The sequence below is a fragment of the Coenobita brevimanus genome, chromosome 65 (genome assembly GCF_032717465.1).
Source record: "Coenobita brevimanus isolate Jiangsu-jjx chromosome 65, ASM3271746v2, whole genome shotgun sequence".
Lineage (NCBI taxonomy): Eukaryota > Metazoa > Arthropoda > Malacostraca > Decapoda > Coenobitidae > Coenobita > Coenobita brevimanus.
This window is the reverse complement of record NC_137018.1, coordinates 24,663,722-24,952,079: the sequence shown is the minus strand read 5'-3', so window position 1 is coordinate 24,952,079 and position 288,358 is coordinate 24,663,722. Positions and strand designations below refer to the sequence as shown.

Genomic DNA, 288,358 nt, shown 5'->3' with positions numbered 1-288,358 from the left:
TTATTAAGGACAACTCTAATCCTTCCCCAGGTGAGACTGAACCAAGTTCAGGAGAACTGTGATAGCCAGAAGTATTCCTTCCCATTGTCTGTGATATAGAAGTCGGGAAGGGATTTCTCTAGAAGCATGTTTGTGTTATCAACCTGTATGTATCATCTGTATGGCATGACAGGTGCAGTCATACGAAACGAAATACTCTTAGCCCAGACTCAGGATAGAATAAGGCAGAAAGTTGAACAAGCGATTGCTGAATCACCATAGGTCCTTGAAAGTGTTACTAGTATCCAAACGAAACTGCTTCCCGCATTAATCAGTTCACCATATTTGTTATAACACATCACTGTAACTCATTTTAGAAAATATTGAGTTATTACCTGATTTCCTTGCTTAAAATCTTACTGCTGTAGACACACTTAGGCCATTTTGTCCAGGATAGTTCAAGATTATTATTTCTTATTTCGGCTGAAAGTGAGTGAGTTGGATAAAAGAGAGAAAAAGATAGAGTATCAGGAGAAATTGAAAGATGAGTGGAACGCAGTGAAAGATCAGGAAAATGGCAGTGTGGAGGAGAAATGGCAGTTGTTTAAGAGTGCTGTGGTGGGGTATGCAGAAGAGGTGTGTGGTGTGAGACGTGTGGGTGGTGGTGTAAGAAGAGGAAGTGAATGGTGGTGCGAGGAAGTAAGTATGGCTGTGGCTGAGAAGAGACGTGCATATGAAGTGTGGCTGCAGAGGAAGGATGAGATGTCATATGAACGGTATAAGGAAAAGAGGAATAGGGCGAGAAGGGCTGTGCGTGATGCTAAAGTGGCAGCAGAGGAGAGGTGGGGTAGGAGGCTGACAGAGAATTTTCAACAGAATAAGAAAATGTTTTGGAAGGAGGTGAAAAGGGTGCGAAAGGGAGAGTCTGGGAAGGAAGAACGAGTAAAAGCAGATGATGGAAGGATGTTAATTGAGATGGATGCAGTAAGAAAGAGATGGGCAGAGTATTTTGAAAGATTGTTAAATGTAGAGGAGGAAAGGGTGGCTGAGATTGTGGCGGATGGAAGGGTGCAAGGAATAAATGTGTTGGGAGAGTTGAATGATTCTTTGATCACGAAGGAGGAAGTGGAGAAGGCAGTAAAGGAGATGAAAATAGAGAAAGCTGCAGGTATGGATGGGTGTGCTGTGGAATGCCTGAAGGGTGGTGGGGTGACTATTGTTGACTGGTTAGTAAGATTGTTGAATGTGTGCTTTGTGAAAGGTATGGTGCCAATTGACTGGGCAAGTGCTTGTGTGGTCCCGTTGTATAAAGGCAAGGGTGATAAGTATGAATGTACTAGCTTTAGGGGTATAAGTCTGTTGAGTGTTGTAGGTAAGGTTTATGGTAGAGTGTTAATTATGAGAGTTAGAGAGGGTACAGAGGGAGTGATTGGTGATGAGCAGTGTGGCTTTAGGAAAGGGAGGGGATGCGTGGATCAGGTGTTTGCTGTGAGACAAGTGTATAAAAAGTATTTAGCGAAAGGCAAGGATGTGTTTTGGGCATTCATGGATTTAGAGAAAGCGTATGATAGAATTGATAGGGAGGCTTTGTGGACTGTTTTAAGATTGTATGGTCTTGATGGTAGGTTACTAAAAGGGGTGAAAAGTTTTTATGTAAATAGTAGAGCGTGTGTAAGAGTGGGAAATGCTGTGAGTGATTGGTTTCCCGTGAGAGTGGGGCTGTGACAGGGATGTGTGATGTCGCCTTGGTTGTTTAATATTTACATGGATGGTGTTATAAGGGAGGTGAATGCAAGAGTTTTAGGTGGAGGTCTGAGTCTGGTGAATGTTGATGGTGGAGAGTGGAATCTGAAGCAGCTGCTGTTTGCAGATGATACTGCACTGGTGGCTGATTCAGAGGAGAGATTGAGACAGTTGGTAGAGGAGTTTGGAAGGGTGTGTGAAAGGAGGAAATTGAAAGTAAATGAGAATAAGGTAAAGTGATGAAGTGTACGAGGTTGGTAGATGGTAGGGGGATGATTATAGTTTTGAATGGCGAGTTGCTTGAGCAGGTAGAGTGTTTTCAATATCTAGGGTCACATGTTGCTGTGGATGGAAGAACAGATGTAGAAGTGAAGTGTAGAATAAATGAAGTAGGAAAGGTGCTGGGAGGAATGAAAAAAGTGTTTAGATGTCGTTAGCTTAGAATGGATGTAAAGAGAAGGCTGTATGAGGGTGTTGTGGTACCGACTGCGCTATATGGGGCTGAAACATGGAATATGGGTGTAGCAGAGAGGAAAAGTTTGAATGTAATGGAGATGAGTGTCTGAGGAGTATGTGTGGAGTGACGCGTATGGATCGAGTGTGAAATGATGAAGTGCGAAGGAGAACTGGAGTTGTTCGGGAGATGGCTGGTAGAGTTGAGCAGAGGGTGTTGCGATGGTTTGGGCATATGGAGAGAATGGATAATGAGCGATTGATGAAAAAGGTAACTAGATCTGATGTGAGAGGTGTAAGGCTCAGAGGAAGACCACGAATAGGATGGATGGACAGTGTGAAGAAAGTGCTGGATGCGAGAGGGATGTCTGTTGAGCAAGGAAGAGTGGCTGTGCGTGACAGAAATAAATGGAGAGAAATTGTGAATGAATAAGTGATGACGCAGCCCTGAGGGGATATTCTCCCGCATTTGGTCTGATCAGCTAGTCAGGTCAGGTGTGGGTAAGGGGATGGGTCTGTTATGATGTGGCAGGGGTAAACCACCTCTGCTGTCGGGCCCTGCTGTGGATGTCATTGATTGCATTGCGCAGTTGACCCTTGTGCGGTGTGGTGCGGTAAAGATCTGTCCGTTCTCCCCTTTGGGGCTAAGATGCAAATGAATGTGTTTGAATGGATGAGTAAATGGGGAGTGTGTCGTCCTGTCTCGGCTACCTCCCTTTCCTTGAGGGAAGCAGCCTAGGTATATAGATAGATAGATTTCGGCTGAGATAAAACCTAGCGGCCAGTAAGTTATAAATGACTGTAGTTAACTGATGTTTCTCTCTGATGGACATACCTAACCTCTTCATTCAGAGGAATGGCTCCTAAGGAGAAAGAATTGGGTGTAAATTACACTAAATTTTAGAAAGACGTCCTCGAACTGTTAGGGTTAAATAATTAATTCAGGCTGACACAACGATTTTGCAGGAAATTCTAGCAACTCTTAAATCAATCTTATCTTGCTCGGAACAACTCTCATATTCTATTCCAGTTACCCCAGACGATTTTATTGGGTTGTGAGTGAAAAATAACAGCCGGAGTTATAACAGAAAAAAACAGAAAGCAATTATGAAACCAAACAGCTTCCACAAGGTTGACAATGCCTTGGACTCCCCTCCCCTTCCTCTCCCCTCACTTCACCCCTCTCCACCTCTCCTCCTCCTGTCACCCTCCTCCTCCTCCCTTCCCCTCTCCCCCTCGCCTCACTCCTCTCGCTTCCTCTCATCCCCTAACATCATCTCACCTTACGTTTCCCCTCACCCTCCATCTTCCTTCAGCCTCACCCCACCCCCTCCACTTCTCCGCTTCCTTCCCCCTCCCTTCCCCCTCATCTCACTTCACCTCACATCACCCCTCACTTCACCCTCCCTTCTCCTCTCCCTCTCTCCTAGAGCCCGGCCTGGTCTTAGTGATAACAGAGGGGGGAAGAGGATGGAGAGGGGGAGGGTCGGAGGTCCTAAAAGAGAGAGGGTCTGCTGGAAGTTAATTTATACACATAAGAAATAGGAGAGAGAGAGAGAGAGAGAGAGAGAGAGAGAGAGAGAGAGTCTCGTTTAAGATAATTCAACGTATACACTTATGCAGAAGTTAAGGGAAGCTCGAAAGGTCTGTCCTAAGTTCAGTATAATCAGCGCAGTAATATTATACAAACAATTATGATGTTATTATGTGTGTATCAGCACAGAAAACATAGATATTATACACAGAAGTATTTGAAGCCCTGATGGGTTTGGCTCATTTTTGCGCCACTGTTCTCTTAATGTGCGTGTCTTCTTTTCAGCTGCTGGATCATCTTTAGGAGCGACCCTGTCCATCTGTCTCTCGTTAATGATGTTCGATAACGAGATGCTTCGCTCCCGTCTACTTTAGCGACTTTAACGAAGTTCCACAACGCTACACAAAACCACACCACACCACACCACACAATACCACCCTCACATACCAAAGCTCACAAAACACCATACCACCGTCTATATCACATCACACCACACAATACACCATATCGCTCTGTAACACCACATCCCACAACACACAGCACCTCCCTCTAGCGCCACACCACGCAACACATAATACCTCCATGTAAAACCACAACACACCATACCACTCTCTAACACCACACCACACAACACACCATACCACTCAAACACCACAACACACCATACCACCCTCTAACATCACATCACACAGCACTCCACAACTCCTTCTAACACCACACCACACAACACACAGTACCTCCTAGTAATACAACACACAACAGTACACAACAGACCATACCACTCCAACACCACAACACATCATACCATCCTCTGACACCAAAGTAGACTGTAGCACCAGTCGAGCAGGGCAGTACTCCCGAGGTGGATGGAAAGCTGATGACAGGGAGACCTGAAGCTTAGTTTCATCAGTCCTCGGGACAAGTTCCTGACCATCCTCCTTTGCTGAACTTATTCAATGTTTCAGTAACAACGAGAGTAGCCCAGCATGCCCTCCAGTATAAGTTTCTCTATCATCACCAAACTACATGTGCATTACACAGTACACTTCCTTTTCATAATTAAAAAAAATGGCGTCTAATAACCAAGTCTCGGAGTCCCCAGGGGGATGGGACCATAAATGCCCCCACCATCCGCCCCTCTCCCGGTGACGACTCAATGAGCTGCCAAGAGCCACTGTCTGACTCAATTATTCTTCATTTCTGCAGCATTTGCTGCCTTTCCTCTAACTTACCCTCTGTTGAGCACCACCTCTCCTCCTCTAAACCTCACCTTCTCCTCTTAACTGAGACACAGCTGTCTGAGGTGACTTACAGCAAACCCTTTGCTGTATCCTCCTACTTTCTCCATATTTATTTCAAAGTCAAAGTGGCTGTTGTGCATATGTATGCAACATCTTATCTTGCTCTCGTGTTCCTGAACTTGATTCTTCTGAATTCTCTACTCTCTGGCTTCGGCTTTCCTCTCATTCTCTGACTAAATATGTCTGTGCTGTTCACTTGTCCCCTAATACTACTTCAACTATCTTACTTGTGTGATAGAACACATCCTATCCATTTCTCCTTTCTCTGAAATCTCCATTCTAGGAGATTTCAATGTTCACCACCACCTTGGCTCTCCTCTCCTTTCACTGATCCACCTGGTGAAAGAGCCTACATCTTTTCTATCCTTAATGACCTAGTGCAGCTTGTACAGCACCCTACCCGTATCCCTGACCTCCTTGAAGAGAGCTCCAACATACTTGACCTCTTCCTTACAACTAATCCTTCTGCTTACACTGTTAATCTTGCCTCTCCTTTGGGCTTCTCCGATCACAACCTTATCACCTTAGCCTGTCCTATTGCTCCGGTATGACCTGTGGACCCTCCAAAGAAACATTGGTTGTGTCACTTTGGAGCTGCTGATTGGGAGGCCCTCAGGCAGTACTTCTTTGATTTTTGCTGGAAAGATTATTGCTTTCATGGCCGGGAGCCATCTGGGTGTGTCTTGCACATTGCGGAAGTTATTCTCTCGGGCATGAAAGCGTACATTCCCTTCTCGTATCCTTTGACTAATGCAAGAATGCCTTGGTTTAATCGAGCTTGTTTTAATCTGTCCACAACAAGGATAGGGCCTGTAAAAGGTACCAGAGCCAACCCACCCCTGAATCACATTTTTTTGTTTGTTTGTTTCTGCCCGGAATCGTGCTAAGTCTGTTCTTCGCTCTATTAAATTAATATCATTCATAATAAATGCTCTCAACTCTCCAATTTGAATTCTTCCCTCTCCTTCTGGCACCTTGCCAAAAACCTTTCTAACAACTTTACATGATCATCCTTATCTCTCTTTTCTACTCCGATGGCTCTGTAGCTATTTCCTCTACTGATAAAGCAGATCTCTTCACTCAGACTTTCTCCTCCAATTCCATCTTAGACGATTCTAGTGCTGTTCCTGCATCACTTCCACACTCTGACTTCCTCATGGCTGACATTAAAATGTCTTCAGCTGATGTATTTTCTGCCATCACTGGCCTCAATACTAGCAAGGCATATGGGCCTGATGGGGAGCCTCCTGTTGTCCTCGAGAAGTGTGCTCCTGTGCATACACCCTGCCTAGGGAAATTCTTTTGCCTTTGTCTATCAACTTGTACCTTTCCTTCTTGCTGGAAGTTTGCTCTCATTCAGCCAGTCCCAAAGAAGGGTGACCATTCCCAACCCTTTAACTATCGCCCAATTGCTTTAACATCCTGTGTCTCAAAAACTTTTGAGTCTATTCCAAACAGAAAAATTTTAAAGTATCTTTCCTATCACAACCTTCTTTCTGATCGTCAGTATGGGCTCCGTCAGGGACGCTCCATTGGCGATCTTCTCACCTACCTTTTAAACTTCTGGTCATCCTCCTTTCGGGACTTTGGCGAAAGCTTTGCCATTGCATTTGACATCTCAAAGGCTTTCGATCGAGTCTGGCATAAATCTTTAATTTCCAAACTGCCCTCTTACGGTTGTTATCCTTCTATTTGTGCCTTCATCTATAGCTTCCTTTCTGGTCGTTCTTTAGCCGCTGTTGTAGACGGCCATCATTCTTCCCCTATATCTGTCAATAATGGTGTTCCTCAGGGCTCTGTCCTATCACCAACCCTCTTCCTTTTATTCATCAGTGACCTTCTAAGCTGTACATCTAGCCCTATCCACTCATAAGTTGATGATTCCACCCTTCACCTTTCCATTCGGTTCTCGCAACGTTCATCTCAGCAGTTACTTCAACAAACAAGGGATGAGGCTATGGCACATCTAATGTCTGACTTGGCTTGTATCTTTGACTGGGGTAAAAATAATCTTGTTGTTTTTAACGCATCAAAGACTTAGTTTTAACACCTATCAACCCGACACAATCTTCCACAGGAGTACCCACTAATGTTTAATAATATCCAGCTTAATCCAGCATCATCCTTAAACTTACTTGGGATTTCATTCTCTCGGGACTTATCTTGGAAAGATCATATTACATCTCTTGTAAAATCTGCTTCCAAGAGCTTAGGTGTGCTAACTCCCTAACTGCTTTACCCTTGCACAGCTGTTGACTTTATACACAGGTTTTATTCGCCCCTGTGTAGAGTACAACTCTCACGTGTGGGGAGGCTCCCCACACACAGCTCTTCTCAATAGCGTGGAGTCAAAGGCTTTTCTTCTCATCAACTCTCATTCCCTTATTGGCTTCCTCCAACCTCTGTCTCTTCACCGCACTGTTGCATCTTTATCTCTTTTCCATTGCTACTTCAGTGGTCACTGCTCCTCTGAACTGTCTGCTTGCATCCCTGCACCTCTACGACGGGCGCGTAGCACCCGTCTAACAACAAACTCTCATCCCTTTTCTGTCCAACTCTCTAATGCTAGAGTTAACCGTTACTCACAGTCCTTCATTTATGCAACACGTCAATCTCGAAATGTCTCCCTTTGTCTGTATTTCCTACTTTCTATGATCTTCAGTCTTTCAAACGCAGCACGTCCAGGCATCTCAAAATGAACTGATCTTGAATTTGGCTCTCTTTTGCATTGTTCTTTTTTTTTTTTTTTATTCTTCGAAGGAACGGTTTGCGGGCTCCTGGCCTTTGGTTCCTTCTTCTTTGCATTAAAACACACACACACACACACACACACACACACACACACACACACACACACACACACACACACACACACACACACACACCACCCTCTAACACCACACCACACAACACACCAAATCTCTCTCGAACACCATATCACTCTAACACCACACCACACAATGCACCATATCACTCTAACACCACGACACATCATACCACCCTCCAACGCCACATCACACAACACACCGTACTGCTCTCTAACACCACACCGCACAACACACGAAACCACTCCCTGAGCGGTGGCTCAGTTGGTAGAGAGGTGGCCTGCGGTCCTATCGGACCCAGGTTCAAATGCCCGCTGGGTCAGGGAACAGTTTAAGGATTTGAATTTCATAAAATCAGGCTTTACTGATCTACCAGAAGACCCGCCGATATGTCGTAAAAATACCCTTGTTAATACCAATACACCAGTCCTGTATGAGACAGCCCTGGCACGTATTCAATATGGACGGTGGATATTAGCGCCGAAATGGTGACATGTAGAGGTGTATGGTATGTAGGAGGACTACTGGACCTTGATAGCAGGCTGTGAAGCCTATGCCCAGAGTCGGGTACATAAAAAAAAAAAACTCTAACACCACACCACACACCAACCATGCCACCCTGTAATACCATAGCACACAATACACCACCCTCTAACACAACACACCACCACACACCACACCACACCACCCTCAAACACCACACCACACAACACAACACACCACATCACCCTTTAACACCACAACACACCAGAAAACCCTCTAACATCACAACACACCACACCACCCTCTAACACCACACCACACAACACAGCACCCTCTAACACCACACCACACAACACATCACACCACCCTCTAACACCACACCACACAACACAGCACCCTCTAACACCACACCACACAACACACCACACCACCCTCTAACACCACACCACACAACACAGCACCCTCTAACACCACACCACACAACACATCACACCACCCTCTAACACCACACCACACAACACATCACACCATCCTCTAACACCACACCACACAACACATCACACCCTCTAACACCACACCACACAACACACCTCCCTCTAATCTCGATGAGCGTAGCCGTAGAGACATGTAGGGAGATAGGGAAGTTGATTGTAGATGGTCGAAGCACTGCCAGAATAAAGTCATGAGACATAGTATGGCTCGAACTTAACGCTGCATAGTAAAATGGTGTGTCGTCGGCTAGAGTAAACAGGCAGGTCTCTCTCTCCCTCTTTCCCACCTTCCCCCTTTGTGTATCATAGCAAGGTGAGTTACAGAGCAACTCTGGGGTTACGGAGTTTATTGTACACAGTTATATCGAATTGTGATTTACAGAGTAACGTAGCGTGACGGCAAAACCTCCTAGGCGATCCCATCTCCTGACTCCACCCTGATTGTGTTCTCGGGCCTTCTCTAACCTCTTCTGACCTGAAGAGAATCTCTCCAACATTATATACAGCTTGGAGAGGATGTGTATGTGTGATGTAATGTCATGTAGATTTCCATTCATGTGGACTAACCGACTAGAGCTGGTTACCCCACGTGTTTGAATACGTCATGAAATTCTTGGTGGTCTGGACTACAAAGAGATTGTTCGAGGTACATCATATGTTAAGTATTCTTGATGGTCTGGGACAACAAGGTTGTGGATATACATTATGTGGATTGACATTCGTCGTGAGGTGTGTATGTCTCCAGCAGACACTACATCCTGCACTTTGTGTTATGAGATATATACTAGTGCCTATATAATGCCTACACTAACACCACAACACACCACCCTTTAACACCACACCAAACAACACACAACAAGCCATACCTCCCTCTAACACCACACCGCACAAAATTACTCTGTCACACCACACAACACCAAGGGCATTAACTGATGGGCCCTGAAGTTCCTGCATTTAGTATTTTCTTACTTGTTCCTATTTCCGGATTCTATTCACCTTTATCATAACAGGGAGAATAAGAGGCAAGGTGATGATGGTGGTGGTGGTGGTGATAACTGTGATAATGATGATGATGGTGACGGTGATAATGATAAGGAGGAGGATGGTGATGGGTGATGACTGTGACGGTACTGTGTTAGGGCCGGATGTCAGAAAGCTTCCTTCATCATCCTGGATACAAACTCAAGATCTGGGAACGGAAGAACCAGCACAACACTCAAACTACTTTTTCCATATTCAGGTTCTTAATGTACAATTTAGTACAAACCTCAACACTCTGGTGAACGTTGTTACTGAATGAGTACAATAAATAAGGAAGTATGGCAGATACGGGGTAAAATAATGATCGTTTACCCAACAGGAGCAGTGCTACTTGCTCTCAACTCTCTCGAATCTACAAGTGTTCTCTTCTAAGCTCTAAGCCAAACCCGTTTTCTCCAAGCCAGGAATGGCCTCATCCTAGTGGTTTCACATCGCCTGCAGGTCAAAGGAGCTCTTGGTTTAATTTTTCCTCTGGGGAGACTAGCAGTTTATCAGAGGCATCCCTTACCTCTTCAGCCAGTCCACGAGTGACAGTGTGATAGGACTGAATGACTTGTCGATTACCTGATCTTGGCAGAGCAACGTACATCAGCAGTTAACAAGAATGAATGAAAACAAAGACAAAAATACAAACCCCACACATTAACCATGACATACTGTACAAATATCAAATGTCCAGGATAAACCTGACACAATAAAAGCCGGGCACTGTTTCACGGGTGGCTGATACAATCAGTGTTAGGCCTACCTTTCGCTCTGCATCACCGTCGAGGACAACAAGGACTGGATGACATTGTATGAGGACCATCTCTTCCTCCATTAGCGTGAGGATGACACGAAGGACGCGCCATCGAGAACGACCCTCCTCCTCCACATCCTCTCCTACCAGCACTCTCCATTTCATTCTTCTTTGACTTTCCCTCTCTCCACCGAAAGAGAAAATGAATGAATATGAAAAATCCTAAATGTGGGAATGAATCAAGTTCTGAGAGTGCTCCAAGTGTTTAACTGACCTCGAAATTATGGAAAAATTGAGACTGAGAGAGAGAGAGAGAGAGAGAGAGAGAGAGAGAGAGAGAGACTGGCTGAAAGTTGGAGAGGAGGGAGAGTGAAGGAGATGGGAGACAGTGAAAAAGGAAGTGGTGCCTTCTAAAAGAATCTCATTAACTTGGAGATTTTCGTTCTTTTGTAACTTATATCACGTAGCTCAATGATAGATTAAGATGACACTAAGGCTCAACATCATTTCCATACCGCTTTTTCGTGACTAGCATCCTATTCTAATGTTAATCTTTCGTCACAGCGGATCATTCGGGACGGAAATATGCCCAGTGGCAATTCAGGGGCAAGTGAAAGTAGAGAGAAAATAGGGTTCTCAAAATGTGAACACTCGAGCATTCTGTTCTGTGTGATGCCATCCGATTTTATTCGGCTGAGAATGAACCAAAAGGTTCTGAGAGTTAGTACTGTCGCCATTAACCCTCTCATGGTCAAGGTTACTCTTACTGTGTGCCAGCCAACATCAAAAACTATATTCAGTTGATGGTGAATCATGAAAGTCAGAGTATTTTTTTTAATGATATCTTCAAGCCCGTTTACTAGACAAAAGACTGATAAAGAAAGACGAAGGCTGGACAGTTCAAGACAGCCAGACCTGGATAACAAGGAGGACCACTCAGGGAGTATAACACCGGCGAACACCAACTGGTCTAAGGGCAGAAGTGACCTCAACCTTGGACAGATTACTCTCAAAATTCAATTACTTCATGTCCTTGCCTAACCTTTAATCCTTCCACCAACCCTGGCTCAAATCAAATCAGATCTGAGTTGACCTTACCCACTGACCTTGACATCTGACCTCTCCCTGAGACTTTGACCTTTGACAAATGGTCCTAAATATCGATTATCATTATTTTTCACTTAACCTGAACCCTTCCACAAAGGTTGGTTTACATCGGGTAAAATTGGTTTAAGTTGACCTTGCCACGTGACCTTCACTTTTAACCAATTATTTTCATTAACAAAGGTCACCGTATTGAGTGCTCCTCAGCTCATCCATCAAGTCTGGTGAAAATCAGCTCAAAATTGTTTGAATTATTTTCTTCAAACAGACACACGGGGCGAACTTTGAGCTTGACTTTTTACTGCTTGTTCTCAAAACTGAATCTCTTCGCTCTTGCCTGACCCGTAACTCACCCACCAAGTTTCATTCAAGTAAGACCAAAACTGTTTGAGTTGACTTTGCCCTGTAACATTGACATTTGACCTTTCCCTGTGATCTGAATCTTTGATTGAAGATCGAATATTTGTATTCTTGTCTTATTCTCAACCCTTCCACAAGATCTCCTCTAAATCGGACAAAAACTGTTAAGTTGACCTTATTCAGTGACCTTGACCTTTGACCTATTGTTCTCAAAAACAATAGTCTTACTTCTTGGCAAACACTCAATCTTTCCACCAAGTTTAGGTAAATCAGATTAAACTTGTTTATTTTCTTAACAAATATTTACATGTATCGAACTTTGACCTTGCCCTGTGGCCTTGACCTTTGGCTAATTGTTTTCAAAATTTAATCACTTCATTCCTGCCTCGCCACAAACCTTGACCACAAATTCTCTCTAAATTAGTTTAAAAAAATGTTTAAGTTAAAATTGCTATGTTCTTGTCTGACCCAGCCCTGTGACCTTGAACTCTGACTCAGTGTTCTGAAAAGAATAGATATACTCTTTGGTTATCTCTTTAGGGTTCACTAAGATTGGTTAAAACTGGACAATTTCTCTTTGAGTTACTGTATTCACACACACACACACACACACACACACACACACACACACACACACACACACACACACGGAGGTAGACGTCTGTTACCGGCGCTCCATACCAGCTCAACACGGCCAGAGGCATTACCTAAATAAGTATCTTTGAATGAGTCAAGCTCTGTACCAGGTTAGACTAAATGATTTTTCATTATTAAAAGGAAAAGAAATAATAAGTTTAAATAAGACTGGTTCAAACAACAAAGAACCACGATGCGTTGAGTCAGCTGGGTTTATTTATACTACAGCAAGACGGGGAAAGCGTGCATACTTTGTAAGTACACACTCTGTTCATTTAGTATTACAAAATGGATACATACTTCAGTAAAACAAATTTGGAAAAGAAAAGGGATAAAAGTAAAAAGCAAAATGATGATTTCTACCAAGAACTGGTTGAAGTGGAGACTCACAATAGACTGGTTGAACGTGTACACAAACTAGAAATGGCTTTCAAAAATGAAATTGATGAAATAAAGAAGCAAATGCACTTGCAAAAGGAAGAGATAGAAAAACTGGGAAGGGAGGCCAATAAGAAAGACACAACCATCAGTGAACTAACAGTGGAACTGAATACCCTTAGGAAGAAAGTGAGTGAAATGGGAAGTACAGTAGTTAATCACGAGAGTGTTATGGAAGAGTTAAAAAATGACACAGAGACAATTAGACAAGCAAGCAGTCTTATGGACCAGAGCAGTGATATTGAGGAGAAGATAACACAGGTGAATGAAGCTGCGCAAAGCTACAAAAATGATGTAGAAATCACGTATGCTGAAATGGTGAAAGTAAAGAAAGACTTAGAAACAAGGGTGGAGGAAAAAAACATTAAAAAGGAAGTGAAAAGAATAATCCAAAACAATCCAAAGTTAGTCAGAGATTCAGTAGAAATAAATAAATCAATAGTAATCACTGGTATAGAAGAGGAAGAAATTAAAAACAAAATCACTAGAGACAAAAAGGAGATGGCAAATGTAATGAGCTTACTGAAAGAAGTATCAGGGGAAATCTGTAGTAAAGACATAGAGGAACACAAAAGGTTAGGGAAATACGAGAAAAGCAAGACAAGACCTCTAAAGGTGACTTTCCAGAGTGTAAACACTGTGGAAGAGATACTAAAAAATGCAAAGAATCTTATGGAAAAAGAGGAGTTCAAAAATGTATGGATAAAAAGATGTCTAACACAAGAGGAACTGGAATTACTGAAAGAGAAAAGGGAGGAAGCAAAAACAAAAAATGAGGGAAGATCAGAAGAGGACAAGAAGAAATTTTTTTACAAAGTAATAGGATTGCAGGTACGAAAGTGGTACACAAACAGGATGGAAGAAAAAGGAGGAAGTTAGTAGAACCATGTCATGACAAGTATATAAACAAGATGATAAAGTTGATGTACTCAAATGTGGATGGAATGGTATCTAAATTACAAGAGATGAATGATTATGTCAGAGAAAATGAACCACAAATAATATGCCTAACTGAGACAAAATTAACACCAAGGATATCCAATGACATACTAAACTTAGAGGAATACAATATATGGAGAAGAGACAGAAATTTAAGAAAAGGAGGAGGAATTATAATATTAACTAAGAAAAATCTAAAAGTCAAGGAAATAAACCTAGATATACCATCACAAGTAGAACTGATTGCAGTAGAGATCGACACATCTGAAGGTAAAGTAATTGTAGCCAATTTGTATATGCCACCCAGATCAAACACATGGGAAAGAGACGAATATGAGGACCTGGCAGAGAGTACAATTCAGAGTATAAGATCCTTGCTACATAAAATGGAAGAGAAATCGGAAAGAATTATACTAACTGGGGATTTCAATACAAATATAAATTGGAATACTCTAGATATAAATAGCCAAGAAAGCTGTTGGGACCAAAAGCTCCTGGATCTCGTACAAGAGTTTTTCTTAACGCAACATGTGAGGGAAACCACTAGAAAAAGAGGACTTGATGTACCTTCAGTGCTAGATCTAATATTTACTAGGCAAGAAAATGACATTGATAGTTTAATATATCACCCTCCACTCGGCAAAAGCGATCATGCAGTACTAAATTATAACTTCAGGATAGCATATGACATACTAAACAGCAATGACAGTTACAAAAAGAGACTAAACTATAAAAAGGGAAATTATCAAGACCTAAAGAAGTATTTCTTAGAAGTTGATTGGGAAAATGAGCTTAGAGGACAAGATTTAAATGCCGTATATAAAATTTTTTGTGAATTTTATGAAATAGGAGTCCAGAAGTACATCCCACAGCACAAAGAAGCAGATAAGAAAATACAGAAATGGTTCAATACAGAATGTAAAAAATCAAAAGAAAGAAGAGATTTGTTGTGGAATAGATACAGAAGACACAATAGTGAAAGGGCGTATAATAATTACAAACAGGCAAGAAACGACTATACAAGAATAAGGAGGGAAGCCCAAAAACAGTTTGAGGAGGATATAATAAATAAAAGTAGTGATCAACCAAAGCTTTTTTACAGCTATATCAGAAGCAAAACCAAAGTAAAAGATATAATACAATCCATCACGGACGAGGGAATCACTTATACACAAGAGAAAGATATTTGTGAAGCACTAAATAAGAATTTCCAATTAGTTTTTACAGAAGAAAAAAATTTTGAGAGGGAATATGTGGAACACGCATGTCCACACATACTACCAGATATACAAATAGCAGAAAAAGTAATACAGGAGGAGTTAAGTAGATTAGACAGAGGAAAAGCAAGTGGTCCTGATGAAATTTCATGTTGGGTGTTACGAGAATGTGCAAAGGAGTTAAGTAAACCATTATTTTTAATTTTCAAGAAATCCTTGAGTCAAGGGAAAATACCTGATACTTGGAAAAAAGCAAATATAGTCCCCTTATTCAAGAAAGGAAATAGACAAAATCCTCTCAACTACCGACCAGTATCACTGACCAGTGTTGTAAGCAAGGTATTAGAAAAACTTATAAGAAAATCTTGGGTAAATCATCTAGAAGAACACAGTATGATAACAGAAAGACAGTTTGGTTTCAGAAGAGGAAGGTCATGTGTTACTAATCTGTTGAGCTACTATGACAGAGTAACAAACACAATACAGGAAAGGGAAGGATGGGTGGACAGTATCTATTTACATTTCAAGAAAGCTTTTGACACAGTACCACACCAAAGACTTTTATGGAAGCTGTACCATCAAGGAGGAATTCGAGGCAAACTGTTTTGTTGGATGCAAGACTTTCTCATAAAAAGAGAAATGAGGACAGTACTAAGAGGAAACTACTCATCATGGAAAGAAGTGACTAGTGGAGTACCACAGGGTTCGGTGCTGGCACCAATCATGTTTCTAGTGTACATATATGATATACACAGTAACACTGGAAATGAGAGCAATCTGAATATGTTTGCAGATGATGCAAAAATACAAAGGAGAATTACTAGCACAGACTCTTGTAGGGAGCTACAAGAAGAATTAAATAAACTTCATGAATGGAGTAGTACATGGCAAATGGAATTCAATGTGGACAAGTGTCATGTAATCCAGTTTGGTAAAAGTGGAAAAAGACCTGATTGGGATTATAAGTTAGGAAATAAAACCCTATACACATCAGAAAGAGAGAAAGACCTAGGTGTGATTATCAATAACAGACTATCTCCGGCTGACCACATCAGCGAGAAGGTACGGAACATGTATACACTGCTTGCAAATATGAGAATAGCATTCACATACATAAATGAAGACATGCTAAGAAGGATAATAACATCATTCATTAGACCAACCCTGGAATATGCATCAATAGTCTGGAGTCCTCATCTCAAAAAGCATATAGACAAGATTGAAAAAATTCAAAGGGCCGCTACAAGATGGATACCAAGCTTAAGGGACCTAAGCTACGGAGAAAGACTAAATAAACTGAATCTACCAACACTACAGGAGAGAAGGAAAAGAGGTGACATGATAATGCTATATAAGTGCATATCAGGAAAGGCGAAAATAGACATAAATGATTACTTAACATATGGAGAAGCATCAGCAAGAGGACACTGCAAAAAACTGCATAAGAAGAGAGGTGATAAAGACGTAAGGAAATTCAGTTTCCCAAACAGAGCAATTGATCAATGGAATGCACTACCGAATGAAATAGTGTGTGCCAAAACAATTCACAAATTTAAGGATATGTACGATAAATAAGGTCTTAAACACGGGACAATACGAGCTTGACTCATTCCTGTAAAGATACAATTAGGTAAGAACACACACACTTGCTTCGTGGGTCGCAGGTGTAATAAGAAGGTATAATTTCCCAAGGGCAAAGCCAGTATTCTCTAGATCTTGGGAATCTTTCTCGTATCTGTTTGTAAGCAATTTGTATTAAATATTACACCACAATATTCTCTTGTGCGCTCCTTATATCTATTCGGGAATTATATATAAATTACATAAATAACATATAAGAGAATATTGGCCACTTGAATCCGATGACAAAGAGTTCATTTTCATCTGGCCATTATCAAACTATTACATTCAGCTTCAGGGAGATATGTTGTTGTTAAGAGGTTTGTTAAGGTTATTATGTAATCTTCCCATTTTAAAAGTCTCCTGGGAACCGAATAAAATCGCCTGGAGGTAGGAAGAAGGCAGTACAATATAAAGCAATCATGTTTAAATGGGTTAACGTGCCACACAAAAATAACTATTACGGAAGATGTGGTAGGGAGCCTCCTTGACCAACGAGACTGAACAGGCAAGAGAAAGACGCCGACTTGGGAAATAAAAGAATGATTCTGTGGTGGGTGAAGCACTACAATTAGCAAGTTAACACACAGAGGCCTGGCCAGGGAGATAATTGCAAGGTGAAGCCCTCCATTATTCACACTGCTTCATCTACTACTACCACATAAATTTATTCAGTTTGGGCGGACAATTTTAGATAAGAGGGGCGATGGCGTGCACATGCAGTCTGAGGGACAGAGGCTGGGGCTTAAAAAAATAAAAAATTGTAGGTTACTGTTGGAGAGAGAGAGAGAGAGAGAGAGAGAGAGAGAGAGAGAGAGAGAGAGAGAGAGAGAGAAGGTTTGCGAAAGAGATAGGGAGGAGGGAAGGAAGCGAGGGGAAAGGGATGTGCTGTTAGTGAGGGAGGGGCATAAGGGGTGAGGGAGGGGCAAGATGATGGGGGTTGGGAGTGAGTGTGAGGGAAGGATAGGACGAGGAATGAATGAAGGGTAGGGGATGGGGGTGAGTGAGGGAGGGGATGGGGTAAGTGAGGGAGGGGATGGGGGTGAGTGAGGGACGGGATGGGGTAAGTGAGGGAGGGGATGGGGGTGAGTGAGGGAGGGGATGGGGGTGACTGAAGGAAGGGTAGGGGATGGGGGTGAGTGAGGGAGGGGATGAGGGTGACTGAAGGAGGGGATGGGGTGAGTGAGGGAGGAGATGGGGTGAGTGAAGGAGGGGATGGGGGTGAGTGAGGGAGGGGATGGGGTGAGTGAGGGAGGGGATGGGGGTGAGTGAAGGAGGGGATGGGAGTGAGTGAAGGAGGGGCTGGGGTGAGTGAGGGAGAGGATGGGGTGACTGAAGGAGATGTAGGGGATGGGGGTGAGTGAGAGAGGGGATGGGGTTAGTGAGGGAGGGGGATGGGGTTAGTGAGGGACGGGGTGGGGGTTAGTGAGGGAGGGGGTGGGGGTGAGTGAGGGAGGGGGTGGGGGTGAATGAGGGAGGGGATGGGGGTGAGTACAAAGGAGTACAAATGAAAGCAAACAGCAACAGACCTTATGATCCTTTCGCGGCTGTTTGTTACAGAGTAGACTATGACTACGAGATCTAATTCTACATGATGAAGGATAAGGATAGTAAAGCAAGAATGTTCCTCTCGCCTCCAAACCCTCCAGTTAAAACTGGCAAGAAAGAGTGAGAAATACCACCCTGCAGCATGGAAAAACTAACATGGAAATTTTATAGGAAAAACTGAATGGAAAAGTTACATTCAATAATAATTTATCTATAAGCTTCCAGTCTGAATAACCTGAAAGAGAAAGTAGTAAAGTACAATGACTAATCAAATAATAAATAACAAAGGCACGACATGTATGGGTACGTTGAGTTAACGGGGGGTCTGGTCTGTAGACGCAGCGTGAATTTTGCTCAGTGCACAGCGTGGATGTTCAGGGGTAGTGCGGCAGCCCTGCCTGGCGCTTTTAAGGCAAACAGCAGTCAATCAGGCCCCAGCTCCTTTCACTCCACTGAGACATGGAACTTTCACATGCGAGAGAAGTACACAAGTTTCATCCTGAAGCAGTGACTCCTGGTACACTGAAAAAAATCCCTACGGTGGTCACTTCACAAACAGGGACCCTCAGTGATCCATAGCCCACCACAAGTCGAAAGTAAGAGTTGTGATCGTTAACTCAGGGCTATCTGTGCATATCCTAGTCTGTGCTTATACTATATTTGCATTTAATAAATTGATCAGGGCTCAGAGAGAGAGAGAGAGAGAGAGAGAGAGAGAGAGAGAGAGAGAAATATATATATATATATATATATATATATATATATATATATATATATATATATATATATATATATATATATATACACACACACACATACGAGTGTTTTACTGTGGCGTAAACATATTAAGCTGGGGGTCAGGCGACAGATACTTAGCCAAGCGACATTTAAAGGTTAGTACTGCATCACAATTTACCTCATTGGAGGGCAGTTTGTTCCATATATTTACAACTCTGTTAAAGAAGAAATGCTTAGCTTCATGCGACTGGAATCGTTTCCCAATTATTTTGTTCCCACTGCCTCTAGTATCATTCGAGTGATTAACTCTGGAGTCTTTATCAACAGCAATGTTATCATGCCCTTTGAATATTTTAAATACGTGAATTAAATCTCCTCGTAATCTGCTTTTAGTTAGAATGAAGAGATTCAAGATTTCTAAACGCTCCTCGTATGGTTTGTTTCTCAAGCTATGTATCATTTTGGTTACCCGACGTTGTACTCTTTCAAATTTCTCTATATCTTTTTCGTAATAAGGTGACCAGAACTGGACACAATACTCTAAATGTGGACGAAAAAGAGAATTACATAAGCTAAGGATTTTTTTTATTTATGCGAGGAAGAAGGAACCAAAGCCTAGGAGCCCGCAAAACAGTTCCTTCCAAGAAAAAAAAAAAAAAACAATAAAAAAGAGAGCCAAATTCAAGATTCGTTCAATGGGAGATGCCTGGACCCACTGAGTTTGAAAGACTGGAGATCATAGGAAGTAGGAAATACAGACTGAGGGAAACAGTTCCAGAGTTGACCCGTTGCATGAATGAAGGACTGGGAGTAACGGTTAACTCTTGCATTAGAGACTTAGACAGAAAAGAGATGAGAGTTTGTTGCTAGAGGGGTGCGTCATAGAGGTGGAGGGGATGTAAACAGACTGTTCTGAGGAGCAGTGACCATTGAAGTTGCGATAGAAAAGAGATAAACAGGCAACAGTGAACAGTGCGGCGAAGAGACAGAGGCTGAAGGGAGCCAGTAAGAGAAGGAAAGTTGATGGGACGAAAAGCCTTTGACTCCATCCTATTGAGAAGAGCTATGGGGAGCCTCCTCACACATGAGAGTTGTACTCTACACATGGGCGAATAAACCCCATGTATAAAGTCAACAACTGTGCAGGGGTAAAGAAGGTATGGAGTCAGCTTAGCACACCTAATCTCTTGGAAGCGGATTTTACAAGAGATGCAATATGATGTTTCTAAGATAAAATCCCCAGTGAATGAAATCACAAGCATGTTCAAGGATGATACAGGATTGAGCTGGATATTACTAAAAATTAGTGGGTACTCCTGTGGAAGATTTTGTTGGGTTGATAGGTGTAAAAACTAAGTCTTTGATGCATTAAACAAGATTATTTTTACCCCAGTCAGAGATACGAACCAAGTCAGACACTAGGTGTGCCATAGCCTCAGCCCTTGTTTGTTGAAGTAACTACTGAGATGGACGTTGCGGGAACCGAATGGAAAGGTGAAGGGTGGAATCATCAGCGTATGAGAGGATAGGGTTAGATGCACAGCTTAGAAGATCACTGATGAATAAAAGGAAGAGAGTTGGTGATAGGACAGAGCCCTGAGGAACACCACTGTTGACAGATCTTGGAGAAGAAGATGGCCAGTTACAACAGCGGCTATAGAACGACCTGAAAGGAAGCTATAGATGAAGGCACAGATAGAAGGATAGATACCGTAAGAGAGCAGTTTGGAAATTAAAGATTTATGCCAGACTCGATCGACAGCCTTTGAGACGTCAAGTGCAATGGGAAAGATTTTGCCAAAGTTCCGAAAGGAGGATGACCAGGAGTCTGAAAGGCAGGTGAGAAGGTCACCAGTGATGCGTCCCTGACGGAACCCATACTGACGATCAGAAAGAAGGTTGTGATAGGAAAGATGCTTTAAAATTTTTCTGTTAAGAATAGATTCGAAAACTTTTAAGACACAGGATGTTAAAGTAACTGACAATAGTTAGAGGGTTGGGAATGGTCACCCTTCTTTGGGACTGGCTGAATGAGAGAAAACTTCCAGCAAGAAGGAAAGGTACAAGTTGATAGACAAAGGCAAAAGAGTTTACCTAGGCAGGGTATAAACACAAAAGCACAGTTCTTGAGGACAACAGGAGGGACTCCATCAGGCCCATATGCCTTGCTAGTATTGAGGCCAGTGATGGCAGAATAAACATCAGCTGAAGAAATTTTAATGTCAGCCATGAGGAAGTCAGAGGGGGGAAGTGATGGAGAAACAGCACCAGAATTGTCTAAGGTGGAACTGGAGGAGAAAGTCTGATAGAAGAGATCTGCTTTATCAGTAGAAGAAATAGCTACACAGCCATCAGAGTAGAAAAAAGGAGGGAAGGATGATGAGGTAAAGTTGTTAGAAAGGTTTTTGGCAAGGTGCCAGAAGGAGCAGGAAGAATTCGAGTTGGAGAGTTGAGAGCATTTAGTACAAATGAAATTATTTTTAGCAGAGCGAAGAACAGACTTAGTGCGATTCGGCGCAGAAATATAAGAAATATGTGATTCAGGGGTGGGTTGGCTCTGTTACCTTTTGTGGACCCTCTCCTCGTTATGGACAGTATTAGAAAAAGCGTGATTAAACCAAGGCTTTCTTGCATTAGTCAAAGGATATGAGAAAGGAATGTATGCTTCCATGCCCGAGAGAATAACCTCCATAATGTGCATGGCATACTCAGATGCCTCTCCACCATGGAGGCAATAATCATTCCGGGGAAAATCAACGAAGTACTGCCTAAGGGCTTCCCAGTCCACAGCTCCAAAGTGCCACAGTCGACGTTTCTCTGGAGGGTCCCCAGGCCCTATCAGAGCGATAGGACAGGTTAAGGTAATAAGGTTGAGATCGGAGGAGCCCAACAGAGAGAAAGGAATAACGGTGTATGCAGAAGGATTAGTTGTGAGGAAGAGATCAAGTTTGTTGGAGTTCTCTCCAAGGCGGTCAGGGATACAGGTAGGATGCTGTACAAGCTGCTTTAGGTCATTAAGGATACAAAAGATGTAGGCTTGTTCACAAGGTGGATCAGTGAAAGGAGAGGAGAGCCAAAGGTGGTGGTGAACATTGAAATCTCCTAGAACGGAGATTTCAGAGAAAGGAGAAATGGATGGAATGTGTTCCATCGTAGAAGTAAGAGTCAAAGCATTTTTGATAGTCAGAAGAATTAGGGGATAAGTAAACAGCGCAGATCTATTTAGTTCGAGAATGACAGGAAAGCCGAAGCCAGAGAGTTGAAAATTCAGAAGAATCAAGTTCAGGAACACAAGAGCAAGATGAATTGTTGCGTACATATACACAACAGCCACCTTTGGCTTTGAAATGAGTATAGAGAAAGTAGGAGGATACAGAAAAGGGTTTGCTGTCAGTTGCCTCAGACAGCTTTGTCTCGGTTAAGAAGAGAAGGTGACGTTTAGAGGGGGAGAGGTGGTGTTGAACAGAGAGAAAGTTAAAGGAAAGGCCGCAAATGTTGCAGGAATGAAGAAATGAGTCAGACAGGATTTATATTCGAGCGCTCTACCAATGAATCCGATTACTTTTTGGCTTTCTTAACGGCCTCCGTACACTGTTTAAGGTCATTTGTTATAATTTCTAAGTCTTTTCCATGACTGACATTATCTAGTTGATTGTTATTCATGGTGTAAATGGCTTTTTCATTTCTATTTCCAATGTTAGCACTTTGCATTTACTAATATTAACGTCCATCTGCCAGGTTTGGGAACAGTTAAACAGTTGATCGAGGTCTGTATTGCCTGCCTCTGTAAAGATGTGTCTGCTCTGTTACCAATTTTAGTATCATCAGCAAATCTGGTTATTTTACATATTAAATCCTCATCTATATCATTGATGTATATTAAGAACAGAATAGGACCCAGCACTGGGCCCTGAGGCACACCACTAGTAAGATCTTCCCAGTCCGATTCTTTACCATTTATTATAACCTTTTGTTTACGTTCTGTAAGCCAGTTTTCGATCCACCCGAGCACATTCCCTCTGTGCTTACAGTATGTGCATTCAATTTCTGAAGAAATCTTTTATGGGAACTTTATCAAATGCTTTTTGAAAATCGAGATATACAATGTCGACAGAACTGGTCTCATATATCTGAACATATCATAGAAGAAGTCCAAGAGATTCGTAAGGCAAGAGCGATTGTTTCGAAAACCGTGTTGTGAATAATTGATTAGCTCATTTATTTCTATATGCTTAACAAATTTATCTCTGAGAATAGTTTCCAACAACTTGTACACCACTGAAGTTAAACTTATTGGTCGTTAATGTCCTGGCTGCGATTTGTTGCCTTTTTTGAACACCGGGGTTACATTTGCTAGTTTCCATTAACGAGACACTTTACTGTTTCTTAGTGATTTTTTAGTGCTTTTTAGAGGGAGGGGATGGGGTGAGTGAGGGGGGGGGATGGGATGAGTGAGGAAGGGGATGGGGTGAGTGAGGGAGGGGATGGGGGTGAGTGAGGGAGGGGATGGGGGTGAATGAGGGAGGGGATGGGGGTGAGTGAGGGAGGGGATGGGGTAAGTGAGGGAGGGGATAGGGTGAGTAAGGGAGAGGATGAGGTGAGTGAGGGAGGGGATGGGGGTGAGTGAAGAAGGGGATGGGGTGAGTGAGGGAAGGGATGGGGTGAATGAAGGAGGCGATGGGGTGAGTGAGGGAGAGGATGGGGTGAGTGAGGGAGAGGATGGGGTGAATGAGGGAGGGGATGGGGTGAGGGACGGATGGGATGGGGTGAGTCAAGGAGGGGATGGGGTGAGTGAGGGAGGGGATGGGTGTCACGAATCAAATTCGCGACATTTTCCTTTTGTGAGAAACCACGAACTATTAGTGGAAAACTCACTGTGTATCGTTCAGTTAACCGTTTCTCTCTCCATTTCGATGGTAAACTTTTTTCAAAACATTCGTCACTGTTTCAAAAGTGACCGATCTATTGCACGTCATCAAGTGCTCTACTGAGCGATACTATTGTTTCTTTATTGTTCGCCCCTAATTGCCTCAACCGTTGGCCACGCCTTTTTCCGCTGGCCTGTGCATTACCCCATACATCGTATTTGAATGAGTCTTTTGTCTGTCGCGACGGAGTGTGGTTCTGTGCTCCAGTAGTGAGAGTGAGAGAGGTCATCTAGCACCCAGACTCCACTAGACTACAGTTCTCCAGGCTCCCACCCTTCCTTGGTGATACGCTACATTGACCAGTATTTCCTGTTCGTATTTTTCTAGGTTTAAGAGGTTAGCTTCTGAGTGAGCGAGTGAGTGCGATCTCTTTATTTTGAATTCACTTTGACGTAACGTTGAATTTGTTCCTTTGTAATTAATATATTTAACAGTTCTTTTTCTTTGAGCTTAATGTAATGTAAACTCGTGTTTCATTTCTCCATAATTAAGCTTATTTCCCTTATAGCTCCTAGCTTGCATAAACGCTTTGCTATTCATAATTGGTACTTAGGCCAGTCTTGTTGTATTAAGCTTAAAATCCGTTGTGCCTTCTAGGAGTTAACGCACCAGCAAGAACCTGATGTCATTGATAGTATTAGTTATTTATTGTCAGGGGTGAAGTCACTTTCTCCAGAGGCTAACAGTACTAATAAACAGCAATTGTGAGTAATTGGCCTCTGCTGTGTACTGTTGAGAAAGTTTATAAATTCTCGTTCTGAGAGAATCAGCGAAGCGAGCCGGTATAAAGTAATCATTGCTTGATTTAGCAAGACAATTCTTTTCCTGCTCTTCAGTATTATTGAACATTATCATTTAATAATTGCATTTATATTAAAAACCCCGTGACAATTGGCGACCTCATTCCAGGATATTAACTCCTAGCTCTAAAGCTATTCACGAGATAATACTCACTCGTTCATATTTAGGTATTTTTCATTAAAGTCTATAGGCTCTACTTTACTGGTGATTATTGATTCATTTTTATTAATTTACATAATAGTTAGACAGTTAGTTGTTTGTTTAATTTTCTTTCTTTACCAGTTTAATTAGATAAAACTTGTCACCACTAACCTGTGCCTATATTCTTTATTTTTGATTATTCGCATCTCAGAAAAAAAAAAATCGCAGTCAGTACTGAGTCGCTAGTTATTTAGATTGAGCTAGCATCATGGCAGCCAGTGTCTATGTACAGGAAGCTAAAGATATGGCCCTCACTGACCCAGAAAAAATTCAGAGATATGTTCTCTCACGGTTTAATTACGAGCAAGAACGTGAGAAAGATGCTCGTGAAGAGTGTAGAATCCAACGCGAACACGAGCGAGAACAGCGCGAATACGAGCAAGAACAGCGCGAATACGAGCGAGAACAGCGCGAACACGAACAAAAACAATGTGAACTTGAGTTAGAACAAGAACAACAACAACGCGAACACGAGCAAAAACAACGCGAACTCGAGCTAGTACAAGAGCAAGAACAACGCGAATACGAGCGTGAACAATGAGACAGAGAACGAGAGCACGAACGTGCCGAGCGAGAAGCACGCGAAAAACACGAATATGAAATGCTGAAGCTCAAGCGAGATTCCTTGGCTTCAGACACATCTGGTGCAGTTGGTCCAAGCTCCACAAGCGTTCTCCCTGCACATGTCCTGGCGACCCCACGCATCAAGCTTCCTTCATACAAGGAAGGCGAGCGAATCGAGCCGTACATAGCTCGTTTTGAGGACATGGCAGACATGTATCAACTGGATGAGGCAGCTAAGCGGCTCCAATTTCTCAGTTTATTTGAGGGACCTGCCCTCGATATTCTCCACAGAATTCGTGGAGACAATCTCACGTATGAGATGATGAAAGCTGCACTCATTAAGGCGTATAGTCTCACAGTAGACGACGCCAAAGTTCAGTTCATGCGAGCTCGTTTCCAAGACAAGGAGACAGCTGTTCAGTTCCTCGACCGTCTCACTGCTTACTTAAATGAGTGGATGGAGAAAGATGAAACTCCTTCCACGCATGAGGGGATAATTGACCTTATGCTGTGTACACAGCTAGAGAGGTCGTGGCCTGCTGAGCTCATAGCACAGCTTAAGATCTGCCAGGTGAAAGATGCCAGCCAAATGGTGGAAAAGGCTGACGCATATTTCACTGCTTACGGGTACCAAACTCATAAGCAAAACACAAGGAACAGCAGAAAAGATACTGCCAAGTCTGGGAAGCCGTCTCAGACTGAATCCCAGCACCAAGGCCGTTCTCAGAGTAATGGCCAAGGTCCAAGCAAACCGCAGAAGGACCAGGGGCAAAATACACAGCAGCCTGCTTGGAAGCGGTACAACAGGTACCCTAACCAGCAGCAGTATCAGCCACGCAACCGACCGTTGGGAATGTCCTTTTCACCACCAGCTCAAAGGAGGCAGGAAGCAAACGCAGCCTTCATTCCTCAATGGCAGCAGCACGGTGGTGACGTCCCTACTAGTACGGGTACTCCCCCACAGTTCACTAGTCCCACAGCGACAGTGAACACTCCTCCACAGATGGCCAATGTTCCATCTCCACAGGCAGTGAGTACGACCCCTCAAGTATCTAATTTTCAAGGCACCATGTTTGCCGCATCAGTTATTCAGCAGCCTCTTGAGTGGCTAGCTGCTTCCTCCACAGGCCCTCCCACAGGTGACAGTACCTTCCTTGTTCACATTCCTGTGAAGGTCCTGCGAGACAATGGTTCCTCAAGTTGCTCTGTCAAGCAGAGTCTAGTTCGGCCTGAGCAGTACACAGGTCGACAGATCCATGCAAACCTTATTGATGGATCAGTGAGATTGTTCCCTGAGGCACGTATCCAGGTGGCATCTCCATTTTATACTGGTACAACACTCGCAGTTGTCATGCCGGAACCTTTATTTGACCTTATTATAGGCAATATTCCTGGTGTCAAGGATAGTTACACCGATGATGACGCTACTCAGACTTTGGCTACAGTAACACGAGCCATGGCTGAGGCTCCAGACTGTGTCACCACAGTGACCATTGAATCGCCATAAGATCTGATGTGTAGCCAAATTGTTGTTCAAGAACAACATTCTGACCCGACACTTGCTGCCGTGCGAAAGAAACAAAAGGGTAGAGTGATAAAGTATTCACGGGGAGGTTGAGCCAAGTTCCTTCGCAAACAAGGACGGCTCTACCGTGAGTCACGAACACCCGAGGGCGAGGTTCGACTGCAGTTTGTCGTTCCCGCCAAGTACTGCCTAGCAGTGTTACAATGGGGTCATTGTTCAGCCTCAGGAGGTCACATGGGCAAAAGGAAGACCCAGGGCCGTATCCGAGCTGACTTTTTCTGGCCAGGGATGGGACGAGACATAGATAGTTTTGTGCGTTCCTGTAATATGTGTCCATGTAATACCAATCAGGGGCAAGTCCTTCCTGTGCCGTTTGTAACCACACCCGTAATCTCTGAGTCAGTTGAGAGACAGGGTAGTGGTGAAGTGGGTGCAGACCTGACGTCTCGCCCATTGGCCCCACAGGACACATCATGTCCAGGGCCTGTACATACGTATTATGTACCGTAAGTTAAGGGGGTAAAGTTCGAGAACCCGCAGAGGCGACCTGAGGCTGTGTCTGCTGACACACGAGCCCGAGTTTGCGTAAGGATTCTCAGCTGCCCCGATATTGTATATACATGTGTACTCTAGGCTAAAAGGGGGAAGTTTGAGGACCCGTGTGCAGTCCGAGGCTGTGTCTGCGGACACACGAGCCCGAGTTTGCACAAGGATTCTCAGCTCCCCGATATTAATATAAGTACTGTAGGTTAAGGGGGAAGTTCGAGAGAGAACCCCGCAGAGGCGACCCGAGGCTGTGTCTGCGGACACACGAGCCCGAGTTTGCACAAGGATTCTCAGCTCCCCGATATTAATATAGGCACTAGGTTAAGGCAGAGGTTGAGGACCCGTGTGCAGTCCGAGGCTGTGTCTGAGGACACACGAGCCCGAGTTTGCATAAGGATTCTCAACTTGCCGACACTAATCGTAAGTGTAGAGTTAAGTTTAACCAGTAAACTACACGAGTCCTCGAGACCAACGGCGTCCAGGGACTACGTTTCCTGGTTAATAATATACCTAATAAATTAATGGCGACCTCGAATGTACAAAGCTTAGGCTGTCACTCGTATTTTTCAGCTACAGCGTACCTTTCGTAGCATGTACTGATTGCTAGGCAGAGAGTAATTGTAATGTAATAAGAATTTTTGTCTCATTGACACTTTTGATGCTCCACCTTAATTGACTTTGCAGGTACAGCAATGGGTGTAGCAGTTTTGCTGTGCGGGCCAGCTGATCGTCTGCCGCATGCTGCCACCTCTTCTCCTCTGCCTTCGTCGTCGCAATATTATTAATATTTACTATCATTTTACACATAGGTACAGTTACACTACAACTGTCACACCTACACCATGTATTACATACAACACGCTACACAACAATTAGTTGTCAGTGTAAATGTAGCGAACTTTTGCTCAGTTTGACCTGAGTACAGGATTTTCACCATCATCACGGAGTTTTTTCCCTCAAGCTTGCCTCTATTAATGTAAATACGAGGTTTTTACGCTCATTGGCAATAGTGATTTTCTCCTGTAGCAGGATAGCACACACACCACAGTGTGAATCTTGTGTGACTGAGTTAGGATGTGTACATATATATATATATATATATATATATATATATATATATATATATATCCACAAATTTTTTCCCATAAGGAAGAAATTTCATTTTGAAGGGGCATAATGTCACGAATCAAATTCGCGACATTTTCCTTTTGTGAGAAACCACGAACTATTAGTGGAAAACTCACTGTGTATCATTCAGTTAACCGTTTCTCTCTCCAATTCGATGGTATACTTTTTTCAAAACATTCATCACTGTTTCAAAAGTGACCGATCTATTGCACATCATTAAGTGCTCTACTGAGCGATACTATTGTTTCTTTATTGTTTGCCCCTGCTTGCCTCAACCGTTGGCCACGCCTTTTTCCGCTGGCCTGTGCATTACCCCATACATCGTATTTGAATGAGTCTTTTGTCTGTCGCGACGGAGTGTGGTTCTGTGCTCCAGTAGTGAAAGTGAGAGAGGTCATCTAGCACCCAGACTCCACTAGACTACAGTTCTCCAGGCTCCCACCCTTCCTTGGTGATATGCTACATTGACCAGTATTTCCTGTTCGTATTTTTCTAGGTTTAAGAGGTTAGCTTCTGAGTGAGCGAGTGAGTGCGATCTCTTTATTTTGAATTCACTTTGAGATGTAACGTTGAATTTGTTTCTTTGTAATTAATAAATTTAACAGTTCTTTTTCTTTGAGCTTAATGTAATGTAAACTCGTGTTTCATTTCTCCATAATTAAGCTTATTTCCCTTATAGCTCCTAGCTTGCATAAACGCTTTGCTATTCATAACTGGTACTTAGGCCAGTCTTGTTGTATTAAGCTTAAAATCCGTTGCGCCTTCTAGGAGTTAACGCATCAGCAAGGACCTGATGTCATCGATAGTATTAGTTTTTTATTGTCAGAGGTGAAGTCACTTTCTCCAGAGGCTAACAGTACTAATAAACAGCAATTGTGGGTAATTGGTCTTTTTTTTTTTTTTATGCGAGGAAGAAGGAACCAAAGGCCATGAGCCCGCAGTAACAGTTCCCTCCAAGAGAAAAACAATATACAATATAGAGCCAAATTCAAGATCCGATCATTTTGAGATGCCTGGACACACTGCGTTTGAAAGACTGGAGATCATAGGCAGCAGGAAATACAGACAGAGGGAGACAGTTCCAGAGCTGACCTGTTGCATAAATGAAAGACTGGGAGTAACGGTTAACTCTTGCATTAGAGAGTTGGACAGAAAAAGGATGAGAGTTTGCTGCCAGACGGGTGCTACGTGCCCGTCGTAGAGGTGGAGGAATGCAAGCAGACAGTTCAGAGGAGCAGTGACCATTAAAGTAGCGATAGAAAAGAGATAAAGATGCAACAGTGCGGCGAAGAGACAGAGGTTGAAGGGAGTCAGTAAGAGGAGAGTTAATGAGACGAAAAGCCTTTGACTCCACCCTATTGAGAAGAGCTGTATGTGGGGAGCCACCCCACACATGAGAGTTGTACTCCACACAGGGGCGGATGAAACCCCTGTATAGAGTCAACAATTGCGCAGGGGTAAAGAAAGAGCGGAGTCGGCTTAGCACACCTAATCTCTTGGAAGCAGATTTTACAAGAGATGTAATATGATCTTTCCAAGATAAGTCCCGAGTAAATGAAACCCCAAGCAAGTTCAAGGATGATGCAGGATTAAGCTGAATATTATTAAACATTAGTGGGTATACCTGTGGAAGATTTTGTCGGGTTGATAGGTGTAAGAACTGAGTCTTAGATGCATTAAAGACAACCATATTATTTTTACCCCAGTCAGAGATACGAGCCAAGTCAGACATTAGGTGTGCCATAGCCTCATCCCTTGTTTGTTGAAGTAACTGTTGAGATGGGCGTTGCGGGAACCGAATGGAAAGGTGAAGGGTGGAGTCATCAGCGTATGAGTAGATATGGTTAGATGTACAGCTTAGAAGATCATTGATGAATAAAAGGAAGAGAGTTGGTGATAGGACAGAGCCCTGAGGAACACCACTGTTGATAGATCTAGGAGAAGAACGATGGCCGTCTACAACAGCGGCTATAGAACGACCAGAAAGGAAGCTAGCGATGAAGGCACAGATAGAAGGATAGAAACCGTAGGAGGGCAGTTTGGAAATTAAAGATTTATGCCAGACTCGATCGAAAGCCTTTGAGATGTCAAGTGCAATGGCAAAGCTTTCGCCAAAGTCCCGAAAGGAGGATGACCAGAAGTCTGAAAGGTAGGTGAGAAGATCGCCAGTGGAGCGTCCCTGACGGAACCCATACTGACGATCGGAAAGAAGGTTGTGATAGGAAAGATGCCTTAAAATTTTTCTATTAAGAATTGACTCGAAAACTTTTGAAATACAGGACGTTAAAGCAATTGGACGATAGTTGGAGGGTTGGGAGTGGTCACCCTTCTTTGGGACTGGCTGAATGAGAGCAAACTTCCAGCAAGAAGAAAAGGTACAAGTTGACAGACTTGTACTGTTGAGAAAGTTTATAAATTCTCGTTCTGAGAGAATCGGCGAAGCGAGCCGCCATAAAGTAATCATTGCTTGATTTAGCAAGACAATTCTTTTTCCTGCTCTTCAGTATTATTGAACATTATCATTTAATAAGTGCATTTATTTTAAAAACCCCGTGACAATGGGGGTGAGTGAAGGAGGGGATAGGGTGAGTGAGGGAGGGGATGGGGTGAGTGACGGAGGGGATGGGGTGACTAAAGGAGGGGATGGGGTGACTAAAGGAGGGGATGGGGTGACTAAAGGAGGGGATGGGGTGACTAAAGGAGGGGATGGGGTGAGTGAGGGAGGGGATGGGGTGAATGAGGGAGGGGATGGGGGCGAGTGAAGAAGGGGATGGGGTGAGTGTGGGAGGGGATTGAGTGAGTGAGGGAGGGGATGGGGTGAGTGAGGGAAGGGATGAGGGTGATTTGAAGGAGCGGATGGGGGTGAGTGAAGGAGGGAATGGAGTGAGTGAGGGAGGGGATAGGGTTAGTGAGGGAGGGGATGGGGTGAATGAAGGAGGGGATGGGGGTGAGGGAGGGAGGGGATGGGGTTAGTGAGGGAAGGGATAGGGTTAGTGAGGGAGGGGATGGGGGTGATTCAAGGAGGGGATGGGGTGAGTGAGGGAGGGGATGGGGTGAGTGAGGGAAGGGATGGGGTGAGTGAAGGAGATGGGGTGAATGAGGGAGGGGATGGGGTGAGTGAGGGAGATGATGGGGGTGAGTGAAGGAGGGGATGGGGGTGAGTGAAGGAGGGGATGGATTAAGTTATGGAGGGGTGAGGGATGGGGGTGAGTGAAGGAGGGGTAGGGGATGGGGTGAGTGAGGGAGGTGATGGGGGTGAATGAGGGAGGGGATGGGGTGAGTGAGGGAGGGGATGGGGGTGGGTGAGGGAGGGGTAGGGGAAGGGGGTGAGTGAGGGAGGGGATGGGGGTGAGTGAGGGAGGGGATGGGGGTGAGTGAGGCAGGGGATGGGGGTGAGTGAGGGAGGAGATGGGGGTGAGTGAGGCAGGGGATGGGGTGTGGCAGGGGATGGGGGTGAGTGAGAGAGGAGATAGGGGTGAGTGAGGCAGGGGATGGGGTGAGTGAGGGAGGGGATCGGGTGAGTGAAGGAGGGGATGGGGTGAGTAAGGGAGGGGATGGAGGTGACTAAAGGAGGAGGTGGGGATGAGTGGGGGAGGGGTGGGGGTGAATGAAGTAAAGGGTAGGGGTGAGTGAGGTGATGGGGGTGAGTGTGGGAGAGAGCGAGAGATGAGTGAATGGGTGGGGGTGAGTTAAGAAGGGATAATGGTGAGTGAGGGAGGAGGTGGGAGAGGAGTGAAGGTGTAAGGGGTGAAGGATGGGTTGAGGGAGGGGAAAGGGCTGAGGGGTGAGGGAAGGGGTGAGAGAGAGGGGCTGGGAGCGATCAGGTGGAAAGGACAATGAAAGGAGAGAGATAGCAGGTGGGGGGGGGTGAGGACAGGTGAATATGGGTGGATGTGGGTGGGTGACGGTGAGTATGTGTGAGTGAAGGTGGATGTGGGTGGATGAAAATGGTTGCATGTGGGTGGGTATGGGTGGTTGTATGTATATTGGTCGGGTTGTGAGGGTGGGTGTATGTGAATGGGGGAGGGTGGGTGTATGGATGGGCAAGGGTGGGTGTGGATGGGTGAGGGTGGGTGTATATGGATGGGTGAGGGTGAGTGCATGTGGATGGGCAAGGGTTGGTGTGAATGGTTAAGGGTGGGTGTATGTTGATGGGTGAAGCTAGGTGAATGTGAATGGGTGAGGGCGGGTGTATATGGATGGGTGAGGGTGGGTGTGTGTGGATGGGTGAGAGTGGGTGTATGTTGGCAGGTGAGGGTGGGTTCATTTGGATGGGTGTGAATGGGAATGGGTGAGTGTATGTGGGTGGGTGCATGTGGATGGGTGTATGTGGGCACATGTAAAAAGGTATGAATGGGTTTATGTGGGTAGATGTATGTGGGTGGGTGTACGTTGTATGTGGTTGGGTGTTGGTTGGTGGGTAAGGGTAGGTTTGGGTTGGTGTGTGGGTGAGTGTGGGTGTATATGGGTGTACAAGCACAAAACCCCGTCTCCGGCCACACCTAGAGGTCATTTCGTGACACACTTAATTATCCCATGGGCCTGTTTTCATCCCACTGACCAGTTTTCCTCCATGGCCCTATTTCTCCCATGGGCTTTTTTTTTTTTTTTTTTTTTTTTACCTATTGACTGATTTTTCCCTTTAAATCGATTTCCCCATGGACTTGTTTTCTCCTTTGACCTACTGTCTCCCTTGGACTTGTATATATTCCACCATGGACAGGGCCGCCCTTAGGAGCTGCGGGGCCCAGTTGGGAACATTTTTGGTGGGGCCCCTAGGTTCACCATAATAATGCATAATTCGGTGCTTGACATATTCATGGAGGTAGAGCTTAATATATATACTCAAATTACAGGGTGGTCCATAAATGTTACCAATTCTCAATTGTTGTTATTTCCAAGAAATTTAATATTTTACTTTTAATTTCAGGGTGAGCTATAGTTGGAGCCTCAAATCAATGGATCCAAACACTCGATATTCAGTGCAGGAGAAGGTCAAGATTGTCGAGGCCTATTCTGAGACAAAATCAATAATCCTCACTCAACGGCAATATAGGAGGGACTTTCCAGGAAGAAATGCCTCTAGTAGACTCACAGACGCTGAAGGTAAACATTCGTCGGGAAATCAGGAGGATTTCACGTGAAAAGTTGGTCAGGGTTATCGCAAACTTCGACGTGCGTGTAGGAGCTGTGATTCAGAGACGTGGCGCGTGGTTTGAACATGTCATCAATTAGTGACCTGTGATCAGAAACTGTGATGTGATTGAAGACAGACTGCATCAAACAAAACTTTCATGCCTCTGTGACAGGTTTCATACAAAAATTTAAAACAGTAACCATTCAGAATAATTCCATCCATCCATCATCCAATCCGTTGTCGTCCCATAAGGAACGTAGGAACCCGGGGCTAGGCAAGTTGGTCCTGACATTTAAGATGAGAGTGACCAGCCTCACTCATCCCAGAGTGGCATTACGTGAGCAGTAAACCCCAACCATCTTGGATATAAACCTACACAGGCTCAATCCGACTGGGGCACCTTAATTACCTACTAAACCACCAGGGACCATAATTTGGTTATATGGTTATCACCCAGCATAGTAAATGGTCTCCTGGTGTATGGGAAACCATTTGGCTGTCACTCAGTGTAGAGCCACCCATAGGTAGAAGGAAGACGTAAGAATGAACGAAAGAAAGGCAGAAGAGGGAATGTGAAGTCACCCGTAGGCAGAAGAATGAGGAAAGAATGAAGGAAAGACAGACAGACGAGGAAGGATGGAAGAGAGGAAAGGGCAGACACCCAAAGCAGCACTACATCGAGTGGGTGGATGAAATGGTGTTTAGTCAGAATTGGTAACATTTTTTGGACCACCCTGTATAACATAGGTGCAAAAAACATAAAATCTGATCTACACCGTAAAGTGCGGCGTTTTTAGCTTGGAGGTTCCGTGTGGTCGAAGTAAACAAACTCTCGCACTTTCACGAAAGACCTCGAGGCCCTAGGTCCCATACGTTTCTCAGGAAATGCACTGCCCGAACCGTCACCGCTCTCCCCTACCCTAGCTCCCTAGTGCGGGGCCCCTTAAGTACGGGACCAACTGGGAGCAACGGGTCCAACCGGCTTAAAACCGGCCCTGACCATGGACTTATGTTCCCTCGAATGACTTATGTTCCTCATGGACCTATTTTCCTTCCACGGGTCTATTTTCTCCATGAACCATTTTTTTTTTTTTTTTGCCATGGAACCAATTTTCCTTCTATGGGAACACGCCAAAATTCTATCATAGAACCTATTTTCTAACATGAACCTATTTATTCCATGGTCCTTTTTTACCCATTGGGCCTACAGTTCCATTTAGGTCCATTTCCCCCAAGGACATATCACCCATGGACCTATTGTCTCCCAGAACCTATTCCAACCATGGACCAAATTACTTGATAGGCTTATTCTTTCTGGACTTTCTCTCTCCCATCCACCCTCTCATTCACCAAGCCACCCATGTACCCAACCTCTCACCCAGAGTAGTAAGTTCTTCTCCTAGATTGTTCCCCTAGAAGCCATACATCCACCCACCCATCCAAAAAGTCCACTTACCCACCAGTAACCCAATCACCTACTCACAAAATCCACCAGCCCCACACACCCACAAAGCCTATGAACCTGACCACCTCACCCACCCACCAATCAACCCACCCGCCGACCCACCAAACACTGTCTGCCCACCTCACTCCCTCAACCCACCCATTTCGCCCACTCTACCTCCATCCACTACTCCTACCATACCCGCCCGGCCAACACTCTCCACCCAAACCAAACTGTCTTCCTAGCCTGCCCACCCACCTCACGTGCCACTCATCCCCCCACCCCTAGTCCGCACACCAATCTACCCTTCTGGCCACAAAGCATAAATTACAAGATGACTTGCAATTTTCTGCACACACACACACACACACACACACACACACACACACACACACACACACACACACACAGAAACAGGCACAATTGTTTTACAGTATAAATGGGGGTGCAAAAGTGTGCGAGTGTGAGTGAGGATGAATGTATGAGTGAGGGTGATTTTGTGTGTGTGTGTGTGTGTGTGTGTTCTTACCTAATTGTTCTTACTCAATTGTATATTTACAGGAATGAGTCAAGCTCGTACTGTCCCGTGTATTAAACCAATTTTATCATACATATCTTTAAATTTATGAATTGTTTTAGCACACAATTTCATTCGGTGGTGCATTTCAGTGATCAACTGCCCTATTTGGGAAACTGAACTTCCTTACGTCATTATCGCCTTTCTTTTTATGTAGTTAGTTTTTTGTCGTGTCCTCTTGCCGATGCTTTCCCATAGGTTATATATTTGTTTATGTATATTTTCTCTTTCCTTGAGATACATTTATAGATCATCATCATGTCCCCTCTTCTTCTCTACTGTAGTGTTGGTAGATCCAATTCTTTTAGTCTTTCTTCGTTGCTTAGATCCTTTAAGCTTGGTATCCATCTTGTAGCTGCCGTTTGTGCTTATCTATTTTCAATCTTATCTACAGTATGTGCTTTTTGAGATGAGTATCCAGACTACTGATGGATACTCCAGGGTTGGTCTGATGAATAGTGTTATCATCATTCTCAGCATGTCTTCATTTATATATGTAAATGCAATTCTCATATTAGCATGCAGTGTATACATGTTACGGACTACACCTGCTCACTCATGTGGTCAGCCGGTGATAGTCTGTCATTAATAATCACTCCTAGGTCCTTCTCCTTTTCTGATATGTGTAGGGCTGAACTTCTTAACTTATAGTCCCAATCTGGTCTTTTTTTCACATTTACCAAACTTAATGACATGACACTTGTCCACACTAAATTCCATTTGCCATTTATTGCTCCATTCATCAAGCTTATTTAATTCTTCTTATAGCTCTCTGCAAGAATCTGTTAGTAATTTTCCTTTGTATTTTTGCATTATCAGCAAACATAATTAGATAGCTTCCATTTCCAATGTTACTGTCTATGTCATACATATAAACTAAAAACAGCCAGCACTGAGCCCTGTGGAACTCCGCTAGCGACTTCCCTCCATGATGAGTAATTTCCTCTTAGTACTGTTCATATTTCCCTTTTTCTAAGAAAATCCTGCATCCAACAGTACAGGTTGCCTTGGATTCCTCCTTGATGGTACAGTCTCCATAAAAGTCTTTGGTGCGGTACTCTGTCAAAAACTTTTTTGAAATCTAAATAGATACTGTCCACCCATTCTTCTCTTTTCTGTATGTTTCTGCAGCTATATCATTGTAGCTTAATAGATTAGTAACACATGATTTTCCCTTTCTAAAACCGAACGGCTTCTCTGTTATCATACTGTGTTCTTCTAGATGGTTTACCCAAATTTTTCTTATCAGCTTTTCTACTATCTTACTTACAACACTGGTCAGTGATAGTGGTCGGTATTTGAGTGGATTTTGTCTACTCCCTTTCTTGAATAGTGAAATAATGTTTGCTTTCTTCCAAATATCAGGTAGTTTACCTTGAGTTAAAGATTCCCTGAATATTCTGCACATTCATATAGAACCCAACCTGAAATTTCGTCAGGGCCATATACTTTCCCTTTGTCCAATGTACTCAACTCTTCCTGTACTTCTTTTTCTGATATTTGTATATCTGGTAACATGTTCCATATTATCATCTCTCAAAATTATTATCTGTAAAAGCTGATTGGAAATTTTTATTTAGTGCTTCACAAATATCTTTCTCTTGGGTATAGATGATCCCCTCGTCCATAATGGACAGTATTTTATCTTTAACTTTGGTTTTGCTTTGGATGTAGCTGGAAAACAGCTTAGGCTGATCACTACCTTTATTTATAAAGTCTTCCTCAAACTGTCTTTGGGCTTCCCTCCTTATCCTTGTATAATAATTTCTTGCCAGTTTATAGTTGTTATATGCCCTCTCACTATTGTGTCGTATGTACCATATCTATTCCACAGCAAGTCTGTTTTTTTGTTTTGATTTTTTTACAGTATTAAAATATTTTTTGTATTTTCATTTCTGTTTCTTTGTGCTGAGGGATGTACTTTTGGACCCCTATTTCATAAAAATCAAAGAATTTTCCATATAAAACATTTAAATATCGTCCTCTAAGCTCCTTTTCCCAATCTATTTCTAAGAAGTATTTCTTCAGGTCATGGTAGTTGCCCTTTTTGTAGTTTAGACTCTATGTAACTCATTACTTGTAACTATGTCATATGCAATCCTGAAGTTGCAGTTTAATACTGCACGGTCGCTTTTGCCGAATGGAGGGTGATACGTTACATTGTCAACATTATTTCCTTGCTTAGTAAATATAATATCTAGTAATGATGGATCATCAAGTCCTCTTTTTCTGGTGTATTGCTTTACATGCTGTGTTAGGAAAAACTCCTGCACAAGATCCAGGAGCTTTTGATCCCAACAGCTTTCATGGCTTCTTACATCTAGAGTATTCCAATTTATATTTGAACTGAAATCTCCAGGTAACATAATTCTTATAGATTCTGCTTCCCTTCTATGTACAATAGTAATGTTTTTAAACTTTGAATTGTACTTTCTGCCAGGTCTTCATATTTGCCTCTTTCCCAAGTGTTTGTTTTGTGAGTGAGCGAGTGAACGAGTGAGTGAGTGAGTGAGTGTTCAACTCTTATGATATCTATATATATATAAAAGAGCCGCATTGTTTGTTTGTTTGTTTGTCCTTCAGTTGCTCCCAAACCAAGGGCCAGAGAACCCCAGACCCATATTTATATTCTGCATCAGGGTGACCCAAGGACGGCTTTAGGAGGTCAAAATTCAGACCTGGGTCATTTGAAGTCATCGATACAGTGTCCGCCTTTTAGGCCTGGGCAACGCCGGGTACCCCTGCAGCCCAATTTTTGGCATGGAGACTCACATGACCTCCAGTTCGGACACAGGCTTTGTGACATTTATCTCTGAGGTCATCTGAGGTCACCAGGCAGAGGCAATTTGAGGTCACTGGTAACAAGGCTCACATAGGCCTTGCTCCATACTATACAGTAGAGCCCAGTCAGCTGTACCTATGATTCTTTTGTTTACGGCGTAATGGAAGAAATTTCACTCAACGTCTTGAATGGTAGACTTCGTTTCCCAACTTCCCAACTGGATACCAGTGTTATGTCCCCGTCCTACACTGCCACAGGCTCCAACAGCAGTAGATCAGTATAGGAAGGCCATTGCCCAGTGAGTTGTTCTTCCTATGGTCAGCCTTTCGGTATACAGTACACAAGATCAGCTCAGTCATGGTGAATAAACACTGGCTTCCTAAGTTCACTGTCTATATTTTCCAAATAATTATACTTAATGCTTGCCAACTTCACTTTACTATTTTCACAAATACCGACGATACACAAACTTACTAACTGCAATTACACTTCACTGTTTTCCAACAACACTTCACTATTTTCACAAGTACAAATTTCACTGACACTGCTCTACACCCAAACCGAACTGAAAACCGACTGAACTTACTCTAGTCCCTTCTCCATCCTTATAAGCTTGCATTGTTCCAGAATGATCTACATCTCTCACAGTTCTGGTGTATCGCAGAGAGAGAGAGCACAGTTACAACAGTTACCAACTCGGAGACATCCAAAACATGCCAGAGTTTTCTTACATTACATAACACTGTAAATTATTTAGCATACAAACTTAAATTACATATTTTAACAAGTAATCACATAACTATAACATTATATAGAAAAAAAGAGCACAAAAATTAGTGCATAACTTACGAAACAACTACGCTCACAAACAGCAGACAAACTGGCAAATCTGACTCATACCGGAACTACCATAAACATCGGTAATCAGTGAGAAACTTCTAGACTACCTAACTACCAAATCCCGCTTCTTAACACTACCTTCTCCCTAGTTCGTTGTCGTTCTGACAAAGCTACGCAATATATACAAACATAAACCTTAGTCCTAATGAAACGTCTAACTATACACAAAATAATCCTTCAACTTATCAGGTCTTCTTCTATGCCACTTCAACAACGTCCTTGCTCCTCCACACAGTCCACTCCTCAGGGAAGGTCTTGGTCCTCTTCCTGATTCAGTTATTTTCTTGGGAAACTGTCACCATCCTCTTGCACTTCTGCTCCTTGGTCCTCCTCAACATCCTTGTCTGCAGGAGAGCACGATTCCACGGAGGCGTCCCAGCTGTACTGTCCTGGCCCATGGTACTGCCACAGACGATTCAAGTGTACCACCTTTGGCCGAGACTTCCTGCCTTCCCAAATCCGATAAGTTACATCTGGTAGGCGGTCCAACACAGTGTAAGGCCCATCCCATGGGCTTTGCAGCTTCGATGACTGTCCCTTCTTTCATTGAGGATTATATAACCAAACTTGTTCGCCATCTTTGATGCTCACCTCATTTGCCTTCGCATCATACTTACACTTCATCACATCTGAAAACTTAAGGGCTCCTTGCACTTGATGATGTACCTCAGCCAGCCTTTCCTGAAGGTGCTTCACATAGCCAGTGGTGTCTGTAGGCAGCTCTTCACCGGATGGTCTTCCCATTAAGAAGTCAACGGGTAAACGTAACTCGTGGCCCAACATCAGTTTTGCAGGGGTGTAGCCAGTAGACTCATTGGATGCAGACCAATATGCCAACAGCAACACAGGTAATTTCTGGTCCCATTCTGTTTGTTCCTCCACGCAGTACTTGGCAAGTTCTTGTCCCAGGGTCCAGTTGAATTTCTCTACCATCCCATCTGACTGTGGCCTTAGTGGGGTTATTCTGGTCTTCTTGATCCCCAGTAACTTGTAGCACTCATGGAACACAGCAGACTCGAAGTTTCTACCCTGGTCTGAATGTAGCTCTTGTGGCATCCCTAAATGACAGAAAAACTGGTCAACCAACACCTAAGCAACAATTGCAACCTCTTGATTAGGGACAGTATAAGGTTCTGGCCACTTCATGACGTAATCCATGGCGAAACGTATATATATCAGTTTCCTCTTTCAGTGAGAGGTAGAGGCCCAGCAATGTCCACCGTGACTCTTTCCATCAGTGCACCCAATTGGTGCAGCTGAAGAGGTGCTCAACCATGTTTCTTGGGTCCCTTCTTGGCACAACACACAACACAGGCCTGATACCACTCTTCAACATCCTGACAGATGCCAGTCTAGTAGAACCTCTGTCGCGGCCGGCTATGAGTTTTCTTCGCTCCCAGGTGCCTACTACTGATCTTCGGAACCACCAGTTGCCAATACTTGCTGAGGCCATTGGGTGTCTCCCACTGACGCTCCAGTAGTCCACTGTTCAAACGAAGAAGGTCCCAGTGACTCCAGTAGCTCTTGGTCACAGGGCTTAACCTGGAAACTTCTTCCCAAGATGGTCACACTGTACTCTGTTGCAGCCAATCTAGCATTGGTTGTAAATCTGCATCCTCCATCTGCATCCTCTTCAGGTCTTCTTCATCTGACACTGGCCCTGTCACTGCAGTACGGCTGCATTTCTTGCTGTGATTCTCATTCCTACTACACTGCTTGCCGTCTGTTCTTCCATCTTCTCGCACACTAATCATCAGGGTTCTCATGCATTTCCTCAGTGGTGGGGCTTCTTGGGAAAAACTGGCTGGTTGTTGCCTCTCGACACCAGCCTTCACTAATTTACCCTCATCCTTCTCATTTGGACACATATAGCTGAAGTGTCCCACCTTACCACATGTCCAACACCCATTTGTCACAATCGGGGATTTCCTTGCACTGCTCCATTCTTGCTCATTCTTCCAATTGTAGCAATCCTCGTTCTTGTGTCCCGGCTTCCCGCAGAACCAGCAACCTCCTTCAGTCTTCTTCTGTCCTCTCTTCCACTTGTTGCAATCCACTTTCTGATGTCCAGGCTACTTACAATACCAGCAACTTCCTCTGATCTTCCCCTGTTCCCTCTTCCACTTATAACAGTCCTCTTTCCTATGTCCTGGCTTTTTACAATACCGGGACCTTCCTTCAAAATTTTCCTTTTCACATACCTGCACCTTTCTTGCCTTGAATCCTGCACTATGACCTGCCTAAAAAGTGGACGTACTGGACCTGACGTAGGACTAGAATTCTAGAGCCTTCGCTAGTGCGTCTTGCATACTTCTGAGTTGTGCCTGCTTCACTTGCACTTTCAACTCTGCACTATGAAGAGCATCAATGAATTGATCCCTCAGAAGAATAGCCAACAGGTTAGGTGCTGCTCCAGGGTACGCCTTGTATGCCATACTCTCCAGGTCATGAGCAAGCTGCTTTAGGGATTCGCCTCGAGCCCGTACATGGCTCTGGAATCTTGCTCTGTAAACCTCAGTCTGGTACATGGTCCCATACCTGCGCTCCAGCACTTCTACCAAGGACTGATAACCGTTCCTCTCTTCTACTGACATCTGGCCCAAAATTTCCCTTGTGGCACCCTTAAGGCTAGTAGCAAGCTACTATTTTCTATCAGAAAGTAACTCAAACTGTGCACGGTAAGCTTCCCAAGACACTCTACTATCAAATTCCTGAGGTTTCTTTTTAATTGGACCCCATTATAGCCATGCACTTCTCTGGTTTGCGGCCTGAAAACTGGGCATCATAATTAATGCCCGGACTTAAATATTCTACATTCTGATTATTCACCCATGTAATGCTATACCTTTAGAATCTTGGGATCCATCAAGAGTCACCATATGCTGTTTCTTCTTTTCATATGCTCCCTGTACACTAACCTGAGGCTCAGCAGTGCAATATTTCTCTACAACCTCAATTCTCTCAGTATTTATCTTCACATGGTCGACTACATACTTCAACTAGTTATCTACATGCTGTCTGCACTCTGTCACTATTCCCTTACTAATCTTCATGTGGTCATCTCCATGCTTCAGCTGGTCATCTAGAAGCTGTCTGAACTCCATCACATTATTGCTTACCTCACACTTCAGGTGCCATAGCTCAGCATATACTTCCTCCTTCAATTGTTCCTATTCTTCCTTTATTTCCCCCATGAAAGCATCTAGCTGTCCTTGCATCCTTAGTTGTAATTCCCTCTGTTGCTCATGTAATGCCTTTTGAAGCTGTTCCCTCTGTGCTTGCAATTGTTCTTTTATTTCTTCATTTTGTGCCTGTAACTGTTCTTTGAGTTCTTTCTGTACTTTATTCTGTGCCCGTAGTCTTTTATTCTATGCCTGTAGTTGTACACTTTGTGCTTATAATTGTTCTTTGAGTTCTTTATTTTGTGCCTGTAATTGTCCTTTAAGTTCTTCATGTCCTTCATTCTGTGCTTGTTATAGCGTCATGATTGATGCCAAATATGCCTCTTCTTATCTAGCTTGGCCTCTGGTCTGTACACCTTCTGCTTCCATGTCATAGGTTAGACTCACTGCAGCACTTAAATTTCCACACTCCTGACACCAGCTTTACGTCCCCGTCCCACACTGCCACAGGCTCCAACAGCAGTAGATCAGTATAGGAAGGCCATTGCCCAGTGAGTTGTTCTTCCTATGGTCAGCCTTTCGATGTACAGTAACAAGATTAGCTCAGGCTTGGTGAATAAACACTGGTTTCCAAAGTTCACTGTCTTTATTTTCCAAAAAATTACACTTAATGCTTGCCAACTTCACTTTACTATTTTCACAAATACCGATGATATACAAACTTACTAACTGCAATTACACTTCACTGTTTTCCAACAACACTTCACTATTTTTACAAGTACCGATGATATACGAACTTCAAGGACACTGCACTGCACTCAAACTGAACTGAAAACCGACTGAACTTGCTCTAGTCTCTTCCCCATCCTTATAAATGCTTGCATTGTTCCCGAATATCTACATCTCTCCACAGTTCTGGTGTATTGCAGAGAGAGAGCACGGCTACAACAGTTACCGACTCGGAGACATCCAAAACATGTCAGAGTTTTCTTACATTACATAACACTGTAAATTATTTAGCATATGAACTTAAATTACATAATTTAACATGTAATCGCGTGACCAAAACATTATATAGAAAAAGAGCACAAAAATTAGCGCATAATTTACAAGACAACTACGCTCACAAACAGCAGGCAAACTGGCAACTTTGACTCGTAACGGAACTACCGTAAACATCGGCAATCAGTGAGAAACTTCTAGACTACTTAACTACCAAATCTCGCTTCTAACCAGGTTAGGTTAGGTAAGGCTGGGTTAGGTTAGGTTAGGTTTGATTAATTATTGGGTACAGTTAAACAGGGTTGGGTTAGATCCAGCTAAACACCTGGATTAGGACAGTTCTTCCACCATTACAGCTGACCAGTCAAACCACTGGCTCTAAAGTATAGAGCTCAGTGAATCAAACGTGTTGACAGCAGAACATACCTAAAAACTGTTAGGGAGCATAGTCTGTCCCCAACTTCTCGGGTCCAGGTACAGTGCGGGCTTTGGGTTCTTTGTTCACGACCGGGCCAGAGTATGTAGACAAGGAGGGGAAGCCCAAACACTGACTGATCAAAGGCACACGTATAATAACAATAATGCACTTTACAAAACAATACACACTAAGGTCCGTGACCAAACCTAGTTAATACAGAATATTGACCAATACAGAGAAATATACCGTACACTTACACAGAGTAATTTCACACTGCAATACACGTGTAATACATACAATATGTCAGATGTGTTGCTAACATATACCCAGAGGTGGGAGTAACACAACATTTCCACTACAGTCTTATCTCGATATACACAACACTTGACAGGGACGGAGTTTATATTCTCATTCCATAACACATCCACGTGACATAGGCGGACCCTTATACCAACTATAACACATCCGCATGACATAGACGAGATATAGGCTATCTTATGCTACACCTACAAGACTTGGGACAGAAAGATATAACACCTATTACCTACTTGCATGACAGGGATGGAAGGCACTATTGTGACACAGTGTTATTGCATAACCTGGACACATAGAGTAAAATCCTTAGTACATTCACTCAGCGTAGCTGGGATAGGACTATGGGGAGGGATGTGGGGTGTATGCCCACTCAGGGCCCGAGGCACAATACTGCTACTTAGAGGGAGTCCACTGTGTATTGCACTGGGGGGGGGTCACAAGTGGAAGACGGCCGGGGCCTCACGCCTTTGTACCAACACTAATATTCAACGTGAGTTTTCCTGGGATTACAGTTCACCGCACAAAGGGGGGGAGGGGCATTTCTAGGGACACTAGGAAAGGTCTGCTTCACACAGGGTCATACAGTAACACTGATGGGGGATGTGACAACAGTCTTAGACTCTTTCTACTCATGGGTACAGGTGGTGAGGGGCGCCAAGGTACGCCAGGGACCCGCTACACTGGCAGTCACAGGTGGTGACCGGGCATAGGGGGCGGGCCGTCAGGAATATGTCCCCGCCGTAGGTCACTGTTGGGATCACCATGGGTCCTGCTGGAGCTGGAGGGCAGAGTGGTGGGTGGCCCTGTCTCAGTAGAGGCCCTGGGAGAGGGGTGGCCCTTGGGGCTAGGCCCGAATAGGGCCAGGAGGCGCGCAGCACAGTGCCTGCCCTTCGTCGTGGTGGGGGTCCTGGGGGCGGACCTGGCTAGACCCGGGCCAAGAGTTGTCTGCAGGTTGGGCAGCGCCCTCAAGGAGATGCGGTCCCATTGAGGGGAGGCGGCTGTCAGGGGTTGGCTGCGGCCGCCTGCTTCAGGAGGAGTCAGGCAGCTGCAGTAGGGGCGGCTTGCTGACACCAAAGACTGCAGTCTCGCCTCGGGGGTGGTCTGTGGCCACTCGCTCTGGGGGAGTCCAGCAGCGTCTGTCAGTGGCGAGGGTGGTGCCACGGCAACAGGATGCCTGGCCTCAAGGTGGTCTCGCCCTGGCTGGTCTCTGGCGGGATACCTGCGGGGGAGCAGTTCTCACCCTCCATACAGGAGGAGCGGTGAGAGGGGCACCTCACTTTGCCACAGGAGGGGCAGGCCAAACATAGGGAGTCACCCTCAGTAGGAGCCTCTTGGGTCACGGAGGGTGAGCGACCGGTGGTCTGCTCCTCGGCTTGGTGGGCCTGATGGTCCCTGCTGGAACTCCGTGCCGGGGCATGAGAGGGAGACCAGGCAGGCGGTCCTTCATCCAGACAGACCCGGTGGGCACTGCCTAAGTTCCTACTCGGGGTAGCGGCTGAGGGAGATCCAGAGGACACTCCTCCAGGTGGCCACTTATCCCGGGGATGACTGGAGGGGGAGGCCCAGTGGGTCTCCTGGCTGGTACCACGGATCCGGTGGACTCTGTCCTCCTGCCGTCGGGGGATGGTGCAGCTGGGGGATGACCGGTGGTCTGCCCCTCAAAGGTAGATCCGGTGGATACTACCCCTGGGCCCGTCTCCCTCCTGGGGAGTTCCAGCAAAGGTCGTCTGGGAGACGTGCCGACATGCTGGCTCCTGAAGGTGGGTGGCAGAGGGAGGAGAATCGTTGGTCACTCCTCCCATGGTAGATCTGGAGGACACTACTGTGCCGCTGCTCCCCTGGGGTATCGCAAGACATGAGACTCCAGTGGAGTTCCCTCCTTTTGTGAAGGCCAATCCGGTGGACACAGCATCCAAGGGCCTGCTTGGGACTTGGCTGTTGCAAGTCCCACCCCGATTCTGGTGAGTGCTTTCTCTGTCGGAGTTAGTGCACTCAAACTGCACACTGCCTGGTGGTCCGGCTGCGAGGAAGAGCGGCGTCGGGTCACGGGGGAGGTATGTCGTTTCTGCTCGGAGGGCGGAACGGCTTCCATGTCATTTTCATGTGGGGTGGGGGTCACCTCCCCGTACCCTCCTCCTGGGGTGGTGGTATCTGGCTAGCTCTGCTGAACGAGTATTTAAGAAACACTAAAATTTGACATGAAACGTTTATTTACCATCTCAGAAATAATAAGAAAAATATAACAGACTATCTGGAAGAAGAACTGATTCGGTAAGGTGCTTCTACTGCCTCAGATAGAGCGTATGTTTACCATCTTATCTAACCCAGCTGTCTTTTATCACACTATTCCTCATCTATAAAAACTATAGAATAATAGGACTTAGTCAATATTCAGAAGACAGGGCAGGAGTAAATCCTCACAGTCTCCACCTTCCACCGAGTTAAATTTCCCTTATGGCATGAGCTCCGCCAAACCCCCGTTGCGCTGTGATTGGCAGACCAAATATGAATTAGCTAGATGACGCCAGGATCATACTTCAATATACCACAGGTCCACAGCCCACCGAAATGCATCTGCAAGGACCATCACCTGCCACTGAGATATAAACTAAACAACTACATCAGTATGACTGTTCCTCAAACTTTTTCAGTAAACATACGATTTAGTTTAAGCAGCAGAAGTACACTACCGATTCAGACTCAGTTCCTATCCAACGTTGTTTATATATATATATATATATATATATATATATATATATATATATATATATATAGACAGTGGTAAAGTGTGCGTTTTCGAACACTGAAGAATGAGGGTTAGCGCCCCGCCAGGGTAATAAACTATGGGAACGTTCTTCCGGCCACGTCCTGCATTGGCGGACACAAGGGGTGCTGTGGCTGAACCAGTGTCGCATACTATAAAGTATGCTTGCACCCAGTCAGCTTGCGTGGGCCGATTACACTTGGTTCACAGAATATACACACATCCAAAGCCACTCCAACACTACAATTACAAGCACTTATCACCCTACATACAGTCTCTACTAGACAGCCTAAACCACTTGGTGGAGATACATTGGCTGTATCATCCCCACTTCGGTAGCGATAGGCCGGTCCTGCAGTGGACACTCAAACGGCTGATGAGATGATATATATACCTTTCTGCCGATTTTGTTTTCCCTGTTTTATCAACGTCCATTTCAATTTTACTCATGTTTCTTAAGCGTAATGCCCAGATTTTATAAAACCTAAATGAATCAACCGAAATTTATTGCCACGTTACATATTCATTACTTCTCCTTGACCAACCTAAATTAATCCTAATCTAACCAAGCCTAATTTAACATAAACCTAACCTAAACAACGGTAACCTGACAACTCGCCAAAATGGAAAACCAAATTTAAATAACAGCGCGACGAGGTGAACCCGACACCACCATCCCAGGAGGAGAGAGTGAGGGGGGTGACACCCACCTCACAAGGGGACAACGGAGGGGTTAATTTATCTGGGCCAACTTCCAGGCAACAACGGCGTATCTCCCTCGCGACCTGGCGCCCCTTTTCCGTGCAGCCAGACCACCCAGTACTGCACAGGGAAAGTACACTACTCTCCAGCAGAGGGAATGTTCGCCAGAATCAGGGTGGGACTTGCAGTGGCAAGTTCCCAGGCATACCCTCAGACATCGAGTCTTCTGGATCGGCTCCACAACTAACTGAGGGCTTAGGGGGAGCCTATAGGGTTGCTATTCCCCAGCCTACTCTGAAGGAGGGCATGCTCCGTCGGAGCTGTGGCGAAAGCCGAGAGAGTACATCCAACCTCTTCCTCCCAACGTTACAGGCACAGGACCTTCCCAGACGAAAGGAGGGCCCGCTCCATCAAAGCTGTGGCAAAAACCGAGAGTGTATGTCCGACCTCTTCCTCCTGACGTCTCCATGACAGGCAACCCCAACCCAACGTAGGGAGGGCATGCTCCATCGGAGCTGTGGCGAAAGCCGAGAGTGTACGTCCAACCTCTTCCTCCTGACATCTCTGGGACATGTAACCCCAACCCGACGTAGGGAGGGCACGTTCCATCGGGGCTGTGGTGTGAGCCAAGGGTGTACGTCCAACCACTTCCTCCTGACGTCCCCAGGGCGGGAGGCCCTAGCCCTCCGACAGGAGTGCCACGGAGGAGCACAGGCAGTGCCCAACGGGGCTGTCTGACGAAGGGAGTCCCCTCTGGCTCGCCTCACTGCCCTGGTGTTAGAGCGAGGGGTCACTCTTTCCAGTTCTCTCCTTGGGAGGCTGGAATTTCTCCCCCTAAAGGCTCCCCTCCTGAGTCTGGACCAGATGAGGAGCCCTCAAGGCCCGGAATCCGGTCCCTGCAGCCCGGGTCACCAGAGGCACTGACGGGCTCCGCCAGGACCAGAGGCCACAGTTCTACCCTGTCGGCCTCCCTCTGCAGCCAAGGCCACAGTCCAGTGGACCTCCCCAGGTGCTCGCCGAGGCTGAGGGGCCTCCCCCGACACAGGTGGCCGCAGTTCTCCCCTGACGGCCGCCCCAAACTAGGGTAAAGGCCGCCCTACCTCGGCGGCATCCTCCTCCCGGCCGACATTTGGGCCGGGCCTCCACCAGGCCCTCCCCCAGACCCCAAAGATGACCAAGGGCCGACAGTGTACTGCCCGACTTCTGGCCCTCTTTGGGCCCAGTCCTGAGAGCCCTGCCTCCTGCAGGGCTGATGCAGCGAGAAAGCCGCCCCAGACGCCATCCCATTACTCCCGGACTAGTGGCAACTCCACGGGCCCCACTGTTCTCCACAGCTCCCTGTACGACCCGCCTTCCACGCATGGCCGACGCCTGGAGCTCCCTGCATAGGCCCTTTCCCCTGTGGGCCATGGTCTCCTCTCCGTCAGAACAGTGAGTGACTGGTCTCGGATTATATACCTCCCCAGTGTTGTGAATTCCCCCCCTTTCTAGTGAACTACCAGTGAACTGCTCTCCGGTGTTCCTTTCCCCTATCCCCATACACATACACACACGCACACACCGTGTTCAGTGTTCTCCCCCCCCCCTTTGCTGACGAGTCGAGCTCCTGTGAATCGCGTGCGGAGTGTATAACCTCAGCCCTGGGTTGAGCCCCCCCCCCCGGACAGGACAGACGAGCCCGTATCACTCACGTAACACAGCAATATCTCTGTACTGGACCCTCCCCCACCTTCCCCCCACTGCCCCCGCCCCGGCCCCACAGAGAGAGACCCTCCCTATCCTCAGTAAGCCCCTCGTCCCCCACTTCCCCCAGTGTGACCTACGGTATATTCTCGGTCGGTGTGACGCGTATATAGAGACTAAGTTAGCTAGGGACTGCTGTATATGTCACACAGAGATTATGTATTAGTTAGGACCCGTCTATGTCACGCGAGCACCTAGGCTTAAGAGCTGTCCCTGTGGGTATACTGGGTAGTGTTGTATGTAAACCTCTCTGTGTTGATGTATTATATATATTGGCGCAATATTGCCTGTGATACTGTGAGGAAATAACCCAGATGTGAGACAAAGATGTTGAACTAGGTGGATAGTGCTTCAGACCAATGTCAGTGTAAGGCATTGTGTAATTTCGACTCTGGTCATAGAATATTGTGTGTGTAATTGTTTCTCTATTAATATATTATTGTATTTGCTCACTCGTGTTTGTGTTTCCCTTCCTTGCTAGTGCTGACCCGGTCAGGAATTAAGGACCCAGAGTTGCACAGTGACTGGACCCGAGAAGTCGGGACACAGAACACGCCGCATAACACAAATGAATTTCAGTCTTGGGTAGCTTTAAATAAGTGTCCACCATTATGCCCAAGACACAACACGCGTCGGGGGGGAAAATGAAAACAAGAGAGAAGCTAAATAGCCACGAAGCAATCGTTTACTACCACGATATTAATCACAAAAATATAAGTGTCCTGGTTAGGTCTTTCTGCTGCTTAAACGAACCGTACATTTACCACATATATATATATATATATATATATATATATATATATATATATATATATATATATATATATATATATATATATACATTATATATATATGTAACATCAGAGCTGGTAGGACGCTTTAACGTGGCACCATTGCATTATGGGCTGCTTCACTTCCCGGGCCTGAAACTCCAAGGCCGCCTGCAATTTGTTTTTTTTTTTTTCCTCGATATACTTCGTTATCCAGACATGTTGGCAATGTTGGATGGAGTGCCTCGAGAAAAGAATCGGCAACGTCGTCATCCCCCAAACAAAATAGGGCATTATGGTAGGTAATGTTAGGTAAGTTGGTTAAGTATAGGTTCGTTTAATGTCAAACCACGGCTTTTCTGTCGATTTTATTTTCTAATTAGCCGAACTGTCTCATCTATTCCCGAGCGAAGGCGCGACGGGGCCACGTTATTTCTTGCTGAACTCGCTCCGATGATGCCAATATGACTGAATGCCTTCTAACTTTCTGTCCAAGATCTAAAGACTTGTCTTTAGATCTTGCTATCTGTCTATCTACCTATTGTCAGAAGCATTAATCCCGCAAGGGGTGGTCACAAACAAATCGCCTCCATGTCGCCCTGTCCCCCGCCGTTTCACTGCCCTGCTCCCAGCTCACACCCCCCTCTCATATACCTCTCCACTCCATCCCTCCATCTCACAGTGTAGAGATAGTGTTGAGTCTCTACACTGTGCTCCATCTCATCCTTTGCCTCCCCCTCCCTCCACCTCACGTACATACTCCTCGTCAGTCCTCACTCTCCATCATCTCCACATGATCGAACCACCTCAGAGTGTTTTTCCAAACGCTTCCCATCACATCTACATTCACACCACAACGCTCCTTCACTTCCTCATTTGTCAGTCTGTCTCTCCATGTGACTCCACATGCTCCTCTCAAATAGCTCATTTCCACTGCCCTCACTCTTGACTTGTGTCCCTCCAAAAAGGTCCAAGCTTCATTTCCATACGTTAGAGTTGGTATCACAAAACTGTCTTGCAGTAACTTTTTCACTTCCATGCTCACTTCCCTGTTTCTTATCATTGCTTTCAAAGAACCAGCAACTGTTCTTCTTTGCTGTAGGCCTACCCTTTAATGCATTTCATCATCTAAACTTCCATCCTTACTTACCGTAAGGAAAAAAAAAAAAAACGCAGGCCACCTTTAGTCTGCATTTTCAGCCTACCACCGCATACCACTGGTTCCAATTTCTAGTTAAACTTTCATATTTGATCTGTTTTCCCGCCCAATATAACTTATTTCCCTGTCATCAGGTCCCCAAAATTAGATATAATTTGATATTAGGTATACCTGTAAAGCAAATCTGTAAATATACATCACACAGGAGACATCCATTAACATATTGGACAGGTTCTTCATATTCTGCAAAACCTAAGACATACGCAGCATAAAGTACTATAATGGAACCCTTTATTTACGAGTATTTGAAAAATATCTCTACCGGATACGTTTATGTGAAGCTGCAGAATGTGGCGAAAGTTTTTGGCGTATCAGATAGAGCTGGGATTCCGAGGGCTTGAATGATGAATGAATGGAAGCGTGGTCCATTGAACTGGGCAAACTTGGGCTGTCTGGACGTTGCTACTCCCCACCTCTCTATGTCCTTAGCGACCCTACAGAATGAGACTGAACAGCCAACATGATGTCGGTTCAGCGAATGGATGTTTGCTGGGCATCACTCAAGGACGTATAAGGATCAGTGATCACTGCTAGCTATCCCCAGCCATTTAACTGCTTTTCATATTGTTATGCTAGGTGTTTAAGGGTCGGCTTCCCGTCCCTTCAACGCCTATTCTGCAGCTGGGTTCCCTTTCTAGACCGAGGCTTAGTAAACTAAGAGACTATCTATCTATCTATCTATAGCCCGACGCCCTAATCCCGCAAAGGGTGACCGTAGACAAAACTCCTCCAAGTCGCTCTGTCACCCACCATTTGACTACCCTCCCCCCAACTCACCCCCCCTCCCTCATATACCTCTCAACTCCATCCCTCCACCTCATCCTCGGTCTACCCCTCCCTTCACCTCACCTACATACACCCTCTTAGTCAGTCTTTCATTCTCCATTCTCTCCACATGTCCAAACCACCTCAGCGTATTTCTCCTAATCTTCTCAGCCACATCCACATCAACCCCACAACGTTCCTTCACTTCTTCATTCGTCAACCTGTCCCTCCATGTCACTCCACATGCTCCTCTCAAGCCAGTGGGCAAATGTCACATTTTTCACGTGGAAAAGATGTGGACTGGAGATGTCTAAAAGATGTGGATATCTGATCTTTTTTGATAGTTCGTTTCACGAGAATTTAAACACGTATAATAGACGTGTTGAAATTCACGAGTAATACACAGTAATATCTGGTGGAATAAATCACATGCATGCAAATTAGAAAGGCTGTCTAGAAGCCAAATAGATAAAAAAAAATATATATATATACATTCACTCCCTAACTCCAACAAGTTCTTCCTATGCTGAATAAAAGTAATAATTTAGCCAGTATAAATTGTCAAATTCATCAGTCATCAAAGCATTGGTAGCTTATAAGTCGATTAACTCATACAGACTATAATCAGTTCAGCTTGGGAAGAACTTGTGGGATCTAGGGATTGAATGGAAATTATTTTTATCCAATTGATTTCTAGACAGCCTTCCTAATTTAAGTCGTATAAACTCGTCTAATGATAAATAAAATAAACAGTCAAGATGCATCATGATCATCAACGGGTTAATTTTCAATAATGCGCAAACTATATAAATGTCCTGCAAGATTCATATACTGCATACAGTACTGTAACTACATCAGTATAGTTAAGGTATAGTTAATGGTGAACGGAACCCATGAAACTTGTTGTGACTATAAGGTGCAATACATCAACAGTCTGCACAAGATTGGACACTAATGAATATAGGTATGATTAAAATTAATACACAGACCAGTTAATTTATATATTGTGTATTGCAGAGAAATCATTCACACTGCTATCTTAAAGAGTTGATGAGGTGAAAAGCTTTGGATTCCACCTTCTGCAGAAGAGCTCAATGTGATAAAAAGAAAGTAATTAATCAGAGAAATTAATTGAGGTAACTCATTAAGGAAAAAATAAAATGCCATAGGGGAACTTAACGGCATACTAAAGGTTAACAGAGGATCAGATAGGACGGTAAGGATAGCAGACAACCAACAACCATCAACACAATCAGTAGCGTGTTCGTTTCAGTAGCCAGATCCATTGCTCCTCTTAGAGTACAAAAGAAAATATAAAGACTACAAACAATTAATCAGAAACCCTGGGAGCACTGTGAAAAACAAAACCCTACTTAGGTGCTACCACCAAGAATAATAATGTACAGTGTAGGTTCTGTGTGACAAATGGAGAAGCTGTCCACCATCCTCTTAAGGACAGTGCTGGCTGCGTGGTATGTGTGGTTCTATATGGTTCTATACATGTAGGAGAATTACAGTGTTAGATTATCTGAAAGAATAAAACATAGATATAGTTTCAAGACAACAATAAGTACAGTAAATTAGGTTTTTTTTTTTGTTTAGTTCATAGTACCGTGGGCTCACACAGTACGCGAGTTCACAGTACGCAAATCGCATAGTATGCGAGTGACCAAAATAATAACCAAAAAACCTTCACTGTGCGAGTTTAGCCCACAATCCACGAGGTAGAGGCAAGGAGTGGCCCAAAACCACAATTTTCCCTGACTAAGTGACCCCCCTCCCCGCACAATGGGCCCATTGCGACTTCAGAGGCTCTTGGGGAAGGTGCTCAAGAGGAGTCTACACTAAGATCTCGCAATAACGACTTTGATAATAATGTTTCGGCAATAACGGTAAGTTAGAACAGAAACCCAGTTTCTTTAATCTAAGTCTACTAATACCAAGTCAGTTCACTTCCTTCTAAAAAGGCTCCAAGTTCGCGCAGGGGGCGGAGCATCAGAGTGACGTCGACTGGCTCTGGCACGAAACACCAGCTCAGCACACACACCGCAACTCAGCCAGGAGACAGGGCGTATGTGCTGGGCATTCCCCAGGCCCTGTCTTCCCCCTTACCTTACTCAAGACAACCACCACAAACCGGGCTACAGCAAGGCCCGGTCTCCTCGATAATGAGGAGAGAATCATCAACAACAACAACAACAACCAGCTCAGTTGACTCCTGACCATGATGGAGTATGGGTGTTTGCTCCACTACTCAGACCATAACATATATTTCGGTTCGGGGAAGTGAGGGAAGGGACTGAAATGTGTGATGGAAGGTGTAGGGGTGTGAAGGAAGCACATTTTCCCTTGTTTCGTTTTCCTTTGCTATAAATGTTTAATTTGAATCTCCGGTTTTATACATTTTCTGTTACTTAAGCCAATTGACGTCACACACAAGCCATGACTCCCTGCGCCCTGATGGAAAGTGAACCGACTTGGTATTAGTAGACATAATGTTTGGATTCGATGAATGACAGTTATTTTGCGAATGCCAAGTTGTAATACAGCATATACATCCATAACAAGATAAGGAGTGAAGCAGACAAACAAGAAGAGATGAAGGAAATTGCCAAATATGTGAGCAGTAGCGAGGAGATGGGGGATCCTTCCCCTCACCACCTCCCCTGACTCGCCCGCCACCGTCCCCTCCACCTCCACTGCCCCCCTCCCGTCTCACCAGCCGCCTCCACCTCCACAGTCCCACCTGCTTCTCCTGGCATACCTGCAACCCCCACCATAATGACTTGCTGCATTCTGGAAGAAATATAACATTCAAAAGGACATAAATTTCTTCATCAAAGCCTGGAATATACAACACTGGCAACTGTTAAACACGCGCGATGTGGGGGGTGGTGCAGCGGGGGCACTCTAAATGTGCTGCCGTGCCTCGGAACCCGTTATTTACGTCCATCAGGCATGTTGTCTACTGTTATTAAGGTGTCTGATCGCATTCTTTTTATTGCAGCTATATCTGCAGTATATGTCTGAAAAATTTTCCCTTTATTATGTCTCTAAGGGTCAAAAAATGTTAAGGTATGAGGGGGCACCGACCATATGTACAGTAATTTTTCTCATAAGATTATGTATTCACAGTGCACAATTTCAAAGTGCGTGAGGACACGGACTGCCCATCCACTCTTGTACTGTGCAAGCCCACTGTATTTTATTTATTTTTTTCAGTATTGGTAAGAAGTAACCCTTTTTTGCATTATTTAGGGAACAATTTCCATCGCAAACAAATCCTAAGGCCTGTAATTGGGTGAGGTTAGATTCAAAATAATATCCTTAAACAGGTACTAAAGCTATATATATATATATATATATATATATATATATGTATATATATATGGTAAAACTTTAGAAGTAACCAACGTTACCAATTTTCATTATATTACGTCCCTGAACTATTCTAAGACTTACCTTTTAAGCCTAGTTTGAGTTGGGGGAGCAAATTTTGTAGGGGTAGTTATATAGTAGCTTAGGTTAGGCTATCGCTCAGTAGCGGATGAATGTCGCGCCATATTGGCTGGTGCAAGTGTGTGCACTCGGTCTGTCAGGGCCTAGGTTAGGCCTAGGTTAGGTTAGGTTAAGTTAGTTTGGGTTAGTTTAATGCAAAATAGTGTGTTTTTAATTAATTTTTATCTTGATTTTGGGGGATAAACCCTCTTTTGGAAATCTTACTCAAAATTCCAAAAGGGGGATTTTCACCCCAAAATGAAGTTCAAAACTAATTAAAACAGTATTTGCATTGGAAAACATAAAAATAATAAGAAAAGAAAACGTTGGTTACTTCTAAAAATTTACCATATATATATATATATATATATATATATATATATATATATATATATATATATATATATATATATATATACAGGGTGTAACGCGACGTATGACAAAAACTTACACCAGTGATCTATCATGTAATTCTGAGTATATTTTGTTCTATAAACATATGCTCTCTGCGACGCCAGTTCAGTACCCAGCATTCGGCTGTTTTGTGTAAAAGCTTCGTCTCTTGCATGTGCCATTGGGTGAGAGCTTGGCAGGGCGACGGGAGACGAGTATTATTAGCGTATACTGTACTATACATAAAAATCCCATATCCTATCAGTACACACGAGTTTTAAGAAGAAACTTTACGTAGTCTATTGATTCTTTAACATCGTCATGCATTCATGCAATTCTTTTGCACATATCGACTGTAATTAAGGATTAAATTCAAATTTTATGGCTTGCAAGGGAGTAAGGAGGGAGGGAGGACAGGTGGTGTGTTGTTGCCAGTTATGTAATATTTGGTTTGTAGGATGTTGCTACAAGCATTATCATAACACACACAGCTCATTCAGTGAAAGAACATTACCATACTGAGTGACTAGCATCACTTTAAGTCATGAGTAATATTATTGTTCCTAACAATTTTTCTGCTGCAAGTAAACGTGGCACCATTTTTTTTCACATGCTGACGTGAGAACAGTGATACAGGATTGCCAATGTAACGACTATGTTGCTAGACCTATTTTCTTGCTTCTACTTGCGGCACTAACATCTGACAACATGATATCTATCTACATTCTGGATACTTTTGCCATTTTTAGGTGATATTCTGGAGATTTTATCGTATTTTCTAGCGATGTTTTGAAGTGTACTAGCGACATTCTAGCAAGTTTTCAGGACTAAACTAGCGAGACTGATGATAAGGACTTGGCAACCCTGCGTCCACTGTCATTTGAACGGGAACATTTGCAGGGGAGGCACATACTTTAAATACTGTTCTCCGCATTCTGTTGTTCACCGGGTTCAGCTTCACATGTTCATGAAACAGCATGCCACGTACGTACAGCAATGAAGAATATGCAGATATCGTGTATTTTTTACGGAGTCTGCGATGATGTTCTGCAGAGAGGAACACAGGTGGAGATACCCAATGGCGCCACGTTTACTTGCAGCAGAAAAATTGTAATTAATAAAATTCTTCCTGACTTAAAGTGAGGCTAATCTCCCTTTAGAATAACGTTCTTTCACTGAATGAGCTGTGTGTTTTATGATAATGCTTGTAGCAACATCCTACAAACCAAATATTACATAACTGGCAACAACACACCACCTGTCCTCCCTCCCTCCCTACTCCCTTGCAAGCCATAAAATTTGAATTTAATCCTTAATTACAGTCGATATGTGCAAAAGAATTGCATGAATGCATGACGATGTTAAAGAATCAATAGACTACGTAAAGTTTCTTCTTAAAACTCGTGTGTACTGATAGGATATGGGATTTTTATGTATAGTACAGTACACGCTAATAATACTCGTCTCCCGTCGCCCTGCCAAGCTCTCACCCAATGGCACATGCAAGAGACGAAGCTTTTACACAAAACAGCCGAATGCTGGGTACTGAACTGGCGTCGCAGAGAGCATATGTTTATAGAACAAAATATACTCAGAATTACATGATAGATCACTGGTGTAAGTTTTTGTCATACGTCGCGTTACACCCTGTATATATATATATATATATATATATATATATATATATATATATATATATATATATATATATATATATATATATATGCGAGGAAGAAGGAACCATGAGCCCGCAATAAGAGTTCCCTCCAAGAGAAAAACAAAATACAAGAGAAAGCCAAATTCAAGATCCATTCATTTCGAGATGCCTGGACACACTGCGTCTGAAAGACTGGAGATCATAGGCAGCAAGAAATACAGACAGAGGGAGACAGTTCCAGAGTTGGCCTGTTGCATAAATGAAAGACTGGGAGTAACGGTTAACTCTTGCATTAGAGAGTTGGACAGAACAGGGATGAGAGTTTGCTGCTAGACGGGTGCTACGCACCCGTCGTAGAGGTGGAGGAATGCATGCAGACAGTTCAGAGGAGCAATGACCATTAAAGTAGCGATAGAAAAGAGATAAAGATGCAACTGTGCAGCGAAGCGACAGAGGTTGAAGGGAGTCAGTAAGAGGAGAAGAGTTAATGAGACGAAAAGCCTTTGACTCCACCCTGTTGAGAAGAGCTGTGTGTGGGGAGCCTCCCCACACATGAGAGTTGTACTCCACACAGGGGCGCATAAAACCCCTGTATAAAGTCAACAATTGCGCAGGGGTAAAGAAAGAATGGAGTCGGCTTAGCATATAAAAATGTAATTTTTTCTCTGGAGGGAGGATTTACCCATATTTTGATTTTAATTAACAATACTTTCAACCACATATGATCATATACTTACCCAAACCTGTCCTAACTCCCGTTAAGGGGTTGAAGTCAAATATGAGCTGAAAACTGTAAAATCTAACAAATTATTTATCTTTCAGTATTAACCTAACCTAATCTAATCTAACCTAACCTAACCTAACCTGGCCTAATCCCTCTGCATGGTTGAAGTCATATATGAAATAAAAAAAAAGGGAAATAAAACTGAATGAAGTATTTTTAACCCATTAACTGTGGCATTAGGTTTCATGGTCGATCCCCCCATGCACAAAAAAATTTGATTTTTTTTCTCAAAAATCATTTTTGCTCTTATAAATGAAAGAGTGCATGGAAAAGAATAGGAAACCAAGTATGAGTTCATTATTTACCTTAGTTTGGCTGTGGTACACTATTTGCGGACATTTGGATGAAAAATGTAGCGTGCATTTTTTTTTAAATAAGAGCATGAGCATATGATGTACGTAGCAGTCGCATGCTATTCTTTATATGATGTACGTAGCAGCTATCGGGTTAATTAAACTAAACCTACCAAATCAGACCTAATCCAACAAAATTTAACCCCCAACCTAACCTACATTAACTGCAAAAGCATCTTACCTAACCTAACCTGGCCCAATCCCTGTATGTATTTGAAGACATATACAAAATAAAAAAAAAAGGAATTAAAATCGAACAAAGTGCTTTTTAATCTAACCTAACCTACCAAGTCGGACCTAATCCAACCAAATTTAATCCTCAACCTAACCTACATTAACTGTGAAAGCTCATAAATTTGAGGGCAGGAACGGGCTAACGTCGCCCTTCCCAAGCCATGACTATACAGTGACTTGTTACTGCACGAACAAAAACACCTAAAGGACATATTTGCCAGAAAAATGTCATATATGAAACCCCCCCCTAAGTTGAGGAGTAAATATCATTGGAAAGGCTGGAATTCCCCTAGGGTGTGACTAAACGAAATGTAATACTACCTAAATTAGCACTATACAGGCACCTGACAGAATTAATGCCTAGCCTATAGGCTAGCCTAGGCCCTATACATCAGGTGAATAGGCTAGGCTATTTAGACAGAGCCTGTGTGGTTGAATAGTTTATTTAAGGCAAATTTCTTCAACACACTAGTCTTTATACCTAAAGCTTATATATAATTAACTTTTCATATTGAAAATTGATAGAGTACTTCAAAAATCTTACCTTCCCTCAAAGCTTGTGCCTTTGTACGTATGGTAAACGCGGGATTTGAATGTTTGTGCAAGGTTACCATTGAAAATATTCAAACTTTGCTATAAGTAGCAAGATGGAAGGGCAAAATAGCTAGAATAATGCCACAGATATTAAAATATAACTTAAAATGGCTCAAATAACTATAACATTTATAGAATGTCATTAGATGTAAAAAGTAAATATTCATACATGATCAAAGTCAATTCCTCTATATCTAGCGAGAAAGTATAGCTAGATTGTACAAACATGGCAACACTGTGTTTGAGGCGTGTTGTTTACGTCGATATTGGTGATCTAGTACTATTTCGCATTCGTTAAAAATAATAATAATAATAATAATAAGGAAAATGTTTAATAAGCACATAAAAAGTATTACTTTGAATATCATGAATATCTACTGTACCATCATTCATTTTAGGTAATGAATTATCCACAACCACTTCAGTCTGTCTGTCCGTCTGTCTCAAATACGGAATTCATGGAGGTTTGGGGGAGGCCTTTGTTCAGGACACTTAATGGCTGATGATGATATATATATCAGCAGCAGCAGCAGCAGCATGACCTGCCCACCTCCATTTCTGTTCTTTCATAACTTCTATAATATCTTTTACTAATTTAGTCTGCTCTCTCACCAAAGATGAAGAGGGCGAGGTGGCTCAGAGGTAGAGCGTCCGACTCGCAATCGTAAGGTTGCGAGTTCGAGCCTTTCATGGGTACCCGTTGGCGGGAGTGGTAGCGCGCTCCTGTAACTTAGTGGGGCTATATGGCAATAGTTGCCTAGCTCGGGGATGACGATCAAATAACGGAACATGATGTTTTTCTGTCCCTCAAAGATATTCCCAAAGAGAAACAGAAACGACAATGTTGGGAATATCCCGGCTACATAATTACTTTCATATATACCAAAAAAGGCATAAACTCACGTCACTGCTCTATACAGAATCACAATCGGAACTAATCTGTTTCTTCTACCACCACATACGAGTATACATCTCATACTATTCTGAGAGAATTCACATGAATTCTTCATCCAGTGTTACACGAGATCTTCTCAGCTGTTTCCACGTGGAAAACATGTAGAAATCTTGTGAATACTGGTGTACACGAGATTTCACCAAATATCCATGACTAAAAGATGTGGAATTCACAAGCTGTGCCCACTGGGAAGTAACTCATTTCCACTGCTCTCACTCTTGACTTGTTCCTCTCTTGTAAGGTTCACGCCTCGCTTCCCTACGTCAGGGTAGGGATCAAAATACTATCATGCAGTGAGTTCTTAACCTCCATACTCACCTCCCTACTTCTCATCACTGCTTTCAGTGAACCAACAACCTTCCTTCCCTGCTGTACCCTTTCACGCACTTCATCCTCCAAAGTTCCATCCTTACTCATCACACTACCCAAATACTTGAATGCACTCAGATTCTCCATATCCTCACCATCCAACCTCACTGTACATTCTGTGACTTCACTCCTCTCAAACACCATAACTTTACTCTTGTTTACATTAACTTTCAGATTCCTCTTCCTACACACTGTCCCAAACTCATTCACCAAACCTTGCAACTCCCATTCATCTTCACTCAACAATACTGTATCATCAGCAAACAGCAACACCGGAATCTTCCAAATCTCACCCTCATTCATTAGAGCCACCCCCACATCCACTGCCCTACCTTGCACCTCCTTTACAACCCCATCCATGTATATATTAAACAGACATGGAGACATCACACAACCCTGTTTCAGTCCCACATTGAGATCAAAGAACTCACTCAGCTCACCATCCACTCGCACCGTAGCCCTAGCTCCTTCATACATACTTTTCACAGTACTCAACAATTTCCCCTCCACTCCATATATCCTTAATACCTTCCACATACCTTGCCTATCTATTCTGTCATAAGCTTTCTCCAAGTCCATGAAAGCAGCATACACTTTCTTTCCCTGCTCTAGATACTTCTCCACTAAACATCTTAGAACAAATATCTGATCTACACACCCTTTTCCCTTCCTAAATCCCCCTTGTTCTTCTCCAACTGGCGCCTCTGTTATTATACCATATATTTTTCCAGTCACACTAAGATGGCAAATACCCCTGTGGTTACCCCATACTTCTCTCTCCCCTTTTCCTTTGTATAAAAGAACAGTTATACCTGATTTCCAGTCCTCTGGAACCCTTCCCTCTTCCCAAGCCAATCTACACAACTTCCATACCCACTCCACAACAATCTCATCCCCATACCTCAGCATTTCACCACACACTCCATCAATTCCTGGGGCCTTTCCCATCTTGATCTTCTTCATTGCTTCCACTACCTCCGCCATACTGATTTCTTCCTCCCTCCTCTCATCTCTTCTTCTCCCAGCCATTCCCCAACCACTTATACTCGCACTGCTCTCACCCTCTACATTCAACAAATCCTCAAAGTGCTCCTTCCATCTCCTCAATTTCTCCCTCTTCTCCACCAACAATCTATTATTCCTATCTTTCACTTCCCTACTATTTCCCCTTTCACACTGCCTTACTTTCTTTACCTCCTTCCAAAACAATTTTACTCTCCCTCCATTTCACACTCAGATTCCTCCCAAACTCTTCATCCACTTTCTTCTTACTCTCCTTCACCTCTCTTCTCCTGCTCACATATACCTCTCTCTTCTCTCTCTCATCTTCTCCCCTACCTCTACTCGCTAACCATTCACTATATGCCTTCTTCTTTTGTTCCACAGCTCGTTTCACCTCATCATTCCACCATGCTGTCCCTTGCACATCCCTGCATCTCCTCCTCACTCCACAAACCACCTCACACGCTGCGCCTATCTCTTCCGTGAATATCTCATATACGTCTTCCACCCCTTCCATCTGCTCTAGCTCATACCTTCCCAATCTTTCTTCCACTATGCTCTTATACTCTGCCATTTTCTCACTATCTTTCAATTTCTCCACTCTTCTCACAGGAGCCGTTTCCTCCTGTCTTCCCCTTCGTTTCTTCAACCAATTTCTTTTCAGCTTTACCTTGGCCATCGCTAAGTGATGGTCCGAGACTCCATTCCCCCACCCTTTCCACACTCTTGCATCCAACACTTGTCTTCTCATTCGCTCATGCACACACACGTAGTCTATCATTGCCTTTCGTTCAACAAGTTCACCATCCATCCTCCTCATTACTCTCCATGTATACCGGTGGATCATCTTATACCGAAAGTAGGTGTTGGCTATTGCCAACCCCTTACCAGCACAGATGTCCACCAAAGCACTACCATTCCCATCTACTTCAGCTGGCACACCCTACTGACCAACCACTCCATCCACTCATACATTCCCAACTTTGCCATTCATGTCTCCAATCAAAAGCACTCTCTCACTCCTCTCAAATTTGTCCATACATGCTTCTACTCTGGCCCAAAACTCATCTTTCACTCTTGCCACTCGGTCCTCTGTCGGAGCATACGCACATACAGTCGCCCACGCTTGTATACCTACTTTCATCCTCACCCATACAATCCTTGCACCCACTGTTCCATACTCTCTTATATTCTCCTTCCACTTCTTGCTTATCATCAGACATACTCCCTCTTGCCCTCTCATTCTCGTTAACTCCCGCACATATACCTAAACCATATTCCCATTCTCTCACCCTTTCACCTTTCCATTTAGTTTCAGTCAATCCACATATATCCACTCTTGCATCCACAAGGACCTGCACAATCTCTCTCTCTTTCACTTCATCTTTCACTCTCACATCCCACATAACCACCCTCAGAATGTCCTTTGTCCATTCCTTAGTCTTCAACGTATGGTCCGTCCTGATCCGAGGCGCTTTATTCGCTTGTTTAGTTAGTTCTTTTTACGGGGTGGGGCACTAACCCACCACCAACCCTTTTAGTCGCCTTGTACGACAAGCAGGGATACTGGGGGAGTATTCTTGAAACCCCCCTACCCCCAGGGGTAGGGCACAAAAACTCAGGGCAACAACCTTACATGTATATTGGTAAATTCGAATGTGGAACAGGTCGATGTCACGAACGAGAATCTAGGCAATCATATTACATGTATTGAGATCGGGAGTGGCAGTATCTCGCAGGATACCGTTGAGACAATAGTTCAGGATAAAAGTGTATAGTACAATGAACAGCACTTAAGGTGCTGGGCAGGGGAATCAGTCGCTGTAGCTGAGGGAAATTTACACTGTGGTTGGAATAGGTAGTGTGGCTATAGGTCTTATGTCATGGAAGTATTATAATACTAGAGCCGAGTTACACACTCCTGTAGTCAGTGTAATCACTGTTCGGCTTCACTTGTCCTGTCACCGTTTCACTTTTGGTTTACATTCTCGGTCCTGTGACACTGATAGAATTTGGGCTTAGTTTCCCTCTGGTATTCTAACACAAGGCCCGATGTTTTAGGTCACTGTTTCACTGTTTGTCTATACATCCGGTACTGTAACACTGCTAGAATTTGGGCTTAGTTTCCCTCTGGTATTCTGACACACTGCCCGATGTCTATGTCTCTGTTTCACTGTCACTGCACTTCCACTGTTACTCACTGTCGGGGCTGGGTAGGGTGGCGGCGTTGGCGGAGGGCAGCCGGAGAGCTCACAGCCCGGCTCCTGAAGGGGGCTGGGCTCCGGTAGGGGTCTCTGTATCCTGCGGCCGTGGGATCACTCGTCTGGAGCTGCGTGCAGCAAAGGGCCCCACACTGTTGGGGCTGGGAACTGGGGTCTGACCCTTGGGACTGGCGCCAAAGACTTTCCTGAAGCACTCACTCAGGCGCCTGACAGAGGATGAGTGTCGTCTGCTTCAAGGTGGGGATAGGTCTTGCCCGGGGGTCCTGGGGGCAGCTTTGGGTGCCCATCAGCTGTGGTCTCCTGCTGTCAAGGACTCTGTCAGGAGTGGGCTGTGGCATTAGCCTCCATCAGGATCCGTCAGGTAGGGTTCCTCTGGAGCCGGTTGTGCAGAGAATAGCCCTGGAGATAGTACAGAGCCTCTCCACAGATCCTCGAGGTTGAGGCCTTCTTCCTGAAGGTTGTCTCGCTGGTGGTGGACAGTAGAGTCATCTGCACCCCCGCCGGTCGGCAAGTCTGATGGCAGAATGCCCTCTTGTTGTGGAGCCACAGGGGGTAAGGGGCTTTGGTGCTCCTCCCCAGCAAGGCTACCAGGCATCGCTGAGTTCCTGTGGGCAACAAAACGAGTGCAGCTGCAGGCCGTCCCTTCATTGTAGGCGCAACTACCGGCCATTGCCTGGACCCAACTTCTTGACGGGGATACAGGCAAAGTGTGGCTACCGGCCGTCGCCTGAGCCCTGTATGGAGGACAATGTGCCGACGAGGAGCCGTTACAGGCCGTCTCCTGCCGATGGGCACAGCTACCGGCTGTCGCCTGTGTCTTGTCCTCTGAGGCAACTACAGGAGGAGAGGGGATGTACCCTTCTCTCCCCAGTGTGGCTACCAGGCGTCGCTGGTTCCTGTTGAGGGTATAGCAGCACCTGACGGAGGAATGGCTACCAGCTGTCTCCTACCATGGGGCCCGGCTACAGGCCATGGCCTTTTAAGGGCGCGGCTACTGGCTGTTGCTTGAACCCGGCTATAGGCCGCGGCTCTTAAGGGGGAGCGGCTACAGGCTGTCTCCTGCAGGGCAGAGCGGCTACAGGCTGTCTCCTGCAGGGCAGAGCGGCTACAGGCTGTCTCCTGCAGGGCAGAGCGGCTACAGGCCATCTCTGGGAAGTCTTCCAAGTGGCTACAGGCCGTCTCTGGGAGGTCTGAGCGGCTACAGGCTGTCTCACAAAGGGCACAGCTACTGGCCATCGCTGGGGTGCTGCTTGGAGCTAAGGAAGTAGCTCCACCCTGATCCTGTCGAGGGTGAGCTTGCCCGCAAGGTAGTCTCTGTTTCCTGCTATGGTGGCAGCGGGCGAGTTCCGGGTCACAGGGGTGCATGGCCTGGGCGGACTTATGTCCCTGTCGCCCGGGGTCGGGTCACGCTCTGTCTGCCCCTCCGTTGGCTCCTCCCGAGGGTGTTGTGCTGCCCTCAGTAACTATTCTCGGCATTTTACATATTTTATGGCACGTTTTTTTTTCCCATCTCTGGGAAGTCTTCCAAGTGGCTACAGGCCGTCTCTGGGAGGTCTGAGCGGCTACAGGCTGTCTCACAAAGGGCACAGCTACTGGCCATCGCTGGGGTGCTGCTTGGAGCTAAGGAAGTAGCTCCACCCTGATCCTGTCGAGGGTGAGCTTGCCCGCAAGGTAGTCTCTGTTTCCTGCTATGGTGGCAGCGGGCGAGTTCCGGGTCACAGGGGTGCATGGCCTGGGCGGACTTATGTCCCTGTCGCCCGGGGTCGGGTCACGCTCTGTCTGCCCCTCCGTTGGCTCCTCCCGAGGGTGTTGTGCTGCCCTCAGTAACTATTCTCGGCATTTTACATATTTTATGGCACGTTTTTGAACATCTGTTATGCTATGTTTGCACAAATGGTGCTTTCTTATTATGCAAAGCTGTATAAAAATGAGATTTTCCTCTATGTAACAGCTAGGCTACATAGAGGAATATAAAGATCTGGGATGATTTGCCAGATGATCGACTAACACCAGCAGCGTTTACTAATATTTCTCTCGGATTTTAAGTCTGATAAGGTTTTGGTTGAATTTAAAGGCTGTTGTTCTTCTTGATATCTATAACTGAGGTCTCCATCGAGACATTATCTAAGCTTACCTCCCTGTGTGGATGAGGGTGAAATACCCACCTGGCGGAGCGATCCTGACAACACCACCCAAGGAGGAGGACATGGGGAGGTGGCCCCCACCCCAAGACAAGTTGACGGGGAGACGCATAGTTGTCCCGTGCTACCATGACTCATCTCCCCCATGACCCTGTGCCCCTCGTCCAGGCAGCCAGACCCCCGGAAAGTGCGCCAACCAGGTGCATAACCCTCTGACGGGGAAAGCGCTCGCCAGAATCGGGGTGGGACTTGCCCTCTGACAGTCCCAAGTAGGCCCTTGGTAGCAGCACCCACTGGACCTGCCTACACAAGAGGAAGGGTGACCACCAGAGCTGACAGACCTACTTTACCCCAAGGGAGCAGTGGCACAGTAGTATCCATCAGATCTACTGTAGGAGAGGTGTCCACCAGATCTCATCCTTATGACACCCACCTTCGGGAGCAAGCGTCTCGGACTGTCAGCCAGACGACCTTTGCCTGCAGTCCCCAGGAGGGCGGAGGGCCTGTGGTAGTCTACTGGATCTGCCACCGAGGGAGAGACCACCAGTCGTCCTCCAGCTGCACTTTTCCCCCTGACAACTGGAGGGCGGTAGAGTCCACTGGACCAGCTACAGAAGCCAAAGAGCCCGCCAGGCTTTCCCCTCCTACTGTCCCTGGGACGAGTGGTCCCCCAGCAGTGTTCCCTAGACCTGTCAGCCTGAGGGAGTGTCCCCCAGATCTCCTTCAACCACTACCCTGGGAGGGAGCCTGGGTAGCGTCCCCCGGACCTACCAGGTGGAAGGAGTGTCCTCTGAGCCTCTTCCCTCTGTCCCAGAGTGAAGTTTCGGCAGGGTCTGTCAGGCCTGCCAGGCTGAGGGACAGGCCACCAGTCGCCCCTCCTCCATTATCCCAGAGACTCCCTTCGAGGGTGCCATCTCTGGCTTAGCCCGTCCCTCCAGAGGCCAAGTGCGTTGCCCCTCCTGCTCCCTCCCCTACAAAGGGTGGAGACTGCTCCCCAACAGGGCCCCCATTGGAGAGTACCTGGAGCAAACCCTCTGCAAGCCTAGGTGTCCTGTCCCTGCAGCCCAGCCCCTGACGCCCCCAGCAGCTGATGGACTCCCCCAGGGCGAGCGGCTGCAGCCAACCCCTGACAGCCTCTTCCTCCGAGTGAGACCACAGCCTCCAGACATCGAGAAGCGCCCTGCAGCCGACCCCAAGCCCGGACCAGCCAGGACCTGTCCCAAGGACTCCCACCACGGCCAAGGGCAGGTGCCATGCCATGCGACTCTTAGTCCTGTTAGGCCCCAGTCCAGAGGGCCACCACACTCCCAGGGCCCCCACCAGGAAAGGGCCGCCCACCACACCACCTTCCAGCTCAACACGGACACCCGAGTATGCTGCCCAAGACCTATGCCCCTATCGAGAAGGCACCCCTGATGGCCCCCCTCCCACACCGGGCCATCACCTGTGTTTACCTGCGACGTAGCCCTGAGCGCACCCAGTGCCCGCCAATGACCCAACCGACACTGTGCAACACTCCCATACAATCGCCAGTGCTACAGACCCTGTGTGAACCCCATCTCACTTCGTCTAGAGTGTCGTGCCCCTGTGTACCACAATAACCCCCTCCCCTAACGTGTCCTCAAACCCAGACGTCTGTATCCCTTGTGCGACATTCATACTCAACCCCTGTGTGGTGTTTGCCATCCCCCCTTGCATCGCCCCTGTTTGTGATCCATTGTATATTGCTCTGCGCCCCTGTGTAACACTATACCCTGTGTGTAATATCCATGCCCCGTGTAATATTTGTAGCCCCTATATGTCTCGCCCATTCCCCTCCTGTTATATCACGACCCCTGTGTCATATAGGTGGTGACTTACAGTGTTGTAGTTCTGAGGAATATCCGTCCCCATTGATATATATATATATATATATATATATATATATATATATATATATATATATATATATATCTATCTATCTAACTATATAATCTATATATATATATATATATATATATATATATATATATATATATATCTATCTATCTATAATCTATATATATATATATATATATATATATATATATATATATATATATATCGACTATAGCACCAGTCAAGCAGGGCAGTACTCCCAAGATGGATGGAAAGCTGATGACAGGGAGAGCTTGAGCTCCCGTTTCATCAGCCGTCGGGACTAGGTCCCGACCATCCCCCTTTGCTGAACTTTTTCAGTGTCTCAGTAACACAGAGAGTAGGCCAGCATGCTCTCCAATACAAGTTTCTCTAACTATCAACACCAAACTACATGCACAGTACACACTACACTTCCTTTTCCAAAATTAAAAAAAAAGTCATGGCAGCACTACACGTAGCCTCAGAGTCCCCGGGGGGGGGACCATAAATGCCCCCACCTTCCTCCCCTCTCCCGGTGACGACTTGAGCTGCCTGGAACCACTGTCTGACTCTCTTCTTCTTCATTTCTGCAACATTCATGGCCTTTCCTCTAACTTTCGCTCTGTTGAGCACCACCTCTCCTTCTCTAAACCTCACCTTCTTTTTCTAAATGAGACTCAGCTGTCTGAGGCAACTGACAGCAAACTCTTTTCTGTATCCTCCTACTTTCTCTATACTCATTTCAAAGCCAAAGGTGGATGTTGCGTATATTTACGCAATGACCTATCTTGTTCTCGTGTTCCTGAACTCGATTCTTCTGAATTCTCTACACTCTGGCTTCGGCTTTCCTGTCATTCTCTGACTGAATATATCTGCGCTGTTTACTTATCTCCTAATTCTACTGACTATTAAAAATTCTTTGACTATCTTACTTCTACGATGGAACACATTCTGTCCATTTCTCCTTTCTCTGAAATCTCCATTCTAGGAGATTTCAATGTTCACCACCACCTTTGGCTCTCCTCTCCTTTCACTGATCCACCTGGTGAACTAGCTTACACCTTTTCTATCCTTAATGACCTAGAGCAGCTTGTACAGCACCCTACCCATATCCCTGACCGCCTTGGAGAGAGCTCCAACATACTTGACCTCTTCCTTACTACTAATCCTTCTGCTTACACTGTTAATCTTTTCTCTCCGTTGGGCTCCTCCCATCACAACCTTATCACTTTAACCTGTCCTATCGCTCTGGTACGGCCTGTGGACCCTCCAAGGAAACGACGTCTGTGGCATTTTGGAGCTGTGGATTGGGAGGCCCTCAGGCAGTACTTCTTTGATTTTCCATGGAATGATTATTGCTTCCATGGCCGGGAGCCATCTGGGTGTGCCTTGCGCATTATGGAGGTTATTCTCTCGGGCATGGAAGCATACATTCCTTTCTCATATCCTCTGACTAATGCAAGAAAGCCTTGGTTTAATCACGCTTGTTCTAATGCTGTTCGCAACAAGGAGAGGGCCTATGAAAGGTACCAGAGCCAACCCACCCCTGAATCACATCTTTTATACGTTTCTGCCCAGAATCGTGCTAAGTCTGTTCTTCGCTCTGCTAAAAATAATTTCATCCATACTAAATGCTCTCAACTCTCCAAATCGAATTCTTCCCGCTCCTTCTGGCACCTTGCCAAAAACTTTTCTAACAACTTTACCCCATCATCCTTCCCTTTTCTATTCTGATGGCTCTGTAACTATTTCTTCTACTGATAAAGCAGATCTCTTCACGCAGACTTTCTCCTCCAATTTCACCTTAGACGATTCCGGTGCTGTTCCTCCATCACTTCCCCCCTCTGACTTCCTCATGGCTGACATCAAAATTTCTTCAGCTGATGTATTTTCTGCCATCACTGGCCTCAGTACTAACAAGGCATATGGGGCCTGATGGAGTCCCTTCTGTTGTTCTCAAGAACTGTGCTTCTGTGCTTACACCCTGCCTAGGCAAACTCTTTCGCCTTTGTCAATCAACTCATACCTTTCCTTCTTGCTGGAAGTTTGCTTTCATTCAGCCAGTCCCAAAGAAGGGTGACCATTCCCACCCCTCTAACTATCGTCCAATTGCTTTAACATCCTGTATCTCAAAGGTTTTCGAGTCAATTCTTAATAGATGAATTTTAAGGCAGCTTTTCTATCACAATCTTCTTTCTGATCGTCAGTATGGGTTCCGTCAGAAACGCTCCACTGGCGATCTTCTCACCTACCTTTCAGACTCCTGGTCATCCTCCTTTCAGGGCTTTGGCGAAAGCTTTGCCATTGCACTTGACATCTCAAAGGCTTTCGATCGGGTCTGCCATAAATCTTTAATTTCCAAACTGCCCTCCTATGGTTTCTATCCTTCTATCTGTGCCTTCATCTCTAGCTTCCTTTCTGGTCGTTCTATAGGCGCTGTTGTAGACGGCCATCGTTCTTCTCCTAGATCTATCAACAGCGGTGTTCCTCAGGGCTCTGTCCTACCACCAACTCTCTTCCTTTTATTCATCAATGACCTTCTAAGCTGTACATCTAACCCTATCCACTCATATGCTGATGACTCCACCCTTCACCTATCCATTCGGTTCCCGCAACGTCCATCTCAGCAGTTACTTCAACAAACAAGGGACGAGGCTATGGCACACCTAATGTCTGACTTGGTTCGTATCTCTGACTGGGGTAAAAATAATCTGGTTGTTTTTAATGCTCCAAAGACTCAGTTTATACACCTATCAACCCGACAAAATATTCCGCAGGTATACCCACTAATGTTTAATTAATAATATTCAGCTTAATCCTGCATCATCCTTGAACATGCTTGGGGTTTCATTTACTCGGGACTTATCTTGGCAAGATCATATTACATCTCTTGTAAAATCTGCTTCCAAGAGATTAGGTGTGCTAAGCCGACTCCGTTCCTTCTTTACCCCTGCACAATTGTTGACTCTATACAGGGGTTTTATCCGCCCCTGTGTGGAGTACAACTCTCATGTGTGGGGAGGCTCCCCACATACAGCTCTTCTCAATAGGGTGGAGTCATAGGCTTTTCGTCTCATTAACTCTCCTCTTACTGACTCCCTTCAACCTCTGTCTCTTCATCGCACTGTTGCATCTTTATCTCTTTTCTATCGCTACTTCAGTGGTCACTGCTCCTTTGAACTGTCTGCATGCATTCCTCCTCCTCTACGACGGGCGCGTTGCACCCGTCTAGCAGCAAACTCTCATCCCTTTTCTGTCCAACTCTCTAATGCAAGAGTTAACCGTTACTCCCAGTTTTTCATTTATGCAACAGGTCAAATCTGGAACTGTCTCCCTCTGTCTGTATTTCCTGCTTCCTATGATCACCAGTCTTTCAAATGCAGTGTGTCCAGGCATCTCGAAATGATCGGATCTTGAATTTGGCTCTCTCTTGTATTTTGTTTTTCTCTTGGAAGGAACAATAATTGTGGGCTCGTGGCCTTTGGTTCTTTCTTCTTCGCATAAATAAATAAATATATATATATATATATATATATATATATATATATATATATATATATATATATATATATATATATATATATATTAGCGTGGTCCATGCACTAGCGTGTAGGGTCTACTGTGCTTTTTTTATTAGGTAATATACATGTGGAACTGGTTAGCCCGTGTTTGAGCCCTATCCCTTGCTTGCATGCTCTAGCCCGGTCCAGAGCAAAAGAACCCGAAGTCCGTACCCGTGTCTGAGTCCAAGGATTTGGGCCCAGAATATCGCTGAATAACAGACGGCTAGATACATGTAAAGTAAATCAAACTTGCCTAACAGCCGACGACACTCGCAGATCAGCGTACCCCATAATTTCCTCTTGGTGGATAACAAGAGAGTCGGAAAAGTCGCATAGAAGCTCCATGAGTGATACTGCACCCAAATGTTCCACAATCAAACGTCAAACCTGTTATGCAGTGTATTCTGAGTCCCGACTCCTCGGGCTCAGATATGGTGCGACCTTGGGTTCTTTGTTCCCGACGGGGCCAGTAACAGGCAAGGAAGAAAAGTCCAAACACAATTGGTCAAAGGCATACTTATATATTAACAATAAACAACTACACACACAATCCGTGATCAAAACTACGTGACACAGAATAACAACACAATCTGAGAAGACTAGTTCTTACACTAAATGTTTCCAACTAGTCCAACGAGTTTGACCAATACACAGTATTCTACCTTTTCTCATATATGGCAATTCCCACACAGTGATACACATATGGCCCACACAATACACCAGGTGTGCTCTGTCCTCAGGTATATAGCAAATAACGTCCCATGTACCTCAGTAAACCCAAACGCGTGACATAGACAGCAGTATATATTCAGGTCCTTATATATATACTCGCATAACATGAACAGCCTCCAATGCTAGTTATATGCATCAATGTGACACAGACGTTACCCTAACTACCCTTATGCTACGTACGCATGACACAAGACAGAAGAATATAACACTTGCTGTCTATTCGCGTGACAAGGGCTGGAAGGTGGGGGGGAGAATACTATGGTGGCATAGATTTCCTTATGGGCTGATTGCTGGGAGTACCTTATATACCACCTTCAGTTTACATTGACATGGACGGGTCCGAGAGAGAGGGGAGAGGGAGAGGGGTGCGACACTGGTGTTGTGGGGGGGGGGGAGAAAGCGGGTCTGCTGTGTATAACACTGGGGGGATGGTTCATACTTGGGGCAACCCAGGGCCTGGCACCACACACTCCGCGTGTGAGTTTCTCTATGGGGAGTTCACTGTTCCACATGGAGGTGGTAACAGAAGGGGGGGGGGGCAGAGGGGAACACTGGGAGCACTGGGGAAGGGGGGGAGGGCTGGTGCATTGGGGTCGGGTCTTACAGTCACTAGGGGATAAACAACCTCAGAGTCTTTTACTCACGGGGTAGGCAGAAGGGAGCGCTCGAGTATGCCGGGCAGGAGGCCCTTATGCCGGGAAACACAGGTGGCGTCCGGGCATCAGGGGTGGGTCGTCTGGAGTGTAGTCCAGGGGTAGGTCACCTATGAGGTTGCCATGTGTCCTGTAGGAGTTGGTGGGTGGCGTGGTGGGTGGCCTTCTTTCTATGGAGGTCCTGGGCAAGGCAGGGTCCTCTGGGCTAGGGCCAAGCAGGGCCAGGAGGTGTGCAGCATGGCACTGGCCCTTAGTCGTAGTCAGGGTTCTGGGGGTGGACCTGGGGAGGCCCGGGCCGAGGGTCAGCTGCAGAGAGGGCGGCACCCTAGCTGGGCCTCAGTTTCATCTGGCAGGGGCGGCCGTCAGGAGAGGAATGCAGCTGCCTGCACCGAGGGGGGTCCGGCAGCTGCAGCAGGCATTGAGGGTATCCTGTTGTCTCTGGGGGCTGTGGCCTCACCTGTGGGAGGAGGCCGTCGGGGGTGGACTGCGGCCTCTCGCTCCAGGGGAGTCCGGCAATGCATGGGGTCAGTGAAGGAGGGGCTGCAGCTACAGGACACCTGGCCTCGGGGATGTCTCACCTGGACTGGTCTCTGGCAAGGTTCTTGTGGGGGAGCAGATCCCACCCTCTTGAGGAGAGAGGAGGAGAGAGGGGCACCTCACTCTGCCATAGGAGGGGCAGGCTGAGCAAGAGGCACTGCCCTCAGTAGGAGCTCCGGGCCTCACGTTGGGGGAGCAACAAGAGGCCTGCTCCCCGGCTTGGCGGGCCTGACAAACCCTGCCGAAACTCCGATCTGGGGAGCGAGAGGGAGGCCAGAGGGACACTCCTTCAGCCAGGCAGCCCTGCTGGGCACTGCCTGAGCTCCTACTCGGGACAGAGGTGGAGGAGGAGTCTGAGGGTCGCAGAACCTGGCAACAGCGGGAAGAAGAGGCCCGGTGGGCTCTCTTGGTGAAAGCCGCAGCTCCGGTGGAGTCTGCTCTTCTGCCGTTGGGACTGGGGTGCCTGTCCCAGGGACAATGGGAGGGGGAGGCCCGGTGGGCTCTCCAGGGCTATGCCACAGCTTTGGTGGAGTCTGTCCTCCATTCGTTGTGGTTGGGGCAGCCTGGGGGGATGACCGGCAGCCTGTCCCAAGTGGTATCTCCGGTGTAGTCTACCCCTGAGCCTGCCTCCCTTCTGGGGAGTTCCAGCGACGGTCATTCATAGGACGTGCCGACGTGCTGGCTCCCGAAGGTGGGTGGCAGAGGATGGAGAACTTGTGGTCACTCCACCCACAGTAGACCCGGTGGGCGATACTGTGCCGCTGCTCCCCTGGGGTGAAGCAAGTCTAGAGGCTCCTCCTGAGTCCTCCCCTTTTATGGAGGCCGATCTGGTGGACACGGCATCTGAGGGCTTGCTTGGGACTTTGTGTATGCAGGTCCCACCCCGATTCTGGCTAGTGTTTCCTCCGCTGGGGTGTAGTGTACTTTCACTGTACACTGCCGAGTGGTTTGGCTGTGGGGAAGAGGGGTGTCGGGTCACGGGGTAGATATGTCGTTCCTGCCTGGATAGCTTGTTAGAAAAAATGGCCTCCCCGTCATCTCCTCATGGGGTGGGTGTCACCCTTCTGTACTCTACTCCTGGGGTGGTGGTGTCAGGCACACCCCGCCAAGCGGGAATTTCAAAACCATTAATCAGGGCAAAAAAGCATCAGTAAAAGAAGAAAAAAAAAAAAAAAGAGGTTGGGGGAGTGGACTTTCTGACCACTACTTGGTGGTGGCCAGAATTAGAGTTCAAGTAAGATGGAGGGATAGAAGAAGGGAAAGACGAGAGGAAGGGGTAGTTGCAAGGAGAGTGGAAAGGTTACAAGAGGATGAGAAAAAGGCAGAGTATAAGAGAGAAGTGGAGGAACGATTGGGCAATTATGAATTGGAGCAGATGGGAGACGTGGAAGGTGTGTGTAGAATATTTACAGAAGAAATATGTGCAGCATGTGATGTGGTGTGTGGAAGGAAGAGAAGACGGAGGGGGGTGCAAGGAACAGCGTGGTGGACTGAAGAGGTGAAACAGGCTGTGGCACAAAAGAAGAAAGCATACAATGAATGGATGAGAAATAGGGGCGTGGAAGAGGTTGAGAGGCGGAAGAGAGAGTTATATGTAGAAAGAAAGAGAGATTTCAAAAGATTAGTAAGAGAGAGTAAGAAGAGAGTGGATGAGGAATTTGGAAGGAATTTGAGTGTAAAGTGGAGGGACTGTAAGAAAATGTTCTGGAGAGAGGTGAAAAGAGTAAGACAGGGTGGAAGTGAAGTTAGCAGGGGAGTGAAAGATAAAAATGGTAGATTTCTAGTGGAGAAGGGAGAAAAAGTGAGCAGATGGAGAGAACACTTTAAGGAATTGTTGAACGTAGAGGATGGAAGTAATGCGAGTATAAGTGGCTGGGGAATGGCTGGGAGAAGGAGGGAGGTGAGAAAACAGGAAGAAATCAGTAGGATAGAAGTTGTGGAAGCAATGAAGAAAGTTAAATCAGGGAAAGCCCCAGGAATTGATGGAGTGTGTGGTGAAATGCTGAAGCATGGGGGAGAGCTAGTAGTAGAATGGATGTGGAAGATGTGCAGATTGGCCTGGGAGGAAGGTAGAGTCCCGAAGGATCGGAAGTCAGGTATAATTATTCCCTTGTACAAAGGAAAAGGGGAAAAAGAAGTGTGTGGTAATCATAGGGGCATTTGTCTTCTTAGCATAATAGGAAAAGTGTATGGTAGGATACTTATTGACAGAGTTAGAGAAAGAACAGAGAAATTAGTTGGAGAAGAACAGGGAGGCTTTAGGAAGGGAAGAGGTTGTGTAGATCAGTTATTCATTCTTAGATCTTTAGTGGAAAAGTTTCTAGAGAAGGGAAAGAAGTTGTATGCGGCTTTCATGGATTTGGAGAAAGCATATGACAGGGTGGATAGACAAGGATTGTGTAAAGTGTTAAGAATATATGGAGTAGATGGGATGTTGTTGAATGCTGTGAAGTGTATGTACGATGGTGTGAAGGCTGCAGTGTGTGTGGATGGTGAACTAAGTGAATTTTTCTCTTTGGAGGTTAGGTTGAAACAGGGATTTGTCATGTCTCCATGGCTGTTCAATCTGTACATGGATGGGGTAATAAAAGAGGTACAAGGTAGGGTAGTGGATGTTGGAGTGGCCCTGGTGAGAGAGGATAGTGTTTGGAAACTCCCTGTACTGTTGTTTGCAGATGATACTGTGTTGTTGAGTGAAGACGAAGCGGAGCTGCAAGGCTTGGTGGATGAGTTTGAGAGAGTGTGTAAGAAACGGAATCTAAAGGTGAATGTAGGGAAGAGTAAAATGATGGTCTTTGAGAGAGGTGAAGTCAGTGAATGTACAGCGAGCTTGGATGGTGAGGAATTGGAAAATGTGAGTACGTTTAAGTACTTGGGTAGTGTGATGAGTAAGGATGGAGGTTGGAGGGTGAAGTGCTTGAAAGGGTACAGCAGGGAAGAAAGGTTGCTGGTTCTTTGAAAGCAGTGATAAGAAACAGGGAAGTGAGCATGGAAGTGAAAAAGTTACTACATGACAGTATTGTGATACCAACTCTAACGTACGGAAGTGAAGCTTGGACGTTGTTGGAAGGACACAAGTCAAGAGTGAGAGCAGTGGAAATGAGTTATTTAAGAGGAGCCTGTAGAGTCACATGGAGAGACAGGCTGACGAATGCGGATATAAAGGAGCGTTGTGGTGTTGATATGGATGTGATAGGAAGCGTTATGAGGAACACACTGAGGTGGTTTGGCCATGTGGAGAGGATGGGGGGTGAAAGACTGACGAAGAGAGTGTATGTGAGTGAGGTGGAGGGGGAAAGAGGGAGGGGGAGGCCGAGGATGAGATGGAGGGATGGGGTGGAGAGGTATATGAGAGATGGGGGTGTGAGTTGGGAGCAGGGCAGTGAAATGGCGGGGGACAGGGCGACTTGGAGGCGATTTGTTTGTGGCCACCCCAAACGGGATTGAGGCGTCTGGCAATAGATAGATAGATAGATAGATAGAAAAGAATACAGCACCACCCATTTTGCAACTACCAACGGTTTGGTTTGTCAGCATTATAATTCAGTGATTATCTCGGTGTTTACATGTACCCTGAAGTAAAAGCCTTACGTAGGGATGAAGATTAAAACAAAAATCTACAGTAGCTCAAATTAACAATCTAATATACTTTAGCACTAGCTGTGTGTGTGTGTGTGTGTGTGTGTGTGTAATTCACCGGGTCGGTCAGGATCACTTGATGGTCGTGATCGTCAGCTTTTACCCTCCCGGAAGGGAGCTGAGAGCTCATATAGTCCGATCTAAGGGCAAGGCTGTGACCTTCACACACGCACATCCGTCCCCTTGCTCAAGGGGGACAGTAACCACCCACTTCGTCAGTGAAACTTTTCGCAACCTGAGCGAGGCACGAACTCCCGTCTACCAGATGGCAAGCGAGAACGCTACCATTGCGCCAGTGAGCGGTGTGTGCGTGTGTGTGTGTGTGTGTGTGTGTGTGTATGTGTGTGTGTGTGTGTGTGTGTGTGTGTGTATGTGTGTGTGTGTGTGTGTGTGTGTGTATTTTGGGCAGCCAAAACTACACATTCAAATCACACCAAAATTGGCACAAAAATAGCAAAAAAATTGCTGATGTGAAAAACTTGATCCCATGACGACTGAAAAACTTTTACTATATTTAATAAGCAATCACATTTTGACAAAAAAACGCCACTCCCGGCATCCAGCATAGGATCTCCATAGAATTTTTTGCCCATAGCTACAACTAAAATATACTATAGCAGTAGCCGTGTGTCGGTGTGTGTGTTTCAGACTTGCGTTCTGATATTTTGGGTTCCATTCCTAAAGCTGCAAATAACATGATCAAATGGTTAGCTGCAAAAAAATCTAAGTGACAACATAGACTAGAACAGCACATAAATATGACTCGGATTACCTGAAATGATCGCAACGCATGCACGAAGTGTGAGGAAACAAGTGAGAAGCACGAGGAAACGAGTGCAAAGCATGAGAAAGCAAGTGCACAGCATGAGAGCCCTCTGCAGGAGCAAGTGTGTGGGGCCCAAAGGGCCCACAAGCACTTGTATATACTGCAATTACAGCCACATCTTGTTGATCAACCGATAATGTATCACAGCAGGTGATGAGATGTATATATCTTTAGACGAATCTGCAGTCAGCCAGCACCGGGCTATGAGGCATTTGAACCAAAATGGCGAATTGTTGGCCGACCTATTAGCGTGCAGCTGAAAATATTGGCTGTCCAGCAATGACTGCTGTCCAGTAGGCTTTCTCATGGGTAGCACTGCGTAATTTGTGTGTTCGCCGCGCTGGTGTAGTGACAGCCATGTTACACCACGCCTGATGCCTGTGTTTTTTGGAAAGAGCTTCTCGGTGGGTTATTGAAAGCAGTCAGTGATTCTGGAAAATACAATGTCATGGTGCACTATGCAGCTTACAGATGCAAAAATGGGCACAGGAATTCATCAAAGAGAGATGGCATTACATTTCACAAGTAAGAAATATATCTTGTTGCTAATTCTTTAAGATTGCTGCCCCCTGGGGAGTGGCGGGATGATTCTTCCCCAGTATCCCTGCATGAATGAGGTGACTAAAAGGGGCCCATTTATCTCCAGTATTTCTCTTTGTTATGCTACATGTTCAGAGTCCAACTTCTTGTTCTCTGGACACAAGCAACTGATCTGGAGTTCCCTTCAAGACCAGGTCTAAAGCATGCAACTAGAGGAACAGGGCATAAAAACTTGGGTCAGCCAACCATACACATATATTGCTACAAAGTCAACACAGTACTTAATACAACTTAACACAATACACAGTACAGATTAAATATTCGATACAAGACAGGAGGGCTCCGGTTGGGCTGCTGGGGACTGGGCTATCACAGGTGTCATCCAGGTATGAGAGGGGTCCCGTCAGGCGTGCCCTCCCTCAGGAGGCACGGAACCACTGCTAGGGGCCGGGTCATCCGAGGTGAGCTGCTGGGCAGTGTAGAGGGAGGCCTTTCCCTGGTGGGGCCTTGGTGAGCAGGTCGGCCCTCGGGACTGAGGCTGAACAGGCTGAGCAGGCATGTTTCTCTGTGCCCGCTCCTGGAGGAGGACTGCTTGCTGGTGGGGCTGGGGAGGTCACGTCCCGGAGTCCTGAGGGTGCTCCTGGGTGACTGGGGGCTGCAATCTTGCTTGGGTCAAGCAGCCATCAGGGGCTGCCTGCAGCATCCCTTCCTTCAAGAGTCCGACAGTGAGGGGTGTCGTAGGGGCTCTGGCTGTAGGGAGCGGATCCCCAGACTCACCACGGGGCCACTCCAAATCTCCTCCAACTGCAACTCCGCCGGGGAGCTAACTCTGTGGAGAGAGTGAGAAAGGTGTCCCGGTCAGCCTCTGGATGGGTGAGGCAAGCAAAGGAGGTCCTCCGTGAGGGGCATCACAAGGGTAGCAGATGAGGGATGTACGGTGGCTGATCCCTCCCCGGTGCGGATGGTGGCCATCGCCACGGTTCCACTTACCCCTGGGACAGCAAGTGAAGGGTGTACGGTGGCTGACCCTTCCCCAGCGCGGACAGTGGCACTTGCAGCGGTCTTGCTCCCTGCAGAGGTGGCAGACAAAGGACGGATGATGGCTGATCCTTCCCTGGTGCGGACAGTGGCCATCGCCACGGTTCTGCCCTCCTCTGGGGTTGCAGCCAAGAGACTTACAGTGGCCGATCTCTCCCTGGTGCGGACAGTGACGATCATCGAGGTGCTGCTCCCAGTGGAGCATGCAGGTGAAAGGCATACGGTGGCCAACCTTTCCCCGGCACGGTCCTGCAGGGGGTAGTAGCAGAGAAACATACAGTGGCTGACTTCTCCCTGACCCGGATGGTTGCCATCATCGTGGTGCTACCTGGGACTGTAGGAGTACAAGTCCCACCCTGATCCTGGCGAGTGCTGGTCCGGCTGGAGAGTAGTCTGCCAGGGCGGCGTTCCTCTGGGTGACTCCATTGAGGGGAAGAGGGGCGCAAGGTAATGGAGGACATAGGCTCGTCTGGCATGGGCCCTTCACGAGCCCTATGCACCTCCCTATGGTCTCTCCTTGGGGTGGGCGTTGCAACACCCTGTCCGTGATTCCTCCTTGGGGTGGTGTTGCACCACCCCGTCCGTGGTTTCCCGTTGGGGTGGGTATTTCACCACCACCGTGGGGGAAAAAGTGATGTACCCGTGGCTGGAGGTGGTAGGTATCCGAGGTGGTGGTCTGGTACGTCGGCATGAGGTGGCAAAGAAGGATGATTCATTGGTGGGTGGGCAGGTTTGGTTCTTGGTGCGGTGCATAGGTTATGTGGAGGGCGGAGGTCTGCGAGGTCTTCAGGAGGAGGCAAAGAAAGTGAGGTGTCCCCCAGATGCATTGGTGTTTCCCCTGGGCAGGGGTCCTGGTTACTCGATGTATCTTCATTTCTGGAGGTGGTGAATGGCCGATGTCTCCTGGCTGAATGCTGGAGACGGGTGAGGCGACCTGGGTTTTATGGGACCGCCGGGGCAGGTGCCAATCCCCTTCCTGGAGGGCTTGGCCACTGGAAATTTCCACTGCACCTGGTGTATCCTTAGTGTTACGGGGGATGTGCTGGGTGTGGGGGAGGTGGGGGTGGGTGGATTTGGTGGTGTTGCGGGTGTGGGTGAGGGAGTGGTTGCATACCTAGCTGGTGGGTGGGAGAGCCAGCCGGATCTGCTTGTGGTGGTGGTGAGGACAGGTGTGGGTGGCGAGGAGCTGAGGCCACATAGTGGGGTGTCCGGGCGTGGGTGGGTGGTTGTTTGTTTGGGTGTTGGAGTTCAGGTGTTAGGGGATGGAGTCGTGGCGGTGGTGGGGGATAAGGAGCTGGTGTGTGATCTGGCATAGTTTGTGGTTGTGGACAGAGGGATGTTTGGGGAAGAAGACTGTGGGTGTAGGGATGGCAGTAGGTTGTGTGGAGAGTCAGTGACGTGGCAGGGTGGCCGGGGCTGGGTGAGGGGTCTCCTGATTGGGTGACGGGGTATTTGTGTCCTGCAGTGGTGGCAGGTGAGGTGTCAGGTGAGGTCCCCGGGGTGTGGTGGGGGCCTGTGGGGAAAGTATGGAATGGGTGGTGGGTAGGGTGGGGGACGTGATTGTGGAAAGGGGAGTGGGCGAGGGAGAGGGCATGATGTAGCAGGCATATGAGTCAGATGTGTGGTTGGGGGTGGAGGGTGGTAGCAGAGTGGCGTTGTGGGTGGGGGAGTGAGTGCAGCGTGCTTGGGAGGTGTTGGGTGGGGGGCGGAATAGCTGCATGTGACGGTTGCTGTAGATGTGTGGGGTGTTATTATACTGGACGGTAACTGGGCAGGGGTTGGGAATGATGTGGTGGGTGGGGGAGTGAGTGCAGCGTGGTTGGGAGGTGTTGGGTGGGGGGTGGAATAGCTGCACGTGGCGGTTGAAGTAGATGTGCGGGGTGTTATGATACTGGATGGTAACTGGGTAGGGGTTGGGGACGTTGATAATGGTGTAGGGTCCTACGAATATTGGTGAGATCTTGTCTGGGACTGGTAATTGTGTTGCTACTACCAAGTCTCCTGGCTTGTAGGGGTTGGATGGGGTGATGGCAGGTTGTAGTTTCTGGTGTTTTTGTAATTGATGCGGTCGGCCCTTGAGGTAGTGAAGGGGGTCGGATGTGGGGGACGTGGAGGGGGGCTGGAGGTGGTGTCAGAGGGGTAGAAGGAGGGGGGGTTTCTCCAAATACTCGTTCATGAGGAGTGATGCCATGTTCTTGGGGGCAGGTGTTCATCCCCCACTGTACAATTTTCATGTGCACTGGCCAGTCCCCACTTTTCGTTTCTTCTATCCTAGCCCACACCTGGTTGAGGAGGGTGCAGTGGCTTCTCTTGCATATCCTGTTCTCTTGGGGCCAGTAGGGAGAGGAGTGGGAAACTTCATAGACGAAGATGGTGGCAAGTTTTTTCCATATTTTGCTGGTAAATTCCAGAGTGTCATCTGAGTGAAGGACTTGGGGAATGCCAAAGTAGGGGAAGACATGGCAGACGAGGGAGTCGGCCATGGCCACGGCATGGTGTTCTTTGTCCAGGCAGGCGATGAGGAATTTCGAGTAAGTGTCTACGAAGGTAATGATGTACTTGCAGCCAGCTTTAGATGTAGGGGACTGATTACGTCCACGGACAACAGTTGCCATGGTTTGTGGGCGGTGATGTTCCCTGAAGGGCTGGCCAGGCATTCATGTGATGTCCTTGCCTAGCGCGGTGGCCCAGCAGGCCTGGATGACTTAAAGTATTTGGCCAGGTTGGAGGGGCCAGGTGTCCGGTAGATATCGTTAAACACCTGCAGTAGCTTCTTGGTGCCAAGATGAATTCCATTATCTGAGTGTAAGTGGGTCATTGCTTCAAGGGCGGTGTCAGGGTCGAGCACTATGAGTCCAGACTGGGTGAACAGGTGGTCGTCATGCTGATGGAGCATAGAGAATACTTGGGGTGGTATCCAGTGAGGGCAATCTTTGTTATGCCACTGGTGCAAGAGGCTGGAGGTGGCGCTGATGGAGTTGATGGGCAGTTAGGACAAGGCGTCGGCGTTGGTGTGTAACTTGCTGGGCTGATAGGAGATCACAAAGTCAAATTCCTCGAGAGTTTCTCTCCACCTGATCAGTTGGGCGTTGTGGGTCTGGGACTGGCGTAGCCATTGCAGAGACTGGTGGTCGGTTATGATGATGATGTGTGTGCCTGAGAGGTAGACTCGGAAGTGCTCCAATGCCCATATGATGCCTAGGCATTCTCATTTGGTGGCAGTGTAGTTTTTCTCGGCTTGGTTGACGGTGCAGCTGGCGCAGGCGATTATGTGCTCTCGCCCTTCTTGGACCTGGGCGAGGACGGCGCCGATCACCACTAGGAATTCATCACTGTATAGGCAACAGGGCAGGGTGTAGTCGGGGAATGCAATGATGAGAGCGGTGACGAGTTTGGTCTTGAGGGTGTGGAATGCTGTGACACAATCGTCAGTGCAGATGAAAGGCTTGCCCTTTTTCGTCATGTCATGGAGGGGCTTTGCGATGTTGGCAAACCCTTTACAAAGCACTGGTAGTAGGACGTGAGCCCAAGAAAGGTGCGGACTTCATGGACATCTCATGGTAGAGGGAGGTCTGCGATAGCACGCAGCTTGTCAGTGTCGGGTGCTATGCCTTCCTTAGAGATGATGTGTCCCAGGAAGGAGACAGACCATTCAGCCAAGACGCATTTTGATGGTCTGAGCTTAAGTCCCGCCTGGCAGATTCGCAGGAAGACTTGCTTGAGGTGCTGGAGGTGGTCAGCCTACATCCGGTTGAAAATGATTATGTCTTCCAGGTAGGCCAGGCAGATTTCCCAGGTAAGGCCGCTGAGGACTGACTCCATTAGCCGGGAAAACATAGCAGGAGTATTGCAGAGTTCAAAGGGGAGGACGCTGAATTCGTAGTGTTTCCCATTACTGGTCAAGAAAGTTGTTTTTCCTCTGTCCTCTGGGTGTATGGGGACCTACCAATATCCTGATTGGAGATCCAAGGTGGAGAACCAGGATGCTTCATACAGGGAGTCAAGGGAGTTGTCTATCCTGGGTAGAGGGGTGGTATCCCTTGTGGTCATGTTGTTCAGTCGTCGATAATCCACACAGAAGCACATGGTGCCATCCTTCTTTTTAACTAGGACGACTGGAGAAGACCAAGGGCTGGTGGATGGAGATATGACACGCGGCATCAAGCATTTCCTGGACCTGCCGGTCTTCCTCGGCCCGTTGTTTGTTTGTTTTTCACCATAATGGTTGACGAATGGGTGGTCCTGTGGTGTAGATTTCGTGCATCAGGTATGTGGTGTGGCCGATGTCCGCCGGTCCTGACACAGAGAGGTCTTGGAAGTCCAGGGGGAGGCGTTGGAGGCTATCAGCCTGGTGTAGTGAGGGGTGTTCGGAATGAGTGGTAGGGTGGCGGGGGAGGAAGGGGATACACAGGGCTTGGCTTCTTCCATTTCCTCGACCACTAATCCTCTGGGGAGGGTGAAGGGGGTGGTGGAGATGTTGGCAATACATAATGCCCTGAGGTGAGGGGAAGGAAGGTGGGGGACAGTTGACAGGAGGAGATGGTTCCAGGTGGTAGGTTAGGGGATAACAGGATGGAGGTTCCAGTGGGCCTGTTCAGGTGTAGCCAGGCCTCGTGCTGAGAGGAGATGGTAAGGACGGAGGCGGTGGTTGCAGGGAAGGTAGTGTGTGAAGGAGTGGGGAGGGTAGGGGGGTAGGGGGCAGGGTGGAGGACATGGCAGGGGGGGCAGGGTGAGGGAGGAGGTGAGAGTGTTCATGTGCTGAGTGGCTGGGAGGGGGGGGGGTCTGAAGACTTCTGAAAGTGAAGACATCACTTGTGACAGTCGATGCTGGTATGTAACTTCTGCAGGAGGCCCAGCCCCAAGTAGCCATTCGTAGGTCGAGTCAAAGATGATGAATTTGTGTTGGGTGGATACTTGCTGGTGGGTATTGGCACGCAGGGCCTGGGTTTCCCCACGCATCAGCAGGGGGACATCCCCCACATTCACGAGGTGAGCTGAGGTGGGGAGAAGCTGGCCGAAAGCTGAGATGTGGCGGGAGTAGAATTGGCTGTAGAGGCAGGATCTGGCCGTTCCCGTGTCATCCAGTATCCTTGCTTTTACCCCATTCAGTCTCATCTTGTCGTAGGCTGGGGGGCAGTATTATTGTGAGATGGCTCCCGCCACCGTGGGGAGGTGCGGGGGTGGTCCTAAAAATCCAGCTGTTGTGAGGCATCCTTTTCTTCGGGCTCCACTTCCCCGGGGTCAGCATAGTCAGGGGGTGAGGCATTGTCCTCGGCACTCTCGTCACCTAGGGAGGAGACTTTGTTGTGCCCTTGGGTGGTTGACCTGTGACGGGCACTTTTTAGCTGTTCAAGTATGTCATGGATAGGGCATCTGTGGCTGCAGGTAGAGAATTCCCACAGGTTGAAGGAGATGACATTAATATTTTCCTCAGGTGCAGGGCGTCTTTTGGTAGGGTGTGCCCTGGGTATAGCAGGCGTTGCTGAAGGGCTTGTGTGGGTGGGGGCATTCTTGGTTTAGGGTGTGGTGTCCTCTGTGTTGGGAATTTGCTGACTGGGCCAATGTGCTGTGGGGTGAAGTGGGCGGCTAGAAGGTGTCTAACCAGCTGGACATATTTGTCAAAGTCTCCCGTCGGGTCATATATTGTGAAGTGTTCCCTTATGGTGCTGGGGAGGATCCTCAACAGGGTACTGAATATATGTTGTTCCAAGGTGGCTGTGTTGATCTCCGGGTAAGTGGCGGTGACAAGTCGCCTGGCCTGGATGACTGTGTTGTCGAGGTTGCTGTCGTAGATGAGGATGTTGAGCTGGGATAAGGCCATGACTTTTCCTAAGGATGGGTGACTGCCTGGATCACAATTTGGGTGACTTGCACCCATGTCAGCTCAGGGATGACCTTGGTGGTGATGCTTGACATCGCTTTGCCCAGGTGAGGCAGGGTAAATGCTATTTTCTCCCTGTCGTGGTCAAATCCTATGTCTAGCAGTGGCTTAATCATGGACATGTATGTGTTAATGTTGTATTGTTCAGGGTCGAAATTTGTCAGTTCTACTTGTGGTTTGGCCGCCATTTTGCTAAACTTTCCCTTATGTTCCTCATTGCTCTCTGACTGGATCAAGAACCACTGCTAGCCACCAGTGTTAAGATACATGTTCAGAGTCCAACTTCTTGTTCTCTGGACACGAGCGACTGATTTGCGGTTCCCTCCAAGACCGGGTCAAGAGCATGCAACTAGAGGAACAGGGTATAAAAACTTGGGTCAACCAACTTTACACATATATTGCTACAAAGTCAACACAGTACTTAATACAACTTAACACAATACACTGTACAGATAAAATACACAGGACAGGAGGACTCCAGTTGGGCTGCTGGGGACTGGGCTATCACAGGTGTCATTGAGGTTTGGGAGGGGTCCTGTCAGGTGTACCCTCTCTCACAAGGTATGGGACCACTGCTAGGGGCTGGGTCATCTGAGGTGGGCTGCTGGGCGGTGTAGAGGGAGGCCCTTCCCTGGTGGGGCCTTGGTGAGCAGGTCAGCCCTCAGGATTGTGGCCAAACAGGGTGAGCAGGTGTGCTTCTCTGTGTCCGCTCCTGGAGAAGGACTGCTTGCTAGTGGGGCTGGGGAGGTCACGCCCCGGAGTCCTGAGGGAGTCCCTGGGTGACTGGGGGCTGCTTTCTTGCTCTGGTCGAGCTGTCATCAGGGGCTGCCTGCAGCGTCCCTTCCTTCAGGAGTCCAACAGTGAGGGGTGTAATAGGGGCGCTGGCTGTAGGGAGCGGATCCCCGCACTCACTACAGGGCCACTCCAAATCTCCTCCAGCTGCAACTCCGCCGGGGGGCTGACTCTGTGGAGAGAGTGAGAAGGGTGTTCCACTCGGCCTCTGGGTGGGTGAGGGAAGCAAGCGACATCCTCCGTGAGGGGCATCACAGGGGTAGCAGATGAGGGACGTATGGTGGCCAATCCTTCCCTGGCGCAGATAGTGGCTGTCGCCATGGTTCCGCTTACCCCTGGGACAGCAGGTGAAGAGTGTATGGTGGCCGATCCTTCCCTGGCGTGGATGGTGGCCGTTGCTGCGGTCCTGCTCCCAGCGGAGGTGGCAGACGAAGGATGGACGGTGGCCATCGCCGTGGTTCTGCCCTTCTCTGGAGTTGCAGCCGAGACATACGGTGGCCAATCTCTCCCCGGTGTGGACGGTGGCGACCACCGCGTGCTACCCCAGGTGGAGGCTGTAGGTGAAGGGCGTAGGTGGCAGACCCTTCCCCAGCGTGGACAATGGCCCTCACTGTGGTCCTGCAGGGGGTAGTAGCAGAGAAGTTTACGGTGGCCAACTTCTCCCTGATGCAGACGGTGGCCGTCGTCGGGGTGCTACCTGGGACTGTAGGAGTACAAGTCCCATCCCGATCCTGGCAAGTGCTGGTCCAGCTGGAGAGTAGTCTGCCAGGGCGGCGTTCCTCTGGCTGGCTCTGCTGAGGGGAAGAGGGACGCAAGGTAGTGGGGGACATAGGCCCGTCTGGCCTGGGCTGTTTGCGTGCCCTATATGCCTCCCGGTGGTCATCCCTTAGGGTGGGCGTTGCAACACCCTGTCCGTGGTTCCTCCTTGGGGTGGGTGTTGCGCCATCCTGTCCATTGTCTCCCGTTGGGGTGGGTATTTCACTCTTCATGTCCTCTCTTGTGTACACACTCTCTTGTAGATATTTTCATGTTTCTTCTGCCGTTATCAGTTTGGATATTTGGTTTCATGACATGGATAGTCTAAGGACTTCCCACACCATTTCAGCACCATTACTTCAACGTAAAACAGCTTCATCATTGTCGTTATTTAACTTATTTTCGACGTTAATGCCACACAAGCTTTTCACTTTCTGCCATCACCTTTCTCTGCCTCAGTGCCATGAAGGGCTGTATTGCAGCAATCTATGGCATTGTTTTATACTCACTGGCTAATGCACCCCATATGATTCGTTGAACTAGGCAGAAAAAGAAAAATCATAATTGGTATATGTTTTTGTATATTATAAGCAACGACATCAGGTGTTTCAATATGGCGGCCCAAGTCACACTCTCCTGGCGGAGATAGCCTTTCCATACTATAGACCTTTTCCAGTGATGTCACAGAAATCACTTTGTTTTGTTTTCGACTCCATATTGGACGGCAAACTCCTCGCAGTAATGGCTGTCTAGACAGGGCTGTCAGAGACTGACTGTCTGATATAAACAGAAATCTGGATCAACGCCACCAAGATCTGTACAGGAACAAGATAAAGTGTTTGAGGCTGGACGCTTACACCATATCTAGGGAGAAATTCACCCATTTCAAGTACGGGAGACCGAAACCAGATCTCAGATAAGGCAATCTCATTTACTATTTGGCAAACACCCCGTGAAAGTTCACCGGGGCATCCCTCAAGGTAAATATCTGTAATATATCTAGCTCGAACTGACATACAGTACATATAAATTGTCTTCATAAGCAGTAAATTATTGATGTGGGGCCAAGGGGGTACAGTGTGTGCACTTGACTGTGAATTGAGTAGATGATAAATAAGTGGGGAGTGTGGCATAGGAGTGGGGGAAGGAGGTGGAGGGAGGGCGGGGGGTTTGAATGGCGGTGGGGGGTTGGGGTGGGATTAGGGTTGGTTTGGGGGGGTGGGTGTGTGAGGGTGAGGGGGTGGGGGAGGGTTGGGGATGGGTGGCCAGGGGTAGGATGTGAAATACCCATGTGGCAGGGTGAGCCCAACACCACCATTCCAGGACGAGAGTACATGGGGGTGACACCCATCCCAAGAGGGGATGATGCAGAGGCTGTTTTCCCTGACGAGCCATCCAGGCAGGAACGGCATACCTCCCCAGTGACCCGACGTCCCTTTTCCCCACAGTCAGACCACCCGCCAATGTACAGTAAAAGTAAGCTACACTTCAGCAGAGGAAACACTCACCCAAATCAGGGTGAGACTTGCAGTAGCAAAGTCCCAAACAAACCCTCGGACACCGTGTCCACTGGATCGGCCTCCACCAGGAAAGAGGACTAAGGAGGAGCCTCGAGGTTTGTTACACCCCAAGGGAGCAGCAGCACAGTAGTACCCACCGGGTCTACAGTGGGTGGAGTGACCACCGGTTCTCCACCCTCTGCCACCCACCTTTGGGAGCCGGCACGTTAGCATGTCTATCAGACGACCTTCACCAGTACTCCCCAGGAGGGAGGAGAGCCCTGGGGTAGACTCCATTGGAGATAGCACTTGGGACAGGCCACCAGCCGTCCCCCAAGGCTGCCCCAACCCCAATGTATGGAGGACAGACTCCACCGGAGATGCGGCTTGGTCCAGGAATGCCCACCGGGCTTCCCCCTCCTGACGTCCCAGGGACAGGCGCCCCAGTCCCGATGGTGGAAGAGCGGACTCCATTGGAGCTGCAACTGTTGCCAAGAGAGCCCAGCAGGCCTCTTCTTCCCGTTGCCAGGTTCTGTGGCACCTAGAGGAGTACCCTCAGACCCCTCCTCTTCCCCTATTCCAAGTAGGAGCTCAGGCAGTGCCAAACGGGGCTGCCTGGTGGAGGGAGTGTCCCTCAGACCCCCCGTGTGCACCCTGGACCGGAGATTCGGCAGGGCTTGTCAGGCCCACCAAGCCGGGGAGCAGCCCCTCAGCTGCTCTCCCTCCGTGAGTCCCGGAACTCCTACTGAGGGTAGTGCCTCTTGCTCCACCCACCCCTTCTGTGGCAGAGCAAGGCACCCCTCTCCCCGCCTTTCTCCCTGAGAGGGTGGAATCTGCTCCCCTGCAGGTACCCTGCCAGAGACCAGACCGAGTGAGACATACCCGAGGCCAGGTGTCCTGTTACTGTAGCCCCTTCCTCCCCAGGCACTGTCGGACTCTGCTGGAGCGAGAGGCCACAGTCCATCCCTGACAGCCTCCTCCCGCAGATGAGGCCACAGTCCCCAGAGCCAGCGGGCCACCCCCAACGCCTGTTGCAGCTGCCAGAACTCCCCCAATGCAGGCAGCTGCAGTTCTCCCCTGACGCCCACCCCTGCCAGATTAGACCGTGGCCCAGCCACGGCACCACCCTCTCCACAGCCAACCATCGGCCCGGGCCTCCCGAGGTCCGCCCCCAGGACCCCAACAACAACTAAGGGCCAGCGCCGTGCGATGCGCCACCTGGCCCACTTCGGCCCTAGCCCAGCTAGAGCCCTGCATCACCCAGGGCCTCTACAGGAAGAGGGCCGACCACCACGCCACCCACCAACTCCTACAGGACTCACGGTGACTCTACAGGTGACCTACCCCTGGATTACACCCTGGAGGGCCCACCCCCAATGCCCACCTGCCACCTGCGGTTCCCGATGTAGGGCCTCCTGCCACCCGTGACCCAAACACTCCTCTCTGCCTGTTCCGTAAGTAAAAGACTCTGAAGTTGTTTGTCTCCTAGTGCCTGTGAGCCCCTGCCCCAGTGTACCAGCCCCTCCCCCCCTCGCCTCAGTGCACCCCTCCAGTGTTTCCCCCCCAGTGTTATCTTCCCCGTGTGGAATAGCGAAGTCCCCATTGAGAAACTCACGCATGGAGTGCGTGTCACACAGGTTGCTTCCAAGTATGACTATACCCCCCCCCCCAGTGTTACATATGGACAGACAGCATCAGTGTCGTACCCTTCCCCCCCCCCTTGCTTTGTCCACGTCGAAGTGAATTGAAGGTGATATTAATACTCTCAGAAACCTGTCCAATAAGAAAGTCTGTATCACCACTCACCCTCCCCCTTCCCCCCCTTCAGCCCCTCACGCGTGGATAGATCATAAGTGCTATATTCTCTCATCCTATGTAATGCACACGTAGCATAAGGATAGCTAGGGTATCATTTGTGTCACGCGGATGCATATAACTAGCATAGGAGGCCGTTTATGTTACGCGAATATATATATATATATATATATATATATATATATATATATATATATATATATATATATATATATATAAGGACTTGAGTATATACTGCCGTCTAAGTCATGCATGCGTTTAGGTATATCGAGATATCTTTGACTGTCCTTGTGATACACCTGAGACCAAGCGCACCTGGTGTATTGTGTGAACCACATATACTACACTGTGTGGGAATTATCCAATATAAGAAAAAGTAGAGTATTATGTAAAGATCAAACTCGCTGAACTATGTGGAAATATTTATTGTAAGAGCTAGCTTTCTGAGATTATCTTATTATTGTATGTCACATAGTTTTGATCACAGATTGTATATATAATTATCTGCTATTAATATATAAGTGTGTCTTTGACCAGTTGTGTTTGGACTTTCCTTCCTTGCCTGTGACTGACCCGGTCGAGAACAAAGAACCCAAGGTTGCACCGTACCTGAGCCCAAGAAGTCGGGACTCAGACTACGCTGCATAACTGGATGGGTAGGGCGTGGAGAGGAAGGGGGTTGGGTGGTGGTAGGGGTATTGTGGGGGGCTTGTTGAGGGGAGTTGGGGGTGTGGGGGGTGGGGGGTTTGAAAGTGGGGGGTAGGGGTTGTTGGGGGTGGGAGTGAGGGGTGGGGGGGTGGCAGAGGGGGGTTGAGGTGGCTGTGGGGTAGTTAGGATGGCAGTGGGCTGTGTTGGTGGGGTGAGGGGGATGGGGTGGAGGGTGGCTCACCTGATATGAAATACCTGCTACAGAGTCGGGTGTAGGTCGTCGGCTGCCAATTCGCCCTCTTCACGGCAGCTGTTCACTTCTGTTGCCTTTCCTCATTGGCTGGAAACCGGCAGAAGTTTACCCCACTTCCACTTTTCTTCCACTTTTCTGCCATGTTTTGCAGCTGATTGCACAACAGTGGAGAACCCTAAGTCTACTAATACCAAGTCAGTTCACTTCCTTCTGAAACGGCTCCAAGCTTGCGCAGGAGGCGGAGCATCGGAGTGACGTCGACTGGCTCTGGCACGAAACACCAGCTCAGTTGACTCCTGACCATGATGGAGGGTGGATGTTTGTTCCACTACTCAGACCATGACACATTTTTTTTCGGTTCGGTGAAGTGAGGGAAGGTGTGGGGGTGTGATGGAAGGTGTAGGGGTGTGAGGAAAGCACTTCTTCCCCTGCTTCATCTTCCCTTGTTATAAATGTTTAATTTGGGTCTGCGGTTTTATACATTTTCTGTTACTGAAGCCAACTGAAGTCACACACAAGCCACGCCTCCCTGCACCCTGCTGGAAAGTGAACTGACTTGGTATTAGTAGACTGAGGGAGTACCATTTTGGAATCTGCAGTTCTCTCTCTCTAGACGTCCGACAATTTGCCGTCCAGTATGGCGTCGTAAACAAGTCACATGACCCGTGACGTCACGTGGAAAAGATATATATAGAGCTCAGTGGTCTACTTTTTCTATTTCTCTGTGCCCTAGGGTGGGAGAAGAGGTTCAAATGATGAAAAATAAAGATCACCATACTGTATATGCTGATCTGTCTCAAAACTTCATTTCAATAAGAAGTCTGGAAGTACTGTGTGACTGTCGTTATAATTTGATAATTTCTCTTTACTTTTATCTGGATCCTGCCCACCTCTTTGAAGAAGTGGGAAAATAGTTCGTGTATTTCATACATCGAAAGTCGTGATGAGGGATTGGGACGAAGGTTCACGTAAATAGACTGTAAATAGAACTTTCGTCACACTTCACACTTCGTTCTGTGTCTTCATTTTATTGTCAGTGTAAAATTATTTGGAAAAATCTGTTGATGGGCCAAATCAGTAATATGTTTAAAATAAAAAACTTTTATCTTAGTCAATTGTTCTTGCAAATATAAATAATTACGAAAGGCGAGAGCCGAAGTATTTCTGCCATCAAGTAACTCGCGGTTCGGGGTCTATCAGTTCTTGGGCTGGTCACGCTTGTTATACCACATCTTTCTCATTTTCTGGACTTCTGTGGGCTCTGTCGCTCATGTGAGCCATGACGGACTACAAGGAAGAGCAGAATAATGAGATTGAGGCGCTGGAATCCATATATCCGGAGGAATTTTTGAGTAAGTGAGAGTGACATGCGGTAACGAGGTAATGCCTGACCGCCAGACCACATTTACATCCATTTCTGTAGGTGAAGTTATATGACTTATTTGAATATGATACTGTGGATAAGTACCTTGCCGTTCTCCACAGCTACTGTCACTTTCAGTGTTACCCCGTGTATAGAGAACTGTATACTTGCAACTTAGATATGTTGAAGCCGCGAGGCGCCCAAGCAGTTTTCCAAATTTCGTGAATAATTATGAACAAGCAGTAGGTTATAATTATGACCTAATGCCGAAAGTGATCAGTTAGTTGGATTGGGGTCAGTAGAAGAGCAGGCAAGCTTTCAGTTAGGAAACCTCCCATTAACAGATGATAGTATTATGACAAGGATATGGCTTTCATAAAATGTTTTTGTCATCCTCATCCCATGAACCTAATATAAATGATGCTAATATCACTAAGGTTATATATGTTTGCACTTGGTGGCATCTTGCAGAAGGCAGTAGAGTAAATTTTTACAAGTTGCCAATACATCCCCAGGCTGTGCAGTATATTTTCCTGGTAGTTTTTGATGAGATTTGAGTGATTTGGACCTTCATTTTTGTCAGAAATGCTTCATTTTGCCTCTTTTCCAATCATGAACTTTGGATGAGGAGGTGAAATGAAGCACTTTTGACAGAATGAAGGCAAAATTCACTCAAATTGCATCAAAAACCTTCAGAAAACTATATTGCACAACCAGTTAACCTAACCAAACAGACCTAACCTAACATATCCAACAGAGAACAAAGGCAAAAATCACTTGTATCGCATCAGAAACCACCAGAAAACTAAACTGCACAACTGGATAACCTAACCAAACAGACCTAATCTAACCAAACCTAACCTAAACTAACCTGCTGTAGTGAAATGCTTAGCTACCTTAGAGATATTATGGTCCAGATTGTGCAGTATATTTTCCTGGTAGTTTTTGACGAGATTTTTGGTGTCCTTCATTTTTGTCGGAAATTGCTTCATTTTACCTCTTTTTTCCAATCATGAACTTTGGATGAGGAGCTGAAATGAAGCACATTCGACAGAAAACGAAGGCAAAAATCACGTAAATTGCATCAAAAACCACCAAGTGGTAATGCTTATTATCATCATCCGGACCTCCTTTCCCACCCAAGGGCAGGGTGAGGAAACGCTTATTAACGCGTGAATAGTCAATATTACACCCGAGGCACAGATCACGTCCTTCTTCTTCGGAAGCCATGGTGAGAATATGAAATTTCCACCCAGAAGGAATCAAAGACCACACTTCAAATTGATTGGTAGAATGCCATCACGTGACCTAAAGTATGCCTATGAGTGGATGAAACAGACTTACAGCAGCATACGCATGTGCAGTTGAAAGAAAGAGAAACACACGTACGAACACACAATTTTTTACACGGACTGGCCGAGTGAAGATCCAAGGTCCCGTATGTTTTTTTTGGGGAAATTATAATTAAATTCATTATCTCTGTAAATATCAATTTCCAAATGGGATTATGGGGGTTCATTATCATTCTTAGGTAATATACTATGCATTTATGGTGATAATATTCCTGAACTGCATATTGGCAACTTGTAAGATAATACCAGCAATACAGTAGATCTTCCAACCTGAAACCTGTTCTTCCCCCAGGTCATTCTTATTAGGTTAGGTTAAATACCAGTAGTTAAATGTGATAGGTTGTGGTTAGTTTAGGTATCAGGGACAAAACAGGTAGAGAAGTGATTGACTGTGAAGAAACAAAACAATAGTAATGAAGAGATTCAAGCTGTTTTCTTAGAAACCCACATAAATTTAGTACTGTACCAGATACATCACAGTGATGAACATTTAATTTTCGCAGGGAGAATACTGAAGAGGACAAACAAAATATACCCACTTTGTGATATTACAGAAAGCTGCTTGAATATCCCCAGCAGCTTGTTTACTGCCAATTCCACTGACTGGTCACGAGGTCAGTACATCAAACTCAAATGTACACACTTAAAAAACCATAACTAGTAGTGGAGGTCTAAGTACAGAGGCACTGACACCTAACTGGGGGATTTTGTCCCACAGACCCCAATGATTATACCTACCGTACCTCACAGTGTGCAAACTAATAATGTATGTGCTTTAGGTAACACTTATACCAAAACAGTATCATGTACTAAGAGCGTTTGGTAGTCATGGCCCATTTGGTATTCATCACTCGACCATGGGAGGGTGAAAGTAGGGGTGATCATAAAGCATATCTTCATGTACATCAGATAGGAGACATCTTTTGAAATGTGATGTTAGTTAGCTAAATAACACTTGGTAATTATATTAAAATGCTTCATATTCCACAAAAATCTATGATGTACTCAGTTTGAAGTGCAATAATGGAACCCCTCACATGCAGGTATTTTTAAAAACAAACATTTAAAAAAAAAGGACCACTATATATGCTAATCTATAAAAAGTAGCAAAAGATACTCACAACACTTCATTCCATTAGAAGATCTAAATACAGCATGACTGCCGTCATATTTTTATGTTGAATCCGCCTGGATGCCCAGCATGGTAGGCAGCTGTTTGCCATGGTTTGTATGTAAAACTGACAAGGTAGTATCACTACTGTAATAACATCAAAATTAGACACTTTCACAACTTTTTAAATTAAAACTTTATACTGTATATATTACTTTTTAAAGTAAAACTATATATATAATATACTGTACTGTATTTATAATTTAAGGGTGAGTTCCCCGAGCTAGGAACAGTGGACCATATAGCTCTGCAGGACAAGGAGATATCCTTGGAGAGACTGCTACATCTCTCACCAGAAATACACGACCCTGGTGCGGGTTTGAACTGCCAACCCTATGGTCATGCAGCGCAAGCGCTACCACTGAGCTCTTCTGGCCCCACTTTAATATATACAATAATTACTAAATTATCCAGACGCTACATATCTGGCCGTGCTCCGTATATGAATGTTAGGCCTTGGCTCTGTTAGGTCTGTATTCGGATTTATTCGTCAGTCCCTGGACATAAAAGTTCCAAGTTTGGCGGCCAGCTGGCCTACAAAGTCAAAAATGTCCGTCAGGTGGTTCACCAGTTCTCTGTCCATGCATGGGTAATAGACTGTAACCCACAAGCAGTGCAAACAAGGCTGTCTGGCTCCCCACCAAATGGCCAAAAATCCTTCAGTCCCCCCTGATAACCAGTTACATTCTGGCAGCGTGCGTGTATAACCAACCATAACCCACAAGCTGAGTGAGAATGGCTGTCTGGCTTCTAACTAAATGGTCAAAGTCCACCCCGCCCCCCCCCCTGGTCAACGGTTACATACAGTACCGGCAGCTTACATGTACAGTATTACAGACCGTAACCCACAAGATGAGTGAGAATGGCCAACCGGCTTCCAACTGAATGGTCAGACTCCACCGGCCACCTGGATTAGTTGTAAACTCCTGGCCATCCACGGCCATCTGCCTCCTTAATGAATGGTCAAAGTTGCATCGCCGTCCGGATTACTCGGGCACTCCTTATGCCCATGATGTACGAGGACCCAGTGTTTGTGCCACGATGCAACATTTGCCTGGGCTAGTGAAAAGGACCCTTGCACTCATAGGTCAGTGTGCTGCTTTTTGCTTGTTTGCTCATAGCCAGGCATGGATAGAGACATGGCAATACCTTATACCCCCCAGCAATACTGCATCTCAGTTCCCGCCTTTGTCTTTCTGCATGTGTACATACATTGCTGAGGTAAAACAATGGCAGCTTCCATTGTTGTGAATGTGGTGGTGCCCTACCTTTTTGTGGGCCTTAATCTTCCTCTGTGGTATTTTTGTGTGTGTGATGATGGCCCCACCACCACCCGAGAAACGAATGAGGAGGGTTTGGACACTGGAGAAGAATCATGAGATATTGGGTATGGTTGATGTGGGCTGGCCAACTTCATGCATTCTGCATGAATATGACTTAGCCCGTTCAACCTTGTTCGATATCAAGAAATCACGGGACAAGTTGACTCAGTATGGACAGGACTATGGCAGTACCACTCGAAAAGGCAACAGGGAGGTGATGTCCCAGCCCCACCACGCCAGCATCAACCAGTCGACTTTGGTTTGGTTCCACCAGCAACGGGGTGCCGGCGTGCTAGTACATGGGACTGAGTTGAAGGCTGCAGCTGAGTAGTTTGCACACCTACACAATGTGCACAACTTTGAGCCATCCTAGGATTGGCTTTCTTGGTTCCAACTTCGGCATGGACCTACTGGCCGTAAGGCACATGGCAAGGCGTTTGATGTGGCAGCAGAGAATGTTGAGCCACTTCACCAGAAAGTGTGGTGCCTGATTGAGGAGGACGGTCTTGCTCTCAGTCAAATGTGTAGTGCTGACGAAACTGACCTGTTCTGCCGCTCCTTGCCCACCGACACCCTGGCAGAAGAGACAGAGAAGATTGTGCCTGGTTGGAAGTTGTCAAAACAACATGTCTCAGCGTTGTGCTGTGCCAGTGCTAACGGGATGCACTGCCTCAAACCCGTTATTGTTGGGCACGCAGAACAACCATGTTGTCTCCATGGGTTGATGGATAGCCTGCCTGTTGTGTGGTACCATTCTGTGAAGGCCTGGTTTATGTCAAAGATCTTCAGAGATTGGTTCCACAGACACTTTGTTAAGGAGGTTATTCGTTATCAAACAGAGGAACTTGGTATCCCTTGCGACCAGGTGAAGGCTCTCCTGATCCTCAACTATTCCCCTGCGCATCCGTTGGAAGAGGATTTGGTTGCTCATATCAGCCATGTTAGGCACATGTTTCTGCCATCTAAGATGACTGCTCTCATTCAACCAATGAACCAAGGTGTTATCGTGGCAGCAAAATGACTGTACCATCAGAGGTTCCTCGATGAGGTGATGGTGGTGCTTGAGGATGAAGAAGGGGTCGACATACGTGGGGTGCAGACGTTGGAGACTCTGCAGTGTTTAATCAAGTCTGTGTTGTTAAACTGGGCCAATGCTTGGAAGGAAGTCTCCATTAAAACCCTGGAAATTTGTTGGTCTTGTCACCTTCAGGGATGCGAGGCCTTGCCGAACTTTGAAGGATTTGACGTCGATGATTTCCACCTTTGGCTGCGAAAGGGAAGCAAGGATGTGGACATCAATGACATGAGGGATTGGTCGGACGACGATGGTGGCGATCCAGATTATTAGATGCCGTCTGATGAGAAGATCGCCGCTGCTGTCTCTATGGGGCTAACAGAGGAAAGCAACAAGGACAAGGCCGAGGACCGTGACTCTGGCCACCCCGTCACTCCATCACTCTCTCGTCTTGGTGCGCTACGGGCCAGCATCGACCAGGTGCTCGAATATGCCAAGCATCCTCATTGCAACAGGGAGTTGGTGCCATTCTGTGGGCAGTCAGGGACCGTGTCATCCTCTGACAGAATCGCAGCACCTATCATTAGACAAAGATTGACTTCTTCTTCAAGCCTGCCAGCCCCTTCTCCCCATCACCATCCTGTCAACCTCAGTTTTCACTCTCAGACCCACAGCCGAGTCCATCGACAGCTAATGAGGCACCGTTAGACATGAACATGCTGCTGTCTTCGGTCTCCTGAGGTGGGTAGGGCTCCATCACGTCACCACACATCCCTGCTTATTGCCTGGCTTCAGCAGGTGGAGGAGGAGGAAGAGTTCATTAATCTTTGCTAAGTTACCATGTTAGCCACTAGACCACATTGGATACCTGTACATCCGCTAAAGATTTGTGGGTTATGATGCCTGTCTGCTGTTCACTAGGTGGTAAGTACTGTGGATTTTTCTATCTATCTATATACCTAGGCTGCTTCCCCCAAGGAAAGGGAGGTGGATTTTTAAATAATTTTTATAGTTTAGGGAGAGTGGCCATGTGCAGTTTGCCACAAGGGCGTGGGAAGTAATTCTATCTTGTGCGGTGTTTTTGATAAATGGGTGCACGAGAGATGTAGTGGTATCAGAGGTAGACTGCGAGATAATGCTTATTTTATGTGTACGGCGTGTCAGTGAGAGCAGGTGGAGATTGTCAGGCGTGAAAGGATTGAACATGCTGGTGAGTCTCTTGAGTGTGTGGAAGAGTTTTGTTATTTGGGAGACTTGTGGTGAGTCTCTTGAGTGTGTGGAAGAGTTTTGTTATTTGGGAGACATGTTGTGTGCTGGAGGTGGGGCTGGAGCTAGCTCTGTGGCTAGGGTGAGAAGTGGTTGGAAGAAGTTCAGGGAGCTCTTGCCTCTTCTGACATTGAGAGGGCTCTCCCTACATGCTAAGGGTTCTTTGTATGCAGCATGTGTTAGGAGTGTAATGCTGTATGGTAGTGAGACCTGGACAGTAAAGGAGGAGGATATTCGCCGGCTCAGATGTACAGAAATGACAATGATTAGGTGGATGTGCAGTGCATCCCGTGCAAGGTCCGGAGGGGGCTGGGTTTACGATGGAAGAGTTGAGAGGTAGGATGGGACTGGAGTGTATTTGTGTTGTGATGAGGAGAGGTAGATTGAGATGGTTTGGACATGTGGAGAGAATGGGGGATGATAATTGGGTGAGAAGTGCTAATATTGGGAGTGGGGTTATGAGGGGTTGACCGAGAAAGACATGGGACGAGGTCATTAAATGTGACCTCAGGGTTAAGGGGCTGAACAGGGAGGCTGCAATGGATCATGCAGCGTGGAAAGCTGCCATTAGGTGACCAGGGCTGACACATGCAAGCATGTTGGAGCCTTTAAAAACGAAATGAAACGATTTATGCATTGTTTCCTTAGTGTTTAGGTGTGGTAGGTCTCCATATTATATTTACAAATCATAATAGATAGATAGATAAATAGATAGATAGAAGCAGGGAGTCAGATGATGAGAAGGTGTTGTGTCTGCGAGAATCGAGCAGTGCTAAACATGCTTACACACTCTGACGCGAGGAATGCTTGAGACAGTGTCTAGTGGCCATATACACACATGCTTACACACAGGCTGCGTGAACTTTCCATCCACGAGGAACACACGTGACACACCCCTGCTACACCAGATTTTAGGAAAGAGAGTTTAGAAGGAGACAAGCGACCCTAGAGAGAGGTCGAGACGGAGATTAGCCACCGAACAGGCAAGAGAGCAGTAGACAGGCCTCAGAGGAGACAGGTGAGGGAGAAGGGCTTGGCAATTTGAGAGAGAGACAGATAGCGAGACAGGGAGGTAGCTACCCGGGACTTATATTCGTTCCGTGTGTTTAATATTTCCAAGACAAATAAAAATAGTCCCATACTATTCTTTACCTCTCCTGTCACTACATGACATTTGGTGGGGAAGCTACTACAAGATATAAAAGCCGCTCGACCACAAGTCTAAAATATACTTCTCTACAAGTAACTACAAAGTCTTTTATGACATTTGGTAGCAGCGAACGTATACGAACCTCGTCTACGAATCAACATTAAATTCCTACAAAATATCAAGATTGAAAACAACCAACAACATCAGCTCCTGACAGTATTCTCTCCATCCAGCCCCCTCCGTCTCCCAGATCATTACGCTGATGCAGAGGTCAAGAGATCACTCGACGCCTTGCAAGTAGCTTAACGACAAACCAGCAAATCTGCGGACATCGTCTCCGAATTAAAAGCAAATTTCTACAAAAGCAACCGAGGCTACAAGATTAGCTTCAGTTCTACATTGAATCCTACAAAATACAGCCTACAGTGCAAATAGTCTACAAGTCTACGACGAATCAGCGAACTACAGCCATCTACAATCAACTACAATTAACAACTCTACGTCGTCTGTATAATCTTCTACACGCACCTACAAGTAGCGGCAGTCTTCATCCCACAACTAGTAAATCACTAGAGAAAAGGACCGAGAAAACATCGACATAGAAAAACGGAACAAACAAACGAAGAGTGAGACACGACTCATAACTCATCTTACTCACTCATCTTCACTCAAGTTACTCATCGCTACTCATTCACTCACCACAGCTACCAGTGTGGGAACTTGAGGTCATCATGCGTGCTTGCTGAACAGACGCCACGTCAGTCAACACACCACCTGCACCACCACTCACACCATTTCCCACCACGGTAAAAATTAGTGAGTTACATAGTTACTTCATTCATACAATACACAGTGATAGACAATAAGCTTCTGCACAAACATATAAAACGTGCTGTATAGTTACTGCTTAAATACACATACTTACTTCAGTTATCTGCATAACTCAAACACTAAATAATCACCACCAATAAATATTTTACACTGTATATATTCATTCATTTATTATAACATTTATTTACTACCAGCGAGTGTTACCATTTATACCTACATAAAATACGTGTTTCATATATACAACTATACATATTATATCTACAAAGTGATAAAGAAAATATACCATCACAGTTACTCAGTGAGCAATTAATAGAACTGCATTAAACATTTATTAATTAAAGCTACCTAGTGGAAACAGATAAATTAAGTTACAAGGTAAACTAGAAGGAAAAAAAAAAAAAATGGCCAACACAAATGCCGTTAGCAAGAGTGAACATCTTCAACACAATCGTGAAGACAATGATTTCCACACAGTGCTGACACATATTACTCACGATAGGTACAGGTGAACAACAAGTCAGTGTGTATAGTTAATACTGTATATAGTATATAAATATATTTTTTTTATAAAATAACAAAATATGGGACTATATAATATCATTTTATAGTATCTGTGCAATATAAACTAAACTTTAAAAAAGTATCCCAAGGAAATTAGCCAGTAATTATGTAACCATGAACAAAATGGAAAAAGCGTACACAAGCAAAGAGAAACAAACTATAGGAAATCCATACAAAAAAAAAAAAAAAGTAAGAAAGAAAAAAGAGAAATAAAGTAAGATCACATAACAAACAAATGAAAATAAGTGTAAATGTTACTATATATGCCAAAATACCACATAAAATACAAACAAAAAAGCAAATTGTGTCTCCACAAACAAGTGGCATGACACATCATCACTATCATCGACCGCAGCATATGTTAGGACTGCAGTTATTACAATTATGTTACTCCATATTACAATTATGTACCTACAAACGATATGTAACAATTATGTAACGACAAACGATTGCATTATGTTACACTAACTACAATTATGTACCTACAAACGATATGTAACAATTATGTAACGACAAACGATTGCATTATGTTACACTTTGCCAATTATGTAACAGTTGCATTAACAAGATGTAACTTTTATGTAACTTTAACTACAATTATGTACCTACAAACGATATGTAACAATTATGTAACGACAAAACAGTTGCATCAACAAGATGTAACTTTTATGTAACTTTAACTACAATTATAAGGCCAAGACACTTGAGTTGCATTAACAAATGTAACTACAATTATAAGGCCAACACAATTATGCATTAACACAATATTTTGTAACAATTCATAAAATGTTACAATTATGTAGTACCACAATGTTAGTACAATATTATAAGTCATACAGTTATAGCACAATTCTGTATTACCAGCATCATCATACAAGTTAGATGAAATATTAGACATTACTAAAGTGATAACTCAAATATGTAATGTATAACTTAGCAGTATTACCATTGCACAATTATATGCGTACGTCTGTTGTACATGCACGTCTTACAAGTGTTATACAACAACCATTGCATTTATTCAAATATGTATACAACTTGTTTAAATGTAATATTACTGAATAATCACTATTTACTATGAATAATATATGTATACAATATTCATACAATTATGTTACTTTACAATATTATGTATTTCACTTAATTAGCTTATAAGTTCATTATAATGTGTATGTAGTATGTATTAATATATTATAACTATTAAATGTCGATGGTACGCCATTTTTGCGCGGCCGAGCAATGTGGTAGGTCTCCATATTATATTTACAAATCATAATAGATAGATAGATAAATAGATAGATAGAAGCAGGGAGTCAGATGATGAGAAGGTGTTGTGTCTGCGAGAATCGAGCAGTGCTAAACATGCTTACACACTCTGACGCGAGGAATGCTTGAGACAGCGTCTAGTGGCCATATACACACATACACACATGCTTACACACAGGCTGCGTGAACTTTCCATCCACGAGGAACACACGTGACACACCCCTGCTACACCAGATTTTAGGAAAGAGAGTTTAGAAGGAGACAAGCGACCCTAGAGAGGTCGAGACGGAGATTAGCCACCGAACAGGCAAGAGAGCAGTAGACAGGCCTCAGAGGAGACAGGTGAGGGAGAAGGGCTTGGCAATTTGAGAGAGAGACAGATAGCGAGACAGGGAGGTAGCTACCCGGGACTTATATTCGTTCCGTGTGTTTAATATTTCCAAGACAAATAAAAATAGTCCCATACTATTCTTTACCTCTCCTGTCACTACATGACATTTGGTGGGGAAGCTACTACAAGATATAAAAGCCGCTCGACCACAAGTCTAAAATATACTTCTCTACAAGTAACTACAAAGTCTTTATGACATAGGATTACAATATATTACATATTCCAATGTGTGTTTTGATGTCTAAAAACAGGCGAAAGACCGGAGAACACTGCCAAAATTAGGAGGGGTACTGTACATATAGGTTGGGTATAGGTACAGGGTTGGGTATGGGTAGGGTATGGACACAGTAGATGATATTGCCCCGTATCCAAACTTTGCCCCTATCCGGATATGCCTTTGGCTCTGTTATGTCAGGTAATTGAGGGATTACTGTACAGTAGTTTATGGTTTATGAAAAAAAAAAAAAAAAGTATGACTGGGAGCTCTCTTACATTTGTGGCACAACAGCCCCAGTGGGGGGTGCAAGGGAGAGGGGGACATTTTAAAGCCACTCTGGGCAAACTTCTTTTTAGCTTTATAAGTTGGAGACTCTGATGTGGAATTGTAGGCAAGTTAGTCCATCCATCCATCATCCAATCCTATGCCGCCCCAAGAGGAGAGTAGGAGCCCAGGGTAATGAAAGTTGGCCCTGACATTTAAGGTGAGAGTGACCAGCCTCATTCATCCCTGAGTGGCATAACATGAGCATTAAATTCCAATCATCCATTGGACATAAACCTACACAGACTCAATTCGATTGGAGCACCTTAGTCCATCCGGGGACTAGGCAAGTTGGTCCTGACATTTAAGATGAGAGTGCTAAGCCGACTCTGTACCTTTTTTCCCCCTGCACAGTTATTGACTTTATACACGAGTTTTATTTGCCCCTGTGTAGAGTACAACTCTCGTGTTGGGAGGCTCCCCACATACAGCTCTTAATAGGGTGGAGTCAAAGGCTTTTCATTTCATTAACTCTCCTTCTCTTACTGGCTCCCTTCAACCTCAATCTCTTCGCTGCACTGTTGCATCTTTATCTCTTTTCTGTTGCTACTTCAATGGTCACTGCTTCTCTGAACTGTCTGCTTGCATCCCTCCACCTCGACGACGGGCGTGTAGCACCCATCTAGCAACAAACTCTCATCCCTTTTCTGTCCAACTTTCTAATGCAAGAGTTAACTGCTACTCCCAGTCCTTCATTAATGCAACAGGTCAGCTCTGGAACTGTCTCCCTCTGTTTGTATTTTCCACTTCCTATGATCTCCAGTCTTTCAGACGCAGCGTGTCCAGGCATCTCGAAATGAACAGATCTTGAACTTGGCTCTCTTTTGAAATGTTTTTGTTTTATTTTCTTGAAAGGAACAGTTTGCAGGCTGCTGGCCTTTGGTTCCTTTTTCCTTAAAAAAGAAAAAAAATGGCAGTGTGTGTGCAATAATTCCAACCACCCCATGGATATAAACCCACACAGGCTCAATCCAATTGGAGCTCCTTAATTACCCACTAAAGTGCCAGGCACCCTAATGTGGTTATATGGTTACCACCCATATGGAGGGACAGACTGACAAATGAGGAAGTGAAGGAGCATTGTGGTGTGGATGTGGATGTGATAGGAAGCGTTAGGAGAAACACACTGAGGTAGTTTGACCATGTGGAGAGGATGGAGAGTGAGAGACTGATGAGGAGAGTGTATGTGAGTGAGGTGGAAGGGGGGGAGAGGGAGGGGGAGGCCAAGGATTAGATGGAGGGATGGAGTGGAGAAGTACCGTATATGAGAGAGGGGGGGGTGTGAGCTGGAAACAGGACAGCGAAGTGGTGGAGGACAGGGCGACATGGAGATGATTTGTTTGTGTCCACCCCTTATGAGACTGAGCCATCTGGCAGTAGATAGATAGATAGATAGTTACAACCCAGCATAGTAAATGGTTTCCTGATGTACAGGAAACCATTTGGCTTGTCACTCAGTGTAAAGTCATCCGTAGACAGAAGGAAGAGGAAAGAATGAAAGAAAGAATGACATAAGAGGAAGAAAGGAAAGAAGGAAGGAAGAGAAGAAAGGGCAGGCAACCAAGAGCAGCACTGCATCAAGTGAGTTTATGGTGAGCCCTCACCTACCACTAACCAATAATGCAACTTAGATTACAATAATTTCACACTGATTTGTTTTGCATATACTGTACTATACTGTAGGATACCAAATACTGTCCTATATTGATCTTACTTGAGATAGTGGGTAGGTAAGTAAATGTATTCGTTTTGTCACTGATATATGACATGATACTAAAAGAGCAGGTAGTGATTAAAAAGACTTATGTGCCCAAGAGGAAAGTATGGAAGTTGAAAAACCAGCCTCGGACAAGGACTGACCAAACGATGAGGACCCAGGACCGGACAAAGGACTTGGTAATGGCTACGTGGAATGTAAGAGGAGCGAATGATGAGGTGAAAGAGAGAGAGATTGTCCAGGTGCTTGAGGGTGCGAAAGTGGATGTATGTGGAATAACTGAAACAAAATGGGAGGAGAAAGTGTGAGAGAATGGGAGTATGGATGGGGTATATGTGCAGGAGTAGGTGAGAATGAGAGGGCAAAGGAAGGAGTATGTATAGTTGTGAGTAAAAGATGGAAGAGGAGCATAAGACAGTATGGATCAGTTGGGTCAAGGATTGTGTGGGTAAAGTTGAAAGTTGGGGTACAAATGTGGGCGATTGTGTGTGTGTATGCGCCAACGCAAGATCGTGCTAGAAGAGTGAGAGAAGAGTTCTGGACAAATGTGGAAGTGTGCATGGAAAAGTTTGGAAGGAATGAGAGAGTGTTTTTGATTGGTGATATGAATGGTAAAGTTGGGAATGTGAAGGTGGATGGAATAGTTGGTGAGTGGGGTGTGCCTGCTGAGATAGATGAGAATGGGAGTGCGTTAGTGGACATTTGTGCTGGGAGGGGGTTGGTGATAGCCAATACCCTCTTCAGGCATAAAATGATCCACAGGTATACATGGCGAGTGATGAGAAGGGTGGGTGGTGAACTGAATGAAAGGAAGGCAATGATTGATTATGTGTGTGTGGATGAAAGGATGCGAAGATGTGTAATGGATGCAAGAGTTTATGGAGGCTGGGGGAGTGGACTTTCTGACCACTACTTGGTGGTGGCCAGAATTAAAATTCAAGTAAGATGGAGGAATAGAAGAAGGGAAAGACGAGAGGAAGGAGTAGTTGCAAGGAGAGTGGAAAGGTTACAAGAGGATGAGAAAAAGGCAGAGTATAAGAGAGAAGTGGAGGAACGATTGGGCAATTATGAATTGGAGCAGATGGGAGACGTGGCAGGTGTGTGTAGGATATTTACAGAAGAAATATGTGCAGCATGTGATGTGGTGTGTGGAAGGAAGAGAAGACGGAGGGGGGTGCAAGGAACAGCGTGGTGGACTGAAGAGGTGAAACAGGCTGTGGCACAAAAGAAGAAAGCATACAATGAATGGATGAGAAATAGGGGCGTGGAAGAAGTTGAGAGGCGGAAGAGAGAGTTATATGTAGAAAGAAAGAGAGAGGTGAAAAGATTAGTAAGAGAGAGTAAGAAGAGAGTGGATGAGGAATTTGGAAGGAATTTGAGTGTAAAGTGGAGGGACTGTAAGAAAATGTTCTGGAAAGAGATGAAAAGAGTAAGGCAGGGTGGAAGTGAAGTTAGCAGGGGAGTGAAAGATAAAAATGGTAGATTACTAGTGGAGAAGGGAGAAAAAGTGAGCAGATGGAGAGAACACTTTAAGGAATTGTTGAACGTAGAGGATGGAAGTAATGCGAGTATAAGTGGTTGGGGAATGGCTGGGAGAAGGAGGGAGGTGAGAAGACAGAAAGAAATCAGTAGGATAGAAGTTGTGGAAGCAATGAAGAAAGTTAAATCGGGGAAAGCCCCAGGAATTGATGGACTGTGTGGTGAAATGCTGAAGCATGGGGGAGAGATAGTAGTAGAATGGATGTGGAAGATGTGCAGATTGGCCTGGGAGGAAGGTAGAGTCCCGGAGGATTGGAAGTCAGGTATAATTATTCCCTTGTACAAAGGAAAAGGGGAAAAAGAAGTGTGTGGTAATCAAAGGGGCATTTGTCTTCTTAGTATAATAGGAAAAGTGTATGGTAGGATACTTATTGACAGAGTTAGAGAAAGAACAGAGAAATTAGTTGGAGAAGAACAGGGAGGCTTTAGGAAGGGAAGAGGTTGTGTAGATCAGATATTCATTCTTAGATCTTTAGTGGAAAAGTTTCTAGAGAAGGGAAAGAAGTTGTATGCGGCTTTCATGGATTTGGAGAAAGCATATGACAGGGTGGATAGACAAGGATTGTGGAAAGTGTTAAGAATATATGGAGTAGATGGGAAATTGTTGAATGCTGTGAAGAGTATGTACGATGGTGCGAAGGCTGCAGTGTGTGTGGATGGTGAACTAAGTGAATTTTTCTCTTTGAAAGTTGGTTTGAAACAGGGATTTGTCATGTCTCCATGGTTGTTCAATCTGTACATGGATGGGGTAATAAAAGAGGTACAAGGTAGGGTAGTGGCTGTTGGAGTGGCCCTGGTGAGAGAGGATAGTGTTTGGAAACTCCCTGTACTGTTGTTTGCAGATGATACTGTGTTGTTGAGTGAAGACGAAGGGGAGCTGCAAGGCTTGGTGGATGAGTTTGGGAGAGTGTGTAAGAAACAGAATCTAAAGGTGAATATAGGGAAGAGTAAAGTGATGGTCTTTGAAAGAGGTGAAGTCAGTGAATGTATAGCGAGGTTGGATGGTGAGGAATTGGAAAATGTGAGGACGTTTAAGTACTTGGGTAGTGTGATGAGTAAGGATGGAGGTTTGGAGGGTGAAGTGCTTGAAAGGGTACAGCAGGGAAGAAAGGTTGCTGGTTCTTTGAAAGCAGTGATAAGAAACAGGGAAGTGAGCATGGAAGTGAAAAAGTTACTACATGACAGTATTGTGATACCAACTCTAACGTACGGAAGTGAAGCTTGGACGTTGTTGGAAGGACACAAGTCAAGAGTGAGAGCAGTGGAATTGAGTTATTTAAGAGGAGCCTGTAGAGTCACATGGAGAGACAGGCTGACGAATGCGGATATAAAGGAGCGTTGTGGTGTTGATGTGGATGTGATAGGAAGCATTATGAGGAAACACTGAGGTGGTTTGGCCATGTTGAGAGGATGGAGGGTGAAAGACTGACGAAGAGAGTGTATGTGAGTGAGGTGGAGGGAGGAAGAGGGAGGGGGAGGCCGAGGATGAGATGGAGGGATGGGGTGGAGAGGTATATGAGAGATGGGGGTGTGAGTTGGGAGCAGGGCAGTGAAATGGCGGGGGACAGGGCGACTTGGAGGCGATTTGTTTGTGGCCACCCCAAACGGGATTGAGGCGTCTGGCAATAGACAGATAGATAGATAGATATGAGGTGGCAACCATCATCCACTCACATGATGTAGTGCTGCCAACTTCCTCCTTCACCATTTTCATTCTTTTTCTGTGTATGCCCTCCTCTTTTCTCGTTTCTCCTATCTTTCGTATAGCTTTTTATTACTCATATTTCCTTTTCAGATGGCAATGCATTGAGTGACAAGCCTTACTGTTTCCTGTAAGCCAGGAAATATTTTATAATGCTGGGTGGTAACCACATAATCATCCTATATGTATTCCCTCCGTCTCAGTAAGTGGGTTGGCGGAGGATTAGTGCCCCTCCCCGTAAAACAACTACGGTAACTCAAGGACAAATGGCCACGCCTTACAGGATTATGGCATCTGGCTATAGATAGACAGGAAATTCAGGCAATCAGGGATGCCTTCTATGATGAGCTGAATAAGAGTGGTGGCTGAACAAGAGCTATAGACATCAGTGTTAATGATCAATACAAAGCTGTCAAGAAAAATCTCTTGAGAGTTACTGATTCAGAGTGTGGATGAACAAGGGGACTAGCAAGACATAAGGTACCTTGATTGTAGGATGAGGGTGTGGAAGCCACGGTCAAGGAGGAAAGAACACTTTTCCCGTTTTCTGGGAATAAAGAATGGGTGGTAATGGAGAAAAATACTTTGCTGTCAAGTGCAGGAGCAGAAAGGAGGTTTACAGGGCAAAATCTGAGTCTCAGAAACTTACTGGATAGCCTTAATAGTGCCAAAAGGAAAATGTTAGATTTAAGGTATCCTAACAAATGAAAAGAGATAATAGGGATATTATGGTTAAGCAGTATGTAAAGAATGATAAAGGAAAGGTAGTGGTCGAGAGTAAGGATATTAAGGATGCCTGGAGAGAGCATTAATACCTGTTGTTAAATGAGAAATTTGATAGGAACAGGGAAGATTTGTAAGCAGTGGATTCAATATTAGGCCCTTGGTTTTTGATTAATACTGTTACTCTGAGCCTGGCAATCAGCAGGATTCAGTCGGAGAGGGTGGCAGGAGCATTAGGGATACCTTCTGATATGATGAAGGTCTCAGGAGGTATAAGAGTGGATTTAGTTACTCTTTACCTATCTATTGCCAGACGCCATAATCCCGTAAAGGGTGGCCATTTGACTTTGAGTTATTTGTTTTACCAGGAGGAGCACTAACCCTCCATCAACCCACTTGTACTGATTTGATAAATTCAGTTATATATATGAGTGTGTTATTCCAGATGACTGGCTGAAAGATGTCATTGTAAATGTGTATAAGGGGAAGGGTGATGTCCTGGAAAGAGAAAATTATAGAGGCATAAAATATTTGGGTCAGATAATGAGGTTAATGGAGAAAGCTAGAAGGTATGATAAGGGAAAAAGTGAATATTGTTGAGATGCAGTTTGGGTTTATGCCAGGTAAAGGGACCACTGATACCATATTCACTACCTGACAGCTTCCAGAAAAATACTGTATATAGGAATGAAAAGGAAGCAGTATTGTGTTTTTGTTGGAAGGAGGTAGTAAAATGGTCAATGATATAGCTTGGGATTGAGGAGTGGCTGGTTAGAGTAGTTATGGCCACGTATGTGGATGCATTTTCCAGAGTGAGAGTGAATGGAGATTTGAGCAACAAGTTTTCCGTTAATGTTGTCATGCATCAGGAGTCAGGCTTAATCCCTTTTTTGTTTGTCATGGTGCTTGAAGCAGTCCCCCATGGAAGATGTATCCTATTGATGTGTTAATTGCAGAGAATGATTGGGACATGAAGGAAAAATTAAGGAAATGGAGAGACTGAATGGGGCACTAGGGTTTGAGAAGAAATGTGGATAAAACAAAAATGGTGATATCTAGGGTACTATCAAAACAGAGGGAGTGTGTCCATGAGCATTTTGCCATGAGGGTGTGGAAGGTAACTTCATCTTGAGTAGTGTTTGTGATAAGTGAGTGCTTAAGAGATGTAGCTAATGGTATTAGAGGTAGACTGTGAAATGATGCTGATTTCATGTGTGCCGTGTGTCGGGGAGAGCATGTAGAGACTGTCAGGCATGAAGGGATTGATCTTGCTGATGAGTCTTGTTTTTTTTTGGGGGGGGAGGGGGGACAGGTAGCTAGCTCTGTGGCTAGGGTAAGGAATAGTTGGAGGAAGTTCAGGGAGTTGTTGCTTCTGACATTAAGAGGGCTCTTCCTCTATGCTAAGGGATCTTTGTATGTTGCATGTGGTGTTTAATGATGTATGGCATGTTGAAAGGATGGAGAATGACATGAGGGTGCAGAAGGTGACAAGTTTGTGAGAGGCAGACCAAAAACAGACCTGGGACTAAGTGAGAGTGTGACCTCAGGGATAAGAGGCTTAATACAAAGGCTACCTACATTTCATAACTTTACCCAGGCCACAGTATTTCCTACCATGTAATGCATGCTTTTCCCCAAAAAATTTTTTGCTTAAAAAAAAAAAAAAAAAAAAAAAAAGGTCATGGTTTGGGATTGGCCTGTGGGTTGAGGTGACTGGTATGAAGGTACCATAACCAACATCCCGAAGCAGATCACTACTAATTACAGTATTAATTAAAATTTCAGTAATGCAGACTTAGATAGGCCTAAGTGTGTATTGTCATAAATACATATTAAACTAAGTACCAGTATTCTTTGAGACTGATATGCTTACAATTGAGGATCGAGAAATTGCACAACACCAAGCCCATTGGTAAATTATAAATAAAGAACAGTTGATCATGTCGAACATAATGCAGCGGTGAAAATTTGTTTGTTCATGAAAAAATTTTAAAAATTTTTTGCAAAAATATTATTTTACCCTAATAAGTCTTCTTCTCTTTCTCCTTTCTGCTCTCCCCTTAGGGGTCAATACAGGGAATCACCTGTCTCCATCTTACTCTGTCTTCTGCATCTTCTCGTGTTACACCTGCCACCCTCATGTCCTCCTTCACTACATCCGTAAACATTCTCTTTGGTCTTCCTCTCTTTCGCCTGCCTGGTAACTCCATTTCCAGCATCCTCCTCCCGACATACTGCTCATCCCTCCTCCGCACATGTCCAAACCATATTTGTCTCGCCTCTCTAGCTTTGTCCCCAAACTGACGTACGTGCGTGGTCCCTCTAATATGCTCATTTCTAATTTTGACCAACCTCGTCACTCCTAGTGAAAAACGCAATATCTTAAGTTCTGCAACCTCCAACTCTGCCTCCTGTCTTTTTGTCAGTGGCACCGTGTCCATTCTGTACAACATGGCTGGCCTCATTAGAGTCATTTCTGCAGGGACCCTTCTGTCACAGATCACTCCTGTCACCTTTCTCCAACCACTTCATTCAGCCTGCACTCTTTTTTTTTTACCTCTCTACCACACTTTCCGTTACTTTGTACAGTTGACCCCAAGTATTTGAATTCATCTACCAATGCCACCTCTACACCTTGCAGCCTCATAGTTCCCTGTCATCTCTTTCATTTACACACACATACTCAGTCTTGCTTCTGCATACTTTCATTCCCCTTCTCTCCAGTGCTTATCTCCATCTCTCCAGCTCTGCCTCGGCTTCCTCGCAGCTCTCACTTCATATCACAATGCCGTCTGCAAACATCATTGTCCACGGAGACTCCTGTCTGATCTCATCTGTCAATCTGTTCATCACCATTGCAAACAAGAAGGGGCTTAAAGTGGATCCTTTATGCAATCCCACCTCCACCTTGAAACCCTCAGTCATTCCTACTGCATATCTCACTGCTGTTACACTATCATCGTACATATCCTTCACCACCCTCACGTAGTTCTTTGCCACTCTTGACTTTCTCATACAGTACCACAGCTCCTCTCTCGGTACCCTGTCATAAGCTTTGTCCAAGTCTATATCTGGCCTTCTTTATACTTCTCCATCACTATTCTCAAAGCAAATATTTCATCTGTAGTACTTCTCCCTGGCATAAAACCAAATTGCTCCTCACAGATCCTCACTTCTCTTCTCAGCTTAGCTTCCACTACTCTTTCCCATATCTTCATTGCATGGCTTTCAGCTTTATATCTCTGTAGTTGCTGCAGCACTGCACATCACCCTTGTTCTTGAAAATTGGAATTATAACACTTTCTCTCCACTCCTCCGGCATCCTGTCACCCTTAACCTCCCCCCCATCTCAGCAGATTTTTAGCCAATGACCTCCCCCAGTCCTGGCAGATTTTCAATTATTATTATTATTATTTTATTTTATTTTATTTATTTTTTTTGCTAAAACCTCCACTTTTTATGAGAAACATCGAAAATTTATAGAGAAATTGCTTACCTGAGGTTTAAAATGCCGAAACAGGTAACAGTACCCTTACCTGGCTGCATTTTCTGTATGGTTTGGCTCCAGAGAAAATGTGTTCTATGGGAGGGGTAACTATTCCAAACCACTCATAATATTTATGTATTTATTTATTGGGTACGAATTTATATGTAGTACAAGAGTACAGTGGTTTTCACACAGTAATAATATAAGCGTTGTTTCGCTCACCAAACACATCAACATACCGCACCTTTTTTGGCATCATTACCTGATCATCATTTCTGACTGTTTCTTTCTCTAATACTACGTAAACTTTGTCCTCCACACTGTCATCGATTGGGGAATCACTCTGGCCTTGAATTTCGTACCGTGGCACGACATGTCTTCACTGGCCAGGTCACTGGTAACAGGGGAGTTGCCGAGACAATGGCATGCGGGGGTGAGGTCTCGTGAGGTAAGGCATTGTCCCTACCTGGCACTGGGTAGAGGAAGGTGTCCCATGTATACGTACCAAAAATCGCACGAAATCTGACAAATGTGCAAATGACGGACCTTGCAACTGTGGCGCGTTTATATACGTCAACGGTAGTCACAGTGACAAAACGTTCAGACATATATATACGTCAGTGGGATGTGGCGGGTTAAGGATTTTGATAATGTGGTAAACCATGTCACAGTCATCTCTCCTAAGCTCCTCTATGCTTCCACTTGTATATCATCTGGGCCCACTGCCTTACCATCTTTCATCCTCTTCATGGCATTCCTCACTTCCTCTTTGCTGATCTCTTGGATTTCCTGATTCGCTACCTCCAAGTCTTCCAGCCTTCTCTCTCACACATTTTCTGTATACATCAACTCTTTGAAATACTCCTCACTTGTAAGTACATTACCATCTGTATCCTTTATCATTCTAACATGCTGCACATCCTGCCCAGCTCTGTCTTTCTGCCTAGCTAATCGGTACAAGTCTTTTTCCCCTTCTCTACTATTCAACTCCTCATACAGCTATTGGTATGCCTTTCCTTTTGCCTTAGCAACCTCATTCTTTGCTACGTTCCTTGTCTCCTTATACTCCCGAATGCTTTCTTCGTCCCTGTGTCTATCCATATTCTTCTTTGCCTGCTTCTTCCTGTTGTGCTATCCTGTACTTCCTCACTCACCACCAAGTCTCCTTGTCTTCCCTCCTCTGTCCCGATGTCACCCCAAGTATCTTCTTGGTTTCTCCCTCACCACTTCTGAGATAACTGCCCATCCATCCTTGTCTTCCTTACCTCTGAAAGCCAGACTCACCTCCCTAAATTTACTACTGAAGCCTTGCTCCTTCAACTTCCACCACCTAATCCTTGGTTCACCTCTCACTTTCCTCCTTGTCTTCACATTCAAACTCATCTTACCAACCAACACCCTATGCTGTCTTACTACACTCTCCCCTGGCACAACCTTACAGTTGCTGAATTCTTTCAAGTTGCATCTCCTACGTAGGATATAGGCTACCGATAATGTGTGTACTCCTTCCCCCACTGTTATACGTAATTTCTTCTTGAAATAAGTGTTTACTATAGCCATCTCCTTCTGTTTTGAAAAATCAACAACCATCTGACCCTCCACGTTCCTTTCCCCGACACTGTACCTGCCTATCACCTCCTCGTCACCACTATTTCCTTCTCCAACCACTCCCATAACCACTCTTTCCTCCCTGGGTATGCTCTGAATCACTTCCTCTACTTCACTCCAGAACTCTTCCTTCAACTCACATCTCACTTGCGGTGCAAATGCACTGATGACATTAATCAGGACCCCCTCAATTTCCATCCTCAAACTCATTACTCTGTCCAACACTCTTCACCTCCAATACACTAGCTATATACTTTTCCTTCACTACTACCCCTTTCTCCCATCCATGCCATGGTAAAACAACCTGAACCCTTCTTTGATCATCCTTGCTTTACTTCCCTGCCATTTCATTTCCTGCACACACTGTATATCCAACTTTCTCTTTTCCATCATATCGGCCAGCTCTCTCTCTTTACTTGTCATCGTGCCCACATTCAAAGATCCCACTCTCATCTCCACTCTTCTGCTTTCCCTTCTTTCCCGCGTCCTCTGGAACTGCCTTCTTCCTCTTCTCCTCCTCTCCTTCCTTTGTCCAACAGTCGCATACTTTCCACCGGCCCCCTGTTGGACAACAGCACTGGTGGCGGTCGTTGTTGACCCGGGCCATGACCAATCCGTTATGAAGTTTCCTTTTGTGCTCCGCATATTGAGTTGGCTAGGGTTTTTACACCGCATGCCCTTCCAAGACGCAACACTCCCCATTTATCCAGGCTTGTGACCGGCACTGAGTTGCCCTGTCTTGTGCCTCCAGTGGCTGGGTTATTTCAGTAATTTGAGTAGGTTTTAGAAAGTCTTCCATTTAGGCATTTAATGCCAATTAATGTTGTTCATGACTCCAGGGTGTGGGGAATGTGGAAAACTCATCAACATGCCCCTGCTCTGATGGTGCTGACCAATGAAAAACGAGCTTTTGCGGCCAAAGTGTTGTGTCCAAATGAAAACATATCACTCGAACAGCTATATACGCCATACATCCATTGCCTGGACCTGGAACTGTGCAGTGAGTGGGACCTGTGCTATGTCTGTCCCCCTTTATTAATACTGAAGATGACAAAACAAAATAAGTTTCAAAGCAAGCCTGAGGACAGTAAATCACCCATGGGGATGAGGGTGGGTTCATGGAATGTGGGAAGTTTGAGGGGAAGAGCGGGGGAAGTCGTTGAGGCATTCAGTAGGAGGTGGGTGGATGTGGCGTGTTTGCAGGAAGTCCGGTACAGGGGTGGATCAGCCAGAAAGATTGTTGGGAAGGACTGTTGCTATAAGTTGTTTTGGCAGGGGGGGACAGACGGATATGGAGGTGTTGGTGTGATGGTTGCGGAGAAATGGGTGGAATATGTTATGAATGTTTTGAGAGTAAGCGATAGGATATTGGTAGTGAAAATTCTGTTGGGTAGAAAGATTGCTGCGATTATATCGGCATATGCTCCACAGGCAGGATTGGATGAAGCAGGAAAGATAGATTTTGGGATGATTTAATACGTGTAGTGGGTGGTATGCGGGATGATGAGATAGTGATTTTGGGAGGGGACTTAAATGGTCATGTAGATTAAGCAGCACGAGGTTATGAAGGAGTGCATGGGGGATGTGCGTATGGTATAAGGAATGCAGAAGGGGAATGGATATTCGAGTTTGGTGAGGCAACGGACATGATTGTGTGCAACACATATTTTAGGAAAAGAGACAGTAGGTTAATTACATATGAGTCTGGAAGAAATAGCAGTCAGATAGATTATTTTCTGGTTAGGAGGGCCAATAGGAGGTTAGTGAGGGATGTTAAAGTTATTGGAAGTGAGGAGTGTGTGCAGCAGCACAAACTATTGATTTGTGATATGGTGCTTAAAGAACAAGTAATGAAAAAGAGGACTTATGTACCTAGGAGGAAAGTATGGAAGCTGAAAAACCAAGTAGTAAGGGATGCCTTCTATAGCGAGTTGAGGAGAGTGGTGGCTGAACAGGGAGCTGTAGACAGAGGCGTTAATGAACAGTACAGAGCCCTCAGGAACAATTTTCTTGAGAGTTACTGATGTAACATACGGTTGGACAAGAGGACCACCAAGACATAAAGTAACTTGGTGGTGTAGAAGCTGCAGTTAAGGAGAAAAGAAGGCTTTTCCAGGAATGGAAGAAGGGTGGTAGCAAAGAGGAATATTTGGCTGCCAAGCATAGGGCTAGAAGAGAGGTATACAGGGCAAAGTCTGAGTCACAGAGACTATTACTTGATAACCTAAATCATGGGGAAAGGAATAATATATTTAGGGTGGCAGGTCAAGTGAAGAGGGATAATCGGGATATTATAGGTGAGCAGTGTGTGAAGAATGATGAAGGAAGGGTAGTGGTGAACAGTGAGGATATTAAAGATGCATGGAGAGAGCATTATAACCGGTTGTTGAATGAGGAATTTGGCTGGGACAGGGACGGTTTGGAGCCAGCAGATCCAGTGTCTGGCCCTTAGCCTTTGATTGATACTGCTACTGTGAGTGAGGCAATAGGCAGGATGAGGGTGGGGAAGGCAGCAGGTGCGTCTGGGTTGACTGCCAAAATGTTGAAGGCCTCAGGTGATGTAGGGGTGAGTTTACAGTAGTCACTGACCTGATTAATAGGATTTTTTATGAGTGTGTTGTCCCAGATGATTGGCTGAAGAGTGTAATTGTAAATGTGTATAAAGGGAAGGGTGATGCCCTGGAAAGAGGAAATTATAGAGGTATAAAGCTTTTAGATCAGATAATGAAGGTAATGGAGAGAGTTTTAGAAGATATGATTAGAGAAAGAGTGAATATTGATGAGATGCAGTTTGGGTTTATGCCAGGTAGGGGGACCACTGATGCTATATTCATTGTTCGACAGCTTCAGAAAAAATTTATTGGTAGGAGAAGGGATCTTTATTTTGTTTTTGTTGATTTGGAAAAGGCCTTTGACAGAGTCCCTAGAGAGGTGGTGAAGTGGGCAATGAGAAAGCTTGGCTTGGAGGAGTGACTGGTTAGGGTGGTTATGGCTATGTATGTGGGTGCTCACATCCAGGTAAGAGTGAATGGAGATTTGAGTGATGAGTTTTCCGTGAATGTTGGTGTGCATCAGGGGTCAGTCTTGAGTCCCATGTTGTTTATCATGGTACTTGAAGCCCTTTCACGTGACTTTAGAAACGGACTCCCGTGGGAGTTGTTGTATGCTGATGATTTGTTGTTGATTGCAGAGAACAAAAGAGAGGTGGAGGAAAGGTTTAGGAAGTGGAGAGATGGTATGGGTCACAAGGGTTTAAGGGTAAATGCAGATAAAACAAAAGTGATGATATCTAGGGTTGGTGGCGGTACTGTCAAAGACAAGGGAGAGTGGCCATGTGCAGTTTGCCACAAGGGCGTGGGAAGTAATTCCATCTTGTGCGGTGTGTGTGATAAATGGGTGCATAAGAGATGTAGTGGTATCAGAAGTAGACTGCGAGATAATGCTGATTTTATGTGTACGGCGTGTCGGGGTGAGCAGGTGGAGATTGTCAGGCATGAAAGGATTGAACTTGCTGGTGAATCTCTTGAGTGTGTGGAAGAGTTTTGTTATTTGGGAGACATGTTGTGTGCTGGAGGTGGGGCTAGAGTTAGCTCTGTGGCTAGGGTGAGAAGTGGTTGGAAGAAGTTCAGGGACCTCTTGCCTCTCCTGACATTGAGAGGACTCTCCCTACGTGCTAAGGGGTCTTTGTATGCAGCATGTGCTAGGTGTGTAATGATGTATGGTAGTGAGACCTGGGCAGTGAAGGAGGAAGATATTCGCCGGCTCAGACGTACAGAAATGACAATGATTAGGTGGATGTGCAGTGCGTCCCTGCGTCCAAGGCCTGGAGGGGCTGGGTTTACGATGGAAGGGTTGAGAGGTAGGATGGGACTGGAGTGTATTGGTGTTGTGATGAGGAGGGGTAGATTGAGATGGTTTGGACATGTGGAGAGGATGGGGGATGATAATTGGGTGAGGAAGGTGAGAAGTGTTAATACTGGGGGTGGGGTTATGAGGGGTAGACCGAGAAAGACTTGGGACGAGGTCATTAAGTGTGACCTCAGGGTTAAGGGACTGAACAGGGAGGCTGCAATGGAGCATGGAGAGCTGCCATTAGGTGACCAAGGCTGACACATGCAAGCATGTTGGAGCCTTTAAAAACGAAAAACGAAAAAAAAAAAATACGGATGCAATTGAGGCACGTGTGAGCATGTATGTTTGTTAGTCTCAGGCCAATGAAAACAAACTTTCATGGCTAAAAGGTCCAGGCCCAATGAAAATACTGTACATCACTCATTCGATGCTGTCATGATGGATATGCTGGTCAGATGTGTGTGAGGGATGTGTGAATGCATATGTCTGTTACACTTGGGTTCAGCCCAGCTCAGTTGTTAGAGGGGGGGTAGATGACAGTGTTCCCAGGAATGGCTGTTTCCTACTAAATTTGGCTTGATTAAATACTGTTCAGTGGGGTACTTGGGGTGTTTACGTATTTGGTGGTTTTAAAATTTCCCTAAATTAGAGATTAGGTAGCTAGGGTGATATCCGTTTCAGCCTAAGGCGGCGTAGAACAGAGAGAGTAATGTGGGTGTAGTGATCTGGTCCAAGGTTTAGTGACTTGGGTTGAGGCACTGACCATCTCCCATACCAGACCTATTTATTGATATACAGTACAAGCCCAGCTATCCGGTATCCAGACAAACGGAATACTCAGAAAAACGGGAAAATTCAAGGGGTGGTAAAAATGTCAGTAAGTTATAACTGTGCACCATTTTGAATGGACCGCCAAACGGCCGTTTTATTGTGTCACGCAAGGCTGGGTGAAGTCAGGCTAAGCGAGGTGAAGGCATTTCTGGCTAATGTAAATCCCTAGTAAATCCTCTTAACCAGACCTCCTCTTCCCTCTTTCCCTTACTTGAAGTCAGTCATCCTCCACACCCTCCACAATTTCCACAAATCACCAGTCTGCTTTTTACCACCAGACAGTAAACAAGCTCTCTTGCTGTTATGTTGCTCTGATGGACGGTAATTTCAACACTCCAAAATGCCTAAAGAGCAAACGAAACGTAAGCATGTCGTTCTTACTTTGAAACAGAAGCTGGACATATGCAATAGACTTGAAAAAGGCAAACATTATGAAACACTGATGACCGAATATAATGTAGGAAATTCAGTGATTTATGATATCAAGGCCCAAGCATCCAAGCTCACTGAATTTTTCATGAAAAGCGAGACAAGTAAGTCCATTGAAAAAAGGCATACTCTTCATCGTTCGAGTGGTTTTGCTTAGAAAGATCTAGGGGAGGATCTATTTCTGGTCCTGTTATACAAGAAAAAGCAAGAGTTTCACAGTAAAATGAATACAGAAGTCGAATGTGATTTCAGTGTTGGATGGTTAAATCGTTTCAAAGACAGGCATAGAATTTGTAAACCAGACATCTCGGGAGAGAGCAAATCAGCAAACGCCGTTGTTTTTCTTCCTAACGGACCAGCTCTAACTTGCACCACATAAATTCATCTTAGAACGCATGTGTGCTGGCAGAGATGAAAAAAAAAAAAAAAATGTTAATATGAATGAGGGTTTACTTGGAAGAAAAAAAATATATATGCTTGCACTTCATATGTACATCATGTATTTTATTTTGTGCAAAACACCTGATTGGCGGTGGGTGAAGGGTGGAATGGTGGAGGTCAGTCGGGGCCGGGACCGCAAACAAAGCTTGTGTGGGGGCACAGGTGTGATAATTCTACAATGCTGTCTTAACGTTAGTTCACCAATAAATGTTCAAGATTTTATTTCTTTATTTTTCCACTTTTATGAGTACAGTACATACAAAAATACTTCGGCAGTTAACAGAATGGTGCAAAACAGTGGCAGAATGGTGGCGGTCAGTCGGGGCCGGGACCGTAAACAAAGCTGATGTGGGGACACAAGTGTCGTGATAGTTTACCAATAAATATTCAGGATTTTATTTCTTTAGTTTTCCACATTTATGAATACAGTACATACAAGAAATTATTCGGTAGTTAACAGAATGGACTTGTGCATTTTGCTGTACTGCAAGACATTGCATGCATGTGCATTATGACCATGGTGTGTGTTTACGAGGCAATATTTCAGGTGGAAACTCTTAGTGTGCCCCCTGATGTGAGTGGTGAGTACCTGAATTGTGTTTACTGCTGTGATAATTATCGCCTTTGTATAGATTTGAATATCAGAACTGTGGGAAGAATCTGTAACCGGGAAGGTAAATTCCCCAAGCCGCCCGGTTAACTGGGATTGTACTGTACAATAGTGTTTAAATGATCTTTTATGAATTGTTGCCTTGACCATGTTTACCATATGTTGGGAAATTTAATGGTAACACTGTACAGTACAGTAGTGGCTGTACTCTGCATTGGGGTTTAGCTGTTTTTGGCTTGTTTTTCACTATATTCTATCGAGTTGGGAGATACAGCAACACTGTTGGATGATATCATGGCCTGATGTGCTGGGCCAGTGTGTGTGTGTGTGTGTGTTTGTGAGTCTCAGTCTCTGGTGCTGCCCAGCTCAGGGGGAAAATAACAGGATGCCCGAACTGCAAAATGCACTTTAATGACAGGAGCATGGATTTTCATCTCGCACCGATAATGAAAACCGCTATACCCAAGTGTGCTATAACCAAGCGATCACTGATTCACAGTATATTAGATAAAACAAACTCATTACAGTAAGCTCACCCCGAACGTGTGGGTTTCGTTCCAACCGTGGCGTGTTCGGCATGAAACCGCATAAGTTTTAACTACTCCTAATTTTGCTCCCTAGATCCCTTAAATGTGGTGTTCTGCTGTTATCTGCTATTGGTAATCAATATGAAGCACTTTAAGTGGTTAGAAAGTTTATTTAATGTTATAACTTACAAATACAGTACTGCACAGCAAAACTTCAACAAATATGTAAACAGAAGGCAACATTCTGATGCCGATCAGTTTCGGGACAAGTCGCCGTCAAGTCAGTTCACCGTCACAAAAATAACAAGACTATTTGCTGTCATTAATGAAGACAGCTATGGGTGATGCTAGAATATAATTCAAAGGTGACTACAGCAAGGAAGAAACAAATTAATTATTGACTACAGATGCAACTAATAAATAATATCCAAAGCCTACACTATTGAACATAGACTTTGATGGATCCCCCTGAAATATAGTTATTAAAGTATTGATTAATTAATAATAATTATATTTATAGAATGACGGGGAATCGTCCAGAGTGTGAATTGTCCTGACGGGGAATCGTCCATGTTTTGACGGGGAAATGTCTGAGGGCAAATTGACTTGACAGTGACTTGTCTCGGAACCCGCCTATTAGGTAAACCAGTTATAAGACTTTATTTCTTGCTTTAAAGTAATTTAATGGTACTTTAACTTGCACATAAACTTACCAGAATAGTAATGTAAATATTTAACTTACAAATACAGAACTGTTCAAAAGCAGTACAGCAGATCACATGATCAAAACAAACTGTGCGCGCTGCGCTGATGTTCAAGGATTTCGCCTTTCAAAGGCTGCTTTCGTGTAAATTTTTAGTTTTTGTAATGGTTCTTTAATCTTACGTTGTCTTATACGTATCCCAACACTTACCGCGTATAATTGCGAGTGTGTTCGGCGAGAATGTGTTCGGGGCGAGCTTACTGTATTTTGGCAAAGTCAGAGTTATGACAAATTAAGTAGGCACAGTTCCGTTATCATGTGCCATGTCTAGTACCAGTTATGTGTGATAAGCAAAGGACCACTGTTATTAAACACAAGAAACTCATCAGTTTGGTAAAGACAGTTTCAGTTGTAATACATTAATTATATAAATGTAGGCTTTAATAAATTTGTGGCCTGTAATAATTTAAATCCATAAGCCTCTCACAGTGTCAAGGTAGGGTTACAAAAGGCTTGCCAAAAAAGATCTGGGACAAGGTCATAGAGTGTGACCTCAGGGATAAGAGGCTGAATAAGGAGGGTGCTAGAGATTGACCAGTGTGGAGAGCTGCTGTTAGGTGACCAAGGTCGACACATACAAGCATGTTGGAGCCTTTACAAATTTTATGGTACAAGAAACCATTACAGCTATTACTCTGTAAATACCAGTACTAGCACAGTAATTAAGATAGTGAATTTCAGCATAAATAGTAGCTTTTGAGGGAATTAGTATACTGTACTTTTTGCTCTTCTTTTCCTTATTGAAAATGTTTTCCTTTTTTGTAATTTAACTCTGTATATCTGGCAGTGATGATATGGAGTTCAAATCTGCATCATACAGTAATTACTTAATGTACACCATTTTGTACTTGTTTGTTTATATCATTAGCAGCCGTATAAAGACAGAGACTTGCTACTGAATTTTAAGGTTCTTGCTACTTGATTGGCTAATTCGTGTTGGTATCTTACCATTCCATACAGCACTTTATTCTTATTTCTTTTTCAGTCCTGGAGACAGAACCACACCACAAATTCCAGATCACGGTTAAGACAGAGGGAGGTGGTGAAGGTGAGGAGGCAACAGCTGCGGCGGAGATCTGCCTCACCTTCCAGTACACTGCCACATACCCTGACCAGCCACCTGTGCTTGAGGTCACTCCCATCGACAACATAGAAGATGAGGACTTGAAGGAACTGAGGCAACGATTGGACGATGTGGTGAGAAACATAAAGGAAAGGGGAAGGGGGGTGGAGGGGGAGGGGAGAGAGACAGGAAGGGAGAGGGAAGATAAGTAGAGAAGTAGAGGCAAGAGTGGACAAGGAAGGGTAGCAGGAAGGGATAGGGAGGGGGAGGCTGGAAGGAAGGAGTGGCAGGACACAAGGAGGGAGAGAGAGAGAGAGAGAGAGAGAGAGAGAGAGAGAGGGGGGCAGGAGGGGACAGGGAGGAGGCAAGAAGAGAGGAGGAAGAGAGGCAGGAAGGGAGAGGAAGGGGAGAGGGAGGAGATGCAGGAAGGAAGAGGGAAGATAAGTAGAGAAGGAGAGGCAAGAGTGGACAGGGAAGGGTAGCAGGAAGGGATAAGGAGGAGAGGCAGTAAGGAAGGAGTGGCAGGACACAAGAAGAGAGAGAGAGAGAGAAGAGGCAGGAGGGGAGAGGGAGGAGGCAAGAAGAGAGGACTAGGAGAGGCAGGAAGTGAGAGGGAAAGGAGAGGGAGGGGAGACAAAAAAATGAGATGGAGGATAGATATGTTCATAGATTTATTACTGTGAACCATAATTCACAGTCATGCCTGTTAAGGAATAGTATCAGGTATAAACTGCAGTCATGAACGATGTTAGCATTTACTGTACACAGTGGTGCTGACAGGGAGCCTACATGTGGTGGCACTGTTCACCCTGGGTGGTGCTGCTGCAGCATCCACCTGTGAGCCAATACTTCGCCAATTTCTTTGCACTTCACCACGGCAAGAACCCTGATCTGACGCTGGTGAGTTGCTGTCTACCCCAGGGGGGTACCAGATCCCTAAACAGTGTATGTGCTGTACAGTACCTGTAGGATGGCCTGTACTCTAAGTCGATGGATCTGCTTGGCCAGACAGACCAAGGTTAAGCAGCAACTGTACACAATAATGTCCTGTATGTATACTGTATTTTGAGTTATGATTTACCCAGTTGCACAGCAAGACAGTGAGAACTGGAGTATGGTACAATGTATCTTCATATATTGGACAAGCTTTGCTGTAGCTATTGCATTTCTTAAAGCAGAAGCAAGAGTATGTGGTGCTTGCTTTGGAGTAATAATAAACCACATTGCTTAATCATAAACACTTATATTGTAATACACGTCACAGCAGATTCAGTTTGAAATTTTAGAGGCATGCATTAAATAATACTAGCCTGTGGTGAAAAATTATCCATCATCCCACCTTCAGTGCAGTGACAACCTGGGGATGGTGATGGTGTTCAGTGTGGTGACATCAGCACTGGAATGGCTGACATCTCACATGGAAAGCTTGGCTCGCACTGCACTACAAGCAAAGCAAGACCGAGAGAAGCAGCAGGAGGAGGCAGAAAGGGTAAGTCCATTCATCCATTCTACCATGCTATTAAGGCTTTATTCTCATTATTTTTTTAAAGACATATGAAGCTAAGTAACACCTCATAGTGACAAATTTTTTATAATCATTTCACATTTTGTTTTGTTTGGAAAGGCTGTACATGCTTGCATTTGTTAGCTGTATTAAAAACAACTCTCCGTACTACAGTACATGGTTACTGGCAGGATATTTGCTCAGTTCTTTTATCTTTAGGTCATTTTATAGGACCCCATCCCAAGTGTTGTTAGGTCTACCTCTTGGTCCTCAACCCTCCTCATTCACATTTTGTTTTGTTTTGTTTATAAATGCTCAAACATGCTTGCATGTGTTGGCCTTAGTTACCTGATGGCAGCTCCCCACACTGCTTGATATAGCAGCTTCTCTATTCAATCCCATGTAATATAGGTCATGCTTATCCTAAATATTTTTTGGACTGCCTCTCACAACTCTACCTTCAGCATTCATATTTCTCACCCTCTACACTCAGTTGTCATCTTCCATCCTCTCCACATGCCTGAAACAGCATACTCATCCCTTTTTCATAACAGCATGATTACAGTCAAGTCCATCCTTCCTCTCAGTTCTTCATTCACAGTCCCCAGGCCTGTCATTCAAGAACACACTACACATCCATCTGATCATTCTCATCTTTATACATTTCAGCCTACAGATGTCCTCCTCCTTTATTGCCCAAGTCTCACTATCATACAGCATTACACTCCTCACATATGTTATATACAGTACAAGGACAATTTATTGTAGAGGGAGAGCCCTCTTAATGTTAAGAGAAGCAATGACTCCCTAAACTTCTTCCAGCTACTCCTTACCCTTGCTGCCAAGCTAGCTGCAGGCCCACCTCCACCAAGATCATGGAGTGACAGAGCAATACCAGGGTAAAGTGTAGAGATGTAGTGCAGTGTAGTGTGGAGATAAGAGGAACTGCCAGAAAAATAATGATAAAAGCAAGTGTGGATGGTGAGATACAGCATGATACAACGGAAAAATACAGGATGATGTGCGAGGTAGAATGAAGAGGGGAAGAAATGGGAAGAAATGTGATGATGCAGCAGAGTGAGACAGGGTAGTGGGAGAGGTGAAGAAGCAGGTGGGAAGAATGACCTGGGTAAGATTTGCAATGATACAGCAGAGAGAGAGACAAGGTAGTAGGTGCGGTGAAGAAGCAGGTGGGAAGAATGAGCAGGGTAAGATTTGCAGTGCTACAGCAGAGAGTGAGATAGGGAGATGGGAGAGGTGAAGAAGCACCAAATAACAAAACTCCTTCACACACTCACTGAACTCTCCAGAAATATTAATCCTTTCCCACCTCTCTGTATTCTGTCCTATACATTGTGCACAGTCAAAATCAGGATTATTTTGCTGCATAACTAATACCACTACAACTCATATGCACCTGCTATCACAAATACTGCACCTAATGAAGTTGTTTACCACACCCATGTGGCAAACTGCACATAGCCACACTCCTTTTGACACCACCTACCCTAGATGTTATCACCTGTTTTATCCATGTTTACTCTCAAACCCTTATCCCCCATTCCACCTCTCTTCCACTACCCTGTCATTTTCCACGATTAACATCAAGTCATTAGTATGCAACACCTCCCGTTTCTGCCGTCACATGAATGAGTTTAAAGCACCATGATAAAAACAATAAGGGGCTTAAAACTGACCCACTGATGCACACCAACATTCATGGAAATTCATCCCTTAAATCGTTGTACATTAGCCTGGTTGGAAGCATCCTCATACATTTCCATAACAACTGTAACCAACTATTTCTCCGTCCTAAGCTTTCTGAGTGCCCACTTCACAACCTACCTGGGCACTCTGTCAAAAGCCTTCTCCAGATCAACAGTAATAGTGTACAACTCTCCCTTCCTTCACATATATTTTTCCTGAAGCTCTTGGTCAGTGAAAACTACATCACTTGTCCATTTGCCAGGCATAAGCCCAAACAACTTCATCAGTATTCATTTTTTCCCTAATCATAGCTTCCAGGACTCTCTCAATTGTCTTCATCATTTGGTCCAGAGGCTTAATGCCCCTATAATTTCCACTTTCTAGGGCATCACCTTTCCCTGTTTACATTTTGCAGCCATGCTCCTCTGCCTGTCATCTGGAACAACACACTCATATATCCATCCATCCATCAGTCTTATGTCACCCCTTTAGGAGCATAAGAGCCCGGGGCTATGGTATGACAACTCTAAACTGGCGGCTGGGGTGTGGTGCAAACCTTTTCATTTCTTTATTTTGTTTTTATTATATCTAATTATACTTAAAAATATTTATTATTGTTTTACATGTGGCGCCAGATGACCTCGCTGTTGCGGCGCCATGATTTCATTCAGTCATTCTCTCCCTCCTTCCTTCCCTCCCTTCCGTCATCTCTCCCTCAGCTTGACATTGCACTTAACACTGCCCTTGGCCTGCCTTCCCTCTCTCTCTCTCTCTCTCTCTCTCTCTCTCTCTCTCTCTCTCTCTCCTGGGGGGAGATGTGCATTACCCTGGGGAATTTAATTTCTTTTATGAGTGAATGTTATAAACTTTTGCTTTCATTTCTTTATTTTCCTCCATTTTCCTTCTCCTTCTGAAAATACAGCCTTACATTGAAGTCAGTTTCCTTAGCTTGACTATGTAGATGCTAGGGGTGGGCTGGCTGAGCTGCCATCCTGTCTGAGTCAAGGACACAAAGGAAAGTGACACAAGAAGCTCTGGCTGGGTTAGACTGGGTCTGTGTGAGTGTTGCCGCTCAAGAGGGTTTAATTTTTTTTTTTTTTTTTTTTTAATTTTTTTTTTTTACTAACAAATTGGCATATTTTTACTTATTTTCCTGGACATTATCTTATAACTGTGTCATTATTACCCACTCCAGAAATACGGTAAAAGCAATACAAGTGACTACATGTTTTAGGAACACAGTAATATATTTATGCCACGTTTCTGTATTGCCATATAAATATTTTTGCATGATAAGTTTGCTGTTCTTTCGTATATTATAATACACATGTTAACATTGTATTCATATGTGTTTATCTTATTTGTGTTGCCTATTACATATATAACAGCCGTTTCACATCGCGGGTTTGGGAAACATAGCAACACTCTACTGAGGTTTGCGCCACACCCTAGCTGCCACTTTAGAGTTGTCATACCATAGGCAAGTTGGTCCTGACAGTTAATAAGAATGTGACCAGCCCCACTCATCCTTGAGTGGCATTGCATTAGCAGTAAACCCCTACTACCTCTTAGATATAAACCTACACAGGCTCAGTCTGACTGGAGCGCCTTAATTGCCCACTAAACCACCAGGTGCCATAATTTGGTTATACGGTTACCACCCAGTGTAGTAAATAGTTTCCTGGTATACAGGAAACCATTTGGCTTGTCACTTAGTGTAGAGTCACCCATAGGCTGAAGGAAGAGGAAAGAGTGAAGGAGAGAAAAACAGAAGAGGGAGTGTAAAGTCATTTGTAGGCAGATGGAAAGGGAAAGAATGAAGGAAAGAAAGACAGAAGAGGAAGGAAAGAAAAGAAGAAAGGGCAGACACCCAAAGCAGCACTACATCGAGTGAGTGAATGGCGAGCACCCCCACCTTCCGCAAACACTCAGACATAATCATATTTAATAAACTAGTAACTAAATTCACTCCTACATCTCCAGAGGCCCTCAGTATCTCAGCAGTCAACACAAACGCACCTACAGCCTTTTCCATCTGCTTTCTGTCATTGCCCTGCCCTCAGCACCAGTATCGACCAAAAACTAAGGGCCAAACGCTGGATTTTCCATCTCCAAAATTTCCTTGTTCCATTCAAACTCCACATTCATCAACTGGTTGTAATTTTCTCTCCAAGCATCCTCAATATCATCACTCCTCACCAATACCCTTCCCTCATCATTCTTCATACACTGTTCACTTGTTATATCCCTCTTTTCTCTCATCATCAGATTACTTCTCATAAGTACTCAGTACTAACAGACATATGGGCCTGATGGGGTCCCTCCTGTTGTCCACAAGAACTGTGCTTCTGTGCTGACACTCTGCCTAGGCAAACTCTTTCGCCTTTGTCAACTTGTACCTTGCTTTCTTGCTGGAAGTTTGCTATCAGTCAACCTGTCCCAAAGAAGGATGACCATCCCAGCCCTCTAACTACTGCCCAATTGCTTTGATATCCTACATTTCAAAAAATTTGAAGCGGTTCTTAACAAGAAATTTTTAAAGCACCTTTCCTATCACAACCATTCTGTATTGTTTGTATGGGTTCTTCCGGGGACGCTCCACTGGCAATCGTCTCACCTACCTTTCAGACTCCTAGTCATCCTCGTTTCAGGACTTTGGCAAAAGCTTTGCCATTGCACTTGGCTTCTCAAAGGCTTTCAGTTGAGTCTGGCGTAAATCTGTAATTTTCAAACTGTCCTCTTAAGGTTTCTATCCTTCTGTGTGCCTTCATATATAGCTTCCTTTCTGATCATTCCATAGCTGGTGCTGTAGATGACCACTGTTTTCCTCCTAGAGCTCTAGCAGTGTTCCTCAGGGTTCTGTCCTATCACCAACTCTCTTCCCTCTATTCACCAGTGACGTAAGCTGTACATCTAACCCTGTCCATTCATATGCTCATTATTTCACCTTTCACCTTTCCATCAGCTTTCTGTAGTGTCCATCTCACTAGTCACTTCAGCAAACAATGGATGAGGCTATGGCATATCTAATGGTTGACTTGACTTATATCCCTGATTTGGGTAAAAGTAATCTTGTTGTTTTTAATGCTTCAAGAACTCAGTTCTTACATCTTTCAACTTGTCAAAATCCAGCTCAGTCCTGCATCATCTTAAAACATGCTTGGGAGTTTCATTCTCTTGGGATTTATCTTGGAAAGGTCATACAGTATTACCTCAGTTGTAAAATCTGCTTCCAAGAGATTAGGTGTGCCAAGCTGATTCCATGCCTTCCTTACCTCAGCACAGTTGTTGACTTAATACATGGATCTTATTCGCCCCTGTGTAAGGTACAGCTCTCTTGTGTGGGGAGGCTCCCCACGTACAGCTCTTCTCAACAAGGTGAAGTCAAAGGTGTTTCATCTCATTAACTCTCCTCCTCTTACTGGCTCCCTTCAACCTCTGTCTCATTGCTGCACTGTTGCATCTCAGGCTTTTCTGTTGCTACTTCGGTGGTCACTGCTCCTCAGAACTGGCTGCTTTCATCCCTCTGCCGCTATGGCGGGCATGTAGCACCCATCTAGCAAAAAACTCTCATCCCTTTTCTGTCCAGCTATCATCTGCAAGAGTTACCCGTTTCTCCCAGTCCTTCAGGACAACTCTGGAACTGTCTTCTTATATCTGTATTTCTGACTGTCTATGACCTCCAGTCTTTGAGATGCAGTGTGTCCAGGCATATCAAAATGAACAGATCATGAATTTGGCTCTCTGGTATCTTGTTTATGTTTTTTTCTTGGAGGGGGCAGTCATACAGGCTTCTGGCCTTTGGCTCCTTCTTCCATGCATTAAAAAAAAAAAAAAAAAAAAAAATCCTCCTTTCAGCACTACAGTAATCCCTTTAAGACCCAGACGCCCAAGTCCCGGACATTTTGGGCTTGGGTCCTTGGACACCATAAATGGCCAAAAAATTCGGAGAAAAAAAAAAAAAAGCCAATATGTGTTCATCCCTATTTTAACTTTGCCGCACGGTGACAAACAGCAGTGTTTTGGCGCGTAGTTCCTCTGATGTCCGCTAGAGCACGCCTGCATCCTTCCCAGTTCCCGCCTGCCTACCATCGTGACTGCACGCCCGTTGCCATGGCTACCCACTTGCTCGTTTTGGGAATAAACAGTGAAGAAACTGCAATACCTCACCACTAGACCAACTGGGAGTTAACAGTGTTGTGCAATGTTAAGAAATTAGAATTCATAGTGCAAAGGAATAAGTGCAGAGTGCAACACTAGCATGTTGCAACTGGTGTGGTGCAAGTAAGAACAGACTGTGTGGTTTTATACAATTATAATTCACAGTGCAAAGGATTAAGTGCAGCACAACACTGGATTAGTGTACGTACTTCAAGAGCACCTTGACCACTGTCAGAGCCATAGAGGAGGCGGGTTAATCTTCATGATGCCCATGGACGTGTCGTAAGTACCCTGTACACTGCTGAATATTTTCCATACTCCTAATTTCTCATTCTTTGGTTCTTTTTCATTTATTTCGTGATTTCTGTCCCTTATTTGTGTGCATAGGGTCTTAAATAGGTGCTGTGCATGTCTGGTAGAGAGTTATTTAGGTGGCTTTCAAAGTTAGGTTGGGTTGGGGTCTATAAGTACCTGTCCAGGGGCATTTTTCCCAAGTCCCAAACAAAACCAAGTCCCGGATGTGCCTTTGGCTCTATTACGTCGGATCTTGGAGGGGTTACTGTATTTTGGGTATCCAGTAAAAGTCTCTGACACTCAGACTTTGCCCTGTATATCCTTTCTGGCTCCGTGCATCACTGCCAAGTATTCTTCTCTGTTACCAACGTCAAAGACAGAGGGCTGGTGGGAGGGTCCTGATCTTGCTTCAGCCTCTGGTTGCAGGGCCAGCTGTGCCTTGTTGTGACGCTGTAAGAATTTGGTGATCTGGCGTTGGTGGAGGGAGTTGACGTGGGTGTGATACTGCTCCTCGTAACCTGCCAGTGCCTTATTATTGAAGAAGCACATTGCTTCACTGTTGCCAACGGCCATACCACGTTGAGTACACCACTTCCCGTCCGATCAGCGAAGTTAAGCAACGTTGGGTCTGGTTAGTACTTGGATGGGTGACCGCCTGGGAACACCAGATGCTGTTGGCATCCCTACGTCAAGTGGGGTTGGTGGAGGATTAGTGCCCCTCCTTGTAAAACAATTAACTCTAAGCCCTTGGCCACCCCGTTTGGGATACTTGGCGTCTGGCAATGAATGAATGAATGAAAAACATTGCTTCACTGTTGATTGTTATATCTTGTTCAAGGAGGTAGCATAGCTGGCAACCCAAGTCTATCAGTTTCTTAATGTAGGCCATGGATAATCCCTCATGCCTCACATTTACACCTTCCTCATCCTCTCGTGGGCTGTCCTCTTATTGTGCCACATCATCTTCTTCAATTATTTCATCAGCAGTAACTGCAGCAGGCTGTATCATTTCTCGAATGTCCTCACCGGTAGTCTCAGCAAAACTAGCTCCAGGGATTTGGCGTGCCTTTTCCATTGCAGCCTCTACCTCTGCCTCAAACTGTCTGTGGGGAACCAGGCACCTGGACTTTTTGAACTTTTTCCACCATTTCCAGTGCACTATGGTCTGTATTTGGGGCGCGATAGTCAAACCTGGACTTTTTGAACTTTTTCCACCATTTCCAGTGCACTATGGTCTGTATTTGGGGCGCGATAGTCAAGTTTGTGTAGTTAGGTATCCTTAACCCTTTAACCACGGGGCGTCACTTTCGTGACGCTTGGGAGCAAGGGATCATACCGCGTGGTGTCACTTTTGTGATTCTGTGTTATTTTGAATTCACCCGGGCTTCCAAGTGGGGGCTTGTATCATCTATCAGTACTACCAATGTCCAACACTAGTCAGCACTCCTAATCTCATCTGTACTCCCATCCATTGTTGACAATTTAGCCATTTCTCCCCGTTCTTGACTCCCATCCCTACCCCCCCTCCATTACCCTATCCTCTCACCTGCCCGGCCGTGCTACGCTAAGTAAATCTTCCCTGGAATTTTTCACTGATTTCATCCATTGAAATAAGCCCTATGCCCTATTCTTATGCCAAATAATATATACAAGAAAGAAATAAGGTAAGTGAGAGTGCCATACACCTGGAATTGGCTAATTATCACCTGACGACACCTCACGTGCACTCGTTTGCTAATTTTCGCTGTTTTTTTTCCCCTTGAAATATGCCGTATAATCTATTTTCGTAATAAATATACATGTAAGGAAGGAAGGGAGAAGCCTAAGTGATATTTACATTCACCTGGAACTACCTAATTTATAATGTATTGTCTAGATTTCCTGCCAGTCATTTCAGTGCTATACATAGCTGTTTCAAGAGCTAACATTGGTAGCACTGAATATCCCCTAAGTAGGCCTCTACCCCGGCCCTCCCTTATCAGTTTACTCTCATCTTCCGAAGATACGTCTGTTTCTTCTTGCTGACTTCAGGGCCTTTTTCACCCCCATGCAAAGGGCCCTGTGACCTTTACCCCCTACTAAACCTCGTGTGGAAAGAGGTAAAGGGCTGACAATTGATAAAAGAGTGACTACGATCTTTCTGTTGAGTAAAACAGTGCAAGTGGAATTGTAAATAATGCATAAACAGCAAGTGAAAGTAATGAATGTAAATATACGTGAACAATGGAAAATAGTTTTATAAGTTACTTCAAGTGACAGTGCATAACACATCGTAAATAAAATAGAAATGTAAATAACGTAAGTAAAATAGAGAACGTAAATAGAAATGTAAATGAGTAGTATTATAAGAATACGAGTATATACCCTAGGAGTAATGAAAATGAAAGTTTCACTCTAGCATAATTGAATACTATGAGTTATGAGAGTGAAGATGAAAGTGACATTCACTCTCAATGCTAGTATACAGGACGAGAAAGTGAATGCTACGTATTTTACTGAAAGAAATTGAATCCTTACAGTGACAATAAACTAATACTACTGAAGGAAACTTATGGATAAAGACTGTAGATATATATAAGTGTTATATAGTGATAGAAATATAAAGTGTGAGGAGTTTTATGAATAATAAATGACAGAGTACCAAGAGCGAACTAGTGCAAGTGCGCCGGTCAGACGCGCTCGTAATTTTCATTGCCTTCACAGTGGGTTTTTTTTTGGAGTATGGATCCCAAACTACTTGAAAATCATAGAGTAGTGTTTATAGTGTTAATATCTGGCTGTGGTAATCATATTACGGGTTGTCGGGAAGTGTAAAGTGGAGACTTCGTTACCCAACTTCAGAGGTCTCCACAAGTCCTACGGTAACTGACGAAGGCTCAACAAACATTCCAGGAGAAAGCTGAAGGTATGTGCCATAAGCATATAAAATTTTAATATTCTAGGACTAATAACTGATTTTTGGCAAATATTTTTTGAGAGTCTGTCGGAGCCTGAATAACCCTGCGGCACACGCAAAACATCGGTAAACATGCCCACGGTGTAGGGGTTAATAGCAGAGAAATGTGATGGCTGAAGCCGAGATAGCAGAGGGTTGGGTGTACTCGATCAGGTCAAGCAGACCTGTAAACCACAGCCAAGCAGTTACCATGGTCAGGCAGACCCCATCAACCACAGACAAGCAGTCAACACTGCAGGGCCATACCCTACAGTGGCATGAAAAAAAACATGAAAAAAAATGGCCCTGTTGGGCGAAAATGTTCGCTCAGCCATAATTTCCACCTGGACCCAAGCATTTTGTTCAGATAAAATGGAAAAATGTATGAATAATGGTTTCAAACGACCAGATCACAGTGTCCAGATAATGGACGTCTGGATAATAGAAGGGTTACTACATCTAATATATATATATATATATATACAGTACATACATATATACAGGTAACTCGCATGGAACACGTGGGTTTCGTTCCTACCGTGCCGTGTTAGGTGCGAAATCGCGTATATTTAAACTACTCCGTATTTTGCTCCCTAGACCCCCCAAATGTGTTGTTTTGCTGTTATCTGTCACTGGTAATCACTAGAAAGCACTTTAAGTGGTTAGAAGGTTTATTTAATGTTATAACTCACAAATACAGTACTCCAGAGCAAAACTTCAACACACAAATACTGTACGTAAACACAAGGAAACATTCCGACGCCGATCATAGGTAATCATATAAATGAGGTTAACTGGTACCAGTGCTTTAACTTACAAGTACATACCAGAACAGTACATATTTAACTTAGAAGTGCAGTACTGTGATATCGAATGATTTCAGTACATAATGTGTTAAGAATGGCTGGAAAAAAAAAAAAATGAATACATTTTCACCTTTTTGATATATATTTATGGTAGTTTCGAGTTATTTTTTACGTTATCGTTGTGCCCATGCTTGGAAAAGGGAGCGAAAGAGTTGAATTTTCAGTCCTTAATGAGAAAACTGCACGTCCTCCAAGGCTAGACTCGGCCACGGGAGAATAAAGTGGAGGGTCAGTCCGATTAGCAATAAGGAAGTTGTGTCACAACTTTCAGCTCCCACACCACGAGAATGGCTAAAAATAGAATCGTAATGCAGTTTCAGAACTAACAATAAGTCTAATTATTACGAATACAGATACAAAGCAGAAATAAATACGTTTACATACGGGGAAAACGTACTTCTTCCGTCATAACATGTTCATCTTTCTCTATCATTTTACGTTCATCTTTATCATTTTACCTTGTTATTTTCGCAATATATATTGCTGTCTCGTAAACAGGGTGGTTGTTTGTGTTTTGCAACGGAGGAAAAAGATTGTATTTTCTGTCTGGGTCGAGATAATGGGTGTACCTATGCGTGGTTAGGCATGGCCACGAGCGAAAAAATCGTACACCCACTCATCACGATAGCAGGTGGTGAACTGACAGATGTTACATGAGAGGGTGAAGTCAAGGTCAGTCTCATGTCCCAGATTTTCGTTCACTTCCCGAAAGTTTATTCCCAGTTTTCTACAAGTTGCATTGCATCAAATGATCCAAACCATTACAGCAAACCTGAGCAAATAGGTAAAGATACCAAGACAAAAATGTATTTTTCTTTTATTATAATTCTTTAACGAACAAACAAAAAAGGCAATATTCCGACGCCGATCATGGGTAATCATATAAATCAGGTTAACTGGTTACAAGGCTTTATTTAATGCTTTAATTGCTTACAAGTATATACCAGAACAGTAAATATTTAACTTACAAATACAGTACTGTAGAAAAGCAGTACAGTAAGAGTTTAACGAACAAACAAAAAAGGCAATATTCCGACGCCGATCATGGGTAATCATATAATTCGGGTTAACTGGTTACAAGGCTTTATTTAATGATTTAACTTTATTTAAGTGCTTACAAGTACAGTACATACGAGAACAGTAAATATTTAACTTACAAATACTGTACAGTATTGTGGAAAAAACGAACAAATAAAAAAGGCAATATTCTGACGCCTATCAGGTGAACTGGTTATAAGACTTTATTTCTTGCTTTAACGTTATTTAATAGTACTTTAAGTTGCACATAAACTTACCAGAGTACAGTACTGTAAATATTTAACTTACAAATACTGTGCTACTGTACTCGGGAATGTCTCACTCACTGAATAATTTCCCGCCTAGATCGTCACGTAATCAAAACTAACCGCGCGCTGCGGTGACGTTCGAGGATTTCATCTTTCAAAGGCCTCTCCTGCGTTAATTTGTAGTTTTCATAATGTTTTTTTAATCTTACGTTGTCTTATATGTATCCCAGCCCTTACCGTGTATAATTGCGAACGCCTTCCGTGAGATCGTGTTCCGTGCGAGTTACCTGTATATATATATATATATATATATATATATATATATATATATATATATCTGTATGTATGCAGCATGTCTTAGGAGTGTAATGCTGTATGGTAGTGAGACCTGGGCAGTAAAGGAAGAGGATATTCACTGGCTCAAACATTCTGAAATGACAATGATTAGGTGGATGTGCAGTGCATCCTTGAGTGCAAGGCCTTGAGGGGCTAGGTTTACGACGGAAGAGTTGAGAGGTAGGATGGGACTGGAGTAGTAGTGGTAGTAGTTGTTCCCTAGGCAGTCTGGCCGAACAGCCTCGAGTCCCTTAGGAAGGCCATGGCCGTGTCCAGGCTTTCCCACAGAGCTCTCAAAGAGTGTATGTTGTTTGTTGGCGTAGGTGATTTTGTGCAATGCAGTCTTCCATAATGTGCATAATAGTATGGGGTGCTGTGTTGCCTCCTGGACAGGCATTAGCGACGGAGTCATCCAGCCTCTTTTGGTAGCTTAAGAGGGCTGGATGGTGCCCACATCTCAACTTGGCCAGGTGGACCCTGTCCTCATGAGGGAGATAGGATTCAGAAGGGTGGATGTCAGGAGGCCGTGCATGCAGCTGTGTGTTGTCTTTAAGTGACTGAATGGAGCGGTGAGTGATCTGAGTGTGGATATGCGTCTGGAAGCTGGTCTGAGGTGGGCAAGGGGGGAGAGATGACAGTATTTGTGTATGGTATCATGTGCTGGGTGTTGTTTTGATGTTCCTTGGTGTGAGTGGATGTGCTGCCATGTAATATAGTGGATGTTGTGGGTTTGTGGAGGCTGCAGCAAGAAACTAGGTGCCTCTCATGTCTAGGTGATCCTTGACTTTGAGGACTTTGGTTTCTTGATATAGGTGGTCTGTGGGTGTAGTAGCTGTGCAGCCTGTGATTGTTTTTAAGGCCTTGTTCTGTATGGTCTGTAGAGTGTTGTAGTATGTTTTGGTGAGGTTAGGAACCCAGGCAGGGCTTGCATAATTAATCACTGAATGTATGTATTGTTTGTATACAGTGGTGGTGGTTTCTTTGTTGTGTCCAAATGTTGTGTGGGCAAGTGGGCTCAGGCCATTGAGTCTTGGTGTTATTTTATTTTTAATGTTTGTGATGTGTTGTTTAAATGACATTGATGTATTCTGTTACACCAAGGATTTTGGGTGTGTGCGTGTGTGTGGTAGGGGAGTGTTGTTTATGGTGAGGTGTGGGATGTGTCTGTGTTCTGCTGTCCAGTTTGTGAGAAGGGTCACTGTAGATTTGGCTAGGGCTATTTTGAGCTTCTTTGTGGTGAACCATTCGTGTACTGTGTTGAGGTAAGGTTGGATGATGTGTGCAGCTGTGTTTGCGTTTTGGTGCGTACGTGTAAGTGTTATACCATCCGCATAGGAAGTTTTGTGTATCTGTGGTGTGTGGGGTGTGGGTATGTCGTGCATGTATAGGTGAAAGAGTGTAGGGGACAAAACAGATCCTTGGGGGACACCATTTGTGAAGTTTCTGATGTTAGAAGACTGACCTGCAAATGTTATGTGTGCACAACTGCCTGCTAAGTAGTTTGCCAGCCATCTTTTTGTGTTATTGTGCATGTTTGTGTTGAGTATTTTGTTTATGAGGTTGTGGCTGGGGATGGCATCAAAAGCTTTGCTGATGTCTAGTGTGATTAGGAGTGTTCTGTGTGGTGGCCTAGCTGAATTCATGCCATCGAAAACTCTCTCTGTAAGGTCCGTAAGAAGGGTGTTTGTGGAGTGTAGTGGCCTAAAGCCATGTTGTGATTGGGCTAGGGGAATGTGAGGTGTGACTAGTTGTAGTACCAGTCGTTCAGTGACTTTAGAGGGGGTGCGGAGGAGTGTGATGGGGCGGTGTGAGGAAGTTAATGTGGGGTCTTTGTTGGGTTTAGGGATAGTGATGATAATGCCATGCTTCCAGATGTTGGGTATTATGTTTTGTGAGTAGCTGTAGCTTGATATGTTGGCGAGTGCTTGTATGCCTTGTGGTCCAAGGTGTTTAAGGTTAATGTTGCTTATGTTGTCTGGTCCACAGGCAGGTGAGTGCTTAATGTTGTTAATGATGTGCTTCGTCTGGTTGTAAGTGAAAGGTGCGTAGTCTGTGTCTGTGGGGAACTGTCGCTTACATCAGATGATAGGTTGGTCTTCGAGATGGGGGTTTAGATGGCTGACTTGTGAAAAGTGATTGATGAGAGTGTTTGCTTGTTGTTTGTTTGAGGGTATGGTGTCTGTTGTTGTGATGGCAGTGTGTGATTATGTGGTGTTGCTGTTGGAAAGTGTGATGCTGTTTAGTGTTCTGTAGAGTTCGCTGATGTGTGTTTTGTGGTCAAGTGTTTGGAGGTAATTTTTCCAGTTTAGTGTTTGCTGTTCTGATATTTTATCGTTTATTTGAGTGTTGAGTTCTTGTATTTGTTGTATGGTGTCTCGTGTATGGGGTGTTGGGGAGTGTCGCAGTGTGTCCCGTTGTCTGATGAGGCCCTGAATTTCTGATGTGAAGTTGGGGTTGTCTCTCTTTCTGTTGCCTCTAGCGATGTGTCTTTTGTCTGTTGTTTGTATAATTGTATTGAAAGTGTGCACAGCGGTGTTGATGTTTGTTGTGGGTGTACTGTTTAGTGTTTTGAAATGTTCTGTTTCAGTTACAAAGGCCTCCCAGTTGGCTCTCTAATAATTAGTGTATGTGTGTTTGTGGCCAGTTGGGGTGATTCTGGTTTTGGTGGTGATGGTGATTGGGAGGTGATCAGAACCTAAGGTTTTGACCACTCTCCAGGATGTAGTGGGGGTGAGGTTTGGGGAGCAGAAGGTGATGTCTGGGGATGATGGGAGGAAGAGGGCTTGGTGTGGGATATGGGTATGTTGGTCTAGATTGTTCAGTATGAAAAGATGATCTATCTGGGATTGTAGTACCAGCCCTCTGTCTGTGTCAGGGTTGTTGACATGCCAGGCCGATGACTTGGCATTGAAATCACCTCCCAGGATGATGATGGGTATGTTAGTGATGTGGTGTATCTGTGGAGAGGAATTGTGGTACTGTGGGGGATGATTGGGGGGGACTGTATGTGTTAGCGATTGTTGTGTGTGATTTGTTACCAGTGCGTATTTTAATTGATTGTATTTCAGTTGTGGTGTCATCTGGGGGGAGAAGTGACTTTGTGTGTGCGCTGGCGAAGGTGATGGATTTGTGTACCAGGGTGATGAGTCCACTGCCGTCGGCTCGGTCTTGTCTAATGGTGGTGAAGTTATGAAATGTCGGTGTTTTCTCTGCTCTGTGTAGTTTTGTTTCTTGTAAGATGGCAATGTGTTTGTTCTGTTGTTTGATCAATTGTGTGAGTTCTTGTTTTTTGGTGTTTATGCCATCTGTGTTTAACTGAAGGATAGGACTGGAGTATATTGGTGTTGTGATGAGGAGAGGTAGATTGAGGTGGTTTGGGCCTGTGGAGGGGATGCGGGATGATAGTTGGGTGCAGAAAGTGAGAAGTGTTAAAATTACGGGGGGGTTGGGAGAGATAGACCAGGAAAACCTGGGACGAGGTTATTAAGTGTGACGTCAGGGTTATGGGACTAAACAGGGAGGCTGCCAGAGATCGAGCAATATGGAGAGGTGCCATTAGGTGATCAAGGCCAGTGCATGCAAGCATGTTCAAGCCTTCAAAAACAAAACAGATATATATATATATATATATATATATATCATGTGGGGTTGGTGGAGGATTAGTGCCCCTCCCTGTAAAACAATTTACTCTAAGCCCTTGGCCACCCCGTCTGGGATACATGGCGTCTGGCAATGGATGGATGGATGTAGATATATTCCAGCCATCATCCAATCCTACATTGCTCCATGAGGAGTGTTGGAGCCTGGGGCTGGGCAAGTTGGTCCTGACATTTAAGATGAGAGTGACCAGCCTCACTCATCCCTGAGTGGCATAACGTGAGCAATAACCCCAACCACCCCTTGGACATAAACCTTCACTGGCTCAATCCAATTGGAGCTCCATAATTACTCACTAAACCACCAGGTGCCGTAATTTGGTTATATGGTTACCGCCCAGCATAGTAAATGGTTTCCTGGTGTACAGGAAACCATTCGGCTTGTCACTCAGTGTAGAGTCACCCATAGGCAGAAGGAAGAGGAAAGAATGAAGGAAAAAAAGACAAAAGAGGGAGTGTAAAGTCACCCGTAGGCAGAAGGACGAGGAATGATGAAGTAAAGAAAGACAGAAAAGGAAGGAAGACATGTACCGTAAAACGCCATAACTTCGGACATTTTTTATGTGTTTTAATGAATAACTCCTTGTAGAATGGTGCAATTTTATTCCTGTTGGTGTCATGTGGTAGCCAGGGAGTGGTACCTACTAAATCCATATATTTAAAAAAATTAGCCAAGCTAAATTTGTGCTTTTTTTTTTTCATTTTCAAGTGTCCAAAGTTAGGAACAAATTTTCTAACTTCGGACAGCTCTTCCAAACTTCGGACATCCATGTATTTTCCCTTTAAACATGAGAATGGTTAATGGGATCTATCTCTGGACACACTGGCCAAACTTCGGACACTTGAGAAGTTTTTAAAAAATGTAAAAAAAAATATTGGGCACTCGTGACCAGAGTTATACATATATATAGAGAAGTATCCCAAAATACAGTAACCCCTCCAATATCCGGATCAATAGAGCCATAGGCAGGTCCGGATAGTGGTCCTGTCCGGATATTGGGCCCCAGCTTATGGACTAGTACTTACGGACCCTAACTCTGAAAAACACCTACACAACTCCCTCTGGACATGCATAGCACCTATTTAAGACCCAAATCACACCAATAAGGGACATAAAAGACTGAAATAAATGCAAAAGAACCATAAAATGAGGTTTTAGAGGTGAGTTTATACAATATTAAACATTCTGGGTACTTACAAGTCCCTTGGTCTTGGACTGGTTTGAACCGCCAGTTTGCAGTCCACAGTTAATCCTCTGCACTCTAAATTCTAATTTCTTAACACTGCACAACACTGTAAATTCCTGTGTGTTCTAGTGGCAAGGTATTGCAGTTTATTCACTGTTTATTCACAAAAAACAAGCACCTGTGGCTTGCACTGTTATGAGTATCTGCTCTCCATCGGAGTTAAGCTGTGACTGTTGATGTTGGTGGGGTAACAGAGTTGCCAGATCGCAACAGCCACATTACCAATCTCCTCAACTTTCATTGTCAAATATAACTTTTCATTACCAAATTCGTAAAGCTAGCATATATTCTTCACTAATTATATATACAAGTGGAAATACATGTAATCACTCTCCTTATAACTAACACCATGTTGATTATTTTCACACTATGTAGGGTAGCAGATTAATCAGAGAGAGCAAACAATCCACCATCTCCATCCTGTGTATCCTCATACATGTGAAAAATCCATTTGGTAATGCATTATTCTAATGCATTACCAAGCAATTTTCATTACCAAATTGGCCCACACTTGGTAATGAAAAATACCAAATGGCAACCTGACAGGGGAGGGGGGAGTGGGAAGAGAGGAAGGGGTGAAGGGACCATGGTGTAACAGCTGTTTGGCGCCAGGCGGGAATTTCAAATTATGGGAGGGAAAAAAGTCAGATTTTTTTTGAATTTTTTGCAGTTTTTGGCCCATTTTGGGAATATTGGATCCCAGGAGGATTATGTCCGGTTAGTGGGGATGTTCGGATATTGGGCATTCGGATATTAGAGGGATTACTGTATCTTCTTTTTGGAGCTCGTAATTTCATATCACATTAAATTGCATCATATCACATTGTAGTGAGGTATTCTGGCCGTAAATAGAACTAAGAACTATTCACGAACTTTTTGAGATGAAAAAATAAAATAAAAATGCACTGCATATACCCAAAACTGTAAGAGGAACTGTCCTCATTTTCCTAAACAAAACTTCACTTAATTGTCAAGTATCTACCTCATTGACTCAACAAATGCATACCGAAATAACATAATATGATGTTGATCATTTCTTACAGGTTCTAAAGACACACACACACACACACACACACACACACACACACACACACACACACACACACACACAAATCAACAGACACACGCACACACTGGCACATGTTATGAAGGCACCATGGAACATATTAACTGTAGTACATCAGTACAAAAAACTATTCCTTAACTACCAGTATAAAATACTGTAACTAAATATATAGTATCACTTTTTTCTTTAAAATAACCTCATTACTGGTTAAGGCACCTTATTGGCAATAACTTTGGTACTGGTAGTACTGACTATGGTATCTTACAGATCTATATCAAAATTATTGTCATTACTTAGGCCAAAGGTTCACATCTATATCAAAAATCATCCTTTGCTTTCGGTCAAGTGTTGGTTCTGGTAACACCTTCAGTATATCCTCTTTGTCTATGTCATTGCTGTCATCAACCATTGGGTATACAAATGTGTGAGGTGTACCCTGAACGTGTTTGAGAAACCTGACATGTATTTCTGGTTTTACCTTAACAGTGATAGCAATATAATGCCTATATCTGTCTTTGGTATCAAAGGGAACCCTCACAACTACCCAGTCTGAGGGAACAACTTTATCCCTAATAATCTGGGTAGAGGTGACTGTCAGGGGAGATGCTTGTGCTTCATGGTTGGGTGCAGATGTGGAAGTGGAAGGCTGTGCTGCTATCTCTGCTGTATCCTCTTGTGGCTGCAGTGGCTGGGGTTGTGGATCATCAACTTCACACTCTTCATGCTGGCTCTCTGTTTCATTTTGTAGTGCCCTTGTAGTAATACTCATGCCCGGTGACACATTCAACCTTTTCTTTCGCCTTGGTTTCGCTATAGCTGGACTTGAGCTTGACTGACTGGTTCCATGCCTCATGTCCTTCAACAATTCCAACACTGAGCTGTCTAAGGCAGTACTGGTAGATGGTCCTGGTGTACCAGTATCAGCTGTATCTTGGATTGAATCTTCTGGAAGTCTTGAGATGGATTTCTGTGGATCAAGAGGATAAATGCCACTCTTCCTAAACCCACTACGTAGGTTGTCAGCAATGGTCCCTTTAACTTTATCCACCAGTTCGGTCAGTAGTGCTGGGAAGCAGTCTTTAGGTAATGAAGCACTCAGCCTACCAACAGTAGTTTTCTTGAAGTTCTCGAGGATCTTACGCCAGTGCACTTTTAGAGGCCGGAACACAGCAACATCGAGAGGTTGTGTCACGTGCGTGGAGTTAGGTGGTAAGAGAAGAAAGGAGATATTATGTTTCTCACATGACTCAATAACACTGGGTGATACATGGCTTGCCAAGTTGTCTCCTATAATGACAACTCTACCTGTCTTGCATTTAGCATAGGGGAGGATAATTTTGTGGAACCAGTCATCGAATGAACACGAGTCGAACCATCCATTGGGGGACCTATTGTAGTGTGTTCCAGGAGGGCCCCCTTCAGTCCAGGTATCGTAAAGATGGATAGCTTTATACACCACATATTGAGGGAGTAACACACCAGATGCAGTTCCAGAGAACATAATAGATATTGAGGATTTTGTTGAGTTCATAATTCTCTCTGGATATTTAGTGCCCCGCCTCACTATGACTTTCTTTTTACCTGGATCATCAGTAAGATTGGTCTCATCAAAATTTATTATGTTCTCTGGAGGCACACCTTCTAGTGATTTTTTCAGGTTACTGTAGAACTCGGCTAGCATGGCTCTTGTCACTCTGGCTCTGTCAGTCTTTATATTCTGGGACAATCGTCTACTAAGGGTTTGTTTGTGGCGCTTGAAGAAGGAATGGGCCCATTTAACACCAGGTACATTGTTACTGAATCGTGACACAACAACCCCTCGTTTGTCTAAATTTGCTTTCACTAACATCCTCAAGTCCAAATTGTCGAGTGGGAATCCCCATTCTGCCAATGTGAGGATTCTCTGACACACCAGTAACTCTTCATCATGGCTCAATGAAGTATTACGTCCCACTTGTTTGCAATGTTTTTGTATCAGGTAATCATGTAATGTGCTCTTTTTTAATTTATATTTTTCAGCTGCTTTGCGCACACTCATGTTCTTGTTATTTATGTCATCTTTAGCCTTTTCCAGGGCACTTTTGGACACTTTACTTGTGTAGGCTCTTTTCCTCTTTATAGGAGATTTCGCTGTTTTAGCCATGTTTTTCTGTTTATATAATTAGCATCACTTTACCATTAATATTGTTGTCTGTCCGAAGTTTGGACTTTATTTGGCTCAAATAATTTGTCTGTCCGAAGTTAGGAATTTTTTCTGCAAAATAAAGAAGTATTCATTAAAGCAGGCATAGCAAGATTATCCATGCATATATTTTGAAACAGTTTACTTCCCAGTACTTACAGCACTTTTCTACATATAATCGTACTGTTCACTTTTTTACAATTGAAACTGTTTGTTCTGTGTGAACAGAGTTTTGCAGGGTAAGAAACTTCAGTTATTTTTTCCAATGGATTCACGAATTTTTTTCACCCACACATATTCAAGCTAGTTTAATAGGATTAATACATAATAGTCTTAGAGGATTACCCTACCTACCCACATCATTATTTTTTGCAAATATCGCACTCTTTTCCAATAAACTTGAATTATTACATTTTTTTGCGAAATGTCCGAAGTTTGGACGCCGTCCGAAGTTATGGCGTTTTACGGTAGGGGAAAGGTGCATGTATAGAGAGAGAGAGAGAGAGAGAGATAAGTATATACACACTCACTGCAAATTGACATAGGACCTACACACACAATTGCTATGGGAGAGTTGTCTGTCTTTGCTTTGTGTTTCCACCTCTACCAACTGAATTTTTGGGGCAAGAAGTAACTGGCAACTCCTGTGGTGTTGGCAGGAGGTGGTGAAACACTTAGCACATCAGTGTTTGCCTAGAAGCGAGAGTGGGAGTATATGTTCCCGTCGCTCCAAGCTTGCACCTCCCTCTTTTTTCGTATGCATTACTGTTTGCCTTGTTATTTTCCTAGAGTCGAGTTGTCATGCCTGGAAAGTACTGCTTAAGGGATGAGAGGGTCTGTATCATTGCATGGAGGCAGGATAATGCCCCAATCAACACAATTTGTGAACGCACTGGGTGCCCAAAGTCGACCGTCATGAACATTCTTGCTGCAGTGTGTGGCCTGCCACCTGATGTCGTACCAGAGCACAAGCATGGCGGTGGAAGGAAGAGGACGACTTCCAGAGGTACAGATACGCTTCTGAAGAGGGAATCAAGAATCCTTGACTGGCAGCAGCAGAATTGAAGAGAATGCATCCCCATTTGTTACAAGACGTCTCAGTTCGAACTATCCAACACTGCTTTCAGGAGCAGGGTTTGCCAAGCTGCACCGCAGTCAAGAAACCGCTTCTCACTAACCACATGAAGAAGCAGCGCATTCAGTTTGGCAAGAAGTACAGTACCTCTCAAGTAATGGAAGGGTTAGGTTCCTGGAGAGGTCACGTTAGTTGAAAACGCTTTTTTTAAACATAATTTTCCCATAAGAAGCAATAGTAATATTGGGGGTTACATCCCTGGACTCTGGGAAAGTCTATGCATTTGGGGAGTTATGCTACTCTAAACTTAAAAGCAACAATATTAATTTGAAGGAAAATCCATGTAAAAAACAAAAACAGTCTATCTGGGGAGAAATAAACATTTGAGCCCTGGTTGGGCCAAAACGTTGTTTACTTCTCTCCAAATACATACTGTTTTCGTTTTTTATGCGGATTCTCTTTCAATTCTGCTTCATTCACGGCATTGTGAAAGTTCCTCAACATTATTAATGCATTAGTAGGTCATAAAAACACTACAGTAAAAGCAACATTTTCATTACAGTAAGTAGGTCACAAACAATAACAACACAGCCTCACTTCATCTATGCATCACTCGTCGTCTGCTGCTGTACCTCCTTACCCCTCTACCCCACCTCCCGCCGCTTCCCACCCTAAATTGGTTGTCCCTCCTAGCTCTGCTGTCCTTCCTCTTCCTCTTCCTCTGACTGCTGTGCTACTGGTGATGAAGATAACACCCTTAAGTTTTCTGTCTTCTTCAAAAAGAAATGCTCTATCTTGATATGAGTGGTTTTCTTCTTTCTGTTCTGCAGCATCAAGTTGTAACAATTTAGATCTACCATCACTTTTCTGGCCAAATTTTGTCCGAAAATGAGCCAAATTGCTCAGAATGGGGCCAAACTTCATTTTCGAATATTTTAGTTCGAATAAAACCAGTTTAAGCAACAGACAAATAAAAAATTGTATATATACATAAACTGCCACACACGGTCTATCAGCTCGGGACTGTCCAAGATGCGCACAGCTAATTTGAAACCATCATGTACGTGTAAAGTCGCGTTAAATCGAGAAACCCTTGTTAGTTAAACATATCTCCTTAAATATTTGCTCGTGTTAAAACAAAAACGCGTTGAGAGGTAACTGTATGCACACTGGACATTGGATGAGTGGAGAAAAGTTATGTTTTCGGATGAAAGCACATTTCAAGTGTTTCAGGTGCATTCTGCCAAAGTTTGTCGCCCTGCCTCCCATAGTCGATATGACCCTGCTTACACGGTGCCGACTGTTAAGCACCCACAGTCAGTAATGGTATGGGGGTGTTTCTCAGGTGAAATGGGAAGGGGAGGCCAGTACATTCAAGTTCTGAAAGATCATTTGTTAAACTTTTCTGCCATCCCATGGGTGCGACTTTTTCATGCCCGATTCAGGTCCATGTCACAAGTCAAGAAAGGTGACAAAATGGCTTCATGATAATGGGATTGAGGTCCTCGGCTGGCCTGGCAACAGTCTGGATCTAAATCTGATAGAAAACTGCTAGGCAAAGATGAAGAAAATCATGGCAGAGAAGAAGACACCCAATCTGGACAATTTCAAGGCTGAACTGACAAATGTTTGGTGCAAAGAAATGTCCTTAGATTACTTTAGAGATCTAAGTGATTCCATGTCAAAATGCATCCAACTGGTCCTGAAAAGCAAGGAAAACATGATTTCATATTAATAAACGGCATTTCATGAACAAACATTGTGATATACTATGATTTTTGTGTTTTTAATACCTTGTGGGGGGAGGTCCTAAGTCAATTTGCAGTAGCTGTATATATAAATATATATATATAGATATATATACGTATATATATATATATATATATATATATATATATATATATATACATACTGTATATATATATATATATATATATATATATATATATATATATATATATATATATACACGTATTATATTATGCAGTATATATACAGTCGACCCTCTGTCCTCGCGGTTCCTCAGTTTGCGGTTTGTCACCAGGGAAACCAAATCACCTTTTTCGAAGTCCAGAGAAAAATGGAAACACATTCAAATCTCGCGCCACACACTGCATACCGCCCGCAGCGCCACCCGCGCCACCCCCGCATTGTTTTGAATCTCTCGCGGCAGGCTTTCTCATTCTCAGGTTCCGAGATAATTTGCCGTCAGACAATTCGCTGTCAAAACATGGACGATTCCCCGTCAGGACAATTCACACCCTGGACGATTCCCTGTCATTCTATAAATATACTTATTTTTGAATAATTAATACTTTAATAACTAATTTTCAGGGGGAACTATCAAAGTCTATGTTCATTCAATAACGTAGGCTGTGGGTATCATTTATAAGTTGCACCTTTAGTCAGTAATTAACGTGTTTCTACTTCACTGTAGCTGACTTTGAATTATATTCTAGCGTCACCCATAGCTGTCTTCATTAATTTTCATTGGTACTACAACATCCTGGGTATATTTTAAAAAGACTCTGACGAGGTACAAGTATATATTCATCTCAAATGACAATATCCAACGTATTATTCTGATCGGCCATAGTGGACGCAAACCGTGGGGAAAGATATGGCTGAGCCTCAACAGATGTCACTACATTTATTATAAAAACAATAAACCACCACCACTTTTAAAACTCATATATTTAAATGACTATTATAGTATGTAAGTAAATGATGGGGAATCGTCCTGACGGCGAATTGTCTTGTTATTGTTGTGACTGCGAATTGACTTGACAGCAAATTGTCCCGAAACCCATTCTCACTGTGACCATGCTTGTGTGTGCTCGTACTCGCTGATCTCTCCGTGACACCATCATTTTATCTACCATGGGCCCTAAGAGAGCAGCCAAGACATCTCCTGAAGGCACCCCAAAGCGCCAGAAGAAGGTAATGACCCTGCTGGAGAAGGTAGAATTGCTGGACAAGTTACGGGAGGGAAAATCCTGGTAACGGTGGTGGAGGGTGAGAGTGTAGCTGTGACGAGCGGTGTAAGCGGCCATCCACCTACGCAATTAAACTATTTTTTTCATACTTTAATTATAAATAAGGTGTTTATTGACATGTACACAGGGGTTTTCTTTCATTAACCCCTGAAGCGCGGATCGTCGCGTTTGCGACGCTCGCCAAAAAGGACATAATGGCGGATCGTCGCATTTGTGATTCGAGTTAATTTTGAATAAACGCTAGCAAGGATGTTCCAGCTGGTATTGTCTATCAGTACCACCACCCTTTAGCTACAATTAGCATACTTTATCTTTGTACTACTGACCTCCGTTGTTGCCAAGTATCGTGTTTTTCCCCCCTCCCCCCCCCACCACGGCCCGGCCAGCCTGGCTGTGATATATGGCAGCGCTCTGACTGCTCAGAACTGTAAATCTGCGTTCTCCTCTCACAAGCAGTTTATGCTAATAGGAAACGCTTGTTTCCCCAGTTGTCACACTAGCTTTTTTTCGTGCAGTTTGCCCCTGTTTAGCGTCAGTTTACCGCAGGCTTTCACAGTAACATTATGGTGAGTTCTAGCTCTTCCGAGTCAGTGCGAGCGGCCGACAGGAACGAGAATAAAGTGATGGGCGTAAGGCAGAATAAAAAGTGCGCCGCGGTGATCTTGTGGGAAGTAATATGATCAAAAATAATGTAGTATACGTGTTTTTAGCTGTGAAAATGAAAATGTTTGTTGAGTGACGGGAAGACCACCGCCGAGCTGCATGTCGGCCGTACGCTTCGTTGATTTTAGCCTTATTTTCAGTGCTTATTGTACAAATATGGATTCCAAACTACCTGTACGGTACGTTGTAGTATAAAGTTTACTGTGACAGAATGAGGCTGTGTTAGAGGGGAAACCGGGTTGCTGGAGGTGTGAAAGTGAAGATTTTGTTACCCAACTTTTGCAAGTCTCCACAAGTCCTTGGGTAGTCCACGAAGGCTCAACACCTGTCTCTGAAGAAAGCTGAGTGTAAGTACTATCTGCCATAAAAATTATAATTTTCTAGGGCTAATCTCTGATTTTTGGCAAATATTTTCCTACAGGTACGCAGACCACGATACAACCCCGCCACACAGGGGGGGGGTCGGCTGTCGACGGCCGCGGTTTAGGGGTTAAAGAAGGAAATGGGGGGCTAGGGGTGTTTTTAGGGGGGCACCAATTTTACACAGATTTTCGATCTTCGTGGGGGTCTCAGGCCCCTAACCCCCGCGAAGACAGAGGGTCAACTGTATATATACTGTATACGGTACTCGACAAAAATATTGGGCACCCATAAGGCACGGCAAACTTTTGGCAAAAAAAGAATGGCTTTTTTTTGGGTGAGGAAATTTAGACAAAAGTTTTGGACGCTAACATGACGTCACGACAGCCTGAGGCAGTACTGTGCGGTAGTTGGCTGGCGCCTCAGTTGCCTGTGGGCTGCGAGAGAGAGAAGAACTCGTCTGCTCCTCCCTCTCTTATTGCACCATTCCTTGACCTAGTGAACTGCTGTGTTTTGGCTTTCAGGACTTTAATATAGCCCCTACCCAGGAATTGTCGAGTGAAACAACATCACAGATCATTGCTCTAAAGCACGAAGGAAATCAGTGATTTGGTTGGTGTGGCACGGTCGACAATGCGGAAGTGGTATGCCCATTACAGAGTGGAAAACAGTGGTGACATTCCTACAAAGAAACCACAGTCTGGTAGGCCCAGGAAAACTTCCCTGAGGTCTATTAATGTGCTCAAACGTGCAGTGGAGTTTAATCCTCGTGTAACTGCAAGGAGGCTTGAGGAGTGCAATCCGGAAGTGCTTGGCGAGGTATCAGTGCGCACTGTTTCTCGAAGAGTCCATGAACTTGGTTACATCAGCCACAGGCCTGTGAGAAAACGTCTTCTTACACATAACCAGAGACTTCGTAGGCTTGCCTTTGCTAACAAGTACCTTAACTGGGGTGAGGAGCATTGGTTTTCTGTGATGTGGTCTGATGAGGCAACGTTTACCATTACCTGTAATTGAGGAGTGCGAGTGTACCAGCACAGAGTCAGTGACCCGCTTGACCCCTGTTACATGGAAAGCACAGTTAAACACCCTGATTCACTTATGTTGTGGGTTTTTTTTTCTGGTAAGGGGTTGGGGAAGCTTGTTGTGCTTCTCAGAAACCGCAAAGTGAATCAGGATGTTTACCTGGAGCTGCTTTGTGATCATCTACCTGAGTCCTTTGAGCTCACAGATGCAGGAGTGTTTCAGCAGGACGGTGCACCTGCTCACACCACCAAGTCTGTCACCAACTGGCTTCGGGACTTCGAGGTATCCTTCATAAAAGACTGGCCAGGGAATAGCCCAGACCTCAACCCGATAGAGAACCTCTGGTACCTCGTAAAAAAAGGATCTCCAAGGGAAGGATGTGAGCTCTCTGCCTAAGCTTGGAGCAGCCATTCGTGAGTCCTGGGCATATATATCACCCCAGCACCTGAGGAACCTGTCCCTTTCATTTCCACGATGTCTCAGGTCTGTGATGCATTATTTACCTCTTCTCTTCATATGTGAAAGGTTTGTTTTTTGGGGGGGCGCCGGGCGCCCAATACTTTTGTCGGGTAGTATATATATATATATATATATATATACAGTAGGCTCGCACAGCGCGCGTCATCGCGGTGCGCGTTTTGCCTTGTGCACGAGTGACCAAAAGTCATAACCAAAAACCCTTCAATGCGCGAGTTTACCGCATAGAACGCGAGGCAGAGGCAAGGAGTGGCTCAAAAATGCCATTTTCTACTAGTGCACGACCACCCCTCACACAGCGCGTCACGTGTTGTCATGTTGATGCGTGATGGAAGGCAGGACTGAGCTGTGTATGTCAAACATTAGCAAGATCCTTGCTGCCGTGGGTAAGCTCAAGGAAGAGGTGAAGGAACAGGAAGTGAGCAGCCTAAGAAAGGAGGAACTTCTGGTTGGTATCGACAAACTCTTCTGCTTCTACACAGACAGGCACAGGGAAGAAATAAACAGGAGAAGACAGACGCTCATAACAAGCTACACACAGTGGGCTCAAGTTGGTGAAATTGCGGAACCATCGACATCGTCTGCTTCTGTTCCTGTTGAGGATGAAGAGCATGCAATGTCAAGTGTCAGCATTGGACTTTGAAGGGTTTATGGCCGAAGTGAGTGACTTTGATGCTCCTGGGGAAGGTGCTCAAGAGGAGTCTGTGGAGGGAAGTGTTGGTGTGGTGGGAGGTGCGGTGGGGAGTGCTGCGCTGTAAGTGTTGCCGTGCCTCGGAACCCCTGTTATTTAAGGTCATCAGGCCTGTTGTCTACTGTTGATAAGGTGACTACCCATATTTTGTTATTGTAGCTATAGCTTTAGTACAGTGTCTGAAACATATGACCTTTATTATGTCTCTAAGGGCCAAAAAATGTCCAGGTATGAGGGGGTACCGCCCATATGTAATTATTCCCATAAGATTATGTATTCCTAGTACGTGAATTCCCAGTGCGTGAGCTCGTGCACCGCCCAAACTCTCGCGCACTGTGCGAGCCCACTGTATATATATATATTTTAATAACAGAACGGAGGAAGGAAAAACAAATGAATAAAAAAAAAAATAATCCATACACCAGATTAATGATGTCCTTTGTTCATAATATATCTGTAACAGTTAGACTTGAACAGTTGTGGGTTGAAATTTGGAGGAAAACAACTCTGGGGAAGCGAGTTCCAGAGAGATTCAGTTCGGGGAATGAAAGAATTCTGATAGGCAGAAGTTCTGCAATATGGCTGAGTGACATTCCAGTCATGAGCGCTACCAGATGCCCATGTAGCACGAGGGAAGGCATGGAGAGGTGGCATCATGGACGCAACTTCGTCTGAGCATTTGCCAAAAAAGATATCTGTAAAATAATGCAAGGAAGGCAACATTCCTTCTCACTTGCAGGGGAGGTAGTTTATTTGTAATGGCAGGGTTGTTAATAATTCTAACAGCTTTGTTCTTAACTTTGTCCAGTTGTTTTAATGCAACCTCTCCACATCCATTCCACAAGGGTGAGCAATATTCATGCTGAGAACACACATGACTTATAAATTACAGCTAACTGCTCATCATTGAAGAAGTTACGGACTCTGTACAATAATCCAAGTTTCTTTGAAGCGGTTTAAGCAAGTGATCTAACATGAGAGGTCCAGCTGAGGGCATTGTCAAGTGAGATGCCAAGAATTTCAGTACTTTTTGAGATGGGAATATTAGTAGCACTGAAGGTAATGTACGAATCTGGCAATATCTGTCTATTAGTAAATTGTATATATTTAGTTTTACTAGCATTAAAAGGCATAAAATGATCCACAGGTATACATGGCGTGTGATGAGAAGCGTGGGTGGTGAACTGAATGAAAGGAAGGCAACGATTGATTATGTGTGTGTGGATGCAAGGATGCAAAGATGTGTAATGGATGCAAGAGCTTATAGAGGTTGGGGGAGTGGACTTTCTGACCACTACTTGGTGGTGGCCAGAATTAGGATCCAAGTAAGATGGAGGAATAGAAGAAGAGAAAGACAAGAGGAAGGAGTAGTTGCAAGGAGAGTGGAAAGGTTACAAGAGGATGAGAAAAAGGCAGAGTATAAGAGAGAAGTGGAGGAACGATTGGGCAAATATGAATTGGAGCAGATGGGGGACGTGGAAGGTGTGTGCAGGATATTTACAGAAGAAATATGTGCAGCATGTGATGCGGTGTGTGGAAGGAAGAGAAGACGGAGGGGGGTGCAAGGAACAGCGTGGTGGACTGAAGAGGTGAGAGGCTGTGGCACAAAAGAAGAAAAGCATACAATGAATGGATGAGAAATAGGGGCATGGAAGAAGTTGAGAGGCAGAAGAGAGAGTTATATGTAGAAAGAAAGAGAGAGGTGAAAAGATTAGTAAGAGAGAGTAAGAAGAGAGTGGATGAGGATTTTGGAAGGAATTCGAGTGTAAAGTGGAGGGACTGTAAGAAAATGTTCTAGAAAGGGGTGAAGAGAGTAAGACAGGGTGGAAGTGAGGTTAGCAGGGGAGTGAAAGATAAAAATGGTAGATTACTAGTGGAGAAGGGAGAAAAAGTGAGCAGATGGAGAGAACACTTTAAGGAATTGTTGAACATAGAGGATGGAAGCGATGCGAGTATAAGTGGCTGGGGAATGGCTGGGAGAAGGAGGGAGGTGAGAAGACAGGAAGAAATCAGTAGGATAGAAGTTGTAGAAGCAATGAAGAAAGTTAAATTGGGGAAATCCCCAGGAATTGATGGAGTGTGTGGTGAAATGCTGAAGCATGGGGGAGAGATAGTAGTAGAATGGATGTGGAAGATGTGTAGATTGGCCTGGGAGGAAGGTAGAGTCCTGGAGGATTGGAAGTCAGGTACAATTATTCCCTTGTAGAAAGGAAAAGGGGAAAAAGAGGTGTGTGGTAATCATAGGGGCATTTGTCTTCTTAGTATACAGTATAGGTTACTCGCACAGAACATGTGGGTTTCGTTCCTACCGTGCCGTGTTAGGTGCGAAATCGCGTATATTTAAACTACTCCGTATTTTGCTCCCTAGACCCCCGAAATGTGTTGTTTTGCTGTTATCTGTCACTGGTAATCACTTGAAAGCACTTTAAGTGGTTAGAAGGTTTATTTAATGTTATAACTCACAAATACAGTACTCCACAGCAAAACTTCAACACACAAATACTGTACGTAAACACAAGGAAACATTCCGACGCCGATCATAGGTAATCATATAAATGAGGTTAACTGGTACCAGTGCTTTAACTTACAAGTACATACCAGAATAGTACATATTTAACTTAGAAATGCAGTACTGTGATATCGAATGATTTCAGTACATAATCTGTTAGGAATGGCTGGAAAAAAAAAAATGTTATGAATACATTTTCACCTTTTTGATATACGTTTATGGTAGTTTCTAGTTATTTTTTATGTTATCGTTGTGCCCATGCTTGGAAGAGGGAGCGAAAGAGTTGAATTTTCAGTCCTAAATGAGAAAACTGCACATCTTCCAAGGCTAGACTCTGCCACGGGAGAATAAAGTGGAGGGTCAGCCTGATTAGCAATAAGGAAATTGTGTCACAACTTCCAGCTCCCACACCATGAGAATGGCCAAAAATAGAATTGTAATGCAGTTTCAAAACTAACATTAAGTCTAATTATTACGAACACAGATACAAAGCAGAAATAAATACGTTTACAGACGGGGAAAACGTACTTCTTCCGTCATAACATGTTCATCTTTCTCTATCATTTTACGTTCATCTTTATCATTTTACCTTGTTGTTTTCGCAATATATATTGCTGTCTTGTAAACAGGGTGGTTGTTTGTGTTTTGCAAGGGAGGAAAAAGATTGTACTTTCTGTCTGGGTCTAGATAATGGGTGTAACTATGTGTGGTTAGGCATGGCCACGAGCGAAAAAATCGTACATCCACTCATCACGATAGCAGGTGGTGAACTGACAGATGATACATGAGAGGGTGAAGTCAAGGTCAGTCTCATGTCCCAGATTTTCGTTCACTTCCTGAAAGTTTTCACAGTTTTCTACACGTTGCATTGCATCAAATGATCCAAACCATTACAGCAAACCTGAGCAAATAGGTAAAGATACCAAGACAAAAATGTATTTTTCTCTTATTATAAGTCTTTAACGAACGAACAAAAAAGGCAATATTCCGACGCCGATCATTGGTAATCATATAAATCAGGTTAACTGGTTACAAGGCTTTATTTAATGCTTTAATTACTTACAAGTACATACCAGAACAGTAAATATTTAACTTACAAATACAGTACTGTAGAAAAGCAGTACAGTAAGAGTTTAACGAACAAACAAAAAAGGCAATATTCCAACGCCGATCATGGGTAATCATATACTGTAATTCAGGTTAACTGGTTACAAGGCTTTATTTAATTATTTAACTTTATTTAAGTGCTTACAAGTACAGTACATACGAGAACAGTAAATATTTAACTTACAAATACTGTACAGTACTGTGGAAAAAACGAACAAATAAAAAAGGCAATATTCTGACGCCTATCAGGTAAACTGATTTATTTCTTGCTTTAACGTTATTTAATAGTACTTTAAGTTGCACATAAACTTACCAGAACAGTACAGTACTGTAAATATTTAACTTACAAATACTGTGCTACTGTACTCGGGAATGTCTCACTCACTGAATAATTTCCCGCCTAGATCGTCTCATAATCAGAACAAACCGCGCGCTGTGGTGACGTTCGAGGATTTGATCTTTCAAAGGCCTCTCCTGCATTAATTTGTAGTTTTCATAATGGTTCTTTAATGTTACGTTGTCTTATATGTATCCCAGCCCTTACTGTGTATAATTGCGAGCGCGTTCTGTGAGATCGTGTTCCGTGCGAGTTACCTGTAATAGGAAAAGTGTATGGTAGGATACTTATTGACAGAGTTAGAGAAAGAACAGAGGAATTAGTTGGAGAAGAACAGGGAGGCTTTAGGAAGGGAAGAGGTTGTGTAGATCAGATATTCATTCATAGATCTTTAGTGGAAAAGTTTCTAGAGAAGGGCAAGAAGTTGTATGCGGCTTTCATGGATTTGGAGAAAGCATATGACAAGGTGGATAGACAAGGATTGTGGAAAGTATTAAGAATATATGGGGTAGATGGGAAGTTGTTGAATGCTGTGAAGAGTATGTATGATGGTGCTAAGGCTGCAGTGCGTGTGGATGGTGAACTAAGTGAATTTTTCTTATTGAAGGTTGGGTTGAAACAGGGATGTGTCATGTCTCCATGGTTGTTCAATCTGTACATGGATGGGGTAATAAAGGAGGTACAAGGTAGGGTAGTGGATGTTGGAGTGGCCCTGGTGAGAGAGGATAGTGTTTGGAAACTCCCTGTACTGTTGTTTGCAGATGATACTGTGTTGTTGAGTGAAGACGAAGGGAGCTGCAAGGTTGGTGGATGAGTTTGGGAGAGTGTGTAAGAAACGGATTCTAAAGGTGAATGTAGGGAAGAGTAAAGTGATGGTCTTTGAGAGAGGTGAAGTCAGTGAATGTACAGTGAGGTTGGATGGTGAGGAATTGGAAAATGTGAGTACGTTTAAGTACTTGAGTAGTGTGATGAGTAGGGATGGAGGTTTGGAGGGTGAAGTGCTTGAAAGGGTACAGCAGGGAAGAAAGGTTGCTGGTTCTTTGAAAGCAGTGATAAGAAACAGGGAAGTGAGCATGGAAGTGAAAAAGTTACTACATGACAGTATTGTGATACCAAATCTAACTTATGGAAGTGAAGCTTGGACGTTGTTGGAAGGGCACAAGTCAAGAGTGAGAGCAGTGGAAATGAGTTATTTAAGAGGAGCCTGTGGAGTCACATGGAGAGACTGGCTGACGAATGAGGATATAAAGGAGCGTTGTGGTGTGGATGTGGATGTGATAGGAAGCGTTATGAGGAACACACTGAGGTGGTTTGGCCATGTGGAGAGGATGGAGGGTGAGAGACTGACGAAGAGAGTGTATGTGAGTGAGGTGGAGGGGGGAAGAGGGAGGGGGAGGCCAAGGATGAGATGGAGGGATGGGGTGGAGAGGTATATGAGAGAGGGGGGTGTGAGTTGGGAGCAGGGCAGTGAAATGGCGGGGGACAGGGCGACTTGGAGGCGATTTGTTTGTGGCCATCCCAAACGGGATTGAGGCGTCTGGCAATAGATAGATAGATAGAAAAGAGACAAAGTTGTTTTGTCCCCATTCACTGATCGTAGATGGGTTTTGATTTATGGAGATGACTGTACTGAGTTGAGAGGTAGAGATATTAGACTTTGTAAATGGGTGTCTGAGTGTGAATGAACTATGTAGTATTGAGTCATCTGCGTATGAGTGGATGGGATTCTGGGTGACAGATAAGAAATCATTAATATGAACCAGGAATAGGGGTGGCGCCAAAACTGACCCCTGCGGCATACCTGCGTTAATTGAGTGGAAATTGGAATATACATCATGTACTTTTACTCTTATTTTCCTGTCATTAAGATATGAAGAAATCAAAGGAACGAAAGACTTTAGTCCATAGCAAGGGAGTTTGGACAGCAGGGAACAGTGCCATACTCTGTCGAAAGCTTTAGAAATATCAAGAGCTACTGCATGAGTTTCTCCATGTAGATCAATTGATTGATGGATGGTATGAGTTAGGAGATTGAGTATGTCAATGGTGAATCTTTCGTGGCAAAAACCACATTGTCTATCACTAATTAAGGCGTTGGATTCAAGATGTTTAACAATGTGCTTATTAATTAAAGTTTCAAATACCTTACCAAGAGAAGATGTGACAGCTATTGGTCTGCAATCAGAGGGATCAGAGGAACTTCCTTTCTTCGGAATTGGGTGGATTTTGGCTTCTTTCCATGAATTTGGGAATATAAAAGTACGTATGCATAGTCTGAATAATTTAGCTAGAATAGAGGCAAGTTCTGGGGAACACTTTTTCAAAACAATTGGCGGAATTCCATCTGGGCCTGGAGCTTTGTTGGTAGGTGAATTGTCTAGGATGGATTTTACGTATCTTGTTTGTATTTTAAGTGGGGCAATTTTGGGAGAGTCAGGTTCTAGTACTGGGACATTCTGGCTGGTATCATCTATGGTAGAGTTTCTGGCAAATGTACTGGCAAAAATATCCGCTTTCCCATGCGGGTCATTTGTAATGTTGCCATCTGATGAATTTAGTGGGGAAATGGAAGATAACATGTTAAAGTTATTATTGAAAGAATTAAGAGTTAACCAGAAGATTCTATTTTCATTAGGGTTGTTGAGTAGTTTTGATGCTTGCTTTTGAAGAAAGTTTGATTTAGCTAGATTTAATACAGCTTTTGCATGATTTCTAGCAATATTAAATTGAGAGTGATTCAGATGTTTTTTAGTTTAAGTAAGAGTTATATGCTAATGACTTTTGGGCTGTTGCTCTGGCACAGTTGCTATCAAACCATTTTGGAGAGTTCGATCTTTTAGTGAACTGTTGACTTGGTATGAATAAATCCATACCAGCTAGTATTAAGTCGCAAATGTGGGACTAGGTAGAATTGGGATCGCTAGAGAAGAAAGACTACCATGGAATGTCAGCAAGATAATTTCTAAATCCATCCTAGTTTGCCGTATCAAAGTGCCATCAGGTCACCCTGACAGGTTCAGAACGGGGAGGTGTGGGGGGGTTAACTAATGAGGCTTTGATGAGATTGTGGTCAGAGGATCCAAGTGGTGACAGTACCTCTATCTTGTACTGATCTGGATTATTTGTCAAGAATAAATCCAAGAGATGGGCATTATGGTCAGGATTATCAGGTGTTCTGGTTGGCTGCTTTACCAGCTGAGTGAGATTAAACGATTCTGCAAACAGCTCGCACTCTAGACCAGCGTCGTCAGTCCTGGCAGAATGCAATAACCATTCAACATTATGTATGTTAAAAGCACCCAAAATGGTAATTTCGATGCTAGGGGCAAGGTTAAAGGTTACTTGACTGTGTGGATATGGAATCAAATACACTGGGTTCCGAAGAATCATTGGGGGAGCGATAAACTACACAGATATATTTGGTAATATTTTGACAATTTAGTTTATATAATGAGTAATCAAAACTGGATGAAGTGAAGTTTAAAATAGTGTCAACTGCATATTGGGATTTGATATAACAACAGGTGCCACCCTTGTAACAGAAGTTTGTGAGGGGATGGTAACCGGGAAAACAAAATGGGGATACAGTACAGGGTGAGATTTGTGGTTCTGTGAGGAAAAGGGCCAGAGAGGATATGGACTGAAGAAAAATATATTTATATATATATATATATATATATATGTAAGTAATCTCTCCACTATCTGATGTAATAGAGCCAAAGGCATGTCCGGAAAGTGGGTCCATCCGGATAGTGGGCTGCCTCCTGGACCCTAACCCAGCCTAACTCAGAAAACCACCTGCATAACTCTCTACCGGACATGCATAGCACCTATTTAAGACCGTATTCACACAAATAAGGGACAGAAAGTATGAAATAAATGAAAAGGAACCAGAGAATGAGGGATTAGAAGTGAGCATGGAAAATATTTAGCAGTGTACAGGGTACTTACAACACGTCCGTGTTCGTTCGTTATAAAGGTTAGCCTGTCTCCTCTAAGGCTCTGGCAGTGGTGAAAATGCTCTTGAAGCATGTACGGTAATCCAGTGTTGTGCTGCACTTAATCCTTTGCATTTTGAGTTATAGTTGTTTAACACTCCACATTCTGTTCTTGATTGCACCACGCCAGATTCAACCACCAGTTTACACTCTGTACTTAATCTTTGCTCTCTGAATTCTAATTTCATAACATTGCCCAACATTGTAAATTCCCATGTGGTCTAGTGGCGAGGTATTACAGTTTATTCACTGTTTACTCACAAAAACGAGCACGTGTGGCTTCCATTCAATTAGAGTCAAGTTAGGATGGTAGTTAGGTGGTAAATGGGGAGGGATGGGGGAAGGGAAGCAAGCACCAAGTGTAAACACAGCTGTTCGGCGCTGCATGCCAATTTCAAAGTACAGTTGAAAAAATGTCGGATATTTTTTTTTTTTTAAAGTTTCTTTGGCCATTTTTGGGTTTCAAAGGCCTGGGCTCAAAATGTCTGGTAAGTGGAGAGTTGCCAGACACCTCAATCCCATTCGGGGTGGCCACAAACAAATCGCCTCCACGTCGCCCTGTCCCCCGCCATTTCACTGCCCTGCTCCCAACTCACGCCCCCCTCTCTCATATACCTCTCCACCCCATCCCTCCATCTCATCCTCGGCCTCTGCCTCCCTCTCCCCCCCTCAGCCTCACTCACATACACTCTCTTCGCCAGTCTTTCACCCTCCATCCTCTCCACATGGCCAAACCACCTCAGTGTATTCCTCCTAACGCTTCCTATCACATCCACATCCACACCACAACGCTCCTTTATATCCTCATTTATCAGCCTGCCTCTCCATGTGACTCCACAGGCTCCTCTTAAATAACTCATTTCCACTGCTCTCACTCTTGACTTGTGCTCTTCCAACAATGTCCATGCGTTAGAGTTGGTATCACAGTACTGTCATGTAGTAACTTTTTCACTTCCATGCTCACTTCCCTGTTTCTTATCACTGCTTTCAAGGAACCAGCAACCTTTTTCCCTGCTGTACCCTTTCAAGCACTTCACCCTCCAAACCTCCATCCTTACTCATCACACTACCCAAGTACAGTACCCTCGCGTCCAGCACGGTAATATTGTCATGCATGGGTCACGTGTTGGACCAAAAACGTGTTGGACTAACAGTAGAGCTTGTGGGGAAAAATGAATTATGTCAGCAACCCTCAGAAAAGTCACCCTAAATACCTACCATATACGTATACATATATTGGTCTATCTATCTATCTATAACCCGACGCCCTAATCCCGCAAAGGGTGGCCGCAGACAAAACGCCTCCAAGTCACTCTGTCACCCACCATTTGACTCCCCTCCCCCCAACTCACCCCCCTCTCCCTCATATACCTCTCAACTCCATCCCTCCACCTCATCCTCGGTCTACCCCTCCCTCTCCCTCCCTCCACCTCACCTACATGCACCCTCTTAGTCAGTCTTTCATTCTCCATTCTCTCCACATGTCCAAACCACCTCAGTGTATTTCTCCTAATCTTTTCAACCACATCCACATCTACCCCACAACGTTCCTTCACTTCTTCATTCGTCAACCTGTCCCTCCACGTCACTCCACATGCTCCTCTCAAGTAACTCATTTCCACTGCTCTCACTCTTGACTTGTTCCCCTCTTGCAAGGTCCACGCCTCGCTTCCATACGTCAGGGTAGGGATCACAATACCATCATGCAGTGACTTCTTAACTTCCATACTCACCTCCCTATTTCTCATCACTGCTTTCAGTGTACCAACAACCTTTCTTCCCTGCTGTACCCTTTCACGTACTTCATCCCCCAAAGTTCCATCCTTACTCATCACACTACCCAAGTACTTGAATGCACTCACATTCTTCATATCCTCACCATCCAACCTCACTGCACACTCTGTGACTTCATTCCTCTCAAACACCATAACTTTACTTTTGTTTACATTAACTTTCAGCTTCCTCCTCCTACACACTGTCCCAAATTCATTCACCAAACCTTGCAACTCCCATTCATCTTCACTCAACAATACTTTATCATCAGCAAACAGCAACACCGGAAGCTTCCAAATCTCACCCTCATTCATTAGGGCCACCCCCACATCCACTGCCCTACCTTGCACCTCCTTTACAACCCTATCCATATATATATTAAACAGCCATGGAGACATCACACACCCCTGTTTCAGTCCCACATTGAGATCAAAGAACTCACTCAGCTCACCATCCACTCGCACCGTAGCCCTAGCTCCCTCGTACATACTCTTCACAGCACTCATCAATTTCCCCTCCACTCCATATATTCTTAATACCTTCCACATACCTTGCCTATCTATTCTGTCATAAGCTTTCTCCAAGTCCATGAAGGCAGCATACACTTTCCTTCCCTTCTCTAGATACTTCTCCACTAAACATCTTAGAACAAATATCTGATCTACACACCCTTTTCCCTTCCTAAATCCCCCTTGTTCTTCTCCAACTAGCTCCTCTGTCATATGCCTAACCCTATCAATGAGTATTCTACCATATATTTTACCAGTCACACTAAGAAGGCAAATACCCCTATGGTTACCACATACTTCTCTCTCCCCTTTTCCTTTGTACAGAGGAACAATTATACCTGATTTCCAGTCCTCTGGAACCCTTCCCTCTTCCCAAGCCAATCTACACAACTTCCATATCCACTCCACAACAATCTCACCCCCATACCTAAGCATTTCACCACACACTCCATCAATTCCTGGGGCCTTTCCCAGCTTAATCTTCTTCATCGCTTCCACTACTTCCGACCTACTGATCTCTTCCTCCCTCCTCTCATCTCTTCTCCCAGCCATTCCCCAACCACTTATACTCACACTGCTCTCACTCTCTACATTCAACAAATCCTCAAAGTGCTCCTTCCATCTCCTCAATTTCTCTCTCTTCTCCACCAACAATCTATTATTCCTATCTTTCACTCCCCTACTATTTCCCCTTTCACACTGCCTTACTTTCTTTACCTCCTTCCAAAACAATTTCTTACTCTCCCTCCATTTCACACTCAGATTCCTCCCAAACTCTTCATCCACTTTCTTCTTACTCTCCTTCACCAGTCTCTTAACCTCCCTTCTCCTGCTCATATATACCTCTCTCTTCTCTCTCTCATCTTCTCCCCTACCTCTACTCGCCAACCATTCACCATATGCCTTCTTCTTTTGTTCCACAGCTCATTTCACCTTATCATTCCACCATACTGTCCCTTGCACACCCTTGCATGTCCTCCTCACTCCACAAACCGCCTCACACGCTGCGCTTATCTCTTCCGTGAATATCTTACATACGTCTTCCACCCCTTCCATCTGCTCTAGCTCATACCTTCCCAATCTTTCTTCCACTATGCTCTTATACTCTGTCATTTTCTCACTATCTTGCAATTTCTCCACTCTTCTCACAGGAGCTGCTTCCTCCTGTCTTCTCCTTCGTCTCCTCAACCACTTTCTTTGCAGCTCTACCTTGGCCATCACTAAGTGATGGTCCGAGACTCCATTCCCCCACCCTCTCCACACCCTTGCATCCAACACTTGTCTTCTCATTCGCTCATCCACACGCACGTAGTCTATCATTGCCTTTCGTTCAACAAGTTCACCATCCATCCTCCTCATTACTCTCCATGTATACCGGTGGATCATCTTATGACGAAAGTGGGTGTTGGCTATTGCCAACCCCTTACCAGCACAGATGTCCACCAAAGCACTACCATTCCCATCTACTTCAACTGGCACACCCCACTGACCAACCACTCCATCCACTCGTACATTCCCAACTTTGCCATTCATGTCTCCAATCAACAGCACTCTCTCGCTCCTCTCAAACTTGTCCATACATGCTTCTACTCTCGCCCAAAACTCATCTTTCACTCTTGCCACTCGATCCTCTGTTGGAGCATACACACATACAATCGCCCATGCTTGTATACCTACTTTCATCCTCACCCATACAATCCTTGCACCCACTGTTCCATACTCTCTTATATTCTCCTTCCACTTCTTGCTTATACTCCCTCTCTTGCCCTCTCATTCTCACTGACTCCCGCACATATACCTACACCGTATTCCCATTCTCTTATCCTTTCACCTTTCCATTTAGTTTCAGTCAGTCCACATATATCCACTTTTGCATCCTCAAGCACCTGGACAATCTCTCTCTCTTTCACTTCATCATTCACTCCTCTCACATTCCATGTTCCCACCCTCAGAATGTCCTTTGTCCGTTCCTTAGTCGTCAACGTATGGTCCGTCCGGGTCCGAGGCGTTTTATTTGCTTTTTTAGTTAGTTCTTTTTACGGGGTGGGGCACTAACCCACCACCAACCCTTTTAGTCGCCTCGTACGACAAGCAGGGATACTGGGGGAGTATTTTTGAAACCCCCCTACCCCCAGGTACTATTGTAATTATGATAAATGGTACTGTGCTATGAATGATAATTAACCTTTTAGGATAGTGTTGGTGGGCTTGCTGGGAATGGAAGGTGGTATCCAAGGTTGTAGGTAGTCCTACTGGGTCCCCGGAGGATGGCTGCTGGCGTCACTAGCGGGTAATGGCTGTTGCTCCTCCTCAACCTCCCTCATAAATCCTTCGAAATCACACTCAGAATCACTATCTTCGTCCACAGCCATGGAAGGTCCTGCTTCTGCCTGTCCTAGCACTGTAATCCTCGGCAAAGTGCATGCTTCTCACACTGTTGCCAGAGCCCCATCTCGTGACTGTGGAAAGTGATCGCTGTCGCTGACTCGGTAGAGAATAAGGAGAAACAACTTTGTTTATAAACTGGTGCACATGCCGATGAGAAGGGTTTCAAAACGATTGATATTTATTCTAAAATATTAATATGTATTCAGTGTCAGGCTAAATGTTCAATGCTGTAGTACGATACATTCTCTGTCGAGTCGCCTGGGTTTTGGTCACACTGTTTTGCCCGTCGTATCATCGGCAGGAATCCATCCAGATGAATTCCAAATGCCCGTGGTATCGTCGGCAATTTTACCACGTTACCGTTCCGATTTACCATCGTATCCTCGGCAAACCTGGTATGAAGTGCCGTGTGATAGCCTTCGGCTGCCAGGATCTTGTCTTAAGTTTTTTATTATGATCACGTTGGCTTCATTCATGTCATAGGCCTTGGCATTGTCAACTTTCCTCTCCCCTTTCTTCTTCCTCTCGATGCTTTCTAGCTTGGTGGCCTGAGGGAGGTGCCGACGCTTCTTGGGGTGCTTAGAAGGCTTCCTAGGCATTGTGAGCAGGGTAAAATGCAGTAACAAGGGCAGAAAATGCAGCAAGAAAAAAGCACCTTCGAATGCAATTATGCGACTGAGTGGCGCTGTGGCGGGAGTAATTTAAACAAAAAATCACGTGACACCAGAAGCGTTTTTAATTGGGCGGCATCATGATCACGTCATGATAGCGGGCGGGGAATGCTACTTGAACAGAAGTTTTCATTGACTATCATCATCATGGGAATGTCCAGTATGACCGTGTTGGACCGGGGGTGATCGTGCTAAAGTGAACTCTACGGATTTCGCCCACTTCTCGGAGCTCTGTGCGTGTTATGCTAACACACTCATGTTGCAGTAATTAAATCGTATTAAATAATACTAATTAATTGCTCTCCGTGCTGGACCCGAATCGTGCTGGACTAATGCGTGTTGGACGCGAGGGTACTGTACTTAAACGTCCTCACATTTTCCAATTCCTCACCATCCAACCTCGCTGTACATTCACTGACTTCACCTCTCTCAAAGACCATCACTTTACTCTTCCCTACATTCACCTTTAGATTCCGTTTCTTACACACACTCCCAAACTCATCCACCAAGCCTTGCAGCTCCCCTTCGTCTTCACTCAACAACACAGTATCATCTGCAAACAACAGTACGGGGAGTTTCCAAACACTACCCTCACTCACCAGGGCCACTCCAACATCCACTACCCTACCGTGTACACTCGCTCCAAAAAGTATCGGTGCACACGACGCAAATTAATTTGAGACACGGACGATGGTTACTGATAACGGAACAACGATTTTTTCCCCATGCTGATAAACTTGCACTCTTAAGGATGCAATACATGGCTTGTTTATGACATTTTCTAGTCCGTATTCTTGTTATATGTATAGCAAAGTATTGTAGTTACAAATAAATCTTACCAAGAATTCATGAGCTATAATGGTCATTTCGGATATCATCGTGCCTTACCTGCGCGATACTTTTTGGTGTGACTGTACCTCTTTTATTACCCCATCCATGTACAGATTGAACAACCATGGAGACATAACATCCCTGTTTCAACTCAACCTTCAAAGAGAAAAATTCACTCAGTTCACCATCCACTCGCACTGCAGCCTTAGCACCATCATACATACTCTTCACAGCATTCAACAACTTCCCATCTACTCCGTATATTCTTAATACTTTCCACAATCCTTGTCCATCCACCCTGTCATATGCTTTCTCCACATCCATGTAAGTCGCGTACAACTTCTTTCCCTTCTCTAGAAACTTTTCCACTAAAGATCTATGAATGAATATCTGATCTACACAACCTCTTCTCTTTCTAAAGCCTCCCTGTTCTTCTCCAACTAATTCCTCTGTTATTTCCCTAACTCTGTCAATAAGTATCCTACCATACACTTTTCCTATTATACTAAGAAGACAAATGCCCCTATTATTACCACACACTTCTTTTTCCCCTTTTCCTTTGTACAAGGGAATAATTCTACCTGACTTCCAATCCTCAGGAACTCTACCTTCCTCCCAGACCAATCTGCACATCTTCCACATCCATTCTCGTACTATCTCTCCCCCCTGCTTCAGCATTTCACCACACACTCCATCAATTCCTGGGGCTTTCCCCAACTTAACTTTCTTCATTGCATCCACAACTTCTATCCTACTGATTTCTTCCTGTCTTCTCACCTCCCTCCTCCCAGCCATTCTCCAGCCACTTATACTTGCATCACTTCCATCCTCTATGTTCAACAATTCCTTAAAGTGTTCTCTCCATCTGCTCACTTTTTCTCCCTTCTCCACAAGTAATCTACCATTTTTATCTTTCACTCCCCTACTAACTTCATTTCCACCCTGTCTTACTCTCTTCACCTCTTTCCAGAACATTTTCTTACAGTCCCTCCACTGTACACTCAAATTCTTTCCAAATTCCTCATCCACTCTCTTCTTACTCTCCCTTACTAATCTTTTTACCTCTCTCTTTCTTTCTACATGTAACTCTCTCCTCCGCCTCTCAACTTCTTCCACGCCCCTATTTCTCATCCATTCATTGTATGCTTTCTTCTTTTGTGCCACAGCCTGTCTCACCTCTTCATTCCACTACGCTGTTCCTTGCACCCCCCTCCGTCTTCTCTTCATTCCATACACCACATCACATGCTGCACATACTTCTTCTGTGAATACTGTTACGAAGGGGGTTTTACCACTTAGGTAGTCTCGTACCTTCGAGATGTTTCTGGTACTGTAAGTTTCGGTACGAGTCGTCAGAGTTGCCAGTTAGCTTGCTGTTTGTGAGCATAGTTATTTCGTAAGTTATGCATTAATTTAATGTGCTTTTTCTCAGTAATGATTTATTTAAATGATTGCTTGTTAAATTATGTAATTTAAGTTCGTATGGTAAATGATTTATAGTGTTATGTAATGTAGGAAAACTCTAGCATGTTTTGATGTCTCTTAGTTGGGAACTGTTGTTGCTAGGGCCTGATGCAAGACAGTATGTCCTAGAATGTTGGAGAAGTGGACGTTTCTAGAATAATGCAAGCTTATATAAGGATGGGGTAGAGATTATTACAAGTTTAGTGAGGTGTCGAGTCAGTTTGGAGTTTAGTTGGGTGCCAAGTCAGTTTGTGCGAAGTGCAGTCAGTTTTGGTATATATTTTTGGTACTTGTGAAAACAGTGGCAAACAGTGATGGGTTATTGACGTTTGTATATCAGTGGAACTTGAGGAGACAGTGAAGTGTATTAAGTGTAATTACTGTCAGTGAAGATTATTTTCAGTACTTGTGTAATAAGTGAAGTGTTAGCAAGCATTAAGTGTACTAACTGTGAAGTGTTGTTAAACATTAAGTGTAACTGCAATCTATAAAGTGTGTATAGCTCCAGTGCTTGTGAGATCAGTGAAGTTGAAAAACATTAAGTGGAATTATTTGGAAAATAAAGACAGGGAACTTTAAGGAGCCAGTGTTTATTTTCACCTCAGCTGATCTTGTGTACTGCACACCTAAAGCTGACCATGAGAAGAACAACTCACTGGACAACGTCCTTCCTGTACTGTACCACTGCTGTTGGAGCCTGTGGCAGTGTGGGGACGGGGACGTAACACTGGTGTCAGGAGTGAGGATTATTATTCAGGGCTGCAGTGAGTCTAACCTTCTACATGGAAACGAAAAGTGTGAAGACAAGAGGCCAAGCTAGGCAGGTAGAGGCATCACTGGGTGGAATTATGAAACTGTTACAAACACTACAAGCACATATAGAGGCACAGAGTGAAAAATTAGAGGCACAGAGTGAAGGACAGAAACAACTCCAAGCACAATTGCAAGCACAGAACGAAGGACAGAAAAAGCTCGAAGAACAATTACAGGCACATACTAAAGAAATCAAAGAACAATTACAGGCACAGAATGAAGAAGAGAAAGAACGATATGAACAGCTTCAGGAGACACTACAGGAACAACAGAGGGAAGTACAGCCGAGGGTGCAAGGACAGCCAGATGCATTCATGGGGGAAATGAAGGAAGAACAGCAACAGCTTAAAGAGGAAGTAGACGCCAAGCTAGATCAGCAGAAGTATGAGGTAAGCAATAATGTGACAGAGTGTAAACGGCATGTAGACGAACAACTAAAGACAGTTAATGAGGAAATAGTGACAGAGTGCAAACAACATGTGGACAACCAGCTGAAGATTAGTGAGGAAATAGTGGTGGAGTGCAGACAGCATGTAGATAACCAGTTGAAGCATGTAGTCAATCATGAGAAGATAATTAATGAGAAATTTGAGGCTGTAGAGAAATATTGCACTGCTGAGCCTCAGGTTAGTGTACAAGGAGCGTATGAAGGGAATGGACAGTGTATGGTGAATCTTGACGGATCCCGGGCATCTGAAGATGGCATTACAGGGCTGAATAATCAGAATACAGAAGTTGTAAGTCCTGGACTTAATTATGATGCCTCAGTTATTAGGCCTCAAACCAGTGAAGTGCATGGCTATAATGGGAATCCAGTTAAGAAGAAACCTCAAGAAAGTGATGGTAGTGTATCTTGGGAAGCTTACCGTGCACAGTTTGAGTTACTTGTGGATGAGAATGGTTGGGATGATAAGAAGAGGGCTGCAGAAGAACAGCCACCGAAGAAATGCAGGAGAACCTTGATGAATAGTGTGCACGAAGACAGAGGAACAGACAGCAAAAGGAGTGTAGTAGGAATGGGAATCATAGGAAGAAATGCAGCTGTACTGTAGTGATGGGTCCGGCGTCGGATGAAGAGGACCTGGGGAGGATGCAGATGGAGGGTGCAGATTTGCAACCAGTGCTGGAGTGGCTGCAGCGGAGTGCAGTGCGACCATCATGGGGAGGAGTTTCCAGGTTGGGCCCTGCGACCGGAAGCTGCTGGAGTAGTGAGACCTTCTTCGTTGCAACGGACTACTGGAGCATCAGTGGGAGATGCCCAATGGCCTCAGCGAGTGTTGGCAACTGGTGGTTCCGAAGAAGATGAGGTCCAAGATCTTGGATAAGTCCCATAACCAGATCACTAGTGGGCACCTGGGAAGCCGGCTGCGACACAAGTTCTACTGGATTGGCATGCATCAGGATGTTGAAGAGTGGTGTCGGACCTATGATGTGTGCTGTGTCAAGAAGAGGACCAAGACCTTCCTGGAGGAGTGGACTATATGGAGGAACAAGGACATCGTCGGAAGCGGCATAGAAGAAGACCTGATAAGTTGAAAGATTATCTTGAGTATAGTTAGATGTTTCATTAGAATTAGGGTTTATGTTTATGTTTGTGTATACTGTGTAGTTTTGTCGGGATGACAAAGAACTAGGGAGGGGGTAGTGTTATGAAGGGGATTTTACCAGTTAGGTAGTCTCGTACCTTCGAGATGTTTCTGGTACTGTAAGTTTCGGTACGAGTCGTCAGAGTTGCCAGTTAGCCTGCTGTTTGTGAGCATAGTTATTTCGTAAGTTATGCATTAATTTAATATGCTTTTTCTCAGTTATGTTTTATTTAAATGATTGCTTGTTAAATTATGTAATTTAAGTTCGTATGGTAAATGATTTAGAGTGTTATGTAATGTAGGAAAACTCTAGCATGTTTTGATGTCTCGTAGTTGGTAACTGTTGTTGCTAGGGACTGATGCAAGACAGTATGTCCTAGTATGTTGGAGAAGTGGACGTTTCTAGAACAATGCAAGCTTATATAAGGATGGGGTAGAAATTATTACAAGTTTAGTGAGGTGTCAAGTCAGTTTGGAGTTTAGTTGGGTGCCAAGTCAGTTTGTGCGAAGTGCAGTCAGTTTTGGTATATATTTTTGGTACTTGTGAAAACAGTGGCAAACAGTGATGGGTTATTGACGTTTGTATATCAGTGGAACTTGAGAAGACAGTGAAGTGATTAAGTGCAATTACTGTCAGTGAAGATTATTTTCAGTACTTGTGTAATAAGTGAAGTGTTAGCAACATTAAATGTACTAACTGTGAAGTGTTGTTAAACATTAAGTGTAACTGCAATCTATAAAGTGTGTATAGCTCCAGTGCTTGTGAGAACAGTGAAGTTGGAAAGCATTAAGTGGAATTATTTGGAAATAAAGACAGTGAACTTTAAGGAGCCAGTGTTTATTTTCGCCTCAGCTGATCTTGTGTACTGCACACCTAAAGCTGACCATAAGAAGAACAACTCACTGGACAACGTCCTTCCTGTACTGTACCACTGCTGTTGGAGCCTGTGGCAGTGTGGGGACGGGGACGTAACAATATCTTGCACACTCCTTCCACATCCCCCATCTGCTCCAATTCATATTTACCCGATCGTTCCTTCACTTCTCTCTTATATTCTGCCTTTTTCTCATCTCTTGTAACCTTTCCACTCTCCTTGCAAATACTCCTTCTTCCCGTCCTTCCCTTCTTCTATTACGTCATCTTATTTGTATCTTGATTCTGGCCACCACCAAGTAGTGATCAGAAAGTCCACTCCCCCAACCACTATAAGCTCTTGCATCCATTACACATCTTCGCATCCATTCATGCACACACACATAATCAATCATTGCCTTTCATTCAGCTCACCACCCACCCTTCTCATCACTTGCCATATATACCTGTGGATCATTTTGTGCCTGAAGAGGGTATTGGCTATCACCAACCCTTCCCAGCACAAATGTCCACTAACGCACTGCCATTCTCATCTATCTCAGCAGCCACACCCAACTCACCAACTATTCCATCCACCTTCGCATTCCCTACTTTACCATTCAAATTATTGATCAACAACACTCTCTCATTCCTTCCAAGCTTTTCCATGCACACTTCCACATTTGTCCAGAACTCTTCTCTCACTCTGCTTGCACGATCTTGCGTTGGCGCATACACGCACACAATCGCCTACATTTTTATTCCAACTTTCAATCTTACCCACACAATCCTTGACCCAACTGATCCATACTCTCTTATGTTCTTCGTCCATCTTTTACTTACAACTATACACACTCCTTCTTTTGCCCTCTCATTCTCACCTACTCCTGCACATATACCCCATCCATACTCCCATTCTCTCACACTCTCACCTCTTCATTTAGTTTCAGTTACTCCACATACATCAACTTTCACACCCTCATGCACTTGGACAATCTCTCTCTCTTTCACCTCAACATTCTCACCTCTTACATTCCATATTCCGATTACCATGTCCTTTGTCTGGTCCTTGGTCATCATCTTTTGGTCAGTCCTTGTCCGAGGCTTCTTGTTTGTCTTTTTAGTTTGTTGTTTTCCGGGGAGGGGCACTAACCCTCCGCCAACCCTTTTAGTCGCCTTGTACGACAAGCAGGGATACTGGGGGCGTATTCTTGAAAAAAAAACCCTACCCCCAGGGATTACTGTATACAGTAATCCCGCATTTTTTGCGGATTTTTTGTCTACGGTTTTGCCCTCTCGCGGATTTTCTTAGCATTAATAAGTTCAACAAATATATCCTTGAATATACAGAAAACAAAAAAATTGAAATTCCCGCAGCTTCCAATTGTAGCGCGGTAAACTCACGCCACCTCTGTCCCTTTCCCGTGGCCCCTCTGCCAGTGTTACCATATCTAGCATAATTTTATTCTTTTAGCATAATTTTGATCAAATTTTCGAGTCTGGAATATTTTTTAGCATATTAGAAGTTTTAGAATCATTCTAGCATAATTTAGAATGGAATGGAATATTTTTGGAATAATTTTATAAAAGCTACAAATCAGAGAGAGAGAGAGAGAGAGAGAGAGAGAGAGAGAGACGAATAAGGTAAGAAGATGTTTGAATAGTTGGTTACTTTCAGTTTGGGCTTGGTTGGGTTGGATTAGGTTAGGTTAGGTTGGATTAGGTTAGGTTAGGTTAGGTTTTAGGTTAGGTTCGGTTTGGTTCGGTTAGGTTAGGATAAGTTTGAGCTTTGTACTTTACCCATGAAACCTAGGTTTTTCCGATGGATTTTGGTATGATTCATTCGATTTTCAGCTTCATTTCAGTCGGAAATGACCATTTTCTGTGTTCCCCCCCCTCCCTATAACCCCCGATTCCCCAAAGATCCCTCATTATTTCAGGGGGATGGGGGGGGGTCATATCTCAAAATATGGTTATTTCCGACGGAAATGATGCTCAAAATCGAATGAATCACATCAAAATCCATCAGAAAAACGTAAGTTTCGTGGGAAAAAGCAGCATGAGCAGATACCGATATTTATCCTCTTACTGTATGTAGGTTCATTTTAATATTTTCATAGTAAACAATACATAATTAATATGTTGTACGAATATGTATAGAATTTTATCATTTAGCTTCAAGTTAGCATAATTCATTTTTTACTTGGAACAAATTTGCTCAATCTAGCATAATTTTTTCATTGCCCTAGCATAATTTCGTTGTTTGGATATGGCAACACTGCTCTCTGCCCCGCAGTCCTCAGTCCACGCCTGACTGCCTTTAGTGACTGGTGTGCTTGTAAACACACTATAATATGAGCCTCTTGCCTCCCACTTGCTTTCCACATGGCCCCAGGACGTAAGCCAGCCTCACCAAAGGCTAATAATACAATTAGTAAGAACTCCAAAGTGACAAAACGATCAAGAAAAGTTATGACCTTAGCAGAGAAAATTGTGTTACTGGACAAGCTAAGAAACGACCGTGCGAGTGTTTGCTATCACCAGTTAATGCATCTTTTTATTTTGTACTGTTTTGTGAATAAATGTGTAGATAATTGTGTATTACAGTACGGTGTTTACGTTTTTCCTTCATAATGGAGTATGTGCTTTCAATCTTGTAAGAAGGTATTTCGGGATGAGTATGGAGGTTTCGGGACAATTCGCAGTCACAACAAACACAAAACAATTCGCCTTCATTTATGAAGATAGCTATGGGTGACGCTAGAATATAATTCAAAGGCGACTACAGCGAGGAAGAAACAAGTTAATTATTGACTAAAGGTGCAACTAATAAATAATATCCAGAACCTACGCTACTGAACATAGACTTTGCTGGATCCCCCTGAAATATAGTTATTAAAGTATTGATTAATTAATAATAAGTATATTGATGAAAGTATTGATTAGTATATTTATAGAATGGCGGGGAATCGTCCAGGGTGCGAATTGTTCTGAAGAGGAATCGTCCATGTTTTGACGGGGAATTGTCTGATGGCGAATTCTCTTGCAATCAGTATGGACATGGACTGTGTGATGGGCAGCATGGTGGACACAAGTGTAAGATTCAATTGTTAATAGAGTATTCGCGGAATTGACTTTTCGCGGGGGTTGCAAGAACGTAACTACCGCGAAATATGCGGGATTACTGTATATATATATATATATATATGTAAGTAATCCCTCTAATATCCGAACACCCAATATCCGAACATCCCCACTAACCGGACATAATCGTCCTGGGATCCATTATTCCCAAAATGGGCCAAAATCCGCAAAAAATTCGAAAAAAATCTGACTTTTTTCCCATCCGTAATTTGAAGTTGCCGCCTGGAGCCGAACAGCTGTTACACCATGGTCCCTTCACCCCTTCCTTCCTCCCCCCTCCCCCCTCCCCTGTCAGGGTTGCCATTTGGTATTTTTTGCTACCAAGTGTGGGCCAATTTGGTAATGAAAAATTCGTTTGGTAATGAATCAGAATAATGCATTACCAAATGGATTTTTCACATGTATGAGGATACACAGGATGGAGATGGTGGATTGTTTGCTTTCTCTGATTAATCTGCTACCCTACATAGCATGAAAATAATCAACATGGTGTTAATTATAAGGAGAGTGATTACATGTATTTCCACTTGTATATATAATTAGTGAAGAATAAATGCTAGCTTTACGAATTTGGTAATGAAAAGTTAAATTTGGTAATGAAAGTTGAGGAGATTGGTAATGTGACCGTTGCGATTTGGCAACTCTGTTACCCCGCCATCATCAACAGTCACAGTCTAACTCCGATCGAGAGCAGATGCTCATAGCAGTGCAAGCCACAGGTGCTTGTTTTTTGTGAATAAACAGTGAATAAACTGCAATATCTCGCCACTAGAACACACAGGAATTTACAGTGTTGTGCAGTGTTAAGAAATTAGAATTCAGAGTGCAGAGGATTGACTGTGGACTGCAAACTGGCGGTTCAAACCAGTCCAGGAGCAAGGGACTTGTAAGTACCCAGAATGTTTAATTTTGTATAAACTCACCTCCAAAACCTCATTTTATGGTTCTTTTGCATTTATTTCAGTCTTTTATGTCCCTTATTGGTGTGATTTGGGTCTTAAAGAGGTGCAATGCATGTCCAGAGGGAGTTGTACAGTGGGGCACCAACTTTCGCTGCAGCAGGATTCGCGGAATCCACTTTCGCGGCATGCACCAAATATTCCCTAACTTCCACTTTCGCTTGAAAAAAATCGATTTTCGTGCACAAATTTTGGGTTTGGGACAATATTTTGAACTTTGAATTTCCTGCACCGCCCGCCCGCAACCCACCGCCATCTTGAATGACGTCATGTCAACACACTGTACACTCGTCCCCGCCATTGTGTACGAGCGTGCTAGCTCCATTGTGTTGGATTCTCACGGTTCAATGGCCTCTACTATACCTGGTAGTGTGGGGAAAGGGCCTGGTGGTGTGGGGGGAGAGCCTGGTGGTGTGAGGGGAGGGCCGGGAGGCAGTGGTGGTGATAAAAAGTGGCTGGGACATTCAAAGTTGGGAGGAAAGGCCAAGGCTAAAAGAGAGTATCGTGTTGGAGTGAAGAAACGGCAGTATAATAATGAAATGAAAAGGAAGATAGTTGAGTTTTTATTGTTTGTATCTCACAATGCAGTGTACAATAGTGATTTGATGTACTGTATTGCAAGTGAAAATGAAAATCTGATGTTACTTTAGGATAACCGGGAACCAATTAGCCTTTTTGCCATAAAGACAATGCCCCAACTTTCGCTAATTCCACTTTTGCGCATTATTTTTGGACCCAATTAGGCGCAAAAATTGGTGCCCCACTGTATAGGTGTTTTTCTGAGTTAGGGTCCATAAGTACAAGTCCAGAAGCTGGGGCCCAATAACTGGACAGGACCACTATCCGGACCTGCCTATGGCTTTATTACATCGGATATTGGAGGGATTACTTATGTATATGTGTATAGTAATCCCTTTAAGACGTTGATGCCCAAGTCCCAGATATTTTGGGCTCAGGTCCTTCGATGCCAAAAATGGCCAAAAAACGTAAAAATAAAAATAAAAAATAATGAAAAAAGCCGATTTGTGTTCATCCCTACTTTAAATCTGCCGCGTGGTGATGAACAGCTGTGTTTTGGCATGTACTAGAGTGCCCCTGCATCCTCCCCTATCCAGTTCCCGCCTACCTACCGTCGTGACTGCATGCTCATCGTCATGGCTGCACCACTTGCTCGTTTTTGTGAATAAACTGCAATACCTCGCCACTAGACCACATGGGAATTAACAGTGTTGTGCAGTGCTAAGAAATTAGAATTCAGAGTGCAAAGGATTAAATTCAGAGTGTTGCAACTGGCGTGGCGCAAGTAAGAACAGAATGTGCAGTGTTAAACAATTCTAATTCACTGTGCAAAGGATTAAGTGCAGCACAACACTGGATTACTGTACGTGCTTCAAGTGCACTTTCACCACTGTCAGAGCCTTAGAGGAGGCGGGTTAATCTTCATGACGGACACAGACTTGTCTTAAGCACCCTGTACACTGTTAAATATTTTCCATACTCACTTCTAATTTATCATTCTCTGGTTCCTTTTAATTCATTTCATGGTTTCTGTCTCTTATTTGTGTGCATAGGGTCTTAAATAGGTGCTGTGCATGTCCAGTAGGGAGTTATTTAGGCTGCTTTCAAAGTTAGGTTGGGTTGGGGTCCATAAGTACAGACGGCCCAAAAAGTGATGGCAGAGTTTCAGATTGCTTTGGTCACTCTGCACTGATAAACGTTCAGTGAAAGATTAGTGAATACAGCATATGGTAAAACTTCTGTGCCTCCATTACATCATAAAAAATAAAATACTGTATGTATATCACGCTAAAAATCATGTACAACGAATAACACGAGGTAGTGATATTTTAGAAGTTAACACTCATATACTTCTCTCGATTTGAATGAATGTGTGATGTATTACTCCACGTGCCACACAGCATAACCCTATGTTCCTGACGTATTTGCTTCCCAGGATTTCATATACAGATGCTCTAGTTTCAAAGACCAGTTGAGTTAAAACTCATGTAACTGGAATACACTACCTTATTTTTGAATGCAGTGGAAATGAATTATTTAAGAGGAGCCTGTGGAGTCACGTGGAGAGCAGGCTGATGAATGAGGATATAAAGGAGCGTTGTGGTGTTGATGTGGATGTGATAGGAAGCGTTATGAGGAACACACTGAGGTGGTTTGGCCATGTGGAGAGGATGGAGGGTGAAAGACTGACGAAGAGAGTGTATGTGAGTGAGGTGGAGGGGGAAAGAGGGAGGGGGAGGCCGAGGATGAGATGGAGGGATGGGGTGGAGAGGTATATGAGAGAGGGGGGGGGTGAGTTGGGAGCAGGGCAGTGAAATGGCGGGGGACAGGGCGACTTGGAGGCTATTTGTTTGTGGCCACCCCAAACGGGATTGAGGCGTCTGGCAATAGATAGATTTTCGAATGCTATGGTGATGATACGGCAACAGTGAGGATGCCACAGCAATGAAGTTTTTCTTAGTAATGATACCCTACCTGCAGTAGCAGCAAAACCATTCTGCCTTTTGTTCCTTGTCTTCCCCTCACATATAATAATTTGCGACTTTATTCCTAAATCATGCAAAATTATTTCAGGTTGTAAGAAGATATGAGATTTTATCTTTTTTCTCATACACTAGGCAGTGAAGAGGACCAAAGCATGAGTTTATACTCTTGCAATGCAAGAGCACGTTTTTTTTTTTTTTTTTTTGCTCTATCTTAATTTCTAGTATCCTTCTTTTTAAATAAACTTCTGTTTTCTGCTTAACTGAAAATGCTGATTTGAAGGTTTTGAACTCAGTTATTTGTTTATGAACATCTGCTTCTTCTTTCTCTTGCCAGTTGTTTAGACACCGCGGATCTTAGGCTATGACACAAGTTTGTCATTCTCCAAGGAGCTCCGACTTGGCAAATTGTCGTGGTTTTCCTTACTGTTCATTCATTGACAGTCCTCTGGCTTATCTTAAAACTTCAAGAGAATTTGCTGAATGAAAAACTGGCCAGCTGCAGTGTAATAACTGCATGTCTTTGAGTAAAAGCTGTTACCTTCCGTGCATGTTGATCGAACCATTTAAAACAGCCTACCAAGGTGTGTATAAGGAGAGGTGTCTTCATCCCCATTGAGCTCTGTAGTAACACATTTTGAAAATGACTTTTTTCCTAGGGACTTTTTAAGGTTTGTTAGTACAGTAGACTAAACACTTCGTTAAAATAAATAAAGAAGAGGAATATTTGTTTTATTCCTGACACTTTTATTGCCTGAATAAATAATAACACTTAATTTTCTGTATAGCAGTATGTAGCATTCCTATCTATGTCCTGATTGGCTAGCTACTATGACGTCACTAGCTCCGCCCCCTTACCACACGTCACTTGGCGGGAAGGCGGTTTGTTTGTGGTTACAGTCTATATTTGTAGCAATTTTGTGTTGTGCTGTTGCTACATGCAAAGTTATTTCAAGAAAGAGAAGGAAGTTTGTATCTCTTCTTGTATTTCCGCGAAACCGACACAAGGTATCACGAAAGTGGCTATAGATGCCTGCAAAGAAAAGATCTATCACACGCCAAGCAAGTAAAACCACGGCATTTCATTTGCTCTATGCATTTTTCACCCAAGTGTTTTAACTTTCACCTGCCATATGACAATGTCAAGTTCTCTTTAAAGCAAAGTTTGTGCCCTGGTTTAAATCTACCAAGACTAGGAAACAGCATTCGCAATCCTGTTTCGTATGAAGCCCTCATAGAGTATTTTACCAGTGTCGACTTTTTGCTTTCAGAACATTGGATTTTTACTGGAAATAAAAGATTTAAGCTTTGAGCGCCTTTTCAATTATCTATTAAGTGACACTATGATAATACTTCTGTTTAGTTTCAGCATTACTTGATATTTCTGTAGATTTTGTTGTCTTAGTTGTGGATGTGCAGTATTTTCATCAGACTAGGGTATTGTTTTCAATGCACAGAATGGGCTACTGAATATACAGGTTGTCTAGCGAGATGGAAGGATGGGGTGGAGAGGTATATGAGAGAGGGTGGTGTGAGTTGGGAGCAGGGGAGTGAAATGGCGAGGGACAGGGCGATGTGGAGGCGATTTGTTTGTGGCCACCCCGAATGGGATTGAGGCATCTGGCAATAGATAGATAGATAGATAAAATAGATTACGTATATATGGAATATTACATTAGTCAGCCAATATATTTAAGTTTTCTTTGTTTACATGACAGACAATTTTCTGTGAATAACAACAACGAACAGTTGTGTATAACTGTTGCAAAAAACATATGTTTATGAAACTTTTTTTTTTTTGGGGGGGGGGGCATAGAATGTCTTGAATAATCATCACCAGTTGCTAATGACAAACTCTCTGGACACCCCGTGTAGTAACACTGATTTGCTACTGTGTAATTAACAGCAGTTGGTTCTGTTGTTTAAATTCTTATATAATCAGGGTTCTTATCAGTAATGCCTTAGCTTGTGCATTCCTTATCGCAAAGTTTGACAAGATAAAGTCTTTCAGATTATGCTTCTTATTTATTACAGCAAGGCATGAAGGAGTGAGGATTAGTTAGGACTTTTTTTTTTTTTTTTTTTTTTTTTTTTTTTTTTTACAACGGAGGAAGGAAAAACAAATGGGGAAAAAAAAAAAAATCCATACACCAGATTACTGGTGTCCTCTATTCATAAAATATCTGTAACAGTTAGACTTGAACAGTTGTGGGTTGAAATTTGGAGGAAAACGACTCTGGGGAAGCGAGTTCCAGAGAGATGCAGTTCGGGGAATGAAAGAATTCTGATAGGCAGAAGTTCTGCAATATGGTTGAGTGACATTCCAGTCATGAGCGCTACCAGATGCCTGTGTAGCACAAGGGAAGGCATGGAGAGGTGGCACCATGGACGCAACTTCGTCTGAGCATTTGCCAAAAAAATATCTGTAAAATAATGCAAGGGAGGCAACATTCCTTCTTACTTGCAGGGGAGGTAGTTTATATGTAATGGCAGGGTTGTTAATGATTCTAACAGCTTTATTCTGAATTTTGTCTAGTTGTCTTAATGTAACCTCTCCACAACCATTCCACAAGGGTGAGCAATATTCAAGCTGAGAGCACACATGACTCTTATAAATTATAGCTAACTGCTCATCGGCGAAGAAGTTACAGACTCTGTACAATAATCCAAGTTTCTTTGAGACGGTTTTAGCAAGTGATCTGACATGAGAGGTCCAGCTGAGGGCACTGTTAAGTGAGACACCAAAAGTTTCAATACTTTTGGAGATGGGAATATTAGTAGCACTGAAGGTAATGTACGAATCTGGCAATATCTGTCTATTAGTAAACTGTATATACAGTAATCACTCAAATATCCGACGTAATAGAGCCATTGGTAGGTCCGGTTATTGGTTTTGTCCGGATATTGGGCCCCAGCTTATGGACTTGTACTTATGGACCCTAACTCAGAGAAACACCTATACAACTCCCTCTGGACATGCATAGCACTTATTTAACACCCAAATCACATCAATAAGGCACATAAATGACTGAAATAAATGCAAAAGAAACATAAAATGAGGGTTTAGAAGTATGTTCATACATTAATAAACATTCTGGTACTTATGGACCCTAACCTAGCCTAACTAAGAAAAACACATTCCTACTGCACATGCATGAGGTAAGTATAGTATGGAAAAAAGTACAGTATGAAACATTCTGGTAAGTATAGTATGGAAAAAAGTACAGTATGGAACATTGTGGCTACTTACAGCAAGTCCCTGGCCACCTCGATGAATAACCGCCTCCTCTCGGACTCTGACAGTATGAACGATTTCTTGAAGCACTTGCAGTACACTCTTCCTGAAGTCTTGCACTGAACTTAGTCAATAACACACAGAAGTCCGTTCTCTTCACAGTGTTCACTTTAGTCCAAATAATGCTCCATTTCAATTTTGTGTTGCACATTAACTTTTCCCAATCTTTTCAAAATTTCCAAAGCCAAAACAAAGAAGTCTATTTACGTTAAATTTAGTTTCCACTGAGTCTTTTCTCTCAACTCGAAAACCTTAACACAACACACCGTTTTTTTCACTGCACAACAGTCAAAATTCCCGTGTGGTCTAGTGGAGAAGTTCTTGCTGTTTATTCACTGTCATTGTCCGAGAGTATCACTGGCAGGCGACCAAGGGGTGCATCGCTGGGTCGTGGTGATGGCGTACCCACTGCAGAGGACTCTGAGGAAAGCCGCAGACTCATGTCGAGCGGTGACTCCACCGTGGCTGATGTGCTGGGCTGTGGCTCGGAGCACGAGGGCCTGTCTTGGGGAGGCAACGGAGTGGAGCTAGGGCTGGGCACAGCGGGGGTCACGGGCATGAAAAAACTGTCAATCGTTGACTGACGCAAGGACCGACGATTCTGGCGATTGATGATGTGCTGCCGGAAAGCACGCACTTCCTCCACGAGTCCCAAGGGCCCCATCTCCCTGTCGCAGTTCGGATGTTCCAGGTAGTCTAGGACGATCCCTAGATGTTCCCGGAGTGCGCTCAGCTTGGGGATGGCTGGAGTAGCGTCCTGCTGAGAGGAGTCCGCATCATCGTCGCCTTCGTCGTCGGAATCTTCAAGTTCGGTACTGACACCAGCAACCGAAGACGCGATCTCGATATCAGATAATGTCTGATACCCAGGATCGCCCTCGTCGTTGTCCAACCACTCACGAACATCGTCCACATCAACATCGTCGCTGTGCGTACGTAGCCGTGCATGGAAGTCATCCACGTCAAACCCTAGAAAATCGTACTCCACATCCGTTCCGAGAAGCGGACGAGACCAACCATTTTCAAGAGTTTTCACAGGGACTTCCTTCCATGCACTAGCCCAGTTGTACAGCGCAGACTTGATGTTGTAGCGGCGAAGGTTTTCCAAAGTCCGCTTGCCTCGAGTGTCACATCCTTCCCTGCGCTCGTCCTCGTCCTTGAGAACAACCATCACCTCATCCAGGAACTTCCGACGGTACAGGCGCTTTGTTGCCGCGATCACTCCTTGGTCCATGGGTTGAATGAGAGCAGTCGTATTAGGTGGCAGAAACATGCACCTAATACGGCCATTCTCAGCAACCAAGTCCTTGTCGCACGGGTGGGCAGGTGCATTGTCGAGCAGAAGGAGAGCCTTTACCTGGTCGCGAGGGATTCCCAGTGTCTTCGTCTGGTAATGGATGACCTCCTTGACGAAGTGACGGTGAAACCAGTCTTTGAAAATCACAGCTGTGAACCATGCTTTCAAAGAATGGTACCAGACGACAGGAAGGACATCCATCACCCCACGAAGGCACCGAGGCTGCTTTGCACGGCCAACAACAACGGGCTTAAGCCGGTGCATGCCGTTAGCACTGGCACAACACAAAGCAGATATCCATTCCTTAGAAAGCTTGCGGCCAGGTACACGCTTCTCCTTCTCCTCGGCTAGAGTGTTCGTTGGCAGCGAGCGATAGAATAGGCCAGTTTCGTCAGCGTTGTAGACTTGACCGAGAGTTAGGCCCTTCCTGTCGATCAAGCCTTTCACCTTGTGCCGAAACTCTTCAACTCCATCCTCGTTAGCGTCCAATGCTTCGCCATGTGCTTTACAGTTAGCAAGGCCATGTCGCAACTTGAATGCGAAGAGCCAACCCTCGGATGCCTTGAAGTCTAGGGCGTCGTGAAGCCTTGCGAACTTCTCAGCAGCAGCCTTCAGCTCCGTTCCACGTACCATCACACCAGCTGCATGTTGCTGTCGGTACCAAATCAACGTGGATCGGTCGATTTCTGCAAACTTGGGGGTAAACATAACCTTCCTTTCCACGTTGCGTTTGCTTCGCGACGAGAAGTCAGCCGTGTACTGCGTGAGTTTGTCTCGGGAACGTTTGGTATCGAACAAAGTCGACCGGGCCAGGTTGTGCTCGCGGAGAATGCGGGAAGAAGACCAACCCACATCAACTTTCTCCAATATCTCCCTCTTCTTTTCCAGAGTCAACACCACTCTCTTCCTTTTCTCAGGTGGCGGGGCCATCATCACACACACTAAGAGGAGGCCCGAGAGCAGCAGGAGGCCCTGCAGCAGGTAGGGCACCACCACAAAAGCGAGCAAGTGGGCAGCCATTGCAAAGAGCGTAGGTCCAGTCGCGGTGAGAGACAGGCGGGAAGTGGGGAGGATGCAGCGGCGCTCTATCAGACGTCGGAGGAATGACGCACCAAAACAATGCTCTCCCGCGGCGCGCGCAGCAAGTTCAAATTACGGATGGGAAAAAATCTTTTTTTTTTTTTTTTTTTTTACTTTTTTGGGGTTTTCAGACCATTTTGGGAATGTTGGATCCCAGGACGATAAGGTCCGGGTAGTGGGGATGTTCGGTTATTGGGCGTCTGGATATTAGAGTGATTACTGTATTTAGTTTTACTAGCATTAAAAGAGACAAGGTTGTTTTGTCCCCATTCACTGATTGTAGCTAGATCTTGATTTATGGAGATGGCTGTACTGAGTTGAGAGGTAGAGATATTAGACTTTGTCAATGGATGTCTGAGTGTGAATGAACTATGTAGTGTTGAGTCATCTGCATGTGAGTGAACGGGATTGTGAGTGACAGATAAGAGATCATTGATATGAACCAGAAATAGGGTTGGCGCCAGAACAGATCCCTGCGGCACGCCGGCGTTAATTGAGTGGAAATTCGAATATACATCATCTACTTTTACTCTTATTTTCCTGTCACTCAGATAAGAAGAAAGCAAAGGAACAAAAGACGTTAGTCCATAGCAAGGGAGTTTGGACAGCAGGGAACGGTGCCATACTCTGTCGAAAGCTATAGAGATATCAAGAGCTACTGCATGAGTTTCTCCAAAAAGATCAATTGATTGATGGATGGTATGAGTTAAGAGATTGAGTATGTCAATGGTGGATCTTTCGTGGCGAAAACTGTATTGTCTATCACTAATTAAGTTGTTGGATTCAAGATGTTTAACAATATGCTTATTAATTAAAGTTTCAAATACCTTACCAAGAGAAGATGTGACAGCTATTGGTCTGTAAATGGAGGGGTCAGACGAACTTCCTTTCTTCGGAACTGGGTGGATATTGGCTTCTTTCCATGACGTTTTTGGTTGGTTTTGTTTGTAAGCTTACCAGATTACTACAGGTTCCTAAACTGGGTATTGTCTTTGCTAATGTACGTGCAGTATCAGTTTTATGCCTGTTTTTTTTTCCCCAAGAAAGCTACCGTTATTTTATATCTCTGGGCGTATAAGGATAGGCTGTGGTAAGGGGGCGTGGTCAGGGAGGGCCTGCATAAAAGTTGCCAACTAGTCAATTTCCTTGAGCCCCACATGTACCCACCTCTTCTTTTACACACCTTGCAGCCAATTAACTTACGCCACATTCCCTTTTTCTGTCATCGTCCATGGAGACAACAAAAACGGAAATAAATGACTTTAAATTATTCCTTAGTATTGTAACGCAAATTATTTGATAAATAATAATGACTGATGTTAATTGATTATTAAAGCATTTTTCTTTTTAGTATTACACAACTGAAATTATTCCTGACTATCCCTGAGTGTTAGTTCTGAAATTTCCATTAGTTCCATTTAGGATTTTCTGTTATCATAATTAATAAACTGCTTCCTACAGTTTTGAAATATACTGGTACTTTTTCATTGACTTATTGTTTTTTATAACAATTTTATGTAATAGGTTTCACCCTGTAAAGATATAAGGAAGAATATGTACATTATCGATGACTGAAAATTTCTGGATACTCTGCCGTCACTTCTTAGGCCGACTGTACCTGTCCAGGGGCATTTTTCCCAAGTCCCGGACATACCTTTGGCTCTAGGCCTATTATGTTGGATCTTGGAGGGATTACTGTATATGTATATACATACATCTATCTATCTATCTATAGCCCGACGCCCTAATCCCGCAAAGGGTGGCCGCAGACAAAACGCCTCCAAGTCGCTCTGTCACCCACCATTTGACTACCCTCCCCCCAGCTCACCTCCCCCCTCATATACCTCTCAACTCCATCCCTCCACCTCATCCTCGATCTACCTCTCCCTCTCCCTCCCTCCACCTCACCTACATACACCCTCTTAGTCAGTCTTTCATTCTCCATTCTCTTCACATGTCCAAACCACCTCAGTGTATTTCTCCTAATCTTTTCAACCACATTCACGTCCACCCCACAGCGTTCTTTCACTTCTTCATTCGTCAACCTGTCCCTCCAAGTCACTCCACATGCTCCTCTCAAGTAACTCATTTCCACTGCTCTCACTCTTGACTTGTTCCCCTCTTGCAAGGTCCATGCCTCGCCTCCATACGTCAGGGTAGGGATCACAATACTATCATGCAGTGACTTCTTAACTTCCATACTCACCTCCTTATTTCTCAACACTGCTTTCAGTGTACCAACAACCTTCCTTCCCTGATGTACCCTTTCACGCACTTCATCCCCCAAAGTTCCATCCCTGCTCATCACACTACCCAAGTACTTGAATGCACCCACATTCTCCATATCCTCACCATCCAACCTCACTGCACACTCTGTGACTTCATTCCTCTCAAACACCATAACTTTACTTTTGTTTACATTAACTTTGTGTATATTGGAGGTTGGTGGCGGCACTCTCCATCCACTCAGTGTAGTGCTGCTCGTGGGTTCCTGCCCTTTCCTCTCATCCTTCCTTCTTTCCATCCTTCCTCTTCTGTCTTTCTTTCCTTCATTCTTTCTTCTTCCTTCTGTCTTTGGGTGACTGTACACTGAGTGACAAGCCAAATGGTTTCCTGTGCACCAGGAAACCATTTACTATGCTGGGTGGTTTAGTGGGTAATTAAGGCGCTCCAGTTGGATTGAGCCTGTGCAGGTTTATATCCAAGGGGTGGTTGGGGTTTATTGCTCACATAATGCCACTCAGGGATGAGTGAGGCTGGTCGCTCTCATCTTAATTGTCAGGACCAACTTGTTTAGCCCCGTGCTCCTACACTTCTCATGGGGCAACACAGGATTAGATGATGATGATGATATATGAGTGTGTTGTCCTAGATGACTGGCTGAAGAGTGTGATTGTAAATGTGTACAAGGGAAGGGGTGATGCCCTGGAAGGAGGAAATTTTAGAGACATAAAACTTTTGGACCAGATAATAAAGGTAATGGAGCGTCGTAGAAGGAATGATTAGGAAAAGAATGAAAATTGATGAGATGCAGTTTGGGTTAATGTCAGGCAAATGGACCACTGATGCCTTATTCATTGTCTGACAGCATCAGGAAAAATATCCTGGAAAGAAAAGGGAGCTGTACTTCATTTTTGTTGATTTGGAGAAAGCCTTTAACAGAGTCCCTAGGGAGGTAATGAAGTGGGCAATGCAAAAGCATGGGATCAAAGAGTGCCTGGTTAGAGTGGTTATGATTATGTATGTGGGTGCTCGCACCCAGGTGAAATTGAATGGAGAGTTGAGTGACGAGTTTTCCGTGAATGTTAGCCTGCATTTAGGGTCAGTCTTGAGCCCCTAATTGTTTGTCATGATGTTTGATGTTCTCTCATGTGTCTTCAGAACTGGACTCCTATGGGAGATGTTGTGTGCTGATAACTTGGTGTTTATTGCCAAGAATGAAAGGAGACAGGAAAAAGAGACAGAATGGGACACAAGGGTGCAAGAGTATATATGGATAAAACAAACGTGATCATATCCTGGGATGGTGGTGGTTCTGTGAAAGCAGAGGGAGTGTGGCCATGTGCAATTTGCCATAGAAGTGTAGGAAGTAACTCCATCTTTTGCAGTGCTTGTGATAAATGGGTGCATGAGAGATGTAATGGTATTAGAGGTAGACTGTGATATAATGCTGATTTTATGTGTGTGGAGTGTTGGGGAGAGCATGTAGAGATTGTTATATGTGAAACAGTTGATCTTGCTGGAGAGTCTCTTGAGTGTGTGGAAGAGTTTTATTATTTGGGGAACATGTTGTGTGCTAGAGGTGGGGTTGGATCTAGCTCTGTGGCTAGGGTAAGGAGTGAGACCCGCACAGTAAAGGAAGAGGATATTCATAGGCTCATGCGTACAGAATCAACATTGTTAGATGGATATGTAGTGCGTCCTTGAATGCAAGGTCTAGGGGGGCTAGGATTGTGATGGAAGAGCTGAGAGGAAGGTTGGGACTGGAATGTATTGTGTTGTGATAAGGAGGGGTGGGTTGAGATAGTTTGGACTGGTTACGAGGATGTAGGATGGCAGTTGGGTGTGGAAGGTCAGAAGTGTGAACATTCGGGGTAGGATTGCAAGAGGCAGACCAAATAAAGCCTGGGACAAGGTAATAGAGTGTGGCCTTAGGGATAAGGGAGTGAATAGGGAGGCTATCAGAGATCAAGCAGTACAGAGATGCCATTAGGTAACCAAGGCCGACACATGTGAGCATCTTGGTGCCTTTATAAAAAATACGATACAAAATGACAAATGCTTTTCATGTTGATCTGCTCATTTCATCACAAAGGTGCTTTGTCTTGGTGGGTCCCTCGTCCCACCACAGGTTAAGTCAGTGGTTTGCAGATATTCCTTTCTTATTCCATATTAACAGTATCTGCTGTTATATCATCTGGCCACACCTCAAAACATCTCAGGATAGAAAGCTTCCCTCAGTGCCTAGCTCTTCAACTTCTGCACTCTTCTAGGTACATAAGTAATTTTATTCATGTGACATTTTCCCGCCAGTGTATCACACAAGTAGTCTGTGTTGCATTACACTCTCCATACATGCAGTGATTTTAAGATCTCTGTCTTCCTATCCATAGCCCCACCCTATGTGTAGCTGTTCATATCCTTGAACCTATAACCCCAGTCAAATCGCTGTCTGGTACCACAGGCTCACTGTTTAACTAATACCCATACTACTGGCTCTTTAATACCCATACCACCAACAATATACATCAGGTCATCCCAAAAGATTTTAACCTTCTCATCTTGTCCAGCCTGTAGGGGCTGGCCTCATCTCTTGTTCACAGGCATGCTGTAAACTAACTACCAGGAGCCTATATTTGGTGGTACTGTGCACCCTGGATAGAGCGAAGCAACTGTTGCATCCACTTCATCGTTACATTCATGTATCCCATTTGCACTTTTTCTCCTTCTCCATAACCTGTCTGCTCTCTCTTTTTTTTTTTTTTCTTATTTTTGCCTTGTCCCTCTCTAGTTTGCTTCCTCATTCTTGCCTTTCCCTCCGTTCTTCTCTCTATCTCACCTCCTCTCCTTTATAATCATAACCTGCACTACATGCTCCTTGCCTGGTTTACCTTTTCCTCTCCTTTATCACCTAAACCTATCCTTCTTGCTTCCTGCCAGCCTCACCTTCCTTCCATGCTTCCTGCCTGCCTTCACCTATTTTTTCCCCTCCTCTCCTCAGAAAAAGTTTGAAGGAACACGGGTAACTGTTGAAACTTTCCTGGCATGGAAAGCGAAGTTTGATGCCGAGATGGCCTTACTGCGATCTGAGCGTGAGCGTGAGGAGGAGAAGAACCGGAAGTTGAGCGGTCGCCAGCTGTTCCAGAGAGACCAAACCCTCAACCAGTCAGATCTCAGCTTCCTTGGAGATGGTAATTTCATTCACCTTAACCTGGTGAAGGTTTACATCAATTTGCAGATTTTTCCCATAGCTTAGTCCCAGGAAAAAGTCATTATCATGATAGCACTTCCTTTCCATAACACTTTTTCATTGCTAGCAATATATTCTGCTCCTGATTGTTTGTTTTAGCTCAGCATTGAAAATGGAGAGGTGGCAGTGTTAGGTAAAGGTAAAGTTAACAAAAAGTTTAGTAGTGGTAGTTTATATTGTGGCAAAATCTGGGTGAGCATAGTTTTGTGCCAGTTTTATAGCTCTCACATATTATAGTACTGTACTGTGCAGCATTTGTGTATGCAACAGTCAGTTTTAGAAGAAATGATGATGATGATGATGGTATGATAAGAATGGTATCAGAACAAAAGAGTAGAGCAAAGCCAGGGGCTTAATCAACAGATTACAATGTGTACTTAACCCTCTGACGCCGGTTCATGTCTGAAGACGTGTGGTCAACAGGCACTGGTTTGCATCTGAGGATGTTTTCATATTTTGTGGGCATATTTCATTTTAAAAGCATGCCAAACTCACCAAGAATGGTGTGGCTGGCTCTCTCGTATGCCTGAGGGTGCGGGAGAGGCTAGCTGGGACAGAGGTGGGGCAGCCACCCATGCACTAGTAGAGATAAACATCAGCAGGGGTCAAGTTCACACTTTTTTGTGTATTTGTATCATTTGTAATTGATTTGTAAAAAAATATATATACATTTTTACAATTATTTTTAAATTTTAAATTACAAAAATAAGCCCAGTTGTGGGAAAGGGATAGGGTGTAGGGAGCCTGGTGTCAGGGGCTTAATTATCTAGCCTGTTGTACTGGGTATGCTGTTGATAGTTTTCCCACATTCATATTTTCTTTTTCCTTGTTTTTGGATCTACCTTACGTCATCTTTTGATGAGGGGAAAAAGATCAGTGTGATGATGATGATGATGATGATAATGATGACATTCCAAAATCTGAGAGAAAAGATCGAGCAAAAATTAGTGAATTGAGCAGACAGACAAGAGGAATGACAGTGGTACAGTCATTCTTATAAACAGTTAATTGTGTTAACCCCTTAACCATGGGGCGTCACTTTCGTGTCGCTTGGGAGCAAGGGATCATACCGCGGGGTGTCACTTTTGTGATTCTGTGTTATTTTGAATTTGCCCGGGCTTTCAGGTGGTGGCTTGTATCATCTATCAGTACTACCAGTGTCCAGCTATACTCAGTTCTGCTAATGTCACCTATACTCCCATCCACTGTTGACAATTTAGCCATTTTTCTCCTGTCCTTGACTCCCCCCCTACTTACCTCCCCTCCATTACCCTCTCCTCCCGCCTGACCAGCTGTGCTGCGCTACACAAATGCTGGATGGATTTTTCCATTCATTTGATCCATTGAAATGTGCCCTTTGCCCTATTCTTATATCAAATAATATATAAAAGAAAGAGAAAAGGTAATTGATACTGCCATACATCTGGAATGGGCTAATTATCACCTGGCAACACCTCACGTGCACTCGTTCGCTAATTTTCCCTGTTTATTTCCCCTTGAAGTATGCCGTATGACCTGTTCTCATAATAAAAATACATATAAGAAAGGAAGGGAGAAGCCTAAGTGATATTTACATTCACCTGGAACTACCTAATTTATTATGTGTTGTCTAGATTTCCTGCCAATCATTTCATAGCGTATATATTAGCAGCTGTCACCACGTTGACATTGGCAGCCCTTCACTGCTCCTAGGCAACAACATTCAGTTTACTGTCGTCTTTCAAGGTGAAACCACGTCGGATTCGCGCCTGTCCAATTCCGCCGCTTTTTAGCCCCATGCAAAGGGCCCTGTGACCTCTACCCCTACTAAACCTCATGTGGAAAGGGGTAAAGGGCTAAGTGACTGTTGTGGAACATGAACTGGCTAATTTGTCAATGAAAATTATGGACAGTGACTACGATCTTTCTGGTGACTCTAAAACAGTGCAAGTGGACATGTAAATAATGTGTAAACAGGAAGTGAAAGCAAAGAATAAATATAAGTGAACAGTGGAAAATAGTTTTATAAGTTACTGCAAGTGACAGAGCATAACATAGTGGAAATAAAATAGAAATGTAAATAATGTTAATAAAATAGAGAATGTAAATGAGTAGTAATATGAGAATACAAGTATATATACTAGGAGTAAGGAAAGTGAAAGTTTCACTCTAGCATGTATGAATACTATGAGTTATGAAAATGAAAGTGACAGATTCGCTCTCAACGCTAGTATACAGGACGAGAAAGTGAATGCCTGGAGTGAAAATAAACTACTAGTACTGAAAGAAACTTACAGATAAATATTGTATATATAAATAAGTGTAATAAAGTACTAGGAATATAAAGTGTGAGTGTGTTTATAAATAATAAATGACAGCTCCGCCTCAGAATACCATCAAGGAACCAGCACGGGGGGAAAGCTCGTATGCACTCGTAATTTACAGTAAACCCTCATTATACAATGCCTCATTGTACGATATTTCGCTTATACAGTGTCAAAATTTTAGTACCCTATGCCCACTATACAATGGGAACGATTTGCAACAACGATGGATCATCCGCGGCTCAGTGAACAGTGAATGTGCAAACGCAACAAAAACGTCCTCACACTGTCGGCATTAGACCACACACACTTGTCCACCGGTCCAGCCTCATTAGCTAGCCCTGCCCAGCCAGCCAGCCCTGTCCAACCAGCCAGCCCTGCCCAGCCAGGCAGTTCTGACATTGATGAGTGAGGGCTGTGAGTCCCTGTGACTATGAGGCCGAGTAGGGACAATTCGCCGTCAGGACGATTCCCCTTCATTTATTTACGTATCAGTTTATTTAGCAAGTACACTAGTTTTTTAATTATGTAAGTTATAAAAGTGATGGTGGTTTATTGTTTATATAGTAAATGTAAAATATGGCATCAAATCATGGGCATTAAATGAAAAATAATATATTGAAACGTGAATCAGCTGATTTATGATCGATCCTTCATCTTAGCATAAGGCTACATACGAGACATTGGCATTTATATAAATGCCTAATTACCTTAAGTGAACGATCGACATACTTTGGAATTATACAAATAATCTTCATGTTATTTCTATATAAATGTTTCGGGATATTTCGCCATCAAGTCAGTTCGCCATCACAACAATAACAAGACAATTCGCCATCGGGACTTTTCGTCGTCAGGATGATTCCCCGTCGTTTATTTTCATATCAGTTTATTTAGGAAGTACACTAGTTTTTTAGTACTGTACTTGTACCTCTTCAAAGTCGTTTTAAAATATACCCAGGATGTTGTAGTACCAATGGAAATTAGTGAAAACAGCTGTGGGTGATGCTAGAACATAATTCAAAGTCAACTACAGCAAGGTAGAAACAAGTTAAATATTGTCTAAAAGTGCAACTTACAAATGATATCCAAAGCCAATGCTATTGAATGAAAATAGACTTTGATAGATCCCCCTGAGAATTAGTTATTAAAGTATCAGTTAATCAGTAATAAGTATGTTTATAGAATGACGGGGAATTGTCCTGATGGGGAACGTCCATATTATGATGACGAATTGTCGACTTCATGGCGAATTGTCTAGGAACCACATAAACAACCGTTGCTTGCTTCAGTAAAGGTAAGATCTACTGTATACTGTAGTTTTCATGCTTTTTTCTCTTTATTCACTATTAATGTGTTACTTTAAATGTTTAAACATAAGGATATTTCATGTATGTGAGTGCTAAGGTGTGTGTATGTGAGAGTTTAGGCACGTCTGGGAACGTATCCCCATTGACTCCATGTTATAATGGGATTGCTATACGATGGATTGCTTTACGATGGGGTTTTCAGGAACGGAACCCCATTGTATAATGAGGGTTTACTGTACATTGCTTTCGCAGTTTTTTTTTTTTTTTTTTTTTAATATGAATTCCAAACTACTTGAAATTCATAGAATAGTGTTTGTAGTTATAATATCAGGCAGTGGTAACCATATTACGGGGTATCGGGAAGTGTAAACTAGAGCCTTCATTACCCAACTTCAGAAGTCTCCATAAGTCCTACGGTACTCGACGAAGGCCTAACAAACATCCCAGGAGAAAGCTGAAGGTATGTGCCATATGCATATTTAATTATAATATTCTAGGACTAACAACTGATTTTTGGCAAATATTTTTAGAATGTCTGTCGGAGCGCGAATATCCTAAAGGGACATGCAAGTAGAGCCAAAACAGCCCCGCAGTTTAGGGGTTAAGCATAGGTAAGTCCCTAGCAGTGAAGGTGTTAGTGACAGCATTTAGCCTTCCAGTTCAGTAAGCTTTCACAAAGTGAACATAATCATCTGGAGATAGCAAGCATAAAATATAAACAGTTTGTTTGTTGTTATTGCAACCCTTAGCTCATCTGAATGGACTCCAGTGAATGGCAGACTGAAGTTGCCTTCTGTTCTCCATCATCCTCATTGCAGAGGGTAGGGGAGATGAGCGACATTTGTATACCTACCCAGCCACATCAATGCCACCACGGAAGGTGTCCTTCACCAGCATGTTCTAAATGGATAAATGCCTTCATTTTTTTTTTTCCTCTCCTTCCTATGCCCATATGATTTCAGTTGTCCTTTGAAAGCTTTATTTAGATACTCCAGTTCTTAATGCCTGAATAAAAATCATCTGGAGGTAGCAAGAATAAAATTATAAAAAATTTACTGATGTGAAGCACTTAAATTGCTGTTATCATAAACATCATATCTTTCTTTGAATAGGTGAGGGCTAGAATAATATAAAATAAGTGTCATTGCAGTGAACTACTCTACTTAAATTGTACAACACAAACAAGCATGAGTGTGAGGATGGCTTCTTATGAGGTGGAGTCAGGATTCAGGGGGCTTGAACGGCAAATGAATGAGACTTTGGCCAAGTTAATTTTAGTTTGCTGATGGTAAATTCCTCATGGCTGACATTAAAATTTCTTCAGTTGATGTATTTTCTGGCATCACTAGCCTCAGTACTAACAAGGCTTGTGGGCCTGGTGTGGTTCCTCCTGTTGTCCTCAAGAGCTGTGGATCTGTGCTTACACCCTGCCTAGGTAAACTCTTTCTTCTTCGTCTGTCAACTTACACTTTTCCTTCTTGCTTTAACATCCTGTATTTCAAGTTTTAGAGTCTATTCTTAACAAAAAAGTTTAACCCGTTAACTGCTCTTGACGGTTTTTTGGAGGTGTCCATGGTGCTCAGACATAGGGGTAAACATGAAATTTCCTAAAAATTTTGTCTTTGGAATTGAGAGAACACATGCCAAAGTATATAGTAATGAAATATTAGCTCAATATTTACCCTGGTAAAGCCATGGATGAACATTGAAGTGTCTGATTCCTTATTGGAATGTATGGTATTCGTTTTCTTTTTCGGTTTTGGTTTTGGTTTTGGTTTTGAAGGCTCAAACATGCTTGCATGGGTCAGTCTTGGTCACCATGGCTCTATATTCGAAATTTACCTACGCAACCAGGGCTGTATTGAGCAGTCGCACTCGGAACCGCCCAGCAGTTAACAGGTTAAAGCATCTTTCCTATCACAACCTTCTGATCGTCAGTATGGGTTCTGCCAGGAACGCACAACTGGTGATCTCACCTACCTTTCAGATTCCTGGTCATCCTCCTTTTGGGACTTCAGCAAAAGCTTTGCCATTACACTTGACATCTCAAAGGCTTTCGATCGAGTCTAGCATAAATCTTTATCCAGAGAACCCTCTTACGGTTTCTATGCTTCTATCTGTGCCTTCATCTCTAGCTTCCTTTCTGGTCATTGTACAGTATAGCTGCTGTTGTAGAAGGCCACTGTTCTTCTCCTAGAGCTATCAGTAGTGTTGCTTCTCAGGGCTCTGTCCTATCACCAACTCTCTTCCATTTATTCATCAGTGACCTTCTAAGCTGTACATCTAACCCTATCCACTCATACACTGATGACTCCACCCATCACCTTTCCATTTGTTTCCTGCAGCGTCCATCTCAGCAGTTGCTTCAACAAACAAGGGCACACCTAATGTCTGCCTTGGCTCATGTCCCTGATTGGAGTAAAAATAACCTTGTTGTTTTTAATGCCTCAAAAACTCGGTTCTTTCATCTATTAACCTGACAGAATCATCCACAGGAATACCCTCTAATTTTTAACAGTATGCAGCTCAATCCTGCATTATCTTCAAACATACAGTACTTAGGGTTTCATTCTCTCGGGATTTATCTTGGAAAGAACATATTACATCTCTTGTAAACTCTGCTTCCAGGAGATTGGGTATGCTAAACTGATTCCGTACCTTCTTTACCCCTGCACAGTTGTTGACTTTGTACATGGGTTTTATTCGCCCCTGTCATGTGTGGGGTAGCTCCCCACACACACAGCTATTCTCAGCAGGATGGAATCAAAGGCTTTTCGTGTCAATTCTCCTCCTCTTACTGGCTCCCTTCAACCTCTGTCTCTTCGCCGCACTGTTGCATCTTTATCTTTTTTCTGTCGCTGCTTCAATGGTCACTGCTCCTCTGGACTGTCTGCTTGCATCCCTCCACCGCCACGGCAGGCACATAGCACCCGTCAAATAACAAACTCTCATCCCTTTTCTGTCCAACTCCGTAATGCAAGAGTTAACTGCTACTCCCAATTCTTCATGTATGAAACTGTCTCCCTGTCCGTTTTTCCTACTGTCTACAATCTCCAGTCTTTCAAACGGTGTGTCCAGGCAATGTGAAATGATTGGATCTTGAATTTGGCACTCTAGTTTTTGTTTGTTCTTGGAGGAGCAATTTGCCGGTCCCTGGCCTTTGGTTCCTACTTCCATGCATTAAAGTAGTCAAGGTGCCTAAGGCGTGGCTAATTGGTTCTGGACCGAGCCCATGCCATAGAAAACTGCTCCATACAAATAACTAAACCTGTGGGAAAAATGCAATTTGGTTCTGGACATTCACCCAAAGTCCCCCTTTTCACCCCTTTCTTCCCTATTTTTCCCCTCTTTACACACACACACAAAGAAGCAGTCAGGCAAACAAAAATGAAAACCCACCTTAATCACTGTCTGTCTCAGTCCAAGTAGTCTCCAAGACCAAAACAAACACTATCACAACAATACAGGCAGCGTTACTCACGTACAGTAAATCGTTGCAACAACACAATAATCACACTTGCATAACGTTGGCCTGGTGCTACACAATGTATACTAGTATGATGCTTGGCTGAGAGGTGACGATAGCAGGGGGGCACACGTGAACGAGTGGAAAAGACAGGGCTTTGAAGGGGTGGCGGGTCTGCGCAACTGAACCAAAACAATGCTCTGCACGCCGAGGCCGCTGTCTTGCCTGAGATGAACGACGGTCGCCTTGCGTGCACCTGGCGCTTCGTTTTGTTTCGTTTTTAAAGGCTCCAACATGCTTGCATGTGTTGGCCTTGGTCACCTAATGGCGGCTCTCCACGCTGCATGATCCATTGCAGCCTCCCTGTTCAGTCCCTTAACCCTGAGGTCACACTTAATGACCTCGTCCCCTGCCTTTCTCGGTCTACCCCTCATAACCCGACCTCCAATATTAACACTTCTCATCTTCCTCACCCAATTATCATCCCCCATCCTCTCCACATGTCCAAACCATCTCAATCTACCCCTCCTCATCACAACACCAATACACTCCAGTCCCATCCTACCTCTCAACTCTTCCATCGTAAACCCAGCCCCTCCAGGCCTTGGACGCAGGGACACACTGCACATCCACCTAATCATTGTCATTTCTGTACATCTGAGCCGGCAAATATCTTCCTCTTTCACTGCCCAGGTCTCACTACCATACAGCATTACACTCCTAACACATGCTGCATACAAAGACCCCTTAGCACGTAGGGAGAGTCCTCTCAATGTCAGGAGAGGCAAGAGCTCCCTGAACTTCTTCCAACCACTTCTCACCCTAGCCACAGAGCTAGCTCCAGCCCCACCTCCAACACACAGCATGTCTCTCAAATAACAAAACTCTTTCACACACTCAAGAGATTCACCAGCAAGTTCAATCCTTTCACGTCTGACAATCTCCACCTGCTAACCCCGACACGTCGTACACATAAAATCAGCATTATCTCACAGTCTACCTCTGATACCACTACATCTCTTATGCACCCATTTATCACACACACTGCACAAGATGGAATTACTTTCCACGCCCTTGTGGCAAACTGCACATGGCCACTCTCCCTCGTCTTTGACAGTACCGCCACCAGCCCTAGATATCATCACTTTTTTTTTTATCTGCATTTACCCTTAAACCCTTGTGCCTCATACCATCTCTCCACTTCCTAAACCTTTCCTCCGCCTCCCTTTCGTTTTCTGCAATCAACACCAAATAAAAAATTTTCAATGGCCATATCATTATACAGTAGTGGGAAATTCATCATAAATTGGATTTGGGGTGTAACTTTTTTGCAGCAGATTATTGTATACCAGTTCAACGTATAACAAGTAGTGACTGTACTGTACGTACCTGACTCCGACAACGATAGTGCTTTAGTGGAAAGGGTAGGGTTAGGGGTTCTGAGGCAAAAGGCTCGTTTCAAACCTTGCCGCGCCTGCGCCATAAGTATAGTTTATGCGTATGGTTCGTTTTGGGGGGTCTGGCACATTGCCGTGTCATAGAAAACCGTGCCATAGAAGCATGTGCCATAGGCAATTTGACTGTATATACAGTGGAACCCTGATTTTCTGACATTCAATTACCGTATTTTGTGGCATGGTAGACGCTGCAGTGTGAAAGACACACCCTAATTCTGGAAGGGAAGTTCTGAGAAAAAAAGTATGTCTTGACCAAGACTACAGAAAGGTTGCTTGATATGAGTATTTTTCACTATAATACACACTCACCTTTCAGAACCTCTACTCAGTACTGTATATCTGTCTTTGGTTTCTTTATTTTTATGTAAAAGAAGGGTACAAGACATGAAAACAAACAACCCCTTCCTTACATGATGTTATTTCATTCCATGACACTATCTTAACACGTTAGAGTCTCTCCAATACTGTATATATATGTTTGGTGTCTTTATTTTTATGTAAAAGAAGGGTACAAGACAAGAAAACAAACAAACAACCACTTCCTTATAAAATGTTACTCCATACCACGATGCCATCTTAACACTACCGGTTTGTTTATGAAATATGAAGTCCGATTCCTTTAGTACAGTAATTTGAGACGTGATGTTCATCTCTGTTAAAGTACATTACATACGTATCAGTATATAGAGATAAGTAGTAGTATTCGTGAAGTGAACTTAAAAAAACAAAACTCAATAAAACCAGTTCTTTCATTCACTTAATCCTTTAACCGCGGGTGTCATTCCAGAATGACATTGAAAAAACTGGACCAAACTGCGGGTGTCATTCTGGAATGCTCGTGAATATTTTGAACACCGCGCATTTTTTCTGTGCGCCAATTGTTTCATGCAAGAGTAGCTGTCGAGTTCTTTCATGCCAGCCCTCCCACACCTCCCTCCTCCCACCCCCCGGGGGCCCCCCCCACCCCTGCCCAGACATGCATCAGTCAGTATCTGTCCAGCTCTGTGCGTGACAATGGCGCTCCGTCCCGAGTCAACATCGTTCGCTTCCTCCTCGGAAATTCCAAGTGCTAGTGTGCCTTCGACCTCTACACCGAAGAAGGAACTCCCGACGGCGAGGCAGGAGGGGTTGAGCACCCCAGAAATTAGGACAGCTAGATAAAACTGTAAGTACAACTATGGATTGTGGCAGTGAGAGTGATACACTTGCCACAAGTAGTGATGATTATGCACTTATTGCTGGGGAACCAGTTATGGTTGAACAATTGGGCAGTGACAGTGATGAAATTGAACATGTTGTCTCCCCTCCACCGCCCACAACTTACTCTGGAAAAGGGAAGGCGCCCATGGGGAAAATGGGTGTAGCACGTGGGAAGGGAGTGAAGCGGAAAACTACGTCTCCTACACCCGGCCCTAGCAAGCATTTCCCACCACTTTCCCGTTCCCCTAGCCCTATTGCCTTTACATCATCTTCATCTTCTGCCGTGCCCTTTCCTCAGTCAACATCATCTGAGGAATATGAATTCCCAGAGCCTGCACAGCGAGGGAAGGCAGGCCGTGCAGGCTGGGCAGGCAGGGTAAGCAGGGCAGGCCGGGCTAGAACAAAGGGGATGTGTGGCAGCCGGAGGGCAAAGGAGGGTGATAAACGGGGAAGAAAGGGAGGTCAGGTTTCACCACACACCAGGTCAGTAACCCACCCGCCTGCCCACCGCGCAGCTCCCTCCCCCTCACCAACCCCCCACTCACCACCCCTCCCGCTCACCTCCCTCTCGCTCACCTCCTGCCTCACCCATTGCCTCCACCTCAACTCCTTCTCACCGGGAAAAGAGTGCAATGCGACCTGACACTGCCACTGAACCACGCACCGGAAAAGTGGATGCATTTGTTTGGTCTGACGGTGCTGATTTTCAGCCACATAATCCACCATTTGACACGACAAACGCCGGAATGCAGCCTGCCTTCCCATGCAACGAAGGAGATGACTTTGTGGACTACTTCCTGGCCGTCATGGATGACGAAATTGTGCAATTTGTCAGCGATGAGACCAATAGGTATGCAGCTCAGTGTGCAACAGAAGGGCTGGGGCCTATTGGCCCACCAAAGCAAGTGTCGTGGTTGCCTGTAGGGATCAGAGAGCTGTATGTGTTCTTTGCTCTCATGTTCTTGATGCCCCACATCAAGAAACATGAGTTGGAGGAGTACTGGCTGGTTAATGACATCACTTCAACCCCAACATTCGGCAAGTACATGTCACGAGATCGGTTCCGACAGCTGCTAGGATACCTGCACTTCGCTGACAATGAAAACCCGTCCCAAACTGACCCTTTGTGGAAAGTGAGGGATTTCCTCAACAGGATTAGGGATCGATTTATGCGATTTTTCCGTCCTATGCAAAAAGTCGTCATAGATGAATCCCTGGTATTGTTCAGAGGACGTCTCAAATTCATGCAGTACATCCCCAGCAAACGCCACTGCTTTGGAATAAAGTTCTTTGTGCTGTGTGACTGTGAGACGGGGTATATCCTTGATTTCGTTATCTACTCTGCAAGCATAATGGACGTGGACAGGAACGACCCCCTTGGCTTCTCTGGCTCCGTAGTAGAATTGCTAATGGAGAGGTATTTTGGTGGGAATCATGTGCTGTACACGGACAATTACTACACAGCACCGAAACTCGCCAAATACCTGGCTGAACACGGCATCGGCACTGTTGGCACTGTACGGAGCCACAGGAAAGAGTGGCCAAGTTTCCCTGAAGCACAGTCCTCATCCAAGGGAGATGTGCACTTGAAGAAGTCAAACAAGCTTCTGGCGATCAGGTGGCACGACAAGAAGGTCGTGAATATGCTCAGCACCATCCATAAGGAGGAATTGCAGAGAACTGGGAAGGTCAGCTACAGGATGGGAGAGCCAATCATGAAGCCAGATGCCGTCATTGACTATAATATAAACATGAGACTTGTTGATAAGTCGGACATGATGATTGGCGAGATAGACTGTCTCAGGAGAAACACCCGATGGTACAAGAAGGCTTGCCTCCACATGCTTGATATGTGCATGTTCAACGCCTTCGTCCTCTACAAGACACAAGTCGGGGGCATAAGGCAACCATCCCTGAGACAGTTCTCCAAGACTGTCGTGCAGCAGCTGCTTGCAAGATTTGGTCAGGTGACGGCATTGGTCCCGAGGCGACACTCTGACACACAACCTGACCGTCTTGAGTGCCGCAATTACACGAGCCGGCACCAGCTTGTGAAATTGCCTCTCACCACAGGTGGCAGGTTGTCACAGGGCCGCTGCAGAGTGTGTCATAACACCACACAGAGGCCTCGGGTGAGAAAAATGAGCACACACCAGTGCCAGGAATGCCTAGTCGCTCTCTGTGTGACTCCGTGCTTTGCCGAGTACCACTCTCTGAGTAAATACTGACAGGGACAGTGATATACAATGATGCGACAGTGACGTGCTTTACCAATAATTGTATAAGGGATATTTTGCCTAGAAAACAATGTAAATATTGACCAGTATAATAAGTGATATGGTAATAAGAAAATCTGCGGCACTGCTGTGATTCTGTGATGCGACAGTGACATGCTTTACCAGTAATTGTATAATATAGTAATAAGAGATATTTTACCTAGAAAATTATGTAAATATGGCCAGTATATAAGTGATATGGTAATAAGAAAATCTGCGGCACTGCTGTGATTCTGTGATGCGACAGTGACGCAATATAGTAATAAATGCAGTGTAAATATAATGTATATTGCCCAGATTATATGTAAAATAGTAACAGAAGTTAGAAATAATGAAAACATCACCGCTAACCAAACGTCAGTGAGCGTGTGATGCCGCAGTGACATGCGGGCAATTACAGTGCCTTTACCTACCTCAGTGAACACAGAGTGGGTGTTTATCGTATGTGCAGTGTTCATATATGTTTATAGTACTATTATCAGAGAGTGGTTGGCATTTGGTCCTGGTGTGTGGGTCGAAAAATAGTGATTTTACATCGCTCACTTCTAACGGCACTGCCTATCCAGTGAAAGTCCACAAAGTCATGAAACCTACATCACTGCAAAGCTGAAGGTTAGTACTTTCTAATGGTACCTTACTTTTTGCTCTAGCTTTATTCTGTGCAGAGTTATAAAGGTTTAAAGGTTTGTTTATATTTTGCTGGAACCCCCGCGGGAGAGGCCAGTCGGGGCAAAACAATGCCCGTGGTTAAAGGGTTAAGAAAATACAAAGGCCATTAAGTGAAGGAATACACTGTATCTCCAAAACAAATGCCTGCATGTCCTCAAATGCCTGCATGTGTACTGAATTTTAGAATCAAACAACACAACCATGTTTTCAAAAATCAATTACAAGGAATGTTTACACCTTTTTATGTACTCTAAAAGTACCAGAAGCCATCCTAACATGGAGTGATCGAATTTCCATATCGCTAGGTGCTGAAGTGCTAAATTGCCAAACCGCTAATAATTCTGTAATTTTGGGAAGTATTGTTTAATGTTGCAACTGTTTTTCCCATTTTTCACTAACAGTATTATAAGACTGCTTCCTTCTATGATGCTCTTGTATCGAATGAAACAAAATATCGGTAAGAGATGCCAGCCTAGCAAGGATTTTTGAATTTCCATATGAGACAGACGTCTTTTACAATGACTCAACAAGTCAGGCTAGCCAGCATCTCCAATATGATTCCCTTGCTAGTTAGTGATTGGATAGCAAGTGATCATTATTGCCTTTCGGAAGGTTAGCAAGGGGTTCAGAAGTGATCATGTTCTGAGAGTTGGGGGAATGCCAGGTGCTAAACTGCTAAAAAGCTGTAATTTCAGACGGTATTGTTTAATGTTGCAGTTGTTTTTCCCGTTTTTCACTAACGGTAATATAAAACTGTTTCCTTCTATTATATTATTGTCTCTAATGAAACAAAATATCAGTAAGAGAAGCCAGCCAAACAAAGGTGATTGAATTTCCATATGAGACAGACGTCTGTTACAATGACTCAAATGTCATGCTAGCCATCATCTCCAATATGATTCCCTTACTAGCTACTGAATGGATGGCAAGCAAAGTGATCATGACTGCATTTCAGAAGGTTAGCAGGGAGTTCGCCAGTGATCATGTTAGCCTGCTAAAGTAGTGTGTATGCTAGAAGCTAAATTGCTAAACTGCTATACTGCTAAACCCCCAGTCTGTCACATGGCCAGTTGTAAACAAACCTTAAATTTTTTCTTCAGCCTGAGTGTTTCTAATTGAAAAATCTGAGTATATACACAAGTGAACGTAACTTTTTACAATAAATCAAAGGTGTTTATACTCTAAAAAAAAATACTTGACTGCCTAACAGTGAGGTGATCCTCTGTATAAGTGATTTTTCTAAATGGAGCCAAGGTAGTCTCGCCTCCAAGGACGCATGGGGATATTTGAAGTGAAAAGTGCGTCTTCCACCCCACGAAGTACGGTATGCGAAATTTGCGATTATGCGTAGGGTCTTTCATTTCGGTTCAAAATGTGATTATCCGAAAGAAATGATGGAAAAATAAAAATATTGTCGGTGTGTCAGTGCGGGCAGCCAGTTCAAGTAGCCCGCCATCCGTGGTGGTTGCCGTATCAACCACGAGGTGACACACGCGAAGTGTTTGTCTTCCCGGCCAAGAGTCAAACCTCATGGCTGTGGCTATTGCTCGTTGCTGTCTCAGGCTGCCTGACTAAAAGTGGAATTTACATCCCTCTTAATCATCATGGCACCAGTTATACCTGCTAAGGAAGCTTCTAACAATGGAAGCATGTAGTTTTGACACTGCAACAGAAGATTGAACTGTGCAAGAAGATAGAGGAAGGTGTGAGTAGGAGCATACTAATGCGTGAGTACATCGTTGGTTCCACCACCCTGTATGACATTAAGAAAAAGAAAAATGAACTCATATCTTATGTGATGAACTCAGATGTATCTAAAACAATGGAAAGTAGGCATAGTATGAAACAGGGAAAGTTCAAGGTTTTGGATAAAGTGCTGTACGAGTGGTTTGTTATGAAACAGTCAGAAGGCTGCCCTATAACTGGACCTATTTTGATAGAAAAGCTGAAGACTTCCATGAAAAGATGAAGATTACTGAGCCGTGTGATTTCTCATAGGGGTGGCTGCATCGTTTTAAGGTTAGGCATGGCATACGCAAACTCAATGTGTGTGGTGAAAAAAAAAAGTACAGTAATCACTCTAATATCCGGATGCCCAATAACCAAACATCCCCACTAACCGAACCTTATCGTCCTGGGATCAAACATTCCCAAAATGGTCCGAAAATCCAAAAAAATTAAAAAAAAAAATCGATTTTTTACCGTCCGTAATTTGAACTTGCCGCGCGCGCCGCGTGAGAGCATTGTTTTGGTTCGTCATTCCTCTGAAGTCCGATAGAGCGCCGCTGCATCCTCCCCACTTCCCGCCTGTCTCTCACTGCGACAAGACCTACGCTGTTCGCCATGGCTGCCCACGTGCTCGCTTTTGTGGTGGTGCCGTACTTGCTGCAAGGCCTCCTGCTGCTCTCTGCCCTACTCTTAGTGTGTGTGATGATGGCCCCGCCTCCTGAGAAAAGGAAGAGAGTGGTGTTGACTCTGGAGAAGAAATGGGAGATATTGGAGAAGGTTGATGCGGGTTGGTCTTCCTCACGCATTCTCCGTGAGTTCAACCTGGCCCGGTTGACTTTGTTCGATATCAAGCGTTCCCGAGACAAGCTCATGCAGTACACGGCTGACTTCTCGTCGAGAAGCAAACGCAACATGGAGAGGAAGGTTATGTTTACCCTCAAGTATGCAGAGATCGACCGCTCCACGTTGATTTGGTATCGACAGCAACGTGCAGCTGGTGTGATGGTACGTGGAACGGAGCTGAAGGCTGCTGCTGAGAAGTTTGCAAGGCTTCACGACGCCCTTGACTTCAAGGCATCCGAGGGTTGGCTCTTCGCGTTCAAGTTACGACATGGCCTTACTAACCGTAAAGCACATGGCGAAGCATTGGACGCTAATGACGATGGAGTGGACGAGTTTCGGCACAAGGTGAAAGGCTTGATCGACAGGGAGGGCCTCACTCTCGGTCAAGTCTATAACGCTGACGAAACTGGCCTATTCTATCGCTCGGTGCCAACGAACACTCTAGCCGATGAGACGGAGAAGCGTGTACCTGGCCGCAAGCTTTCTAAGGAACGGATATCTGCTTTGTGTTGTGCCAATGCTAATGGCATGCACCGGCTTAAGCCCGTTATTGTTGGCCGTGCAAAGCAGCCTCGGTGCCTTCGTGGGGTGATGGATGTCCTTCCTGTCATATGGTACCATTCTTTGAAAGCATGGTTCACAGCTGTGATTTTCAAAGACTGGTTTCACCATCACTTCGTCAAGGAGGTCATCCAGTACCAGACGAAGACACTGGGAATTCCTCGCGACCAGGTAAAGGCTCTCCTTCTCCTCGACAATGCACCTGCCCACCCGTGCGACAAGGACTTGGTTGCTGAAAATGGCCGTATTAGGTGCATGTTTCTGCCACCTAATACGACTGCTCTCATTCAACCAATGGACCAAGGAGTGATCGTGGCAACAAAGCGCCTGTACCGTCGGAAGTTCCTGGACGAGGTGATGGTTGTCCTCGAGGACGAGGACGAGCGCAGGGAAGGACGTGACACTCGAGGCAAGCGGACTTTGGAAAACCTTCGCCGCTACAACATCAAGTCTGCACTGTACAACTGGGCTAGTGCATGGAAGGAAGTCCCTGTGAAAACTCTTGAAAATGGTTGGTCTCGTCTGCTTCTCGGAACAGATGTGGAGTACAATTTCCTAGGGTTTGACGTGGATGACTTCCATGCATGGCTACGTACGCACGGCGACGATATTGATGTGGACGATGTTCGTGAGTGGTTGGACGACGACGAGGGCAATCCTGGGTATCAGACGTTGTCTGATATCGAGATCGCGTCTTCGGTTGCTGGTGTCAGTCCCGAACTTGAAGATTCCGACGACGAAGGCGATGATGATGCGGACTCCTCTCAGCAGGACACTACTCCAGCCATCCCCAAGCTGAGCGCACTCCGGGAACATCTAGAGTTCGTCCTAGACTACCTGGAACACCCGGACTGCGACAGGGAGATGGGGCCCTTGGGACTCGTGGAGGAAGTGCGTGCTTTCCGGCAGCGCATCATCAATCGCCAGAATCGTCGGTCCTTGCGTCAGTCAACGATTGACAGTTTTTTCAGGCCCGTGACCCCCGCTGTGCCAAGCCCTGGTTCCACTCCGTTGCCTCCCCAAGACAGGCCCTCATGCTCCGAGCCACAGCCCAGCACATCAGCTACAGTGGAGTCACCGCTCGATGTGAGTTTGCGGCTATCTTCAGAGTCTTCTGTAGTCGGTACGCCATCACCACGACCCAGCGATGCACCCCTTGGTCGCCTGCCAGTGATACTCTCGGACTCTGACAGTGAATAAACAGCAAGAACTTCTCCACTAGACCACACGGGAATTTTGAGTGTTGTGCAGTGAAAAAAACGGTGTGTTGTGTTAAGGTTTTCAAGTTGGGAGAAAAGACTCAGTAGAAAAGAAATTTAACGTAACTAACCTTCTTTGTTTTGGCTTTGGAAAATTAAAAAAACTTGGGAAAAGTTAATGTGCAACACTTAAAGTAAAATGGAACATTATTTGGACTAAAGTGAACACTGTGAAAAGAACGGACTTCTGTGTGTTAGTGACTAAGTTCAGTGCAAGACTTCATGAAGAGTGTAGTGCAAGTGCTTCAGGAAATCGTTCTTACTGTCAGAGTCCGAGAGGAGGCGGTTATTCATCGAGGTGGCCAGGGACTTGCTGTAAGTAGCCAGAATGTTTCATGTTGTACTATTTTCCATACTATATTTACCAGAATGTTTCATATTGTACTTTTTTCCATACTGTACTTACCAGAATGTGTCATACTGTACTTCTTTCCATACTATACTTACCTCATGCATGTGCAGAAGGAATGTGTTTTTCAGAGTTAGGTTCGGTTAGAGTCCATAAGTACCAGAATGTTTATTAATGTATGAACATATTTCTAAACCCACATTTTATGTTTCTTTTGCATTTATTTCAGTCATTTATGTGCCTTATTGGTGTGATTTGGGTGTTAAATAGGTGCTATGCATGTCCGGAGGGAGTTGTATAGGTGTTTCTCTGAGTTAGGGTCCATAAGTACAAGTCCATAAGCTGGGGCCCAATATCCGGACGAAACCAATATCCGAACCTACCGATGGCTCTATTGATCCGGATATTGGAGGGGTTACTGTACTGATGAGGAAGCCGCGGAAAGTTTCAGCGAGAAGTTTAAGGAAATTTAAATGAACATGATTTAAGCCCGGAGTGCATATATAACGTTGATGAAACTGGTTTATTTTATAGAATGATGCCAGAAGCTACCCTAGCATTCAACGAAAAAAGTAGCTGCTGGGTTTAAGGAAAACAAAGAAAAAGTATCCGTGCTCATGTGCTCAAACGCTGCTGGCACACACAAATTAAAACTTTTGGGTGTTGGAAAGTCAAAGCACCCTAGATGCTTTGCTAACATATGCATTTGCTAGTGGAGTACAACAGCATTTCTGATGCATGGATGATTAAACCCATCTTTCAGCCCTGGTTTCATTAGATTTTCGTTCCTGCTGTGAAGAACCACCTGCGCAGTATCGACATGCCTGAGGACTCTAAGGTTGTTTTATTGCTAACTGCAAGGCACACCCAGAAGAAAAGTATCTTGTTAACGGTAACATATTTGTTGTTTTTCAACCTCCTATCGTAACTTCAGTGATCCAACCTCAGGACCAGGGCATTATTGCAACTCTGAAGAAGCATTATAAGAGTGACTTCATGCACCAGTGTGTCCTGTATGGGGGAGGCAGTATAACTGACTTCCAGAAGTCTTTCACTCTGAAAGATTGCATCTACACTCTGGGTGCAGCATGGAAGAGAGTTAAAAGGAGTATGCTAGTTAAAGCCTGGAAACCTATGTGGCCAGAAATTGTTAACATTATTGACATGGATAGTCTCGATGGTAAGAAAAAGAGTGATGCTGAGGAGCCTGCTGATTTTAAGGGTTTTTGTTTAGATGATACATACGATACAATCTGCCAAATTGTATCACAAGCACCCCGCACTCATCCCTTGCGCAACCTCAAGGACAGAGAACTATGATGCTGGATTGAAGCAGACAAGGACCTCCCAGTAACGAAGCAATACACTGACAAAAAAATTATCAAATCGGTCATCCCCAAGTGAGAAGAAAGAAGACAATAGCAGCAATTTGGAAGATGAGGAAGGCCGAGAGAAGGTGACTTGAGGAGTACTCGAACAGTCTTATCAAAACATTATCCGCGTTATGGAGAAGAGTCCACTTTTTTCTGCCCAAAAATATCATACAGTCTGTATGCAGTATAGCCTTGCCCAGAGTAAGAGAAGCATGGCTGTCCATCAGGCAGACATTAGAACCTTCTTCAAGAATCCCCAAGAAAAGAAATGTGACAATCAAGATGTCAGTGGTGCATCTACATCTGGCAACTGTTCATTCGTTGGCTTCTCCTCAGACGAGTCACCTGCCTCATCCACACCACGGAAAAATAGCCATCCTTCGTCTGCCTGTTCCAGTATGGATGATCTACCCACCCCACCTACATTCACATCCACACAAGCAGAGGATGTGGAAATGGATGACCCACCCACCCCACCACCAGCCACAAAGGATTTAGTGGCTAACAGTGAATAAAATAGAAAATAAGAAGCAATGCATAACCTAATTTTAAGTGTTCTTTAGATTATAAGTGAGTCAGAATATAAGTGAGTTGTGTTTATTATGTTGCATTTCCATATGTAAAGTGTCCTGTACTGTACATAAGTTATCATACATTAGGCAAGTGTGATCAGTGGTGGTGGTGTTGGGGATTCGGGAGTGGTGGTGATGGTGGCTGGTGGGGTGAATGCGGCAGTGGTGGTGGCGGTGGTGGTGTTGTGCACATTAACTTCGCTTCACTGTATTTGGTCTATCTATCTATCTATCTATAGTCCGACGCCCTAATCCCACAAAGGGTGGCCGCAGACAAAACGCCTCCAAGTTGCTCTGTCACCCACCATTTGACTACCCTCCCCCCAACTCACCCCCCCCCTTCCCTCATATACCTCTCAACTCCATCCCTCCACCTCATCCTTGGTCTACCCCTCCCTCTCCCTCACTTACATACACCCTCTTAGTCAGTCTTTCATTCTCCATTCTCTCCACATGTCCAAACCACCTCAGTGTATTTCTCCTAATCTTCTCAACCACATCCACATCCACCCCACAACGTTCCTTCACTTCTTCATTCGTCAACCTGCCCCTCCATGTCACTCCACACGCTCCTCTCAAGTAACTCATTTCCACTGCTCTCACTCTTGACTTGTTCCCCTCTTGCAAGGTCCATGCCTTGCTTCCATACGTCAGGGTAGGGATCACAATACTATCATGCAGTGACTTCTTAACCTCCGTACTCACCTCCCTATTTCTCATCACTGCTTTCAGTGAACCAACAACCTTCCTTCCCTGCTGTACCCTTTCATGCACTTCATCCCCCAAAGTTCCATCCTTACTCATCACACTACCCAAGTACTTGAATGCACTCACACTCTGCACATCCTGACCATCCAACCTCACTGTACATTCTGTGACTTCATTCCTCTCAAACACCATAACTTTACTTTTGTTTACATTAACTTTCAGCTTCCTCCTCCTACACACTGTCCCAAATTCATTCACCAAACCTTGCAACTCCCATTCATCTTCACTCAACAATACTTTATCATCAGCAAACAGCAACACCGGAATCTTCCAAATCTCACCCCCATTCATTAGAGCCACCCCCACATCCACTGCCCTGCCCTGCACCTCCTTTACAACCCCATCCATGTATATATTAAACATCCATGGAGACATCACACAACCCTGTTTCAGTCCCACATTGAGATAAAAAATTCACTCAGCTCACCATCCACTTGCACCGTAGCCCTAGCTCCTTCGTACATACTCTTCACAGCATTCAACAATTTCCCCTCCACTCCATACATTCTCAGTACCTTCCACATACCTTGCCTATCTATTCTGTCATAGGCTTTCTCCAAGTCCATGAAGGCAGCATACACTTTCTTTCCCTTCTCTAGATACTTCTCCACTAAACATCTTAGAACAAATATCTGATCTACACACCCTTTCTAAATCCCCCTTTTTCTTCGCCAACTAGCTCCTCTGTTATATGCCTAACCCTATCAATGAGTATTCTGATATATATTTTACCAGTCACACTAAGAAGGCAAATACCCCTATGGTTACCACATACTTCTCTGTCCCTTTTTCCTTTATATAAAGGAACAATTATACCTGATTTCCAGTCGTCTGGAACCCTTCCCTCTTCCCAAGCCAATCTACACAACTTCCATATCCATTCCACAACAATCTCACCTCCATACCTCAACATTTCACCACACACTCCGTCAGTTCCTGGGGTCTTCCCCTACTTGATCTTCTTCATTGCTTCCACTACTTCCGTCCTACTGATCTCTTCCTCCCTCCTCTCATCTCTCCTTCTCCCAGCCATTCCCCAATCACTTATACTCGCACTGTATTTGGTAAGTACGGTATATAATGTTCATAGTACTGTAATTTAATGATCTTATGATTAATTTCATTTGCAGGCATTTGTTGATTGTTGTTTACTTTATTGAATGCTACATAGTAATAAGGATACTAGTACATTATATGAGGTTTACACTACAGTACGAACATGGAGATTTCATCCCTTAGATTTACCTGCGATTATCCAAATACAGTACAATCCCAGCTATCCGGTATCCAGACAAACGGAATACTCAGAACAACGGGAAAATTCAAGGGCTGGTAAAAATGTCAGTAAGTTATAATTGTGCGCCAATTTGAATGGACCGCCAAACCGCCGTTTGATTGTGTCACACGAGGCTGGGGGAAGTCAGACAAAGCGAGGTGAAGGCATTTCCGGCTGATGTAAATCCCTAGCAAATCCTCTTAACCACCCCTCCTCTCCCCCTCTTTCCCCTACTTGAATTCAGTCATCCTCCACACCCTCCAAAAATCACCAGTCTGCGTTTTGCCACCAGACAGTAAACAAGGTCTCTTGCTATTGTGTTCCACTGATAGACGGTAATTTGTACACTCCAAAATGCCTAAAGTGCAAACTAAACGTAAGCATATCGTGCTTACCTTGAAACAGAAGCTGGACATATGCAACAGACTTGAAAAAGGCGAACATTATAAAACACTAATGGCTAAATATAAATGTTAATAAGAATGAAAGTTTACTTTGTTGGAAGAAAAATAAATAAATAATATGCCTGCATTTCATACGTACATCATTTATTTTATTTTCTGCAAAACAGCTGAGTGGTGGGTGAGGGGTGGAGTGATGAAGGTCAGGTGGGGAAGAAGAAGAACAGTCGGAAACGTAAACAAACTCACGTGGGGGCACAGGTGTCGTGATAATTCTACAGTGCAGTCTTAACACATCATCAGTTCACTAATAAATGTTCAAGCTTTTATTTCTTTATTTTATTTTTCAATTTTTATGAGTACAGTATATATAATGAATACAGTAATTTGGTAAACAATGGACTGGTGCAATTTGCAGTACTGCAAATTGCTAGACATTGCACACGTGCGTTATGACCATGGTGTGTGTTTACAAGGCAATTTTTCAGGCGGAATCTCTTGGTGTAACCCCTAATGTGACTGGTGAGTACCTGAACTGTATTTACTGCTGTGATAGCCTTTGTATAGATTTGACTTGAAAATCAGAAATACGGGAAAAATCTGTAACCGGGAAGGTAAATTCCCCAAGCCACCCGGTTAACTGGGATTGTACTGTAAAATCAGTTATCCGTAGTTTGAAAATTCCCATGATTTTTGGATAATTGGGGTTCCACTGTATGTGTGTATATATATATATATTTATATTACAGTAATCTCTCCACTATCTGATGTAATACAGCCAAAGACGTCCGGAAATTGGATCCATCCAGATAGTGGGCCTCTGCCTCCTGGACTGGGACTTATGGACCCTAACCCAGCCTAACTTTGAAAGCCACCTAAATAACTTCCTACCGGACATGCATAGCGCCTATTTAAGACCCTATTCACTCCAATAATGGACATAAAGCATGAAATAAATGAAAAGGTACCAGAGAATGAGGAATTAGAAGTGAGCATGGAAAATATTTAGCAGTGTACGGGGTACTTACAGCACGTCTGTGGCTGCCTCCTCTAAGACTCTGGCAGTGGTGAAAATGCTCTAGAAGCACGTACAGTAATCCAGTTTCGTACTACACTTAATTCTTCGCACTGTGAGTTATAATTGTTTAACACTGCACATTCTGTTCTTAACTATGCCCCGCCAGCTTCAATCGCCACTTTGCACTTCACGCTTAAGCCTTTGTACTGTAAATTCTAATTTCTTAACACTGCACAACACTGTAAATTCCCATGTGGTCTAGTGGCGAGGTATTGCAGTTTATTCACAAAAAAAGAGCACGTGCGGCATCTATTGCAATGAACATCTACTCATCACGGTGATTAGGTGGTAACTGGTGAGAAGGGAGGAAGGAAGGGGTGAAGGGGCCGTGGTAAACACAGCTGTTCGCTGCCGCGTGCCAATTTCAGATTACAGGTGGGAAACAATTTGGATTTTGCGGGGATTTTTTTCTTTTTTTTTGGCCATTTTTGGGTTCCGAAGGTCCAGACCCACAATGTCCGGTACGTGGGGAGTCCGGATAGTGGGCGTCCGGATAGTATAGGGATGACTGTGTATACAGTAGGTACCCACAGTTCGCGAGTTCAGAGTATGCGATCCTCATTGTACATGAGGACCTATTTTTTTTCCGAATTTTAGTGTATTTTTTAATAGGACGCGAATTGAACTCGTTGTAGGCAAGATTGCAGCGAAGAGTGGCCCAAATCTGGGGTTTACCCCGAGCATGCGACAGTGCCAGCCCAAGAAGCGCCAACCACCAGTGATGGAAAGTGGAGACTTGTCGATGATGGAGCTCAGCCGGGTACTGTGTGCCCGAGATAAATTCAAGGAAGAATTCAAGAACATCGAACACTGTCAGTTGCGAGTGGAGGAAGTGATGACTTCACTTTGAAGGATTTATGAACGAAGTGAGTGCATTAGTTAGTGAAAGTGTCGAAAGTGCTGGTGACGAGATTGATGTGGCGGGTGGTGCAGGTGCACACTAGGGTTCTGAGAAAAGTCGCCGTCAAGTCAATTTGCCATCAGACAATAATTACCTTGTTTCTTCCTCACTGTAGTCGCCTTTGAATACATATTCTAGCGTCACCCATAGCTGTCTTCATTAATGATGGCAAATTGACTTGACGGCAAATTCTCGCGAAACCCATGCTAGGTTTTTCACCCTGCCTCAGATCCCTTTCTTACCTCCATTAACCCCTTAACCGGGGGGCGTCACTTTCATGATGCTCGGGTGCAATGGATCATACCGCGGGGCGTCACTTTTGCAATTCTGTGTTATTTTGAATTTTCCCAGGCTTTCAAGTGGTGGCTTGTATCATCTATCAGTACTGCCAGTGTCCAGCAATAGTCAGCACTGCTAATGTCATCTGTACTCCCATCCATTGTTGACAGCTTAGCCATTTCTCCTCATTCTTGACTCCCCTCCCAACTTCCCCTCCATTACCCTCTCCTCTCGCCTGCCCGGCCGCGCTGCACTAATAAAATCTTCCCCGGAATTTTCCACTGATATCATCCATTGAAATAAGCCCTATGCCCTATTCTTATACAAAACAATATATACCAAAAAAAGATAAGGTAACTGATAGTGCCATACACCTGGAGTTGGCTAATTATCACCTGGCAACACCCCACTTGTACTTGTTCACTAATTTTCCCAGGTAATTTCCCTTGAAATATGCCTTATAATCTATTCTCGTAATAAAAATATACATAAGAAAGGAAGGGAGAAGCCTAAGTGATATTTACATTCACCTGGAACTACCTAATTTCCTGCCAATCATTTCACAGCATATAAATTAGCAGCTGTCACCTTGCTGACGTTGTCAACCCTTGGCGGCCCCATATCTGCCTTGTCATTTAGTTCAGTGTTGTTTCTTGAGATGAAAGCACGTAGCACTCGCGCCCCTCCATTTAAGCCGCTTCTAGAGGGCCCTGTGACCTCTACCCCTACTAAACCTCGTGTGGGAAGGGGTAAAGGACTAAATGACTCTGCTGTGGAGCATGAACTGGCTAATATAATTATGCATGATAATGATGGATAGTGACTACAATCTTTCTGGTTCATCGTGTGATGAGCAAGTGGGGGAAATGGTGATAAACTACAAGTGCATCAGTGTCCCAAATTCATCCTGGCTCCAAAGGAAAGGAGCCCTTATTAACTGGAAGTGACAGTGTATAAAATAGTGTAAATAAAATAGAAATGTAAATAATTACTAATATGAGAATATCAGTACAAATACTTGGAGTAATGACAGTCAAAGCTTTGCTCTCTACACTAGTTTACTGAACGAGAAAGTTAATGCCTGGAGTGAAAATAAACTACAGTAAACCCTCATTATACAATGTGGTTCCGTTCCTGAAAACCCCATCGTAAAGCAATCCATCGTATAGCAATCCCATTACAACATGGAGTCAATGGGGATACGTTCCCAGACGTGCCTAAACTCTCACATACACACACCTTAGCACTCACATACATGAAATATCCTTATGTTTAAACATTTAAAGTAACACATTAATAGTGAATAAAGAGAAAAAAGCATGAAAACTACAGTATATAGTAGATCTTACATTTACTGAAGCAAGCAACGGTTGTTTATGTGGTTCCTAGACAATTCGCCATGAAGTCGACAATTCGTTGTCATAATATGGACGTTCCCTGTCAGGACAATTCCCCGTCATTCTATAAACATACTTATTACTGATTAACTGATACTTTAATAACTAATTCTCAGGGGGATCTATCAAAGTCTATTTTCATTCAATAGCATTGGCTTTGGATATCATTTGTAAGTTGCACTTTTAGACAATATTTAACTTGTTTCTACCTTGCTGTAGTTGACTTTGAATTATGTTCTAGCATCACCCACAGCTGTTTTCATTAATTTCCATTGGTACTACAGCATCCTGGGTAAATTTAAAACGACTTTGAAGAGGTACAAGTACAGTACTAAAAAACTAGTGTTCATTCTAAATAAACTTATATGAAAATAAACAACGGGGAATCATCCTGACGACGAAAAGTCCCGATGGCGAATTGTCTTGTTATTGTTGTGATGGCGAATTGACTTGATGGCGAAATATCCCGAAACATTTATATAGACGTAACATGAAGATTATTTGTATAATTCCAAAGTATGTCGATCGTTCACTTAAGGTAATTAGGCATTTATATAAATGCCAATGTCTCGTATGTAGCCTTATGCTAAGATGAAGGATCGATCATAAATCAGCTGATTCACGTTTCAATATATTATTTTTCATTTAATGCCCATGATTTGATGCCATATTTTACATTTACTATATAAACAATAAACTACCATCACTTTTATCATCATCATCAAATCATTGCCAGATGCCATGTATCCCAAACGGGGTGGCCAAGGGCTTAGAGTTAATTGTTTTACAGGGTGTGGCACTAATCCTCCACCAACCCCACTTGACACGTACATAATTAAAAAACTAGTGTACTTGCTAAATAAACTGATACGTAAACAAATGATGGGGAATTGTCCTGATGGCGAATTGTCCCTACTCAGCCTCACAGCCACAGGGACTCACAGCCCTCACTCATCAATGTCAGAACTGCCTGGCTCGGCAGGGCTGGCTGGCTGGGCGGGGCTAGCTAATGAGGCTGGACCGGTGGACAAGTGTGTGTGGTCTAATGCCGACAGTGTGAGGATGTTTTTGTTGCGTTTGCACATTCGCTGTTCACCGAGCCGCGGATGATCCATCGTTGTTGCAAATCGTTCCCATTGTATAGTGGGCATAGGGTACTAAAATTTTGACATTGTATAAGCGAAATATCGTACAATGAGGCATTGTATAATGAGGGTTTACTGTACTGTTACTGAAGGAAACTTATGGATAAATACTATATATATTTATATATATATAAGTGTAATAAAGTAATAGGAATATAAAGTGTGAGTGTGTTTATGTATAATAAGTGACGGAATTACAGCGGGGAACAAGCGCAAGTGGGAAGCTCGTACGCGCTCGTAATTTTCATTGCTTTCACAGTGTTTTCTTTTTGGTGTATGGATTCCAAACTACTTGAAAATCATAGAATAGTGTTTCTAGTGATAATATCAGGCTGTGGTAATCATATTACGTGGTGTGAGGACGTGTAGAGTGGAGAATTCATTACCCAACTTCAGAAGTCTCCACAAGTCCTATGGCACTCGACGAAGGCTCAACAAACATCCCAGGAGAAAACTGAAGGTATGTGCTATATGCACATATAATTATAATATTCTAGGACTAATAACTGATTTTTGGCAAATATTTTAAAAAAGTCAGTCGAAACGCGAATATCCTCGTGGGATGCGCAGGGAGCGCAAAAACATCACCGCGCTGTGGGGGTTAAACCTGTTGTCTTCTTGGGTTAAGGTGAGCAGCCATATTCTTGTTGGTTTTGGTAAGCCATATCTTTGTTGATTTAGTAAAGCCATAATCTTGTTGGTTTACTTTATCTTTGGTAATATGTCTTAGTTTCCCTGTACAGTACAATACTGAGGTCTGAAAGGAGTCTAAAGGGTTGCCTATGAAAGGGGGTGCTGCCCATATGTAATTTTTCCCATAAGTTTATGTTTTCAGAGTACTTTAATTCTTAGTACGCAACATCCTCTTCCGCCCATATACTTGCGTACTGTGGGTACCTACTGTTTATATATATATATATATATTCACATACACATATATATAATAAATCAGTTAAATTGGCCAAACTCTGTCAAGTTTGTTCTTGTTTTCTGGAATCTACCTTACCTTATGATTGAGTGGGAATGATGATGAATGCTAACTTCATGTCTTCCATTGTACAGGTGAGGGTGAAGTGGCTGTGGATGAGAGCTTGTTTCAGGATCTCGATGACCTGGAATTAGAAGATGAACTTGATGATGAGGACCTCGATGACTAGACTGGAAGTGGAATGGGTCATCAGTCTCCATTAGTGGAAGTGACAAAAAAAAAAAAAGAAGCTGGAGGATGGGAGGAGGATGAATGACTTGAATCTGCAAGATGATGATGAAGACCTCGATCACTGGACTGGAGGTGTAGCGAGTCATCAGCCTTCATTGATGGAAGAGTGACATGAAAGAAAAATATATAGATTTTAAAAAGAAGTGCAGAAGGGAGATGAGTAGTCGAAAGTGTAAGAAATATGAAGAGGAATATAGGTTAATCAGGAGGAAGGAGTGGAGGGAATAACGATTACCCTCATTTATGTGCCAGCTTTCTACAACTCTCACCCTTTCCCTCCCCCCCCTCACCATTTAATGTCGTGAGACTGGTAACATTGTTTTTTTTATTCTTGCTGTTACCATATGATTTTATCCTGTTTAGTAGAGCCCAGAAGTAAAAAAGTGCCGGAATTCCCTGTGAGAAAAATAGGGAAAATTGGATGGCAATAGCAAGAATAAAATATGCAATACATCCACATACTGAAGGGGTTAAGTAGTTCCTGCCTGGTAACTGTAATTTTGAAACATACTGCCATATAAATGCACCAAACTCTCCATTAGCTTGGATTGGTACGGTATTAGTGCTGACATTATTTTCTCATTCAGCCAGACTTATAACTGTTTGGGCTGCTACCAGCCAAGGGTATCAAGAAAAGCTCGCTGTACTGGGAAGGTTTATGGAGATATCATTGTCGTTATCATCATCATCATCATTGCCATCATCATCATCATCATCATCATCATCATCATCATCATCATCATCATTATCATCATCATCATCTTCTTCTTCTTCAACCCCTTGTCAGAGCAGAACCTTTGCAACTTCATTAATGCCTTTAAAATATCTGCTTCACCCAGATACCTTTCTCCAACTCTGTGCTCAAAACCTTCATACATAAACTCTGCTCTCTTTTAATAATTGCTGACCCAATACTTCTCAAGTTCCATAATCCTGCACACTCAGAACTTAACCCATATACTCTGTTGTCATAGAATAATTACTGCCATCACTGTATGCAGTACCTTCTTACACCTCCATTATATTATGTACAAAGAACCTTTGCACATACACTTAAGCCCTCTTAGAGTAAGGACTGCACCAACCACTGCGATATAGCTCCGTATTTTGTTTTGAACCTTCATACATGCAAATCATCCAGCTACCCATTATCTAGTTCCCTAATGCTCCATCAGGATCATAGGGGCTTAGGGATAGGCTACTCAGTCCAAACATTTATGCTGAGAGGAACCAGCTGCTTGCCCTAAGTGACATTATGTGAGCAGTAAACTCCCGCCATCCCTAGGACTTAAATCTTAGCTAATGGACCACATATTGTTTGAGCACTTTGATGCATCAGACCACCAGATATCCATTTGTTGGTATTATAGATAACATCTAATACAGACAATTATTTTCTGAAATGCAGAAGACTGTTAGGCTTGTCACTCTGTGTAAACAAAATGTCAGATGGGTGCATGTTGGGCTTACTTATCACTCAAACTCTTCAGTATATATATATATGGTTAGAACCTTCCTCAATGTCTCTTTTATCATAGTCATATTGGACATACATACTGTATTTTTTTATTTTTTGGTATATAATTATTAACATCTTTATTGTAATTATTCACTCAGTCCCTCAGTCTTTCTAAATCCACCCTTCTCCACATACCCTACTTTGTGATGTTTTACGCAATCAATCCATCCGTCCATCCATCATCCAATCCTATGTCGCCCCATAAGGAACGTAGGAACCTGGGGCTAGGGAAGTTGGTCCTGTCATTTAAGATGACAGTGACCAGCCTCACTCATCCCTGAGTGGTATTATGTAAGCAATAAACCCTAACCATCTCTTGGATATAAACCTACACAGGCTTAGACCGATTGGAGCACCTCATAATTACCTACAAAACCACCAGGCGCCATAATTTGGTAATATGGTTACCATCAAGCATAGAAAATGGTTTTCTGGTGTACAGGAAACTATTTGGCTCGTCACTCAGTGTAGAGCCACCCATAGGCAGAAGGAAGAGAAAAGAGTGAAGAAGACAGAAGAGGGAGTGTAAAATCACCTGTAGGCAGAAGAAAAAGGAATGAATGAAGGACAGAAAGAAGAGAAATGATGGAAGAGAGGAAAGGGCAGACACCCAAAGCAGCACAACATCGAGTGAGTGGATGGTGAGCGCCCCACCTATCAATTATCAAACATACATTAATTGGTACACTAGATTTTCTTCTGATAGGCTTCCCTATCTGTCACCAGCCTTGTTTATCTCTGGCATACACTGGAGAGAATGAAACTTTATTTGTCTGGTACTGCATTGTTGTTGACCAACCTCAGTTGGTCTGACTGAACAGACTCATCAGCTGTAGGCAACCAGCCATCCCTGTAGTACCATCCTATGTGGTGAGCAGATGTTCCCTTATGGCTGACAGTGCCTCGCCACAGCAAGGTGTGGAAAAAAATATGGAGGTTTGGTTCTTTGGTGCATGCCACATTTGTATCTCCACTCAGTTAACAGGGATACCAGAGCAGGCTTCATTTCATCCCATAATTTGATCTTGTGGCTGTCATCCAGCATTGTAAATTTAATGGTTTTTCAGGGTTACAGGAAACAGTTAGGCTTGTCACTCGGTGTAGATCACCCTGAAGTGGAAAGAAGGGTAATAAAAAGTGACAGGAAGGAAAGGGGGCAGTAGGAAGGGAGAAGGGTAGACATTGACAAAATGAGAAAGGGGAAGGAAAAGTTAGGCAGCAGTACATCAAGTGAGTGGATGATGGTTGCCATCATCTACCACCTCTGTGACTGCTACAGTACTACAGCATTCCCTCTATCTCCAGTTACCAGCATCATCTCTGCCCTAATCCCACCTAAGAGACAGGGTTATGTAGTATTCAGAAACAAAGCATGAGAAAGCACTTACATAGCATTGCTGTCAAACTGTGCACCCAGTGAAATGGGTCTCAGTCATTCTTACATCATCCAAGCCTTCCAAACTGTGGCTCCACCTGTGAAAGCAGAAACCACCCATCACTACATTATGTAGTGGATAATGCTTATCTTCTAGCACTATTCAGCCTTTTGAGCCTGTATTTTTCATTTGCTTTTAATTTATCCTACAGTGTTATGTGAATTTATGAATTAGTTTATGTGTAAAGAAGGTGTTAGTCAAAACATTGTCTTTTTCTGTCCAAATATCTATTAAAAATATTCCATTCTTGTTCATTCATTCCACTCCCCACCTTCCTGTTTCCTCACTCTTCCTTTGATATCTCTTCAGACAATACTTTTGGCATTACTTGTCTCTTTCAGTGCTTTCATTCAATTTTTCCCAAAATTTTTGTTACCCTTCCTTTCCCTAGGTTCCTACTATATAGGCTTGCATTGCACACATGTACTGTACTTTTATCTGGCTATCCCTGCCATACTCTCACATCATGCACACCTACCAGCGTACTGAACTCTGATTAGGCCAGGCACCCTTAGCTGAATTGGATTGTATGGTGGTAGCCAGAATGAATTAATGAAAGTGAGGCACAGTCTGTCAGAAGGTTAAGTACTGTAACACTGTATGTCTACAATGAGAATTCCATGAGGGGTAGCAGCAGACAAGTTGCCTCCACATTGCCCTGTCCTCTGTCATTGTGCTATTAGGCTGCCCTTCCTCTAATCGCACATCTCTCACATAATTATCCACCCTATCCTTTCATCTTATCCTCAGTCTCCTGTTCCACCTCAAACCTGCTCTTCTAGTCAGTCTTTCATTCTCAGTATCTCCTCATGGTCAGACCATTCCAGAGAGTATTCCTCCTAATGCTTTGAGTCATTCACCTCGACACCACAACACTCCTTCACTTTCTCATTTGTCTTTCTGTCTGTCCACGTAACTTAACATGCTTCTCCCCCACAACCATTTTTACTGCTCTCATTATTGACTTATTTTTCCTTTTTTCTGTGTGTTACATACTTTGCTTCTGCTACTAAAATGGTTAGGAGGAGGATTTGTTTCTTTCAGATTGGAAACAACATCTGTTCATCATTGCCACTCAGTAAACTGTATTCTTCCCCATTATCGCCCCACCCACACCCAAGGGCATAATCAATATGTTTCACACATCACATTGTGTTAGAACCAAGTAAATGTGTTTCACACACCATATTACTGTATGTCAAACTTTTTATTAGTTCCATATGGAATAACTGAAACTACTGGTCTCGCAATCCTTGAAATACAGCCTACGTTATCTGGGTGTCATATATATATATATATATATATATATATATATATATTTTTTCCCCCAGTCCTCTGGTACCCCAGGCTGGTAGCAAACTAAACACTCTTGTTTCCCAGGAAGTGTTACATGTCTGACTTACACTTAGCAATATATATATATTTTTTTCCCCCAGTCCTCTGGTACCCCAGGCTGGTAGCAAACTAAACACTCTTGTTTCCCAGGAAGTGTTACATGTCTGACTTACACTTAGCATCAAGTGACCAGACTCTCAGAGGTGAAACTCAGAGCCAAAAGACTCAGGCAGTTATTGCAAAATATTTATCAGTAAAATAGTCAGATTCCTACTACAAAATTTACCATTGTAAATGGTAAATTTTGATACTGATGGTGATTATTAGTAAATGAGTTTTATTTTGCCTTCATAGATTAAATATAAAATTTGTACCTGTCACAATCAGCAGTTGTAAATACTATTTCAGGAAGGATAGAACTGTTTTTTGCCAGAACCCTACACCCAAAGTTAATCCAGGGTGGCAGCAAAAATTTGTGTAAAACTTTACCACATCTTAGCAGCAGTCCAGGCTGACCATTAAATTAACAAGGAATTATTCTGTAAAAAGATAAGCTCTTATGTTGCTGTATTGCTCCAAAAGCTAAAATTTGTATACAGTATGTTTATATATAGGCATTCCTCATACATCAAGGATATGTTGCAAAATATCAGAGCCGTATCGAGTTATTTGGTACTGTAAATTGAGAATCAAATGGCATTTTAGCATAATGGGTTGCAGAATAGCTCAGTGGCAGCACTTGTGCTTCACAGCTGTAGGATTGGCAGTTCAATCCTGCACCAGGGTAGTGTTTTTCTGGTGAGAGATGTAGTGGTCTTCAGTTATCTCTCCTTGGTCTGCAGAGCTATATGGTCCATTGGCTCTAGCACAGACTAACTGTGTGGTTTTCAATAGGTAAAGATTTTTGAAGCAGTATAATTCCAAAGCTAAAGGTGGGTTTATAGCCAGAATGATGCAGTGTATCAGCATGCTAGTGAACTGAGCACTTACCAGCATCTTTGACGTACTGAGACTGGGATAAGCCCAAACTCACATGTATTTTTTATATTGTATGTTCTTTTTAGGAATTATTACTTGCATTGCTTCCTTTTGTATAAAAGTGTGGAATGAATGGAGGAGTAAGTAAGGGTGAAATTATTATTACATCATAACAGGTATTGAGAATTCGTTCATTTTTGAAGGTGCCAATATGCTTGCATGCATCAGCCTTGGTCACCTAATGGTGGCTTTCCATGCTGCTCAATCTCTGACAGCTTCCCTATTCAGTCCCTTATCCTTGAGGTCACACTCAATGACCTCATCTCAGGTCTTTTTCGGTCTACCTCTTCCAACCCTACCCCTGACATTAACACTTCTCACTTTCTGCACCCAATTATTATCCCCCCATCTTCTCCACATGCCCAAACCATCTCAGTCTACCTCTGTTCATCACAACACCAATACACACCTGTCCCCTTCTACCTCTCAACTCTCCCATCATAAACCTAGCCCCTCCTCCCCAGGCCTCACACTCTGAGTCAGGGACGCACTGCACATCCACCTAATCCTTGCCATTTCTGTACATTTGACCCTGCCAGTAATCTCTTCCTTTGCTGCCCAGGTCTTACTACCATACAGCATTACACTCCTAACATGCTGCATACAAAGATCTCTCAGCACGGAGGGAGAGCCCTCTCAATGTCAGGATATCAACAGCTCCCTGAACTTCTTCCAACAGCTCCTCACTCTAGCCACAGAGCTAGCTCCAGCCCCACTTCCAGCACATAACATGTCTCCAAAATAACAAAATTCTTCCACACACTCAAGAGACTCACGAGCAAGTTCAACCCCTTCATGCCTGATAATCTCCACGTGCTCACCCCGACACCCCACATACATGAAATTAGCATTCTCTTGCAGTCTGCATGTAATACCATTACATCTCTTATGCACCCACTTATCATAGACACTGCACAAGATGGAATTACTTCCCACGCCCTTATGGCAAATCGCACATGGCCACTCTCCCTCTTCTTTGACAATACCACCACCAGCCCTAGACACCATCAGTTTTATTTTATCTGCATTTACTCTTAAGCCCTTGTGCCCCATACCATCTCTCCACTTCCTAAATCTCTCCTCCGCCTCCCTTTCATTCTCTGCAGTCAACACCAAATCATCAGCATACAACATCTCCCACGGGAGTCCATTTCTGAAGTCACGTGAGAGGGCATCAAGTACCATGATAAACAACAAGGGGCTCAATACTGACCCCTGCTGCACACCAACATCACACCAACACTCATGGAAAACTCATCACTCAAATCTCCATTCACCCTTACCTGGGTGCGAGCACTCACATGCATGGCCATAACGATCCCAACCAGCCACTCCTCGATCCCAAGCTTTCTCATTGACCATTTCACCACCTTTCTAGGGACTCTTGTCAAAGGCGTTCTCCAAATCATCAAAAACAAAATACAGTTCCCTTTTCTTTCCTATATATTTTCTTGAAGCTGTCAAGCAATGAATATGACATCAGTGGTCCCTTTGCATGGCATAAACCCAAACTGCATCTCATCAATATTCACTCTTTATCTAATCATTCCATCTAGAACTCTCTCCATTACCTCCATTATCTGGTGTAAAACCTTTATGCCTCAATAATTTCCTCTTTCCAGGGCATCATCCATCCCCTTGTACATGTTTACAATTACACCCTTCAGCCAGTCATATATAATTGTATAATTGTATTTATCAAGTTAGTGACTAACCTCACTCCTTTTTCTCCTGAGGCTTCCAACATTTCAGCAGTCATCCCAGACACACTTGCTGCCTTCCCCACCTGCATCCTGCTTATTGCCCTCCCCACAGGAGCAGCATGCATTTTTCAGTTCTCCTATGAATGTATGAGTACAGTATATATGAAAGAATGAATATGCTATTATGACAGTTTTTAATGTATGTGATATAGGTAATAACGATCCATTTACTGATACTGTGTTTCTTTAACAGTTCCAAAAAAAATTTTAAGTATCAGTGGCAGTAATACAACAGCAACTTATTCCATTTCTTAGGAGGGAATTTAGGTCATTATGATGATAGCAGCAGCTTAAGAATGCAGGCAACAAAACCATTATCATTATTTCAAGGCTATTTAGGCATTGATGAGGAGCCTACATGTGGTGGCACTGTATACCCTGGGCAGAACAAAGCACCTGCTGTGTCCACCTAGGAACCAAACTACCTCATATTTCCCTGGATCTTGCCATGGTAAAGTACCCTGGAGAGGCACCACTTCCCTATGTATCATATCGTATCGTTTATAAAGGCTCCAGTATGTTTGTATGTATTGGACTTGGTCACCTAATGGCAGCTCTCCACACTTCTTAGTCTCTGGCAGCTTCCCTGTTCAGATCCTTATCTCTGAGGTCACACTCTATGACCTCGTCCCACTCCTTTTTCGGTCTGCCACTCACAACCCTACCCCACACTTCACACTTCTCACTTTCCACACCCAGTTGTCATCCTACATCCTCTCCACGTGTCCAAACCATCTCAATCTGTCCCTCATCATCGCAGCACCAATATACACCAATCTCATCTAACCATTTCAATCTGTCCCTCCTCATCACAGCACCAGTTCATTCCGGTCCCATACTTCTTCTCAGGTCTTCAGTCGTAAACTTAGCCCCCCCAGGCCTCGCATTCGAGGACGCACTACAGGTCCATCGAATCATCGTTTCTGTTCTTTTAAGCTAACAAATATCCTCTTCCTTTACTGCCCAAGTCTCACTACCATACAACATTACACTCCTAAGACATGCCATATGCAAAGATCCCTTAGCAAGGAGGATGAGCCCTCTCAACGTCAGGAGAGGTAACAGCTCCCTGAACTTTCTCCAACCACTCCTTCCTCTAGCACCAGTCCCACCTCCAGCACAAAACATGTCCCCCAAATCAGAGAATTTTTCCACACACTGAATAGACTACCAGCAAGTTGTTTCAGGCTTGACAGTATCTACATGCTGTCCCTGACACACTGCACACACGAAATCAGCATTATCTCACAGACTACCTTTAATACCACTACATCTACATATCCATTTATCACAAATACTGCACAAGATGGAGTTACTTCCCACATCCTTGTGGCAAACTGCACATGGTCGCTCTCCCACTGCTTTGACAGTACTGCCATCAGCCCTAGATATCAACACCTTTGTTTTATCTGCATTTACTGTCAAACCCTTGTGCTCCATTCCATCTCTCCATTTCCAAAATCTTTCCTCTGTCTCCCTTTCATTCTCTGCAATCAACACCAAGTTATCAGCATACAACATCTCTAATGGAAGTCCATTTCTGAAGTCACATGAGAGAGCTTCAAGCACCACGACAAACAATAAGGGACTGAAGACTGACCCTTGATGCATGCCAGCATTCTTGGAAAACTCATAACTCAAATTGTCATTCACTCTCACTTGGGTGCAAGCACCCAAACACAGTACATAGCCATAACTACTCTGATCAGTTACTGGTACTCAGTCCCAAGTTATCACACTGCCAACTTCACCTCCCTGGGGACTTTGTCAAAGGCCTCCAAATCAACAAAACAAAGTATGGATCCTTTTTATTTCCTACATATTTTTCCTGAAGTTGGCTGACAATGAATTTGGCATCAGTGGTCCCTTTGCATGGCATAATCCCAAACTGCATCTCATCAATATTCACTCTTTCCTTAATCATACCTTCTTGGACTCTCCATTACCTTTATTACCTGGTCCAAAAGTTTTATGCCTCTATAAAATCATCTTATCAGGGCTTCACCCTTCCCCTTGTTCACATTTACAGTCACACTTTTCAGCCAGTCATCTGACACAACCAGGGCCGGACTCAGGGGTGGGCCCATGGGGCCTGGGCCCCGGGCCCCGGGACTCCCACCAAACGTTGGGCCACTTGTCGTTTGGTATTTTTCATTACCAAAACAGGACCGATTTGGTAATGAAAAATCCGTCAGATAATGAATAAGCATGATTTGGTATTGGATTTGGACATGGTAATGAACTTGATTGGATGATGTCCTTAATTAATATGTTAGCTTTTAGAACATGGAAATACAGAACATATGCCATTAATTTTCAAATGAATAATTTTTACCCTTATACATGTACACTCGCACCAGATAGTATCAGCGCACTGTCGGTCCGATGCCATCCGGAATGAATCAACCATGCAGCATTAACAGCCCGTTAACATCTGTATATATTATAACATTTACAGCCATTTCCTACTCATTATGAAGGATACAGTAGTTATATCTAAAATGCAGTATAGTGCCCCCGAGAACACACAGACACCCCCACAAGGAGCCCACAGAGGAGCAGCAACAGCGCACCGGGACTCGGTCCGACAACAGTCTAAGTCAGCCCGGGCCGCGCTCCCCTATGACCCGGAGCTCACCTGCTGTCACCTAGCAGGAATACCATACTACCTTCTGGGCAAGCCTTCACCAACCAGCTAAGGGGTGGAGCTGCCTATCCAGCTCCTGCTAGCACCCCAGAGACGGCCTGTAGCCACTTGCCCCTCTTTAAGGAGACGGCCTGTAGCCGCTCTGACTAGGGTTCCAAGGAGACGGCCTGTAGCCGCTCCCGCCTTCGTCAGGAGACAGCCTGTAGCCGCTCCCGCCTTCGTCAGGAGACAGCCTGTAGCCGCTCCCGCCTTCGTCAGGAGACAGCCTGTAGCCACTCTGAAGGTGTCTTCCTTGAGAAGGCCTGTAGCCGCTCGCCCCTCACTAAAGAGACAGCCTGTAGCCATTCCGGTGTTCTTCCTGAGACGGCCTGTAGCCGCTCAAACCCCCTCCTGAAGGAGACAGCCTGTAGCTGCTCCCGCCTTCGTCAAGATGGCCTGTAGCCGCTCACCCCTCCTGAAGGAGACGGCCTGTAGCCGCTCTGAGGGTAACGAGGAGACGGCCTGTAACTGCTCTCACCTTCGTCAGGAGATGGCCTGTAGCTGCTCCGAAGGTGTTCCCCCTGAGAAGGCCTGTAGCTGCTCAACACCCCTCCTGAAGGAGACGGCCTGTAGCCACTCCAAAGGTGTTCCCCCTGAGACGGCCTGTAGCTGCTCTGAGGGTAACGAGGAGACGGCCTGTAGCTGCTCCCACCTTCGTCAGATGGCCTGTAGCTGCTCCAAAGGTGTTCCCCCTGAGAAGGCCTGTAGCTGCTCAACACCCCTCCTGAAGGAGACGGCCTGTAGCCATTCCAAAGGTGTTCCCCCTGAGACGGCCTGTAGCCGCTCTGAGGGTAACGAGGAGACGGCCTGTAGCTGCTCCCACCTTCGTCAGATGGCCTGTAGCTGCTCCAAAGGTGTTCCCCCTGAGACGGCCTGAAGCCGCTCAACACCCCTCCTGCAGGAGACGGCCTGTAGCCGCTCCGAAGGTGCCTCTGGGTTCACTGGCAGCCACTCACTCTCTCAGGCCACGGCCAGTAGCCGGGCCTTGGCAACAGCCTGTAGCCGCACCCCCAGGAAGCCACGTCCGGTAGCTAGGCCCAATGGCAGGAAACGGCCTGTAGCCATCCCGTCGCCTGGAACTGACACCTGTTCCCCGACCGGTGACACAGAGGGAGTCTCGGGTGTAGAGGAGTATTGGAGAGGCCCTGTAGTCTCACCTGGCCTCTGCTCCCTACAACTGGCTCTGGAGGAGACCTGACGGACCCTGATGCAGACTGGTGCCACAGCCCCTTCCTGTCGGCGCCTCCAAGCCCTGGGAACCGCAGCCCTCGGGAACCCCAGACCGCCCCCAGAATTCCAGGGCGGGAATCCCCCGCACCTCGATGGCTGAGGCCCTCATCCTCCGTCAGGAGCCTGAATGACCGGTTCAGGCAATTGTTCGGCCCCAGCCCTGAGGGCCACACTCCTGTCCCCAGCCCTGAGGGCCACACGCCTGTCCCCAGCCCTGAGAGTGCGGGACCCTTCGCCACCCACAGCCATGGACGAGAACGGACGCCCCTGCGTGTGATCCCGTGCCCTCTGAGTACGGAGGCCCCTGGTGGTGCCCAGCCCCAACAGTAGCGGAGCTGTGCCGCCCCTCCACCCGCGCCCCTGGCGCCAGATACAACCGGAGTGACCATAATTGTGCAATGTCAGTGATCAAGCAGTGCCTAGGCCGAACAGTGAATTGACCCTCTAGTAAAAGTCAGTGACAATACCAAAGTGTTGGAGAGAAGAATAGATACAGTGAACAGTGTACGGAATAATTCAGTAATATAAATATCAAAGTGGTGGAGTAAGTGATAATAACTGTTTAAAAGCAAAATGCGAATTGAGGGTATAACAAAGTAAATACGCTACCATCAGAACTTATCTCGCAATACTAAAATCATAATCAGACCCCAGTGCCTTACACAACCCTCCCCAGTGAGAAATAACAACTCCACACGCTTAGAGACCCTGAACTTCCCTGTTTAGGAACGCTCTGCCTCAAGTGCTATTCACTGTGACTCAAAACAGTATCCTGCGAGATATTACTATTATTCTATCTAGACATAAGAGTTTATAATCGTCCAGTATACTTGTGCCTGTAACATCTACTTATTCTCCTGTCCAACTAAGCAATACACGTGTAAGTTTGTTGCCTGGAGTTTCTGTGTCCTGCCTCTCAGCCCCGGTCGCGAAAGAGAGCACCGCTATATGCTAGGCGTTTACGGAACGGGAAGCCGAAAGTTTATAATCGCCCAGTATACTTGTGCCTGTAACATCTACTTATTCCCCTGTCCAACTAAGCAATACACGTGTAAGGTTGTTGCCTGTAGTTTTTGTGTCCTGCCTCTCTCTTATTTGTCTCAGCCCCGGTCTTGAAAGACGCTACGCGTTTACGGAACGGGAAGCCGAACCTGAAGCATTACACTGGTGGACAGTGGCGGTTCTTGACCCGGGCATACGAGAGAGGTAATCAGGAAATACCGGAAAAATGGCAACCAAACCACACATGCAATTGCCTAAGTTCGATATCGGTTTTGAAAACGACCAACAAAAAATTGCAGTTACACTCCCGCTGGTGGGCAAAGCGGCAGCTAATATAGCACCCAAAATCGTTCCGGAGCTCACCTGGCAGAATTTCACGAGACTCGTGATCCAAGCCATCACCCCATCACAATGGAAAGTGGTGGCACTATCCCAACTGGATAGTTTGACTTTCAATGGGAATTTAGATGATACCCTAATCCGGGCAAGAGGTCTACCCGGAGGCAGATGGTGAAACCCGGGAACAGCATACCTTTAATACTCTCCTGAGAGTGCTCCCCAGTGTAGTAGAAGAGCACTTTACGATCCATGACCCGACTGGAGACATGGATAGAGACGTCCAACTGATACGGCGCCTCCTGACCTCCCGCCCTGCACCCCAGCAGATCAACGTGGTAAGTAAGTTTCCCACCAAAATTCCGGCTCCCCCAGTCAAGCCTTGTCCGCCTATGCCCCGTACCAGCACCAACCCAGCACCTAGCCTACCTAGGGCACACCCCACACACTGGCGCCCCGCCCACAGGGGGAACCCCAACCTCATCTTAGTGAATCCCTGGGAGTTCTTGGCGTGCAGTTCCAGGTGCCCACTGCACAATATCCGAGACCAGTTAAAGGCTGCACGTCGGAAAGCTATCACCCCAGGCCAACGCAAAGTCTCCTCTCTAGAGGACGAGGCAACAGAGGACGAACCCACACCTGTGGAGGAGACCGACCCTGGGGAACAGGAGCTGGAGCAAGAAGAAGGAGGCCCCAGACAGCTGGATTTTTAGGCCTGCCCCCGCACCCTCCCACAGTGGCGGGGGCCATTTCCCCCAAATATCGCCCCCCAGTTTATCACAAGACGAAGCTGAACGGGGTGAAAGCCAGACTTCTGGTCGATATGCGAGCGGCCAGATCCTGCCTTTATAGCCATTACTTCTCCCGTCACAAATCGACCTTTGGCCCGCTCCGCCCCACAGCTACTCACCTTGTGGATGCGGTGGATGGCCCCTTGCCCATCCGTGGGGAGACACGGGCCCTAAGAGTCGAGACCCACCAACCGGTATCGACCCAACACCAGTTTATAATATTCGACTCTTCCTGCAAAAATTACGATGGATACTAAAATGCCCTCGGCCGGACCTTCCGCCTCGCCACCCCCCACACCACCACCGGGCCACCACCACCCCACCACCCGAGGAGGAGATAACGGACAGGTTAATAACCCAGGACAAGAAGGTCATCCAACCACCACTGACCTGTGCCCCTTCTTCCCGCAACTGCCCCAACGCCAGGTGAGCCTAGATCCGCAACAGCTTACACGGCGGGTTGACCATCGACAGCAGTGGGGTGGGACTGATACAATATCAGTCCCTAGTAGTTTTGTGGTGACGACCACAGCTTCACCCCAACGGGACAGGAGGTCCCTAGGTGAGCCACGAGGTGTTTACACCTACTGCCACCGCGAGCCACGGGGAAGTACCATCCTCTGCCGCAACAACCCTGGTGAGCCACGAGGGGCTAGTACCCTCTGCCACCGTGAGCCACGAGGGCGTAATACCCTCTGCCACAACCAGGACAGGAGGTCCTTTGACGAGGGAAAAGAACCCTCTATAACAAACAGGGCAGGAGGCCCAATAGTGGACTATACGGGGCCCACACCCCTAGCCACGCCAAGGATAAGAGACCCTCACACAAAGCCACAAGTGGGTCCCAGGACCGATCAACCTGGTGCCACGGCAGTTGTGAAGACGAGAGAGAGTCGCCTCTGTGCTACCCTCCCTAAGTACAAGAGAGACCACAGCCTCCGTGTGTCCTCTAAAGTCAGCTAACTCCTGCAGGAGTAGCTGGACACCACCCGGGAGAGTTGCCCCGAAAGTGTCACCCGAACAGAGGCCCGGTCCCAGTCGGGACCTACCTCCCACCCCCGGGAAATTCTTGTCTTCCCCAGGTACCAGCAGGAGACGAGGCCGCAGCCCACACCTGACGGCGCGTACCCCGGCAGACCTCTGCAGCCCTCGGACCCCCAGGCGAGCCCAGCAGCCCGTCAACGCCGACCTCCCCCTGCCGCAGACCCTACGACGTCAGACCCGTCTGCTACACCTGTTTGGCCCCAGTCCCTAGGGCCAACATAGACAGGCCTCCCTTCACCGTGACCAGAGGAGGGCCTACAATAGGTCGAGACCCCAGGCAAGAGGGTCTCCCTACACCATGACCAGAGTGAGGACCTACAACAGGTCGAGACCCCAGGCAAGAGGGTCTCCCTGCAACATCGGACCCGGGTCGAGTCTCCCCCCAGTGGGTACGGTGATTCCCGCCACGGGTAGAGTCCCCGGAGGTCCCCTTATAGTGACAGAGTGATATCGCCCCAGAAACTCGGGCAAGATTAGTGACTTTTCCTTTCCTATAGTGAGACAGAGATAGTGATCCAGTGACAAAGTGAACCAGCGGGATTACACCAAAAAGTGTCCGTAAATACCTTCCCTTGGAAAAGACTATAAGTTCTGGGCCCGTACAACTAGTACTATTCCCAAGTCCAGTCTAGAGGAGTCCCCCTCCCTTGTCAGTGTACGCGCGGGCGAGAGTTGCCGCGCCGAGCCCAAACAGTGAATTATAGTGATCTGCTCCCCTTGTTCTTTTATAGTAATAATCCCTCCCCGGCTCATCAAGCCCAGACATCTCGATTGCCCCAGTACACTAAGACCTTTTGGACATTAATGCAAGTTAGTCTCATTCATTTATGGACCCTTAACCTATTGTAAAGTATAATTATAGTGTGTGTGAATATCCCGTGTTGTACTAACGTAACTTTGTATATCTGTATCCTCTGCCCATAATATCATTCTATGTAATATTGTCACGGTGTTAGAATTAAGGTAATAGATGTGTTAAAAGTGGACTGCCTAGTTTTTATGTCCTGTTCCTTTGTTAGTGCATTACTTCCGGTCCGGAAAGAGGACCCCGCTCAGTAGCTAGTGTTTTTAGTACGAGGAGTCGGCCTAAAAACACTCAGCATAACAGATACCTGGGGCTGGACCTGTTGCAGAAGTTAGGAGCCACCATAAATTGCCGCATCAGACAGCTCCAGTTCCATGCACTGCCTGACCCTCCTCCCCGGGCCGTCTGCACCTGCACGCCCCGGCCCCGGCCGGAAGACTCCGCCCCCCGTTCCTTCCTCCCCCTCCTCCCCTCTCTTCTCCCCCCCACCCTCCTCCCTCTTTCCCTGCCACCATTTCTGCCGCAGTCACCATTCCCTCCCACCATGAAGCTTGGGTGCCCCTTAACTGGCCCTCCGGCACCTCTGTCCATTTTCCCCACTCCTGCCACCGGGAACCCTCTCGGCCTGCCTTCTGCCCCCAACTTCCCTTCCCCCTGCATCACACGGCAGTCCAGATTGCCAACCTCGCCCCCTCACCCCTCGCCCTCCCAAAAGGGCTCATAATCGGAGAGATGGAGGAAGCCGAGCCCTGCGCTCCTTCCCCCTCCCACTCCCCCGCTCCCCTGCCCCCTATCCCCGACCATCTCTCTACCCATCAATCAGACACGCTCCACTGCCTACTCTTGGATTTCCAGGATCTGTTCACAGCAGGACTAGCTGACATCAGACACGCCACCTACCTGGCTCATGAAATTCATATGACGGGCCCACCGATCCGACAGCCATCCCGATGAAAAAACCCCAAACAGCAGGAAGAGGAAGACCGCCAGGTGCAGGAGATGATCAAAGCTGGAGTCGTCTTCCCCTCCACCAGCGCCTGGTCCTCCCCTGTCGTCTTTGTAAAAAAAAAAAGATGGCACGATGCGGTTCTGCATTGACTACTGCCGGCTTAACGACGTAACTACCAAAGACGCCACTCCACTCCCACGCATAGACGATTCCCTGGATTCCCTGTATGAAGCCTCCTAGTTCTCTACCCTGGACCTCCAGACAGGATATTGGCAGGTTCCCGTGCTACAGGACGATCGAGGCAAAACTGCTTTCTTGACCAGCAACGGAAAACATTATGAGTTTAATGTCCTACCGTTCGGCCTCTGCAACACCCCCGCCACCTTCTCCAGGTTACTGGAATCCGTCCTCAGCAGTCTCACGTGGGAAATCTGCCTCGCCTACTTGGACAACATCATTGTTTTCAGCCAAACCTGGGCCGTCCAACTGCAGCACCTCCGCCAGGTTTATACCAGGATCCGACAGGCAGGCCTCAAACTCAGGCCCACCAAGAGCATTTTAGCTGCCAGAACTGTCTCGTTCCTGGGGCACGTCATCTCCCAGGCAGGAATATCTCCCAACCCTGACCAACACTGTGCCATTGCGGATATACCCCCACCGCAGGACGGTCACAGGATCAGAGCCTTCCTCGGCTTGACGTCCTATTACTGCTGCTTCGTGAAGGGGTTTTCCTACATTGCCAAACCGCTCCACAACCTGACCCGTAAAGGGGAACCGTTCCTCTGGACGGATGAGAGACGAGCTGCCTTCTAGCAGCTTAAAGACAAGCTCGTTTCTGCCCCCATCATGGCTTTTCCCGACTATGCCCTCCCATTCCGCCTCTGTACCGACGTCTCCCTCCACGCCACTGGCGCTGTGTTAGTGCAAGTTCAAGAGGGCTGTGAACACATCATCGCCTGTGTCAGCCACACCCTAAATCAGGCAGAGAAAAACTATGCCACAACCAAGCAAGAATGCTTGGGCATAATCTGGGCACTTGAGCACTTCCGGGCATATCTCTCTGGGACCCAAGTCACCATCATTACGGACCACCAGTCCCTCCAGTGGTTACAGCAGTCCGACACCCACAACGCCCAGCTCATCCGATGGCGCGAAACCCTGAAGGAATTCAAATACGAAATTTCATGCTGCCTCAGCAAACTCCATACCAACATGAACTCCCTCTCTCGGCTCCCCATTCACGCCGCCCAGCCAGAACCAGACCTCCTCCAACAGTGGCACCACAAGGAGTGGCCCCCTTGGATTCCTCACGACCTTTTCAAAAAACTGTACTGCCAGGGCGATCACCTCCTAACACCATCAGGTCATATCCTCCTAGCCCCTGATGCTGCCCTCGACGCCCTGCGACACCGTCACACCCACAATGACATTCACCTGGGTACAAAAAAACTGCTGCAAGTTTTCAATGACACCTACTGGGCCCCCAACCCTTCCGCCCTTGCCAAGGAAATTATCCAAACCTGCCGCGCCTGTGCCCTTGGTAAAGACATCACCCGCACCGCAGGACCATCGGGCCATATCACTGCCCACAAACCCTGGCAGCTGTTAGCAATTGACGTGGTAGGACCTTTACCTCCAAAATCGGGCTATAGATACGTCATCACTTTCATCGACACATATTCCAAATTCGTCGTGGCCTGCCCAGCGAAGGAACACCACCCAGTTGCAGTGGCCAATGCCCTCTTTCGGCATGTAATCCCCTGTTTTGGCATTCCCCAAGCAATCCACTCAGATAACACGCCCGAATTCACTGGCAAGATCTGGGAGGAGCTGGCCCATATCTTCGGGTACAACATCTCCCACTCCTCCCCCTACTGGCCACAAGAAAATGCAGTGTGCGAGCACAGCCATCATACACTGATGAATCAGTTCCACACATGAATAGAAGCCACTAAGAACGATGACTGGCCCGCCCATGTAAAAATCGTACAATGGGGCATCAATTCATGCCCCCGAGAGGACAGAATCTCGCCATATGAGCGAGTGTTTGGAGAAACACCCCTCCTTCTGCCCCTTCGGCAGCATCTACAACCCCCCACCTCCGCTCCCACGATGGACCGACCACACCACCTCAAACGCCGCTTGACCCACCTCCAACACAACCTAGACCTCAGCCCCGACACTGCCTCCAACCCCTACAAACCGGGTGACACAGTCATGATAGCCCAGCTCCCTACCCTCCCACAAGCTCACACCCCGCTTAACAGGACCCCACACTATCACCCGCGTCCCTAACCCCTATCAGGTCACCGTTAACTACCACGGCACTCCTTGCACCCTCCAAAACCGGCACATGTGCCCCTTCTGCTCTCCTGCCCCCACCGCCCCGGCCCCGTGCCCCGTCTCACCCTCTATTCCCGCGCCACCCACTCCTACTACCTATGACTGCTACATCTCCTCCTCCCCATGCCCCTCGCCCTCCCCCTCCCCCACCACTTCCGCCTCACCGGCTGTCACGCCGCATCACACTTCACCTGACAACCCACCGACACCACCAACACCCTGCCACTCCCCTACCCTTTCTTTACCCGCCAACCCCTCCCCTGCACCCAGCACCACATGTCCCGCTCCCACCCCCACACCCCCCACCTCAGCCATCACCCACCGCCACCCCCACACCCTCCAGCCCACCGCCCACACACACACCCACTCCTAACTCCCCATGCCCTGCCCCAACCACCTGCCGCCCACCCGTACACGCCCCATGCCAACCCCACACACCCACATCACCACCCACACCTACACTCAGAACAACCACCACCCGCTCCAGGCGCCTCTCCCGACCACCTGCCCGATACACCCACTCCCCCACCCCACCTGCCTCACTGCAAAATCACACTCCCACCCCTGTCCTAAACCATCTCACACTCATGATACATCAAGCACAAATCCCAGCCACCTACACTCCCCCGAGACGCTACGCCACATTACCCCGGCATAAAACCCGACACTCACCATCCATCTCAAGCATTCAGCACCACACCACACCATGGGCAACAACTACCACCATGAAAATACGGCGAGCTGTATGGGCACCATCACTCGGACGCAACCAGCGAGTCCGAGGACCACACCATCTTCTCTAACTCCTCCACTCATCCACCACCACTTCCACCCTCTTCCTCACCTACGATGAGGAACAGGACGAGAATACCGCCACCACAGCCTGGCACGCCCTCCTGCGACATCTGCAGCCAGTCTACGCCACCTATGATACGCAAGTCTACCACCTCCAGTCACGGGGACGTAACTTTTTCCCAGCAGACAGTGGTAAAATGCAGTATAGTGCCCCTGAGAACAACCAGACACTCCCACAACGAGCCCACAGAGGAGCAGCGACAGCACACTGGGACTTGGTGTGACAACGGCCTAAGTCAGCCCGGCCTGCGTGCCCCCATGACCTGGAGCTCACCCGCCACACTACCTTCCGGGTGAGCCTTCACCAACCAGCTAAGGGGTATAGGTGCCTATCCAGCTCCTGCCAGCATCCCAGAGACGGCCTGTAGCTGCTTACCCCTCTTTAAGAAGACAGCCTGTAGCCGCTCTGAGGGTTCCAAGGAGACGACCTGTAGCTGCTCTGAAGGTGTCTTCCTTGAGACGGCCCGTAGCCGCTCGCCCCTCACTAAGAAGACGGCCTGTAGCCACTCTGAGGGTAATCAGGAGACGGCCTGTAGCCGCTCCCGCCTTCATCAGGAGACGGCCTGTAGCCACTCTGAGGGTAATCAGGAGATGGCCTGTAGCCACTCCCACCTTCCTCAGGAGATGGCCTGGAGCCACTCTGAAGGTGATCTTCCTGAGACGGCTTGTAGCCGCTCAAACCCCCTCCTGAAGGAGACAGCCTGTAGCCACTCCTGCATTTGTCAGATGGCCTGTAGCCACTCCCACCTTCCTCAGGAGACGGTCTGTAGCCGCTCTGAAGGTGTTCTTACTGAGACGGCCTGTAGCCGCTCAAACCCCCTCCTAAAGGAGACAGCCTGTAGCCACTCCCGCCTTTGTCAGATGGCCTGTAGCCGCTCCAAAGGTGTTCCCCTGAGACGGCCTGTAGCTGCTCAACATCCTTCCTGAAGGAGACAGCCTGTAGCCGCTCCCACCTTCGTCAGACGGCCTGTAGCCGCTCCGAAGGTGTTCCTCCTGAGATGGCCTGTAGCCGCTCACCCCTCCTGAAGGAGACAGCCTGTAGCTGCTCTGAGGGTAACGAGGAGACGGCCTGTAGCCGCTCCCACCTTCATCAGATGGCCTGTAGCCGCTCCCACCTCCATCAGATGGCCTATAGCCGCTCCCACCTTCATCAGATGGCCTGTAGCCACTCCAAAGGTGTTCCCCCTGAGATGGCCTGTAGCCACTCAATGCCCCCTCCTGCAGGAGACAGCCTGTAGCTGCTCCGAAGGTGCCCCTGGGTTTGCTGGCAACCACCCACTCTCTCAGGCCACGGCCAGTAGCTGCGTCCCACAGGAAGCCAACGCCAGTAGCCAGGCCCTACGGCAGAAGACGGCCTGTAGCTGCTCTGCCGCCTGGAACTGATGCCTGTTCCCTGACCCCTGACACAGAGGGAGTCTCGGGCGTAGAGAAGTATTGGAGAGGCCCTGTAGTCTCACCCGGCCTCTGCTCCCTACAACTGGCTCTGGAGGAGACCCACCTGATGGACCCTGATGCAGACCGGTACCACAGCCCCTTCCTGTTGCGCCGCCAAGCCCCGGGGACTGCAGCCCCTTCCTGTCGGCACCACCAAGCCCTGGGGACCGCAGCCCTCGGGAACCCCAGAATGCCCCCAGAACTCCCGGGCGGGAACTCCCCACACCTCGACGGCGAAGGTCCTCATCCTCCGTCAGGAGCCTGAACGACCTGTTCAGGCAATTTGTAGGCCCCAGTTCTGAGGGCTGCACTCCTGTCCCCAGCCCTGAGAGCAGGGGACCCTTCACCACCCACAGCCCTGGACGAGAATGGACGCCCCCGCGTGTGATCCCGTGCCCTCTGAATATGGAGGCCCCTGGTGGTGCCCAGCCCCATCAGTAGCTGAGCTGTGCCGCCCCTCCGCCCGCGCCCCTGGCACCAGATACAACCGGAGTGACCATAACTGTGCAACGTCAGTGATCAAGTAGTGCCTAGGCAGAACAGTGATTTGACCCTCTAGAGTCTAGTGGATGTCAGTGACAATACCAAAGTGTTGGAGAGAAGAATAGATACAGTGAACAGTGTACGGAATAATTCAGTAATAATATAAATATCAAAGTGGTGGAGTAAGTGATAATAACTGTTTAAAAGCAAAATACAAGCTGAGGGTAACAAAGTAAATACGCTACCATCAGAACTTATCTCGTAATGCTAAAATCATAATCAGACCCCAGTTCCTTACACAACCCTCCCCAGTGAGAAATAACCTTAACAACTCCACACGCATAGAGACCCTGGACTTCCCTGATTAAGAACGCTTTGCCTCAAGTGCTATTCACTGTGACTCAAAACAGTATTCTGCGAGATACTACTAACCATATCTAGACATAAGAGTTTATAAACGCCCAGTACAGTATGCTTGTGCCTGTAACATCTACTTATTCCCCTGTCCAGCTAAGCAATACACGTGTAAGTTTGTTGCCTGGAGTTTTTGTGTCCTGCCTCTCTCTTATTTGTCTCAGCCCCGGTCTCGAAAGAGAGCCCCGCTATACGCTTGGTGTTTACGGAACGGGAAGCCGAACCTAAACACCTAGCATTACAATATCTGATATAGCTGTCATTTATCGTCTGAGATGCCTGCGTGTGGGAGGACAGAGCCACAATTTCCAGTTCCCTTTGTTCCGTGTGCCATAATATTTAACACATTCTGCACCGATACTTTTTTGTGCGAGTGCACCTATATTGGCAAGGTGTAAATACATAAATCTTCTTTCTTTCAGAAATTTGGTAATGACACTGATAACGCCCTGGTTCTGATGGTGTGTCATAGCTTCATCCAGTCTGTTCTGTTCGAAATCTGGGTGTTCATTTTAATTCAAAGTTAAAATACAAGGAACGTATTATTCAGGTTGTCAGATGGTGCAACTTGCATATCAGAAATCTGTACTCTGAGAAAATTCCTGAATAGACGTTGCCTCGTAACATTGGTCCATGCAGTGGTCTTGTCTCGTGTATTATTGTAATTCACTGTGGACTGGCCTTCCAAATTATATACTAACAAAAGTTCAGTCTGTGTTGAACAGGGCAGCACGGCCTATCTTTGGTCTCCCCCTGGGAACCTCGACTACACCGTTCCTCATTGAGCTGCATTGGTTACCAGTAAAGGCTAGAAATGAATTTAACTGTGTCTTATTACACTCAAGGTTCTTAAGTTTGGTGAACCGAAGATCTTGCTGAATTGCTAAAATTCCCATCGGCATGTCCGGGTGTGATGTTAAGTAGTGAAGATTATTCCTTGTGTCTTGATGAGCCTGAAGCCATTCACCAGTCATCTTTCTCCGATTGTTCTTTGTGTATAGAGCCCCTAGATTATATAACAGATTGCCATTGTCCATAAGACAACTCTCTACTGTTGAATCCTTCAAGAGACAGCTGAAAGCCTTTCTTTTTTCAAAATGCTATGACCTGGAGAGAGGTACTATGACGGATGATTATAGGGTTTAATTATTGCCACTTTCATATTTTTTTTTTTTTTTACTGATGAAGTATGTATTGTATATGAGAGATGTCACAATTCTTGTAACTGTAAAAATAATGTGTATTGTAATGCTAGGTGTTTAACCCCTAAAGCGCGGGCTTGTTTTGGCTCGACTTGCGTGTCCCGTGGGGTTAATCGCGCTCCGACAGACTCTCTAAAATTATTTGCCAAAAATCAGTTATTAGTCCTAGAATATTAAAATCATATACGCTTATGCCACATACCTTCAGCTTTCTCCTGGGATGTTTATTGAGCCTTCGTCGAGTACCGTAGGACTTGTGGAGACCTCTGAAGTTGGGTAACGAAGTCTCCACTATACACTTCTCGACAAACCGTAATATGATTACCACAGCCTGATATTATCACTAGAAACACTATTCTATGATTTTCAAATAGTTTGGAATCCATACTCCAAAAAAAAAAAAAAAAAAACACTGAAAGCAATGAAAATTACGAGCGCGTATGACCTTCCCACTTGACATCGTTCACCGCTGGTGTTCTGTCATTTATTATTCATAAAAACACTCACAGTTTATATTTCTATTACTATATAACACTTATATATACCTGCAGTCTTTATCCATAAGTTTCCTTCGGTAATAGTAGTTTTTTGTCACTGTAGGCATTCAAAATCTCTTTCAGTAAAATTCGTAGCATTCACTTTCTCGTCCTGTATACTAGCGTTGAGACCGAATCTGTCACTTTCACTTCCACTTTCATAACTCATAGTATTCATACATGCTAGAGTGAAACTTTCACTTTCATTACTCCTAGTATATATACTCGTATTCTTATATTACTACTCATTTACATTTCTATTTACATTCTCTATTTTATTTACATTATTTACATCATCATCATCATCCGGACCTCCTTTCCCACCCAAGGGCAGGATGAGGAGTAGCAACGTCCAGACAGCCCAAAATTGCCCAATCCAATGGGCCACGCTTCCATTCACTCATCATTCAAGCCCCTGGAATCCTGGCTCTATCGGATACGCCAAAAACATTCACCACGTTCTGTAGCTTCACATACTCGTATCCGACAGAGTCAATCCAGATGCTGCCAAGTTAAAAAGGGGTGCCAAAAATCCCTGATCATGCACTTCTCACAACATTCATCCAGCCAGCTCGATCTCCTGTCAGTTCCCTAGCCTCACCGAATTCCAAACCTCTCTTCCTCACACATTCATCCACCATACCTCTCCACCTTTTCCTTGGCCTACCTCGCCTCCTCCCTCCTTTGAATTCACTCAGATATACCTTCTTCACCATTCTGTTGTTATCCATTCTCTCCACATGACCATACCATCTTAGTACACCCTCTTCAATTCTGGTGTCCACCGACTTCCTCACTCTGCATCTTTCACGAATCACATTATTTCGTATCTTCTCCACTCTCTGTACTCCACATACATTCCTCAGCATTCCCATCTCCACAGCTCTTATTCTTGACTTTTCATTTTCATGCCACACCATAGTCTCACATCCAAATGTTAAAGTTGGCACTAACACTCCTTCATGTAAGCCTCGTGCAGCTGCAACACTCAAGCCTCTGTTTCTTATCAAGGCCTTCATTGCACCAGCTACTTTTCTTCCTTGTGTCACTCTACTTTCAACTTCTTTTGCACATTTTCCTCTCCTTTCTATCACTGTACCCAGGTATTTGAACTCTCTCACCAATTCCAGTCCCTCTCCATTCACTGATACATTGCACTGGGAGTCACCTTCTCTCTCAGTAACCATCACTTTACTCTTTTCTACATTTACTCTCAAGGAACGACGCTTACAGACATCAGCAAAACTCTGCACTAGCCTACCAAGTTCTTGTCCGGTACTTGCAAGCAGTACTGCATCATCTGCATACAACAAATTTGAGATATTCCATCCATCTCCATTCATTACCAATGCCATCCCTCTCTCCATTACTCGTGTTTTCACTTCTCTCATCACTCCATCTATATATACATTGAACAACCATGGGGACATCACACAACCTTGTCGCACGCCCACACTGATCGTGAACCATTCATTTAGATGCCCATTAACCCTGACACATGCTTCACTACCATCATAAAAGCTCTTGACGGCACCTAGCAGCTTACTATCTACACCATACATGCGCAAAACTTTCCACAATCCTTCTCCGCCCACTTTGTCATATGCTTTTTCCAGATCCATGAATGCCATAAACACCTTATGGTCCTTCTCACAAGCCTTCTCTACTATCTGTCGCACTGCAAATATTTGGTCCACACATCCTCTGCCACTCCTAAAGCCACCCTGTTCATCACTCACTAGGACTTCTGATATCTCTCTTACTTTCTCTATAATAATTCTTCCATATACCTTCCCTACCACACTCAGTAAGCTTATGCCACGATAATTCTTGCACTCACTTCGTTCACCTTTATTTTTGTACAGGGGTACAATCACAGCTTTTTCCACTCTGTAGGCGCAGTTTCACTCACCCATCCCTTCTTACATATCTCCAACAAGCACTTCATTCCATTCTTTCCACTACATTTAAGCATCTCTGCATACACCTCATCAACCCCAGCTGCTTTCCCATTTTTCAGCCGCTTCACGGCACTCTTCACCTGTGTGAGTGTCACCACTGCATTCCTTCTCTGCACACCCCCAAAACCAATCAAGTTTACAGCTGCTCTGCTCTCTCTATCCCCATTCATCAAGCTTTCAAAATATTCTTTCCATCTGGTCCTTACTTCATCTCCATGGGTCAATAATCTACCACCTGCATCCTTCACACCATCCCATTTCTTTCCGCTTTCACTCCTACATTTCCGCACCTCTTTCCAGAATAACTTTCTATTTTCAGCATAGTTCGGATTCATTTTTCTTCTTAAATCCTTATTTACCTCCTTCTTTTTCCTCTTCACTAGTCTCTTTACGTGCTTCTTGCTCTCAACATATTCAGTTCTTATTTCAACTGAACCCCTATCCTGTAACCACTTTAACCACCTCTTCCTCTTTTCCTCCACCGCTTTCTTTACCTCCTCATCCCACCATGTCGTACCTTTCTTCTTTGTTGTTACTCTTGCCACACCACACACCGCTTTAGCATTCCTAACTAAGCAATCCCTATATGCATTCCAGTCTGTCCAGATCCATTTCATTCCAATTCAGTAATTCTAACTAGTCCTCTACTTTGGTCCTGTATTCATCTGCCATTTCTTTGATCCTCAGCTTCTCAACTTTCAATCTTTCTCCCTGACTGCTTCTCTCTCTCCTGATCTACCTCACTTCTCACAGCTTGATCTTGCATACCACAATCATATGATCTGACAGACCTCCACATCGTCCTCTCACAGCCCTCGTATCAGCAACCATTCCCATCATCGACCTCTCTACGAGCACGTAATCAATCAGGCTTCTTTCAGCACGATCCCCGTTCCCTCTATACCATTTATACTTATGTGCGTCTCTGTGTTTGAAATACGAGTTACAAATGCACAACCTCCTCTCCTGACACATATCCTTTAGTCTCTTCCCATTATAATTTTCTCCTGGTATTCCATAACAACCCATTTTGTCATCCTCAGGACCAGTGCTTACTCTTCCATTCATATCCCCTATCACAATCACTTTATAGCTCCTGGGCATTTCTCCCACTACTTCACCCAGCTCATCCCAAAACCTGTCTTTCTCTCACTCCTGTCCTCACATGGTGCATACGCTACAATTACTGCCACTTTCACCCTCTCAAACTTGGACTTGACATACATACACCTCGAGCTGACACATTTGTAGTCTCTCATTCCCCTCTGCCACACCTCATTCATCAACAATGCAACTCCTTCCTTGCATCTTCCTCGCCCATTCATTCCTGATCTTACACATTTCACACCCTCCCACTCCTCCACTTCGCACCCTTTCATCTTCGTTTCACACAATGCCATCACGACATATCTCGCACTCTTAAACACATTCACCACTTCCACCCTCTTGCTTTCCTCATTCACACCTCTCACATTCCACATGGCCAAGCGAGTCTGCCCATTTGGTTTACATTTATTTACATTTCTATTTTATTTACCACGTGTTATGCACTGTCACTTGCAGTAACTTATAAAACTATTTTCCACTGTTCACTTATATTTACAATCATTGCTTTCACTTGCTGTTTACACATTATTTACATTTCCGCTTGCACTGTTTTAGTCACCAGAAAGATCGTAGTCATTGTACATCATTTTCATTGATAAATTAGCCAGTTCACGTTCCATAGCAGTCACTTAGCCCTTTACCCCTTTCCTCATGAGGTTTAGGTAGGGGTAGAGGTCACACGGCCCTTTTCATGGGGCTAAAAAGCGGCGGAATTGGACAGGAGCGAATCCGACGTGGTTTCGCCTTGAAAGAAGACAGTAAACTGAATACAGTGTGGTGGGCTGGTGGTCTAGGGGGAGTGCAATGCTGCCAATGTCAGCGTAGTGACAGCTGCTAATATATACGCTATGAAATTATTGGCAGGAAATCTAGACAATACATAATGAATTAGGTAGTTCCAGGTGAATGTAAATATCACTTAGGCTTCTCCCTTCCTTTCTTATATATATTTTCATTATGAGAATTGATTAAACGGCATATTTCAAGGGGAAATAAACAGCGAAAATTAGCGAACGAGTGCACGTGAGGTGTTGTCAGGTGATAATTAGCCAATTCCAGGTGTATGGCACTATCACTTACCGTATTTCTTTTTTGTATATATTATTTGGTATAAGAATAGGGCATAGGGCTTATTTCAATGGAAGAAATCAGTGGAAAATTCCGGGGAAGATTTAGTTAGCGCAGCACGGCCGGGCAGGCGAGAGGGGAGGGTAATGGAGGGGGGGTAGGGAGGGGAGTCAAGAACAGGGAGAAATGGCTAAATTGTCAACAATGGATGGGAGTGCAGATGAGATTAGGAGTGCTGACTAGTGTTGGACACTGGCAGTACTGATAGCCACCACTTGAAAGCCCGGGCGAATTCAAAATAACACAGAATCACAAAAGTGACACCCCGTGGTATGATCCCTTGCTCCCAAGCGTCACGAAAGTGATGCCCCGTGGTTAAAGGGTTAAGGCTCGGCTTCCTGTTCCTCAGACACCTAACACGTAGCGGGGTTCTCTTTCAAGACCGGGGCTTAGGACAAATGTAATGCTAGGTGTTTAAGGCTCGACTTCTCGCTCCTGGAACACCTAACGTGTAACGGGGTCCTCTTTCGAGACCGGAGCTGAGGACAAATAAGAGAGAGGCAGGACACAAAAACTTCGGCAATAACCTTTACACGTGTATTACTTAGTCAGACAAGGGACAACAGCAGTTGATACAACACAGTATTTGGACAATAACAAACTCTTATAACTAGATTCTCAGTATCTCGCAGGATATTACAGTAGTATGTACTTGTGATAACACTCAAAACGTAGTGTACAGAATTAGTATAGTTGTAGTGCCACAAATTTAATATTCATGTATGTGTTTAAAGGTACTGTAATTTTTAAGTTAGATAGGGTGTAACCTGAATATTAGTCTATAAATTCCTATCCTAAGTAGTAATTCATATGTTAATGATTAATGTAGGGCTAACTTTATTTTTATATGTATGTATTTCTGTATCTATGCATTGGGTGATGTAATTGTGGATGTTGAGCTATGGGAATTCCTCAGTCTGGTCAAGTAATGAATAACAGATGCGCGCAGCTTGTCCCCTTCTTTGTGCATTGATTGTGGGGCGCCGAGTTTAAACCTTAAACAGAATAATGATGAATATACAATTCTTTCCGTAACCTAGTTGTGAAATGTTTACTAATGAAGCTGCTAGAACTCAAATATGTAAGATTAATAGTCAAAAAAGGCCTAAATAATGTCATTTGTGAGGATTTAATGGTCCCGTTTATCTTAGCCATCACTAGATGGCATAAGCTGCCCCAAAATTCAAAGTGAGATAGTGATAGAATCAGTATCTAAATTAAGTGAGGATTAAATCCCAAATTTTCCCCAATTCAATCAAAAGTCCTGGTGCCATGGGTACACTGCTAAATAAATTGTAAAGAGAATTGAAACCCACCATATTTCAAAAACACCACCTCATTTGACTTAGCAGTGGCGTCGCTAGCGTACCCAAGAAGCCCACTCGATGCCCAGACGTTGTATATAATGGACGTTCGTTCAGGTGAGCTGTCCACATTTCTCCTTCCCCCCTCCTCTTTTCTTTGTTTAATCCTTACTTATCATGGACTATATGAAGTAATATTGTTGAAAGTTTAACGTAACACTCGAGGCCCAGACATCGTATATAATGGACGTTCGTTCAGTCCCCAGACACCGGCGACGTCAGTGTGAGCACGAGGCCTCTTCGTGGTATTGTCCCTAGACGAGAACATACACACTTACTGTACACTACCCATGAATTATTTTATAAACCAAATGTAATTGTAATAGTATGATTGATCTATCAAGTGAATTTTCTTTTGTAAATAAGAAATAGAAATTTAAAAGTGATGAAATCTGGTAACGGAAGGGCGAAATTCAAAACCATTAACCGTTTTCTTTCTTGTAATTAAGGTTAGGAAATTAGGAGCGTGGAAGGGAACTTAGTGATTGTGAGCAATGATGTAATTTTGAAATGAACCTCGAGGCTAAACAAGCCCGAGTGATTATGTATTCTTGGTGATTATACAATGTCTGAATAGTACCTCGAGGCTAAACAAGCCCGAGTGATTACGAATTTTTGGTGATTAAAAAATTTTTGACTTGTACCTCGAGGCTACACAAGCCTGAGTGATTATACATTTTTTGTGATTATGTAGTAATGATGATTATGAACTATAAATAATCCTGAACTGATAGTGGATTATAGAGAATTACATGATGAGAGTATATTATAGGGACGAAAATGAACACGAATAATAATTCTTATCGGTTCGAGGCTATGCCAGTCCGAAAAGATAACCCATGCTCGTAAAAAGGTCCCTGTCTTGAGGCTATTGTCGAGCCCGAGAGTAACTGACAAAAGGAAAGTAAGGTACAATGACCTCATAAATCGCTTGTATGTATCAAATAGTTTTCGCCTGGTGACAATGTTGGAGGAATGATCATCCAAACCCTAGTTTTAATGTACAATCTTCTTACTACAAAGGGTCATGTAATTAAAAAGAAATGTTTTGTGGAAACTAGCATAAAGTTATTAAAGTAAAGTATATATCTTTTCTTACTTTCTTAGTGTACCTAATCAAGGGAATTAAGTCCTCAAGCCTAATTCACTCCCCTTCCAATTCAAGATTCCTTCGCTGAGGGAACGACGACCACCTGTGGTACTGATTAAATCTAAGCTCGGCCAAAAACTACAAACGCTACCACAATATTTCTTTAATTACTATCAACTATTATACTAAGTCGAGTACCACCTGTATTATCCATGGATGATTTGTTCAGTACCAACAACAGGTAAGATTATAAATATCCGTCATTACACTGATTGAAGAACACCGGTGGGATAAAATCACTAGCATTACACTGGATGAACAATAACGGTGGGGATAGTAAATTCTTACCGTTACACTGGTGGCAATAGCGGTGGGATATTCATTGTTCCCAAATTAGTGGCGTTGGTGAGAAAACGAAGGGAAGTGAAAGGTAAAGAGAGACAATATTTCAAAATTTAATGAAATGCGTGGCTTTAACAGTGCTCCCGAAGAATATCATAGTATCCCCGATGACAGGGCGAACCAGGAACAACAGAGTTTGCCCACAAACATGCCGACACCCCCACACGGACCCCACGGGGTAGCCGCCACCAGCCACCACCACTCCGGGCAACAGCGACGCATGTCAGCCCAGGCCGTGCGCCCCTGTGACATGCAGCCACCACGCCGCCGCCACCGTAGGCGAAGGACACTACCTTCGCGTGGCGGGATCACTGAGCTAGCTAGGGGTGGAGTTAGAACTCAAACTCCAGACTGCGCCCCTCTGGTAGAGACGATCTATGGTCGCTCCCAAAGTGTTTCGGTAGAGACGATCAATGGTCGCTCCCACAGTGTTCAGGTAGAGACGATCAATGGTCGCTCCCTTAGTGTTCCAGTAGAGACGATCAATGGTCGCTCCCACAGTGTCCAGGTAGAGACGATCAATGGTCGCTCCCACAGTGTCCATGTAGAGACGATCAATGGTCGCTCCCACAGTGTCCAGGTAGAGACGATCAATGGTCGCTCCCACAGTGTCCATGTAGAGACGATCAATGGTCGCTCCCACAGTGTCCGGGTGGAGACGATCAATGGTCGCTCCCCCAGTGTCCAGGTAGAGACGATCTATGGTCGCTCCCAGCCTCGTGAGACGATCTACGGTCGCTCCGAGGGCGTGCAAAGGAGAGGGACGTCTCCACGGCCGGAGATTGAAATCCAGGCTTTCTGTCCCAGAGCATCCCGGACAGGCCTCCTCGCCTCCCCCGGTCTCTGTTCTTTACGCCTGGCTCTAGAGCAGACGCACCTGTCGGGCCCCAGTGAAAGTCGCTGCCGCAGTCCTTCCCTGACGGCGCCTCTAGACGTTGGAGACCGCAGCCCACCGTCTCTCTCGGTCCTCCCCAGAACACCCGGGCGAGACCTCTCCACGCCCCCACGACGCCGGGACCTGACACAGAGGTTCCTGGAGCTATTTGGCCCAGTCCCAAGGGCCACACGCCGGAGCCCAGTCCGGAAGCCACAGGGAGTCCCGGACACGAGAGGACGCCCTTGCGAGCCGCCCCGTGCCCTCTCGGCTCGCCCTGCCTTGACGGTGCCCCTAGCTTAGCCGGATCACTGATGTCGTGTTCCTGTCTTTTTCCCTAAGAAAATACGGGTGATAATGTAACATAAGTGATTTAGGTTAAGTGTGTCTCTCTCCTAGAATAAGTATTGTGCAGTGAATCCATGTAATGCATATCGGGGCAAATCAAATCACAGTGAGAACTTAAAGGTCGAGAATGTGGACTAAGATCTGAGTGACTATATGTGCGAGTGCCACCCCTGATATCTATAAAGACATACCCCCATTGCTGTAAAGGAAGACTGTGAGAAAGGAATGTTAATAGTCTTCTACCTCTCCCCACGCTGAAACAAGATCTATTGGCTAACCGCGAAGTAATATTGTGAAAGTAGTATTAATAGTATTCCATCTTTCCCCACGCTGTGAAGCGAGATTCTATGGACTATATCCGGAGGACCTTTCTGACATATATGTAATTAATAAGCCTGTGCCTAAAAAGACATACCCCCATTACGGCGAAAGAATATCGAGAAAGGAAGTATTAATAACATTCTCTCCCTCCTCACGCTACCCATAAAATCTTCTCTATTACTCGCTCTCTCTCCTAAAACTAAAATAAGTGTAAATCAAGGATCAGAGTCATTTGCCAAAGTATCTTAACTAGCGGAAACCATATAAACTTCCCGGCTAATATATGTCGTCTTCCAATATTACCATAACTTTCTCCTCGCCGTTTTAAGTCACTCTCCGCACCTCCCCTATCTCCTCCTAGTGAGTTACAACCCCCCTTCCCCCCCCCCCGCGCTCTGCGCGCACTTGTATTTACTGCACTCCTGATACACTAGGATTGTTGTGTTGTCATTAGTATCAAGAAAACAAGTATCCTGCGAGATACACATATCTTAGATAAGGTTTTATATTGCTCTATATTGTGTTGTAAAATCTGCTGATTTGTCCTGTGTCTGACTGTGGTAATATACGTGTAAGGTGTTGCCGAGAGTTTTTGTGTCCTGCCTATCTTTATTGCACTAGCTCCGGTCTTGAAAGAGGACCCCGCTCCACGTTGGGTGAAATAGGAACGAGAAGTCGAGCCTAATTCAATCCAGCATTACATTTAATTTCCTTTTTTTTTTGTGAGTAAGAATAGTACATTAGGGTCACCATGTCTCTGTATGGACAGTTGTATGCTCAGACACAGCCGGAAGCTGATCGTCCGTCACAAGTGGGGAGAGATCATGTAACCATGCAATTGGATGAGGTTGAGGAACAGTTCGGTACTACTAACAGAACGCTGCTTTCGCACTCGACCCCTTGTTCACACATTATGAATTCACATCACTTTCTCACAAAACCGCGCGATATCCCAATTTTGGAATTAAATCAGCTGCAAGGGATAGAAGCTACATCTCGCCTCGAAATGTTTTGTGAGGCGATGGAACAAACTCATACCAGCAACGCAACTAGAATCCAGGTTGCCAAAAGTCGAATGGGTTCCGAATTGGCCACTTTTATTCATAATTATCAAAAGAAGCATTTTGCACTGTCGTGGCCCGAGCTTAAAAAATTCTTGAATGCGGAGTTTGCAATCGAGCTGAGTGTAGATCGAGCTTGGCAAGAGTTAGAGAACATGACCTATGACTGGGAGGAATCACCCCAGGCGTTTGTACATAGGTTCATGTGTAAGCATGCGGCTCTCGAAACAAAGTTCCCAAAAGAAAAGTTTCCCTCGCGAGATAAACGGATCAAGAAGAAACTGTGGTATGGTCTTCCGCTCGAGTCTAGGGAAAAATTGGAAGGTTACCTTGATTGACGGATATCCACTCTGTAAATTCATTGACAGGATCGAAAATGAAAGGCAGCTTCTCGAAGAGAGGCATACCACCAGAGTTAATGCAATGCCGGAGAGAGACAATAAAAGTGAAGATCCCTCAGATACCAATGTAGTTGATACTCCACCAAGACCATCCCATGATAACTGTCAACCCGAGTCAGACAAGGAAGTGACTGAATTGAGAGCTCAATTAAGGGATTTGAAAACAAATTTAGAGCAACTCAATCAAAAACAATCTACTCCTGTAACACCGAGGAGAAAATACTGTAGTCATTGTCTGAAGAGTTCACACACGTTGCAAGAATGTTGGGCCAAACCGCCACCAGGCCACTGTTTTGATTGCCGTAGGTTGGGATGTCGTAGAGGCAGTAATGATTGCCCAGGTCGTATAAACCATAGCGCAGCGACGCGGAGCAATAACAGATTTCACCCACCCAGTCCAAATGCGAGGCAGACCGCCACTCAAACAAAGTTCCCCCATCAGTCTATTTGACTAACCGCAGGTATAACATCGCCCTCAATAAGTGTCAGCGTGAATAATAAGATCGTGGAAACTGTAGTTGATACAGAGAGTGGATATACCTTACTTAAAGAGGCCACCGCGAAGCGGTTAGGAACAGAAATAAATACGAGGAGAAATCCACCGAGATACAGGGAGTCACAGGAGCGCCACTCCGTATCCTGGGTATGGTCAAAGTAGATATCAGAGTGGGAGATGAGAAAGTTCATCAACAGTGGTGTCCAGTCGTCCCGAACGCCTACTAGACTACTGAAATGTTGTTGGGATGTGATGTCCTCGGACAATCTCCGTTGATCTGGAATGGTGCGCAACGAGCGCTGATGTGGGGAGGAGCCCCGTACGTCGTAAACTATGTTCCGCGGCGGAAAGGAAAAGTTGAGCGAGTCCAGGCCACCCCTATCAGAGCCGTCAGGAACCCTCAACAGTTGAAGCAAATTAATCTCGTAACAGTAGAGAGACTCACCCCATATCAAACCAAATTCATTGCCGTGCCAGTGAGTGAGGAGCCTAAAACCACTTTACTGTTTTACCCACAAGCGCGTTTCAGTCATAATAGTCACCCTTACATATTACAGGTGAATTCAGAGGGCCTAGTCTATTTGCCCCTCAATAATAGAGCCAAACAAGGTAAACTGTTTCGGATAGGTACAATTCTAGGCTCATATGAAATCATTGACGACCCTCCTGTAAGTACAGTCAACTCAGTTACCAAAATTCATGATGACCTGATCCCTACCAGTGATCGAACTGATGAAAGCGGAACTCGTGTTCAACGACTCCGAAAGCTAATTGACGAACAGACATGGCCTCACTTAGATTTAACTCAACAAGAAGAATTAGCTAACGTAATCCTGCAACACGATCCCCTCTTCATTTTGGAAAAAGGAGAACTAGGAACCATCAGCGGTCCCCCTGTTCACATTAAAGTAGCAGATCCACGGCCCAGCCGTGGACCGATCTATCGATACCCAGAACATGCTAAACAGGTGATCGCTGAAATGTTGCAAGACATGGAAGAGAGAGAAATTATTGAAAGATCAACAGCTGCCTGGTTATCTCCTATAGTAATAGTTAACAAGCCGGACGGCAGCAAACGCATGTGTTTAGATTATCGCCACGTGAATCAACATCTAGCCACGGATATCTATCCACTGCCCAGACTGGAAGAATTAGTCGAGCAGGCCGCAGGTCATAATTAATATGTGACTCTTGATATGCGTGAGGCATATTTTCAAATCATGCTGGACGAGGAAAGTCGTGATTTAACCACATTCAGTGATGGAGTCACACTTTACAGATTTAGGCGCTTACCATTCGGACTAAAATGTTCACCAGCCATATTTTCCCGACGAATGCAGGACATTCTTACTCCATTGTTGAAGCAAGGTTGGGTAAAGAATTATTTGGATGATTTGATAATTTGGGCTGATGACTTCCCCATGTTGTTGAGTCGCTTACAGCAACTATTCACTTTACTCATACAGAATGGGGCCAAGTTAAATTTAAGCAAATGTACTTTTGGGTTAAAAGAAGTAACCTTTCTTGGCCATAAAATCTCACCGGCCGGGAGTATGCCGGACCCAAAGAACATAGAGGCTATCAACAAAATGAAAAGACCCACAAAAGTAAAAGAAGTCCGGAGATTCCTTGGAATGTGCAGGTTCTACCGAAAACACGTACCTTCGTTCGCAAAAATAGCAGCTCCCCTTACTAACTTAACCAGATCCAGAGTAGCGTTCGAATGGTCAGATGAGTGTCAATCCGCATTTGATCAATTGAAGACGAGCTTAGTGAATGCGCCAGTATTGGTAAGAGCCAACGTTACTCGACCATTCATTGTAACCACCGACGCGAGCAACACCCATATTGGTGGCGTATTAAGTCAAATCCAACCAAACAACTCCAACTTGCCTATTGGTTACTTTTCCAAAAAGCTCAATCCTTGCGAGAAAAAATATTCCGCAACTGACAAAGAAGCATTGGCAGTCGTTCTCACATGCCGTAACTTTCACCATTACTTGTGGGGTTCCCACTTTACTATCTTGACAGACCATCAACCGCTTACCAGCATTTTTAAACGAAAGACCAAATCCCCACGTATGAATAGATGGATTCTCGAGGTGCGTGAGTACGACTACAACGTGCAGTACGTCAAAGGTAAATATAATGTAGTAGCTGATCAACTTTCTAGACCTGTCAGAATGATATTCCACCAGTCAGAAACCAACTGGCTTGGATTTAGTCGAGACGAAATGAGAGATAAGCAACGAGAGGAACCCATGTGGGATGAGTTAGTTAAGTACTTGCGTAGTGAGAAGCTCCCTGCTAAAAGACTACCGAAAGCTATGTTGAGCCAGTTTGCATTGATTGACGAACTATTATATTTTGCCCGTGAAACAAATGATGGTAGCATCCAATATTGTTTGGTGATTCCTAAGTCAATCACTAAAGAAGCTATCAAACACGCTCATGAAATCTCAGGGCATCTAGGTCAGAAAGAAACCATTAAGAAAGCCGAAGAACTATTCTATTGGCCAAATCTAAAGGTAGATGTATGCAAGTATGTGAAACAGTGTCCCACTTGTCAGAGATTCAAAGGTGAAACTGGGCTGCAGCAACCTTGGAAAGGTTTCCCGCCTGTAAGCAAACCATTGGAACGTATCGGGATTGACTTGACTGATATGGTTGCTGGAGCTCAGGGCTACCGCTATGTCCTTACTGTGATAGATCATTATAGTAGGTTTGTGAAATATTATCTCGGAGATAAACATACACAACACATCATACACTGTCTTGGGCAATACTTCACTGACTTTGGGACGCCACGAGGTATCGTGCTGGACAACGGCGGAGAGTTCACGAGTGGAGAGTTCAAGAAGTTCTGCCGGAGGAACCAGGTGGACTTATTCTACGTCACCCCTTATCATCCCCAGGGAAATTCCACCACCGAAAGGATGCATCGGACTATGAAAAGCATCCTAGCATCTCTCTGCAATGGACATCCCTTGCATTGGCCTCAGCTGCTCCAATCGTGTCAAACCGTCATAAATCAAGCGGTGCACTCGAGCACGGGACAACAGCCTTATTATGCCTTCTTCTCACGCCATCCCTCTCTCCTCATTGGTACCTTATTGCCTTCCGTGGATGCAGAGGAGGACGACCTGGCGATAGCACACACACTCATCAAGGGTACTAACCAAAAGATGACTAGGCGATACCGGGAGGTGGCCAACAGGTGGAGGAGAGCACAGAAGGTTGGAATCAATAGCTTGGTGTGGGCGAAAAAAGAGACCATACAGCCGGGTACCTGTAGAAAACTTAATGCCAAATGGGACGGCCCGTATAAAGTGATTGAAGTGCTGCTAGATGGAAGTGTTTATATCATTGAAAATGTATTTAGTGGAAAAAAAATACAAAGGGCTGCTGAAAAGGTAAAACCATATTACGGTACCGAGGAATGGCTCTTAGAACCGTTGCAACAGGAGCTCGCCCCGGAGCCCGAAGATGAGCGATTACCACTGCGAGTGAGGACTGCCCCTCGGAGGCTCATAGAGGAGTGTTAATTAGAAAAATAGATAAGTGCATGTGACGAATGTTGTGAAACATAATTGCTTAAAGTTATGTTCCGGGTGGACTCATCCCCGAGGAGAGGGTGTAAAAAAAAGGAAAAGAGAGAAGAGTTCCTGTTGGAACCAGGAAGTGCCTTACTTCGGGAGGAGTAATTAATCCCCTCACCTTACAGTTAGCACGGTTTGTGAGGTAGTGGAGTCTTCAGGACAGAATGAGCGCTCACCTCTTGTGGGCGGAAAGCTGGAAACAAAAGGACAGAGTGAATGTGATTGTGAATGGGAGAGTGTAAGGAAGCGCCTCCCGTGGTGATCTCAATATCGAGAGACCCTGTCGAGCTCAGGTGAGTGACAAGCTATCCTCCAAAACCTGAGGCTGACTGGGGCATAAATTCCCTCATAATATCCTGTGTAAGGAGTGATCATACCTCCTAATGAAGTGAGTAAGCGACCTTCCGAGGTACGCATCAGGTGTTTAATGTGGGCCGACAGGTGCCACCGATTGTGGGGAAAAGTATTCCAATTCAAAGTGTTCATAGCAGTTATAAGAGTAACAACATTCCATCCATGCACATGTCATAGAAAATTGACTTGGGTAAAATTTGTTTTCCGAACATGGGAGCTGTGTAGTGCCACAAATTTAATATTCATGTATGTGTTTAGAGGTACTGTAATTTTTAAGTTAGATAGGGTGTAACCTGAATATTAGTCTATAAATTCCTATTCTAAGTAGTAATTCATATGTTAATGATTAATGTAGGGCTAACTTTATTTTTATATGTATGTATTTCTGTATCTATGCATTGGGTGATGTAACTGTGGATGTTGAGCTATGGGAATTCCTCAGTCTGGTCGAATAATGAATAACAGATGCGCGCAGCTTGTCCCCTTCTTTGTGCGTCAATTGTGGGGCGCCGAGTTTAAACCTTAAACAGAATAATGATGAATATATAATTCTTTCCGTAACCTAGTTGTGAAATGCTTGCTAATGAAGCTGCCAGAACTCAAATATGTAAGATTAATAGTCAAAAAAGGCCTAAATAATGTCATTTGTGAGGATTTAAAGGTCCCATTTATCTTACCCGTCACTAGATGGCATAAGCTGCCCCAAAATTCAAAGCGAGATAGTGATAGAATCAGTATCTAAATTAAGTGAGGATTAAATCCCAAATTTTCCCCAATTCAATCAAAAGTCCTGGCGTCATGGGTACACTGCTAAATAAATTGTAAAGAGAATTGAAACCCACCATATTTAAAAAACACCACCTCATTTGACTTAGCAGTGGCGTCGCTAGCGTACCCAAGAAACCCACTCGAGACCCAGACGTTGTATATAATGGACGTTCGTTCAGGTGAGCTGTCCACATTTCTCCTTCCCCCCCCCCCCTCTTTTTCTTTGTTTAATCCTTACTTATCATGGACTATATGAAGTAATATTGTTGGAAGTTTAACGTAACACTCGAGGCCCAGACGTCGTATATAATGGACGTTCGTTCAGTCCCCAGACACCGGCGACGTCAGTGTGAGCACGAGGCCTCTTCGTGGTATTGTCCCTAGACGAGAACATACACACTTACACTACCCATGAATTATTTTATAAACCAAATGTAATTGTAATAGCATGATTGATCTATCAAGTGAATTTTTTTTTGTAAATAAGAAATAGAAATTTAAAAGTGATGAAATCTGGTAACGGAAGGGCGAAATTCAAAACCATTAACCGTTTTCTTTCTTGTAATTAAGGTTAGGAAATTAGGAGCGTGGAAGGGAACTTAGTGATTGTGAGCAATGATGTAATTTTGAAATGAACCTCGAGGCTAAAGAAGCCCGAGTGATTATGTATTCTTGGTGATTATACAATGTCTGAATAGTACCTCGAGGCTAAACAAGCCCGAGTGATTACGAATTCTTGGTGATTAAACAATTTTTGAATTGTACCTCGAGGCTACACAAGCCCGAGTGATTATACATTTTTTGTGATTATGTAGTAATGATGATTATGAACTATAAATAATCCTGAACTGATAGTGAATTATAGAGAATTACATGATGAGAGTATATTATAGGGACGAAAATGAACACGAGTAATAATTCTTATTGGTTCGAGGCTATGCCAGCCCGAAAAGATAACCCATGCTCGTAAAAAGGTCCCTGTCTTGAGGCTATTGTCGAGCCCGAGAGTAACTGACAAAAGGAAAGTAAGGTACAATGACCTCATAAATCGCTTGTATGTATCAAATAGTTTTCGCCTGGTGACAATGTTGGAGGAATGATCATCCAAACCCTAGTTTTAATGTACAATCTTCTTACTACAAAGGGTCATGTAATTAAAAAGAAATGTTTTGTGGAAACTAGCATAAAGTTATTAAAGTAAAGTATATATCTTTTCTTACTTTCTTAGTGTACCTAATCAAGGGAATTAAGTCCTCAAGCCTAATTCACTCCCCTTCCAATTCAAGATTCCTTCGCTGAGGGAACGACGACCACCTGTGGTACTGATTAAATCTAAGCTCGGCCAAAAACTACAAACGCTACCACAATATTTCTTAAATTACTATCAACTATTATACTAAGTCGAGTACCAACTGTATTATCCATGGATGATTTGTTCAGTACCAACAACAGGTAAGATTATAAATATCCGTCATTACACTGATTGAAGAACATCGGTGGGATAAAATCACTAGCATTACACTGGATGAACAATAACGGTGGGGATAGTAAATTCTTACCGTTACATAGTCCATGGTCTCGGTGCACGTGGATGAGTGAGCGACATGGCTCACTAGGGGAGGATGTAAGGTCTAATTGTAATTATGGTAGTATGAGGCAGAGATTAATGATAGTGCGTTCAATTTGTATTTTCTAAGTGCAAAGGGTTATTTGTTAATTATCACAATATGGTCCAAGGTTGTTGCGCGTGTTGGGGGAGTTTAAGGTAAAGCTCACAATTAAGGGAAGAGTGTAAGGAACTGGGGTCTATTTACGTTTATAGTAATATGAAGTGGAGGATATTGATAGCGTGTTCGATTTATTATTTTCTAAGAGCAAGGGACATTTTAATAAATTACTAATGTGAGTTCCACGGCTTGGACGTTACACTGGTCATAACGTGAAGGGAGTCATACATGAGTCTTATGAGCTATCACTTGGATTTCACAGGAATTATTCACTATTCTGCCCTGTTGTACATTAGGCCATTATTTCCCTGTCACTTAAACACTTGGCCTGGTGCTGGGAAAGTACACTATCACCTCGTCACTGTTTCTCTGTACTTAGAGCACAATCACTGTCTCACATGTTACTGGCGGCGAGTGAGCTGGGGAGACAAGCCGGTGACAGTTCTTTCAGGGCAGGGGCACCGCCAGGGGAGGTCATGCCGAGAGGGCACGGTATGGCGTGCAGGGGCTTCTTCTCTCGTCCGGGGCTGCAGGTGGTGAAGGGGCCCGATTTCTCTGGGCTGGGAACAGGAGTATGGCCCTCAGGACTGGGGCTGAACAACTCCCTGAACCTTGCGGTCAGGTCTCGGCCGGATGTGGAGGTCCTCTGTCGTCAGGGGATAGAGAGGTCCCGCCCGGGAGTTCTGGGAAGGGCCTGGAGTTCCCGAGGGCTGCGGCCCCCCAGAGTCAGGCGGCGCCGTCAGGGAGGGGCTGCGGCACCAGTCTGTGTCAGGGTCTGTCAGGTGGGTTTTCTCCACAGCCAGGCATAGGGAGCAGAGGCTGGGGGAGGCGATAGGGCCTCTCCAGTACTCTCCCACGTCCACTGCATCAGGGGACAGGACACTCGTCTCACGCTGGGGCGGCAGGACTGCTGTCGACTGTTTCCGGCCGTGGGTCCCAGCTTCTGGCCGTGGCTTCCCAGGGGCGCGACCATAAGGCGCCAAGGCCTGGCTACTGGCCGTGGCCTGAGAGGGGGAATAGGAACCAGCGCACCTCGGGACACCTTTGGAGCGGCTACCGGCCGTCTGACAAAGGCGGGAGCGGCTACAGGCTGACTCCTGCAGGAGGAGTGAGGAGCGGCTACAGGCTGACTCGAGGGCAACACCTTCAGAGCAGCTACCGGCCGTCTGATGAAGGTGGGAGCGACTACAGGCCATCTCCTTCTGCTGGTGTGAGGAGCGGCTACAGGTCAACTCGGGGGCAACGCCTTCGGAGCAGCTACTGGCTGTCTGACGAAGGTGGGAGCGGCTACAGGCAGACTCCTGCAGGAGGGGTGGGGAGCAGCTACAGGCTGACTCAGGGACAACACCTTCGGAGCGGCTACCGACCATCTGACAAAGGTGGGAGTGGCTACCGGCCGTCTCCTTCAGGAGGGGATGAGGAGCGGCTACTGGCCATCTCTGGAAGGACACCTTCTGACGAACGCGGGAGCACCTACCATCCGTCTCCTGATTACCCTCAGGTCGGTGTTGGACCGATTCCTTTACGAGGGGTGGGCAGCTACAGGCCGTCCCAAGAGGGAAGACACCTTCGGAGAGGCTACTGGCACACTCCTGTAGAAGGCAGGAGTGGCTACAGGTCAACTCCTGAGGGGCACTGATCGGAGCCAGACAGACAGCTCCACCCTGAGATGGTTTGGTGGAACCTCGCCCGGAATACATGTAGCGGGATTCTCTTTCGAGACCTGGGCTTAAGGCAAATAAGAGAGAGGCAGGATACAAAAACTCAAGGCAACACCTTACATGTGTATTACTAAATCTTACACAGGAATGAGCAGATGTCACAAATACAAACAAGCTGGACAATTATAATCCTTGGGCTACAGATATGGAATAATAGTATCACGCAGGATGCTGAACAGTACCAGATTGGATAGGGGGAACAACACTTCAGCTAGACACTTATGTTGGTGGGGGAGCTTAGATTTCCTAGGCAGGTGGTGGTGGTTGTCTCGATTTCCCAGGGTAGCGTTAATATTTTACACTGGGCCTAAGCGTGACCTTATCAAGCCGTGCCGTCAATGCTGCATAGAGTGTTCACTGTACAGCCCGTAGATCACTTTTACATTGCTTTACTTTGTACCCGGGTGGAGCTGGCAGTACTGGAACTTCAACTCAGGGGCCTATGTATGATCTTCACTGTCTTACGGCAGCACTGCACACCATGGTAGGCCCGTCCTTCACTGTCTTACTATTGCACTATCTTTTCCACCACTTTCTTTTATTCTCTAACCACTGGCCCACTTTACACTGTCACTCCTACACTGTCTGTATGCTGCGTTTGTTCACTTTCACTTACTGTCAGGTTGGACGTGTCACAGTCAGGCGCAGGGGCGGCGGCGGAGTCCCAGCCTCCCTACTGATGGGGCTGGGGATCTGCCAGGGGTGGCTAGGTCCCGGGGGCGGGGGACAGCGCGTAGGGGCGTCCTCTCTCTTCTGGGGCTGCTGGGTGGGTAGAGGTCCGAGGCTTTTGGGCTCAGGGTGGGAGTCTGGCCCTCTGGGCTAGGGCCGAACAGTCACCTGAACTTCTTAGTCAGGCACCTGACAGAGGATGAGGATCTCCGGCGTCTGGGTGCAGGGAGGTCCTGCCTGGGAGTCTGGGGGGCGGTCAGGAGGCTGCGGTCTCTGCAGGTTGGGGACGCCGTCAGGAGTGAGCTGTGGCGTCGGCTGATGTCGGAGTCCATCAGGGGCATCTCCACTGGCTGTAGGGAGAAGAGCCCGGTGGTGGTCACAGGGCCTCTCCAATACTCCTCCAGGCTAGGGTCTCCCTCCAAGTCGTGGGTAGGTGGACTGGGCTCAGCACCTGATGAAGGAGCAGCTTCAGGCCATCACTGGTGGTAGGGCCCAGCTACTGACCGTGGCTGTCTCAGGACACCTTCGGAGCGGCTACCGGCCACCTCCTGCAGGAGGGTAGAGTGGCTACAGGCCGAGACTCCAGGGGCACATTCAGAGCGGCTTCTGGCTGTCTCCTGACGAAGGCGGGAGCGGCTTCCGACTGTCTCCTGATTGACCTCCAGAGCGGCTTCAGGCCATCTCCTGTAGGAGGGTGAGCGGCTACTGCCCGTCTCTCCAGGGGCACCTTCAGAGCAGCTTCCGGCCATCTCCTGACGAAGGTGGGAGCGGCTACTGGCCATCTCCTGATTGGCCTCCGGAGTGGCTTCAGGCCATCTCCTGTAGGAGGGTGAGTGTCTGTAGCGTCTCTCCGATGGGCACCTTCCGAGCAGCTTCAGGCCGTCTTCTGACGAAGGTGGAAGCGGCTTCAGGCCGTCTCCTCTTTTCCTCCAGAGCGGCTTCAGGCTGTCTCCTGTAGGAGGGTGAGTGGCTGCAGCCCATCTCTCCGAGGGGCACCTTCCGAGCGGCTTCAGGCCGTCTACCAACAAAGGCAGGAGCGGCTTCAGGCCGTCTCCTGGTTTCCTCCAGAGCGGCTTCCGGCCGTCTCCTGTAGGAGGGTGAGCGGCTATCAGCCGTCTCAGGGGTGCTGTTAGGAACTGGAGAAACAGTTCCACCCCAGTCTGATCTTTGGGCAGCTCGCCCAGCAGGTCATCTTGTAATCCTGCTGTGGTGGTGGCGGGCGACTTCTGTGTCATAGGGGCGCATTGCCCGGGTGGACTTAAGCTGTTTCTGCCCGGAGCTCATTTGCGCTGTGTACACTCCTCTGTGGGCTCCTTCTGGTGGCTCGTTGCGGTCTGTTTTGATGTCCTGCTGCATTTTACCACCGTCAGCTGGGAAAAAGTCACAGCCTTGTGACTGGAGGTGATAAATTCTTGTATCGTAGATGGCATAGACTGGCTGGAGGTTTTGAAGGAGGGCATGCCAGGCTGTGGTAGCAGGATTTTCTTCGTGCTGTTCGCCGCAAGTGATGAACAGGGTGGATTGGTCAGTGGAGGAGCAGAGGAGGCATAGGAAGTGGCGAGGTTGTCGGACATGCCGTTTGCGCCTGAAGGGCGGTGCCCATACAGCTCGGCGGATCTTCATGGTAGGTGTTTTCTCGAGTGTTGGGCTGTGCTGATTGCTGGAGATGGAAGGCAAGTGTGGAGTTTTATGCTGAGGTAATGTGGTGTGGAGTCTCTGGGGAGTATAGATGGTCGGGATCTGAACTTGGTGTATCATGTATGTGAGAGAGCTTAAGGTAGGGGTCAGCATGTGAATTTTTAGTGAGGCGGGTGGGATGGGAGAGTGGGCGTATCGGGCTGGTGGGAGGGAGAGGTGGCTGGAATGGGTAGTGGTGGTTCTGAGGATGGGTGTGGGCGGCGATGGGGGTTTGCAGTGTCAGTCCGCTTGTGATGGGCGCAGGGCATGGGCAGTTGGTTTGGGGGTGGTCAGTGGGTAGATAGTGCGAGGTGGGGAGCAGGGGGTGGGTGTAGGGGTTGGTGGTGGGGAGGGCGTGTGGGCAGCTCTGGCAGAAGCAGGGATGGGAGCTGAGGTGGGTGAGACTGAGGGGGTGTGGGCGGGCGGCGGTTGGTGGGTTTGGTTGTTGGAGGGGGGCGGAGGTTGAGGTGGGGGTGTGGTGGGCAGCGAAGGTGCGGAGGCGTGGATGGGACACTTGGTGTCAGGCGTGGTGGCCCTGGTGCTAGGTGATGATGGGGTGGGGGAGGTGCGGGGGCTCGGTGGTGTTGGTGAGCTGTCAGGTGAGGTGCTGGACGTGGCAGTGGGTGAGGTGGGGGCGGAGGGGGAGGGAGAGGGAGAGAGAGAAGGGGAGGGGGAGACATAGCAGTCGTAGGAGGTAGAGGAAGGTGGCACGGGGTGGGGGGTGGCGCGGGGCCGGAGCCGGGGAGGTGAGGGCATGGAAGGGGCGGATATGCTGGTTTATGAGGTTGCGGATGTGCCGTGGTATTCTACGGTCACCTGGTAGGGGTCAGGGATGTGAGAAATGGTGTGTGGTCCCATAAAGCATGGGGCAAGCTTGTGAGGGGTGGGGAGCTGTACGACCATCACGGTATCACCTGGCTTGTAGGGGTTGGAGGCGGTGTCAGGGCGGAGGTCCAGGTTGTTTTGGAGGTGCGTCAGCTGTCATTTGAGGTGATGTAAGGGGTCGGAGGTGGGGGTGGAAGCAGAGGGTTGCAAGAGCTCCCGAAGGGGCAGGAGGAGGGGTGTTTCTCCGAGCGCTCACTCGTAGGGCGAGATGCTGTCCTCTCGGGGGCAGGAATTAATGCCCCATTGCACGATTTTTAAGTAGGCGGACCAGTTGTCGTTTTTGGTGGCTTCTATCCAGGTGCGGAGTTGATTCATTAGGGTACGATGGCTGCATTCACACATGGCATTTCCTTGGGGCCAGTAAGGGGATGAGTGGGAGATGCTATAGCCAAAAAGATGGGCAAGTTCCTTACAGATTTTGCTGGTGAATTCTGGTGCATTGTCTGAATGGATGGCCTGCGGGATACCAGAGTAAGGAAAAACATGTCGGAACAGGGCGTCAGCCACTGTGACAGTGTGGTGTTCTTTCGCTGGGCAGGCTACAACAAACTTAGAGTATATGACAATGAATGTAATCACGTACGTATAGCCCAATTTCGGGGGCAAAGGTCCCACTACATCGAGTGCCAAGAGTTGCCAAGGTATGTGGATGATAATATGCCTGGTTGGGCTGGCGGTACGGGTGATGTCCTTACCAAGGGCCACTCTCGGCAGGATTGGATAATCTTCATGAGGGTGGAGTGATTTGGCGTCCAATAGGCGTCGTTGAAAACCTGTAGGAATTTCTTCATGCCCAGATGAATGCCGTTGTGGGTGTGCAGGTGTTGTAGGGCATCTAGGGCAGCGTCAGGGGCCAGAATGATATGCCCAGGTGGAGTTAACAGATAGTCGCCTTGGCGGTACAATTTTTTGAAGAGGGGCTGAGGGATCCATGGTGGCCTTTCCTTCCAATGCCATTGTTGGAGGAGGTTGGCCCCCAGCTGGGTGGCATTGATAGGGAGTCGGGAAAGGGTATGGATTTTGTCAGGGCGGTACGAGATTTCATTGTTAAACTCCTTCAGAGTTTTACGCCATCTGATGAGCTGTGCATTGTGAGTGTTGGACTGTCGCAACCACTGGAGGGACTGGTGATCAGTGATGATGGTAACCTGTGTCCCTGATAGGTACGCCTAGAAGTGCTCGAGTGCCCAGACAATACACAGGCACTCCCTCTTGGTGGCAGCATAATTCTTCACCGGATTTAAGGTACAACTGGCGCAGGCGATGATGCGTTCATGGCCCTCTTGGACTTGTGCCAGCATGGCCCCAATTGCAATGAGGGAGACGTCTGTGTAGAGCCGAAATGGAAGGGTGTAGTCAGGGAAAGCGACAACAGGGGGAGCTTATCCTTAAGTTGTTGGAAGGTGACTCGTCTCTCGTCTGTCCAGATGAACGGCTCTCCCTTTTGGGTCAGGTCGTGGAGGGGCTTGGCGATGTGCGCAAATCCCTTCACGAAATGGCAGTAGTAGGAAGTCAGGCCAAGGAATGCTCAGATTCCATGGACATTGCTGGGTGGGGGAATGTCAGTGATGGCGTGGAGTTTGTCGGGGATGGGAGATATGCCAGCCTGGGAGATGACATGCCCCAGGAATGAGATGGTTCTGGCGGCCAGGACACATTTGGAGGGCCAGAGTTTGAGGCCTGCCTGTCGGATTCGGGAAAAAAAAACGGTGGAGGTGCTGCAGGTGGTTGGCCCAGGTCTGGCTGAACATGATGACGTCGTCCAAGAACGCCAAACAGATCTCCCATGTAAGGCCACTGAGGACAGATTCCATGACTTGTGAAAAGGTGGCAGGGGCATTAGAGATGCCGGAAGGTAAAACATTACATTCGTAATGTTTCCCATTGCTGGTGGAAAACGCAGTTTTGCCTCTGTCCTCTGGTTGCACTGGAACCTGCCAGTACCCTGACTGGAGATCGAGGTTGGAGAACCAGGACGTGCCGTATAGGGAGTCTAGGGAATCGTCTATTCACAGGAGCAGAGTGGCGTCCTTGGTAGTGACATCATTGAACCGGCAGTAATCGATGCAGAACTGCATCATGCCATCCTTCTTTCACGAGGATGACGGGGGAGGACCAAGGGCTGGTAGAGGGGGAGACGACTCCGGCTTCAATCATCTCCTGCACCTGGCGGTCTTCCTCTTCCCGTTGCTTGTTTTTTTTCCGCCGGGATGGCTGTCGGATTGGTGGGCCCATCGTATGGATCTCGTGAGCTACGTAGGTGGTATGTCCAATGTCAGCGGGTCCTGCTGCAAATAGGTCCTGGAAATCCAGGAGAAGGCGGCGGAGGGTGTTGGATTGGTGGGCGGAGAGATGGTCAGGGATAGGGGACACAGAGGCGGGGGAGCGGGATGGGGAAGGGGCACAGGGTTCGGCTTCTTCTATCCCTCTGATTACGAGCCCTATTGGGAGGGTGAGGGGCAAGGGAGCAAGATTTGCAATCCGGACTGCCTAGTGATGAGGGGGAAGGAAGGTTGGGGACAGGAGGCAGGCAGAGAGGGTTCTGGGCGGAAGGAGGGGGTAGAATAGAACGGAGGTACCTGAGGGCCGGTTAAAGGGGACCCAAGCCTCGTGATGAGGGGGAATAATGACAGCTGAGAAGGTGGCGGCGGGGAGGGGGGAGGGGGTAGAGAGAAGGGGGGAAGGGAGGCAAGGAAGGGGGGGAGAGGGGGCGGGGGGTCTTCCTGCCGGGGCCGTGGCATGCAAGTAAAGACAGCCCTTGTGGGAGGAGGGGGCAGAGGGTTTCTGGAACTGAAGCTGTCTATTCTGGCAGTCGATGGTGGCGCCCAGCTTCTGCAGCAGGTCCAGTCCCAGATAGCAGCCATAGTTTCAGCAGGAAGAGTCAAATACAATAAATTTGTGCATTGCCGATGTCGGCTGATGGATGTCGATGCGCAGGGCCCGTGTTTCCCCATGGATCGGCAGGGGGCCATCCCCTGCGTCCACCAGGTTAGTAGCCATCGGGGGTAGCAGACAAAAGGTCGACTTGTGACGGGAGAAGTAGTGGCTATATAGGCAAGATCTGGCCGCTCCCATGTTGACCAGCAATCTGGCTTTTACCCCGTTCAGCTTCATCTTGTGGTAAACTAGGGGGCAGTATTTGGGGGATGTGGCCCCCGCCACCGTGAAAAGGTGCGGGGTCGGTCCTAAAAATCCACCTGTTGGGGGTCTCCTTCTTTTCCCTCTGGCTCCTGTTCCCTGGGTTCGGCTTCCTCTATGGGGCCAGGTTTGTCATCCGGCTCCTCATTTTCTAGGGAGGAGACTTTACGTCTGCCTGGGGTGGTGGTTTTTCATCTGGCAACCTTTGGCTTGTCCCTGATATCATGCAGGGGGCATTGGGAGTTGCATGCGGAGAACTCCCAGGGGTTGACTAGGATGGGGTTGGAGTTCTCCTTGTGACTGGGGCGTCGGTGGGTGGGATGTGCTCTAGGTAGGCTGGGTGCTAGGGTTGGGCTGGTGTGGGGAATGGATGGGTGTGGCCTGACTAGGGGAGCCAGCGCATTTGTGGAAAACTTCTTTACCACGTTGATTTGCTGGGGTGCAGGGCGGGAGGTCAGGAGGCGGCATATCAGTTGTATATCTTTATCCATGTCTCCTGTAGGGTCATGGATTGTGCAATGCTCCTTCACCATATACTAGAGAGCGCTCTCAGGAGAATATTGAAGGTGTGTTGTTCCCGGATGTCATCATCTGCCTCCGGGTAGGCAGCAGCGACCAGGCATCTAGCCTGGATTAGGGTATCATCCAAATTTCCATAGAAAGTTAGGCTATCCAATTGGGACAGAGCTACTACTTTCCCTAGTAAGGGAGTGATAGCTTGAATCATGAGTTTCGTGAAATTTTGCCAAGTGAGCCCCGGAATGATTTTCGGTGCTATATTAGCTGCCGCTTTGCTAGTAATGGGAGCGTGACTGCGATTTTATGCTTATCGTCCTCGAATCCTACTGTACATCCAGCAAAGGTTTAATAATTGCCAAGTATGTGTGAACATCATACTGTTCGGGGTCGAATTTTAGTAATTGCACATGTGGTTTAGTTGCCATTTTGACAGTATTTCCTGATCACCTCTCTCGTATGCCCAGGTCAAGAACAACCGCTGTCCACCAGTGTAATGCTAGGTGTTTTAGGGTCGGCCTCCCGTCCCTAGAGCACCTGGTGAGTAGCTGGGTTCTCTTTCTAGACCGGAGCTTAGACAAATAAGAGAGTGGCAGGACACAAAAACTCAAGGCAACACCTTACATGTGTATTACTAAATCTTGGAACGAGCAGATGTCACAAACACAAAAAAACTGGACAATTATAATCCTTGGGCTGCAGATATGGAATAATAGTATCATGCAGGATGCTGTACTGGACCAGACTGGTTAGGGGGAACAACACTTGAGCTAGACACTTATGTTGATGGGGGAGTTTAGAATTCTTAGGCCAGTGGTGGTGGTTGTCTCGATTTCCCAGGGTAGTGTTAATATTTTACATTGGGCCTAAGCGTGACCTTACTGAGACATGCCGTCACTGTTGCACAGAGTGTTCACTGTACCTTGGCCCTTAGATCACTTTTACATTACTTTACTATGTACCTGGGTGGAACTGGCTGTACTGGAACTTCAACTCAGGGGCCTATGTATGATCTTCACTGCCTTATGGTGGCACTGCACACTATGGTAGGCCCGTCCTTCACTGTCTTACTATTGCACTATCTTTTCCACCACTTTCTTTTATGCTCTAACACAGTGGCCCAATTTACTCTGTCACTCCTACGCTGCCTATGCTGTGTATGTTCACTTTCACCCACTGTCAGGTCAGATGTGTCACAGTCAGGCGCAGGGGCGGGGACGGAGTCTCAGCCTCCCTACTGACAGGGCAGGGGATCTGCCAGGGGCGGCTAGGTCACGGGGGCGGGGGACAGCGGTAGGGGTGTCCTCTCTCTTCCAGGGCTGCCGGGGGTGTAGGGTCCCGAGGCTTCTGGGCTCGGGGTGGGAATCTGGCGCTCTGGGCTGGGGCCAAACAGTCGCCTGAACTTCTGAGTCAGGCGTCTGACGGAGGATGAGGATCTCTGGCGTCTGGGTGCAGGGAGATCCTGCCCGGGAGTCTGAGGGGCGGTCGGGAGGCTGCAGTCCCCACAGGTTGGGGACGCCATCAGGAGTGTGCTGCGGCGTCGGCTGACGTCGGGGTCCATCAGGGGCGTCTCCACTGGCTGTAGGGAGAAGAGCCTGGTGGTGGTCACAGGGCCTCTCCTATACTCCTCCAGGCTGGGGGCTCCCTCCAAGTTGTGGGTAGGTGGACTGGGCTCAGCACCTGACGAAGAAGCGGCTTCAGATCGTCTCTGGCTGTAGGGCCCGGCTACTGTGACTGTCTCGGGACACCAGAGCAGCTACCGGCCGACTCTCCGGAGGCACCTTCAGAGTGGCTTCTGGCCGTCTCCTGACGAAGGCGTGAGTGGCTTCCAGCAGTCTCCTGATTGACCTCCAGAGTGGCTTCAGGCTCTCTCCTGTAGGAGGGTGACCGGCTACTGGCAATCTCTCCAGGGACACCTTCAGAGCGGCTTCCAGCTGTCTCATGATGAAGGCAGGAGCGGCTACCAGCCATCTCCTGATTGGCCTCTGGAGCAGCTTCAGGCCATCTCCTGTAGGAGGGTGAGCAGCTGCAGGCCGTCTCTCCGAGGGACACCTTCCAAGCGGCTTCAGGCCGTCTCCTGACGAAGGTGGGAGTGGCTTCAGGCCATATCCTGTAGGGAGGTGAGTGACTGCAGGCTGTCTCTCCGAGGGGCACCTTCCGAGCGGCTTCAGGCCATCTACTGACAAAGGTGGGAGCGGCTTCAGGCCATCTCCTACATTCCTCCAGAGCGGCTTCCGGCTGTCTCCTGTAGGAGGATGAGCGGCTATCGGCCGTCTCAGGGGTGCTGTTAGGAACTGGAGAAACAGTTTCACCCCGATCTGATCTGTGGGCAGCTCGCCCGGCAGGTCTCTTGTAATCCTCCTATGGTGGTGGCGGGCAAGTTCCGTGTCATAGGGGCGCACGGCCCAGGTGGACTTAAGCCGTTTCTGCCCAGAGCTCATTCGTGCCATGTACACTCCTCCATGGGCTCCTTCTGGTGGCTAGTTGCGGTCTGTTTTAATATCCTGCTGCATTTTATGTATAATACAATGAAGAGCACCTAAGGTGTTGGACAGGGGAACCAGTCACTGTAACTCTGAGGGAAATTTACACTGTGGCTGGAATAGGTAGCATGGCTATAGGTCTTGTCGCAGAAGTATTATATCACTAAAGCCGAGTTACACACTCGCTGAAGTCACTGTAATCACTGTTCGGCTTCTCTCGCCCTGTCACTGTTTCACTGTGGGTTTACACTCCCGGTCCCGTGACACTGATGGAATTAGGGATTAGTTTCCCTCTGGTGTTCTAACACAAGGCCTGATGTTGTAGGTCACTGTTTCACTGTTTGTCTATACTTCCAGTACTGTAATACTAATAGAATTTGGGCCTAGTTTCCCTCTGGTGTTCTAACTCACTGCCTGATGTCTATGTCACTGATTCACTGTCACTGCACTTCCACTGTCACTCACTGTTGGGGCCGGGTAGGGTAGCGGCATTGGCGGAAGGCAGCCAGAGAGCTCACAGCCCGGCTCCTGAAGGGGGCTGAGCTCCGCTAGGGGCCTCCGTATCCTGCGGCCACAGGATCACTTGTAGGGGCATCCTCTCTCGTCCGAGGCTGCGTGCAGTGAAGGGCCCCACACTGTCAGGGCTGGGAACTGGGGTCTGGCCCTCGGGACTGGGACCAAAGAGTTTCCTGAGGCACTCACTCAGGCACCTGATGGAGGACAAGTGTCATCTGTGTCGGGGTGGGGAGAGGTCTCACCCAGGGGCCCTGGGGGCGGCCTCGGGGGACCATCGGCTGCAGTCTCTTGCTGTCGGGGATGCCGCCAGGAGTGGGCTGCGGCATCGGCCTCCGTCGGAGTCCGTCAGGTAGAGTCCCTCTGGAGCCGGCTGTGTAGAGAATAGTCCTGGAGATAGTACAGGGCCTCACCACGAATCCTCGAGGCTGAGGCCTTCCTCCTGAAGGTTGCCTCGCTGGTGGTGGAAGTAGGGTCGCCTGTGTCCCCGCCGGTCAGCAGGCCTGATGGCAGAACGCCCTCTCATATTGGAGTCACAGGGGGTGAGGGGCTTTGGTGATCCTCCCCAGTGCAGCTACCAGCCGTCACTGGGTTCCTGTGGGCAATGAAACAAGGGTGGCTACAGGCCGTCCCTTCGTTGTAGGCGTGGCTACCGGCTGTCGCCTGGGTCCGACTCCCTGACGGAGATACTGGCAAAGTGCAGCTACAGGCTGTCACTTGCCTGTCGGCACGGCTACCGGCCGTTGCCTGTGTCTTGTCCTCTGAGGCAACTACAGAAGGAGAGGGGATGTACCCTTCTCTCCCCAGCGTGGCTACCGGCCGACGCTGGTTCCTGTTGGGGGGGTATAGCAGCAAGTGACGGAGGAGTGGCTACCAGCCGTCTCCTACCATGAGGCCCGGCTACAGGCCGTGGCCTTTTAAGGGCGCGGCTACCAGCTGTTGCCTTAACCCGGCTACAGGCCATGGCTCTTAAGGGGGGAGCGGTTACAGGCTGTCTTCTGCAGGGTAGAGCAGCTATGGGCTGTCTCTGAGGAGCCTTCCAAGTGGTTACAGGCCGTCTCACAGAGGGTGCGGCTACTGGCCGTCACTGGGGTGCTGCTTGGAGCTAAAGAAGTAGCTCCACCCTGATCCTGTCAAGGGTCAGCTTGCCCATAAGGAAGTCTGTTTCCCACTATGGTGGCGGCGGGTGAGTTCCGGGTCATATGGGCACACGGCCCGGGCAGACTTATGTCCCTGTCACCTGGGATCGGGTCACGCTCTGCCTGCCCCTCTGTAGGCTCCTCCTGGGGGTGTTGTGCTGCCCTCAGTCACTACTCCCAGCATGTTAAATCTTGCAATAGAGAGCTGGACAGAAAAGGGATGAGACTTTGTTGCTAGACGGGTGCTATGCACCTGCATAGAGGTAGAGGGATGCAAGCAGACAATTCAGAGAAGCAATAACCATTGAAGTAGCGATAGAAAATAGATAAAAATGCAACAGTGTGGCAAAGAGACAGAGGTTGAAGGGAGCCAGTAAGAGGATGAGAGTTGATGAAATGAAAAGCCTTTGACTCCACCTGTTATGCAGCGTGTTCTGAGTCTCGACTTCTCGGGCACAGACACGGTGCAGTCCTGGGTTCTTTGTTCCCGACCAGGCCACTACTAGTAAGGAAGGAAAACACAAACACCACTGGTCAAAAGGCACACTTATATATTAACAAAAGACAAATACACACACCGTTTTATGAGCAAAACTGAGGAACTTGCAATGACATAAAATAATGTTTACAACAATCACTTTTCACCTAGTTCAGCAAGTCAGACCTGTACATGGAGTTATACCTTCTTGAGGTAGGGTTATGTCCACACAGTGTCACAAACAATATTTCACAAATGTGTCAGGTATATCATATTCAACACACACAGGCAGCATAGTACAGTATACCCAATATGACAGGCACGTGACATGGACGACAACATATATTCAAGCCCTTAAGCCTAGGTATTCGCGTGACATAGTCGAGGTCCTAGCTAGTACAATATATCCGCATGACACGGATGAAGCCCTAGCTAATCTTAGGCTATGTACACGTCACATCAGACAAGAGTATATAATGTCCCACACTTGATTGAGGGGGGGGGGAATATTATTGAGTCTAGGGTGGGTTTATTCACGTGGGGACGGGGACTGGGGCCTGGGGAGGGGAGGGAGAGCACAGTGGGGGAGGGTCATACCGACGTATGTTGTCCTGTGTGGGCGACGCTGGGGGAAGGTCGTCACTGTCAGGGAACTGACCTGTGGATGCAGGTTGAATACTCCATGCGTGAGATCACAGGTAGTAGAGCTCACTATGGCACACTGGGAGGGGGGGAGGGATAACACTGCAGCTGCCGGGGGGAAGAAGGGGGGGGATAGAGCACTGGGAAGGGTTCGGCAACACTGGGGAGAGGCACCGCGGATATGGGGGAGGAGTTACAGGGGTTGGTTCACTGGGAGAGGGGTCCAACAATACTGGGGAAGTGTACAATCATAGGATCTAGTACTCACGATTCTGGCGGAGTGGAGGCCATGGCCCTCTGAGCGGGAGGGCCTACGCCAGGAGCTTCAGATGGCAGCTGGGCGTGGGAGGTGGGCCGTCCAGTGAGCAGTACAGGGGAGGGTGGTCCGTGAGGTTGCCACTAGTCCTGGGGGAGGGGGTCGGTGGTGTGCTTGGCGGCTCCCTAGCTGCTACGGTCTGGCAGGAGGCAGGACTCTCCGGGCCAGGGCTGAAGAGGGCCAGGAGATGTGCTGCTTAGCACTTGCCCTTAGTCGTCATTGGGGTCCTGGGAGAGGACCTGGGGAGGTCCAGGGCTGGGGTTGGGTGTGGAGAGGGCAGCACCCAGGGTGGACTGCTGCCTCGTTCTGCAGAGGCAGCCGTCAGGGATAGTCTGCGGCCACCATTGCTGAGGGAGTCTCAGCTACTGCAACAGGTGCCTGGGGAGGCCTGCTGTCTCCGGTGGATGTGGTCTCGCCATTGGGAGGAGGCCATCAGGGGTGAGCCACGGCCTCTTGCTCAAGAGGAGTCCTACAGCACCTGGGGCTGCAAGGACAGGACGCCGTGCCTCGGGGATGTCACGCCCACTCTGGTCTCTGGTGGGGTCCCTGAAAAGGAGCAGAAACCGCCCTCTCGTGTAGAGGGGCAGGGAGAGGGGCACCTTACTCTGCCACTGGAGTGGTGGTCGGGGCAAGAGGTACCTTCCTCTGCAGGAGCCTGGGGACGAGCGGAGGGAGAGCGACCAGGGGTCAACTCTCCTGCTAGGAGGGGCGGAGAGGCCCTGCTGGAATTCCAGTCCAGGCTAGAAAGGGAAGGTCCAAGGGACTCTCCCTCTGCCAGGCAGCCCCGTTGAGCACTCCCTGGGCTCCCACGAGGAACAGCAGGGCACGAGGAGTCGGGGGAGGCTCCTCTAGGCACTACAGACCCTGGCGGTGGGGAGATGGTGCCCAATGGTTACACCCAACTATTGCCACAGCTCCGACAGTGGCTGCACTCCAGCCATAGTTCTGGTGGCGGGGAGAAGGCGCCTGGCTATTGCCACAGTTCCAACGGAGGCTACTCTCCGGCCAGAGTCTTGGCGGCGGGGAGAAGGCGCCCGATGGATATGCCCGGCTATGACCACAGCTCCAATGGAGGCTGCTCTCTGGCCGTAGGGTCTGGGACTCCAGTCCCAAAGTCAGCATGGGGGGACGGCGATGTCTCGTCCCGTGTGGTACCTCTGTTAGAGAGTACCCCAGGTCCCACCTTCCTCTTTGGGGCTGCCGACGAGGGTCGTCTGGTGGATGTGCCAATGTGCCGGCTCCTGAAGGGGGTTGGCAGAGGGTGGCGAACCAATGGTCCTTCCACCTATAGTATCCCCGGCGGACGATACTGTGCCGCTGCTTCTGTGAGGGAATAGCAGCCCTTGAGAATCCTCCTGAGTCCTCTATCAAAAGGGAGGCCAATTCAGGAAACTCGGCATCCGAGGGTCTGCTTGGGATATTGTCACTACAAGTCTCACCCTGATTCTGGTGAGCATTCCCTCCACCGGAGTGTAGTGTACTTTTCCTGTACACTGGCAGGTGGTATGGCTGCAGAGAAGAGGGGCATCGGGTTGCAAGGGAGATAAGATGCTCTTGCCTGGAAGGTATGACAGGTGAGCCAGCCTCCCTGTCATATCCTGGTGGGGTGGGTATTGCCCCCCCCCGTACTCTCCTCCTGGGGTGGTGGTGTCCAGCATACCTCTCCACGTGGGTATTTCACCACCCATTTGAGAAGAACTGTATGTGGGGAGCCACCCCACACATGAGAGTTGTACTCTAAACAGGGGCGAATAAAACCCATGTATAAAGTCAACAACTGTGCAGGGGTAAAAAAGGTATGGAGTCGGCTTAGCACACCTAATCTCTTGGAAGCAGATATTACAAGAGATGCAATATCATTTTCCAAGATAAGTCCCGAGTGAATGAAACCCCAAGCATGTTCAAAGATGGTGCAGGATTGAGCTGGATATTATTAAACATTATTGGGTACTCCTGTGGAAGATTTTGTTGGGTTGATGGGTGTAAAAACTGAGTTTTAGATGCATTAAAAACAACAAAATTATTTAACCCCTGTCAGAGATACGAGCCATGTCAGACAACAGGTGTGCCATAGCCTCATCCCTTGTTTGTTGAAGTAACTGCTGAGATGGACGTTGCGGGAACCAAATAGAAAGGTGCAGGGTGGAATCATCAGCGTACGAGTGGATAGGGTTAGATGTACAGCTTAGAAGGTCATTGATGAATAAAAGGAAGAGAGTTGGCGATAGGACAGAGCCCTGAGGAACACCACTGTTGATAGATCTAGAAGAACGATGGCCGTCTACAACAGCAGCTATAAAACGACCAGAAAGGAAGCTATTGATGAAGGCACAGCTAGAAGGATGGAAACCATAAGAGGGGAGTTCAGAAATTAAAGATTTATGCCAGACTCGATCGAAAGCCTTTGAGATGTCAACTGCAATGGCAAAACTTTCACCAAAGTCCCGAAAGGAGGATGACTGGAAGCCTGAAAGGTAGGTGAGAAGATTGCCAGTGGAGTGTCCCTGACGGAACCCATACAGACAATCAGAAAGAAGGTTGTGATAGGAAAGATGCTTTAAAATTTTTCTGTTAAGAAATTACTCAAAAACTTTTGAAACACAGGATGTTAAAGCAATTGGACGATAGTTAGAGAGTTGGGAATGGTCACCCTTCGGGACTGGCTGAATGAGAGCAAACTTCCAGGAAGAAGGAAAGGTACAAGTTGACAGACAAAGGCGAAAGAGATTACCTAGACAGGGTGCAAGCACTGAAGCACAATTCTTGAGGACAACAGGAGGGATTCCATCAGGCCCATATGCCTTGTTAGTATTGAGGCCAGTGATGGCAGAAAATTTATCAGCTGAAGAAATTTTAATGTCAGCCATGAGGATGTCTGAGGCGGGAAGTGATGGAGGAACAGCACCGGGATCGTCTAACTGGAGGAGAAAGTCTGAGAGAAGATATCTGCTTTATCAGTAGAAGAAATAGTTACAAAGGCATCAGAATAGAAAAGAGGAGGGAAGGATGATGAGGTATAGTTGTTAGAAAGGTTTTTGGCAAGGTGCCAGAAGGAGCAGGAAGAATTCGAGTTGGAGAGTTGAGAGCACTTAGTACGGATGAAATTATTTGCGCAGTGCGGAGATCATACTTAGCACGATTCCGCGCAGAAACATATACATGATGTGATTCAGGGGGGGGTTGGCTCTGGTACCTTTTATTGGCCCTCATCTTGCTGCGGACAGCATTAGAACAAGCGTGAGTAAACCAAGGCTTTCTTGCATCAGTGAAAGGATGTGAGAACGGAATGTAAACTTCCATGCCCGAGAGAATAACCTCCGTAATGCGCAAGGCACACTCAGATGGCTCCCGGCCACGGAAGCAACAATCATTCCATGGATAATCAAAGAAGTACTGCCTGAGGGCCTCCCAATCTGCAGTTCCAAAGTGCCACAGACGACGTTTCTTTGGAGGGTCCACAGACTGTACCAGAGTGATAGGACAGGTTAAGGTAATAAGGTTGTCATCGGAGGAGCCCAACGAAGAGGATTAGTTGTAAGGAAGAGGTCAAGTATCTTGGAGCTTTCTCCAAGGCGGTCAGGGATACAGGTAGGGTGCTGTACAAGCTGCCCTAGGTCATTAAGGATAGAAATGATGTAGGCTTGTTCGCCAGGTGAATCAGTGAAAGGAAAGGAGAGCCAAAGGTGATGATGAACACTGAAATCTCCTAGAATGGAGATTTCAGAGAAAGGAGAAATGGATAGAATGTGTTCCATCATAGAAGTAAGATAATCAAAGAATTTTTGATAATCAGTAGAATTAGGCGACAAGTAAAGAGTGCAGGTATATTTAGTCCGAGAATGACAAGAAAGCCGAAGCCAGAGAGTAGAGAATTCAGAAGAATTAAGTTCAGGAACACGAGAACAAGATAAATCGTTGTGTGCATATACACAACATCCACCTTTGGCTTTGAAATGGGTATAGAGAAAGTAGGAGGAAACAGAAAATGGTTTGCTGTCAGTTGCCTCAGACAGCTGAGTCTCTGTCAAGATGAGAAGGTGAGGTTGAGTGGAGGAGAGGTGGTGTTCAACGGACAGAAAGTTAGAGGAACGGCCGCAAATGTTGCCGAAATGAAGAAGAGGTGAGTCAGACAGTGGTTCCAGGCATCTCTCTGAGTCGTCACCGGGAGAGGAGCAGATGGTGGGGGAATTTATGGTCCCCCCACCCCCCGGGACTCTGAGGCCTGATTTTCTGAAGTAATTTGTTTTTTTGTTTTTTTTTAAAAGGAAGTGTAGTGTGTACTGTGCATGTAGTTTGATGTTGACAGTTAGAGAAACTTGTATTGGAGAGCATGCTGGCCTACTCTCTGTGTTAATGAAACACTGAAAAAGCTCAGCAGAGAGGGATGGTCAGGAACTAGTCCCCAGGGCTGAAGAAATGTGAGCTCCAGCTCTCCCTGTCATCAGCTTTCCATCCATCTTGGGAGTACTGCCCTGCTCGACTGGTGCTACAGTTTACTCCTTGAGATGTAATCAACATGATGTGCAGTTACAGTAATCCCTGTAAGACCCGGATGCCCAAGTCTCGGACATTTTGGGCTCGGGTCCTTGGACACCAAAAATGGCCAAAAAAAAGTAAAAATGCAAAAAAAAAAAAAAAAAAAAACCCGACGTTTTTATCCCTACTTTAAATTTACCATGCATGATGAACAGCTGTGTTTTGGGGCTTAGTTCCTCCCATGTCCGTTAGAGCACCCTTGCATCCTCCCCATTTCCCGCCTAACTACCTCTGTGACCGCATGCTCGTCGTTATGGCTGCCCACGTGCTTGCTTTCGTGGTGGTGCCCTACCTGCTGCAGGCCCTGTCGTTCCTCTGCCTGCCTCTTACTCGTGTATGTGACGATGATTCCGCCACCTGAGAAGAGCAATCGAGTGGTTCTGACTCTGGAGAAGAAGAGCGAGATATTGGAGAAAGTGGATGCGGGATGGTCAACTTCCTGCATCCTTCGTGAATTCAACCTGGCCCACTCTACCTTATTCGATATCAAGAAATCCCGGGACAAACTCACCCAGTACATGCCAGACTTTGCATCAAAGACCAAACGCAATGTGCAGAGGAAGATTACCTTCCTAGGTTTGCAAAAGTCGACTGCTCCAAGCTGATTTGGTATTGTCAACGTGCTGCTGGTGTGCTGGTGCAAGGGAAGGAGCTGAAGGCTGCCACAGAGAAGTTTGCAGGGTTACTTGACTCCCCAGACTTCAAGGCATCTGAGGGTTGGCTCTTCACCTTCAAACTATGGCATGGCCTTACTAACCGTAAGGCCCATGGCAAAGCTTTGGATGCCAACGAAGAGGGACTAGAAGAGTTTCGGTAGAAGGAGAAGGGCTTGATTGACAGGGACGGCCTCACTCTAGGTCAAGTCTACAACACTGATGAAACTGGCCGCTTCTATCGCTCACTGCCCTTGAACACCCTAGTAGAGGAGACGGGGGAGCATGTACCTGGACGCAAGCTCTCCAAGCAGCGGATATCTGCTATATATTGTGCCAATGCTAATGGCATGCTCGGGCTCAAGCCTGTTACTGTTGGCTGTGCAAAGCAGCCTCGGTGCCTTTGTGGGTTGATGGATGTCCTTCCTGTCAATTGGTACAATTCTGTAAAGACTTGGTTCAAAGCCAAGATCTTCAAAGACTAGTTTCACCAGCACATCGTCAAGGAGGTCATCCATTATCAGATGAACACACAGGGAATCCCACGCAACCAGGTAAAGGCTCTCCTTCTGGACAGTGCACCTGCGCATCAGTCTGACAAGGAGTTGGTGGCTGAGAATGGCTGCATTAGGTGCTTCTTCTTGCCACCTAATACGACTGCTCCCATCCAACCAATGGGTCAAGGAGTGATTGTGGCAACGAAAAAGCTGTACTATCGGAGGTTCCTGGATGAGGTGATGGTTGTTCTCAAGGACGAGGACGAGCGCAGGGAGGAATAAGACACGCGAGGCCAGCAGACTGTTGAAATCCCTCATTGCTACAACCCCAAGTCAGCCACCTATAACTGGGCCAGTGCATGGAGGGAAGTCCCTGTCAAGACTCTGGAAAGGATTGGTCTCATCTGCTTCTCGGAGCTGATGTGGTGCACGACTTTCTAGGTTTTGATATGGATGACTTCCATGCACGTCTAAAATGCCCGCCGCCGGATCATCCACCCCGCCACCCCCCACCCCACCACCGGGCCACCACCACCCCACCACCACCCCACCACCCCAGGAAGGGACAACGGGGGGGCTAATGACCCAGGGCAAGAGGGTCACCCAACCACCACTGACCTGTGTCCCTTCTCCCCGCAACTGCCCCGACACCAGGTGAACCAGGATCGGAGACAACCTCACAGGCGGGCTAACCATCGACAGCAGTGGGGTGGGACTGAGCAAGAATCAGTCCCTAGTAACCTTTTGGCGACAGCCATAGTTACACCCCTCAAGGGCAGGAGGCCCTTCAGTGAGCCACGAGGTGTCCCCACCTCTGCCACGTCCAGGGTAAGAGGCCCTATAGTGAGCCACGAGGGAGCAATACCCTCTGCCACATACACAGTGAGCCACGAGGGAGCAATACCCTCTGCCATATACAGGGCAGGAGGCCCTTTGGTGAGCCACGAGGGGCCAGTACCCTCTGCCACATCCACAGTGAGCCACGAGAGAACAACACCCTCTGCCACGTCCACAGTGAGCCACGAGGGAGCAATACCCTCTGCCATATATAGGGCAGGAGGCCCTTTGGTGAGCCACGAGGGGCCAGTACCCTCTGCCACATCCACAGTGAGCCACGAGGGAGAAATACCCTCTGCCACGTCCAGGGCAGGAGGCCCTATAGTGAGCCACGAGGGGCCAGTACCCTCTGCCACATCCACAGTGAGCCACGAGGGAGAAATACCCTCTGCCACGTCCAGGGCAGGAGGCCCTATAGTGAGCCATGAGGGGCCAGTACCCTCTGCCACCCCAAGGGTAAGAGGCCCTAGAAGAAAGCGAAAAGTGGGTCCCAGGGTAAAGCAACCTGGAGCCACGGCTGTGACAGAGACAGGAGAGTCGCCTCCGTGCTGCCCTCCCTGTATGTAGGAGAGGACACGGTCTCCATGTGCACTCCACCTTCAGCGTTCCCCTGTGGGAATAGCTTGACACCACCCAGGAGAGTTGCCCCGAAGGTGTCACCAGAGTGGAGGCAAAGTCCGAGTCTGGACCTGCCTCCCACTCCTGGGAGATTCTTGTCTTCTCCAGGCACCAACAGGAGACGAGGCCGCAGCCCAACCCTGACGGCGCGTCCCCTGGCAGACCACCACAGCCCCAGGACCCCCAGGCGAGCCCAGCAGCCTACAGGTGAGAGTAACGCTGGTCCCCTCACCCCGCGGAGCCACCGACGCCAGACCCGCCTCCTCCAACTGTTTGGCCCCAGCCCCGAGGGCCACCTGCCAAGTCGAGGCCCCCAGACGGGTGGGCCTCCCTGCACCCCACCGACGAGACCCTGAGATAAGGGTCTACCTTCAGGTCGAGGCCCCCAGATAGGAGGGCCTCCCTGCAACTCACCGATGGACCGGACCCGGGTAGTGACTCCCCTGCAGGTAGTGTGTTGCCCGCCACAAGCAGAGTCCCCCTGAGGTCCTCCCCCTTGAACAGAGTGACAGAGTGAATTAACCCAGGAAACACGGGTAGGTCAGTGACGCCCCTTAGACCTAAGTAAACCCGAGAAAGAGGAACAGTGAACAGTGACAGAGTGACATAGTGTGATCCATATGAAATCAGCAGTTAGTGTTATATATCCCAATAAACTCACATGTCCCTTAAAGGAAAGTAATTCAACAATAGTAAGTAAAGTATTATCGCCCTCCCAGAGTAAAGGAGTTTCCCGTAGGTGTGAATGACAGTCAGGTGCGCGGGAAACCCCAAACCCTGAGAAGAGTGTCGCCGCGGCTAGTTAACTGAGTTGAGTGTCATGATCCACACCCTGCCTTTCTTATAGTAATATTCCTCCCCCAGACTCTTAACCTTGTGTATTCCTTTTGCTACTGTGAGTATAGGTATTTTGGGTTTTAATGAAAGACGATCACCCCAACTTATAGAACCACAAGCCATTGTTATATGTGATCATATTGTGTGTTGAGTACAGTGGTATCTCGTGTCATCCCAACCTAACTCTGTGTCTCTGTATCCTATACCCTAAATATCACTGTATCATATTGTAACGGTTTTAGAATTAAGGTAATAGATGTGTTAAGGTATACTGCCTAGTTTTTATGTCCTGTTCCTTTGTTGGTGCTTTACTTCCGGTCCAGAAAGATGACCCCGCTCAGTCGCTAGTGTTTTTAGGGCGAGGAGTCGACCTAAAAACACTCAGCATAACACTGGTGGCAAGCGGTGGTTCTGGATCCGAGTAAAAGCACGGAGGAACAAAAAAGGAAACTTGCACAACAGCAGCCAAACCACACATTCAATTACCGAAATTCAACCCGGGCCAATGTGACATTGATGTATATTTGGATATGATCAAACCCCTCTTAGACATAGGGTTTGACTCGGATAAGGAGAAAATTGCGGTCACATTACCTAACCTGGGAAAAATTATCACCAATGTCGCACCAAAAGTAGTCCCAGAACTGTCATGGGACCAGTTCACGCAAATTGTGAAACAGGCTTTTATGCCTTGTATGGGCAGAGTTGTCGCTCTTTCACAGCTTGACGCCCTCACCTACGACGGTAACCTGGACGACACTTTCGTCCAGGCTCGGCGCCTCGTCAGCGCCGCTTATCCCGAGGCAGAAATGAATACTCGGGATACTCACACATTCAATGCTCTGCTGAGGATTCTCCCTAGCACAGTCAGGGAGCATTTCTCTATTTATGATCCCTCAGGGAACATGGATCAGGACCTGCAACTAGTCAGACATCTCCTCGCCGCCCGTCCCACACCACAGCCCCTTCATGCAGTAACAAGATTTCCCACAAATCACAACCCCCCACCAAAACCTAAGTCGCTGCCTCACCAGCCGCCTACAGAGCCGCCTCCCACAGTACCCAGGGCTTACCCACAAAAGAAGCGCCCTAACCCCAGGGAACAAAGCAATCTAATTACCATAAACCCATGGGAATTCACGGCTTGCAGTCGCACCTGCCCCCTGCACGACATAAGGGAGCAACTCAAGGCAAGCAGGCACAAAAATCCCCAACAAGGGCGTAGGGAAGTCTCCTCCCTTGACGATGACGCCCAGGAGGACGACACGCCACCACTGCTCTACCAAGGACCGGACGACGACGAACACGACGATCTCACCCATCCTCAACAGATGGATTTTTAGGCCCACCCCCGCACCTCCCCACGGTGGCGGGGGCCACCTCACACAACTACAGACCCCCAGTCTACAACAAGATTTGGCTGAACGGGGTCAAGGCAAGATTACTGGTGGATACGGGAGCAGACAGGTCTTGCCTCTACTCCCATTTCTACTCCCGCTACATCTCAGCATTCGGCCCACTCCTCCCACTTCAGCCAACCTCGTAGACGCGGGGGATGGCCCCCTACCCATCCGTAGGGAAACCCGGGCCCTACAAACCAGCACTCACCAACGAGTCTCCACCAACCACCCATTCATCATATTTGATTCTTCGTGTAGTCAATATGATGGATACCTTGGGCTGGACCTCCTTCAGAAACTCCACGCGACCATTGATTGTTATCAATGTCGCCTCCACTTCAGTCCAGCCTGCCCCAACCAAGCATCCACCAACAAAAAAACAAAAAAAAAAAACGAAGGAAAAACACCACCACCACCCCCACACCACCCACACACACACCACCCTACAACACTCACCCGCCCCAACCCACCTGTACATGTAACCCAACCCCAGCCTCACTAAATGCCTCACTTCATCCCCCTCCAACCCCATCCCCCATTCCACCCTTGCTACCCCAAACTCCCTCATTCCCTGCCACTATTGCTTCCACCATTACCATTCCACCTCACCACGAAGAACGGGTAACACTCACCAGACCCTCAGGCACATCAGTCCTTTTTTTACCATCCATCCCCATCGGACCCCTATCATCCTGTTTAGTTTCCCCTACTTTCCTCCCCCCCCCCACGCCCACCAAATCCGTATCGCAAATCTCGTCACAACACCATTAACTCTGCCTCGAGGACTCATCATTGGTGATACAGAAGAGGCAGAACCATGCTCAACACCACCCCCCAATCACCCCACTCTCCCCAACATACCATCAAATCTATCCCCTTCCCAAACAGCCTCCACTAACTACTCCTGGACTTTCAGGACTTATTCTCCGCCGGCCTGACCGATCTTGGCCATACCACCTATCTCAGCCATGAGATTCATACTACCAGACCTCCCATTCTCCAACCATCGCGCCGAAAAAAAACCAAACAGCGGGCAGAAGAAGACCGGCAGGTCCAGGAAATGCTTGATGCCGGTGTCATCTCAAACTCCACGAGCCCATGGTCCTCACCTGTAGTACTCGTGCGAAAAAAGGACGGAACCATGCGTTTCTGCATCGATTATCGCAGAGTGAATGACGTCACCATCAAAGACGCTACACCACTACCCAGGATCGACGACTCCCTAGACTCCCTCCACGGATTGACATGGTTCTCTACCCTAGACCTGCAATCAGGCTACTGGCAGGTTCCAGTCCACCCCGACGACAAACACAAAACAGCCGTCTCAACATCAAACGGGAAGCACTATGAATTTAACGTCCTTCCCTTTGGACTCTGCAACGCCCCTGCCACGTTTTCCCGCCTCATGGAATCTGTGCTGAGCGGACTCACCTGGGAAACCTGTTTGGCTTACCTCGATGACATCATAGTTTTCAGCCACACCTGGGCCGACCACCTCCACCGCCTCAAACAGGTATTCCAGCGTATACGCCATGCCAGGCTCAAGCTAAAACCCACAAAATGTGTTCTAGCTGAACGATCAGTCTCCTTCCTCGGACACCTGATCAATGCAGAGGGCATCTCTCCCAACCCCGACAAGCTACGTGCAATCGCTGACATTCCCCCACCCCACGATGTGCACGAAACCAGAGCCTTCCTAGGGTTAACCTCCTATTACCGGCGTTTCATGAAAGGTTTTGCGGACATCGCCAAACCCTTGCACGACCTTACCAAGAAAGGAAAACCTTTCATCTGGACAGAACCCAGAAACAATGCATTCACCACCCTCAAAGCCAAACTGACCTCCGCCCCAGTCGTCACCTTCCCAGACTACAACCTGCCGTTCTGTCTGTATACCGACGTCTCACTCCTCGCCATAGGGACGGTCCTTGCACAAGTCCAAGACGGCCGCGAGCACATCATCGCCTGTGCCAGCCGCACCTGAAACCCTGTGGAAAGGAATTACGCGGCCACCAAACGTGAATGCCTAGGAATTATCTGGTCACTTGAGTACTTACGCTCGTACATCTCAGGTACCCATGTGATTGTCATTACTGATCACCAATCCCTACAGTGGTTGCGCCAATCCAACACCACAAACGCACAACTCATACGATGGCGAGAGAAACTCTCGAGGAATACGACTTTGAAATATCGTACCATCCAGGCAAGCTCCACACAAACGCCGACGCCCTATCACGATTACACATCAACACCATCTCAGCAGAACCGGACCTTACCCAAATGTGGCAAGATAAGCAACTCCCTACCTGGATCCCGCCAAACATTTTCAGCAAACTCCACCTGCACGGCGAACACCTGTTCGACCCCAACGGCCACATCGTCCTAAGTCCCACCACTGCCCACGACACCATGCTGCACCTTCACGCCAACAATGGCATTCACCTGGGCACTAAGAAACTCACTCAAGTGTTCAATGACATGTACTGGACACCAAACCCCACCACCATCGCCAAGGACATTATACAATCCTGCCACGCTTGTGCTTTAGGAAAAGACATCACCTGCACACCAGGCCCATCAGGAAAACTAACAGCAACAAAACCCTGGCAACTACTTTTCCTCGACGTCGTCGGACCCCTCACGCCCAAAACAGGATATAAATATATAATCACCTTCGTTGACGTCTATTCCAAATTCATAATAGCATGCCCCGCAAAAGATCACAGTGCAGTATCCATTGCAGATGCTTTAACTCGCCACGTATTCCCATACTTTGGCATTCCCCAGGCCTTACACTCCGACAATGCACCAGAATGCACAGGAAAAGTCTGGCAAGAATTAGCAAAAATATTCGGGTTCCACATCTCCCACTCATCCTCCTACTGGCCCCAAGGCAACAGCATCTGTGAAAGTAGTCATCGCTCCCTCCTCAATCAGGTCCGCACTCGCATCATGCAAACAGGAAATGAAGATTGGCCTGCCCATGTCAAAATTGTACAATGGGGCCTAAACACATGCCCACGAGAAGACGGCATAACACCCCACGAGCAAGTATTCGGGGAAACCCCGCTTCTCCTACCACTCTGCCACCACCTCCAGCCACCCATTCCGCCCTCCACTACAGACCCTCTCCACCACCTCAAACGCCGCCTCCACCACCTGCAAACACAACAGGACCTTACGCCCGACACCAATCACACCAACCCCTACAAACGTGGCCAATCCATTGTCGTGGCACAACTCCCCACCCCAAATAAGATCTCACCCAGATTCATTGGCCCCTTCACCATAACCCGAGTCCCCAACCCCTATCAAGTAATCATAAATCAGCAAAGCCAACAACGCACGTATCGGAATCACCAAGTGCGACCCTTCCACCCACCCAACAATGACCACCCCCACACCTGCGCGCCCCGCACCTCTGCCCGCACACCTGGCCACACAGACACTTCCAAGAATTACCCCCCAAACTCCTACTCCTACTACTTCTCACCCCCACCCAGCACCTCACCTACAACCACACCACCCCCATCACACCTGATCCCGACTCACCACATCCACCGCCCACATTGCCACCCCCTCCCAGAACCACCACCCACTCACTGCCTCCCACACCACTCTCTACCACCCATTCCCATACCACCTCCCACACCACGTCGCCTCCACCACCTGCCTCACCAACGCCGCCTCAACCCACTACCTCCTCACACCGCACTTCTCAACCCCCTGCCACCTGCACCCGCACCACGCCCCTACCTACCCCCTCAAACACGCTCCCCCTCCCCCGCGACCATGCTCACTATACCCGCCACACCGCACTGCCACCCGCCTCACCCCCCAACAGCCGCACACCCTCACCACCACCACGTGCACAACCACCCTCACCACCCACATGCACACTCACCACCACCAATACCAGGTCTGGTCACCTCTCACACCCACCATCCAGATACACCCCAACACCACCCCCCAGTGAACGCCCAGCCCGCCACCCACCACCACAAACCCCCCCTCTCCCAAACACCTCCCCCATCACCCTCCCTCTCCACCAAGCACGATGGAAAACCCCCAAATCCCAATTCCCTAAAGTGCAATCCTCCTCCCACAGACCCATTCCCCATAAAGGCACCTACCCCCCATCACTCTCCAGCATTCAGCTACTCCCCTCACACCAGGCACCACCCACCAAGATGAGGATCAACCGAATCCACTGGCTACCCTACAACCAGCCACCCATCAAGATCCGACAGACGCCCCAGCTTCTCCGCCGCCTACGCCACACAAACCGCCCATCCTCCATCCGCCTCTTTTTCAACCCCGCTCGAGAACCAAACACCATGACCAACCACTGGACGAACCTGCAACACCTCACCCCAGTCCATGAGATGTTCACTTCCACCACCTACCACCTGCAATCACGGGGTCGTGACTTTTTCAAAGACGATGGTGGTAAAATGCCCGCCGCCGGACCATCCACCTCGACACCCCCCACCCCACCACCAGGCCACCACCACCCCACCACCCCAGGAAGGGACAACGGGGGGGCTAATGACCCAGGGCAAGAGGGTCACCCAACCACCACTGACCTGTGTCCCTTCTCCCCGCAACTGCCCCGACACCAGGTGAACCAGGATCGGAGACAACCTCACAGGCGGGCTAACCATCGACAGCAGTGGGGTGGGACTGAGCAAGAATCAGTCCCTAGTAACCTTTTGGCGACAGCCATAGTTACACCCCTCAAGGGCAGGAGGCCCTTCAGTGAGCCACGAGGTGACCCCACCTCTGCCACGTCCAGGGTAAGAGGCCCTATAGTGAGCCACGAGGGAGCAATACCCTCTGCCACATACACAGTGAGCCACGAGGGAGAAATATCCTCTGCCACATACAGGGCAGGAGGCCCTTTAGTGAGCCACGAGGGGCCAGTACCCTCTGCCACGTACACAGTGAGCCACGAGGGAACAACACTCTCTGCCACGTCCACAGTGAGCCAAGAGGGAGCAATACCCTCTGCCATATACAGGGCAGGAGGCCCTTTGGTGAGCCACGAGGGGCCAGTACCCTCTGCCACATCCACAGTGAGCCACGAGGGAGAAATACCCTCTGCCACGTCCAGGGCAGGAGGCCCTATAGTGAGCCATGAGGGGCCAGTACCCTCTGCCACCCCAAGGGTAAGAGGCCCTAGAAGAAAGCGAAAAGTGGGTCCCAGGGTAAAGCAACCTGGAGCCACGGCTGTGACAGAGACAGGAGAGTCGCCTCTGTGCTGCCCTCCCTGTATGTAGGAGAGGACACGGTCTCCATGTGCACTCCACCTTCAGCGTTCCCCTGTGGGAATAGCTTGACACCACCCAGGAGAGTTGCCCCGAAGGTGTCACCAGAGTGGAGGCAAAGTCCGAGTCCGGACCTGCCTCCCACTCCTGGGAGATTCTTGTCTTCTCCAGGCACCAGCAGGAGACGAGGCCGCAGCCCAACCCTGACGGTGCGTCCCCTGGCAGACCACTGCAGCCCCAGGACCCCCAGGCGAGCCCAGCAGCCTACAGGTGAGAGTAACGCTGGTCCCCTCACCCCGCCGAGCCACCGACGCCAGACCCGCCTCCTCCAACTGTTTGGCCCCAGCCCCGAGGGCCACCTCCCAGGTCGAGGCCCCCAGACAGGCAGGCCTCCCTGCACCCCACCGACGAGACCCTGAGATAAGGGTCTACCTTCAGGTCAAGGCCCCCAGATAGGAGGGCCTCCCTGCAACTCACCGGCGGACCGGACCTGGGTAGTGACTCCCCTGCGGGTAGTGTGTTGCCCGCCACAGGCAGAGTCCCCCTGAGGTCCTCCCCCTCGAACAGAGTGACAGAGTGAATTAACCCAGGAAACACGGGTAGGTCAGTGACGCCCCTTAGACCTAAGTAAACCCGAGAAAGAGGAACAGTGAACAGTGACAGAGTGACATAGTGTGATCCATATGAAATCAGCAGTTAGTGTTATTTATCCCAATAAACTCACATGTCCCTTAAAGGAAAGTAATTCAACAATAGTAAGTAAAGTATTATCGCCCTCCCAGAGTAAAGGAGTTCCCGTAAGTGTGAATGACAGTCAGGTGCGCGGGAAACCCCAAACCCTGAGAAGAGTGTCGCCGCGGCTAGTTAACTGAGTCGAGTGTCATGATCCGCACCCTGCCTTTCTTATGGTAATATTCCTTCCCCAGACTTTTAACCTTGTGTATTCCTTTTGCTACTGTGAGTATAGATATTTTGGGTTTTAATGAAAGACGATCACCCCCACTTATAGAACCACAAGCCATTGTTATATGTGATCATATTGTGTGTTGAGTACAGTGGTATCTCGTGTCATCCCAACCTAACTCTGTGTCTCTGTATCCTATACCCTAAATATCACTCTGTATCATATTGTAACGGTTTTAGTATTAAGGTAATAGATGTGTTAAGGTATACTGCCTAGTTTTTATGTCCTGTTCCTTTGTTGGTGCTTTACTTCCGGTCCAGAAAGAGGACCTCACTCAGTTGCTAGTGTTTTTAGGGCGAGGAGTCGACCTAAAAACACTCAGCATAACAGCGTCTTTGTGTGGCTGGCGATGAAGTGGATATGGAAGAAGTGCGTAAGTGGTTGGATGAGGACAAGGGCGGTCCTGGGTATCAGATCGTGTTTGATATCGAGATAGCATCTTCTGTTGCAAGTGTAAGTACCCAGATGGAAGATTCCACCGGGGACAGCGACGATGATGCGGACTCCTCTCAGCGTGCCACCACGCCAGCCATTCCCAAGCTGAGCACACTCCTGGAACACATCGAGTTCGTTCTTGACTACCTGGAACTGGACTGCAACAGGGAGATGGGGCCCCTGGGACTTGTGAAGGAAGTGCACACTTTTGGGCAGCACATCATCAATCGCCTGAATCGCCGTTCCTTACGTCAATCAACCACTGACACCTTTTTCAGGCCTGTGACCCCCGCTGTGCCCAGCCCTGGCTCCATTCCACTGCCTTACCAAGACCTGCCTTCTACCTCTGAGCCACAGCCCAGCACATCGGCCACAGTGGGATCTCCACTGGACGTGGGCTTGTGGCTATCTTCAGAGTTGTCTGCAGTGGGTAGCCCATCACCACGTCACAGCGATGCGGCCCTGGGCTACCTACAACACCTACTCTCTGGCTCTGACAGTGAATAAACAGCAATAACTCGCCACTAGACCACATGGGAGTTTACAGTGTTGTGCAGTGTTAAGAAATTAGAATTCAGAGAGCAAAGGATTAAGTGCAGAGTGCAACACTAACGTGTTTCAAGTGCATCGCAATTAAGAACAGAATGTGCAGTGTTAAGAAATTAGAATTCAGAGTGTGAAGGATTAAGTACAGAGTGCAACACTGGCGTGTTTCAAGTGCGGTGCAAGTAAGAACAGAATGTGCAGTGTTGAGAAATTAGAATTCAGAGTGCAAAGGGTTAAGTGCAGCGCAACGGTGAATTACTGTACATGCTTCAAGTGCACCTTCACCACTGTCAGAGCCTGAGAGGAGCAGGGTTGCCAATTTAACGATTTTGTCGCTAGATTTGGCGACTTTTGATGTGGCTTAGCTACTTTTTTTTTTTTTTTTTTTTTTTTTTTTTTTAGCATTTAGCTATTCGGCGACATTTTGGCGACTTTTATTGCAGTTTGGCGACATATTTGGAGATTTTCTGTAACCAAAGCAGTAAATTAAAAATCGAAATATTATTATTCGTGAACGAAGAGATATCAGTTGAATGGACACGAACTCTTCACGTCCCTGGACGTACTCTCCCTCACTGGCCTTAACGTTCTCGTCCAGTTCATGATCAGTCAGTGCCGGCCAGGCCACCAAAACGGGCAGATGGTGTGAAGTTTTACAGAAAAATAAGAAAAGAAATATATATATCCAGCATTTTCATACTGAATGAGACGCAGTGAAATCTTTAGAAAAATGAACAAGAAATAAATCCAACATTTTCGTTCTGAATGGCAAAGCATCCTCTTCGAGCTCTCATGCAGCAGCATCCAGTCAGGCCATTGATGAGGAAGAAAAGCCAGACTGGGATGTGTTATCTCTGCTTTAATCATCTCATAGTAAGTACTAGTACCTATGTGAAACAGTGTTCATCAGTAATTGTTTTTCTGTGTTGTATTTCTTGCAGGCATTAAGGGGATAATCCTTTAGCATAATAACACTGTTAGATAAACGGCGTGAGGGGTAGTAGTCCTACACGTTAATCATATGTTCTGCCGTATTAATCTGTTTGTAGCTGGCCAAGGATGTGGACCAGCATATGATAAATGTCAGCTATTGAAATGCAATATAATGTCACTGAGGGCAACTCAACA

At 45.8% G+C, this 288,358-nt stretch overlaps 1 protein-coding gene and 1 non-coding gene across 2 annotated transcripts; both read left to right on the top strand.

The window, feature by feature from the left end:
• Positions 1-92,973: 92,973 nt before the first annotated feature.
• LOC145404902 (RWD domain-containing protein 1) lies at positions 92,974-217,617 on the top strand. Its single transcript, XM_080276404.1, has 5 exons — positions 92,974-93,146; positions 123,238-123,449; positions 124,661-124,804; positions 188,180-188,369; positions 216,102-217,617. The coding sequence occupies exons 1-5, from the start codon at positions 93,074-93,076 to the stop codon at positions 216,194-216,196; spliced, it is 714 nt and encodes a 237-aa protein (XP_080132530.1). The 5' UTR covers positions 92,974-93,073; the 3' UTR covers positions 216,197-217,617.
• On the top strand, positions 131,543-131,661 carry LOC145405157 (5S ribosomal RNA). The gene has a single exon (XR_013898268.1). It is a non-coding gene; the product is annotated as a 5S ribosomal RNA (ribosomal RNA).
• Positions 217,618-288,358: the final 70,741 nt, after the last annotated feature.

Excerpts from the sequence above, each read along its gene's own strand:
- LOC145404902 (XM_080276404.1), top strand. The coding sequence starts at position 93,074 with ATGACGGACTACAAGGAAGAGCAGAATAATGAGATTGAGGCGCTGGAA. Across the intron at positions 123,450-124,660 it reads GGCAACGATTGGACGATGTG|TGCAGTGACAACCTGGGGAT; the intron begins GTGAGAAACATA and ends TCCCACCTTCAG. Across the intron at positions 188,370-216,101 it reads TCTCAGCTTCCTTGGAGATG|GTGAGGGTGAAGTGGCTGTG; the intron begins GTAATTTCATTC and ends TCCATTGTACAG.